The sequence below is a fragment of the Tiliqua scincoides genome, chromosome 4, assembly GCF_035046505.1.
Source record: "Tiliqua scincoides isolate rTilSci1 chromosome 4, rTilSci1.hap2, whole genome shotgun sequence".
Lineage (NCBI taxonomy): Eukaryota > Metazoa > Chordata > Lepidosauria > Squamata > Scincidae > Tiliqua > Tiliqua scincoides.
In genome coordinates this window covers 112,244,286-112,488,078 of record NC_089824.1, presented here as the reverse complement: position 1 = coordinate 112,488,078, position 243,793 = coordinate 112,244,286, and the positions used below count along the sequence as shown (strand labels likewise).

The following is a 243,793-nucleotide window of genomic DNA, read 5'->3' as shown; positions in this document are numbered from 1 at the left end:
TAGGTAGATTATTTATTTTCATAGATTTTTATAAAAAATAATTATCAAATACAAAACAAAAAAGAAAAACATTTAGCAGCAGCCTCAATTTTGAATAAAACCTTCCCTCAAAAAGGGGACAAAATTGCTCCATGTTGCAAAAGTATTCCTGTACCATATACATTAACTATTCACTAAAATCACTTCTCTCTACTGGCATTCCTTCCACACTACTGAATGGACATGGCTTCTTCATTGCTGCATGCACAAGAGATTAGCTCCTAAGCCTTCACCACCTACTGCGGGAAAACAAGCTGGTTTAATGCTAGAAGGTCTGTTTTAAGCAAATGGGGAAACCATCTGGTAACCAGGGGGCTGAGGAGGGCTGTCCATCAGTGATTTCTACACTTTGAAGAAGTGAAGAGTGAGAGCTCAGTGTTATAGCTCAGAGTTAATCTATATTGAGGTATATCATACGAAGTAACTGGTTGAGGTGTCGGAGACACAGCAGCTTTCTGAATGTGTGAACACAGGCTACTATTTCTCCCAATCGAGTAAAATATCCACCCCCATCCTTATTGCAATACTCCAGCATAAGGAAATGTTTTGTACAGATATGAGACCAAGCAGATGACGATTGTGGCCATCTCACAGTTGCTGAGTGCTTTGGGGCACCTGCATATGGAGTCCATAATGGTTTATGTGGAATGTTCTATATTATTGGCCATTTCTAGTTGTTAAGACCTTTTTAAAATAAGCCTTCCATTCCCTAGAAAACGTCAGGCATAGAGGCATCCAGAGAAAATCAGTTTTTCGGGGTGGGCATCTGGTGAGAACAGTACTGTGTGGCTTGAAATTTTGAAGGGGAAAAACCTAATATTTAAATGAAGTTAGCCCAACAAAAGTGACTTCACCTAGCCTGGAAGTGGCAGCATTACCTTGCAGCAGAAGAACAGGATGTGCAAGCTAGCAAAGACGCTTCTTCCACAATAGCATCTCAGTCAAAACCTCTCATCCAGCAGATGCTCTCTGCTAAACTTGCACAGGGAGAAGTTATGAAGGCTGCATTTTGCATATGGTGCAGGAAGTTGGCAGACCTTGTGCAGTATGGTCACATCTGAGGTCACTCTGGGCGTCTTCTTCTATTATGACAGCAGCATGCTGATGATTCCCCTTCCTCCAATCTCTGGCTGGCACTCTGGCTCCAATGATGCACACCATGAATGAATCTCTGGCTCCAATGATGCACACCAAAAAGTAGGCAGTTCTGGTGCCAACTTTGTGTCTTAGGAATTCTATTTTGGGTGGAATGTCAAGTTTGTAAAGTATACAGTGTTCCCAATATCTTTGGGAAAGTGTTCCCTTTCCCTGATCTTTGGCCACTTGGATTGGCTGAGCTTTACCCTATAGCAAGTGGTTTGGGATGTTTTTGTTTGGCTTAGCAGTTCATTCAGATTGAATGTAATCCTAATGGCCACTTCACATATCACATAACAGGAAACCTTGGTTTGCAACTGAAGTACACTTAACTTGGCTCTCTGATTGCATCTGTATAATGCATGTCTTTCCAACCATTTGTTTCATTCATACATTGCAGTTTTAGGTGTTAAATGTAATGTGTCAGCAGCTCTAAGAATCCCCACTTCTACAGTTATTTAAAAAGCAATTTCCAGTCTAAATCCCTGCAGGAAAGCATCTGAAACCCATGCTGAGAGTTTTTATATTAAAAATAAACTATTAAAAACAGGAAACAATAAGGGGCCAGGGAGAAGCCATCCGAGCAATAATTTCTGAGGCTATGCAGTGGGTGGCCAGCCTATGGTACTAGTACCACAAATGATAAATGCTCACAACATTACTTGATGTCTATGGGCCTGGCCTGCCTAGCTCTACACGCTTTCTTGCCTCTGCTTGCTCTGACGTAGGTCTCCCTTTTATACATGCATTGATTTTAATTCACATTAGCAAACATAAGAGCAAAACCAGGCAGTAGTAGTAAATTAGTAGTAAATTAATCCATCATTAATGGATTGCAGTTAGGCTGTATGCATGCCCAAATTTTAAAACAGGTCTGGTTTTAGGGGCTAGTGCCTTCTTGTGCCACAAAAGACCTGATTCACAATTGCTGGGAGCAATATAGAGTATCTCTCCCATTGGCTTCATGTCACCACAGAAATGATGGATTCGCTTTGGAGGGCTGTGATCATTTGAGAAGAACTATGTAAGTTGGATCTTATGTCACATGACTCTCTGCCCAGTATGAGTCTTAAAATCTTCATAGTTTGACTTTTTTTTCTCTTTTAGCTGAAATGAACAAATAAGATTTGAATGAATAGTCCATAATTGAGCACTCTCAGGGAAAGGCTTTAGAATTTTGCTCAGTGGAATGCTCCGTGGAAGCATTTAGAATATGCCACAATGAAACCTGTGGTGGGCCTACCAAGGGTTATGCACCCCATGGAGAAAGAATGGAAAGCCTTGTAACACTTAACAGGGGGGCAGATGGTGACATTTGCAGGGAAGGGTCAGCAGGCAGAAGAGAGGTATGTAAGCCACACAGTTCTCCCCTGTAATTTGCCCCATCTTTGACTGTATTTTGCCCAGGTGAAAAGGCTATACCCTATATAACTGTTAACTGGGACATGTGTCTTCTGGATCAGTGTGTAGTTCTGAGCAACATGTAAGATGAGCATTTTAGGGCACAGGTCTCATCATTTTACAGCAGTGTTATCCCAGACCATGTTATATTGTATCAGCTACTGCAAATACATATACTAGAACATCCTAGACTGAGAGCCTGGTACAGCAGTGGCTCGTCTGAGGTAGCAGATCTCACCAGTGTGTTCTGTAGTACTTGCTAACTTTCAGAGTATTTAACTGGAATTTGCCAACAACTGAGCTCTAGGTGGAACTTGAGGAAAATCGATCTCCTGGCACCAAGTCAGTTTGGAAGCAATGCTGGCCCACAGCTCTTAGGTCAGGTAGTGCGGTCAATTGGGAACATAAAGTGCCTGGCAAAGACCCTGTGCCATTTCAGAGCATGCCTGTATTTTCGCAATATGTACTATTTGGGCTAGTCAGGCCACTGGCTCAGCTCTCATTTGCATGGGGGGTATGCAAAGTCAGAGCAGGGACATTGCTCACAGACTACTCATTGGCTACCAGAGTTATGCTTATGCTAGAGCACTCGTCAAAGCTTAAATCATTTTATTTTAGAACAGTGGTCCTCCATCAGTTAGCTTGATCAACAATCTGTACTAGAGCACCCAGGATCAAATCTAGCCAAGATCAAATCTAGCCAGAATGTCTAGTGCTGAGTTTTTCAAATGATCTGGGAAGCCTTTCCACATCACTATGTCTTCCCAGAAATACATACATGCACATAACAGAGAATTCATGAAGGTCAAGCCTCTTGAGCTTCACCAGGAGGTGTGAAAAGAGAATGCAACCTGTTGAATCTTTCACTGCTGCCTATTGCATGGAAAAATGGCAAATGGGAGACAAGCTATCATTGAGAGGTTTCTATTTTCTTAATGAGGAGCCCAATAACACCTGAGCTGAACACCTGAACATACAGAGAACACAGTCTGAGAATCACGGTCAGCTGCTGCACTTGAGTATTTGGAAGTATTTGAGTACTGAGTACCCTCAGTAGATTCTAGGGTACTGGAATTCAATATGAGAAGCCTACATCATAGTCACAATCACTCCTGTTAAACTGAGGACCAATTCAGACTATATATTCAACTGGGTCTTCCACTGTATGGATAAGTGTGTGTAATACTGTATACAGTCGTGCCTTGGCATCTGCTGGGGTTTGGTTCTGGGACTCCACACTGATACAAAAAAATGCATTTAATAGAAGCAGTTTTAAAAAATTAAAAAACTCATCTGTTTACCATTATGGTTTAAAGACAGCTTTCCTTGCTGAGGAAGTTGGCAATTGGTGACCCCCTGCCTTCACCTGGCTCGCTTAAGAATGGAAAGCGAAAGTGTTTAATGGCTTCCGCATTCCATTCTTCAGAGTGATGGTTGCCAGCTGGCTCTCTGCAACAGTGAGAGGAGCAGTTTTTTTAACTGCGATTTTAAAGGGATGCATTTTCCCCCTTCCCATCAGCACATTCCTTCTCATGTGCAGCTGCCTTTTGTGCTGCTTCAAATTCACATAGAAAAAAAATTCATGTATAACCAGGTAGCTCCTTCCCTCTGAGTGAACAGTCTCACTTAAAAGCTTTTTGTTTCAGCTAACATGGGAAGGAAGGCTAGGCTAGTAAAATATTCTGAAGGCTGGAAGTGTGGACTTATTTGCAAGGCTGCCTTGATGATCATCTTACAGCAGTGTGGGGTTTCTTTAAGTGTGGGGTAGTAGTCTTATTTAGTCATATTTAGATGAGCAGAGTTTATAGGTGCAAAGTATCTTTTGGGATTGGTAGAGGGTTTGGGGAAACCTGTTACACTGAAGTAACAGCTCTTGTCTTGGGGCCAATTTATCAAGTGGTAAAGCTTGAATGAATGCACATAGGAAAATTGGATGTCAGGGAAAATTGGATGTTAAGCTGAACTCCCTGTGAACTTTCTATGTGCAGGTAGATCTTTTGCTATTGTTTTGTTTCCTCCTGTTTTGTAATTCAGATGTGCAATCCCCATCTTGATATGGTACAGTCCAGAAAAACACTTTACTCCTTGATTTTTCTATTTGTATAAAATGGTCCCTCAGTCTCTGCAAATTCCTCTCATTACCTGACCTAACTCTTTTCCAATGTCCTATACTTCACAGCAGCATGTTTCAGCTTAATAAACAGCAAATAAAAATATTATATAGATTTGTAATAAAATTATGCTTAAATATTTGCAGACAAATAACTTATCTCCCTCCCTTTCTAAATAAATCCCTAGATGGGAGGGTGGGCATACTGACAAAATTCAGAGCAAAGACAGATGCTGTAGGTGGCAAACCATAGATACAGTAATGCAGTTAAGGCATCCGCTTGTCAGTGGAGCTGATGATGCTGTGGAACGGACCCTTGGCTGCTTATGCTGAAGGCTTACATGAGTGATGTTTTCATTTTTCCTCCTGCAATCCTCGCTTTGTTGCTTTCCTTCTTTCTTGTGCACCTTATAGCATGAGGTTGCTGTGATCAGGCTTCTTTCAAAGATCTTTCCGTCACCCCTTCCAGTTCCCCTGTATATGCTTCCCAAGCTTTTGCTAGCTTCCTCCAGTTCTGGCCTTGACAGCACAAGCTGTCCTGGCTGCTATCACTGATTCTCTTCTGCTGCTGGGTCCCGGCATGTGCACTCGTCCTGGTCACAGCCATTTGGAAATAAGACCACCTGAAGGGATGTGATAATAGGGGTGTTTAGGGGAACTGTAAGCTAATGAAGGACTCCCCACCTCTCATCCCATCACTCATTCAATTTCTCTGTTACGTATTTGAACAATCTATCAATCACATTTTTTCCTCCAAAAATCTTTCCAAGGTGATGGACAACAATTAAAAAAACTTCCAACAACAAAACATGAAACCAAACTATAGGTGTCCTGTGTCCGTCCATCCCCCATCCCCCGTATCTGTATGGGTTCTGTTTCAGAAACTGCAGATATGGTTCCCCGATATAAATAGCAAACCCCCCACGCCCATTACCTTTGTTTTCCTTAGAAGCAATTGAAGCACCAATGTTTCTTGTCAACAAAGGAACATTCTTGCTTAACTTCCTCTAAAGCAAGAACTGTCCTGATTCCTGTTAATGTTCAGTTAGTCTCCTCCCTGTAGCATGCAGGCCAGTAGCCTGCACATGTTCTTCAGTTAAGCAAGAATGGTCCTTTGTTGACAAGAAACACCAGTGTTTCAATTGCTTCTAATGGAAAACAAAGATATGTACAGGGTGGGCCCCCCAGATCCACGGATAAGTGAAACAGTGGATACCAGATCTGCAGTTACAGAGGGTGCCTCCTGTAGTTCACATCCCCAAAGCTGGCTTAACAAGAAAGGGTTTCACCTGCCTCATGTGGAAGGCAGAGATTAACTTAGGGCCTGGGTTATCTCACCCTGTGAGCTTGTCAGCCAAACTCTCTACCTTTTGAAAATTCTGATGGTTCTCCTTGTTGCAGGAACAGAAAGATGGAGGGAACCCACAATCAGTCTCATGTACACACAGGGTAAAAAGAGCTTACCATTTACCAAGAGGTAACTTACTATGACATGCATAGAACCACTTTGTAAGCTGGATAGCTATATTGTCCAACCAAGTAGTGAGGGGAATTTTAATGTAGGTCTGCACCCGATTAGCAATCCATGGAAGCAGAAGACCATTATATTCCTCATCAGCACTTGAGCAGGGTGATAGAGGTTGGCTTATCAAGAGGTAACCTGCATGCTGTGCTAAGTTCATTTGTCAACAGGTTATCTGTCTTTCCTCTGTGGCTACAGCTCTTGTCAATCCACATCCATGATGAGTGATGAGAATTTGCATACCAGCTGTGAAACAGCAAACATCTAGCATCACTAGGCATCTCAAAATGAAGGGCAGAGTATGGTTGTTGTAACTGTGTTTTTACTTTTTGTACCTGCCCTTTTTTGTACTTGCCCTTTTGTAAGTCGCCATGAGTTCCCTCGGGAAGAAAGGTGGAGTATAAATGCCATAAATAAATAAAATAAAATAAATGAATAGAGAAAGCCAGCGGTGATTCCAAAAGCATTTTCCTCTAAAATGATATCTGTTGCTTCTTAATGTTACAGCACATAAGAACATAAGAAGCCTTATGGATCAGGCTTCCTGTATGTCACAGTGGCCCACCAGATGCCTCAGGGAGCACACAAGAAGGGAGGGTGGGGGAGGGGATTGGGAGGCTGGGTCAGGATCCAGTGGTTATGCTGGATCCTAACCCAGTTCCCGGGCAGTCAGGGCTGCTTGGATTTGTGCTACCTCTTGAGATGGCTGCTGCCGCTTTCCCCAGGGTAAGGGAAGCAATTCCCTTTGCCCGGGTTGAGCCACTTACAGCCCCAATCCTGCCTTGGATGCAACACAGTCCTGCCTGCTCCAGGGTAGGTTAGGGTACTGCTACTTCAGGAGGGGAGCCAGATGCAGTGAACAGGTAGTTCAGTGAAGACAGATGCAAAGAACTCATTTAATTTATCTGCCATCTCCAAGTCTCCCTTTCCCTCCCTCACTGTCCAGGGGGCCAACCGCTTCTCTGGCAGGTTTCCTGTTTCTAACATAGATGAAGAAGCTTTTATTAGTTCCTTAATACTGCTGGCTATATGCTCTTCAAAGTCTTTCTTGGCTGTATAAAAGCTTTTAAATAAAAAATAAAGCTTTTTATTCTCCTCATTAGGGCAAGATTTCCATTTACGGAAGGAAGCTTCCTTACCTTTCAGAGCCTCTCTATCTTTCCTCATTAGCCATGTTGGTACCTTCCTGGACTTAGTTGAGCCCTTCTTCCTTTGTAATATACACTTCTGCTAGGCCTCTATTACTGCTGTTTTAAACAGCCTCCATGCGCTCTGGAGAGATTGGACTCCTTCCCTTTCAACTTCTTTCTGACTAGCCTTTGGGGGAAGTCTGCCCTTTGGAAGTCAAGGGTTTTTGTTTCAGATTTGCTTGGCACTGACATGCGTGGCAAGACAGATTGCAACTTGGTCACTGTTCCCCAATGGCTCGGTAACATTTATATCTCTAACCAGATTCTGACTATATTAAATCCAGAGTCACCTGTTCTCTGGTGGGCTCCATGACTAGCTGCTCTAAGGCACAGTCATTTAGCAAGTCAAGAAATTCGGTCTCTCTTTCATGACCAGAGCACAAATCGACCCAGTTGATATGAAGTCCCCCAGGATTTGAAGTCGACCCAGTTGAATTGAAGTCCCCCAGGATTACAACAACATCTCCTCAATGCCTCCCTCATCTGTTTTCTTATTTTAAGGTCCCAGTCAGATTTTTGGTCCAGAGGATGATAGCATGCCCCCAGTATTACATCACTCCTCGAGCCTAGTTATTTAACCCACAGCGATTCTATGCTGGAGTCCTTTGCTGGATCTACCCATTGGATGGCCACAACACCTCCCCTCCCTGTTTCTCCTATAGAGTTGGTATCCCAGTAATTCTTATCCACCATGTTTCCTTTATACCCACTATTATCAATGCTTTCTCTAGCCATCAAACATTTCAGTTCCCCCATCTTTGTTTGGAAACTTTGGGCATTTGCAAAAAAGCACAATTTTTTCCTTGTGGAGGACTCCCCTCCCCTTGTCTAGTGTCACTTGCCAAGGATCCAATGATCAATGGATCATGTGGAGAATTTCCCCTACAGTGATAGATGGTTTCAGGAAAATTTGGCAAGGAAACTTGCTACATGTTTGGGAGGATCCACCTGGCAAGTGAGAGTAAAGGTTATGGCAGGATAAGAAGAAGGAGCTTGTGGAATCCTTGGTCAAGAAACAAGAATAGTTTCAACCCTGCCATCACATCAGCACAGACCAGAGTGGATTTGGTCATACTCCCTGACTCTTGTGACGGCTTGCTCAAGAACGGCCCACAATCCAGAACTAGATCATACAGTTGACATGCAGAAGTTGACATTATAGCACACAGTTGACATTATAGCCAGTTCCAAGCTCCTTTGATTCCACAGCTAGGAAAGGCCTCTGTCATGCAGAAGTACTGCCAGCTATATTGGGCTAGGTGCACCCCCTAGTTCAGTCTGTTTAGTTCAGTCTTAGGCAGCTTCATAATACCTCAGAAGAGGCACTTACAAAGAAGTCATGCCAACTTACCCATTTGGTAAGTTCCCTATTCATTATAGGTGGAACACCACAAGGGAACAGCTCTTGACGCCATCAAACATTTCAGTTCCTCTGAAACTTCCAGGGAGGCTCTGGAATGCCTCCCTCCCTCTGCCTAGAACTTTGTACAAACCAGACAGAGCATACCAAGTATTTGCTGTTTTTCCTGGAAGTTTTCTAGATGTTTTCAATTTGATCCAATGAAATGGGCCCTGTGGGTTATTTGGCCTCTGAGACAAAATCTGTTTTTGTCTTTGTTTAGTTCAAATAAACAGAAGGGGTTGATTGGGAATTTTGTAGTGATTTTCTCTACAGGGATGGAATGAGATTCCTGATCCCTTTTCACCTGTTTGGTTTGGCCACTGTGCTTCTGCACCCCCACCTCATTTTACCCTCCACTCCATCTTTAAGGTGACAAAGGTGATGACCTACTAATGACCTCCATCTAAGTGACCTCCATCTGAGGTGCAAAAGTCCAAGATCTATAGCCCTTTACTTTTTCTTTTTTTTTTTTTGAATGATGAAAGTGATGAAAGGAAACATGATTCAATATTTCTTGCATTGCAATCATGCAAACATGATTCACAAGAAAAAAGAACCAGACTCACACATTTTTTGAATGAAGGTTGTCTGCCTCAAGATCTTTTGTACAAAAATCAGATATGGCGTAGGAACCCGGGGCAAGAGAAGATGATAAAAATGGAAGAACAAGCTGGAGTTCTAACTCAAAAGAGGTCAGCCAGGTACCAGACACAAAACAATAGCACCCAAGCCACACTTTCAAAAAAGAATTTAAGAAGTTCAAAACAATCACTTTCAATAGGCTTTAGTGTAGATCACTTTAGTGTAGATCACTTTCAATCACTTTAGTGTAGAAGCATGAAAATTCGGAGGGGGGTATTCTCCCATCCTGGGTGTTTTCCACCATTCTACCTTCTCAGAACCCTTTTCACATTGACTGATGTGTTAATGATCTGCATCTTTGCCACAGAATCCCAGCACAATGATTCTGGGGCATCTTGCTGGACTCACTCTATTCCTATTCCAGTACAAGCAGGCACTGTCTAGTGTTTGGGCATTCAAGAAACAAGCCACTTAAGGTCATGATCAGAAGCACCTTCCAGTCATGCCTTCCAGTCATGCTCAGAAAGCCTTACCAGAGGTGTAGGAAAGATACTACCAGTTTAGGAAAAGTTTTGGATAAAGCCTCTGAAAGAAGGAATTTCTGATCACATCTGATGTCAGGTGGACCCTCCAGCATCTGCAGTGTCAAATTTTTGGGTGCCAAACAGGCACCAGATACAGAAGCCTCACCTGTATGAACTAAGCCATACTTTGTGAAACTGCCAACAGGGCACCTAATTTTTGGGATGTACAGAGCCCAACACAGACAAATTCCCATGATCCCATCCACAAGACAAACCTTGCTATGCATATGGCTTTCTAGCAAAATATTTTACTCACTTGCCTTTATGCTTTTTATGTATATATGTACATATACACATTTAGCAAGGAAGTGGAGAGGGTGAGATTAGGATTGCCTGATCAAATGGAAAGGAGGACCACCATTCATTAAACTTGCTCACACATCCTGGAAGCAGCCGTGTGATTGATTTTCTGTTACCGTGCTGGCGAGGCAGCAAGAGCAAGACAGAGAGAGAATTGTATGAGAATACATGAGAATCTTGGTGCTCAAATCTGGATATGAAAACCAACATAAATGGTGCCCTCAAATAAATGTGTGCACTCATGTAAAGGGAGCAAAAGCAGTCCTGCTGAGAAAGAAAAGCCCAAACTCCTTTCCCTCCACAAACTGTATGTGAAGAAGAGGTGGTTTCTCTTTTCCTCTGGCTAGGCTTCTGCAAGATCCCACCCACCCCTAGTTCTGATGTTTGCAACCTAGTTGAACTATGTTTGCAACCTAGTTCTGATGTTTGCAACTCCCATCCAGTAGCAGCAGTGAGGAATTTTTCACTCATCAGAGAGCCCCTCCCCATACCACAGGTGAGGAGGATCACCGGATTTGATGAAGCCTATTGGAGGAGTTCAACACAGTACAATTTTCAGAATACAATTTTTAGTCAGTGGCTAGTTTTGTAATCCATTTCTGCAGTTTATACGATCTCTTTTACCTTAATTTGAACAAAATTGAAGATCTTAAAATAAAAATTTGATCTCTATCAAATAGATAAGCAGCTCCAACTGTCTTTCTTATTTGTGAAGCAATTTTGTCTTTGAAAAAGAAGGTTCAAAATGTGTTCAAAAAAACAAAATTAAAGTTTTGTTTTTTTTGCTCCATAGCTGTTGCTGGTTTTCCTTGTGTATAAACATAGCAGTTAGATCCCTTTTACTGCTGCTTAAGCACTTCCTCTCCTGTTCCTTCATAGTTACCCTTCCGGGATCCATTTGTAATGGATGACTTCATCACCCAGCAGCAGTGTAGTTTATTCCAAAACACATCCAAACTAGCTAAAACATTATGTAAAGATTTCAGATCAGCAAAAACAGGTGAAAGTCAATGCTGCCAAGTGCAAAGTGATGAAAGAATAATGTTTTATCTCAATTGGGATGGACTGAACTTCAGCTTCACAGCTTCACAATTCTATTGGCAGGTTGTGGGGGGGGTTCTCAGTTGGGGGCAGTGAGCTTACAATCAGCATTGGAAGCATTAGAACAAGTGAGACCAATCAGAGTGTGAACAATGCTTCCTGCACTCACACAACTCCCCTTCTCCCCTGGGTCTGGAAACCTCTATGACCTCTAACTTTTTAATGACGTCAGCATCCCCCCAATTACACTGGCACAAGTATTACAGTGGTTAGCCAGTATCTCACCTACCTTCCTGGAGGAGACTGTAGAGGAACAACAGTCACCCCCATCATATTGACAATAAGCTCGGTTGTTGATGGTATCACACCAGCCATCAGCTTCAAAAGGCTGTAAAGAGATAGAAACAAGTTTTCAGTGAATGGAAACTGCCTGAAGAGGGGGATGCTGTGAAATTCAAAACAATAAAATATGCTGAAAGCAATTGATTGTGGCATCAGATTTTCATAGACTAAAAGAAGACATTCCTCAAGTCAGTTGTACTGAAACTTTCCACAATAATGAGAATCAACATAAATATACAAAAGCACTATATTATATTATCAATCAGCAAATATTAATTTGCACATATTTGAGCATGAAACTACACATGAACTATAGAAACAGAGGGCCAAACGACCACAAGCACATACAACTGAACTAATTAAAAAAACTGATGTGTTATTTAATGTCCATTTAAAATACCTCACTTTATAAATGAGATATAAAATATCTCACTTTATAAATGACAAAAGGTCAAGTTCATTTTACATTCAGAACTCCAGTTCAACAAGAAGGCATTTTCTGTTTCCATGCTGGCTTCCAGCAAGAGCACAAGAGAGAGAATTGCTTATGTTTGTCTACTCGCTTATTTAAGGGTTGCCAGGATTGAGAAAATCCAGTGGGGTTTGACTTGAGTTGAGTCACCGCCCCTCGTGACTTGACTCAACAAAGTCATAACGAGGGCACTTTCTGAGTTTCCAAGTCACCCTTTCACGACTCTAAAGGACTCAAGTTGAGCTCCCCCCCTCTTAAAAAGCCCACCGTGGAAAAAATGGGGCTGCTGCCTGACTCTCTCAGAGAGAGGTATGGGAGTTTACATTAAAGACTCCCTTGCTCCACTGTCCCATCTGTAAGGAGGCTGAGAGGGGGTGGGAGGGACTGCATGAAAATGGAGACAGAAGCTGCAAAAGAGAGGAGGGTCATGTGCAGCAACCTGTAACAACCAGTACCAGGACAACCCAATCCTTTGCATAAGTAGTCCCACTATCAGAAGTAGTCCCACTGCAGCCAGTCATTCAATGAGGCTCCCTCCTCCCAAGTAACAATGGCGCTTACAGCAGCCATGCCATGTGGTTGGTAAGCATGATCACTACAAACTCCCTGGGCTTCTCCAGTCAATCATAAAGCAAGAATAATTGGACTTCTGCATCCAATGATCATCCGTTCCTTCCTTGCTATCAGAGATGGGGGAAAAGCCCACTCCTGTCTCCCCCCTCCACTGCAAGAGGAAAACATTAACCCTTCCCTGCCTGGAGTCTGCACGCAGAGGGATGAGGAGCCCCTGACTAGAGTGTTTTTCAGAGTCTTCCATGCGTGTGACTCACAAGTCAATGAGTCACTGAAAAATGCACGTTTTTGTGACTCAAGTCTGAGTAGTGAGTAGTCTCACTACCCTGGGGGTCACCATACATTCCAGTACAGTACAGTACAGTAAAATCAACATTAGAAACATGACTGTCACACCTCAATTCCAAAGTTTATTCCAAGGTGTGAATTCCAAGGTGTGTGAACTTCAACTTCAACCACAAATGAATGTATATGTGCCAAATGCCTTGTAATGATACTGGAGGTTAGAGTGGAGTGGACTCCAATCAGTTAAAGATCATGGCATCCGACATATCTCATCCTAGACCACAGTTCCACTAGCAAAAGCAAGTTGCAGAACAAAAAGGATACCAGGCCATCCTACGAGTAGTGATCCTCGTAGTTCATAATGGTTTTAAGAAAACCTTAATAGCTTTAACAGAACTTGTGAAGGGGTGATTTGGATGTGCTTTACCTGCTAATACAAAATAGACACTGAGTGGGAAGGAACAGCATTCACCAAAGCACAACAGGGAAGGAACAAACTGATACTGAACAAACTCAAGAGGAATTATCTAGGGCTATTTCGTTATTGTTGTCCTTCAGAATTCCATTTGGCAGGAAGTTTTCCCCCCATTCCTATCATGACTCACTGGGCAAACCAAAAATCTCCTTTTTATTTAGTTTCCATATAATTATTGCAAACAGTTGCCCGTTGCCTCAGAAGTTTAAAATGACTTCCAGATCCCCATCTGTGGAGAGGTGATACTGGGGCAGGCAGAAGAGGGTGTGTTCTCATTATATATACATATGACTGCTAATTACTCCCCTACCCCAAGCTGCCAAAAATATACCCAAGCCGAAACAAACACAGGCTCCTATGACAACTCTGGGGGAAACATGACAGCTCATGCTAAAAATTATCCTGGGGGAAAAATAAATGAAAATGAGAGAGAAAAATATAGACCGGCTAATTGGACCAAATGTTTATAGGAACCTAAAGCTGTTACGGAAAATCCCCCCATTTTTTATTGTATTTCTGGTTATGCTACTGTGATATCAAGAAAAGGCCTTCATATGCCAGCAGGCAAAAATGAACTATTCTCCCAGAAAACACTGGCTTACAGGCCTCATTCCCAGTTTGGTCAAGCTCAGACTCTTGGTTGTATATTCCCTCCCACAATCACACATCCTGGAAGGAAACTCAGTAAGTAATCCTGTCAGAAGGTTTTCCATTGTATCTTTGTGCTTTCCTGAATGCAATCCCAGTAACTTCTGTATTTTGCACCAAAACGTTGGATTATAGCTGTATTTTGCATTAACTTAGGTAAACCTCACGTAAAGTTGCTAGACATCCTCTGGCACCAAAGAGCTAATATGCATTTTAGCTGAACCTGCTAGCCCTGTTTACCTGCATCCTGGCTGATTAAGAGGAATTCCCTTCATTCATACCCTAGTTACCTATTGATACATTAAAAGCAAACACCCTAAGTTACACATTTATTCCCCAAACACATAAGCAACTTTTCAATATCCTTAAATACTAAGAGGGTTTGACTAGCAAATAGTCACTCAAACACAATAGTCACTCAATAGTGCTCAAACACAGGGGTCACTCCTGAGTGCCCAAAAACGGGGTCACTCTCCGGGGTGTCCACACACGCTGCTTGCAGAAACTGCTGCTCACAACAGACCAGACGTCCAGACAGGTAGCTATGCCTTGCACTTTCAACTTGTTCCCTTCTCTCCCCATCTTTAGCTAGCAGCTGGGGTTGGCAGAGCAGGGATCCCTAACATCTTTCCTCTTTCTGATTGCTTCGGATGCACGAAATACACTCTCACGACACTGCACTCACCACTATAGGACGCACTACAATAGTCCTGTACTGATTTTTTTTTGGATATCTATTTTGTGTCCCTTTTAATAAAGGTGTAATCATTTAGTGATGCATTCTCGGCATCACCTGGCAGGACAAAGTTCCAAACAACACAATCCTGGAACGTGCTGGAATCCCTAGCATGTATGCACTGCTGAAACAGAGATGCCTGCGTTGGCTCAGTCATGTCGTGAGAATGGATGATGGCCGGATCCCAAAGGATCTCCTCTATGGAGAACTCGTGCAAGGAAAGCGACCACAGATATGATACACGGACATCTGCAAGAGGGATCTGAAGGCCTTAGGAGTGGACCTCAACAAGTGGGAAACCCTGGCCTCTGAGCGGCCACCCAGGAAGCTTCATGGCTGAGCAGGGATTTGAACCTGGATCTTCCTGGAATAAGTCCAACTCCTAAACCACCACACCATCATGGCTCCCATATATTGACAGTTGTCTATACAAGAAGCGGGCCTCTGAGCGTCCCACTTGGAGGCAGGCAGTGCAGCATGGCCTTTCCCAGTTTGAAGAGGCACTTGGCCAACAGACTGAGGCAAAGAGACAAAGAAGGAAGGCCCATAGCCAGGGAGACAGACCAGGGACAGACTTCACTTGCTCCTGGTGCGGAAGGGATTGTCACTCCCGAATCAGCCTTTTCAGCCACACTAGACGTTGTTCCAGAACCACCATTCAGAGTGTGATACCATAGTCTTTTGAGACTGAAGGTTGTCTACTGAAATCATTTATTGGAATATTTCTCTCAGCCTCTTCTTTAAGTAAAGGGAATTTCTGCAGAATGCTGGTTTGCATCCAGTCTCAGGTCCCAGTGTTCCAATAGACCAGGTGTACTAATTCCCCTAAACAACTAAACCAGGCTCTTTTGGTAAGAAAGCCCACAAGAGAGAGCTACACTCCAGTTTGCTGAAAACCACAGTTCACACCCAACTCCCACAATGTGAACCACTCTATGGTTCATGCTTCAAATTGTAACACAGGGTTAATTAGAACTTGTTTTCAAAATAAAAGCACAATTAACTCCCAAATGCCATGAGTACAGAGCAAAGACTTTAGTGGACGAGCTACTATTAGCTACGAGCTAATGTGTCAAGTAAACACTGTCAAGTTTATTTTTGGCTGCTGGAGTTTCAAGCAAGCCAGGTGAAGAAGAGCACACTCTTTCTGGAGTCAGTGGGGTTTTTACTCTTTTCCATAATAATTGGCAACAGCTGTCTCAAACTGTTTGAACCTGCATCTTTCTACAGTTACATCATTTGCTATCACAATTCCCAACTTCAAACTATCAGTCTGGGTATGCGGAAACCATAGCTTGTTCTCCTGTTCCCCACTTTCCAGTCTGACCTAGGGTCTAAAATCAAACTATTTTATTAAACAAAATGGCCTCAAACAGACATGGGACATCCCAAGCTTGTAGACAGCCTATTTGCCTGCAATAAGTGAGAAATGCCTCCAGGCAAAGAAGAAAGAAGTTGTTGGAAACTGAATGAGAATGGGTTTCTGCTTTTTTCAGGTGGTTCACATGCCACAAAGTGACTTATATGCAAACTGACATGCAAACAAAAATCTAGTTTAACAAGATGTTCTATGTAGCAAATCCACTGAAACAGAGTTGGAACATTTGTAAACACTGTTTATCATAATGTTCATAGCTCAGCTTCTTTGAGGGGAAGGAACGTTGTCTGTTTAGCGAGGATTGAAACTTTACGGCCATTAGAGAACAGAGTAGCTTTGCAGGGCAGGTTGTCAAAAGAAGTTCCAGGAGTTAGAGAAGCTATGGGCCAAAAAGCCCAGAGGCAAGGTGGCTGACAGAAAGGCACAGTACAAGTACAGGTAAAGTACAGTACAGGTAAAGGAAATTTGGAAACAGATATAGCTCATTTCAAAAACAAACTTGCAAATGAAAGCTGAAGTCTTTTTGTTGGGTATGCTAGAAAAAAGATTTGAAACTGTATTTTTTTTGTATATGATTAGAAGTTAGAAGACTTTATGTGCAATATTGGGAAACTGTTGACTGAAGAACTGTATTCTGTTGACTGAAGAATGGTGGATGAAAGTTACAGACTTTGCAGAAATGGATAAACTGACAACTTTGCTTAAAAAGAAATCAACAGAAAAATTTTATTTCAAAACTGGAGACCAAATATGGACTTCCTTCATGAGAGAGAGAACAATGAGTTAATGAGTTGTGGATTTCTAGATTAGATTGAAAGGGGTAGAGAACATTAATATAATTTGAAGTAGAATACTTATAATGAGAAGATAAAAGGAACAGTTGGATAAAAGGGACAGTTGGGTAGAAATCTAGATTATTGACACAAATATTCTGAAATCAGAATATTTGACTTCGCTTGTACTACATTATTAGAGGTATTCTTTGTTTTTTTTGTATTCTTTTTAATGTAAAGATGTAATGTATCTTTATGCTGCAATTCTAAATTCACAAGGTGCAATTCACACCTTCCAGGGAGTAAGTCCCACTGAACTAAATGCAGCTTACTTCTAAATAGATATGGATAGGATTGTGTTTCTTTTTTTCTTTTCTTTTTCTTTCATTGTGTTTTTTCTATTCTTTATCATTTATTATTATAAATACAAAACAAAAAAAGGACTGAGAAAGAGGAAACTAAGGAAAGATTAGGTGCAATTAAGAGAGAAAGGATGGAAAATACAGGGAATTCCTTGGTTGTGGGTTTCTAAAATTATGCACATCTCTCACTCACTCACACACATGTGCATGTATGCAAGCTGGTGAGGCCCAACTTTTCTTGGTTGCTTTTGACTGAATGCAGACTGTGGGAGGAATTCACTGTTTGGATTCAATATTTTTCTAGGCTTGGCAGTTGCAGAATGCCTTTCATTTTATCCTAAAATTCCATTTTATCCCTTTATTCACTCTCTCTTTCTTGAGATAGGTGATACAAGAAATAAACCTGGAAAAGCACAAAAGAAAATGCAAAAAAAGACCACAGACCCAAACACTGGGTCAAAACCCAGTGCCAAAACCCCAACACTGGTACATGTCTTAATGTACCTTGAAGAGACTTTTGAAGATGAAGGCAACACTGGGATCCCAGAAGTGCCACTATAAACCTGTCCCAAGTGGCACGTCCCAAGTGGCATGCATGTGGTAGCACTTTCCTCCCCCCGCTGCCTTCCTCGTCCCTTGTATAAGGCCCTCCATAAGGAGGATATTGCCTCAGATCATATGCAGAGTATAACTGGACTCAGACACTTTTTATACACATTTTAGCTTATAGGCACGGCTAGTAAGCAAAAGAGGCAAAGGTCCAGTAACATTCCACTTTCCCTGCCCTGGCCTCCACCCTTTACCATAGTGAGCTGGAGAGATGAATTCTGGTGATGAACTGGAAGCGGAGGGGAATGAGAAAGGAGAGCCTCAGGGTGGGGGAGAAGAGAGACAAACAAGCATACCAGTTATTGTGTGCTTATGGAACCTCTGACTGTGTGCTTGTGCAGGTTTCTCAGGGAGCCCTAGGAGCACACTTTGAGAAACACTGCCCCATATATACAAAAGCCCGAGAGAGATAGTAACCTTAGAATTGGGCTCAGTGCTGTGCCACTCAACACATGTGCCACTGCTCTGGGGCTTCATTAGACATTTTAACATCCAAATCAATAACAGTTTTGTGTATGTACATGCAGGAGGTCAGTTTATGCATGTAAATATTCACATAAGAGATGTGTGCCTTGGTGGTTCGTAGTGAACATTGGAAATATATTAGTTTCAGGTCAGATGAAGTGGCGTTCTTCAAATTTTCTTCCTTTCTGATGCTGCTGTTATAATTTCTCCCTCTCTGTTTTTTTATATGTATTGTATGCATTTCACTCACAGCTCCTGAGGTGAGGGGGTAGATTTTCAGTTGCTCCAAGCAATATGTACAGTCCGTTCTTATTATCTACTAGGGTTAGGTTCCAAGAAAATCTAGTGGATTAGTGGATACTGAATTATTGAGCCAATGGGAAAAATCAGGTTAGGTTCCAGGGGAACAGGGGTTCAACTCTATGATCTTTATGGACCTAAGTCTTAACTTGAAGTGATGAGGGCTCATCAACATCTCCAACATCTGATGCTTCCTCTTCCGTTGCTGGCTATTCTTCAACTCATTGAAGGTTCCTGGCCCAACAACGAGGCCTCAGAGTTCAGCAGGAGGAGTTGCTTCACCCATTCTCCTCCTCCACCTGTCTCTTGGCTCCTTCTTTGGGCTTGCCGCAGCCACAGAACTGCCCTCAGGTAGCCGTCCAGAGACATCATCCCCAGGGTTGTGAAGGTCCCTGAGATAGTGCCCAAGATGGTGGGGCAAGTCTGGAAGTAGACACAAATGTGTCAGATTTTCCATGGGCCAATACCAGAGCCCAGTGGATGCAGAACATTGACCCAATTCAGACAACTTTCTTAAAAATAAAAAAAAGACTCGTATAATTAGCTGGGTGCTGTTACTGCAACCCCCTCTCCCCTCTAGTGTATAGTTGTACACTATAAAGGCAACTCTTTCTCTCACCCCTTAACGGCATTGTAGCTTCCTTCTGCTCATGAGGATGCCATTGTCTCTTCACCTGTAACCTCTTCACCTCTTCACCTCCTGTAACCTCTCTTGCCCCTGCCTTTCTACTCTAGTTGTGCCAATCAGGCACTGACGCAGTATTCACGGATACTGAGAACAGAGCAGCAGATAGCGAGGGGTAGGTAGCAGGTCTGCCCCTTACAGATAAGTGAATTTATGGATAGCAAATTTGTGTATAAAGAGAACTGACTGTATCTATGCTTGCAGAATTCAGGTTGACTATATTGGCAAGTACATATAAGTCTCGGTGGGTGGGTGGGTAGGGAGTGAGTTTTTTTTTTCACAATTGTGAGAAAATAGCTCAGAGTTAGGAATGGAACAGAGTGTGCTGGGCAGGAGACTCCATTCCTCATGCTGGAAAGCTTAACAATTGCCAGACCACATGACAAGATCATGGTTCATCTACCCCTGTTTTCTGGTACCAATGGTGGTTGATACCAGCTGTTCTGGAGGGCAGCAGTGTCTCCTTTTAATTCTGCTGTGGGCTGGGGCTGGCTTTGGTTCTGGGAAGCTTGGGTTTATGACAGAACACAACAGTTGGTATTCGCTCTGCCTTTTGTGACAGTTTCCTCTGTTTATAGTTAGTTGGTAACAGAGATGGCTTAGCACATTATAGTTTTCCTACATAGAAATACTGCAAGAGGGATCTGAAGGCCTCAGGAGTGGACCTCAACAAGTGGGAAACCCTGGCCTCTGAGCGGCCTGCTTGGAGGCAGGCTGTGCAGCATGGCCTTTCCCAGTTTGAAGAGACACTTGGCCAACAGTCTGAGGCTAAGAGGCAAAGAAGGAAGGCCCATAGCCAGGGAGACAGACCAGGGACAGACTGCACTTGCTCCCGGTGTGGAAGGGATTGTCACTCCCGAATCGGCCTTTTCAGCCACACTAGACGCTGTTCCAGAACCACCATTCAGAACGCGATACCATAGTCTTTCGAGACTGAAGGTTGCCAACAAAAAACAACAACAAACAAACATAGAAATACTATGCTATCCATGTAAAGAAACAGCAGGAGTGGATAGAAGGGCTGATCCCAAATTGACTTAGAATAATAGGAAGAACATTCCCTAGTGTAGGGGCCCCAAACTGTTATGTTGTGTTGCTATGCCCTGGGGTGTTGTTTCAACTCACACATAAAAAGGAATTTTATGGAGAAATAAGATCATGATGAACAGATATTTTGCTCAGCCTTATTTAGTACACAATCAGTACTTCAGACTGATATTCAGGTGTTGACTGAGCCCTTTGGGGACTTTCTTTGCTATGTAAAGTGCCGCAAGAACTTTTTCTTCAAACATGGTACAGGGGACCCGCATTATGTGGGTTGAGATACTGATCTCCAGTATCCATGGGTGCCAAATGGCCTCCCCCCCCTCAGAGCTCGACTGGGGCACAGGTTTGGCTGGACCCAGAGGCTCTCTGAGCCCCACAGAGGCCATATGCGACCACCCACAGCACGCCTCAGAATGCCTAAAAATAAAATTATTCCTGGTTTTATGATAAAACTGGAAGTGATGTTTTTAATACCTCATAAGGCACTGGGAGGCCCAGGGAAGCCCCAGAGGTTGAGAGGGCAAAAACCACATGTTTGTAAACCTGAGGTTTTCCATATATGCAGGAGTTCTGGGAATGGAAACCCGCGGCTAATGAGAGCCCCCTGTATATTCTACATAGATAATATTCTATTTTTCTAATGTTTATATTCTACATAGATAATAACATACAAAATTATGTATCAGTAATATTAGATGCATACTCAAAGCACGCGTCCTATCAACACTGCTCAACAGTTTTCTCATTAATTCCTCCTGAAAGGAGCAAACGGAATGGTTTCCTGTTGAGCAGCCTCATTTGGACTAGTTGGACGACAGAGCTGCCATATTTGGCTCCTTCAGAATAATCTGTTTCTTCCATATGGTTATTCTTTTATCATTAAACAGATGATGCTACTGCATTGTCGCACCCCCAGGTGGTGAAGTCAGGGGAGAGGAAAGAGGGATTTGTCCCATTTGTCTCAGAAACTTTGAGGAGTTGTAGCTCTGCCTGTAGACACAGTGCTGTCTTGTTTCTGCTTCCCTTAGCACTTGAGCCTCAGAAGGCTTGTGGGGAGAGGGTTATATCAGCCCCCAGCTTTCCCACCATAAGGTAGGCTGGGCAACCATTACTATGGTCTGATGCCCTGGTTTCAGTGAGGGTTTGACAACAAGCAAGACTAGGCTTTGAAGAAGTAGAAGGCCAAATATCTATTTGGTGAAAAGCAAGTGAGGAGAAAGATGGTGAGAACTCATAATTGTAAAATTCATAGAGAGTAGAATAACTGTGGGAGATGGACCACATGATATCAGTGCACTTTGAGATGAAGCAATGGGCAGGAGATGCTCCACCTTTCTTCGGCTTGCTTCTTTCTCCTTGCAATCCTCATCCCGGCCACTCCCCCCCCCAGCTGAATTTTCCAGCTGGTTTATCACTTTGAAAAGCAGTTTACAAGGGGAAAACCAATGAACAGAGGAGGCTTACTGGGATAGCTGAGTGTATTATTGTTATAGATAATGCCTAGTCCAATCCAATGAATTATAAAGATAACTGGTGTACTGTAATGGCTAGGAGACTATGGATCAGGAAGACTCATTCTGAAGAGACTTGCACACTGGGAACAAATCATTCTTCCTTTCATTTCAGTGTGATTACTACAGGGGAATGTCCCAGTGGACTGTGCCCATAGGTAAGATCTGTCTCTTTCTGCCGGTCTTGAAGGCAGTCACATCATCTTTTCTTGGTAGGTATTTTCCTGGATAATGCTTTGTCCTTTGAGGCACTCATTAGCAGGCTTTCCAAGAAGATGTGGTGAGTAGGAGGCACATATTGAAAACTATTTTGAAAACTTCCCTATTGCAGTGGTTCTCAAACTGTGGGTCAGGACCCACTTGGTGGGTTGCGATCCGATTTCTGGTGGGTCGCGAGAAGTTGGCGGCAGCCATCTTGGAAGATGGCAAAAGACCTAAGCGGTGACATTTTGGAAGTGGGCAAAGCCTGGGCGTCGCCATTTTAAGCTTCCCGGCATTGAGACGTAACTGAGAGCGGCTTGCACTTGTGCAAAGAAAGCAGCATGCTGCTTTCCCCCAGAAAGCATGCTGCTGCCTTCCAGCTGGACCTTCCTCTGCACTTGGAGGCTTCCCTCAGGGAGGGCAATCGTGAAGTGCAGGCTTGGATTGCAGGCAAAGAAGGACCGGGAGAGATGTGGACGAGCCAGCCAGGCTTCTCCCCACCAACCTTTGTCAGCTTGGCTGCCTTGATGGGATGGGCTGCCTTGGGGTTGCAAGACAGAGCAGCTCCCCCCCTGCAGCTGGACTGGGCTGGAGAGTGTAGGCGGAGACCTGAACACAGGGCTTGGGTGAGTAGAGGCAGACCCGCATGCTCTCCTCTTGTGAGCCTGCCTTGAAAGCAGCCCACTGCCATTCACGTCCTCTGTATCACAACCTCTCTCCCTCTCTGAAATTGCCTGGAAGCCACGATCCTTTCCTGCCCTGGCTAGCACATCCTCTCTTTATATCTTTGCTGGGGTGAGGGGGGATCCCTGGTTGCCTGGCTGCCAAGAGAGCAGTCAGGAGTGGGGGGAGGTAGGGCAAGCCTGGCATGTGGGGGGAAGCACCCAGGAGAGTGCTGCTCCCCCAGCCGCTTCTCTGATGTGCACCCTTCCCCTCTTCTTACTTCTCTCTTAGGCTCTAATTCTGTCTACTCTTACCTGGGAGTAAGCCCCATTGCCAACAATGGGAGTCAATTCTGAGTTAGCTTAGGCTTGGGGGAGATGAGGGGAAGCATCCCTGCTTATCTTCCTTCTGAGGTGGATACTACTGTTTTTATCTCTTTTCTTTACAAAAGCTCAAGCTACTTCTTATCTTGAGGTGCATGCGTAGGGTGCACTTGTTTAGCCACATCAATGTTTGTTAGTTTCAAGCACAATACAAGAAGTAGCTTGAGATTTTATAAATAAAGACAGAAATAAAAAACAGTAGTAAATAAATACACAAACATTTTGACAAGTCTCATCTACCCGGTGGCTGTTTAGTACAGCCAAACTGAGGGCCTATTCTTATCCCCAGCCCCCAGGGTATCTATACTGGTGTGCAAAATCAAAGGATAAGCATGGGGAAACATCAAAGACCCATAAATTTCATGAAGAGAAAAAATTTTTGAGGAATTTTTGAAAGATGCACTCATTACCTGTAAAGCAATGTAATAATAATTTGCATAGAATAAATGCATCTCTTTATGCAATGTAAAATGTATTTGTCGACACAGAAATAGCATGTTTCATTTTGCACTCCAGCACAATACACAGGTTTGCATCCCTGCAAAAGTAAAACTATGATGCAGGTAGTGTTTACTTGTATTGAAAGCCTTTCATTTACTGATGACACATTGCTACTTACATTGATACATACTAAAATAAAATTTATTTACATAAAAGCAAGAGGAAAGATATGCAAGTCAAATTCAGTAGCCATTGGAACATTAGTTTTTAAAAAAATATTCATTACTTTTAAAAAGCAAAGTACAGAAGATTTGAATGTATTGAATCTACTTAGTAGAACTGAATTCTTCTATCTTTCTGAAAGTTGAATCTCCTTAGAACCAGGTGTGGATCCATTGTCTGTATCTGGGGGAGGGGGAGCCATGAGCATTACCTTCAGAGCCCAGGTCAAGCAGGCGGGGTCCCGATTTAGCTTATAGCGTCTGTGGCTATTTGCTGGGTGGGTAGACCTGAACTCCCACCTGAACTACCCTACGTGCTTGGGTAGACCTGGGTTCCTGATTGGGTAGACCCCATTCCCCATTGGCTCCCATTCCAGCCAATCTCCTTGGCACCCAATTTTGCTCTCCATTCCAGCAGGTGCCCTTCCTTGCTGCCAGGACAGTTGGGGGGGCATGCACCCATTGCTCCCCTGGATTCGCTCCTGCTTAGAACCTTTTTCACACTTAAGTTCTTGGTTCTATTTAGCTCAAATACTTTCCATGCTTTCTCTCACCAGAAAAAGGGTCTCACCAGCCCCCACACAACAGCCATTAATTTTCAAATTCTGTCTAAAAGGCAAAAACCTCACCATGATTTCTTCCAACAGAAATGTTTCTCCCCCCCAGCAGCAATACCTTTGTAGTAACGACCATGTTCCACAGTAGAAGAAATTGTACCCTTTCCAGCCAGTACAAGTAGAAACCTCTCCTGACCTTCCTTGTAGCTGCTCTCAACCAGCCCTGCTCTCCATGTGCTCTGGGTGACCAGAGGTCATAACTTCCAAGGAGCCCTCCAGGACCCTGCTTTATTCACTCTACACTCATGAATTCTCTCCCCCCCCCATCTGAAGCACCAAGCCCTCTTCCCTCCTGTGCACAAAAAAGTTGCAAGAAGGGCTTCAACTCACCCCCAACTGATGCCAGACCGGACCTTAGCAGGCAGCAGCCTCCAGGACCCTGCACTGGGCAGGACATGCTTGCTGCCACTCAGCTCCTGGGCACCAGAGCGAGCATGTTTTGCTCAGCAGGCTTCTTCATGCCTCCTCTCCTGTGCCATGTGCAGATCGCTAGGTTGCAGATTGCTCCTGTGCCATGTGCAGATTGCTGTGCCTAGCAGATCGCTAGGATTGGCCCCTACGCTGGGTTACCAAGCAGCCAGATCTGTTTGGAGGAGGCTGGCTGCAGGGAGGGGCTGAACTCTCAGAAACAGAAGCTACAATGGGGGACGTTCAATCACGTTTGGAGGACAAGAGGCTGAAAAAGAGGATAGGTTTGGAAAAAATACCAGGGCAGCAAACTGCTAGCTCGGGGGGACAAAGCCCCCTGGCCCCCTTTAGCTACGGCCCTGCCCCCTCACAGAGATGGTACTGCCACCCCACCATCTCATCCAGGGGCCTTCTGAGGACTGGAGAGAAGACCTTCTAAGGGCTTTTAAGTCACTTCTAGTTTTCGGATGAAAACTGGAAATGAGATTTAAAGGTGCCCCCCAGAGGTGTTAGAAAGCCTCTGCCTCCAGTGGCCCTCCAAAGGTACCAATTGCTTTGGTACCCAATTGCCTGCTCCTCAGGCCCTCCAAATTGCTTTGGTACCAGCAATAAACAGCTGTTCTCTGCTACACCATCCCTCAGAGTTTGGATACTTGCACACCGGGAACAAATCTCACACTGCCTTTGGGTGGGTTCAAAGGCATCGGTTTTGGCGCCCCAATGAGGGGCTTGAGGCTTTTTTTAAACCCTAAATTAGTTTTGCCCTGAAAGCTGACAGATGGCAGAGGACCCTGAAGGACAATGGTTTCCAAGCATGCACAGGTGAATTTTCATTGGAGGGACTGGTCTCTGGATGGGACAGCCACTGCCTGGCAGTCAAGAAGGTGCAACACAATCCTTGGAAGGTGGCAGACCAGCTTCAGGGGAAAAAGGGAGTTTCATCTTGGAATAAGTAAGAAGCTGGCAGGGAGGGGTTGGAGCCGCTACAGGGATGCCTGGCAGCACAAGTGACCAATCTTTAACATATGAAACCTACCCTCCCTTGCCAGTCTGGAGTAGGCAAAAAAAAAAAAATTTCATCCACGGCCAATTTGGATGACCAAAAAAAAATTCCTAACTGGGCCTCATGATGAGCGACCAGCTAATCTCAGACTGCAAATACCCATTATGGCTGTGATGGAGTTTTCCTCCAGAAATCTGTTTTATCTCCTTTTAAAGACATATAGGTCAGACACCAACACCATGTCCTGCAGCAAAGCATTCCACAATTAATTACAAGCTGGGTAAAAAAATATTTTCTTTTGTCTGGTCTAACACTCCCGACACTCAGTTTTAGTGGATATCCCCTAGTTCTGGTGTTCTGTGAGAGGGGAAAGAGCATCCCTCTATCCAACCCTGGCATAATTTTGTATGACTCAATCATGTCACCCTTCAGGCGCTTTTTTTCTAGACTGAAGAGCCCCAAGCTCTATAGCCTTTCCTCATAAGACAAAAAAGAAACCCAGCTCAGTAATCATTACCCCAGCTCAGTCATCATTTTGGTCATTCTCTTCTGTACCTTTTCTAGTTCCCCTAGTTCCACTGTTCTTTTTGAGTTGTGGTCACCAGAACTGAACGCAACATTCCAGGTGTAGCCATACCATTGATTTGTACAATGGCATTATAATATTAGCCATTTTATTCTCAATCTCGTTTTTAATGATCCCTGGCAAGGAATTGGCCTTCTTCACTGCCGCCACACATTGGATTGACACTTTCATTGAGCTGTCCACCACCACCCCAAGATCAATCTCCTGATCTGTCACAGACAGCACAGAACTTATTAGCCTATATGTGAAGTTTTGATATTTTTGCCCCAATATGCATTACTTTACAGTTATGTACATTGAAATGCATCTGCTATTTTGCTGCCCATTCTCCCAGTTTGGAGAGATCCTTCTAGTTCTTCACAATTCCTTCTGGTCTTAACCACCTGGAACAGTTTAGTGTCATCTGCCAACTTGGCCACCTCACTGTTTATCCCTGTCTCCAGGTCATTTATGAACAAGCTGAAAAACATCAGACCTTGGGCACACAGCTTTTCACCTCTCTCCATTGGTGAGGGACCATGTCAAACACCTTCTGAAAATCTAGAAATATAGTATCTTCAGGTTCTCCTGCATTCACATGCCTGTTGACCTTGTCAAAGTATTCTAAAAGGTTTGTGAGGCACGACTTACCCTTACAGAAGCCGTGCTGATTCTTCCTTAGCAAGACTTGTTTTTTTATGTGTTTTAAGATTTTATCTATAATGGGGTTTTCTACAATCTTACCTGGAACAGATGCTAGGCTGACCAGTCTGCAGTTTCCCGGATCCCCTCTCCTCCCTTTTTTAAAGATTGGTGTGACATTTGCTATCCTCCAATCCTATGATACCGTGGCCGTTTTAAGGGACATGTTAGTCAAGAGATCAGCAACTTCATTCTTCAGTTCCTTAATAACTCTTAGGTGGATGCCACCTGGGCCTAGTGACTTATTGATCTTTAATTTGTCAACTAGGTCTAAAACATCCTCTCTTTTAACCTCTATCTGACTTAGGGCGCAATCCTAACCAACTTTCCAGCACTGACCCAGCTGCAGTGCAGCCCCAAGGTAAGGTAACAAACATGCCATTATGTTGAGGAGGCCCCCCCCCGGAAGCACTGCAGGAAGCCCCCACTTCAGTCTTAACTCTGCTAGATTCTATGCCTTTTTTTTGACAAAGATGGCCACCCCACCTCCAACACACCCCACTGTCCCTCCTATAGAGTTGATAGCCTCAGATTGCGATACCCCACTGGTTCTTCATATTCCACCAGGTTTCCGTTATATCAATGTTTTCCCTAGGCACCAAACATTCGACTTCTCCCATCTTCCCACGGAAACTTTGAACATTTGCATAAAAGCACCTGTATATGGGGTTCCCCAAGAAGGGTTGCTTATTTAGACCTTTATCCCCACAGCCTCTCATTTTGCTGGATGGGTCCCATCATGCTTCCCATCATGCTTCCCATCATGCTTCCCATCATGCTTCCAGTTCTAATTACTACTCTGTAATTTTCTTGTTCTCTAAACTCCCTATCCTCATCCCATAGGATCTAAAAGGATTTTATAATCCTTTTAGATTATAAAAGTAGTAGTCCCCTATGTCTATGGTCTAATAGAAGATGGCAACCCTGCCATCTTGTAACTATGGGAAAGAGTTCCCTTCTTCACAACATGAATAATCTCTGCCCTTCCATTAATGGCCATTATGCTTAAGGGTTATAACATCACTGCCCATAACAAAACTTTACACCAACATCCTGTCCACCACATCTGCAACTAGCTTCAAAACTTGGTTACAATGGAACTCTAGCTACCGTTAACCATGGTTAACATCAAGGCAGACATAACTCTTATTTGTGTTAAAGTCACATGGAAAGAATTGCATTACCAAATGCAGAAGGACTGGAAGTAAATGTTCCTGAGGCTGGCTCATTTTGATCTCTTAGTCACAATTAGAGACTGAGAACATTATGTTTGCATCAGACCTAAAAAGTATAATCTGTAATGGAGTGGACCTAATTCAGATGCTGAGTTTTACTGCTGGTTTTAATCTGGCCATAATATAAACATTCAGTGGTCTTTTGTCCAGAGAGGGACTGTTTCTGGACATCACTTCAGAATATTGTCAACATGGTATGTTACTGACAAAGGTTAAGACAACAATGGTACTGTAAACACAATGGCCTTAAACACAAACTCTAGGTCAGAGGTGTCAAACATAAGGTCCTCAGGCCAGATGCAGCTTCTCAGAAGCAACTTCTCCAGCCCCATTTTAACTGGGCTCTTCCAGTGTGATAATTGGGCTGTCTCATATCTTGAAATTATGAACAAGATTTGCACATTTTCTCTTCTGTCATTTGCAACTAATGAGTTTCTAAGTGAGAATAAAGTGTGTATTTCTGACCATCATCAATTTATTGATGTCACTTTCTGCTTAATGATATCACTACTCAGCAGGCTTGATCAGTGCTATTTGTACTATATGAAACATGTTTGGTTGGCAACCTTCAGTCTCGAAAGACTATGGTATAAGCCTACAGCACCCGGCATTCCCAGGCGGTCTCCCATCCAAACATGTTTGACACCTCTGCTTTAGAAAGAAGACACTCATAAAGCTTACCTCACAGGAATGAATGCAATGAATAGCTCTCGGATCAGGATACCACTCCAGTCTTCCAGTGCACACAATATTCTGAAGAAAGGAAAAAGTTGTGTCAGTTGTGCTCCAGGAAAAAAGTCTGGTGTTCTACAATTTTACAGTCATCATTCAAGATTCACCCCAAATGATTAATCATTTTATTAATCTCATCCCCAAATGACTAGTCATTCGCCAAATGACTAATCGTGTTATTAATCTAGGTTTCAACATTTTCATCCCTAAATATTTCACATCTGAAGTTATTATGAATTCCATGTACAGAACTGGGATTTGGGACAGAATTTGGATTCCTGAGAATCCCAATGCTTGCATTTTTCTTTCTTGAAGCAAGTTTCTAGGCATCATGATGGAGAAATGTTTGAAAAAGTTCTGGTACTTGTTGCAAAATTGGTAGTTTCTGTAATGTGCATGACTACATCCCCCCTCCCCCCCATGAGGGACTCCAGACATTTTTCTCTCCATCTCCATACGCTATGAAGCTTATGGAGCCGTAGAACTCTTACATGCCAGTTTCTCTGCATGTCCCAACATCACAGCTCCTAATTTTGTAAAAAAAATATAAATGTCACATACAGGGCCCAATCCTAACCAGTGCAGGTTTGGTGCGGCCTGGGGCGCAACTCAGAGTAAGAGGATTTCAGTCCCCTTACCCTGAGCCATGCTCCAGTCAGTCCTATGGGGTTATTTGGATCTGCGCCCATGATTTTACAGGCACAAATCCAAGCAGCCCAAGAAACAACGCTCTGGCCAGGGGGTGGTGGTTGGGATCCAGCTTGTGCCGCCTCCCTCCCGAACTCGATCTGCCACCAGGCCGCTCCCTGGTGGCCCAGAAATGGCCCCTCCCTGCCTCCATTCCTCCCTTCCTCCACCCTCTCCCACCCCCTGTGACAGAACTGAGTGCTCTGCTGGACCAGGGCACTCAGGGAGCTGGCACAAAGGACTTTTTGCTATGGACGGCATTTTGCTATGCCAAAATATATGCACCTGTGCAACTTTCTTATGTGGCTATTTTTACTTTTCACACCTTCTGCGTACAAGGAAGCACTTTTGATACTGAAATGTCTGAAGTGGTTCAAATGCCCTGGTTCCAAGCAAAGCAAGACACTAACAATGCTTTCCAATATTCTCAAGGAATTTTCAGCAGTGTCTAAAACACTGAGAAGGGAAGGGGTATTTTTAGCACACTTTGCAAAAACGTACACTTACAGCCCAATCCTGAGCTGCCCAGAGCACCCAGGCTCGGCGGCACCAAAAAGGGCTGACACCGAATCCTGCGCCTCCTGCACTACTGTGGGAGGCTCCTCGGGAGAAGGGGACATTTGTCTCCTTCCCCCGAGTAAGGTAAGCAGCCCCGCAATGGTGCTACTCACTTTACAGCTGACCAAAAGGCTTCTTCCAATTCTCCTTGCCCTTGCTGACCAAAAGGTCGGCGGTAAAGGTGCTCGTGTAGGGCACCCTGGATCCTTTGGAGCTCAGCTCCATGGATCCTCCTCCCGCCTGCCCCTTGGCATGCCTCCTCCTCGCCCCCGCCGGCCTCCCTCTCCTTGGAACGCTCCCGTCCACGCCCCTGCCTCCGGGAGACCGCTGAGCCGCATAACCTGGGCCACCACCCGCCGCTAGCCCAGCACCAGCCAGCGCTGGGCTAGCACTGGTGGGAGCCCGGTGATGAGCCCCACAAACGTGCCTTATGGCACGTTTGCGAGTGTTGCCGCCGATCACAGGATTGGGCTCTTAGGCTGTAATCCCTATGCACACTTTCCTGGGAGAAAGCCCCATTTGACACAGTGGGACTTATTTCTGGGTAAACCAGCATAGGATTGTGCTGGCATTCATGTACATTGCCCTCATACCCTCAATGATACCAAATCAGTTGGCTAAATAGTGTTGTGATGGCATCCCATTCACAGGGAGATCTCTGACTAGGAAGAATCACCCATGAGAAAAATCCAGAAAGAAAGTAAAAGCAGCAGCTAGAGACAAATAAAGGTGTCAAACATGATTGAAGTAAATATTCAAACAATCTCTCTGTAGAAATTTTCTACTCCATTGAAATTGCTAGTATCAAATATCAAAACATCAAAACAGGAGGATAATTCCCACCTAGAACTCATGTGAATCCAGACAAAATATTAAATCTGCTCCTAGGTGCCTGCTTAGTTCCAGTCAGTGTAGCATTTCTTTTTAAACTTCCCCTTAGACACCTCTTGGAATCAAGTTGATCCAATAATGCTGCAAAGTCTGGCACAGAATCAAGTCGAGTAGGAGAAATAAGTCAAAAATGTACAGAGGGAGCAAAAAAAAAAAAAAAGAATAAAAACGCATTCTGTAGACAAAAGCTCCTGAGAAGGGAGATGGATTTTATTTCATGGCAACAAATCTTTTACACTACAGTATACTTTTACTTTGGTCTCCCCCTTTTTCTCACAATGCTTTCACCACAAAACTGGGTTTAAAGCTAAAAGGAAACATTCTTAACTAAGTGTGAACTCTTGCTGGTTCTCTCTGGGAGCACTGAGCACTTCTAGTTCTTTTCAGGATTCTCCAATTCAGAATTATCACACAGCTTCACAAGCACACCCTAACACAGAGCCATGGACTTCCATTCTCCTCAGATGAACCATGTCCTGTGATCTGCTTCAGCCTGATGCATAGGCATAAAATGTTAGTAAATTCTGAGCTTTTTCGATGGATCAAATTTAGGGAAAACATCATAATGCCAATATTTGATATATTAGTCATTCCACAGAAGAGGAATTTCTAAATTTGCAAGAAACCGGATATTTTAACCACAGTTATAGGAGACCAAAACCACAACATGTAAGCCTGAAACAGAACCACTGTTGATTAAAATAGAAAATCTAAGGTTGCAAGTCTATGAACAAGGATTTACAGAGGAGTAAATCCCACTGACCACATGATTTAGGATTGTGTTGCAAGGTTGTCTCCAGCCTAATAATCTTGCCACATTTCACCCCTTGCTACTAAATAATATTTCCACCTTTTCCTGAACATAAGTGCTCTGTCTTTCCTAGCATTGTCGGCCTGGATTCCGCTTGAGTACCATCCCACAGCTGCAGCCAAGGAAGAACACTATAGAGTAGTGGTTCCCAAACTGGGGCGGAACTGATTTTTGGTGGGTAATGGAGCACATGCGTGTTTACTCTTAAGTAGGCAAGTATGCCTCAGTCCATTGTGAAGGGAAGGCTGAGAAGAATGCAACGTCACAAGACTGGTCCCCATCCAATGAACGCAGGCCCAACACACTCTCAAGAAGGAATTACCCCCACTCCAAGCTGACATGAAAAAATATAATAAGCCCTATGGAAAGTGAAACTGAGCCACACATGTGTAAACACATGTGTAAACACTCATGAGTAGGCAACTGTGCTTTCACTCTTATCAAAGGCAAAGCAAAGAGGAATGCCAGGCCACAAAAATGATCCTGATCCAATGAACATGGAACTCAACAAACACTCCAGAAGGAAGTCCCCCCACCATTATAAAAAGAATAAAACAAAGGCTTGAGCTGGTGAAGTGAAACTTTTTTTTTAGTCTCGTAAAAAGTGGGTGCTGGTCCTAAAACATTTGGGAACCACTGCTGTAGGGTGACCAGTAGTGCTAAGATTATTGTTCTCCAGGCTCCGTGTTTAGCTTGTGAAAGTAATGATTGCAGGGAAGAGTGATTTCTGTTTCATACTGCCTTGGTGCTCATGAACGACCTTGAACGATCTTTTTTCCAGCATAAGTGGGCATTTCTCTGCTAACTGAGCAAAGAGGCGTCTTCTAAAGTAGTGGTTCTCTTATATTTAGCTGGGGCAGAGCAACTAACCCAATTCATCCCAATGCTAGTGGCTGTTTGCTGGTGTTTCTTTTGCATCTTTTGTTAGATTGAGAGTCCTATGAGACAAGCAACTATTTATTTATTTACCTATGCAAATAGCTTCATGAATGTTTTTGTTGAAAAACAGTATATAAACTATTATTAATAATTATTAATTAATAATAATAATAATAATAAACCTCACTATTCAGAGAGCATATAATGGAAATAAATCATTCTGCACTGGTCACATTGGTGATTCAAACCAAACAAAGATTTTTCTAAAAACAGATGACAGGTATGTTTCCCAGCTCTTTTGCAACAAGTTGTGCATGTACACATGAGAGATGCTTTATATTCTAATGGAGCTTTTCAGAAAATTGCCTTCTCCCCACTCTGGCCCAGTACTAGTGACCACCCTGGATCAACAAGAAAGCTTCTTGCAAGAGATAAATCACGGCTGCTTATGTGGGAAGGTCTGAATCATATCAAACCTTTCTGGTCAGGTTTTCTCATTGGTTTGAACAACAAAGAGACACTGCTGCTGATCCTACACCATGTGATAGGCCTGTGTTGCCCTCACTTTACTGCATTCTAGTCTTGCCCACCACCTCCAGTCTGGTGGGGTGCATGGAGAGACTTCTAAACATGCAAGTCACAAAAGCTTCTCCTTTTGTAGGAACTATCAAATCATTTTCAAACACATCTCCACAGTCACAGGATTGGCAGCCCAATCCTATCTGCCCCAGTGCTGCAGTGTGCAGTGGGGCCAAAACAGTTTCCGCAGCATCCAGTGGGGCCAGGGAGGCCAGCAGAGGTCTCCTTGGAGAAAGGCGATCCCCAAGGAAAGCCTGTGATGGTGTTATTTGTATCTGCACCAACTATTTTGCCGGCAGTGACATGAGAAGCCCCGTGTCAGGCTTTGCAGCCCAACATGGGGAAAAGGATCAGACTAGCCTCAGCTAGTCCTGCCCCCTCCCAGGCTGGTCCCACCCCCGCCCTCCCCCATCCTGGAACACGTCTCTCAATAACTGCATTACTGTTTTACAAACTGAGCTATCTTTTTAAACATCAAAACACTGTGATTTATGGTTAGAAGGATTGCAGCTTTCATGAGAAATCCCTGCTGCATTGACTAACATAGGATTAGTGGCATTAATTAGGCTATCAGTTTCTAACTTGTTGCCTGTGGGAAGGCAGTATAGAAATACCCTAAATAAGTAAATAAACTAGAATATAAACAATCTCCTATAGACCACCTGACACTTCTCTGACACTTCTTTCCAAATAGCCTCCTTCAATACATGCCCCTTCACCACTTCTTTTTAACTGCCATCTGTCTTCATCGCCAGGTTTTTTAAAATTTTCCTTCTCCTGCCTAAACTGAGCCAATGAGATAAAAAGGGTTTCAGACCACTGTAGAGTACATAGCCTCCTACTATCTACTCCTTGAGAAGGCTAGTGGAGGGAGATTTAGAGCCCAAACCTGAGCTCATAATGCTGGCGCTCTGCTGGTGCCCAAGCAGCAGAGAGCTAAGCGGGGGTGTGGGGGAGGTGGGGAAGAGGCACCTGGGGGGGAGGTGAGCAGAGGGTGGGGAGGTGGCGTTACAGGGAAATGGGAGGCAGGGAGAGGCGTGCCAGGGGAGCAGGGAGGGAGGGAGGCAGGACTGGTGGAGCAACCCTCCACCAGATTCTAAGCCTCTGCGTCGGGCTCACCGCCTGACACAGAGGCACTTGGTTCACCACTGACCTTTTTATTGGAAGTGAACTGAGTAGCCCCATTGCGGGGCTACTCTTGTTTACCCAGGGGAAGGGGACAAAAGTCCCCTTCTCCTGAGGAGCTGCTGGCGGCTGCCTGAAGTGTGCAGGATGCAGCAGCAGCCATTTTCGGTGCCGCCACAGCCACGCGCCCCAGATTGGGCGGTGAGTGTTGCAAATGTGCCGTAGAGCATGTTCACGGTCCTCAACACCAGCACAGCGCTGGAGGTAGCTCTGCATCAGCTGGCAGTGGGCTACTGCTGGTGGATCACCAGTGCTCCGCCGCTTGGTAATTGCATGGACTGCCAGGTGGTGGACAGGTTGGTGGGGGTGTGGAAGGAGGAGGGGCGGAGGCATGCTGGGGGGGAGGGAGGTGGGACTGGAGGAGCTCTGCTCTGCCACATCCAGAGCCTCCATGTTAGGCCTGCCTCAAGGCCTAAGTGCTGTAGCCTCATTGCGGGGCTACCTACCTTCACCCAAGGAGACCCCAGCGGCTGCTCTGTTGCACACAAGATGCTGGGGCAGCCATTTCGGTGCTGCAGCAGTCCTGGCACAACAGACAGCTCGGGATTGGGCTGTTAACCAATAAATTTTTATCTCAGAGCTTGGTCAGCTTCTCCTCCTCACTACCTGGACTTTAGAAGGCTGCAGTCTGTGGTCCATGGTATCAGCAGTGACATTTTCAGGCAGAGTCACAGGGTCACTTGGTAGAACTAGCAAATCACAAGAAGGTATGCACACAGCACCTGGAGTGGGAAAGTAAACAAGCAACAAGTGATCTTTGGTACTGAAGTCACTGAGGGTTTCTTGCGCCTCATGGTCTTCAATTCTGCAAGAAACAAGATGCCACCGATTGTTACTGGTTTCAAAATATTTGGAATGAACACAACAGCAGTGTTGCACATATAGAATCATAGAGTTGGAAGGGGCTGAATAGGTCATCTAGTCCAACCCCCGGCCTTAGGAGCATAGTATGCTCCTGAAGAGAGCATAGTATGACTTCTGACCAAGTCTTCAGCAGTCTATGGAGAACTATGAGTTACATATTAAGCATTACATATGAAAATCTTTTTCAAAAAGGTTAAGGGAATAGACCATATCATAGAATCATAGAGTTGGAAGGGGCCTAATAGGTCATCTAGTCCAACCCCCTGACTTAGGCAGGAAATCCTCTTACAGTATCTCCAACTGATGCTAGTTGAGCTTCTGCCTGAACATCTCCAGTGAGGGAGAGTCCACCACCTCTCTCAGCAATCTGATCCAATGCCAAACCGCCCTTACCATCAGGAATTTTTTCCTGATGTCTAATCAAAATCTCCTCTCTTGCAGAACCCATTGGTTCTAGTTCTACTTCCAGAGACAGTTGAGAATAAATTATTCCCTTCTTCCATATGGCAGCCCTTTAGGTATTTGAAGAGAGCTCTCATATCCCCTCTCAGCCTTCTCTTCTCCAGGCTGAACATGCCAAGTCCCCTCAACCTCTCCTCGTAGGGCTTGTCCTCCAGCCCCTGATCATCCTTGTCGCTCTCCTCTGAACCTGGTTGCAGGTTGATTGCAAAGAGCAGCACTAACATGTCATGATCTTTTTCTATGATCTTAACAAAATGTGACAATCTGTGTGAGGATTCTATGGGCCAAGATAGTGAGTTTTTTTCTTCTTCATTCAGCCCACTTATCAGCTGCAGCTGCCTACCATCCTTATCTCCCAGCTCTTCCGGCATATCCATCACCTCCTACAGTTTTTCCTTCTCATTTTTCTTCCCTAATTCTTGAAAAAAGAACAGAATTTCTGCTAAAGAAACAGCAAGTAGTATGTGCCATTCTGCATTCTATTTTAAATGTATAGCAGTAAAGCACAGTAAGTCATTTCAAGCAATTTTATATAATGCAATAATTTTCAGGAGTCACAACAACTGCTGATATGTGGGCTACAACTAAGATGTGTGGGCTCACTACCTGGGCCACACAAATGCATCTGTGGGAAGCCTCTAAAGAACATGCCGACAGATCCATTGTTTTCCACGGGAAGGAGTTAAGTTTGCTTAATTCTCCCACTGAAATAAACTTGGAAGGTCTGAAATAAACTCGATTTTAAAGCGCTTCATTTTGGCTGGATTATATCCATTATGTACTTGCTATGCTCTTGAAGATACTATGCTATTAATACTTGGTATCTTAGTAAAAAAACTTCACAATTCCTGTGATCCTAAAACCGCAGAAAATTAAACTTAAGGATGATAATTGCCCTTCCTGGCCTGAAAGTCCCTTGCAGACCACATGGTATAGGACAAGGCTTTCCAAAACTCAAAGACAGATTTTGTTCTAAAGCTTACATTTCAAATAATTTTTAAAGGGCAAACCAGGGGTGGGATTGCCAAAATGCTTTTGCTACTCTGCATTCAAGATATACAGTCTAAAACCTCTGTTGTTCAACAACCTCTGGGCACAAGTTGGTGGTTAGCTAATTAATTGAAAGCAATGGCTTCCAAACCTCCCCCTGGCCACATACTTCCCCTTCCAGGCTCCCCTATTCCCTCTACTTAAGTCAGAAATTCTTCTCACCACCTTCACACTGAGGTCATTCCTGCCAGGAATTAATCAATGTTTAAAAATGGGCTCCTGTTCTTTCCCAATATTCCCCTCTCCCCCCAAAATGATTTTGCATACTCTAGATTTTCCCAGTGATCCTGCTCTAATAGACAGGATTTGAAGTCTTAAGTAAGTTGGAATCAGCTCTTCCCCACACATGCAAATGGAAAAGGGCTGCTTGCTTGAGATGGTCTGCACCTCACAAGGAGGGGGAAGAATGTTTTCAGTGGAAGCATAGCGAACCTGAACAAGAGGGCTGTAAACTGAAGGGTCAGGGGTTGGAGACAACAGCCAGAAGCTTATTATTATAGATTATTGAAGCTATAAGTGCTCCAGATGGAACCGCTGTAACTAAGGAATATTTGGAGAGGTCCAGCCTAACTAAAGAGGTGGAAGGGACCAGTGTTGGGAACTCAAGCCAGTGACTCAGACTTGAGTCGCGAAAATGTGTGATTTTTGCTGACTCAGCGAGTCACACACATGGAAGACTTTGAAAAAGACTTGAGTCAGGACCCCCTGAGACTGCACTCATCCCCACGTATGCTGACTTGAGTTTGCCTGTGTCCGGGGGTGCCTGCTTACAGTTTTTGCCACATGGAAAACCTCATGGGGCCAGCATTCTGATGGCGAGCAGCAGGGAGTTCCAGTCGAGAAGCAGGAAAGGGTTAATGCGAGTAGGAAAGGGAGGTGGGACTTGGCTCTTTTCCTGACTCTGATAGGAAGGAAGGTACGGATGATCATTAGAAAAATGATGGGCATTTAGATATTTCTATTGGTTGAGGGAGGGCAGGAGGAGGAGCAGAGTGGCAACCCTCACTGAATGGGACTACTGTCCCGGCTCTCACTCAGTTCCTCCCACCCCCTCCTGCCCTGTTTACAGGTGGAAGGAAGCAGCAGAGAAGTGAGTTAAGACAACACACACACACCCCTAGCAGCAGCTCTGTTTTTCCCATGCCTGGTTCAGCAAAAGCTGAACTTTTAAAGGCTGAACTCAGCCCTTTACCTCAGAGAGAGAGGAGGCAGGGGAGCAATCACACTTTGTAGGCATGGCTCTGTTATTACTTGGGAGGGGGCCCCTCATTGAATGAGCAGCTGAAGAGAGACTACTGAGTAGAGCTGCAAGGATCAGTTCATCCTGGTAAGACTTGCAGCTGCTGCTCGTGACCTTTCTCCTCCCTCTTGCTGCTTCTCTCACTGTCCCTCCCACCCCTCCTGCCCTCTTTACAGATGGGCGGGGACAGCAGGGGAGTGTTCAAAGAGAGTGTTCAAACACACACACACATACTCCCTGGCAGCAGCCCCATTTTCCCACTTTTTAAAGGAGGGTTCTTTAAAGGGGGCGACTTTAACTATCAGAATATCTGTTGGGAGACTCAGGGCCCAATCCTATCCAATTTTCCAGCACTGGTGTAGCCGCAATGCAGCCCTAAGGTAAGGGAACAAATGTTCCCATACTTTAAGGGGGTCTCTGTGACTGCTGCCCCACCACAAGATGCAGTGCATGACCCATTGGTAGTGCTTTACTGGCACTAGAAAATTTGATAGGATTGGGCCCTAACTCAGCAAAGCATGGGAGCTCCAATAAATTCCTGTTGTGCCTGGAGGATAACTTCATCTTTCAGAAAGTGGAGGAAGGAACGAGAGGAGGGGCCATCCTTGACTTGACCTGACTCAAATAAGGAGGAATTGGTTGATGAGCTCAGAGTAGTAGGAACCTTAGGGGGAAGTGATCACAAAGTGCTGGAATTCTCAATCTTATGGGAAACAAAAGGGATATGCAGTGAAACCTGTACCTTAGATTTCAGGAAGGCTGATTTTAATAAGCTCAGAGAAATGATAGGTAGGATCCCATGGGTTGATGAATTAATGGGAAAACGGGCCCAAGATGGGTGGGAGCTCCTTAAGAAGCAGCTTCTACAGGCACAGTCTGAAACAATTCCTATGAAAAAGAAAAGGGGAAGACACCTCAAAAAGCCTGGATGTCTGCACAAGCGTCTTATTGGCGAGTTGAAGATTTAAAAAGACATGTATAGGAAATGGAAGATAGAACTGATTACCAGGGAGGAGGACAGACAGGTAGCCCAGTCTTGTAGGGCAAAAGTCTAGTACTGAGTTTAGTTTAGTACTGAGTACTAAAGCTCAGTATGAGCTGAGGTTGGCCATGGATATCAAGAACAATGAAATGGGATTTTTTTAGATATGCCTGAAGGAAGAGCAAATGAAGAGAGAGGGAGGGATTGCTCCTGGATAAGAACAACCAATTGGTGTCTGGAGACAAAGAAAAGGCAGAGCTGCTCAACTCCTTCTTTCCGTCTGTCTTCTCTCAGAAGGAGGATTGTGCAAATGTGGATGCTGGATCCTTGGTTGATGAGGATATGCTTACAAAGAGGTAATGAAAACCTGGACGACACAGGTCTGCAAATTAGAATCGACAGGGAACTAGTGTGAAACCACTTAATTGGCCTAAATGAATTCAAGTCATTTGGACCTGGTGAACTGTATCCTAGAGTACTAAAGGAATTTGCAGATGTACTTGCAGAGCCTCTGTCAATTATCTTTGAGAAATCCTGGAGGATGGGGAAGGTCCCACTAGACGTGGGCTAATGTGGTACCAATCTTTAAAAGGGGGAAAAAAGAAGACCTGGGAAATTACAGACCTGTCAGTCTAACTTCAGTACTGAGGAGGATATTAGAACAAATTATAAAACACACAGTCTGCACACATACAGTCAACAACTCAGAGATCAATAGAATATAATAGAATCAATAATTAGGATTATTTATCCTAAATAAATAGAATTTATCAAAAATAAATCTTGCCAGACAAATCTCATCTCCTTTTTCGAACAGGTTACTAGCTTACTGGACCATGGGAATGCTGTGGATGTATTTTATCTTGACTTCCTTGAAGCACTTGACAAGGTCCCACATGACATCTTAATCAGTAAGTTGGTAGAATATATACTAGATGATATTATCATTGGATAGCCATGGTTGAATATGGTTGGACAGCCATAGTTGGACAGTCATAATGGAGTTTGTCAATGGCTTTGCGCCAACCTGGAAGACAGTTTCGAGTGGGGAGCCCCAGGGCTCTGTCTTCGGTCTGATTCTCTAACATCTTCATCAATGACTTGGATGAAGATATACAAGGGAACCTCATCAAATTTGTGGTTGACACCAAGCTTGTAGAAGTAACAAACACAATAGAAAACAGTAGAAGCCTTCAGTATGACCTAGACAAAATGGAATACTCCGCTGAAATGAATAACATGAAGTTCAACAGGGACAAATGCAAGGTTCTGCGCTTAGGCAAAAATAACCAAAGATGCAGGTATAGAATGGACAGTACCTGGCTTGGCAGCACAACATGTAAGATGGATCTTGGAGTTGCAGTGGATCACAGGATGAACATGAGTCAGCAGTGTGATGGAGTTGAAAATAAGGCCAACACAATTTTAGCCTGCATTAATAGAACCGTAGCTTCCAAGTTTTGAGGAGTTGTGGTTCCACTTTACTCTGCATTGGTTAGACCTTACCTGGAATACTGTGTCTAGTTTTTGACACCTCACTTTAAGAAAGATGCAGCCAAACTGAAGCAGGTTCACAGGTGAGTGATCAGAGAGCTGGAGAACAAGCCCCACAAGGAAAGGTTGAGGGAACTACGTTCAGAGAAAGCTAAGAGGGGATATGAAAGCACTCTTCAGATACCTGAAGGGCTGTGATCTGGAAGAAGGGACAAATTTGTTCTCAACTGCCTCTGAAAATGGAACTAGATCCAACAGGTACAAACTGCAAGATAAGAGATTCTGATTGGATATCAGGGAAATGTTCCTGATGGTAAGGATAGTTTGGCAGCTGAACAGATTGCTGAGGGAAGTGATGGACTTTCTGTTAGTGGAAATCTTCAAGCAGAGCCTCGACAAGCACCTGCTAGAGATGCTCTAGGACGATTTCCTGTTACAGGCAGGGGTTGGACTAGATGACCTTTTAGTTCCCTTCCATGTTTCTATGATTCTAAAACCCTTTTTGGGGGTGGTAGATTGATTCTGGGGCCAGCAATCCTGGTCGCCCAGCTCCTTCAAAATCTTAGAGAGGTCCAAACTCTTCCAGACAATTTGGGAAACTCTGAGCTAAATAATCATCTCTCTACACACAAACACACACACGCATGCACCTAGACAGGGGAAGTGGGAGCATGCCAGTTAGCTATGCACCCTGTGCCAACATGCTCTGAGATCATGCCCCTGTTCTCCCCATTCACTGCATGTCTATAGAGGCAAGTCTAGACAGAGTGTTCTAGACTGGTTAGGGTTCTGGAATACACACTCTCCCTCTGTTTCGTGTTTGAGCTGAAATGCTTCATGACCATGCATTTGCTCTTCCTATTTTCAACAACTCTGCAGAGACAGACAGAGCAGTTGACATGCTCCCACTCCCCTTTTGTTCAGGTGGAGCATGGGAAGAATGTATGAAGGTCTCTGTGAGTTTCACAGATGAGTATGCACTAGAATTCTCATGGGAACACTCTCCTGCTTCTTCACTGAATGCAATGAACATGTGCTGATTTATTACTGCATATTTACATTTATATCCTGACTTTCCTCCAAGACCCCCTTGCTTAAGGGGTTACTTTGCTTAACCCCTCCTTCATATTAATTAAATTTTAATTAATTAATTGTGAACATTTTTACTCAATTGATTAACTGAATAAATGTGCCTGAGTTTGAATATGACTAAAGTAATAATTCTGAAGGAAAAAGTATACTTTCTTTGTTTTTAGATTATGCACACACATCATAAGGGCATTCCTTCTCAAGAGGAAAAAGGGAATGCCACTGAAAAGAGTGCAGTTGCTATGTGCTTCTTCCCAAAAAATACTTCTGCTAAAAAATATAATTTTTACAAAATAATGCTGTCCAGTTAATCCAGTTAATAATGCTATTCAGTTAATGAAGGCACTTTTAATTTGATAAAAAATTGTTTAAAATTAAGCATTAACACTATTGAATCACCACTTATGATGTGGCTGAATACTAGCAAAAATGCTTAGCTGTCTGTAGGAAATATACCCATATTTGTAAAAGATTCTGCACAATTTGTTAAAATTCTAAAGGACCAGCATATTTCCACCACTGCAAGACTTGTCAGTTTTGATGTGGAATCTATACTCACAAAGGCATGAGAGAGGTCATGCTTCTAATTCAGGACACAGTCCCTAAAAATATTGTGGGCTTGTACCATCATTGCCTCACCTCCCCATATTTCAGCTAGAATGGGGAATTTTATGAGTAAACTTTTATGAGCAAACTGATGGGCAGTCCACTGAGCCCAACAGCAGCGTGGCATAAGACTCAAGAGCAAATTATGTTTTAAACTCATCCAGCCACAAAAGCTTAGTATATTTGGAAATCAACACTCTTACCAATTCCGTAGCCTTGCTCACACTTGTATTCCACAGAATTCAACTCTTGGGGTGGTGAACATTCCCCTTGCAGATCTTCACACAATTTGAATTCCTCTGACCATAAACCGTCCTTAGTGCAAAGGATAGGAACCTGAAGCACAAGAAAAACAGGGAGCTCCATGAAAAGTAAGGAATTCACAGTGCACTTTCCACTGCCAAATTTACCATAAGTAATTTATTTCCCATTCAAGTGTCCAAACATGGTTTACACTAAAGTAGAGGAAAGGGGGGGAAAATATATCAGTGATTATGAGCATAGAACTAGTAGATGACACTTTAATGAGCACTAATTCATTAAACATGGTATGATCTCATGTCTATAGTGTAAGAAATCCATCGCAAAGCACATCTCTGGTGACTGCAGAGGTCCATCTGTCTGTCTTCCATCTGCTACAGAATAAGGCCAAGTGCAACAGCACTAGCAAGGAGGGCAAAAACAGTGGTAGAATTCTGCCCACAAACAGAAACTACCAGATGTGCCTCAATCTTCCCTCCAATGAAAATCTTGTTGTTGTTTTGGGCTAATGAGAATGGGTCCAACAAATGAATAGTCCTTACCTTCTTACTCTGTGGGCTGCAGCCAAGTACACACTGACTGTCGAGCTCAAAGCCATTGGTGCAGTTGTACATCCCCTCAAAGATAGGTGGAGGTGACTTACAGAGCACAGGAACACAGCTGCCTTCCTCCCAGAAGCCGTTTTCCAGACACTGAATATTCAGAAACTTTCTGAGGGAAAATTTTTTTTAAAGCACTGTGAAAAGCTTGTTACCTCACTACAAACTTGCACCACTCAAAAGATCTCTGACAGGCCAAGAAAGAAAAACTGCAATATAGTATTTTATGACAGCTGTAGGGGCTAAGACAGGCTCTCTTCATGTCTTAACATTGAATTTAAAAAGTTGCAAGTTAAAATGTCAGGGTGTTCACAAATTTTAAGTTAACGCTAAAGAGACTAGACAGGCCCTGGTGATTTAAGTGAAACAGTTCTCCTGGGAATTCCGATGTAGCCACTAGTCGGCAGTGTTGCTCTTTCCCACGGATATTCTCTATTCCTTGAGAAGGGAAATGGTCCAAAAGGACACAGCTCCTTATGGTGACATATCTGAGATAAGCCTACCTATCACATGGGGGGGGGGGATCTTCATGTCTGTTTATGATCCCCTTCACCCTAGTAAGGGGCGGATCTTCATGTCACTTTATGATCCCATTCACCCTAGTAAGGGGAGGATCTTCATGTCAGTTTATGATCCCGTTCGCCCTAGAAAGGGGAGGATCTTTATGTAAGTAAATCCCATTGTGCTTGCTCCCAGGAAAGTTTGCACAGGATTACAGCCTTCAAACTCCCCACTCAGCAGCCCCCATCGCTCATTCACCCTCTCACTGCCCCATTTCCTTCACGTTTCCCCCCACGATCACGGCAAAAGCAAGCAATTGAGTGCAGCTGCTCTGTCCTCCCCAGCTTAGAGCACAATCCTGTGCGTATCTCCTCAGAAGTAAGTCCCATTGTGCTTACTCCCAGGAAAGTGTGCACAGGATTACAGCCTTCAAGTTCCCCACTCAGCATCCCCCCGTTTTTGAAATCCTCTGTACAGTATGTATGCCTTTAAAGAGCACTTAATAAACACTTTGTAAACCAAATTTGACTTTGTTCTGACTTTTCTTGCCCATAGGAATGCATTAATTAAATTTCAATGCATTCGTATGGGAAAATGCGCTTCGCAAAACGAAAAACTCGCATAACGAAAGGAGTCACGGAACGGATTAATTTCGTTATGCGAGGCACCACTGTATTTCCTTCTCATCCTTTCCAATAATGGAAAGCTAGTACCCTAGTAGCCATCAAAGACCATTCAACAAGTACTTTCAGGTGGTAAACGAGAGGGGGTCATTTTCACATACCCAAAGAACATGTTTTGTTATAAGGTCATAGAAGGAATGACATTTGAAGAGGATATCTTGTTCACCTACACTTATAGCCATTATGTTGTACCAACCAGCAAAATGCCCTATGGAAAAATCTTCAGGTAGCTGAAAAATATTCTTGTCCTTACCTAACCCTGAAACAGGCTATGTGTGTGTATGATGGGGGTGAGGCATTGAATAGCCACTCATTTAGGCAGTTAAGCTGCCAATTTACTAAGAGGAACAGAGAACAAATGGTGGGAGCGGGTGGAGAAAAAGTGAGGAAAAGACTTTAAAACTTGCTCTAAACTTCCCTCTGTCCTGTGCTCCTGAGCCTGCTAGAGACCTTATGTATATTAGATGTGTAGACATTTGCTGGACTCTCCCTAGAAATGAAGTTCCTAGATACTCCCTAAGGACTGTTCTCCCCAAATCTTACAGTCATTCCAGGGTACCCAGAAGGCTGAACTGGAAAGCAAGACATGCAGTTAGGATTTCCAGGTTGAAGCTGGGTTCACACGTGATCTACAGCATGCCAGTTACTAAAGAAAATTAGAAAATGTGACATTTTACTTGCTACTCAAGTCTACGGCAACCCAAATGTTGACATAGAATCAAGAGTCTCCTTGTCGGGCACTGAGCTCTACTCCACCGGTCCTGCTTCCCTCCTGCCCCACTCCCTCCCCCTGGCACGCCCCTTCCCCGCCTCTCCCCACTGTCCCTCCGCTTCCCCCTGCCCCAGGGAGTTTGAGAACCAAAGTTTGAGAACCACTGTCCTAAGTAAGAGACTGAGGGCCAAATCCTATCCAATTTTCCAGTGTTGGTGTAGCTGTGCTGCCTTACAGCACATTTGTGACAGTGCGCACCGGTGGTGAGCTGGTGTGCCATGCTCAGGATTGGGCTCTGAGTTCTAAATGAAATAAATGGGTCTTAATTCTGAGTAACTATGGATAGGATTGAGCTGCTCAAATGCTGTAAAAGGAGAAATAGTTTCTTGTTCCCAAAGAAAAGATGCACAAAAGAGCTTTCATTAGGCAACTAGTGACACATCTTTATTTTCAAGAATTCTCAGCTCTAGATGGTCAAAGCCTCAGAACAGATGAGCACTTTCCCAAGAGATACAGAAAATAAAAACAAAAACAGTCCTGGCTGCTTCTGACACAAAAGGCACACACATGTTAAGTACAGGCGGTGCCTGGTATCTGCTGATCCAGTATCAACTGATCCGGTTATCTGTAGTTCCCCATGGCCCCATTACCTTTGTTGTTCTTGTTTACACTTGTGCATCTTGCTCTCACAGGATTCTATAAACATAATGCTTTTAAATCACTGGTTCCTAACCCATGGTCCCTGGACTACAAGTGGTCCTCAAGACCCTGAGAAGTGGTACACGAGGTCTCATGAAAAAAAGGTCAACTTCAGTCACTTCCATCATCTCACCAAGCAAGTGCTCCCCCATGGACCACCACAAAGGCTGGAAAACGACTGCCTGCAGCTTCAGCTGGCAACAAAAGCAACAACCCCAAATCTTCTCTAAAATAATAAAGCTCATAAATCTTCTCCAAGTATTACAAATTTAATTGCAATTTTTTGTGTGCAGGGGGGTGAGGGGGTTGCAAGTGGCAGGGGGGTGAGGGGGTTGCAAGTGGTCCAAAACAATTCCAATTTTTGCCTCAGTGATCTGCGGGCTCCTAAAGGTTGGGAACCATAAACAAATTGGCAGGAAGCCTGCATACTAAAGGGATGACTCAGAGAAGGTTGACATTCTGCCTGTATCCTTCTAGCACTCAGGCTGCTTGCCTTCCAATAAGCCTGACTGCTTGTAGTGCTGTGTTAAAGGAAGAGACATGCTTGCTTGGCACCACTGATAAAAAGAAAGACAAAGGTAATGGGCAGAGGGGGTGGGACAGAGATAGGGTTCCCTCTTAACCATGGTTCCCATATCTGCAGGGAGGCCTGGAGAATATCTCCTGTAGGTACAGGTGGGATGCTGTATTTCCTTCAGGATTCTAGCTGTTACAAACTTTGGGATTTACTAGCAATGAAAACAGAGTTCAATGGTAATGCATATTCCTCAGGATTTTCTTCGAATTGTGTCTAATGGGGTTGCCATTTTATCCTGAAAGAGGATCTGTGCCTTACAGCGCAATACTATGATGCGTACTTGGAAATAAATCTCATTGTGTTAAACAGGGATTACTTCCAGGACAGTGTGCATAGGGTTGCAGCCTTAATTGCTGAGTGCCACGAAGAAATTCAGCAGGTACAGCCTTTGTTAGCATGAAGACACACTAGTGAGAAATGTTGTGCCTGTAGAATTTCTGCCTATCAGAAAGAAGTTGAAGGTTGATAGGTTTCATCAGCAAAAAAAAAGGGCAACCCTAATGCAATGCATTGTTATTGCCTAACAACATGCCACTTTGATTTAATTAGTCATCACTGTGATAATTAGAGAATCACAAAGCACCTAATCACATGATTAGCAGGCAGAAATTTGTGTACCCATTTAAAAACAAATCTTTCTTTTATTGCGTTCCCAGCAGTAAAAAACAAACAAAAAACTTAAACTATGTGGAGGAAATTAGCCACTAATGGAGTAAAGCTCACAGAATGTTAAGTCTAAACCAGTAACACAGGAGAGAAGCTCAGATGAACAAGATTTAAGTTTGTGGAAAAGCTGGAGCATACCCTAATCCAGAGTTTCTCCAATTGTGGGCCGCAACCCGATGTGCAATGTGTCACCGCTCAATGCTTTGCCTATAATGCCTTTCTGAGAGCTCCGGAAGGCAACTTCTGGGTCATGTCGGGCCCACAACCACTCTAGTGGCTTCCTCACGCGCCCGAACACCTCCCAGAAGTGACTGGAAGCAACTTCTAGTTTGCGTCCATGACTTCTGGTCACTTCCAGAAAGCATTCTAGGGCCCATGGAGGCCAGTGGAGTGGGTTGTGGGCCTGGTGAGACCCAGAAAAGGCCTCTGGAAGCTCCCAGAAAGGCTTTGTGGGCAAAACACTGAAGATCAGGGCATGACCCACCATGGAGGACAAGCTGAATCACGGTACTCAAAAGTTTGAGAACCACTGCCGTAATAAGTAAGAGGCTGAGGACCAAATCCTATCCAATTTTCCAGTGCTGGTGTAGCTGTGCCAATGAGGTGTGCACTGTTTCCTGTGGTGGGAAGTCAGTTACAGAGGCTTCCGCAAGGTATGGGAACATTTGTTCCCTTACCTTGGGGGTGCATTGCGGTTGCACCAGTGCTGGAAAGCTGGATCCAAACCAAATCCTATCCAATTTTCCAGTGCTGATGCAGCTATGCCAATGTGGCATGTGGCGCATCCTGCTGGGGGGCAGTCAAGGAGGGGCTGCATTGGCACTGGAAAGTTGGATAGGATTGGGACCTAAGAAATTCAGGTCAGGTGCTTTCCAGCTTTGTAAGGTATGGTAGGCATTATTAACATCATCATCTACATCAGTGCTTCCCAAACTTTTTAGCACTGGGACCCACCTTTTAAAACAATAATCTATCACGATCCACTAGACCAGGGGTGCCCAAACCCCGGCCCTGGGGCTACTTGCGGCCCTTGAGGACTCCCAATGCGGCCCTCAGGGAGACCCCAGTCTCCAATGAGCCTCTGGCCCTCCGGAAAGTTGCTGGAGCCCGCAATGGCCCAACGCAACTGCTTGCAGTGTGAGGGTGACTGTTTCACTTCTTGCATTAGCTGTGGGATGAGGGCTCCCTCCACTGCTTGCTGTTTCATGTCTGTGATGCAGGAGCAGCAGCAAAGGCCAGGCTTGCTTTGTGCAAGGCCTTTTATAGGCCTTGAGACCTTCATTCATTCATATAAGTCCCACCTCTAATTTATGTAAACTTATGTAAATTTATTCAAATTTTGAATGTAAATTAATTCTTTTTTTCCCCGGCCTCCGACACTGTGTCAGAGAGATGATGTGGCCCTCCAGCCAAAAACTTTGGACACCCCTGCACTAGATCAAAAAAAGAAATCTAGCAAGAAATGTTTTATTATTATATAATAAAAAATAAAATAAAATATATTATTAATAATTAACAAATTCTTGATAATAATCATGTCCTGTGCTCCTGAGCCTGCTAGAGACCTTATGTATATTAGATGTGTAGACATTTGCTGGACTCTCCCTAGAAATGAAGTTCCTAGATACTCCCTAAGGACTGTTCTCCCCAAATCTTACAGTCATTCCAGGGTACCCAGAAGGCTGAACTGGAAAGCAAGACATGCAGTTAGGATTTCCAGGTTGAAGCTGGGTTCACACGTGATCTACAGCATGCCAGTTACTAAAGAAAATTAGAAAATGTGACATTTTAATTTGGGGGTATGAAGATTACCTCATACCACAGGTTAGAATTCCAGCTTACAATTTTCTTCTGCAACCAGGCAAGGATGCTTGCAAAGTTTTTGTTTTTTTTTAATGTTTCAAAAACTTTTCATGACCCACCAAAATTCAGTTCACGACCCAATCTAGTTTGGGAAACACTGATCTACATAATCTCAATCTCTCCCTCCAAAGAAGCTCAAGGTTGCATAAAAATCCATACCCCTACAATTTCATTCTTACAATCACCTTATGAGACAGGTTAAGCTGAATGTATATGACTGATGGAGAGCCAGTGAAGTTCATGACTGAGTACCTTAGTCTCCCCATTTCTAGTCTGATTCTGATCCCATCTGTTGGGCAACGGGGATGGATCTGAGATAGCATTTATATGCAGTACATTCAAGATATGAAGCAATAGCTGCAATTATCGTGGAGGAAAAATATAGTGAGGGAATACTTGCTATTATCTTGCTCTGAACATAACATTCTCAGTAGTATTTGAAAAGCATAAGAAAAGCATAAGGTTAAAGCATGACTCTTGAAAGTAAGGGAGAATGTGGAAGAGGCCATATTCATAAAAAGTTGATATACTTATTTAGAAAAACAAGTTGCTAAAGCTAATCCTTCTAACTGCAGAGAAAGCACATAGGGAACATCATGTGCTGAAGGATCAGAAACCTGCAAGAAAACAAGAACTGCCAGTTTTTATTTATTTATTTATTTATTTATTTCTATTTTCACCCGGATTTTCTCCTTGAAGGGCACCTAAGGTGGCAGTTGTAGTAGAGGTGAAGTTTAAAAGTAGGTATAGACGTACTCTTAAAGATGAATCTGCAGTTTTCTCTGTTACTGTGTGGGTTCAGCTCCTCCCTCCCTTGCTCCTCAAATCGTACGTACCGTACTTGCTTGAAAATCTGACAGTGATTTCCTCTCCCCTGCCCATGTTTCATGTGAGGGTGTCCACTTTGTCTTTTTCAAGTATCTTGCATATTATTCAAGTTAATATTGGTTTGGTGTCTTATAATAATACTACAAAAGCTCTCTAATATTTTTTAAAAGTGCTTCAGGGAGAAGGCTTTATGACTGTCACAAGTAAGTAGCACTATGCACAGTCTTTTCAGCTGCAAACCAGAAAAATTGTTTTCTTGGAGCAATGCACTTAAAGCAAAGGTTGCACATCTGCCTAAAATGGTGCAAATTCAGCTCCTCTGTTTGCCACTCAAGCAACAAAACAGAGATTCTATACAACACTTAATATAGTGCTATTAATGTCTGGCAACGTCCAGAACCCACTATCATGTTCACTTGAAATTATGTCCAACTCAGTAAAGATCCTTGTAACTTTAATTAAGATGATTCTACTTCTAACAGTACCCTATTAGCATGGGCAGGGTATTTCTGGTAAACTCTCCCTTCATTTGTTGGTTTCTGTTATGTGCAGGAGGTGATGGATGTTACTAACTAGTTCCTTTCATTCACCACCACCCCCCTTTCTTTTTTGCAAAATATGTCTGCAGTCCCATGGCACTTCTGGCTCAGCTGTGTTTAAGTTCAGTCTGGCCAATCTCTCTATATCACCGTTGGAGGACCATGGCAATCCAGCTGGCAATAGAATGTATGGAAATGTACCTTCCATAATATTTTTGAAAAAACAAAAATGTGTTTCCTTACCAAGGATTTTTTAGTGCAGAGTATATGCAGCCCTGTCTATGCAAATTCTGACGTAATTTAAATGTTCAAAATCTAAGAACATTTATTCATTTCTTTTAAGCAGTAAAAAACATTACTGCACTGTGTCCCTGCACTCAAAGCAGCTTACAAGCCAATTTCAGCTCACAAAAACCTACAAACAAAACCTTAAAAGAGCAATAAAAATAAACATTTTTTTAAAAATCCAGTCATCAACTCACAAAACATAACAACAGACTTGGCAAGCCCTCAGCCACAGAAGCTTTTACAGATAGGTCCATCAACAGATCCAGCTTGCTTTTTGGGGCAAGAATGCAAGAATGATCCTGACTGTGCTGGACTTCAGAAAAGAGTTAATCCCATAATCCAGCTGCTCCAGAAGTGTGCAGCAATTTGTTGTTGTTTTTAATTTTTAATTTTTCCATAAACAAACACACATACAAAACATGTACATACAAACATTGGGGTTGCAGGATACCATATACCAATTAATTAATAATTCATTCTATATCTCTTAATATAATCAAAAAAAAGGAAAAAAAATTAAAAAAGAAAAAAGGATATACAAAAAATACATATCCATTTCTAAAAACCCTGTTTCATATTCTATATACTTCACCGTTTCATCATCATAATCATCTCTTCCCTTCTTTTCCCATCATTCTTTATGTTCCTTCTTTCAATAAACTCTTAAACTCTTTTATTAATACAGTGATACCTCGCATAACGAATGCCCTGTGCAGCGAAAAACTCGCAGAACGAAAGCGTTTTGCGAAGTTTGGTAACTCACACAACGAATTTTTATGACCCGTGCTTCGCAAGACGAATTTTTGTTTTGTTTTGGTTTGACTTAAGGGGGGGATCTTCATGCCAGTTTATGATCCCGTTCACCCTAGTAAGGGGCGGATCTTCATGTCAGTTTATGATCCCATTCACCCTAGTAAGGGGCGGATCTTCATGTCAGTTTATGATCCCCTTCACCCTAGTAAAGGGCGGATCTTCATGTCAGTTTATGATCCCCTTCACCCTAGTAAGGGGCGGATCTTCATGTCACTTTATGATCCCCTTCACCCCAGTAGGGGGCGGATCTTCATGTCACTTTATGATCCTGTTCACCCTAGTAAGGGGCGGATCTTCATGTCAGTTTATGATCCTGTTCACCCTAGTAAGGGGCGGATCTTCATGTCAGTTTATGATCCTGTTCACCCTAGTGAGGGGCGGATCTTCATGTCTGTTTATGATCCCCTTCACCCTAGTAAGGGGCGGATCTTCATGTCAGTTTATGATCCCGTCCGCCCTAGAAAGGGGAGGATCTTTATGTAAGTAAGTCCCATTGTGCTTGCTCCCAGGAAAGTCTGCACAGGATTACAGCCTTCAAACTCCCCACTCAGCATCCCCCCATCGTTCATTCACCCTCTCACTGCCCCATTTCCTTCACGTTTCCCCCCATGATCACAGCAAAAGCAAGCAATTGAGTGCAGCTGCTCTGTCCTCCCCAGCTTAGAGCACAATCCTGTGTGTGTGTCCTCAGAAGTAAGTCCCATTGTGCTTACTCCCAGGAAAGTGTGCACAGGATTACAGCCTTCAAGCTCCCCACTCAGCATCCCCCCGTTTTTGAAATCCTCTGTATAGTATGTATGCCTTTAAAGAGCACTTAATAAACACTTTGTAAACCAAATTTGACTTTGTTCTGACTTTTCTTGCCCATAGGAATGCATTAATTAAATTTCAATGCATTCCTATGGGAAAACGCGCTTCGCAAAACGAAAATCTCGCATAACGAAAGGACTTGCGGAACGGATTAATTTCGTTACATGAGGCACCACTGTACAACTTATTCTAATACAAATTTACTACTAAATACTTATCATAAATCTAATTATAAACAAATCTACCAAACCACTCATACATTGTATATCCATTGCTTTCTAAACTTTACTTTCTACCTTCATATCATTTCTCCATCTATAAATTCCAAAACAATATCAGACAAATTTAAATCTAATTCATCAAAATTAATTCATCAAAATTCATCTAAATCTAAATTCATAAAAATTAACCTATAAAATACAAAACCTTAAACTCTTTTATTAATACAACTTATTCTAATACAAAATTTCTACTACTTATCATAAATCTAATTATAAGCAAATCTACCAAACCACTCATATATTACATATCCATTACTTTCTAAACTTAAGTTTCTACTTTCATATCATTTCCCCATCTATAGATTCCAAAACAATATCAAACAAATTTAAACCTAGTTCATCAAAATTAACCTATAAAATACCTAGATGTATTTATTCTTCTCTCAAATCAAATATTACGCCACTACCAAATCGTGTCATTATCTTGAATTCAAAGATATTATTTGATTCATTATTTGAATCATTATTTGATTCAAGTCTTGCATATCATCTCTAAACTTTTCCCCCCCTCTCTTTTCCATCTTTTTTTCCTGATAAACTTCACAAGAATGTCTCTTAAGAGTTCATGCTTTGATATGCATCCTCTTCTTAGTCTTCTTATTCCTGTCAATAAATCCAGATCCTGGCAGGTCATCTCCTTCTCTTGGTCATTCTTTTGGTCAACTACGCTTGTTGGTTGACATGTCTCTTCCCCGTTCTGGTCCAATACCTTTTGGGTACTTATCCTCCAGTCTGCCCCATCTTTCTGTATTTCCATTAAAATTGTCATTTCAACTTGTTGGTCATTATTCTTCATTGTTGTAGCTTTAACTTCCGTTTCATTAAGCTTATTTATCTGTTGGCTTAAGGTTTCCACGCTAATTTGGATTTGTAAAATTTGGATAGCTTGTTGACGACTCATATCAAGCAAATATTCCAGTTTTTGTTGTAATAGAGTTTCCCAATTTGTTCCTGATGAATCCATGATTTTTCCCTTACAGTTTTCTTTTAGTCCACGAGATGTCCTGGGCAATCTCTTTGCTATGGAATGCAGACATTTAGTTTCCCACAAACGCCAACCAAACAATGTTCAACTCACCACTCAGTGATAGGAAATCCTTCCGCACTCAAATAATCCAGAATTCAACATCCAATAAAATTTTTATCTCATACAGGGTTGCAGATTTGTAAACTTGTATTTTTAAAGTTATACTCCATATAGTGCCAAAAACTCAAATGTCTCTTCTCAGATTTAAAAACAACAATGAGGTGGAGGAATCCTCCCCCCCTTCTACTTTTTCCAAAGTCAGTTGTTTAAAGTCGGAATTTACATAACACAAACAGCACTTACTTTGTTCTTCTAAGTATCTTCTTTCAATAGATGAAATCTGTTTCAGTATCTCCACAGGGGTTTTGCAGTTAATCGTGATTTCACGTCTCCTCCCCCACTGCCTTGAACGGCCAACTCCTGAGAAGCAAGCCCCCCAGCTGAGCTTCAACCTAACTCAGGTATCACTGTCAGGATGACTAAACCTCTCCTGGCAATGTCATCGGATCTCCTGGACCCGCATTAATAGAGGTGAGAAACAGGCTGAAATCCAGAGCCCCGGAGATCGTGCCTGTTCAGTTTACTGCATCGCCCCCCAAGTGTGCATCAATTTGTGTGAGGCACTCTGCAGGATGTCACGGGACCCCCGCCACCTAGCAATGATATATCAGTGTGAGCCTCAAAACAGCAGAAGGCTCAGTGCAGCAGGCACAGCTGCAGTGCGCAAAAACTGCAAGCTGGGAAAAGCCCTACTATCCCCCCGACCCTCTTACCACTAATTTGAGGCTCATGTATAGCCTCGAACCTGGAAGTGAGTGGCACTGACATCATCACGTGATGCATTTCACATCACTGCCAATTACTTCTGGGTTCTGATGGTGTCACAGCAGTGGAAAGTTTGAAATCTGCCATAATCTCAGACTTCTAAATGTCAACCTTATTCAGTATCTGATTAGCTTTCAATTCCAATCTCTAAATTGTCAAATAGACCTATAGTGAGATCACTTGCTAACCATTCTAACTCTCATCCTGATAAAAATGTGGTGACTTTTATCTTTTACCTCATCTCTAGAACACTTCAACCAATATTCACTGGTTGACCTTGCTACCCCTGCTTGCATTCCTGTCTTGCCTCCTGGACCTGTTCTTGGATACTAGTTTTGCTTGACTTTTCAGCTATGAAGCCTGCTCACTGAACTGTCAACGTTTACAAGGAACTCCTAAACATTCACCACATGAGAGGAGTGGTTTCTGAAACTAAGGGCGCAATCCTAACCGGCAGTTATGCTGGCATAGGTGGCCCTGGAGGGTCGCAAATGTGCCGTAAAGCACGTTTGTGTCTCCGTGAGCTGGCGCCGCGTCGGCGCATTCAGATGCGTCGACACGCAGATGGAGGCAGAAGTCTCTGCCGCGGCTCCCGCGCCGACACAAGCGGCGAAGGTAGGTGTGGGGGACATGGGACGTGTTACTGGGCGGGGGGAGGGCGGTCCCGGGGTCGGGCGCATGGGGAGCCAGGGGTGGACCTGGGACCTGGCTGAGGAGATCCATAGGGGCGCGCAGCCCTTACCTATGGGCAAGGGGAAGAGCTTTCCGTTGCCCGTGGCTGAGCCGCTGCTCGCTGCAAACCCGCGTTGGATGCAGCGCAAGCCTCCTGGCTTGCCTGCTCCAGCGTGGGTTTGGATTGCGCCCTAAAGCAACTGTTTGGATGAAGATGGAAACTTTGGTTAGTTGCAATGCACACTCAAGAGTTGTGTTGTTAATCACATTTGCACCTTTTTGGGAGGAAAAAAGATGGTATGTTTCAAAAGGATAATCTTAGCCAGCCAATCCACATCTCAAATGGCAGAAACCATGTTGAATTTAAGACCAAGCAACTGACTGACCAAGTGCAAATCCTACAGTGCCAAAGGCTCTTCTAGCAAAAGCTCCAGAAATGCTGGTGCTGAAAAAGAAAAGACAAAATTGGGGGTGGGGGGTGGGAACAGCAAATGAAGAGGAAATGTTCTTTTTACTCACTTCCTGGGCTTTCCTTCTGTGTTTTCTGTCACATGGTATCCGGGTTTACACTTATAACGGCAGATGGAGCCCACGTCGTGATTCCCTTGCAGGCATCGGGGCACTAGCAGCTTAGCATTGGCAACTGGAGGAGGAATGTCACATTCCAGCTTGCAATAAGCTTCTGGGAGTGACCAGAGGCCATCTTCCAGACAAGTGAGCCACTGACTCACTCCTAACAGAAAGAGAGAAGCAGAGCCCATTCAGAATATTGGTCAGAGATGACCAGCTGAAAGCCTGCAGGCTGCATTTGACCTGGGCCTGATTTTCCTTTCTTCTCCATGCTAGACTTGAAGTGCAATTGAGTTATTTTATCCCGCAAGTACCACATTCACTAATAGTGCACACAAGATCAGCAGTGCTGTTGTTCCTCTCACCTGCAGTCTGGTGTAGAAAAGGTTTAGCAGGGACTAGAAGATGATCTTGTTGGAATTTGGATGCAATACCACCTGCAGGATTCTGGAGGGTACTGTACTGCTCAGTCACCTGAGACAATTTATCTGTTCTCTGGTTCCTCTATACAGACAGCAACTAGTCTGGGTGTTGGGATATCTTTTACCCCAACAAGAAGGGGGTTGGATTCATTGATTACTCTCCTTTACCCCTACTCCATTTCAACAGATCCCACTCTGCTTCTTACTTTGGCCCTTCCTTCTGGAAATGAGAGGTCACCACGCATGTAATCTGGGGGAACCTCTCACTGAAATGCAAGGATATCTCTTAATTTCTTGAGCCTAGGAAGGAAGCTCTTCCTGGTTTTGCTACTGGAGTGAAGATATACTGACAGTTGTTGGGGGGTTCTGCTCTCAAGTTGCTTGGTCTGGGAGAGTGCACACCCCCAGAATCAGGAAACTGTCCATTCCTGTTCAAGGTAACAAGGTAACAAAGATGACCTTAGAAGACCTTGACCTTTAGAAGATGACTCTTCTAAATGGTCGAAGTTAAAAGCTTTTCAGTTGCTGTAGCCACAGTCAGAGCTGTGTATCTTCAACATAACATCCAAAAGGTGAACTTGCTCGTCGGCCCCACAGAGACATATACAAATATCTATAGAGCTCATGTACTATCACAGGGAAGCAGTGCCAATTTCCCTTTTAGATGTTTCACAGGAAGTGCAAATTTAAGATGTGCAAGTGACATGAGCATGACTTTCTGTTGCTTTAGACTATCATTCACATTCACACTGAGAAATAATTCTGGTGAAAAGACAGCAGCATACCTTGGAGTTTTGCTGGCTTGATGCAGGAGAAGAAGCAACGCTTCCCGAAAGTGGTCCCTTTAGGGCATGAGAACTCAGCATAAAGTACATGCGACTGGTCAGGAAACTGGCAATCAATGGGGTCACAAGTCACAGATCTGTCCCACTGCCCAGAGTTACAGGTCAACAGGATCTCTTTCTAAGAAAGAAAGAAAGAAAGAAAGGTTGTCCCTAATTTCTATCAATGGGTCTCTATGCTACACTATGTAAAAACTCCCACAGCTTAGCGCAGTGCTTCCTAAACTTTTTAGTACCAGGACCCACTTTTAAGAACGATCTATAGTGACCCACTAGACAAAAAAAGAGATCTATAAATAAATATTTTATTTATTAATAATAAATTATTAATAATAAGCAAGGTCCTGTGCTCCCGAGGTTGCTGGAGATCTTAGTATAGTGTGTGTGTGTGCAGACATTTGCTATATTCCCCAGAAATGGAGTTCAAGAAGTGTTCTCCCAAAACCTCTATAGTCATTCCAAAAGACTGAACTGGAGAACAAGATGAGCAGTTAGGGACTTCTAGGCCAGACAAAAGGCTGAAACTGGCTTCACACATGATCTATCATGTCATGCAAATTACTAGGGAAAATTGGAAAATGTGGTATTTTTATTTGGAAATAATAATACGAAGATTACCTCATACCACAAGTTAGCATTCCAGGGTGAAAAGAAGAACTACCCCCTCCCTCATGTCCTTAAAGCGAGGGCTCAAAAAATACCTGTTTCATCTGAAATTTGGTTGCTGAGTGAAGATTTGCCCTCTGTGCCTCTGAAATACGGTTGTTATTTGACTCACTCCCTAGAATAATTTGCTTTCCCACTGGCTCAATGATATATTTTAGCTTTGCTTTGTCTTGTTTTTATGTTTCATTGTTTTCTTGTTAAATCTAATGTCTTTAATGCTTTGTCTGATATTTTTCTTTCTACCTATTATGTTACTTGTACTTTTGTTATGGAGCTTTGTAAGCCACCTTGGGCATTTGCTTTGGCATGAGAAAGGCTGGCTGGATAAAGTATGCAAACAGAGACAATTTGCTCAATATTTCTTATTTTGCAGAACTGATTCTGTAATTTTACTATTCTGCATAATTCATTTTTGCTTTACCAGTCAAGCTGCACATATGGTGAAGCCAGACTTTGAAGCTTTGCCTCCCAAGTCACTGGAAATGTTACTCAACCACCTTCTGCCTTCTGAGATTTCACCCACAATTGCCCACAAGCTTTCAAGCATATTTTTCACAGCTATTAAGATAGAAACCAAGATTTTCAGGAAGCTAAATTCTGCACCAAATATTTGTGTGTGGATCCTACCACGCAGTGTAAATCAGAGCAAGATGGGAGGAAAAATAAAAATTGAATCCACCCAGATTCATGCACTCTGGCCAATATGCTGTGGCACAAACCAACCAATCGCTCAATGGCAACCTGCCTTGCACTAGCAATTAACCAGCCTCCCTTATTTCAACTCTTCCGTAATGTTAGCAGTACCTCCTAAGTAAGGTATAAGAACAGCAGAATTCACAGCCAAGGTCCTTTTCTGCCAAGATGTTCCCTATTTGAGTGCCAGAGATAGAAATGTTAAACAAGGCAGATTTATTTTGCTTTGTTTGATCTTTCGTTTAAATTTCAAAGCAAAAAGGACACTTCATTTAACACTAACTCATGATGGAACCCACTGCCTAACCCAAGCTCCCAAGCTGCATCTACTCACATATGGATTAACTGGAGAGTTAAATGATTAATAATGCAGTTTGAAGTGGGGTGAGGAAAAGAGATAACAAGGCACTAAGTTAGAACTACCTGATTTACTGAGGCATTCTGCTTGAGACGGCCTTTGCAAGCCACTGCCAGCATTTCATAAATTTTGGTCAAGAATCCCTTCAAATTCTTTCCTGCCTTGTTTTCTTTTTCCCCAATATCCAGACTGTTCTTTTTAGTAGCAGAAGTAAATTGAAAACTCAACAGCACTCTGGTCAGCAACTATTCTGGACAGAGGGCCACTCAGAAGAGCAAATGAGGGTGGGCCAAGGTACCAGGTCCCTCTCACCCATCCCTACAAATTGGGCTGCAGAACAACAACAGTATTCATTCATTCATTCTCACTCATACACACACACCCCCTCTGAATTGGCAAGATGAGGCTAGACACCTCTATTTACAATACGTTGTAAATAAATGTTGGACATTTCACCCTGTGTTGTCTGGTAAGCCTTGACTATTGAATTCAGGTTCCTCACACACATTAATAACTTAGGGCGCAATCCTATCTTGCGCTGGAACCAGTAAGCCAAGAGGCTTGCGCTGTATCCAGTGCAGGATTGTGGCCATAAGCAGCTCAGTCAGAGGTAAAGGGAAACTTTTCCCCTTACCTCCAGGAAAGGGCCGCTGGCACCTATGGGTCTCCTCGGACTTGCACCACATCTCGAGGTGACACAAGTTCAAGGAGAGTGGAGCAGCTTCAAGTCACTGCATTCTCCCTGGGAAAGGGGGTTGGGATCCGGCATAACTGCCGGATTCCAAGCCCCGCCTCCTGCTCCCTGCCCGCCTGCCCCCAGGTTGCCCACCACCCACCTTCCCACCCAGGAATGCCTCTCTCCTGCCTCCCCCCTACCTAACTTTGCTGCTTGCATTGGCCCAACTGGACCGATGCAAGATTTGGCGAGGAAGCCAGCACGGAGGCTGGATTCAGCCTCTGTGTGTTGGCGCATCTCTGTGTGCTGATTCAGCTTCCTCCTGAGGAGGTGCAAACATGCCTTATGGCACATTTGTGACCCTCCTGGCCCAGGTCAGGATTGTGCCCTTAACGGATTTGTAAGATTATATACAAGTCCCTGTCAGGAGTCACTGGCCTTCCTCAAGCCTAAGGGAATTTTTTTTTGTAAATTTTTTTTCCCCAAAAACAACTATAAACAAACACACATAACACAAAAAACATAACACACTTCACTACACAAAAAAACAAAGGGTGCAGGAAATCATATATCATTAAAACTAATAAATCATAACATATCTTAATCAATTTCCTCTTCTAAATTTACCTCTTAATATCATTTTTCATTCATCATTCATGTATCATATCATATCAAATATAATATATATGTAATACAATGATCTAAATACCCTATCATATATTTCTAAAACTTCATTTTCAACCAAGTGTAAAAGGGTTTTTACTATTGCTCAATTTGTGTTGGTTTCCGTTGATGATCCAAAATTTCTGAAAGTCTGTCCATTTCCACAACATTCATTATTTTCTCTATTAATTCATTTTTCATTGGTATTTTAGAATCCTTCCAATATCTAGCATATAAGATCCTCGCTACAGTTAAAATTATAACTAGATACACATCATTTTCTTTATCTATAATATCTAAAATAATATAAAATTTGTTGCTCCAATAAGTTTTTTATTATGCTTCCAGATCTGTTCCCATTGATCTATTGTGATATTATGGCCTATATTTTGCTCCCATTTTATCATGCATTGTTTTACTGTTTCTTCTTCCATCTCAAAGTCCAATAATCTATCTTGTAATGCATATATTAATTTTGATCTCAATCTTTCTTTTACATAAATGGCAACACCTCTTTTTTTTATCTGAAGCCACAAAACTTCTCCTAATTTTTTATTAACCAACAATGCCCTATTCATTAGTCATCATGTTTCTTTTTACTAGTCTTCCTCTCTTTTTGTCTTTTCTTGTTGCTATTGGTGAGCGCCTCTTACTCGCTCCTCTAGGCTCTTCCCTCTCTGATTCATCTGTTGTTTCTAAGTCATCTGATTTCTTTTCATCTGACTCAATTTCTAGTCTATATTCTTCTAATTCTTTTCTTCTCGATTTCTCTTCCTCCTTTTCTTCCTTTCTTATCTTGTCTTTCATCACTGTACTCAAGAAGTTTTCTGCTTTCATTGTTGAATTTATCTCTGTATCTGATACTGAAAAAACTTACCTTCCGGAGACAGCCATCTGTACGTTATTTGCTTTTCTCTTAAAAATTTTGTCAGGTTTTCATATTCTTTTCTCTTCTTCCTCACTCTCCATGGAACATGCCTCAAAATGTTGACTTTGTTATCATCCACTGTCCATTCCTTTTCCTGTGAGGCCTTCAGTAATTTATCTCTGTAAAATGTTCTAATGGATTTCACATGGATTTCTCTTGGTAATTCGTGTTTTCTCAGATATAAAGTACTCACTCTTCTCACTGAATCCAATTCTTTAGATATCTTCTCCATCGGTGTATTCATTCTGATATTAAGCTAACAATCTGTTGCGATGTATCTTCTCCTTTCTCTTCTGGTATATTTTGTATCCTCACCACTCAAGCTGCACTATCCATCTGAATTTCCATTTACATTGTCTCTGCATCATGCTGATTTTCTTCTGTCTTGGATATTTTAACTTGATCTTTTCTTATCCTTTTTCCCAATCTCTCAAACTTTTGTTTATTTTCTTCTGATGTAATTTTCACCTCCATCAGTTGTTCACTAAGTTCATCTAATCGCTTAGTTAAAGCATCCACACTAGCTTCAGTTTGTACAGATTGGTTTGTTAGTTGCTGTACCATTGTCAACAGTTTTTCTATGTTGTCTTGCACAGTCTGTTTCCAGTCTTTCCCTTTCGGTTCCTCTTGTACTAATTTTCCAAGTCCTGTCTCCGACACTGGCGAGCCTCAGACTTTCACTGTTTTACCCGCCATTAGACTAGAGCAAATGTCATTGTCCAGTTCTTCCAGCCATTCAAGGACAGAGTTACCTTCTTTGAAAAAAAACAACATGGTGTGTGATGCTAGTTCGCCTTCTCGTGGTGCACCCTGGATAGCATGAAAGTGTGAGCTAAATGAACTAGCAATCAGCTGACAGCCAGACCAGCCAGATTCCTGGCTTTCTAAAACATGGCAATGGAAAAGCAAAATGGGCCTTTTCAGGCCCAAATGACGAGACAGATCAGGAGCATCATTAGAATCTTGAGAGTAGTCACAGGGATACTTCAGAGAATTCACTTTGCCTGAATGCAATACACCCACTCTCCTCTACACATCACTTTTCACATCAGATGATGTTATGTGATTCTTTTCCACTGTGGGGATGTGGGCTAAGGCATGGGATTAAGGGTGAAGTGAGGGCTGCAGGTTGAGAAGGTGACAAAAGGTCAGAATCCAATAAAACCAGGCAGGTTTACAATATGAATTTTAGGAGAAATCGGAAGCTGGATTTGTGAGACTTGGGAACCTGAGAAGAAATTTGACAAGTTGAGCAGGAATATGAAATATGAAAAAGAGGATGGCTGAGGAGGCATATCCACAAGTGGCTTTTGCACAGACAAAGAATTCAGAGGAAAGAGAAGTTTGATAGAAGAAGCTGCACTGATCCAATTATGAGATGGAGAGGGTGGAGTGAGATCAAGAGTTGATAAAACTACTTCAACCCAGCAGAGAATCAGTGGCTCCAAGAGGTACCTTTCAGGTCAGTTCCCATAAGGTCCAGAGTTTGAGTCCATTCTGCTGCATTTTGTAGTACCATGTAGTACCATGAGTGTAGTTACCTATGTTTTTCATGTTACGCCCTTTTGCTGCTGCTAGAAATGATTTTATAACCTGCAAATGTTGATGTTTTACTACCCACTTTCTTTTCTAGTAAACTGATGAAAGTATGTAAACACACAATTTCCTGTTGTGTTCCTTTGACACTGTTAAGTCTGCATTTCTGTCTTGATTTAAATGAAAACAAAGGCAAAAGTCACCTGGGAGACAGTCACCAGGGAGCACGTCCTCTTTGTCTATTTCAATAATAATACCATCTATATAGAATGTCTTGTACTTTAACTCTGTAATCTACACAACAACACTGTAAGCTATGAACCAGGAACTTCCTGGCTCACGGCTTAACATTAGCTGCTCCACTACACTAGACCAGTGATTTTCAACCTTTTTCATCTTACAGCATACTGACAAGATGCTAAAATTGTCAAGGCACACCATCCATTTTTTGACAAAAAACAAGGTATACTGCTGGTGGAGGGCTCATATCTCCCAATGACCCTCCCAATGAGGGTTAATATATGACCCTCCCCCACACTTCTGCAGCACACCTGGAGACCATTCATGGCACACCAATGTGCCATGGCACAGTGGTTGAACATCGCTGCACTAGACCTATGAAATCTTTCAGATGGTCCACTAGCCCAGCATTCACCAAACTACAGCCTGTGGGATGGATCCAGTGTGACACTGAATCCCTCCCCACTATGAGCAGCACTTATAGTTCCGCTGCCCTGTTCACAAGAAGCCCCTCCAATCTCCATAGCATGACCCTCTGTACAATCTTGTATTCCCAGGCAGCAGGCTATAGACACAAATGCCCAGAGCATCACACTATGGAGATTGGAGGGGCTTCTTGTGAGCCGTGTGTGGAATGGTAAGCACTGGTCCATATGGAGACAGCTTTTGTACTACACAGCAGGTGCAAATTTGGCGACCGCTACACAAGCCAACCAGTTACATCAGATATTAATGTGGTCTTATGAAAGCCTAAATACAAATGAAACCAAAATTTGGCAGAAAGAAAACTCAATTTTTAAAATAAATTCTGCAAATAGTTATTTTCAGAAAATTGTTCCATTTCCATCCCCAATATTTCAGGCCTTTTTTTGGGGGTGTGTGTGTCAAATGTTACACTCTTTTTGGTAAGAAAGAACACAGCACCTAGAAAAAAAAGTATGGAAACTGAGGGGGAATAAAGGTGACTTGAAAGCAGAGACTGCAATCGGAGGCTATCAGAAAATGACAAGACGTTGTACAGAGCACCAAAGATACACAAAGGAATACTGAAGCCCTTTGTAGAATCTTGATATTTTTTCAGACAAAGCCATTTTAAAAAACAGCAGATAGTGGTACTGTGTGTACTGCTTTGAGTACCATGATGAAAGTGAAGTGTCATCAAATCACAATACAGCTGCATAAATATCGAATGCTGCTATTACAGTCTATTTGTGGGCTAACATGCTGAAGGAAAGAGGATATCATTTCTCAGCCACCGCCACCCCTGCCTCAGGTTTCTGTTTCTTCTTTCAGCTCCACCACCTCTGGGCTTCCTTGTCTCCTTGGGGCCTCTTCCCACTGAGGTTTTCAGTACCTTACCCAAATAGTTGCTCCTGTTCCTAAGCCTTTGAGAAAGCGTTTTCATGCCTAATTGGCTGTTCACAAAACTGGGCGTTTGAGAAGCTGTGCCATTACAAGATGACACAAGAGGCAGAATTAGAATTAAGGATTCTAAATGCACTGAGCCAGTTCTGCCTGTGGCAGGGCAGTTAGAGCCACCACTGACATTAGAAAGAAAGAAGGGCAACTTCACCAAGCCCTCTCCTCTTCTTCCCCCGTTTGCCCATTTCCATTTTCCTTGCCTTCTTCTTTTCCCTTTGTGGCATTTTTATATGTAAAACCCACTAGGACAGGGATCTCTCCTGTCAATACTTGTACAAAGATGGTGTACATAGATGGTGCAACACAGTGCCTAGAAAAAAAAGTATGGAAACTAAGGGGGAATAAAGGTGAACTGAAAGCAGAGACTGCAATTGGAGGCTATCAGAAAATGACAAGAAGCCCCTCTGATGGTGCCGTGTACATAGATAGTGCAATAAATAAACCAACACATAAAATGTTTGTGACCATTCTAAATCATCACATCAGCTCAGACAACAAATCCCAGAGGCTCTGCCACTGCTACAATGTCCTTCAGCACTGTGAAACATAGACACATACAAAAGAGGATACATACAAAACATACAAAAAAAGACCTGGAGGGAATCAACTAGTTTGCACAAGCAAAACCTATTAGAAGTCATACCTGACATTACAGATTATTAAAACCCTTGCTTAGCAGAATCCCGATCGCCTAATTAAAAAGGTGATCGGAGTTTGTTTGGCCTGGCCGGGACACGAGAGTCCCTCCCCAAAGGGGAGGGGAAGGGGGCTGGGTCTAGCAGCTACGGCGGACCTTTTAAAAGGGCACGAGACCCAGCCCTCTTCCTCCTTTGCACGTGGGCACCGTGGGAATAACAAGTTGTGAGTTCCAGAACTCTGCTGGTTTTGCCATACTTGTGGTAAGGTGGGAACAGGGAGCATTTTTGGGGCTTTTCCCGCTCCTTAGGCGTCTTGCCCATTTTCACCCCACCACCACCATTTTTCCCATGGTGCCCGCAGACCCAGCCGGTCCTGGGGGTTTCGTCCTTCCTTTGATCACGCCCCCCGTTACCCTCAGGGCCCTCAGGTGTAGGGAGCATCCCGGGCCGCCTGACCTGGATTTTGCTGGGCCCCTTACCCAGTGTGCATGACTCACGGGTCCAAGTTGCCAGGTGCTGGCTAGACGTTCTGGTCAGCGGGTCAGGGTATGCTGCGGGGCCTGCTGCCCCGGTCGCTTGCTTCACGGGGCTGGTGGATGGTGGGGCCGGTCCTGGATGGCCTATGGCCGCTGTGGAGGTTGGCGCCTGCTGAGTCGCCTCTGGGCTCGGGCCTCTACGCCGCTCGATGCCGGCTAGATGCAGGGCCTAGCCACCGTGGCTGCCAGTTGGTCGGGGGGTCCCGTGGCGCCGGCGAGGGCGGCCACCCCCGAGGGCCGGGTAGTGGCCGCCATCTTGGGGAGGGCTTCTTGCTGCCTTTCCCTCAAGGCGCTCCTGCGCATGCGCGAGGTCGGCGCCATCTTGTGATGGTCTTGGCCTTCGTGCATGTGCACTTCGTGGCGCTGGCTTGCGCATGCGCGGCCGGCACCATGATGGGGAGGCCTTGTTTCCAGTCGGTCGCAGGCGCCATTTTAGGAGGGTCGCCCCACTTGCGCGCCTTCGCATCGGAGAGCATGTGCCGGCTTTACGCATGCGCAGCCGGCGCCATGTTGGGAGGGACCTCCCCCCGGCTACTGCGGGCGCCATTTTGGGAGGGTTCCCCCTCCTGCACATGCCGGTGGGGCGCAGCAGCGGCCTGGGACGGGCCCTGTGGGGAACTGGTAGCGGCGTGGTCGGCGCTGCCAGCGGCAGATGCAAGGCCTGCCGCAGGCACAGCTTTGACCCCGGCGAGGGAATCGCCAGAGGCCTCTTCAGACAACGATGCATCAGCGGTTCCATCTGCGTATGTTAAAGTTCCCAACCCCATCATGGGGGCCCGGGCCAATGCGGGTGAGTATGGAGGGAGAGGCTTGGCTGGAGTTGCGGACGTCTGGGGAGGTTGCGCTGTTCCGCACAATCAGCAAGGGTGCCCAGGGGCTGTAATGGATGGCCCAGAGGGGCAACCAGGATTGCGGCAGCCTTCACCCGTCCTGGCAGTGGGGGAGACTCCGCAGCCCCGCTGCCAGTCAGTTTCTACACAGCTGCAATAGGGCAGACAACCAACCTCCCTACAGGGATGGGCCGCCCAGCAGGCTGCATATCAGCAGGGTGGTATGGTAGAGCTTCATCCTTCACCCGTCTTGGCAGTGGGGGACATCCCGCAGCCCCGCTGCCAGTCAGTTTCTACACAGCTGCCGGAGGGCAGACAACCAGCCTCCCCACAGGGATGGGCCGCCCAGCAGGCATCATATCAGCAGGGTGGTATGGCACCGGTGGCTCTTCCCCAACAAGCGGTGGCAGTGTTACATTCGGGCCCCTCTCAGGTGCAGGATGGCGCCCAGGGGGCGAGCGTGCAGTTGGCTGCGGGTGTTACAGTGCCACGCGAGCTCCCGCCGGCGCAAGGGGAAGTTTACTCAGTGTCGCATGCTGACTGGCATGCTGGGCTGCCTGCACAGAGTGGGGCTGGGCCGGTGGCTGGCACATAGCCCCTATCGTCATCGGCTTCCGTGGTGGTGGTTCAAGGGGCTCCCCCCTTCCCCCCATGCCATACGGGGAAGAGGCTCTTCCACTTGGGGATCATCTGGCCCCTGCAGTTAAAGAAAAGATATGGAGGGGTGAGTATGTAGACCTCTTCAGCCTTCTCCACAGGGAGCCAGAGCCGGAGATCAGGCCAGGGGAGTGTAATCGGGAACATCAGACGTTGCGTAAGCCTAAAGATCGCAATTGGACTAATTGGTTAGCAGGGTTTACCATTTACATGGGGGTTGTACTGCAGAGAGATTTGTCTAAGGGCCCGGCCCTAGCAAAGTACCTGGACTTGATTCACAGGGCTTTTAGGGGATACTCAGGTTCAGGTTGGTTGGCCTATGACGAGCAGTTTCGCATGCGCATGGGAAATAACCCGCAGCTTTCCTGGGAAAGGAAAAACTCAGAGCTGTGGATTCAGCTCATGATGTCAGGTGGTGCAGCCGGGGGTGAGCGATCGGACAGCAGCCACCTGATTGCCAGGAGCAGTAGTTCACGCCCGGCGGGGCCGCCTCAGGCAGGAGCGCCGGGCCGACGGGTTCAATCCCCACGTGCCTGCTATGAGTATGCCTCCTCGGGGCACTGTTCTAGATCAAGTTGTACGTTCCTGCACAACTGTGGACTATGTGGGACTGACCACCCGCTCACCTCCTGCCCGAGGAGTTACCGGGACAGGAGATCTAGGCGCCGAGGCTCAGGTCAGGAGAAGGGAGGAGGTGCAGGTGACGCATCCAATTCCAAAGAGGCCAAGTCCGATTAGGCTGCCGATGATGGCTGAGCTGCTGCACGAGTGCCCTGATCGCGCTGCGGCTGTATTCCTGTGGGAGGGTTTCACTCGGGGTTTCCATATCCACTCACCACACCCCAAGGGCATGAGTTTAGCTCGCAACCTGAAGTCAGTCATGGGCATGGAGGACATAGTCCAGAGGATGATTGCCAAGGGGTGGGTTGGGGCGCGTTTGGGCCCCTTTTTCTTACTCCTCTCCTGCCTGACCTTAAGGCTCTCCGCTGGGGGTGGTGCCTGAGAAGGCCCCTGGGGAATACCGCCTCATTCACCAATTGTCCTACCCTACGGGGACATCGGTGAACAATGGCATCCCCGACCAGTATTGCACGGTCCACTACAGTGACTCTGGCATTCCGGGCATTCCCCAATCTGTGGGGGGAGAAGCGTTAGAGGGGATGCCTTGCTATAACCTCTCTGCTTTCATCTTGCAGGACGCTGTGGTGGCCCGGAGCGCATGTTAAGCTGTGGCAGCATCTGCAGGGATACCTTGCATTAACATCTCTGCTTTCATCTTGCAGGACACTGTGGTAGCCTGGTACGCATGTTAATCTGCGGCCACTCCATTGTCTTTTGGGCCCGCAAGAGGGCAGCTGCAACCCTCCTCGGATCGCACCTGGGCCTCAGCCCGGCAGTGCAGGTTGCTTGGTTAGCCAAGAGGGGCATGAGATGGGGCCAGCTGCTACCTGTGTTGATGGAGTTCCTGAATGTGAACCCCCCATCGAAAGTTTTGTGCTCCACCTGGGCCAGAATGACCTTTGCAGGATGTCCGGTCTGGCTCTGATGAACAGAGCTCGTGAGGACATCACCACCCTTATTTCCAGCTTGCTGGGCTTGCCAGAGGCTGCTCTCCAGAGGCAGTTTCTGGAAGGGACCATCAGGCCCAGCTGGGGAGACTGTTTGGCTGGGGGGGGTGGAGTCTGCAGGCCTGCCTGATTGCTCTCCTCCTCCTCTCTCCCCAGGTATTTCCAGCTTGCTGGGCTTGCCAGAGGCGCGAGCCTTTGGCGCGAGCCGAAGGGCAAGAGCCAAAGGGCTCTTGGCCCGTGGCTCTTAGCCTGGGGCTCGTGCCCAGAAGATCAGGTGCCCTCTCCATCAGCAGACCAACTAGCAGTAGTCGGATACCCTCCCCATCGGTGGAGGCAGGGGAGAGAGGAGCAGCAATTGTTTTTACAGCAGAGGATCCGCCTGCAGGCCAGTTTCGGAAGGCGGGCCTCGCCACATGTGTGTGCTCTTAGGAGGGAGCTCAGGGGAAGGGAAGGGTGCCACTATCAAGAGAGTGACGGGCCAGGGGAGATATGGCGGTGGGGGTCGGACTGGCCGTTACAGGAGAAGGAGAGTTAATCACAGGCAGATCATCTCCCCTTCTGGTCCCTCCCCCAATTCTCGGATGCCTTGGCGGTGAGTCCCTGGATCTGAAGCTGCTACTTTTGAATGCCAGGTCGGTGAATAATAAGACCTGTATCATCCAGGATTTGATTCTGGATGAGAAAGCCGACCTGGTATGCATTACGGAGACCTGGCTGGACGTGGAGGGAGGCGTTAGTCTCTCTGAACTTTGTCCGCCAGGCTTCCAGGTGTTGCAGCAGCCAAGATTACAGGGACGGGGAGGGGGAGTTGCAATGGTCTATCGTGAGTCCATCTCCCTCACCAGGTGCCCTGTCCAGCAGTCTGCTGGGTTCGAGTGCCTGCATGTTGTGTTGGGATTGGACAGGACAGGATTGGGATTCTGTTGGTGTACCGCCCGCCCTGCTGCCCAACAGTCTCCCTGCCTGAGCTGACTGGAATGATCTCGGGGGTGGCATTGAAGGCCCCCCGCCTGTTAGTGCTGGGGGACTTCAATGTTCATGCCGAGGCCCCTGCGGTAGGTGCAGCTCAGGATTTCATGGCTGCCATGACAACCATGGGCCTGTCCCAGAAGATCTTGGCCCCGACACATACTGCAGGACACGTGCTGGACCTGGTGTTTACAGCTGGGCACGGGGGCAGTGATCTGGATGTAGAGGAGATCAAGATCACTCCGTTGTCATGGACAGATCACTTCCTGGTAAGGTTTAGACTGGTTGCGACTTCCTACCTCTGCAGAGGCGGGGGACCATTTTCTATGGTCCGCCCCCGGAGGCTAATGGATCCTAAAGGTTTCCTGAGGGCTCTGGGGGATTTCCCCACTGCCAAGACTGGCATCTCATCTGAGGCCCTGGTTGACCTCTGGAACGGGGAAATGTCCAGGGCAGTGGATGAGATTGCTCCGGAGCGACCTCTGCCACGTCACAGACTCGGAGCGGCTCCTTGGTTCGCTGAGGAGCTGCGACTGATGAAGCGGCAGGGCAGGCGTCTAGAGCGACGGTGGCAGAAAACTCGTGATGAATCCGATCGGACACGGAGTAGAGCACATTACAGAGCCTACTCCGTGGCGGTGGTAGCAGCGAAGAAATCATTCTTCTCTGCTACCATTGCGTCTGCTGATAGCCGTCCGGCAGAGCTGTTCCGTGTGGTGCGGGGCCTCCTCCATCAGGCCCCGCCAGTGGACCAGGAGGAATACACGGTCAGCCGCTGTGACGTGTTTGCGCAACATTTTGCAGATAAAATCGATCGCATTCGTTACGACTTGGATGCCACATTGACAATGTCTGATGATGTCCCCCTGGCAACTGCTTGTCCAGTGTTGTGGGATTCTTTTCAGCATGTGCAGCCTGAGGATGTGGACAGACTCCTTTGGAGTGTGAGGCCGTCTGCCTGCCTGTTTGACTCTTGCCCAGCTTAGCTGATAAGAGCTGCCCGGGGGGGACTGGCTGAGTGGACAGGGAGGGTGGTCAACTCTTCTTTGGGGGAGGGGACACTGCCGCTTGCTTTGAAGCGGGCGGTGGTTCGCCCCCTCCTGAAGAAGCCCTCCCTGGATTCCAATGTGTTGAACAACTATCGGCCAGTCTCCAACATCCCGTTTCTGGGCAAGGTAATTGAGCGGGTGGTGGCGGCCCAACTCCAGAGGGTCTTGGATGAAGCGGATTATCTGGATCCTTTTCAATCTGGTTTCAGGCCAGGCTTTGAGACGGAAACTGCCTTGGTCGCCTTGGTGGATGACCTACGCCGGGGACTGGACAGGGGGAGTGCGTCCCTGTTGGTCCTGCTGGACCTCTCGGCGGCTTTCGATACCATCGACCATGGTATCCTTCTGGGCCGATTGGCCGAGTTGGGAGTTGGAGGCACTGTTTTGCGGTGGTTCCGCTCCTACTTGGAAGGTCAGTCCCAGATGGTGGTGCTGGGGGATGCCTGTTCGACACCCTGGCCATTGAGGTGCGGGGTGCCGCAGGGCTCAATTCTGTCCCCCATGCTATTTAATATCTACATGAAACCGCTGGGAGAGGTCATCCGGGGGTTTGGAGTGGGGTGTCATCAATATGCTGATGACACCCAGCTTTATCTCTCCTTTCCTCCAGACTCCAGGGTGGCGGTTGAGGGCCTGGAGCGCTGTCTGGAAGCAGTGAGGATCTGGATGGGGGCTAACAAGCTGAAATTAAATCCGGATAAGACAGAGGCTCTCCTGGTTCGGAAATCCTCGATGCAGGTGCTGGATTATCAGCTTGCTCTGAATGGGGTTGCACTCCCTCTGAAGGAGCAGGTCCACAGCTTGGGGGTCCACCTGGACTCGCAGCTGCTCCTGGATTCCCAGGTGGCGGCTGTGGCTAGGGGGGCCTTTGCTCAGCTTCGGCTGGTGTGCCAGCTGCGTCCATACTTGGATCGTGCGGACCTGGCCACGGTGATCCATGCTACGGTGACATCGAGGTTAGATTATTGTAACGCGCTTTATGTGGGGCTGCCCCTGAAGACGGTTCGGAAACTGCAATTAGTGCAGAATGCGGCGGCCCGTGTGGTCACTGGAGCTAGGCGGTTTGACTCTGTCAGCCCGCTTCTCCGGGGGCTACATTGGCTGCCCATTCGTTTCCGGGCCCAATTCAAGGTGCTGGTTTTGACCTTTAAAGCCCTATACTGCTCTGGGCCAGGTTATCTTAGAGATCGCCTACTCCCATACAATCCGGCTCGTCCTCTCAGGTCATCAGAGAAGGCCTTTTTACAAGTGCCGCCGCCTAAGGAGGTACGTGGGGCGGCGGCAAGAAATAGGGCCTTCTCAGTAGTGGCACCAACGTTGTGGAACTCCCTTCCCCTTGACTTGAGAATGGCTCCCTCTCTTGAGTCCTTTTGGCGAGGCCTGAAGACCTTGTTGTTTAACCAAGCCTTCTGACGTTCTGGCCTTTTTAACATCTTTTATATCTCTTATAGTTGCTTTTTTACAGGCCCAATTCCTCTAAGAACTGCTGTTTTATGCTCTTTTATTCTGACTCTTCTGACTACTGTTTTTATGGGTTCTGCTAATGTGTTTTTTAATATGTTTTTATCTGTGAAATTATGTTTTAATTTGTTTTATATGTTGTTAGCCGCCCTGGGTCCCTTTTTGGGAGAAGGGCGGGATAAAAATAAAGTTTTATTATTATTATTATTATTATTATTATGGGTTGGCTGCCTGATACCACCTTGGTCTGGTCGGATTTCTTGCAGCGTTGTGTATGGCGTGTATGGCGTGGTGTATGGGGGCCTTCCGCTGCGCTAAGGTTGAGAGGATGCGCAGGAAAATTACCAGGAGCATTGGCAACTTTGTGTCTTGCGCTGGTGGCAGGGTGGTAATGCATCCTGCAATTGTGTTCTCGCTTCTCTTGCTAATGTACAGGGGCGACGGTGTTCATTTGTCGGAGGAAGGCGCAGACATCTTTCTTAAGGACCTGCAGGACGGCCTTAAGGCGCTTCTCCCCCTGTTTGGGAGCGGGGGGTAAAGCGCTAGGCTGACCCCTCCTTGTGGCAGGTGGTGCGGGTTAGGAGGCGTGAATGGGACTTTGGCATGCACCTTCAGGCGGCATAGGCAGGGCAGAACCCTATTTCAGTCCTCAGGGGCTCGGCGGCACGAGGACGTAGACGGGGCCCTGGCCGGGACAGCGGGGCACACCTCAGAGGCTCAGCGGCTCGAGGTGGCGCAGTCCGCGGTCCGGCTGCCTTCCCCTTAAGGGACAGACATGGATGAGACGCGCCGCCCAGCAGTGGGGCGCGACTTGGAGTCGGGTGCAAACCTCTGGGGGCAGAGGTTTCTGGTACCGCCCAGAGGTCCCTCCCTGTACTATAGGGGCTTTCGCTGCCTCGGATGCTGCAGGTCTCAGCCTCTGCTTCTCTTGCTAATGTGGAATAAAGTGGCCCTTTCTCCCATATCTGTTGTCTCGAGTGTTCATTGGACAGTGCGGAAACAAAACAAACACATCCAGAATGACATCAGCAGATCTTCACCCACTCACCTGAAGCGGGTACAGTGGCTGCCCGTAGCTGGAATGGAGGACAGACCCCTTCTCACAGGTAATGGTGCACTGCATATGCCTCCGGCTGCTGGGAGTGCAGTTGACAAAATCCGTATGATGGATAAGTGGCAGCATGCAGCTGCCTTGCTCTCCGCAGGTACGTTGGGTGCAACTGTGAGACAGAGCAAGAGAGAGAAAGAAGGAAACCAAAATGCAGCTTTCTGTGTTGTAGAATCAGCACTCTCTTCTCACAATATGACAAAATGAGCTTGGTATTGAGGCAACACAGAGAAATGGGTCTGTCCTGACAAGCCAGAGCCCAAGTGGCAGCTTCTCCTATGGCTACTTTGTACAGTAGCACTGAACAGGAAGTGAGGAGAGTAGAGAGACAATCTTGAAAACAAGGAAACAACAACTGTAACAGCTGGACTGAGCACCTGGCATTGATATTGCTAATCTGCCATCTCAATTGACAGGGACAATTATAAGAAACTGTACAGTCTCCACGGGCCACTTCTGCACGTTCTGTAGACAGGACAGTAGAAGAAGCATGACTGACCCATGTTTCTGTGTTTTATGAAAGTGAGGAGATGCATTTTCTTCCAACATGGAGATAGAAGCCTAAGAAAAAAGATGCACCTGCCACTCTTTGCCTGGTACATATCTTCAGGCAAAGCCTAGGTCAGGCCTGTTCAACCTGCAACCCCATGAAGCTGAACACAGTTAATAGCCACGTTTATTATTTTATTTATTTACTAAATTTCTACCCCGCTTTATCTTCCCAAAGGGCATTATGGCACCAAGTGCTTGGAAATACCATTATTGCAGTTCTAGAAAGCAGCAAAAAACCACGATATTTATCAAATCCTCAGAGTGTCTCCAAACATGGCTAATAAATGGTTGGCAACCTTCAGTCTCGAAAGACTATGGTATAAGCCTACAGTACCCAGTATTCCCAGGCGGTCTCCCATCCAAGTACTAACCAGGCCTGACCCTGCTTAGCTTCCGAGATCAGACGAGACAGGGTAACAGTTGCTGCTAAACATGGCTAATAGGTGGTGTTCAATTTGGCAGGCCACAAGTCTTGCATGCCTGAGTTGGTAAAAATAATGAGATATTCAGGACAATGAAGCCAGCTTGAACAACCTGCAACCCAACAAGTGAACACAGTTTGACAGCCAGATATGATTCACTAAGCATCTTGTTTTTTGCTGCCTCTTTCAACCTTGCAAAACAGCAAAGTGGTTAAACACATGGTAGGCCACAATACAAGGCTGATGACCTGAATTCTGCTTGGTGGATCCCATGTTGTATAGACCTAGAAGAATTCCATGCTAGAAAATTTTTAACAAATTCAATCATCATTTCCACAATAATAAGGACTACAGAAGGGACATCACATATAACAAAAAGGATCATGCAGCAGAAAAGGGTGGAATATATCTATGGCTCAAAGCAGATGTCACACTGAGCCATAGTTAGAGAAGTATGGTTTGGTAAAATCTCTGAATTGATAAAGAGAGAGGTGTCTGCAATTGGTCAGCCATCTAGAATCAGAAACCCTGGTTTGAAGTGCATTTGCAAGCTATGCTTTGTGCTTAGTGATTGGGCAGGAGTGCCCAAACCCCAGCCCGGGGGCCACTTGCGGCCCTCAAGGACTCTCAATCCGGCCCGCAGAGAGACCCCAGTCTCCAATGAGCCTCTGCCTCTCTAGAGACTTGCTGGAGCCTGTGGTGGCCCAATGCAACTGCTCTCAGCATGAAGGCAATTATTTGACCTCTTGCATGACCTGTGGGACGTGGGCTCCCTTCACTGCTTGCTGTTTCACGGCTGTGATGCGACAGTGAAGGAAAGGCTATAGTTATTGCAAGACCTTCATTCATGCATACAAATTCCATCTCTAATATATTCATTTATGTAAATTTATTCAAATTTGAAATGTGAATTAATTCTTTGTTCCCAGCCCCTGACACAGTGTCAGAGAGATGATGTGGACCTCCTGCCAAAAAGCTTGGACACCCCTGGTTTAGTATGATGACTTAACGGATAAACCATGACAACAGCCATCACTCCACATTCAGAGGCTGCTAGATCATAGACATGAGAGTAAGCATCTCTAAAAAATGGTTTGCCTAGTGTACATTTGGAAGCCCTAACTATGACAAACACAAATCACCGTTTGGGGATGATGAATCAATGGAACCTCTTTCTGACAACCAGACCTGTATTATCAGACACTCAGATTAATTAAACCCCATTTGATCATCAAAAACCCCTTGATTAATCAGGCAACAAATCTTTTAAATGTTATTTTTATTATAGGTTCTAACAAAAGCACAGACCTGCACCATCTTGGAAGAGGCATCCTTCTTTCTCTGACTGGCAAGAAGAAGGACTCTCTAAGTTGGTGCTTACTGTGAGGTGTGCATAATCGAAAAATAATTGATCTTAACTTGTCAATATGGAGGATAATAGAGAGTCCTAACCACCAGGAAGGACAAGGAGGAGGTTCTGAAGGGGAACTGCCCAGCAACAGCCCAGCAACAGCTTCTCTATGGACAAGGTTCTGCCCAGCAACAGCTTCTCTATGGACAGCCCCAAAGGGAACCCTCATGGATCCAAACCATATGTGCAGGAAAATCCCTGCCAAACCCTGTTGCCCAACATTGCAATTGAACTGAGTATTTTTTAAAGTTTGTTTGGGGAAGCGGGAGGGGAGGACAAGTAGAAATGGCAAGAAAAAAGGCCACAAGAAAAATTATTTCTTTTCTCCCTGCATGCAGACATGTTTATGAAGTGAGAAATGGTTTTAGGGCAGCTGCTGAAAATTCTTTCACTAGCTTATATTTCCATTTGCTTCCTTTTAATATGTTATATATTTTACAAGCACGTGTTTGTTGAATCATTTAGGTTCTGGGAGCTTCAACAAGTAACAAACTGAAACAAAGATCTCCCCTTCACATACCACACACATACATATCACACACCCAGTATCAAAAATGTGGAAAATCCAGAAACTGCCTAACCTTGACCTTCTCTGGGAGGATTCCCTTCTGGGAGCACCAGTCCGCGAATACCCTCCAGGTGCAGCTGTAGACACAGTTGGTGGAAGCTCTTCTGCTGGCCAAAAGAGTATTGAGCACCAGCTCAGAATAACCTAAGGTGGCAAGTCTGTTGCGCTCAATCTCCAGGCAGCTAAATGAAGCACCTGTAGTTGTGGTTGCAAGATTGGACCCCAGAGTAGCAGATCTGGTCTCAGGAGTAAGCAAAGAGGTGAAGAGATGGACAGGTCCAGAAGATCTGTGAACCAGGGGCACTGAGGCCAGAGAGGTGCAATCAGAAGAACCTCCACCCTCTCAGCCTTGATCTTGTTGACCACTCTGGGAAGAAGATTCACAGGGGAAAGGTGAGGGTGCCCCGAGGCCACCCTTGATGCAAAGCATCCACTCCCTCTGAGTTCGGGTAGTGTCCCCTTGAGAAGAATTGGGGTAATTGGTTGTTCCGATGGCAGATGAAGAGGTTCAGTATCAGGGGACTGTATTGATTGGCGAGCCACTGGAGCTGCAGGTTGGTCAAGGTCTGATTGGTCAAGGTCCTTTCAACTCAGCCAGTCCGCCATGGTGTTGTCAAGGCCTGGGATGTGCTCTGCTCTGAGGGAGCTGAGATTTCGTTCTGCCCACAAAAACACTTGAGAGGACCTGGGACTGAAGAGAGACAGACTTGGTCCCTCCCTGGCGATTGACGTACACCTTGGCTGAGATGTTGTCAGTGTACACCAGGACGTTTCTTGACCTGAGGAGGGGAGCAAAGATCTTCAGAGCCAGGTAGATGGTCTAAAGCTCTCGGAAGTTGATATTCCTTTTTGCTTTGCTTGGTGTCCACCTTCCCTGAGTCACTCAGCCATCTGGGTGGGCCCCCAATTCCAGCAGGCTTGCATTGGTGTGCAGAACTGTCCTATTCACTACCAGGATGGAAGACCTCTGGTCCAGTCTGTGTGGTTGCAGTTACCATTGAAGGTCCGTCTTGGTGAGTGAGTCCAGGCAAATCCTCTTGCTCCTCTGGAGGGCTAAAAGTTCTGATGGGGGAGCAGTGGGAGCTGGAGGGTCCTGGTCCGGAATCTGGCCCAAGGGATGATGCCCTAACACGAGGTCAGCATGCCTAGGAGGTGAGCCAGGACGACGATGTCTGGTTTGAGAATCTGCAGAACCTCCGTGGCCAGCTGCTTGATTTTGTCGTGATGCTTTGGAGAGAGGAACCTTGTAGTGCAGAGTGCCTATGATGGCTCCCTGGGTGAAGAATGGATTGTGTCAAGTCAGATGGCTCTTGTCCATATTGACCACGAAGCCATGATGTCTGAGGCACTGAAGGGTCCATTCCATGTGCTGTTGCCCCCTCACCTGGAAGCGTGCTCTCACAAGGATGTTGTCAAGATAGGGAAGGCTGCAACTCCCTGGGTCCATAGGTGGGCTATGAGGGTGATCAGAACTTTGGAGAACACTCTTGGTTATGAAGACAACCCGAATGCAACAGTTCTGTACTGGTAATGAATTCCATCATAGCAGAAGTTAAGGAACTTTCTGTAGGTAGGGAGAACTGGCAAATGAAGAAAAGCCTCCTGTAAATCCACGGAAGAAAGGAAATCGCACTTTCAAATGGCCTGAAGGGTGGACAATTTTGAACTTCTGCTGCCATATTCATTGGTTGAACCACTTGAGGTTGTGGATGGCTCTGGTGTCTCCTGATTTCTTGGGAACCATGAAGGGGCGGGAATATACCCCCTAGACCTGCTATGAAGCCGGGACTGGCTCTATAGTGTATATCAGAAGCAGGTGGAGGATAGCCTGGAGAGTATTGACATGCTTCAGATGGCATGTGGGTCTGCAAGCCTGGAGAAACTGGTCCCAAGGAATGATGCGAGACTGGAGGGCATATCCTCTCCTCATGATATCCGTGACCCATTGGTTGGATGTTATGGAGTCCCACCTGTGTGTGAAAAACTGCAGCCTTGAAGATTGGAAGGTCAGAGAATGTCAGGTAGTCATTGCTGCCTGGTGGTCTTGGAAGGGAAGCGGTGGGACTGCTGAGAACGTGGCTTGAAGGAGGACCTTCCGGGTTGCCAGATGGATCTCTGACTCTTGTAGAAGCTGCCTGAAAGGAGTACTGTTGCTAGTGAGGCTGTCTGTAGGGAGGCCTCAACAACCTGGGCTTGGTTGGGAATATCTTCCGCTTGCCCCGGTCTCCACCAGGAGGGGCTCTAAGTCCTCCCTGAACAACCTGGAGCCATGGAAGGACACAGCCACCACCTTGGCATGAGATGCTGAATCAATGTCCCCGTTACAGAGCCAGGTGCTTCTGTGAACAGCCACCTCTGCTGCCATGGCTCTGGCCGAAAACTGAACAGAATCTGCTGTGGTGTCTGCAGTGAAGGCAGTAACCAATGCCAGCCTTCTCAGGTCAGATTGCACCTTAGTGGAGAGCTGGTGGTGGTCAACGAAATGCTGCATCAAGAGCATGAGGGCCCTTTCACACAGTGAAGAGGCCACATAGGCCTTAAGGGAGTTGGCTGAAGCCTCAAAGGCCCACCGGGCTGCCACTTCAATCCTCTTGTTCACTGGGTCCTTAGGGAGGCTCTTGGGATCGGAAGGGAGAACCAAAGAAGAACCCGGGGCTGCTACAAGGGCATCGACTAATGGGAGCTTAAATCTGAGGAGATCATCCATATCCACTTTGTAGAATTCACTGGCAGGGTAACTGGAGTTCCTGGATCTGGAGGGGGTAGCCCACTACTTGTCAATTATCTGTTTGAAAAAGTCTGGCAAGGGAAACCACTGAAGGGCCTCCTGCTGGCTGGGGAAGACTGAGGTGACCCCCCCCCCCACTGAGATGTGGAGGGCTGCAGCTCTGTAGCGGGAGTAGGAGGTGGCTGGAGCTCCAGGATACTAGAGATCCACTGGAAAAACTTTGAGTCAGGGAAAAAGAGGTGGGAGCCGTGTTCCAGATGGGTATCATCTTCCTCAGAAACCTTCCTGTCCTCAGATGAAGAGACTGGAAGGGCCCCCTCCTCTTTCCAGCTGCAGCTCTGGATAGCAAGAAGGGGGGGGCAATACTGGCCACTGCTGTCCCCCAATTTTCTCTGTTTCTTGGCTGGGGAAGGAGAAATCACCACCTAAATCTCAGCAGGTTCAGACTGGGAACCTGGGAGGAGAACCTCTGAGGGGGCTAAAGGCACCTGCTGTTGACCAGTGGCAATGGGAGCCCCAGAGGAGGCAAGTGAGCCCTGAATGGTGACAATGGCTGAGGCCATGCTTGCAGATACTGACCATGCTCTGGATAGTGGCCATGAGTTTGTCCCAATTGATGTGATGGCCCCAAAGGCCAGAGTGGTCCCAGGGGCCATGGCAGGAGCAGCGGAGCCCTCTTTGGATGGGTTGGCCATTATCCTTCCTTCTTCCCCCACCTTTTACCTGTAGGTGATCTTGGGGGGGGGCGGGAAGGCTGCTGGTCAGGCTGACCCACCCAAGGAGATCCGGAGGAAGAATGCTGGACCCCTTCAGATGCTGCTCCTGGTGGCACGTGCAACTGGGCTGCTGCAGCCAAATGGTGCGCTGCTGCTGCTGCTGCTGCATCTGGTGCTCACTCGCTCACATAGGAGGAGCATGGCCCCCACACCTCTACATCTGGCTGCTGCGAGGGGAAGGAAGTGCGCCAATTGAGGCTTCCCTGCGCTCCTCTGCTACTGCTGCGGAGGATGCTCGCTTGCACAGGAGGGTGCAGAGGCATGCGCCAGGTGTTGCGCACAGAGAGCACTCCACTGTGGTTCCTGTGGGAGGGCTGATGTAGCCACTCCAACTGGGGGGAGGTAAAGGCACTACAGTCCCCAGTCACAAAAGTCAGGGCATGTGCCATGTGGGCCCCTCAGCCCCCAAAGGCAATGGCGCAAGCCTGGAGGAGCTCTGCGACTAGCACAGCGGGTCACTAGGGCTCTGCCCTGGCCAAGCACCCTCTTGGGGCTCAATCCTGATGGGGAGAGCAGGGGCCCTAAAGCTGTCCAGCCGGCTAGCCCCTCATCCTCTGTCCCCACCGCAGGCAACAGTCAGAAGGGCTAGGGCACACATAAACTCCTCAGGAAGCCAAGATGGCCGCAGCGACTGCCTCTGCAGGAACAGAGCCCCAGAGCGTGGGAAGTCACAGGAGGCACCGCACGAAAATGGAGGGTGCCCTCCTGTGCTGGCTGTAGAGGGTTCCTGCAGCAATGAGGGCAAGCAGCCCCAGGTAAAAAAAGAGAAAGGATGCTGGTCAGTCTAGCTGGCCAGCGGAGCTACGAGACCCCAGCCTGCTCGTCCGAAGGTGAGGTCGGTCTGGGGGAAGGAAGAAGTTTGCCTGACCTGCCTTCCTATGAGGGAGGCATTTATGGACATTTATGGACGACTTTTATTTTATGGACGAGGCATTTATTACCCATTTATGGACGACTGACCTCACCATGGAAAGCCCACCGGAGAACAGTGGTTCAAGTGTCTTAATCACCCTCCAGGAACAGTGAGACAAAGCTAGATGTTATCAGCATAGTGACGACAACGCAGTTCAAAACTCTGACAACTTAACTGAGTAGTTTCATGCAGATGATGAATAGCATAGGAGACATGATGGAATCTTGAGAACCCCCCCCCCCTTTCTGGTCCAAGGCAGCAGAAGGACAGCAGAATACCTAAGCACTACCTGTCCTGAACCCTGTCCTCAAGGAACCAATAAGGATACAGCAGTTAAAATCACAGGGATCCAAAAAAGGTTTCTTCAGACAAGGAGCAGATCTCCTGCCTCCTTCAAACCAGATGGAACACAACCTTCCTTCAGGGAGGCATCAATCACCTCTGCTGACCTTGCCAATCTGATCATCCAAGATGGGCAGAAGTCAAAGGTTGGTCATGAAATTTCAAATACTCTGTCTACATCTTCTGGTTGAATAAGCATTATCTTAAACATAAAATAATTCAGAGGTCACTCTGAAGGGCAACCCCCCCTCCACGCCCATGCAGCAAACTGCTTTAGAAGCTGAGGAGACTTTCAAAACCAGTTTGTAATAGTTCAAGGGTCTGGCTATATGCCTGCTGTTGAAGGAAAAATTATGTTAGGAAATTCATTGGGCAGAACCAAACCTTTGGGCAAACCCTTTGAGAATAAGGAGCCATTTATTTACTATGTAACTGCTTTCCAAACTACTTTTCCTTGAAAAGTATTTCAATATTAACACAGTATTCCCCTGGATTTACATATTTTACATACGTAAAATTTGCATTCACATATTTAGGTGTACTTAAAACCCCTTCATTGTTTGCCTAAAGTACATATTATACGAAAAGCGTTCACATATTGTAAGCAGTGCATGTAGTTTATAAAATAAAGTAGGGCACTCATATCTGCTGGGGTTCTGTTCCACTGCCCCCCCCCCAAGGATACAACACTGTGGATACGAGGGACACAATTCCAGTGGCAGCCCCTGAGCCCATTCCATTACCTCAGCTTTTGTGTACTAGCACTGGAAGTGCTGCTGTTTCTTTCTTCAAACAAGCAAAATTCTTGCTGAACTGGAGAACAGCATGCAGCATTATAGGCAGGAGACTAACTGAACGGCAACAGGAAGCACTTCCTGTTAATATCCAGCTTGGCTTCTTTCAGCGTGCAGACCAGTTGCCTGCACGTTGCTCTTCAGTTTAGCAAGAATTTTGCTTGTTTGAAGGAAGAAACAGCAGCACTTCCAGCGTCAGTAAACAAAAGCTGAGGCAATGGAATGGGTGTCCAGGCGTCATGAGAGGTGGATCTGCAGACAACTGAATCCGCAGATACTGGATCTGTGGATACACGGGCCTGTTTCGTATCGGAAAGAAGTTTCAATCAAGGATCTCCAAGAATCTCCACAGTTCTCTGAGCATAAGGAAATCTAATCAGGATTCCTTTAATTTCTTAAGTTAACTTCTTGTTATCTGGTGTGCTCCCTGGGGCATTTGGTGGGCCAGTGTGAGACACAGGAAGCTGCACTAGATGGGCCTATGGCCTGATCCAGTGGGGCTGTTCTTATGTTCTTATGTTCTAAGTTTCTGGACAGAAAGGATCAGAGATAGTTGTAACCAAGTTGTAACTTTCTAAGTTTTCTATGAACTCTTGATGCCCTCTCTTCTAGACAGAAGTGCTTCCATTTTCCCTTACTTGCTTCACTTCATACTTTCTTGTTCAGTAAACAACTTATTGTTGCTAGCCTGATCTCCATGGTGGAAAAGGCTTAATGGGCCAAGGAAATTAAAGACAGGCTGGAATCAGAACTCACTTGGGAAGCATTTGTGAATAGTAAGAGGAAATTTCTTTATCCCAAAGCTGCCAAGAACTGACCCAGGATATCCAGTGGTAACATGGAAGAAAACCAGAGCACAAGTGGAAAGGCAGGCATCTGACAAGCTTCTGCCAAGACAGCTGTTTCACAGAGTCCCTCTCCTCATGTTTCTTCCCTTTTTTGTTTAATGAGAACACAGGGTATGCCAAAACCAACTTTGGGAATTCCAACCCAGTAGTCCAGGGCTTCTCAAACCAGGGCATCGCAATGCCCCAGCCTGACAGCCCTGGCCTCAGGGATTGGCATGTACTTACCAGCCCCTGCTGCAGTCTCCCAGCAGTGCAGGGAGCCCTGAACGACCCTCTGCAGGGCTCCCCGAAGCTTAAAAAGTGAAAGCGGAGCAATTGCACTCTACTTTCAATTTTGCAGAGGTGGAGCACAATTGCTCCGCTTTCACTTTTTAAGCTTCAGGGAACCCTGCGGATGGTCATGCAGGGCTCCCTGCACCCCCGGGAGGCTACAGGAGGCTCTGGTAAGTCCAGCCAAGCCCTTGCGCCCCTCCAAAGTAACGCAATCCTAGTGATCGCATCACTGCCTCTCCCCGCCTCTGCAAGAACTTACTGCAGGGCTCAAACAACCTTGGAGTTTGAGAACTGCTGCAGTAGTCCAAAAGGGATCACAAAGCAGCATACTATTTAATGCTAGCATGTCTGGGACTTAATCTTTAGGCAGAGCTCAGCCCCAGAACCCATTTTCAAATCCAGGGCTATGATCTGGAAATAGCGACATGGGATTTTGAATTCAGTGACACTGGTAATTCCAGCAAAATGACAGCAATTTAGCCAAAGTTAGCCCTTCTTCCAATGCTACTGGTCCAAAGGGATGAAATGAAGAATCCACCTCTCCTAGAAGGTGTTCCTTATCTGGAGATCGGCTCTCTTCATGCTGATCAAATCACTTGCACAGGTCAATCTAGAACTCTGCTGTCAAATCATTCACCTCACTGTACAGACTTCGCTCACTGTGAAACTACATAGTCTTTCCACTGCTTCCCACACCCAACACAATCTTCACATCTTTCATCATCCTTTAAAGCTCTTTACAGCCTCATTCCATCTTAACTTTCTATTCTCATACTTCAGTCTACCCAACAATGACCTTTGCTCCTCAAACTGTATTATCTTCAGCTACCCCAAAATTTCCTGCTCTCTAAAAACAACTGAGTCCATACTTCCTAGCTATCTCTGAAGGCTGGAATTCCTTCTCAGAACTTCATATAGTATCATCACCGATTTTGTCAAGATTCGTCTCAATACCCATGTGTTTTGTGAAGTCTTAGGCTTTAACCATTTATGGCCCAATTCTCTCCTCCCCTTGCTAGTGCAGCTGTATCTAGCAGCGAGGGGGGATGAAGCAGGAGGCTTTGTAAGGGAAGGGGGATTTAAATAAGTAATTTAATTTAAGCAAGCCTCCCACCCCGCAATGGGTTTCCTTGGACCTGTGCCAGTGATTTTGCTGGCGCAAGTCTGAAGATGGAGAGGAGGTAGGGAGGCTGCTGCCAGAGGAGATAGGATCCGGTGCACACCATCTTAGAAGCCAAACTAAGTGCACCTACATTTGTGTGCATGCATCCCTTATGATCTTGCCTTCCCTCCCTTTTATCTAAATTTAGAATATAAATTTAGGGCGGGGATTTTTTTTTCTTTTTTTGCTTTCGTTACTCTGTAAAATGCCATGTCTGCCTTTTGGTGAACAATAACAACAACATTATCAATAACGTAACCAACTTCCACTCTCAGTTTTTACCAGTGGGTTTCCCACAAGTTTCACTCATGCACAAGCAGCAATTTTTCAACTTCATTTTAATTACTTTATTTAAAGTATTGATGTACAGTTTTTATATTAAATATCCCAAACAGTTGTCTGGAGTAGAGGGTGCCTGTGAGCACATACAAAGTACCCTTCTCTCAGCACTGAAATACACAGCCAGAAAAGGTTCCACTTCCAGAGCAGGCATGTGGTTACTAGGCAAGCCTAATCCTCTGCATCTTCATTTATAAATCAAATGTACCTCAGACCATACTAAACCTTAAGTATTAGTACATATTGTACACAGTGTGGAATACCAGTTCATATTCTCACTTGTTCATAAACTCTACTTAGAACAAATTGGGATACAGAGTTTAGTATCATGCCAAATCTCAAGTCTACAGTGTCCTTCCCTCATGACAGAAGGGGAGGAAGTCCTTGCACTTTGTGTGATATTTGAACTGGGACATTGTTTTTAGATTCTTCAAAAATGAATTCTGCTAATTTCTACTGTAGCTGTATCAGCAACTAGAACTCATTGTGTTCATTCAAAACATTCCATTACCTGTGCCACTGGAAGCTGTGTCCCTCATGCTCCAGGAGGCAGTTGCTTGGGCTGGAAGGGTCTGATGTTGAAAGAGCCCGCAAGGCCACTGCAGAAATACCCACAAACCGGGATGAGAAACTGAATGAGGCTGAGGTGATTTTGTGGGCAGCAATGCTATCAGTTACGTCGAAGATCAGTGGGTTCTGTTCACAAGACAGCTCGTATGTTGCTGAGGATAATAAAGGACAAAATAATAAATGAAACTATAGTCCATGCTGAACTCCCTCAAAATTCATACCGAGAAGTGGTTCTTCAGAAGCATTAGTTTTCAAACTGTCTTCACAGGAAGCAATTTTTCAATGGGAAGATCAGCAACAGAACACAAGCTATCCTGAAAAACAGTATACCCATAACGAACCATCTTCTTTAGCAACACGGATTCGTAGGAGAGTGTTCAGTGTCTCCTAGGTCATACATGAGCAATGATAAGATCTAAAAAGAAAAGGTTAGCCAGTGCTAGAAGAGAGTGGGTGCTGTTACAAGAGCATCCCTGTAATGCAGATGGAATTGTCTTAGAAGACAATTAATGAAGAAGTTCTGCAAACGTGGAAAGTTTGAAAACCACTGCTCTGAAAGCTATCACAGTACCACTAATGTAATATGTTCTTTGGAAAATCCTTCTGCTCTCAGCTTCAGAACAATTTAGACCTAAAATAAGCAAGAACAAGATCCATACATTGCTAGGCTACATCATTCCAGACTGCAGGGGAGGGGATCAAACACTTAAATGCTCCTCCATATAAAATACTCCCCACACACAAGTAAGTAGATTGTCAAGGAGAAAGTTTTAAGCTAGCCTTTTCCTTGGCATGTTTGTTTTGCATGTCCAAGGAGTTTGTGTGGGGAGCATGTAAACATTTGAAATCTCATATGCAATCTGAAATGGTACAGTCTAGCAAAACACAAACTATATAGGGCCTCTGCTTTATACAGCCTTTAGCACTGGAATAGCACCAATGGCTTTGTTTGCCATGCTGTACATACATACTTCGTGGGTCTCAAAGTAGTTTCTAGTCAAATAGGTTTTCCAGATTTACAAAACAGTAAAATAAAAACCCTGCAAAACCAGTTTAACCAGAGACAAAAGTAGAATTCATGTGTATACATATCACAAAAGCAATCCCTGTTTCAAGTTGCCTTCACCTCTCTGAATATGTAGCTGCTTCATAGTGAGGGAGATTACTGATTTGTTTGGACCATGTGGCCTTCTAGGCATTAAGTGAATCCGAATTTTGAGTAACACATCCTTTTATTTCTATTAATATGATTTAATTTGTCATTATTTTTATTTTAATCTTAAAATGACCATATTTAAAATACCAAAGAGTAAAAGAAGCCATGACTGACGGCCACAATTAAAACACTAGTAAGGCATAAGGGCTATTTGGACAGCTATTACACTCATGATTTTGTTCTGATGTGATTTTAGAATATATGATAGATACCTGTCTATAAGGAAATCTCACAGATAGGATGAGGGCAGGTTTTCAATCAAAAATCATGGAATGTTCTATGACCCTCAGATAAGGGGTGTGTGTGTGTGTGTGTGTGTGTGTGTAAAAACTTAGGGAATGGTGCTTGTGAGGAAGAGCTGCAGATTGCCCTGGAACCTGATTGCCCTGGTGCCTGACTGAAAGGGGGAAAGAATCTGAACCATGCTACCATTTTTGAAGATATTAGCAAAGTGCTTATGCAATACTGTGTGACATTCCCACCTTCTGGGTACTGGAAAAGCCCAGAGGGAGGAAGGGAGGGAGGGCGGGAGAGAGGAAGCAAGGGAATTTTTTCGATCTGCAGTTTTATTGCGTTTCTAGATGGCAAGCTTTAAGACCCAGCAGCAGCCAGCCTGCCTGCCTGCCTGCCTGCCTGCCTACATGACATGCTGACTAGTTGTGAAGCCTCAGAGAGGTAGAGAAGAAAGGCATGGCCAGCCAGAGCGAAGGAGTTTTTTTTAAATACAGAATTCAAGATGTGTTGAACTGCCCTGACTCTCAGACAGGTCAAGGAGACGATCCAGCCTTTCATGGTAAAAATTTCTCACCTTATAGGCAAGTATCTAAGGTACATTAACTTTTCCACCTGACTAGTGCCACTACCACCCAAGGCTGGTTGGGAGGGGTGTCCATTTATTATCAGCCTTTGAGAAACAGTCACAACAAAGTCATTAAAAGGTTAGTTAATATTAGAATTAACATTGTTTTTCATTCTTTGTACATAGTAGTTCGATTTTTACAAAATACGAGATTTTGTATATCTAATGAAAGTTTCTTGAATGCAACCTTATTAGATTACAGCTAATTTAATGCAGAGACTTCCAACATGAAAAGACCCCCACCTCTGGTTTAGACCAGTGCATCTACATGGACTGGCAGTGTCTCTCCAGGATCAAACAGTGGTCTTTCCCAGCCCTGCCAGGGAATAACCTAGGGCCTTTTGCTCTACCTCTGAGTGCTGAGGCCTCTCTGTTTCCAGCCAACACTAATTCTATTGCGCTTAGCTTGTTATGTACGTGTATTGTTATCAGTAGGTAACAGTCTGTGAAAAGATTCTCTACATTACATGCACACTTACCGAGAAAGTGGCTGTGCCCATTAATGTCATTCAGGTGAACTGCCACAGTGGGTTTGGATTGGTCACCAGCAGAAGTACCATCAGATGCCAGAAAAACAATGAGTGAGGTAGCCACACTGGGTCTGTTGAAGCACACCTGGGCTCCAGGATACACCAAAAGTTGAGAATGTTAGTGCAGGTACAAAAGAAATAGGTACATCATGTGGGTAATTGGGAGAAACCTCGCACCCCTTTTTCAGATTGGCTAGATCACCCCAGATCAGGCGAGAGTGGCTATAAGGCAGAGGCTGTATGACACTGAACAGCAAGGGGACATCAGCAGAACCTCAAACTTCCTACCTGCAGAGGATGCCAGACAGAAAGTTGCGCTGGCCACCTACCTGTCGCCACTAGAGCACCTGAGGCACAGAAGGGCTTTCTTCTTGGCCTGGTGGGGAATGCTCCTTCAGCTATAGTTGAAGGCTGCCATAGAAGGATCCCTGTTTCTGAAAGGATCTGCCCTTGTGTCTCAGGTGAGGTAGAAACAATCGAGCATGTACTGTTTTGCTGTGCATTCTACTTGGGGATATGTGTAAAGGTCATTACTCCCTGATTAGGAAATTCTCAGGCCTGCCTGATGCAGAGATTGCAATGAAGCTCCTCATGGGATCTAATCCATGGTTTACAACTCAGAGTGCAAGTTTCTTGGCAGTCACCTGTGAAATTCGCATATCAGCAATGAGGAGAAATTCTAACGCCTGCTTACTCTTTGCCTTCCTGTTTTGTATGGAACGTGTACTTTAATTGTTGGAATTTTAGTTTCTTTTAATCCTGATTTTGACACATAGTGACATATGTAATGGTGCTTTGGTACTGCTGTGTGTTGTCTATGTTAGTTTTTGACCGTATCAATAAACTGATTTGATTGACTAGGAACACTGACGTTCTTCTACCTTTGTCTGAGCTTAGCTTATTCTCTATAGCAGTGTTTCTCAAGGGTTGTTCTCCACAGTACCACTTCACATGGTCCACCTAGTTGAAGTATCATTGGAAGTAACTGGTGATGATGTCATCATCAGTTACTTCCAGATGGGGGGGTTCAGATGTGAACCTAGGAGAAGGCTGGGAGGGACTACAACAGTATTGGAAGCACTCTTCTAATATCTGAACGGCTACTACATGGAAGAGAGCAAGGATTTGTTCTCTGCTGCCCCAATAGGAAGATTACATCTAACAGTCTTCAACTGCAGGAGGGGAGATTTCAGTTGAACATCAGGAGGCCTCCTTAATTGTAAGAGTGGCTTGGCAACTGAGCCAATTACTGAGGGAAGGGGTGGGTTCTCCCCCTTACTTGAGGTAATCAAGCAGAGGCTTTACAGGCACCTTTTAGTGATACTCTAGAGAAGGTTTTCCTGCTTCAAGCAGAAGACTGGACTAGATGGCTTTGAAGGCACACTCCAACTCCATGACTCTAAAGTGCACATACACCAGGGTGTGTATATATGAGAAGCTGCTGGATAAATGCATGTGAGGCCGTAGGAGGGCAACAACCCAGCATCAGGACCGCTACCTCTGCCTTCGTGCCAGGAGGAACAGGAGGAGCACTGCCAGAGCCCTGCAAAATGACCTCTAGCAGGCCATAAATGTGCATGTGTCTGCTCAAACAGTCAGAAACAGACTCCATGAAGGTGGTATGAGGGCCCGATGTCCACAGGTGGGGGTTGTGCTGACAGCCCGACACCGTGCAGGACGTTTGGCATTTGCCAGAGAACACCAAGATTGGCAACCTCGCCACTGGCGCCCTGTGCTCTTCACAGATGAAAGCAGGTTCACACTGAGCAGATGTGACAGAGTCTGGAGACGGCAGGGAGAACGTTCTGCTGCCTGCAACATCCTCCAGCATGACCGGTTTGGCAGTGGGTCAGTAATGGTGTGGGGTGGCATTTCTTTGGGGGGGCCGCACAGCCCTCCATGTGCTCACCAGAGGTAGCCTGACTGCCATTAGGTACCGAGATGAGATCCTCAGACCCCTTGTGAGACCATATGCTGGCGCGGTTGGCCCTGGGTTCCTCCTAATGCAGGACAATGCTAGACCTCATGTGGCTGGAGTGTGTCAGCAGTTCCTGCAAGTTGAAGGCATTGATGCTATGGACTGGCCCGCCCGTTCCCCAGACCTGAATCCAATTGAGCACATCTGGGACATCATGTCTCGCTCCATCCACCAGCGCCACGTTGCACCACAGACTGTTCAGGAGTTGGCGGATGCTTTAGTCCAGGTCTGGGAGGCGATCCCTCAGGAGACTATCCGCCACCTCATCAGGAGCATGGCCAGGCATAGTAGGGAGGTCATACAGGCACGTGGAGGCCACACACACTACTGAGCCTCATTTTGACTTGCTTTATGGACATTACATCGAAGTTGGATCAGCCTGTAGTGTGTTTTTCCACTTCAATTTTGAGTATGACACCAAACCCAGACCTCCATGGGTTAATAAATGTGATTTCCATCGATGATTGTTGTGTGATTTTGTTGTCAGCACATTCAACTATGTCAGGAACAAAGTATTTAATAGGAATATTTCGTTCATTCAGATCTCGGATGTGTTGTTTAAGTGTTCCCTTTATTGTTTTGAGCAGTGTATATTGTATTTGTTCAACATAGTGACACCACAGCTGACTGGAAGCCCATTGGGGACTTCCATAGAAGCACAGAGCTCATGAATTATCATGCAGTTGTTCTCTCTTTCCTAAGCAATGAGCTAGGCTTCACAATGTTCTGTTCTAAAGTAGGTGCTGAAAGTCACATTCTATCATATGCTAGTGACAGTCAGTTACTTCTGTGGATAAGTTCAACATTTTTAGTCAGTACTTTCAAAATCCTGCATAAAAGAGGCTGCTTCTTCAAATGGCTCCCACCCTGTTTAACATGTTCATTAATGATCTGGCTGCCCATCTATATGCAGTTGATGTTCATTGCTCAAACTGGGCTGTCTAAATATCCCACTGCTGATTTATGCAGATGATATGGAGTTACTCTCTCAATCTAGAATTGGCCCATAGCACCTACTTCAAGCCAGTCTTGCTTACTTTGCACAGAACAAGCACCATCTAAATTATTGGTCCTTTAATGGTAATCTCTTGACTTGAATCTCAAGTCAAGGAATTCAGTTATCTGGGGATCTTATTCCATTACAGGCTTACATAAAGTCCACACTGCCACGCTGCCCAATTGTCCTCACAGGTTATTGTTCATTTTTTTAAGCATGGGGTAACTCGTATATTTGCTGGAATGTAAGAATTACCTCTATTATAGAAAAAAATGTATAGTTGCTTGGGCTGTGTTTTAGTATTGTCACTAATTGCTCTGCACTGGGGAATCCAAAAAAGTTTATACGAAAATGAACTCCTATATACTTAAATTGGTCCCTTCGAGGAGAAAGGCAGGGTATAAATAAAGTAAATAATAAATAAAAGTAAATAATAATACTTGTTCTATTTTATTACCTCCAATAATCCAATTAAATTGCTTCCTCAATTTACCAAAGACCAAAATTTTTAAAACTATTATAAAACTTGTCATAATTGAGTTAGAGGTTATTCCTTTCTAAATATTTTATGCAACTTGACAGAAGTCGTTACAGCCCAATGAATGTCCTGGAAAAAACAGCTGCATCATCAGTGTAGAGCAAAAGAGGAACAAAAATAAATTCCAATTTGGGGCTGTGACCATCAACCTCTGCCAGATGGGGGGGCTAAAACATTTATAAAAAGGTTGAAAAGAGTAAGTGAAAGAACACAGCTCTATTTAACCCCAGAATTTGTTTCTCTTCAGATCGTATAAATCTTTTGCTTTTTACTAAAGGTATCTGTGGAGAGGAACATTTATGACTTGTTAACATGGACACCATGTTTTGAACCAGCTATTGTTACTGATACTTTTCTTGGTGATGCAAGTACAAAGTATTGCTTTGTACAACCTTGTCATTACTATGCAAGGATAACTATGGCAAGATCATATTTGTTTAGGAAACACTGCAGCTCATACTGAACCATCCCAAATTAGTTAAAAGTGCTCTGAGCCACAAGTAATAATAATAACTATTACTATCAAAGATGGGCATATTTTGAGCATACAGATGATAGTTTGCTCACCTTGGAGCAGCCCAACAGTATCCTTATGCTGCAACAATTGACACTCATCCAAAGATAAATTTCAAAAAGGGCCTAAAAGAACATCCTGTATCTGAACTGCATCCAAAGTTCCATCCAAGTTACAACGAATCTTAAACACAGGATCTTTCTAAAAGGCAGGATGAAAATTCATTAATAAAGTTTCTTCACCACAATCACCAAAATAAATGGGCTCTAGCAAGCATTTGGTCAGGCTCACCCCAAGTCTTCCTCCACTTCAATATTCTAGACATTGTACCTACTCCTTTAGATGTCTCAAGGGAGCACAACTGGTTTTATGTCCATGAAAGAGGAGCAACTGTGCCAACCAGCTGTGCCAACTGTGCCAACCAGCTGGCTCACCTCCATATTCCACTCTGAGCTACCCACCTTGAGCTGACCAGAACCAATAGGAAAAACCTAAAAAGTGTCCTGGGTTCAGGTTCCATAGCATCTGACAGCAACCATTTGAAGAATTTGGAGTTGAAACATTTGGCTCAGATCCCAGCATCACGATTTGACTATTACTGCTGAAGGCATATTGGAAATGAATCTGGAAAGTCTTGCTCAGATGAATGAATTTTTGAAAGAAGTTATAAAATTATTTCTCTAAGACTGGCAAAATTTGCACATCACTAGAATAAAGTTTCAGCTCATCTTTACTAGGGGCTTTGGAACATTCTCTTCTGATGTTTAAAATACATCTTCTTTGGTGGCCTTCTGAAAGTGGTGTAAAACTCACATCCTCCAGTTAGTATGTGATGTGGCAGTGTACGTTTTTTTCTTTACTACTGTATAGCTGGATCTTTGGTACACTAGTTGTTTTAGTTTCATTTGATTTTACTGATGTTGTTGTATTTAAATTGTTGTGCACTGCTTCAAAACTATGGAGGACAGTTTATAAATGATTTAAATCAGTGGTTCCAAAAATTTTTTGCACCAGTATCCATTTTTTCAAACAACATTCTATCAGGACCCACCTAGCTTTATGAGACAAAAAATTGAGTGTTGGGAGAGTTAGAACAGACAAAAGAAAATATTTCTTTACTCAGCGTGTGGTTGGTCTGTGGAACTCCTTGCCACAGGATGTGGTGATGGCGTCTGGCCTGGACACCTTTAAAAGGGGATTGGACAAGTTTCTGGAGGAAGGATCCACTATGGGTTACAAGCCATGATGTGTATGTGCAACTTCCTGATTTTAGAAATGGGCTATGTCAGAATGCCAATGCAAGGGAGGGCACCAGAATGAGGTCTCTTGTTATCTGGTGTGCTCCCTGGGGCACTTGGTGGGCTGCTGTGAGATACAGGAAGCTGGACTAGATGGGCCTATGGCCTGATCCAGTGGGGCTGTTCTTATGTAAAATAAGTTGCACTTTACCAGCTGTGGGAGACTACCTTCTGATGCATTTGTTGACTTCCACATTCATCAGATTGGGACCATTCTGGTGGCCTTGTGTTCCCCTTCAGCTGGTCTTCAATAAGAGCTGAAGCATATTTGCTGACTCATGAATAAATAAGCACATGTGGCTCAGTTTCACTTTCGATTCAGCTCAATACATTTTCCTTCTCAACTTGAAGGGAGGAGCTTCCTTCTCTAGAGGTTCTTGCGTCTGCATTCACTAAATTGGAACCATTCTGGTGGTGTTGCATTTCTCTCAGCCTGCCTGTTAAAGTGAACTGAGGCACCAGTGGCATAGCTAATTTGTGTGTAGTCCGGTGCCAAGCTCAAAATGATGCCCCAGAAGTGATGTCACAACCGGAAGTGATGCCATGCCTGAGCTTTTAAAAAAGTGCAAATTGGAGGGCAACCAGCCTCCTCCCCCAAGCAGCTCACCACCCACTTGCTTTGCCACCTCCCTGCAGCCAGTGGCATAGCTAAGGCATCTGTCTTTTACCGGGGGTTAAAGAAGATTTGTAGCCACCCTCCAAGAAAAAAAAATCAAATTTAATTAAGTAAATAAATAAAAAGTGTGCCCCTGATTGGTTTGAGGCACTGTGCTAGAGTGAAGAGGCACGGTTATTTTTCCTCTGTTAAATACCATGTTTCCCTGAAAATAAGACACTGTCTTATATATATTTTTGGCTCAAAAAACACACACAAGGTGTTATTTTCAGGGTAGGTTTTATTTTTTTCAGTAGTCGGTCCCTCAGTCTATCCTGAGTTGCCCGGAGCTCCCAGACCCGGCAGCTCCACAGAGGGCTCCCGCCAGATCCTGCGCCTCCCGCGCTACCACGGGAGGCTCCTCAGGAGAAGTGGACATTCGTCCCCTTCCCCCAAGTCAGGGAAGCAGCCCCGCAATGGGGCTACTCACTTTAGTGCCGACCAAAAGGTCGGCGCTAAAGTAAAGGCGCTCGTGAAGGGCGAGCTTGCTCCACAGATCCGCCTCTCTCCCTCCCCTCCTCCCCCACGCCCCTGGCCATGCCTCCCCATCCCCAGAATGACTCCCCCATGCCCCTGGCCACTCCCCCACCTCCCATTCTGCAGCCCGGCGGTCCAGGAGACCATGGAGGTGTGGAACCCGGGAGACCGCTAGGCGCTAGCCCAGTGCCAGCCAGTGCTGGGTTAAGTCTGGCAGGAGCCTGGCGGTGAGCCCCACAAACGTGCCTTACGGCACGTTTGCAACTGAGGTCCACAGTGCAGAGCCGTGCCACAGACCTCAGGATTGGGCTCTTACTCCCTGGAAGATGTGGAGAGGATGTCTCCTCAGTGCCCAGGAGAATGCCTGTCTGTCTACTCAGAAGTCAGTCCCTTTATAGTTAATGGGACTTACTCCCTGGAAAGTGTGGAGAGCCTCAGAGCCCAGTAGGCAGGGTTGCCTTGCTTGCTGCTTCCTGCCTCAGCTCCTCCTCAGAGTCCTCTGCCCAAGGTAGCACAGTAGGTGCTTTCTAGGTGGCGTGCACGGGAGTGCAGCGTTCCCGGTCACGCTGTCCACCCGCCCCTGCCCAAGGACCGCTTCCGCCCCCACTGTCCCAGCCCTGATCACAATTAGGTCTTATTTTCAGGGTAGGTCTTATATTTCAGCAATTCTCAAAAAACACACTAGGTCTTATTTTCGGGGTAGGTCTTATTTTTGGGGAAACGGTATAAGAAGAGCACCACTTGAAAAAGTGCCTTTTTACCCAGGGGTAACTGAATTATGATACAGGGAAATAAGAGCTGACTCATATAAACACCTTATTGGTTCCATGCTGTATCATAATAACATGTCATTGCAACATGTCAACAACATAATAACATGTCACTGGCTCTCAGAACAATCCGTCTTGAGTTAAGAAAATTCACCTTTTTATACATAAGGCTGTTGTGTTTTCATTTTCAGGTTAATTGGCCATAACTTTTGATAGAATACAGATATTCCAATGCAGTTTGTTTCATTGCATTCTGCATTAAATTACCTTTCCAATGATATATAACATGATAGTATTTCTCATACATACCACAATTTTCACAATTTTGGTCACTAGTGTCAAGCTCAGTTTGTTGCCCACCTAAAGTTTGATGTCCGGTGCAACTGCCACCCTCTGCAACCCCTTAGCTACATCACTGTGAGGCACGGCTGTCTGCTTATGAGTAAACGTGCACTGTGCCTCATTTCGCTTTCCATGGGGCTCAATACATTTTCCTCACCTTGGCTGTTTCATGAGCCACCAAAAATCAGTTGCAACCCATAGTCTGGGAACTGCTGATTTAAATAAATAAAATTTGTGAACACCTGTATACATTCTATTATCTTTAACCCCCATAACATCCTAATTACTGCTAATTTCAAAATCACTTACTTTCAGCCAAATGCTATCATCGAAGGACACAATCTCCCTGTCTAGGTCTTGTAGGATGTCATGGTGGGCACAAGGGAACCAAGCCATCAGAGACTGATACTCCAGTGTGTCCTGATTATAAGGCTTGCACACCTGGAAAAATAGAATTTTTCAGTTCAGGAGTGATCAGATTAGAGAGACGGGAAAAAACTCAGCAACTTTAGAAACAAAGAAATAAGAAAGTCACAAGACAACTGCAACCACAGAAAGGAGCCAAAACTTCTGAAAAATAAAACTATACAGGAAAACCACACCTTTCAGAGTTGTTACCACATCATGACTAACTGGGGTTTAGCCACTTAAATATATGAAGCTATCGTATATAGTCAGATTTTGGTACATCTGCTCTGCTTGGCAGCAGCTCTCCAGTAACTTAGTCCTCAACTGAGGTGGTAAACTGGTGATTGGGTTATCTGTTCAGACTGAAAGTGAGAGTTCTCGTGACTGAAGAACTATACACACACAAAAAAATTATTTGCACACAGACAACCACTATGTTAATGAGAAGGCCAGAATGCTACTGCTCAACATCTAGCTTTCTCTGTGGAAGAAATTTTTAGGTATGAAACAGTATTCAGCAGTTAGCTATGGCTATTTTATTTGAAAGCTTATTTTATTTAATTTTTTCAAATTGCTAAATTAAACTGAACTGAAAGCAAGGCTCATGGAGGGCGCCAAAACTAATGCCACTGATTACACCGACTGAGTTTCTCCGAGAATAAGAATGTTATCAGCTCTACGATTGTCAGTAAATGCAGCTTTTCTATTAAGAGCTGATTGCTTTTCTTTCATCTTATGTCTGCATTCAGAGCGCGATACCATAGTCTTTCGAGACTGAAGGTTGCCAATACAATGTCTGCATTTGCATTTGTGCTAATTTATTCATTCCACCTTTATTGGCATAAATAATCCAACAAGAAAAAATTAAAACATTCAGGGTAGCCACCAATCACTGATCAGGCAAAGAAATACAGAGGAATTTACGCCTAGACAGTGCCTTAAATGTATATTTTGCTACATTTGATGAGCGGCACTCATTTCTCCCATCTAACAAGTACCGAACCAAGTCTGTATCTGAACCATGAAAGCTTTCCAGAAATGGATATAGAAATCGATGGCTTAAATCAATATAGTGGGTACAGTACAGAAGTACATGGGTCAAGGACTCTTTTGAGGTCAGCTCACAAGAACATGACTGGGAACTTTCCAATGGTCTATTAAATCATATACATATATACATATACAGTATTTATATACCGCCTTTCTTGGTCTTTATTCAAGACTTTATTCAAGGCGGTTTACACAGGCAGGCTTATTAAATCCACACAGGGATTTTTACAAATTGAAAGAAGGTTCTCTCTTTCAAGAACCACCACATTCAAGATGTTACGCTCCGATCTGGTTTAACATTCTGGCCTCCATCCTCCCACGCTCCGAGCAGATGGAACAGCTCAGCTGCAGCTTGCCAGCTGCTTCAAGGTCGCATGGTGCCGGTGGCCTCGAACTGCCGACCTTGTGGATGTTAATCTTCAGGCAAATGGAGGCTCTACCCTCTAGACCAGACCTCCTGCCCTCCAGAAATCTTGTGGGTTTCTGAATCCAGAATCTCTAGACCAGACCTCCAGAAATCTTGCTCTTAGTACATTTGTAGGTAAGATATTAAACCTACCCAGTGTAAAGGCTCTACAAATCTGAGGTGAACACATGAACGATAGATAGCTTGAACCCAAATCAGAGGGCCCAAACTCAGTGGGGCTATCTTCTATGTAAACATGATTATTAGGCTTTCACTGCAAGCATATGATTTCCCATCGATGGACTGAAGTGGCCACAGCCAAAGTTCTTTTCCACTCACATTCTTTAACTGGAGATGCCAAGGATTATTTTAGATGCCTAAAATTAATTTAGAACTGGGACGTGGTGAATTTAATCAAGAGTTCTACACCACTGATCTATAAGCCTTTCCCTCATTTTCAGGAAATAAAGAAAGGGAGTAAGATAGACAAAAAAAACAGAAACTGAGGTTCAAGACCAGGAATGGGCAGTGACAGTTCTCCTCATGGTCCTTACTATTTATGAAGAAATATTCATCAGCAACAGTCTTGGATGGGAAACCAACATGAGACTGAAGCCGAAGACCAAAGCAACTGATCAATCTTTGTGGAGGAGTGTGAAGGATGATGTCAGTTGGCAAAAAATTGATAATAATTGAGGCTTGATTTGAAGCTGCCTGCAAAAGCTTGGAAGCAGAGGGGTTGGCAAGCCAGGATGACAACTGCAATATGAAGGGAAACATCTTGAGAAGTGGAGAGTTCTATGAGTATCGTGAAACAATACTTGTAAAAACCCCATTAAAAACAGGCTTTATAGTCAGCCTGCCTATGTAAATGGCCTTGAATCTATGAGAAGTGCAGTAATTACTGTAATACCGTAATACATACATAAAATGGTATCGCAGAGTGGGATTTCCCCATCAATTTTGCCAGCAGAAATTCAGTTTATCCCAGTTCAGAAATGACTGAGACTATATATCAATTCTTACCCTCACAAGAGGTTCTCCAATCACAATGGAAACCTTCTGGTCCTGGTGGGAGGAATAGGCCTCTGATGCCCACTGATCCATATACCCTTTGGGAGTGTAGAGACCGCAGTCCACAATGCTGATGCCTTCCTCAAATGGCTCACAAATACCATCACCATCATGGACGTAACACAGACTTGGTTCACCTGCAAAATCAAAGAATTAGGATGAGACAGTGAATCCAGGATTTATTTTGTGACAAATGAAACATCACTTACAATACTAAAAGAGACTCCTGATTTCTTGGATCTAACTAAGGAAAACTGTATGCAACCATTTTTCCTGACTTTTTCCCTTTCACTACAATTCTCTTCCCCCTGCTATTTCATACAGTTTTTTTTTCTCTTTTCTTCCTTTAAAAGGTTCCTGGGCAGCCCAATCCTGAGTTGCTCAGTGTGCGGGGTTGCTGCAGTGCCAAAAATGGCTGCTGCAGTATCAGCATGCAACCAGGCAGCTGCCAGCAGCTCCTTGGAGAAAGGGGACTTTCATCCCCTTCTCCCGGGTAAGGGAAGCAGCCCCGCAATGGGGCTACTTGATTCTACAGCAGCTCTGAAGCTGCCGCAGAATCAGAGAGTCTTGTATCGGACCACATGGTCCCACGCAGGGCTCAGGATTCAGTGGAGGTGAGCTCCACTGCTCCCACCCCCTGCCATGCCTCCTCCCCACCCTCCCTCTGCCTTTCCTCCGCCCTGGAACACCTCCTCCCTGCCTCTCCCCATGCCTCCACTCACCTCTCTGCTGCCAGGGGGCGGACCGCTGGCCTCCTATTGGGGCTGGCCCAGTGTGGGCTTGCACTGGGTCAGCTCTGGCGCTCAGACAGCACTAACCCTCACAAACATACTTTATGGCACATTTGTGATGTGCACCGGCTGTAAGCGGGTGTGTGGAGCTCATTATTGGGCTCTAAGACTTCCTCCCTAACAGTTTTCTGCTTTCTTGACAAACTGAAAGATAAAGACAAACTTCAAGCAACCTGCCACTGCCAAGTGACAACCAAGACACTGTGCTTTATAAATTACACATTATTACCAAAATTCTGATCTCCTTTTCTTTTCCCTCTTCCCATTTCCCTTTTGCATTTCATCAACATTTAAGATTGTAAGCATTCAGGCAGTGAAGGGTTTGTTTTTTTGTAATGTTATTGGTTTACAGTAGCAGTAGTAATAGTCAAAGTCTAATGCCCTGAAACTGGGGTTGGCATCTTTGCAGTTTGCATCCAAGCCTTCTCTTTCATTACCTTCTTTCTTTTTGAATACAGGTATGTGCCAGTATCTGCAGAGGGTCAGTATCTGCAGGAGGAAACAGCAGGTACAGGCAAACACCTGCCCATCCACCCTCCAGAGGTAAGAACATAAGAATATAAGAACAGCCCCACTGGATCAGGCCATAGGCCGATCTAGTCCAGCTTCCTGTATCTCACAGCGGCCCTCTCACCTGTTCATCTGCAGCCTCTGCTGGGCTCAGACTGAGCCTTACAGTTAAAAAAAAAAACATCACTTACGGTTTCGCCATGAAACCGGAAGTGATGTTCACATAGAGAGAATTATTCTGTAATAATTCTGATTGGTTCAAAAAACTTGGCCAGTTTTGACCTACTGCTTCATCACTGCTTATATGTGAGATAAAAAGCTAAAAACATAGGATTAGATCCAAACCCTCAGAAGCAAGATGATATAAACATGGGTTTGATGAGGAACAGTGGAACTGCCTAAAACCATTGCACAAGCATGACTGGGTGCTCTTTGGCATCCAAAACGTGCTGGTGCTGCCTTGAACTAATAATAATAATAATAATAATAATAATAATAATAATAATAATAATACTACATAATAATATTATTATTATTATTATTATTATTATTATTATTATTATTATTAATTTATTGTTGTTGGCATCCTTCAGTCTCGGAAGACTATGGTGTCACGCTCTGAATGGTGGTTCTGGAACAGAGTGTCCTCTCCAGTGCGCGAAGCCTGGGTAAAGCAGGTATGGAGGATAGGCTGTTACCCATGCAGCAAATCCCCCCTCTCCACGTCACTGAAATGGTCCAATGGAAAGGCAGAGGCCAATACGATTGGTTCCAGCGGCGTCGCAGGAGTTGCCAGAACGTGTTAATTTATTATGTAGTAATAATTTATTATTATTAATTATTATAATTATAATTATAATTATTATAATTATTATTATATTTTCACACAGTCAGGTAGATGTTACTGACTGGTTTGTTTTATCCAGACATCGAGTCCTTCCCAAGGACCTGGGATGCCTGGTTTTTGTCCTATTTTGCAGTTATAAATATCGTCACAAGATGTAAGCTGTTCCCAGTAAAGCTGCTTTTTGTAGTTGGTGGATGGTAATTTCTGTGGCCCTAATGCTGTTCAGGTGCTCTTCAAGGTGTTTTGGAATAGCACCGAGGGTGCCAATCACCACTGGGATCACTTTGGTCTTCTTCTGCCACAGCCTTTCAATTCCTACTTGTAAATCTTTGTATTTTGTTATTTTCTCCAGCACTTTTTCTTCCACTCTGCTACCCCCTGGTACTGCTATATCAATGCTTTTGACTTGTTTTTCTTTCTTCTCGACTTTGGTTATGTCTGGTGTATTGTGTGATTGGTGTCTGTCTGTAGTTGGAAATCCCATAATATTTTGGCATCCTCATTTCCAGTGACTTTTTCAGTTTTGTGGTTCCACCAGTTTCTGCTTCAGGTAGCTTGTATTTTTTACAGATGTTCCAGTGTATCGTTGTTGCTAACTTGTCATATCTTTGTAGTCCGCTTGTGCAATATTTTGCACAACTAATTAGGTGGTCCGCCGTTTCATTTGTTTCTTTACAGAGATGGCACTTTGCTGTTTGCTGTTATTTTTTCTACTTTTGCTTTTATTGTATTTTTTCTTAATACCTGTTCTTATGCAGCCATTATTAGGTCCTCTGTTTCCTTCTTCAAGTTGCCTTTTTTGAGCCACCGCAAGGTCTTGGTGATGTTTGTTTTTCCAGTAATGTCTCGCAAATATTGTCCATGCAGTGGCTTATTTTCCCACTTTTCTTCTCGGTTTTTTATTTGTTCTTTTTTATAAGCCTGCTTTGTTTTGTTGGTATTTAATAATTTTTCGTTGTTAACCATTTTAAGTGCATCCTCTTGAATATCCTTTATATATTCTTCAAGGCCTCTTTTTTCTTCCTCTACTGTTTGATGAACTTGCAGCATTTTTCTACCACCTGAGCTGCGAGAGAGAAACAGTCTGTCCACATCACTACAAGGGTATAGAGCGTGGTTGATGGTCATTATCTTCATGGTCTTACGATCTAATGTCTCTAGCTCCGCCTATGTCCAGTCTACTATTCCTGAAGTGTATCTAATGACGAGCATAGCCCAGCTGTTTCTGGCTTGTATAGTGTTCCCACCATTAAGTTTGGACTTTAGGATTTTTCTGACTCTCCTGATGTGTTCACTTTCAATTTTTCTTTTAACTTCACTATGATGTTATCTGCCTGAAGTATACTCAGGTATTTATAATGTTCTTTCTCATCCAAGTTCTTAATATTTTTTTTCCCCCACTGGGCAATTCTATTCCTTCAGCCTTTATTATTTTCCCTCTTGAATACAGCAGTACATTTATTAAGGCAGCACATTTAACTAGTCCAAACTCCATTGCAAAATCATTACTATAAGTACAAATGGGGTTTATTCTACTTCAGGTTGGGACTTTCCATGCAACTTTAAATCGTCCATGTAGAGTAGATGATTTATTTTATTTGATGTTTTTGATGTTTGGTATCCAAGGTTTTTTTTTGTTTTTTTTGTTTTTAATGTTTGTGAAAGTGGAGTCACAGCAAACACAAACAGCAGAGGTGACACTGAGTCCCCTTGGAAGATGCCTCTTCTGTTGTTCACTGGACCAAGAGTCTCGCCATTGATTGTTAACTGTGTACTCCACATGCTCATTGCCTTTTTTACAAATGCCTGAATATTTTTGCTGACACCTGTTCTTTAGAAACATTTTAATGTCCAAGCATGAGACAATGAGTTGTAGGCCTTGTAATCAATCCATGCAACACTTTTTGCTAGGCCAACTTGGCTTTTTGTATTTTGTATGAGAATTCTCTTTTATCTTTCACAATCTTTTTGCTATTTTCTAAAATCATTTTGTCAATCAGCAATCGGTCTTTCGTGCCTCTGGTGTTTGGGTAATATCCTTTCTGATCAACTGGAAGCTGCTTATTGATTAACAAGTGTTGCATTATTTTATCTGCTATTATACCAGTTAATATTGAAACATGGTTGGTAAGCAGGTTATTGCTCTATAATTACTTGGAACTGCACATTTTGCTGGATCTTTCATGATGAAGTGAGTTTTGCCAGTTGTTAACCATTGTCCAAAACTGTCTCCTTGCAAAATATGATTAAACTATGTTTTGCTAGGTGCTGATGGAGACTGGTCAGATGTTGAAGCCAAAAGCCATGCATCATCACCTGGTGAAGTCCAACTTATAATTTTCTTCACTCTTTTACTTTTTAACTCAGGTGTTATTTTTAAATCTTGCAATCGTTGACTACATTTTTCGACCCCGTTTATCCAGCCTGCTTTTTTGTAGTAATCTATTGGAGTATCCCATAATTTTGCCAAGAATTGCAATGTGTCTTCTCTATTTGGTGTTTCTGTGTTTCTTGCAGTTTCACCATCTATGCATTGATAGAAGCATTTTTGATTGGACTGGAACTGGAGATTCTGCCTATATTGTGCTGTCCTGGCTTTGTATCTGCTAATCTTTGTTCACTACTGTTATTTGCTGTTTCACAATCTTCAATACTGCTGCAATTCTCCTTGAATCTAGATGGTATTTTTGGATCAGATACTATTTGATATTTTACTTCTTCAATTTGTTGTCTTTCATATCTTTCCATTTGCTAGCATCTGATTGTAGCCTGGCAACTTTGTTTTCCAGTCTAGTCTTCCATTTGTAGTGCACGATCTTCTTTTTTTGCAGGTCTCTTTATCTTACAACCGAGCTCTTGTGTTGTTATTGTTGCTGCACATAAGATGGTTTATTTCTCGCAAATTTTTAGTTATTATTTCTGCAAATGCAGTGTTTACATCTTTTAATACTTGAGCAAGATGCTTTGTTGCAACTGTTTTTAGAGTTAGAAGTCGTATCCTGATGTTTGCTTGATTCATATGTTCATGATTATTATTGTCTATAGCACTTGTCAACAAATGACAATACATAATTATTAACCCTCACTGCAACCCCTTGAGTTAGGAATTAAGCAAAGACTGAGAGAAATTATCCTCCAAATGTAATTGCATTGGTCAACAGGTGTCACTGACTATAAGGGAATGCTTTAAATACCCAAGCTAAATGAATTAGACTCCAATAACTTCAACCTTTTAAAAAGTTTTTTTTAATTAAGACAACTTCAGGAAAATTTCATCAACCCTCAACAATTCAGATGACAAATGCAAGGATATTTGCTTTAAGGAAAAAGTTCACAGCACCTTAAACAATCTCCTTCTGAACCAGAGTCATTGCCAATATCTATCTACCTACGGGCAATGTCAGATGGCACTATTTATGAGTCTCTGAGCTCCTGTCTAGTGGTTCTCAAACCACTTTACACTTTAGGAGTCCTTTACACTCCTAAAAGGAGTCTCAGGGAGTCCTGCTAATGCATATGCAGACATAGCCTTGCTCCCAGATGACAGGGAACATTTTTGTACAACTAGGCTGGTATTCCACTTGTGGCTGTTTCTGGAAAGGATCATCTTGGCTGCGGTCATCATGTGCCTTAATTTTGTAAAGGCTGGGCTACTGTAACATGCTTCATGTGGGGCTTCCTTTATGAAGTGTTCAGAAAGTACATCCAGTGCAAATTGATGGAGCCAAGTCTGAGACCCAAGTTGTTTTCCCCAAGCAAATGATGGGTAGCCCAATCCTGAGCTGCCCGGGGTGCACAGCTGAAACAGCGCTGAAAATGGCTGCCGCTGCATCCTGCACACTTGGGGAAGCCGCTGGCAGCTCCTTGAGAGAAGGGGACTTTTGTCCCCTTCCCCTGGGTAAAGAGAGTAGCCCTGCAATGGGGCTACTCGATTCACCACCAACCAAAAAGTCAGCGGTGAATCAAGAGCCTCCATGTAAGGTGGCAAGACCAACACGAAGGCTCTGGATCTGGTGAAGCATCCCTCCCCGCTCCCTTCCCCCAGCACACCTACCGCTGCCTCCCACTTCCCTGTAATACCTCCTCCCTGCCCTCTCCCCGCACTCCGCCCGCCTCCCCCCACCCAGAACGCCTCCTCCTCGCCTCCGCTTACCTCTCCGCTGCTCGGCGGTCCATGCAACCACCATGCGGCAGAGGTTGGGTGCCCACCCAGTGGTAGCCTGGTGCTAGCCAGCACTGGCCTACCACTGGTGCTCGTCTGGTGGTAGGGACCGCAAATGTGCCTTATGGCACGTTTGCAACAGTGCGCACTGGTGGTGAGCCGGTGCACTGAGCCCAGGATTGGGCTCTCAACCTATCAACTCTGCTGGTTCCGTATCACTTTTCTGGCTCTATTCAAAGTTCTGTGTTCACTTTTAAAATCTCAGGCTCAGTATACTCGCATTCAGCATACTTGAAGGGCAATCTCCTTTCATACAGATAATACAGATGAAAACACAGGCCTCCACTACATGTAGCCTGAAGTGGTGCATCTTGTTGCTATCACCTTAGCATTCTGCCACTTCATTCAATTGAATGTATGGAGCAGTGTTTCTTAAAGTGTGCTCCTAGGAGCCCTGGGGCTCCCTGAGACCCCTTCAGGGAAAGTGGCCGCCATCTACCCCTTCCTAGGCTTGCTTGTTGGTCCCTCCTGCTTCCCCTTCCTCATTCCTCTTCTGTTCCAGTACTTCATTGGTATTTGAAGTTGGGCTTTGCATTGCACCACTCCATGCATGTGCCAGTGCGCTGGGGCTCCCTAAGACTCCTTTTAGGTTACTGGATTATCTTAGCGCCAAACTGTGCACACCTTTACAGAACCTCTACAGCCTCCCAGGGATGAATGGAAAAAAAGATAGGAACTAGGTATCATTAGTATACAGCTGGCACTGTACAATAAATCTTTGGATGACCACCCAGCAATTTCAGGCATATGTTAAACAGCACCAGGGATAAGAAAGTGCCAGTGAACAAAGTGTCAAAAAGAAATCCCCTTGTGCCACTTTCTGAAACCTGCCCTCCAGAAAAGACTGAAACCACTGCTTGAATGGTGACCTTAATCTCACCCTGACCAAATAATCCAGAAGGCTATCATGGCATCAGAAATAACTGTGAGATCCAGAAGAATAAAAAGGGACATGCTTTCCCCATCTATTTCCTGGTATAAATCATCCACCAGGGCAGGAACGGCTGTTTCACTCCCCAAACCAAGTTGGAACAAGACCAACAGATTCAGAAATCCCTGGATTCATTTTTGATTGCTCTTTTATTGGAAACTGCCTGCAAATAGTAAACCAGCATAGCTGAGGAGAGGCTGAGCTGCAAGCCTTCTTCTTGATGAGTCCACTTTCTATTTTCAAGAAGTTTTTCATCTGGGGAAGCTAAAGTGGTTATAACTCTCCTACAATAGTACAGACCATTACACTACCTCAGCATTCTACTATCTCATTTTGTTCCATGTATAGCTCCAAACTCAAATTCAGAGGCATTATATGAACAAATGCTGAAACTTAACAAGTTCCAGAAATAAGCTTTATCCAAAACTGAGCACTGCCCCACAATTACCATACTTCTCCCATTGCTAACTTCAGTCAAAGCTCAAACACTGAATTTAGAAGACTGTATGCAAGTAAAGGTAGGTTATTGCAAAACGTACTCATACATCTGAAAACCCCATGAAGTGTTTATTTTTAGCACATATAGATATTATTTGAGCAGAACAAACAGAAGTCACTTTTTTTAAAATAGAGAAAGAGTGGGCTTTTTTAGACTCACCAATACAGTGGAATCTCTTTTCTTTTTTACAGGTTTTAGAACAACCATCCCCATCGATTAGGTCTCCATCATCACACTCTTCTTCAAGGCTGCCAAGAAAATAACAATACACATTTTTGGAAATGTTTAAAGCTTATCACATTTCTCATTTTCTTGTGATTTTTACAACAGTTTCTCCATGAAAAGATGCTTTTGTACTTAAGCACATTTATAGCTGAACATATTTTAGTATTTTAAAAGATTTTACATACACGTAATAGATTTGAATCTTTACTACCAGACAGGTAGCAAAGTTTTTTTTTTTGGCCACAGTCTGCCCAACATAGGCCACCTCCTGGTTTATACATTGTTTTAAGTGCCATCAACTAATGAACATGAATGCAGCCCTCTTATCTCTAATATGTACAATACTGTCTTATGCCTATTTGAATTGGGGATCAACTTGCTCTTAGGTAAGTAGGTATAAAACTGCTGTTCTAGAAAATGACTTGTGCCCTGTTTCCAGATATCTCTCCATACAAAAAACGGAATCTATTTGCCTGAATTGAGTTTCTTCTCACTTCTTTCTTCAATTCCAGCCTCTTCTTATCTCTCTTTTATTTCTACCTGTTTTCTACCCAGAAGCAGCCTGCCACCTCTGCTAGAATAAACACCCTCCTTACAAACAACGTGCACATACACTACCACTGTTGCTACCACCTCCTCCTCCTCGTCAGCCTGACTGCTTAGGGAAGTAGCTTTGTTGGCAAAAGAGGAGTGGGCAAGCTGAACTGCAACAAGAGCTCCCCTTCAGAAGCAGCAGCAAACGAGTTCATCACTGTAGGTATGAGAAAGGAGGCATACTGGGATTTCTGAGTCTTAGGAACATGATTGCTTTGCTCCTTCTCCTGTTGCCCATCTGGTCTTCTTGCACAGCAAGTAAGAAGACAGAGCTGAGTAATCATGATCCAAGTGCTTGTGAAAGCAACAGACAGGGATGGTGCTGGAAGAGGAGTTGGGCTGCTGCTGCTCAGATCTACCCACTTATTTTCAGCAAGTAAGAAGAGGCACAGCTAATGGAAGTGGTGCAGTGGGTCAGCAGACAGACGGGGAGGCTGGGTACCTCTCATCAGTTCACCACTCCCTCCAAACTCACTGCTTAAAGTTGCTAAATTTAGTAAGCCTCATAACTAGGCTAACATTTTCCCTTATTTTCTGCTAAATCGACAACTGTTCTTTAGATTCTACTCCTTCTACTTTCCTTAAAACTTTTTCACCTATCGTATTTTTAATCCTTCTTTCCTTCTTCACCATTTATATATTGGTTATGCTTGAGAATTCAGTTGTTTTGGAAAGAAATTAATTTGATATCACCAGATAAGGCATTGTGCTTCAACCTAAGAAAATGATAAAGATAACTGCAGAAACAGCAACATAATTGTAAGATGATGTTGATGTCATTGCTCCAAATGCAGTAAATTAATCTCTTAATGATGACAAAAATGTGTCATAGGAAAACACCAGGATTAAAACTCTCAATCTGGTTTAGAAAAATATGGCACATGATTCTAGACTCAAATTTCAAGTTTAGAGATAACTTTACCCACATGCATATTTTTCTATATTATAAAGTTACTGTGATTTTCTGTTAACTGTCATGAATATATGTTAATTAAAATATGTAAATAAAATTAAAATGTCCTAAATAATCTTGTATTACAATCGGTCCCTGAATTAAAAACATTCAAATTATAGAAGGCCATATCAGCACTTTTGCACAGGCACAGCCTGTCCACTGTGATGCTTTTACAGTCATGAAACTGCTGAGCCAGCAAGAGCCAGCTGTTTCAACACACTTATGTTTCAACTTCCAGACAAACTTCTGGAACAGAACTGGTGCGTATCTTGGAGGCATATTTATTTCCCTGTTATTTACATGACTTAATGAAGAGCAGGAGGAGTAGGTCAACATAGAATCATAGAGTTGGAATGGGTCTAATAGGTCATCTAGTCCAACCCCCTGCCTGCAGCAGGAAATCATCCTAGAAGATCTCCAACAGCTTGCTTGTCAAGCCTCTGCTTGAAGATCTCCATTGAGGGAGAGTCCACCACCTCTCTTGACAATCTGTTCCACTGCCGAACTGCCCTGACCATCAGGAATTTTTTCCTGATGTCCAATCAGAATCTTTTCTCTTGCATTTTGTACCCCTTGGTTCTAGTTCTACTTTCAGAGGCAATTGAGAACAAATTTGTCCCTTCTACCATATGACAGCCTTTCAGGTATTTGAAGAGAGATCATATCCCTCTCAGCCTTCTCTTCTCTAGGCTGAACATGACACGTTCCCTCAAACTTTCTTCTTTTCTTTCTTAACTGACAAAATTAAAGATCAGTAAGTCACCGGGCCCAGAAGGCATCCACCTAAGAGTCATTCAGGAACTGAAGAATGAAGTCGCTGATCTCTTGACTAAAATATGCAACTTGTCCCTTAAAACAACCACAGAACCAGAGAATTTAAGGATAGCAAATGTCACACCGAAACCAGAATCGCTCCACTTTCACTTTTTAAGACCTGGGGAGCCCTGGAGAACCACAGGGCTAATGGGTTCTGAGCTGTCTGTGACAGCTCAGGAGAGAGATCTTGGGGTGCTGGTCAACAGCTCGATGAAAGTGTCAACCCAATGTGCAGCAGCAGTGAAGAAGGTCAATTCTGTGCTTGATATCATTCAAAAAGGTATTGAGAATAACACTGCTAATAATATAATGCCATTGTACAAATCGATGGTAAGGCCACACCTGGAGTTCAGTTCTGGTCGCCACATCTCAAAAAGGATATAGTGGAAATGGAAAAGATACAAAAGAGCAACCAAAATTATTACTGAGCTGAGGCACCTCCCTTACGTGGAAAGGCTACAGCATTTGGGGCTCTTCACTCTAGAAAAAAGGCACCTGAGGGGGGACATGATTGAGACATACAAAATTACAGTACTTTTTTTGAAGAAAAAAAAGTGCATGAATTAACAACTTGTTAATCTTTTATTTATTTATTTATTTTTAAATTTATTTAAAATAAAATATTTTATATTATTTTAAAATAAATATTTAAAATAAATATTTTTATATTATTTTAAAATAAAAAATATTTTATTTATTTAGAATAAAATAAATATTTTATTTATTTATTTATTTTTAAATTTATTTAAATCCCCATTCCCCAACTACTTAAGAACTAGAAAATGAGGGGAGATCTTCAAGAGAGAAGAACAAAAGAGACGGACCACCTTGGGAGCCCACAGCAAGGATTATATCAAGGCATGTATTTGCAAATATGTAACAACCAAAAAATTTAATTAAAACTTTTAAAACATTTAATAAATATTGGTTAAAACAACTGATGAAGGCAAAATATAAAAAATGATTACATTACATCACTCTACAGATTTGATTGAACCCAAATCAAATAGCACACAGGGGAGAGGGGGCATAAAAGATGGGTTAATTAATTGATTAATAAACAAGTTATGGATCAAAAATCATGTGGTCACACACCCTCTATTGGCTCAAGACATTGAAACATGATTGGTGCAAAGAAAAGAACATCCCCCTGCCCACTCTATCACCACATCCTGTGGCCAGGAGTTCCACAGGCACTCAGGGTGAGTGGATGTCCCCTGGTTCTGGTGTTCTGTGACGGGGAAAAGAGCATCCCTCTATCCACTGTATTTATCACCATGTCCTGAGGCAAGGAGTTCCACAGACAGTGTTCCAACCCCTAAAATTCAGCCACTGAATTGAGGGCAACAGTCCAAAGAAAGTTCTTCTACACACATGTATAGAACAGCCACAAAATGTGGTGATGACCAATCTTAGGCATGTCTACTCAGAAGTCAGTCCCATTAGAGTCAGTGGGGCTTACTCCCAGGAAAGTGTGGGCAGGATTGGGCTGCGGGAAAGTTGGTTAGGGCCAGGCTTGCCAGGCCAGCAGAACAGACTGGGATAAAGAAGACAAGCAGATCAGCCTGGATGCTGCAGAAGAAAAGTGCATGGAGGGGGAGAAGAATACTGGACAAATGCAGACCAAGAGCCCCAGCCTAGGCGTGTCTACTCAGGAGCAAGTCCCACTGTAGTCAATGGGGCTTACTCCCAGGAAAGTGAGGACAGGATTGCAGCCTGAGAGTCCGCTCCTATGCGTGTCTACTCAGAAATAAGTCCCATAAGAGTAAATGGGGCTTACACAACACCAGAACCAGGGGACATCCCCTAATATTGAGTGTTGGGAGAGTTAGAACAGACAAAAGAAAATAGTTCTTTACTCAGCATGTAGTTAGGCTGCAGTACTCCTTGTCACAGAATGTGGTGATGGCATCTGGCCTAGAAGCCTTTAAAAGGGGGTTGGACAAATTTCTGGAGGAAAAGTATATCACAGGTTACAAGCCATGTGCAACCTCCTGATTTTAGAAGTGGGCTACCTCAGAATGCCAGATGCAAGGGAGAGCAGCAGGATGTTGTTGTGTGCTCCCTGAGGCATTTGGTGGGCCACTGTGAGACACAGGAAGCTGGACTAGATGGGCCTATGGTCTGATCCAGTGGGGCTCTTCTTATGCTCTTATGTTCGTAGGGCCTGTCCTCCAGCCCTCTGATCATCCTCTTTGCTCTCCTCTGAACCCATTCCCAGTTTGGTTGCATCTTTCTTAAAGGGAGGAGTCCAGAATTGGATACCTGAAGTCCAGGTGAAATCTAACCAGTCTACAGTAAAGCAGAACTACAACTCGCAATTTGGAAGTGAAATGATATGGAAGCTTCTTTGCAGCTGTAGCACACTGCTGACTCATGTTCATTCTGTAATCCCCTGCAACTCCAAGATCCCAAGAACACATATGAAGACTAAAATTGTTGACTTAACCACAATTGCACTTAAAAGAAAGAAAGAACATGAACAACATATTTCAGTACTCACATGTTTACTTTCCCGTCTCCACAATACGGAGAGCCGTGGATGTGGATTAGAGATGGGGAGGCTTCTCCTACAGCAGCTCCTGCCACTGCCTGAACCTGGTAGCGATACTGCCGGCCTGTTGTAACTTCCCTGGCAAAATACAGCACAATCAAAGTTCAAGACAGAGACAACTTCTACTAAAGGACATTTTTCTGTCTTTTCCCACAGTTCATTAAAACATGCGTTAGGGATAGGCAACTGGTGGCTCAGGTGCTCAGTCTGACCCCCAGTGCTCATCCAGTTCCAAATAAAGCCTTTCATCTTATGACTGACCCAACGTGGGTTTGCTTTTTTAAAACCATTCCTCTCTAGTGTGAGTTTTCCCTATAAGTCCCTGTGTGCACTGCAGGTCTGCAGCTCTTGATTCTTATATACCAGTCAAGTTATAGGCAAATAGAAGTAAGTATCTGAAATACAGAAGAGGAGGAACAGCATTCCTCACAATAGTTTCCTTAAGTAATAAAGAGATATGCTCAAAGAAGCCTGAACATTCCGTATGTAACCAAGAATAAGAATAAGTGTTTTTATTTTAAGAATATTTATACACCATTTTTCAACAACAACAGAAACTCTCAAAGCACTTACATAGGAAAGGAATAAGAAGATGGTGACCTGTCCTGAAAGGACTCCAATTTAAAAAGAAACATTTGGAAGAAACCAGCAAATAACCACTAAGAGAGATGCTATGCTGGGACAAATAGCAAGAGCTACTCTTTCCCTACTAAATATAAGGGAGCAGCCACTTCATAAGGTCCCTCTTAACCCACTAATGGAGCCCCTATAGTTGTGAATATCTGGCTTTTCCAGTCTGCCTGACAAAGAGTTCTGGATTATTTGAAAGTCTGCATATTCCTGCCCCGATAAAAGAAATCACTTGCTGAGTATCTCCTCTTCTTCAGGAGCAAAATGGCAAAACACTGTCAAAAGCGTCAAAAACACTGGCATCAAAATCTAAAATGGTGGAGCTAACAAACTAACTTCACACAAAACAAAACACAGACCTTGCCATGAAGGTTCCTTCTGTTCAGCCAAAGGAGCTTATCCTGAGAGGGTGACCCATCCATATAGTAGACAGAAGTCATAAACGTTTTCACCAGGAAGGGTTACCCTCTGAGGTTTGGAAGTACTGCAGCAGAGAAACTGAAACAAGTACAAGAAAAAAACTGAATTCAGGCATGCCCCGGCATCTGTGGGGAATAGGTTCCTCCCCCCTGTGCAGGTACAGGAAACCATGGATGTCTGTCTCTGGCCTCACCCCATCCATCCCCTGCATTCCTTTTAACTTGTTTTGGAAACTTACCCAGGTGAAAATGTCTTGCTTCACAAGGTCACTGTAAACTTACAAGCTTAAAGCAACATTCAGGCTGCCTCCTGACCCTGCTCTAGTTTTTTTTTTGTTGTTGTTGTTTTTCAAACAACCAAGCTGCTAGGAGGTAGCCTGAATGTTGCTTTAAGTTTTTAAGCTTATAGCAACCTTGTGAAGCAAGATATTTTTGTCTGTGTAAATATTTAAAAGAAATTAATGGGTGCGGGAGGGAGGGCATTTCCGTGGGGAAGTGAAACCGTGGATATGGGTTCCATGGATACAGGGGCCCCCTGTACTTCAAAATACAACTGCAGGTAAAATGGGTCTTCTGCCCAATCAGAAGGAATTTTTGAAATAAGACCAATGTTCCATTTTTGCACAAAAATGTTTGCCAATCCTTCAGCTGGCCTGGCAACAAAACAAGCCTCAGCTATTACTTCAACACTCAGCCTGGAATGGAGGAGCTCTTCCCACAAGAGGGAATCTGCAACTTTTTAGGCTGTTCTGCGCAAGTTGTTAAGTGAAGTCAGTTCTGCCCAGCCAGGAGTCTATCAGAATGACCTTGGATCAAAATTTCTCTTGGCAGCTCACTGCAGTGGTGCCATTAGGAGAACTGCTGAGAGTGGAACATGCTTGCTATTGTACTGCAGGGACTCCTGCTGACAGGGAGCACTCAACGCCAAATTCTGCTCCACATTAACAAGTAGATTTTGACCATACAGTTCCACCACTACCTGCGAGCGGTGACTGCAGTTAGCAACTGATAACAAAAGAATCCAAGAATTCAACAGTTTCCCAGTTGCAACATCACTGGGTCCGAGGTTGAACCTGCACTGTTTGAAATAATAATACCAACTTTTTCATTATTACTTCTGCACTGATTTCCAAGTGCTCAAAAAAGCTCACAAACACAAAACCACTATTACAAATTATCAGCAATACAAAATAAAACTAACCAAACAAAAGTATGATTTTACAAAAAGTACCCGTCATCAACCAAAGTCAATCAAATGTAAGTCAATAAAATGTAACAAAAAGGTCATTTTTCAACCCTTACAAAAAAGCAAAGAACCGAACTTTCTAATGTCCATCAGCAGTTCATTCCAAAATGAATGAATGAATGAATTCCAATATTTACCACAATATAGTCCTACTTTCTGGTGCCTATCCATCGGTAAACTATGGTACTTTCTGCCAGCTGTTGGAGCATCCAGGTCACCTCTGAAGAAAACCCTCCAGTGTGCATATTAAAGTAAAATAAATTTTGCTCCCCAGCACAGAAAAAGTGGAGAAAACAAAAGTAATTCTGATATGCTAGCTAAATAAACTAGAAAAATCAATAGAATAAGAAAAAAACAGATTGTTTTGTTTCTCTATTTTGTGTAATCTTTCTCTAGAAAGTCGTAAGGCCAGGACTCTAGGAACCACAGGAAACTGCTTTCCTCAGAAGACACAGAACAAAAAACTGAGAGGGTAAGGCAACCCTTAGCAGCAAAAGCTCAAAAGCTCTATGAACCTCACATCCATTAAGTAGATGGGAGGAGTCACCACCTCAGGACTTCGAATTCTAATAATTCTGTATGCTAGTAATTATTTAAACAAAAATCTTTAAAAAAATAAGTGCCAGTCATGCCAGTGTCTTTTGCATTCATTTGTCAAAACACTGGAAGCAAGTAACAGCTCTAACATTTAGCACTTGGGTAAATACTACCTGAAGTTTCCTTTATCTCTATTGGAAAAAAAGGACTGGGGTCTTGGGGAAAAAATGAAAACTGAAAATTCTGAAAGTGCCTGGAGTAACTAAGGGATGAGGTGGGGCAGTGACTACTGGCAGCATTCCTGAATATCAGTTCCTTCACTCACTTGTCAATAAACTTTCGGTTCAGTTGTGCCAACATCGCTGGGGATCCATCCAGAAATGGGGGGTCCCGAAGAACTCTATATCTCACAGGTTTGCAGTTGGAACAAAGTGGGCTCTGGGGTGTGGAGATCAGAAGAGCAGCATCTATCTCCATCTGTTCATCAAATGTGTAGATCTTTACCCCAGACACTCTCTTGTTGAGGTGGAGTTTGATTGTGAGGGGGATGTCACAGAATGTGTCCATGGGTCCCAAGTGTACTGAGTCCCCATGCTCTGTCAGGATCTCAATATCTGACAGTGTCTTGGGGGAGTCTGTAGAGAAGAAGGTGGTCCACACCATTAGAGAATCTGGATAGACTGGATGCAGGAAGTGCAGCTCCAAAATGCAGCCAAGCGGCTGAGGACAAGGAGTAGTCATACTCATGTTGAACAGATTGAACTCGGGACTCCAGGCCTGCAAGCTGGGCTCACAAAGCTGATCCACATCTGGAGGCCCTAAAGAGGCAACAAAATGGGGAAGTCTCTTTGATAAGCAGGGCAGCTCATAACTTCAAAGACAGAACAATATGCGAGTACTAGTGCTGAGCCAAAAAATGGAAGGAGGGGGAAGTTTCTCAAATTCACCAAAGTGAAAGGGGGGAGTCTCTTTTGGGGGCTGTTGTTCAGGGCTTGTTACAAAAAGACTGAAAGACTGTTCAATGTTTAAATGGTTCCCAATTGCTTATGATCACCCATGTGACACAGGACGAGGACACAGGACCACTGCCCTCACTCTAATGGGCTTTATCTGCGCTTAGTAACATCAGCTCTCAGATATAACTCATGGGCTACATCAGCTGACAGGATATGTTTTAGCATCCAGAGAAACACATATTACTTCTATTAAAATTTCTTAAGAAGTTTCGATGTTGTCACCATACAATGAATAGCCTACTAAAGTAATAGGCAGAAACACATAAACAGATACGCACAATTTCAGATTGCTAGTGGAGGAATCATGTATTTGAATTCCCTTCCTCCCTCCAGTAAGCAGCACCTGGTTTTGGTCATCCAGCTTGTAGAGAAATGGTTTACACTCCTAAAAGGAGTCTTGGGGAGCCCCCTAGTGCATATATGGAATCTTGGGGTTCCCAGAGTTCCAGCACATGCATGGAGTGGTGCAGTGCTTAGCCCAACACTGAATACTGGTGAAAAGATAGGGCAGGAGAGGAATGAGGAAGGAGAGACACAAACAGGGGAAGTGGGAGGGACAGACAAGCAAACTGGGCAGAGTGCGATAGCAGGCACTTAAACTGTGAATGTGGAGCCCCTGAAGGGGCCTTGGGGAGCCCCAGGACTCCTAGGAGGACACTTTGAGAAATGCTGTTCTAGAGCTGTGACATCTGTTAGAGATGTCTAGAGTTTTTTTTCTTTTTGTTTAACACACAAAACACAGCATTTTGCTCTTTAAGGTATTTTCCAGAAATTAAAATTGATTTCTTTTCCAGTTAGAAATAAAACCGTGTTTGCATCTACTGATAATATATCACTTATCCAGTACACTTTTAAATTAATATAAATGAGAACTTAGAAAACAAACACCACTTTCAGTCTTTCTCATTTTTTTCACATCACGAAATGTGCAAAAAAATAAAAAACTCACCCCCACACAGGTGAGTTGCAAATAAATATGGTTATTTTATTTTCTGCACTAGAATTCAGGTGTACTTCTCCCTTTTTTCATGTATGGGAGGAGACAGGGGAGCTGATGATTTTGGCTCTTTAACTGTTATCTTCCTCCCTGCTTCCCCTACCATCACTTCTCCTTTTATCCCCCAGGAACTACAACCCTGATTGGGACAAGCCTCCACTGCACTAGGAATCCTCAAGGGCAAAGTAATTCTGGTTGGTCTCAGCAATTCTGCTGGCTCCATTGCACTGAGTGTATATAGGGCCCGACCCTAAGCGTGTATTATGCTGGCAAAACATGCTTTGCAGCTGGTACAAATGCAACTCCGCTGGAGAGCGTGACCTGGCCGTCGCCTGAAGTGGTGAGTGGCCAAACCCATGTGGCAACAGATGCTGGATATCTGCCACCAACGATAAGGCTGCTCAGGAGCTAGGAGAAGGTGGAACAGGGCTAGGAATGGGCAGAATTGGCTGTCGATGGGGGTGGGTTCAGCAGCATTGGCACCCGCCAAATCCTGAATGCCCTTCTCAGAACTGATATGCCTTCAAGGGTCAATGTAGACTTGTGCCAGTGATATTGCCAGTATGGGCCTTCCCCAAGGCAAGGGAACAAATGTTCCCTTTTCCTGAGGAGGCCTCAGCATGCCAAAACTCCCCTGTGAGATACAGTAGATGCCACACTGGCACCGCTCATCACCATGCAGGGAGTTGCAGTGGATTGGGCTGCCCATCACACCAGCAAGGGAGAAACTGGGCAGGAATGTCCACAAACATTCGGCTCTGGAGGAGGACGTAAGAGTGCTACTCGGTCCACAAGCCACATGCTCCTACATAAAGAAGTCACTGCACAGGCAAAACAAATACATCAGAGAAAGTTTCTAGCGGTCTAAAACGGTACTTGCATGGGAAAAGTGCATCATGTGACTGCTCTGATTGTGTGTATCTATGTTGTACAGCAGCCTACCTGTGCAATAACAGAGGGTGTGTGGTAATATCCACACCACAAAACTAATTCACCTGGAGTCAATGATATTAAAAACTGGAGTGGGTGTACCCAACCCACAGAAGTCCTTACATGTTTACATACTGACTGTATAAACACTCAGCTTTGCAACAAAGAGGCTATACACAAACATGAGATACAAAATAAGTAAGGCATTACCATATTTATCTGTCTGAATAAAAACATACAAGCTTCTGTGTTATGCAGATCTCTTTGTCAAGCAGAATGGAATAGCAACTGTAATTCAAGGGAAGTACCTTTGGGTCCTTATTAGTGGGGTCCAGGTCATCTACTGTTGGGGATGAGACCAAATTTTGTCCCCACTGCAATGTTGTCAGTAAATGTAGTGCATTATTTCTTTCCATAAGCATGTATGTATTTGTGAATGTTATTTATACACTACTTTATAAATTAATGTTTTAATTAGCATATGCATGACATATATTATGTTTATAATATCATACACGTTAACAAGAAAATGCAATTAAAAATTAAATTAAACAATAATAGTAGATAGCAGCAATAAAAACCAGTAGAAAATAGTACAGCAAAAACAGTTTAAAAATACCAGCAGATTCAGGCATGAACTGTCTTCCTGAATATGTTCTCAAATACTATACCAAAACTGAGAAGCTTGGTGTCATTCATTAATATGGGGAAAACCCATATGCACCCAGAGAAACCACAGGGATTAAATTAGACCATCCTCCCCCCCCCCCACCACCACCACCAATGAAACCAGTGTCTAGGACAGGGTTCTCCAAACCTCGGCCCACAGGTCATATCCAGCCCTCCAGATTATTTTATTCAGCCTGTGAGGTTTCCCAGCCTTTTGGCAATAAAAATAGCCCCAAAGATGCACTTCTGGGTATATACTACATTAATCCACTACAGATGCTGAATGTAACGCAGTGAAATGGAAAAATTATTCCATTACATTGCATTACATTCAGCAATTCTAGTGTTTGAATGAGGTATATACTCAGTATATTCCTCATTCAGTCACTACAGGTGCTGAAAGTAATGCAATGTAATGGGGGAAAAAATTATTACAATCAGCACCTGGCTGAATGAGATATATACAAATGATATATACAAATGAGATATATACAAATGAGCCAAATTATCAGCGGATTTTGCATCCACAGATTTGACTCAACATGGATCCATGTGCAGCTGCTAAAAAAAATGTCCCTTTAAATGTTTTTAAACAAGAAATAAGTGTGTGTGTAGACTTCCGTTACCTTGTGCGGCAAGCTGGCAGGCAGTTTCCCAGTGCTCGGGGAAGCTGTTTTCAGATTGTGTTACCCCCCTCCATTCACCCAACATTGTGGAAACTACCCCATGGAAGGAGCTGCTGTACCCCGTGGTTCCTACTGGTCTTTCTCTCTTTCCCGCCTTTCCTACTGGTCTCTCTCTCTTTCAAAACACACACACACAGGAGGTTGTGTTTTCCTAAAGCCCCACGGTCCCCTTCCCCCCTTGCTCCTGCTTCTGCCGCAGCCACTATACGCTCCTCACAGGGTTCACCCCCTCCTCACAAGCCAGTCTCAGCTCGAAGGAAAATTTAAAGAGACATCCCCAAGGCACTTCTGTGAAGTGACTCAGTTGCATGCCTGCCATAGACCTCCCTGGGGCAAATGCCCCAGGTGCCGGCCACTAGGACCCCAAAGAAGCCTCTTTGAGGTTCCCAACAGGGGTGGAAACTGTGCTGCCGGTTTGCCGGAAGCACAGTTATAGCGCCAGGAAAACTCACAAGAGGTTTCCTGGAAGTGGGAGGAGGTAGTGCGAGGCTCCTTGAGCTTCTGGTGAGTAGGGGGGCGGCGGTGAAAGCCTGCAGGGGGGTGCCATCGCGGAGCTTTGCCCCAGGTTGCTGAAGCGACTGGTTGAGATCTCCAGTCTCCTTGGCTGCCTGCCTGCCTGCTTTGAGGCTCACTCACTTTCCTTAAGAACACTGAAGCAAGGGGGAAGTTTTGGCTTCTCATGTGTTGGGGGTCAAGGGAAGCTTTGTGGCTGGCTGGGTGGAGGGTTGGCCCTTCATCTTGTTAGTGACATGGAACCGGAGCCTGACAAAGCCTCCTTCAATGTTCTTAAGGGACGTGAGCAAGCCCCAAAGCAAGCAGGCAGCTGCTGGAGTGTCTCTTCAAACTTTCCTCTGAACCAAGACTGGCTTGTGCAGAGGAGCAGACTCCATGGGGCACAGAGTGGTGATGGCCGCAAGGCGGGAAAGGGGACCGTGGGGCTTTAGAAATGCACAGCCTCCTCTGTGTCTGTGTCTGTGTGTGTGTGTGTGTGTGTGTGTGTGTGTGTGTGTGTGTGTGTGTGTGTGTGTGTGTGTGTGTGTGAGAGAGAGAGAGAGAGAGAGAGAGAGAGAGAGAGAGAGAGAGAGACCAGCATTAACCTGGGTGGCTGTGCTGCAGGTGCAGGCAGCTCCTTCCGTGGGGTAGCTTTCTGAATGGAGGGAAGGAGTGACATGATCTGGAAATAGTTTCCTGAGTGCCTGGAGATTGCCGGCCAGATTGCTGCACAAGGTAAGAGAAGCTCCCTCCCCCCACACTTATTTCTTGTTGAGAAACATTATAGGGACGATTTTACAGCTGGTTTCTGTCACTGCTAGAAAAACGTCATTTCTGGTTTTTTCCATGAATTTTTTAATCCGCGGGGGTTTGGGGAATGAAACCCCTGCACATAAAGAGGTTTGATCTGTATACCGCATTACAGTCAGCAACTCTAGTGACGGAATGAGATACATACCAATGCTGGGAGACCTGGAATATAAATAAAAAGTTTATGTCTATGTTAAACTTATATGGAGCAGAAACTGAGACAAAAAATATTATAATTTGCATCATAGGTTGCTTGATGCTTTTTCAAAAGCATCTTCCTGTGCAAGTCAATTTTACCCTCTGCTCCCCTCCTTCTTCCACTCCCACCCATTTATTATATTCAATCAAACTTTCACCCCATTGGTTCTCTATGTATTTTTTTTTCCAGCCTTTGACTCTGTCAGATATACGATGTGACCTGCGAAACTTTTAGAGACCTCTGGTCTAGGACAAGGCACAGCAAGCCTTGAAAATACAGCCAGTGATCAGCTGCATATCCCTGCTCTTTCATCAGCATATTTCCCACACAGGGTTCTCTTCCTTTGTATGATGCTAGAGGGCAACAGTATCTTGGGCTTTAAAGAGTGTGACAACAATGAGAAACAGCTATTTGGCATACACTTGCTCAAGGCTCCTCAAAAGTGATTTGGGGTGGTGGTGAAGGATGGATGGGAAGGGATTCCCTTTCCCCACAACCTGAAGCTGCCTTCAGTAAAGGGAGAAGGAAAGCTGCCCTCACCTTAGTGTTCCTATCAGTACCTGCTGCACTACCCACATCAAGAGTAGTGAGCATGTTCTGCCCCACCACAACAACCCCAAAGCACAGCATTTTACATTTCTCTATAGGAATGAATGGAAATCGCACACTAGTAAAGAGTATAGGGCAGCAGTTCCCAAGCTCTCTGGGAATTTGGGAGCCACTGTAAGTCTTTGTGGGGGAGGAGGGGAATGCAGTGATGCAACCAGGACGATCATACTACTGCAAGGGCTTTCAGGGGTATTTTTACAATTACCTGAGCTCACATTGGCCTCTGGGGGTGCAGGGAGCCCCACAGACACCTCAGCAGGGCTCCCGAAGTCTCATAAAATCTAAAAATGAAGATTACAACCCACTTCCAGTTTGTGATCGCAAAACTGGAAGTGCCCTGCAGAGGCATCTAAAGGGCACCCTGCAACCCCTCCCCCGAGCCCAGCGCGAGCTCAGGTAAGTGTAAAAATGCCTCTGAAAGCCCTAGCAACAGTGTGATCATCTCAATTGCATAGCTGCATTCCCCCCCTCTCTGCACATTAAAGGGCACAGACAGCTTCTATGATTGGGGCATCACAATGCCCTAGTCTGAAAACCTCTGGTATGGGGTACAGTAGTATGAACACTACTGTCACAAATCATTCTGAATGTTTGATGTTAGCTGCAGACAGCTGAGTAAGCGAGTGAGTGAGTATGAAGCAAACAATACAGCTGAAGGCGACGACTTGATGGTCTGGTAGTTTGAGATTCTCCAGATACAAGCAAAAGTGAGGCCGAGAATGCACCTTCTCCTTCAAACTCAAATACTCCTTTTTGTTCCCAGGAAACAGTATAATAAATATCAATGGACTATATTAATTGCACCATAATACTCTAGTGCCCAGTATTTGCTCAAAGACAAGGGAAGAATGCAATAAGGATGTGTCCAGTCAAGGTACGCCAATTGGAAGGTCACTGAATGGTACCAAAGAAGAATGAAAAAGGTAACTCTACACTGGCAAATTGATGATGGTCAAAAGGAGACAGTGAAAAAAGCAGCCAGGGAGCAGGGACCACAAAGGGAGGCTCAAAGTAGGGCCAAGAAGAACAGATCTGAAGACACGCACAAAGAAAGACCACAACTAATACAAAAGGCATAGTAGCAAACATAAGGTCTCCAGCCTTCATGAAGTAAGCTGCACTTGGCCTGTCTAACCTAAGTTGTATGCTTGTGAGAGTATGACTGGGATAGGATTTCACTGACAACAGAATAATTGGGTAATCAGTTCCATATTGTTTGTAATCAAAATAATGCTTTCATATTATTAGCATGTGCCTTAAGACTGACTATGGAGCAGTGGCTAAGTCCTTCTCAGCAAACATTGAGTAGAAATCCTTTTGCTCTTGCAGGGTCCCTAGTGGCATATGAACAGCCTGTTGTCTACCAAAAATAATGAAGTTCTACTACAACAGAAGGAAAGAGGTCACTTAACATCCAACAAGCAGAACTCTTTCATCCTCTGAAGTCAGGCTTTGAAAGAAGACAGGTAGAACACTGATTGATGTGCAGTGTTCAGAAATCTTAGGTAAGAAAGCAATGTCTAGTCTCAAGATCACTTTTGTCCAAGTGAAATCTAATGAATGGCACTGATTGTAAGGTGCAGTTTGCTGGTCCTCTGTGCTGAATTAACAGCTATTGGAAAGACTGCTTTGAAAGTGGGTAGGTGCAAGTCCACCATGGTCATAGCTTCAAACAGCTTAACTATGGTCTTGAATAAGACCATACAGACACTCCACAATGGCACCTGGGTTTTTATCAAGGGGTACTTGTTTGAATCTTCAAACTAGCAGGTGCAAGAAAATAGGGGAATAGTCTACACCATATGGAAGGCAGAGATGGCAGCAGAATGAAGCCATAGGGCAGGGCTTCTCAAACTGGGGCATTGCGAAGCCCCAGCCAGCGGACCCTGGTCTCCGCCCCCTATAGGGGCAGGGACAGGAGGGAGGCAGCAACGTGATCCCCAGGATCACGTCGCTCAGCTCAGGGGGCTGCAAGTGCTGGCATTTACTTACCAATCCCTGCAGCAGCATCCTGGGGGGTGTGGAGAGTCCTGCGCAAGTGTCCCCAGTCTTCTAAAAGTGAAAGTGGAGCGATTGTGCTCCACTTCGGTTTTGCGGAGGTGGATCGCGATCGCTCCACTTTCACTTTCTGGAGGCTGGGGAGCCCTGCAGATGCTTGCAGAGGGCTCCCTTCACCCCTAGGACACTGCTGCAGGGACTGGTAAGTAAATGCTAATCCCTGCAGCCTCCTGGAGCTGTCTTCCACCTGCCCAGGAAGGGGTGGGGTCTCGGCCTGGCTTGACCGAGATCTCGGGTAGCCGGAAGGGGCGACCCCAGCCTGTCCGACCACAAGCCTCATAAGAGGTCAGGAGGCTGAGGCAAGCAGTTGTCAGGCTGGAGGCGGCTGCAGCACCCCAGATGGAGACCCAGGAAGCCTTGTGCCTCCCGTTGGCTTTACAGCCACTCGTCTCTTGCCTTAAGGGTCCCCATGGGAAACCCTAACTGGGGAGCGACTCCTCGGAGCCCTGACGCCCAAGGGAACCTTTGGAGCTCATCTCAAACCCCCTTTAGGGGAATCCCACACCGAGGGAAGGGGGGCTGGAAGAGGAACCTCGCAGGGCCCAGCCTACTCCAGACCATACTTAGCCCAGTCCACACTCGGGAGCTTGGGCACCCCATCAATTTGGCCTCCAGTTATGTCCATCCTGCCACCTGAAGCAGAGACATTAGAGCCATCCATAGGTGGGCCAAGGGAAGGGGAAAGCAGCACCCATTCACTGAGGCAGTGGGGGAAACTAGAGAGGCGATGCTCCTGCTGACAAGCTGTACAGGTTGAGCCTAATTATCAGAGAATTTTTCATCCGCGGATTTGAGTCAACGCAGCTGGCCACCCTCATGGAGCTGCTAAAAATAAATCCCTTTAACTGTTTCTCAACCAGAAATAAGTGTGTGCGTGGGCTTCCGTTACCTCGTGCGGCAAGCTGGCGTGCAGTCTTTGGGCGCTTGGGGAAGCTATTTCCAGATCATGGGGGGGCTCGCTCCATCCCTTCAGAACACTGAGGCAAGGAGGCTTCGCCTGGGTCCGGTTCCTCTTCACCCACAAGATGAAACCAGCCAGCCGCCTGCAAAGCTTCCCTCGACCCCCAGCACGCGAGGAGGCAGAAGCCCAAACTTTCCCCCCTTGCCTCAGTGTTCTGAAGGAACGGAGCAAGCCCCAAGGCAGGCAGGCGAGGAGACTGGAGGTCCCAGCCAGTTGCTTGCAGAGGGCGCCCCAGATGTCTCTTTAGACTTTGTGTCCAGCAGCAGAGACCGGCTTGTGAAGAGGGAGCAGACTGTGAGGGGCGCAGAGCGGCTTGGCAGCAAGAGGGAGGGGAGGGAGGGGAGAGGGCTTTAGGCAAGCGTAGCCTCGTGTGTGTGTGCGTGCGTGCATGCGTGAGAGAGAGAGAGAGAGACCGAGCGACCGACCAACCAGCAGGAACCACAAGGTGTGGCTGCTCCTTCCGTGGGGCAGCTTCGGCAATGGAGAGTGAATGGGGGGGCACAAGATCTGCAAATAGCTTCCCCAAGCACCCAGAGACTGCCCACCAGCTTGCCGCACGAGGTAATGGAAGTCCCCCGCCACCTGGGCCTAGGAGAGGGGGGTAAAGGGGTAATTTGTACCCGGGCCCAAGGTCAAAAGGGGGGCCCAGAAGACAAAGGAGGAGGCCCAGAAATTTCCTGGGATCCGACATTTTCCTATCTACTCAGGCTTGTTGCCCATACTGGATGCTGGGGTCACTAAAATGACTGGGGATGCTGGGGACACTACTGATGCCACATGGGTAGGTAGACCTGGGCTCCAAAGATTTCTCCATCTGTTTCTACCCTCCCCTCACCCTACTTCACCCGTATTCTGCTCCACCATCACCACCCTGCCCTGTTCTTTCACTCCTCCCACTTCGCAAAGGGACCCAAAAGAAACTTTGTACCCCCTGATTAAATTCCTCTCAGAGGCCCTGCCCCCCCCCCACACACACACATGTATTCTTATTTAAAAACACTAAAGGGACAATTTCCACTTTTGTATAACTTGAACTTTTTACCAGTGGGAGTTTGGGGAATGAAACACCCAAGAATAAAGAGGCTTGACCTGTATTACTTACATGTGATGTAACAGGACCAAAGAGCATTAGCTACGGACCAGATTAAATCATGCCAAAAAGATAGTGTTGCCGGTTCAAGTCTCTTCCACGAAGTTGGGGAGACTCCATGCACCACCAGGGGAGGAGGTCCCCAAAGACGGACATTACACCTACACATCATCAATTTCAGCATCTTCAGGCTCATAGGATGAGAAGTTCAGCCAGGACGGTAGGTGGAAAGATCCTGAGCAGAGGTGCAAACCAGGTTCTCTCCCACCACAGCATTATCAGGATGTGGTTGGTTGTATACCTTGTTGATGCTCTTAATGATGAGTGGGAATTGGGTGAGATGCATAGAATAGTCCCCATTCCCATGGCACTAGGAAGGGACACCCTATAGAGTGGGTACAGTGCCTATTTTGGTTGCAAAACTTTGGCACTAGGCATTGTAGCTGGTGGTGAACAGGTCTTCAGCAAGGCAACCCCAATGACGAATTTTAGAGCAGAAAACATCAGCATTAATGCTCCACTCATAGATGATTGCCTTATCTCCTATTCTGCTGAGGGCCTCTGCCAAATTATCAGATTCCCCAGCAAATGAACAGCCATTGGGATGATATAGTGTTATATATACCAGTTCCAAATTCTGCAAGCCAAAATGCACAGAGTTCTCAATACTGTGCAACCTTGTTAGTTATTTGGTGGGCAAAGGAATCCACAAGATGACTTTCCCTCCAAGAAAGAACTGTCATGCCCAGCAGCAGCAGAAAGTTTTGCCCCACAATAGCAACACTTTTAAAAACTACTTGAAGCTTTGAAAGCAACATACTATGAAGCAAGGTTAACTAACCTACTGAATAAATCTATAATTTTTAGAAGCAATTTTTTTGAAGCAGTAGAACACATGCACACACAATCCCAGTAAAGTTGAAGAGAATAAAAATTGCTTCCTTTTTGAGGGATGAGGGGAAGAGTTCTTGAACTACTGTGCTTCAGTGATGGGTGAAAATGAACTGAACTGATGGGTGAAAATGAACATTCTTCCCATATTTGAGGCGCACATTTAGTTCCCCCACTGGAGTGCAGAAGCAGAATGTTTGAAAATGCTTTGGAAACAGTTGATGTTAGTTCTGTGCATACACAGAACTTCACAGCGTGTGACTGCAGAGAGACCACAAAACACTACATACTAGCTATGCTTCACTGACCCCCACCAGTCAATTCTTCCCTGCAAATGTATTTCTAACATCTGTCAGGATTATTTTGTAAAATGCCCCTGGGAAACTGTCTGAATAGGGCAAGGCCTTGAAGTCTGAGCATGTAAGCCCATGTAAAAGCATGTATGTGTGTATGTATCTCTCTATATCCCATGTGACTCCATGTAACCAACGAAATATATGTAAAACTGCTGAGTCACAATGACAAAGCTGATGCAATCAGTCACGAGATGATAAGGTAATGGGATGAGGTCATCTCTAATGTGACTGGTGTACTGCAGTATATAAGGAAGGCAGGCACAGCCTGTGGATCACTGTATGGAGTCAGAGAAAGTGGGTGTTGGAGAGTTGGAGATTTGTTGCTGTAAATGTATTCACTGTTTTGTTGCTGAGGAGACTGCTTATCTGTACCTAGTTTGTAAATACAGACTGGTGGTGGACATCTGCCTTGTCTGTGTGTGTCTCTTCCTGGGACATCTTCACTGTCCTTGGAGCTAGCACTCTGCTGTGCTCTGCTACAAACTGGCACAACAACTATAAGTATTCCTCAACATTATCAAATTTTCTCCATTAAACCCCAAAAGTATTCAGGGGAAACTGGTTCTGATAAGGGCACTTGGAATGAAAAATTAACAGCATGGAACAGGTTAAGAACACTATCACCTGCTGATTTTATCCTGCTAGTGGCCCCTTTACACCTTGTCTCAACACACACAGATTTGGGTTTGCCACATTCGCATGTAGGTCTGCTCTAACAGTGTGAACCAGAAAATCCCTGGTTTAGATTTCACTTCAGTCATAAACTCACTAAAGGACAATTAGATGTGACCCTAATCATGTTACTGTCTCTTCCATATTGATGTGCTTTTTTTTTAACTAAATGAGTGACGGAAATTTTTTTCAACCATCAAAAAGAGTGCACAGAGGAATATGATCAAGATTGGAACAACAGTAAAGACAAAGTATTAAAGCCCTCTTAACCCCCACCATGGTTTCGGGCAATTTAATTGCCTCCCCAGTACATGATTCCTATTTTTTAAAATGGGGGGTGGGTTCTGTTTTCATGCATGTGTTCCTAAAACATTCCTCTTCCCACTGCCAACAGTTCTCCCTTCCTAAGAAACTGGTGCAGGTGCGTGTCTGTGTTTGTTTCTGAACCTTACTGCTGGCTGAGAAGCCAGTCTGTAGAAACAGCACCTGGGAAAAGGTCTATCAACCAGCAGGAATGGTGTAAACCCATGCTAGAACTGCAAAAGTTCTGTTTTGTCCTTATTTTGACTCAACCACACTGTTACTAAGGAACAGGTCTGAATAAATGTGCTTAGGGTTGCAAGGACACCCTCTTCCTTTTTCTTCCTTCTTCCAGTTTCCCACCCATCTAACTATGGAATTTATTTCTCAGTGAACATGCTTAGAATTATAAACATAAACGGTACTTCATTCTTTTTTTCTCTTAATGCTGATAACTGAGTTGTGAAAATTGTATTGTCAGCAATTTCTGTTGGCTGATACAGTGGCGCTGCTTAGAGGGGATGCAGGCTGTGCAGGCCACACCGGTTGATGTACACAGGGGGGGCTGACATGCACTAGTGACCAAAATTGCAAAAAGCACGGTTTGTAGGAATAATACCATCATGTTATATACCATTATATGCATAATTTACAGCAGAATGCAGTGAAAAAACAGAATGCAGTAAAATATCTCCATTCTATCAAAAATTATGACAAAAAAACCAGAAAACAAAAATGCAACTGTCTTATGTAACATAAAAAGTACATTTCCTTCATTCAAAATAGACCAATGAGAGTGATTGTTCAAAGAGCCAAGGGTGTTACTATGAGACAGCATGGAACCACTAAGGTGTTAGTAAGCTGACACCTGGGGGGGGAGTGACACCACTAGCGACCAAAGTTGCTAAAATCACGATTTGTAGGAATAATACCATCATGTTATACACCATTTGAAGTGTAATTTACAACAGAATGCAATGAGAAAAACCACATTGAAATATCTGTATTCTATCAAAAGGTATAGCCAAAGAACCAGCAAGGCGGGGCATTACCACGCCCACCACTCGGGCCATTGCTCTGCCCAATGCATGGGAAGAGATCCATCATGGGGATGATGTGCTGTCCTCCCACATGGGGCAATGTAAACTTTAGTGACGCCACTGGTCTGATGTGCAAGAATATTGTATTAACTCTATGCTCAGTCATAGGTCCAACTTTTTGACTTAAAACAATACAATAAATTCTAATTACTGTTCCCATCCTGAACACTGAAATATAATGTAGTGGGGGGAAAAGCTGGGATGGGCTCTTCTCCCCAACATTCTACCTTTGTGTGTGTGTTCAGGAATATTTTTAGATGGGGGGCATATTAAACAATGCAATCCAGGAAACATTTTGGTACTTGATTTTACTTAACAAATTAGCATTACAGCAGCCTGACCTTCTGCTTCTTTTGAGTAAGAATTCCTAAGGACTTTCGAGCGCTTGGACTGCAGACTTACAGCACAATCCCAGGAATGTATACACAAATAAGCCCCAGAATTCAGTAGGACTTACTTCTACGTAAGTGTGTATAGTATTGCAGCCGTCAACTCTATCTTGACCATTCCACTCCACTGAGGGCCCAATCATATCTGATTTTCCAGTACCGGGGCAGTTGCAATGCAGTCCCAAGGTAAGGGAACAAATGTTCCTATACCTTGAGGAGGCCTCCAAGACTGCCTCCCCAACACAAGAAGCAGTGCATATCCCATAGGCACAGCAACACTGGCACTGGAAAATTGGATAGGATTGGGCCCTGAGTTGGCTACAGTATGACAAGACTTTTAGCTCACTCTCATGTATGTTTGCACACAAGTAGGTTCTGCTGTCTTCACTGATACTTACTCCCAAGTAAATGCATTTAAGATTACACAGTTGAAATACAAGGGAGAATCTCAGCAGGTGGTATTTCTCCTTCATATCCATAATACACCCTCTAATCCTATGTCTATTCACGCAGCAATAAAACCAATGGGGACATTTTAACCTTCACTTCTAGCAGCAAAATTTCTTGCAATGGCCCTGCCCACAGGGTTGCAAAGACTACTTAATTTATATATTTGAACTGTTCTGAATGCTCAAAAAGTGCTGTTATAATTATAAAGGAAACTGTGAAAAACCCACATTTAAATCTCCATGGAAGATTATAGTTTATTCATGTACATATTCCTGCCCCATTTATCTGCCCTAAGTTCCAAATTAGTTCACAGTAATATTTTTACCATAAATTTTCATTGCTTGATCACTGCAATCAGTGCCAGTTGCCAAGGTGCTCTGGGGCCACATCTTGCACCGGGTCACCCATAGTGTTTGCGCACCTGCCCTGATGGCATACTGGGCACTGCCACTGGTTCTGAAGGGTCTGGCATCAACCAGTTCAGTTAGCCCTCTGATAGGTGTGAGTACTTGGATAGTGCCTATCTTAGCCAATCCAACTTCACCCTGACTGCATATGCTTTAGGTGGGCTTCAAACAGTATTCAGTATTAGGTGGGCTTCAAACAGTAGCCTTACAGAGTGAAAAATGTAGCAGAAATCTGATTGCATTCAGGAGCCTGTTTTGCACAGCATATAGTGCAATCTTGTGTGAACTGTTCTGCTCCCAATATGCTTCCACTATTGCAAAATTGAAGGTGCTAGAGTTGACCTTCAAAGTTCCAAACAGTTTGGGTCCTGGTGCCACCCAACTTCATTTGAGACTAGTTGGGGAAACCTTGAGGTCTGAGGTCAGTTGGAGAAACTCTGAGGTCGGTTGGGGAAACCTTGCTCCAAGTTTCATCACAAGCTGATGTAAGACTGGCTGAGAACCAGGGCAGGGCATTCTTTGTGATCATACACAAACTATAGAACTCCCTGACCCATTAAGTCCACCTAACCTCTTCCATTGCATCCTCCAACAGAATACAAAAAAGACCCTCTTGCACTAAGGGTGCAATCTTAACCCCTTATGTCAGTGCTTTCCAGCACTGGCATAGTAGTGCCAATGGGACATGTGCTGCATCCTGCAGTTGGGTGTCACTCATGAAGGCCTCCTCAAAGTAAGAGAATGTTTGTTCCCTTAGCTCAGAGTTGCATTGCCCTTATGTCACTACTGGAAAGCACTGACATAAGGGGTTAGGATTGCGCCCTAAGCCTATACACCAGTTGAATAGTTTGTGAGAAGGAATTCCTCCTGTCTTTCATTTAGTTTGTCTGTTGGAGCTTGTATTTATTTACTGTTGGTTTCTTAGCTTTTGTTTGTTATCTGTTATTGCAATTGTCTACTTTCAATTTTTTAAAAATTGCCTGAATGCTGCATGGGTAGAAGGGCTGTATATAACACTTTAAAGAAATAAAATAAAGAGGATGCATAGATAAGACAGAGATGCTTGCTTGTGTGCGTGTGTCTGTGTGTATGCACATATCTTAGAACCCAATCCTGGGCTGGATGCATCAGCTTACCACCAGCGTGCACTGTTGTAAATGTGCCATAAAGCATGTTTGTGAGGTCTAATGCCAGGTTAGCGCCTGTGTTAGCCCAGCGCTGGCTGGCATTGGGCTAGTGCCGGGCAGGTGCCCGTCCTCTGCCACTTGGTGGTCTCACGGACTGCCGAGCCGCAGAGAGGAAAGCGGGGGCGGGAGGAAGTGGGAAGTAGGTGTACCGGGGAGGGGGGAAGTGGGCGGAGGGGGAGAGGGCGAAGGAGAGGTGTGCCAGGGGGAGGGAATGGGGAGGGAGGGAGTTGGGTCTGGTGGAGCAACACTCCACCAGATCCAGAGTCTTCTCGTCAGGTTTGGCACCTGACATGAAGCCACTTACTTCACCGCCGACCTTTTGGGGTCAACCATTTGACCACTGCGGGGCTACTTCCCTTACCTGGGGAAAGGGGACAAAAGTCCTCTTCTCCCGAGGTGCCACTTGCGGCTGCTGTGGGACCGCAGGATGTGGCGGCAGCCGTTTTCGGTGCCGCCACAGCCGGACACCACAGGAGCTCAGGATTGGGCTGTTAGATAGTAACTATCAAAGAATTACATGAATTTATCTTGTTGTGGTGAAATTTTGATGTTTAATAGCTGAAGTCTGAAGTTAGACAAAAACCTCACTCTTGCAGGAAGTATGAAACACATTCCTTTTTAAAAGGAAAATTAAATTTCCAAGGTATCAATGGGGGACCATCGCATCCCTGACAATCCCTCTGTTGCTGGAACTTTACCTACTGCTTCCTCTGGAGTCCAGTAGCCAGAGGAATCACAGATCCGAGGAGAAGAAGCCTCATATACATACTGGCTGAATGTCCCATCTTCAGCACAGTCTCCACAGATGTTGCCGGATTCCCTAAATGGCAGGGGGGAGGGGAAGATAAATTATGTTCACTTCTTTCTAAGTCAGACTTACACAGCTAGTTATACAATGTTCTTACTCAACAATCATGATTTCTAAGTCCATTCAACAGACATGCACAAGTTGTGATCCACCAAGCCAAACACAGCCCATCACAAACGTTTTGTGGCTTCACAGCTATGGCAACAAGAGATCTAGCAAAGTTCCATCCCTACTGGAATCTGAAGCCCCACATTTCCAGTGGGAGTGTAAACAAATGTGAGAGTACCCAGCACCTTCAAGAAATACAGGATACAGATCTTTCCTCTTGGGATGGGAGCATGCAGAACATACCCCAAAAGGTCAACAGTGCAGCAACTGGCTCATAAAAATACCAGCCATCCACAGTATCTAGTGCTAAGACTCCCACCTCACACTGTGAGAGGTTTCTAATCCAGTCAGGAATCAGTAAACATTGCCTTCTCACCTTAAAGTGCATTGCTGAAATCGTTCTAGCCCAGAATTTCTCAAGCTGTCGGTTGCGACCTGCTTGGTGGGTTACAACCTGATTGTTGATGGGTTGCAAAGATTTAACTGGTAAGCTGATAGCTGAGAAGGCAGACACATGGAGCCCTATGGAAAGTGAAACTGAGCAATACTGTGCATTTACTCATGAGTAAGCAAACGTGCCTTAGTCTACTGGACAGGCTGAGAGGAATCCAACAACACCAGATAGGTCCACTTTTGATGAACACAGCCCCCCAAAAACATTGGAGAAGGAAGTCCCTCCCTCCAAGCTGACAAGTGTATTGAGCCCTATGGAAAGCAAAACTGAGGGCGCAATCCTAACAAACTTTCCAGTACATGGGTAAGGGCAATGCAACTCCAAGGTACTGGAACAAACATTCCCTTACCTTGAGGAGGTCTATGTGAGTGTAACCCAACTGCAGTATGCAGCACATGCTCCATTGGCACAGCTATGCCAGTGCTGCAAAGTTGGATAGGATTTGGGCCTAAGACACACATTAAACGTTTACTCATGAGTAAGCAAACGTGCCTTGGCTCGTGGTCAGGAATGCACAGCCACCAGAATGGTACTGATCTGATGAAAGTGAATCTCAAAACACATAAACGAACAGACCTTGCTGAGGGAGAATCAGCATGGCTTCTGTACGGCTAAGTCTTGCCTCACGAACCTTATAGAATTCTTTGAAAAGGTCAACAGGCATGTGGATGCGGGAGAACCCATAGACATTATAACTGGACTTTCAGAAGGCATTCAACACGGTCCCCCACCAAAGGCTACTGAAAAAACTCCACAGTCAGGGAATTAGAGGACAGGTCCTCTCATGGATTGAGAACTGGTTGGAAGCCAGGAAGCAGAGAGTGGGTGTCAATGGGCAATTTTCACAATGGAGAGAGGTGAAAAGTGGTGTGCCCCAAGGATCTGTCCTGGGACCTCTTTTCAAACTCTTCATAAATGACTTGGAGACAGGGGTGAGCAGTGAGGTGGCTAAGTTTGCAGACGACGCCAAACTTTTCCAAGTGGTGAAGACCAGAAGTGATTGTGAGGAGCTCTAGAAGGATCTCTCCAGACTGGCAGAATGGGCAACAAAATGGCAGATGCACTTCAATGTCAGTAAGTGTAAGGTCATGCACATTGGGGCAAAAAATCAAAACTTTAGGTATAGGCTGATGGGTTCTGAGCTGTTTGTGACCGATCAGGAGGGAGATCTTGGGGTGGTGGTGGACAGGTTGATGAAAGTGTCGACCCAATGTGCAGCGGCAGTAAAGAAGGCCAATTCTATGCTTGGGATCATTAGGAAAGGTATTGAGAACAAAACAGGTGATGTACATAAAATAATAAAACAGCTCAATGAATTCAATAAAAATTGAACAACAGCTCAACCATCAGTAAAATGAAGCATAACAGCAAAATAACAGTTTAAAAAAAGCGACACAATTTCAATGGGAAAATGCGTTGGAACACATTTTGTTGGAATGTGTTGGAAAGATGAATTTTTTAAAAAAGTCTTCACTGAGACTGACATCAGAGACTGACATTAGCACTGAGAAGACATCAGAGTTGGCACAAGGCGATCTTCTTTGGGCATTATATATGTTGTAGGGCAACATTCAAGAAAGCTTCTGAAATGTCAATATCTGCCTAACGTCAGATGATGAGAAGGTCTGGAGGAAGACCTCCAGTGATGAACCCAGTTCTTATGCTTTGCTCCCATCCTGTGTGTGTTTGGTGCAAAACCTTTTACTATTCAGCTTTCCATGGCTTTCTCTCACCTTCTATCCTCATTTCCCAATTCATCCCTGCCTGCATATAGATATGGTTGGGTAGAGTCCCCTGTTCATACTTAATATCCTCCAAGCTCCATAGATGAGTGCAAGGATACAGGGAGATCCACTATTTTCACTGAGGCAGAGGGGAATGAAAGTAATTGACTCCCCGTTCAAATGGCCATTTAGGTAATAGGGAAATAAAATATTTTACTGCTGAAGGTAATGAATGAATGAATGAATGAATGAATGAATGAATGAATGAATAAACCTTTATTAGGCATAGATAGAGAAATCATAAAAGCAAACATAATTAGTCCTAGTCCCGTTTATAAAAAACGGAGTTAAGATACTAAATTACTAATAAAACATTTACAGTTCAACATAAAATATCAACATTTTTGACAAATTACATTAAAGAAGGCTTGGAAATCACCAAAAGTAAAAATTTAGAAATTCCCTCTAGCACATCTGGTGAGCAGTCATTTAGGAGACACTTCAGTTTTGCCTCATCCGAAAGCCAATTCATTTTGCTGAGAAGTGGAGTCATGTAAGTGTGGCGGGATCTAGTGTGCCGAGGACAATAAAAAAGAATGTGTATGATTGATTCAACATTTCCCAAATTACAAGGGCAGAGACGTTCTTTATATGGTATTTGTCTATATCTGCCTTCTGTGACCTTGGATGGAAACACACTGAATCTTGCCAAAGAGATTGCACGACGTTCAGAGGGGTTGATCAGAATACTCAGATAAGGAGCCATTTGCCCATACTTTAGCGGAATAGAGAAATTAAGAGGGGAGCAAATTCTAGAAGCAAGTTCAAAGAGGTTTTGTGCCTCAATGTCTAGCATTCTTTGCTTTACCCTTTGATAAACTTCAGGGAATGGATAGAAACTTAAAAAATCCAATGAAAAACCAATTGATTCGATTTTTGATTTAATTTGGCTATACCATTTAGAATAACCAGACTCAGATAGCATTCTGGATAGGAGACTGCCTGGTTTCACATTATAATGTAATTGGAGCCAATAGCGTATGGTTAAAAGCCATGCTCTTGATACTAAGAGCGATTGTCCGGTCTCCAAACATAATGCAGAGTATGGTACAGATTTAGGTAAACCCAGGATAGCCCTCAAAAATTTTGCTTGGATACTCTCAAGGGTGTGATTTATAGAGCTAATCCAGATAGGGCACCCGTACAGGAGCTGTGCCGATACCTTGGCATTAAATACCTTGAGAGCAGCTGGTATATAATGATTGCCCTGACTAAAAAAGAATCGATTGGTGCTCTGCAAAGTGACACGGGCCAAGTTGGTAACCAATTTTTGATGAGTACCCCAGCAAAGATTGTAATGGAAGTGAATTCCAAGGTATTTAAAGCTTTTGACCTGTTCCAGTTTCTCCCCTCTGATAGACCAAGTACCTGGGCACCATTATTTTGAAAAGACCATAACTTTGGTTTTCTGAGAGTTCAGTTCAAGTTTGTTACATTTCAGATAGTCAGAAGTTCTATTTAAAAGTCGCTTAAGTCCAATAGGTGTACAGGATACTAGCATTGCATCATCTGCATAAAGCAATGCTGGAATATGCATTGAACCTAGTTTGGAAAAATGTCCATCTATCTGAAGCAAAAAGGGGGTAAAATCGTGCAGAAAAAGATTAAAAAGAGTGGGTGCTAAAATGTACCCCTGTTTCACTCCCCTTTCGACCTGAATTTTGGGGGTCAATTTCTCCGAAGATGTAAATTTAATTTGGAGGTAATGTAGAAGTATCTGCTGCTCTTTTGAAAAGGAAAGTGCAAATGCACATAGAATTTTAGATTATGATTTTTGTCTACACCAGATAACGAGACCTCAGCCTGGTGCCCTCCCTTGCATCTGGCCTTCTGACATAGCCCATTTCTAAAATCAGGAGGTTGCGCATACACATCATGGCTTGTACCCCGTAATGGATTTTTCCTCCAGAAACTTGTCCAATCCCCTTTTAAAGGTGTCCAGGCCAGATGCCATCACCACATCCTGTGGCAAGGAGTTCCACAGACCAACCACACACTGAGTAAAGAAATATTTTCTCTTGTCCGTTCTAACTCTCCCAACAATTTTAGTGGATGTCCCCTGGTTCTGGTGTTATGTGAGAGTGTAAAGAGCATCTCCCTATCCACTCTGTCCATCCCCTGCATAATTTTGCATGTCTCAATCATGTCCCCCCTCAGGCGTCTCTTTTCTAGGCTGAAGAGGCCCAAACGCCGTAGCCTTTCCTCGTAAGGAAGGTGCCCCAGCCCGGTAATCATCTTAGTTGCTCTCTTTAGCACCTTTTCCATTTCCACTATGTCTTTTTTGAGATGCGGCGACCAGAACTGGACACAATACTCCAGGTGTGGCCTTACCATAGATTTGTACAACAGCATTATAATATTAGCCGTTTTTTTCTCAATACCTTTGCTAATGATCCCAAGCATAGAATTGGCCTTCTTTACTGCCGCTGCACATTGGGTCGACACTTTCATCGACCTGTCCACCACCACCCCAAGATCTCTCTCCTGATCGGTCACAGACAGCTCAGAACCCACCAGCCTATACCTAAAGTTTTGATTTTTTGCCCCAATGTGCATGACCTTACACTTACTGACATTGAAGTGCATCTGCCATTTTGTTGCCCATTCTGCCAGTCTGGAGAGATCCTTCTAGAGCTCCTCACAATCACTTCTGGTCTTCACCACTCGGAAAAGTTTGGCGTCGTCTGCAAACTTAGCCACCTCACTGCTCACCCCTGTCTCCAGGTCATTTATGAAGAGGTTGAAAAGCACCAGTCCCAGGACAGATCCTTGGGGCACACCGCTTTTCACCTCTCTCCATTGTGAAAATTGCCCATTGACACCCACTCTCTGCTTCCTGGCTTCCAACCAGTTCTCAATCCATGAGAGGACCTGTCCTCTAATTCCCTGACTGTGGAGTTTTTTCAGTAGCCTTTTTCAGTAGCCTTCATTCTGAGAATGAAGTTCGCAGGTGTATGGTGAAAGAAAACTGCCCACAGTCTCTCACTCTCTGTCTCTACACACCTGGGGGCCAAGAGTGTTCTCAGACTCCAAAACAGTTTATGACAGAAAAGACATTGATTTTTTTTTCTTCAAAAAGAAAAAACAAACAATAAGTAAAGGCATATATATTTAATTCCGCTGCAGTACCGGCTGGGTGTGGTTCCAGCTGAAGCTGAGGTTGTGGGTTTTTCCATAAAAGCAGAGTTCCAAATCTACAGTTAAACATATATAAACATAGACCAGAGTGGTCTATACGCCATGTTGGTTATTGCAGAAGTATCTTTTTTTCTAACAGCTGTACAAATAAGCTGTCTACTCCCCAACTTGATTCAAACAAAGTCCCAGAAAAGATTTTGCCAATTGGCAAACAGCTGGGAGGAACTGCAAGTTCATCTTCATTGCCTTCTTTTCCTTCTGGGATTCCTGGGTTAGAAGCCAAGTACTGCTTTCCCAAGGTACATGTGTTCACACAAACATTTTCCCATTGAAATAAGTATGTGCGGGCAGTAGTGGAGGAGAGAACACCACACACTCACACACACACACACACACACAGGGCACGGTCAAAACAATGCATTATATCTAATGTATATATCAGCCACATTTCTAATATATCTGATATGTTGGCCTGCTCCAAACAAGAAAATTTGTTTCTACAAATACTTTCATGTAGGAAAACCACATATATGCAATAATGTGTAATAAACAAATGGAGCTGCCCTTACATGAAGCATACTGAGGCAACAGATTCAAATAGCACATTTTAGGTGCCATTAAGGGGCAGCTAATTCTCAGTTATTTTCTCATTTATATATTTTTTAATAACTAGTAGAAAAAGTGGTCTTGTTGATGTGCCCCTAACCATCTTCTGTAAAATGTCACTAATCTGAGTTATAATAAAAGTAGATTTTTATCTTTTCAGTGTGCATTACAAACAAATGGCTTGAATGGGATCCTTTGACACAGCAAAAGCAACATCTAGATGTCTCTTGACTATGTGCTAAAATGGCTGGCAAGGGATTTTCTGCCTCAGGAGTCAAAATATCTTGGGCCACCCTTCAGTACATGTGTAATTAACCTGCTGCCTATTAAGCTAATGAGAATCATTACATCTGCAACCAAAGACAAATGGAAGAATTTGCCATGTGGAGAGAATCACACCAAGGAGAACAGGTGTGGAGGACAGAGTGTTGCCAAATTTATAGGCTAGCGGGTTTTGGAACCTCTGCATTGATAGGAAGACAAATTCAGTAAGAGCTTCCTTTCTTCCTCCACCACTTCCACCACCACCACCACCACCACATGCTCAGATGAGACAGCCTTCTTCCCCCACCCCAAGATTCATCCCTTACCTTTCATAGAGCACTCCACTTATGGGGGGTGGCCAGTATATTGTGAGGGAGTCCTTGGTCTGCCCAATGACCACCGGTGGCATGGGGATAGGGGCAGGCTTTCTGTCCTGACTCCATTGCTGGTATACCAAATCCAGATAACAGTGCATCCGAGCTACTTGATTTGGGGTGAAACTATCCGTGCAGTTGTCGTCTGTGGGATAGAGAGAGGCAGCTTGTAAAGCAACTAAAAGACAGAACTGGCTGCAAATTTTGAGGGGCCCATGGGCAAAATAACCAGTAGTCAGTCCCCTCTGCTGGCAAGGGGTAGAAAGAGACCCATGAACTGAGATCATTTTACTATGTGCTTCCCTCAATATTAACTTGGTTCTCCATCCTTCTGCTCCTCAAGAATCCTCAGTCCATTGCAGAAGATTTTGGGACAACTGAAACCTTCACATCACAGCAGGCAATAAGAAAGACTAGAAGCAGCCTGACTTTCTGGCCCAGTTTTCACTGAGATGGCAAACCTGTTTGAACTGTACACCATAGACTGCAATGGGGGGGAGTCCACATGACTGCACACACCCTCATATAAAACATTTCTTCCACATAGAAAATTAGCATAAGAGGGAGAAGGTAATCTAGATTGTCAAATGGAATTGGCACATAAATTTCATTTCAGAAGCTTGCTAAGATTCTTAAACTTGAATTTTCAATACAATGCATTGACTGACTAGAACGAGTTAGGCTGTTACTGTTTGGCTGTTACTGTATAGTACTGTTTGACTGTTAAAAAATAAGACTTAAAGAAAATACGTTAATGCTGCTTAGAAGTTACATACCATGGCCACACTACTTCTCTGCGTAATCTCCACCTGAATTGAGGCACTTGTCATATTGTGGTAATAGCTTTTGTATTCTGTTGTCAAAGAATGTTCCCGCCATGGAGCTCAGCCAGCTCCTAACTCGGTTCTTCAGTTCCTCATTGCACTCAGATCACTGTGTTCCCAACCACACTTTCATTCGAGTAAACTAGTGAAAGCCACTAGGTCTAAGATCTGGCTGTAGGGAGAGTGTTCAAACATCTCCCATCAAAACTGTGTGTGCCGCTGTGTGTGCATGTGCATTGTCTTGCAGAAGAAGCACATTCAATGTCAGCATTCCTTTCCTTTTGTTCTGAATCACTCTCCAAAGTTTTCTGAGAGTTCTGCAGCATGCCTCCTAGGTGACTGTCATCCCAGGCTCCATGAAATCTGTCAGCAACATCCCTTTAAGGTCCCAGAACAAAGTGGCCATTAGCTTTTTGTTGGAGAAAGTTTGTTTGAACTTCTTCAGTTTGTTCAGCGAGTGCGTGTGCATCCATTGCTTGGATTGTTCTTTTGTCTCCACTTTCACAAAATGCACCCATGTCTCGTTCCTGGTCACAATCTTGTCCAAAAACATGTCCCCCTCCTTGTGGTAGCATTTCAAAAATGTCAGCATGGACCCCATTCTCTGTTTTTTTAAAGTGTCCGTGAGATGTTTGGGCACTCACCGTGCATAAAACTTGTGGTAGCCTAGGTTTTTTGTGACAGTTTCATACAGAACTGCCCATGAAACTTGCGGGAATTCCATGGACTGTTCAGAAATTGTGACCACTTTGTCAATTTGCTCCATAAGTTCGTCAGACATCACAGATGGTCTCCCTGATCTTCTTTCATCATACACGTAAGTTCGTCCTTTCCAAAGCTTCCTACACCATTTACTCACACCTCCTTCACTCATAATGTTTACTCCATACATTTCACACACGTCTGCAGCACTGTGTCCAATTTCAGCAGCACTGTGTCCTTCAGCTTGCAGAAACTAAATGACACTGCAAGCCTTGCACTTGGCAGGAAATTCAATGGTTGCAGCCATGTTTTTTGCTCACCACCCAAACAGAACTGACAGAAAAACCTGCCTGATTGGGTCGATCACCTGGCTGCAATGGGTAATCAAGGGCTGGCAAGAGGAAGCACGGCTTTGCTTTGAAGCAAGCAGATCCAAGCCCCTTCGAGGTAAAGGAGTGGGGAAAGAGAATATTCCCTCCCCCTAACCTTCCTGTTTGATGATGTGAGTTGGGGTGGGGATACCCAGCCCTGACTGGGGACTGAATAAACAAACAGGTTATTGCTTCCTTCTGTGCATGCTATGGATCATTATTGCAACCTGCAGTTATCTTAGAGCAGGGCTTTTTAAACTGGGGTGTTGTGACGCCCCAGCCTGCGGGCCCTGGTCCCTGTCCCCTTAAGGGGCAGGGGCAGCCTGGAGGCAAGGAGGAGGCAGCAGCGTGATCCCCAGGATCGCGCCACTCAGGGGGGCTGCAGGGGCTTGGGTACACATACCTAAGCCCCTGCAGCCTCCCTGGGGTGTGGGAAGCCCGGCTCGACCTGCAACAGGGCTCCCCACAGCAGTGAAAGTAGATGTGGAGCTATCACGCCCTGTCTCTTTAAAGCGCGATCACTCCACCCCTTCCCCCACCCCTTTAAAGCTGCCTTCCCTCACCCCTGCTGCCTCCCCCCTCTCACTCACGCAAGAACTTAGTGGCTCTCAAACTCTCCCAGAGAGTTTGAGAACCACTGTCTTAGAGGTTACTGCTCACACAGCCTAAACAGTGCACTCTTTGTTTGCTTGTCTGCTTGGCCACTGTGTTCTGGGACTCTAAAGGGATGTTGCTGACAGATTTCATGGAGCCTAGATCCGACCATCACCTCAGAGGCATGCTGCAGAACTCTCAGAAAACTTTGGAGAGAGATTCAGAACAAAAAGAGAGGCATGTTGACATCGGGTGTACTTCTTCTGCATGACAATGCATACACACACTCAGCAGTATGCACACAAACATTGCTCAACCAGTTTTGATGGAAGGTGTCTGACCACCCTCCCTACAACCCGGATCTTGCACCTAGTGATTTTCACTTGTTTACCTGAATGACAGTGTGATGGGAATGCAGCAATGCAAGTGCAACGAGGTGCTGCAGAATGGGGTTATGAGCTGGCTGAGAAGTTGGGTTAGACTCAAAGAGGCTTTGTTCTTGCACATTAACACGCTATGGGAACCCAACATTTTCTATCCTCATGACATACTACACCACACATACAGAACCCACAGTATCTAAAAGCCAGTGGGCCAAGAGCCCTATAAGCCAGTAGGCTTCAACTGTTGTTTGATTTCTCAGACGTGGAGATGAGACCTATCTTAAACCACAACTTGCAACGTTTGGCCCCACCTTCAAGAGCCCAGCAGGCAACGGAGGTAGATGGGTAAACAGCCATAGTTCCTTCTCCCCCCACCCCTGCACAGGGGCATCCAATTAGCATAGGCTGCTGCTATGGTGTTCTGCCTCTTCTTTATTGGAAAGAATAAAGGAAGAACAAAGGAAGAATAATTCCAGTTAATTTCTATTAATTGAAAAGGTAGGAGAGGCAGAACACAGCACAGTAACAGCCTGCACTCAGTTTTGAAAGGTGGAGGGAAACAAAGAGGAAGTGAGGAAAGGCAAGACCAAAAATAAAGTGAGTGCCACATTAGGAAACAGCAGGTGGGTGGGAGGTCTCTTGCCCCCGGCTACTGGTCAAATTGCACAGGCCTAATTCTTAACACAAAGTAGGGGAAGCAGCATGGTCACAATCACCCAAGTTAAGGTCACAGCACACTTTTGGGTCTCAACCCACCAGTTTAAATACTGTAAGTCAGGGGTGCTCACACTTTTTTGGCTCGAGAGCTACTTTGAAACCCAGCAAGGCCCGGAGATCTACCAGAGTTTTTTTACAATGTTCGCGCCATCATAACATATAACATTTATGTGTACAATGTATGTTGGTGTACCTTGCATAACTGCATGAGCCAATATTGCACAACACAACATAATTAACTATAAACATTTTTTGTAATGACTTGAGTTTACTTTGATGACTTGCACTGAAGTGAATCAGCCAAGGATGCATAGTCCGGACAGTAGCTGCTGACAGCTAGCCTCAAGCACACTTCCAAATGTTCATCAGTCATGGTGGAACGGTACTTGGACTTAATGATCTTCATGTAGGAAAAGGCTGACTCACATAAATAAGTGGAGCCCTTCCTGCCTCAGGTGCTCTTATATTCCTGAGGGCCTTATTGCCTTCAAGTGGCTGCAGCTGTGCAGCACACTCTGCTGGTTGCCCAGGCCTTACCATTAAAGGGGCCACTGCTGACACCACATCTACCTCCTCACCAGATCTTCCTTGATTCCAATCAAGGGGGGGGAGCAGATCTCTATACAGACCAGTGCAAAAACAGGGGAAAGGTGTGGGGGAGGGAAGATCTCTATATAGACATCACAGCAAGACCAGTGCAAAACCCCTTGCACACAGAACCAACAGATGGAAGTTGGGGGGGGGGCAGATCTCCATACATACCAGTGCAAAAGCAGGGGAAAGGTAAGTCAGCCCCAGTAGAGCCAACGGGGCTCACTCCCAGGGATGCGTGGACAGTAGCTCACTCCCAGGACGGGGCTCACTCCCAGGGATGCCCGGACGGGAGTGAAGCCTGCCAGCAGCTCCTCTCCAGGACTACTCACGAGTCAGCCCCAGTAGAGTCAATGGGGCTCACTCCCAGGGATGCGTGGACAGGAGCTCACTCCCAGGGATGCATCACTCCCAGGGAGCATAACTCCCAGGGAGCATAACTCCCAGGACAGGGCTCACTCCCAGGGATGCCTGGACGGGAGAGAAGCCTGTGATCGACTCATTTTGCCTCGCAATCGACTGGTAGATCGCGATCGACGTATTGAGCACCCCTGCTATAAGTAGTTGTGACAGATGATTGTCTAATCCATTGTAGAAAACCTCTAAGAAGGAAGTCCAAAATCTTCCTACGTTTCTTGGTCCACTGCTGAATCACTCTTACCATATTCGGGAAAAATGTTCCTAATAATATGTTCCTAAAATTCCTAATCCAATTTTTTTATTATATTTTAAAAAATTATACTCTGTCCATCATCAAGTATTCCCAGGGCAGCTAAATATATAAAACCAGAATAAAATGGTAAAAGCAGAACAATTACAATACAAGTATCATAAAGGGCAGCGTAACATCAGCAGCAGAGGCTTGAGGAAAAAACCCACCAGCAAATAGCACTGAAAAGCCATCAACACTGACATCAGGTGAGAGGATTCCAGGTTGCAACCACTGAAAAGACCTTCTTCCCAATCACCACAAACTTCACCTCTGACAACAAGAACACATGGAAGAGAGCTTTCAAAGATGACCTCAGTGTATGGGCAGGCTCTTGCTGAAGCAGACAATACTTCAGGTATCCAGGGTCCAAACCAAACCATGTACAGCTTTAAAAGTGAATACCAGTACCTTATATAAATACTACTACTACAACTATTATTATTATTATCATCATTATTATTATCATTATCATTATTAAAGGACTTTTGGATACAGACTGACAGGCGCGTGGAGGTCAATACTCCAGATATTACCATCATAGAGGCCAGGCGTGTGTTAATCATAGATGTCACCATTCCTGGAGACTCATGAATTTTGGAGAAAGTAACCAAATACCACAAACTATGCATAGAATTGACAAGAATCTGGATGAAGCATGTAAAAGTGCTGCCAATAGTAATTGGCACACTAGGAACAATGTCAACAAAATTTAACGAGTACTTTGCACAACTGGATGCCCTGGCAACAACACCAGTCGAATTACAGAAGACTGCCATAATTGGCACAGCATCCATCCTTCGTCAGTACCTCTTCTACACCTAGACATCAGGCAGATGTCTGTGTGGATGAGGATTTACCAGCTGATAAGTGTTGTGTTTTTTGTGTGTATACAATCATTATCAGCTGTGTTGTCATTTTGATGTGAATAAAATAATAATAATACCTTGAGTTATGCTTATAAATGAGCCAGAAGCCAATGGAGCACATACGGCAGTAAGGGAGCAGGAGCAAGAAAGTAAGAATTTTCTTCCTCCCAAATTTTTTAGCTACTGCTGCTCTCTACTGCTTTCTGTGCCACAATGGATAAATTGACCAACACTCTCTTGAACGTATCAGAAATCTGTCAACATCTTCTTAACATACACAGTTGCTTTGACTCTTCCTTATGCCATTTGCTTTTCTAGACTTGTGTCATTCTAGAAACTCTTCTCTGAATCTTTTCATTCAGAGAGCATGGATTATCTCAAGTTATTACACCCAACTGCCAAAAGATGGCACTCTTTCTTAGTCACAGTTCCCTTGAAGCATACAATTTACAGGTCCAACCTTGTCATGCATGGATTTGACTCAACACAAATGGCTACTGCAAATGAGACGGAACGTGCTGATTCCTGGAGAAGGGGAAAAATGCACCCCTTTAAAATCTCTGTAGGCAACCTTCAGTCTCGAAAGACTATGGTATCGCGCTCTGAATTGTGGTTCTGGAACAGTGTCTAGTGTGGCTGAAAAGGCCAATTCGGGAGTGACAATCCCTTCCACACTGGGAGCAAGTGCAGTCTGTCCCTGGTCTGTCTCCCTGGCTATGGGCCTTCCTTCTTTGCCTCTTTGCCTCAGACTGTTGGCCAAGTGTCTCTTCAAACTGGGAAAGGCCATGCTGTACAGCCTGCCTCCAAGCGGGCCACTCAGAGGCCAGGGTTTCCCACCTGTTGAGGTCCACTCCTAAGGCCTTCAGATCCCTCTTGCAGATGTCCTTGTATCGCAGCTGTGGTCTACCTGTAGGGCGCTTTCCTTGCACGAGTTCTCCATAGAGGAGATCCTTTGGGACATTCTTAATGTTGTAGAGAGACAGTCATGCAAGTTAATAGTTATAACCTAATTATCCAAGGATTTTTCACCCATGGAAAAATTCACAGATTTTTCTATCTCAATGTGATGAGAAGGGCCTTTTAAATTAAAGGAAATCAACTGTTTAACAATAGCCTGTTAATGCAAGAGAGGGCAGCCGGCTGACAATCCATCAATCATTCTCTCTTTAGGCTTCACTCCAAGGCAAGCAACCCCTCCCTTTCCCCTGAGCATGTGAATGAAAGATAATCACTTTGCTCTGGGTGAAGGGAGGGGTTGCTGACTGGAGTGAAGCCTTTCTAAGCACCTGGATTGATGGACTGTCTGCCTAATGACTCTGTTTTACATCACAAAGGTCAGCAAAGCAGGGCTGGGATCTGGCTATTATGTCTGATACCAATCCCTGTTCCCAAGCAGGCCTAAGAGTTTCCCCTTACCCCCAGGTAAACCACTCAGCCCCTTTGGGTCTCCTCGGACTTGCACCACCTCAGGAGGTGGCACAAGTCAGAGGAGAGCAGAATGGCTTGAAGCTGCTCCACACTGCTTAGGAATGGGGATTGAGATTGGTAAGGGGAAGAATTTCCCCTTACCTTCAGTTGAGCCACTCTGCAGCCCTCAGTTGTTACACAAGCAAAGAGAATTGATATGAGGATGTGGACTAGTGTAATGGTTGCTGATGTTAAAAAGGCACTAGTGGCTCCCTAATGATGTCCAATGACATCATGGTGAAGTAATTATGTTGAATGATGAAGCAATGTTATTTTCCATTGTAATTCTTAAAAGGAAAGGTTATTTGAGAGGAGAACTCTCAGATGAAAAGTCACAGGTTTTCCAAACAGCCTATTAGCTTTCCCTCCCTTTCATTACAAAAATAAAAACAGATAGGGTATCTTGGGTATCGTACATGACCACGTGATTCCTATATCTGAACCAAGTGGAGCAAGAGTTCATCCTTTCCATTCTTTACCTGTGTAGCTCATGTAATTGTTAAAGGGCGTTCCAGAGAAATGGGTTTCACCGCAGCTATCACTGATGGGTTCTGGATCACGACAGAGTTTGCTTTTGGGAGTAGGTGTTGTATCGGCACAAAGATCTCCAGTTTCCATGGATGGTGTTGTCTCCCTGCATGGGTCATCACAGGATTCCTTTTCATTCACCCCCTTAAAGACATGGTAGAGCCCCAAGATATGTCCTACTTCATGTATCATGGTATTTGTATGACCTGGTATACCATAGTAGGCAGGACTGAGGACGACTCCACCTGAAATTGCAAGTACATTCAATGTCACTCAAAAAAACTACACAAGCAGGAGTCTAGAACTATGAACTAAAACAAATACAAAATTCCAAATTATGTGTCTTAAAAAACATAAAAAGATTGGATATGCTGATGGATATATTGCTATTGGGTATCTCTGCCATTAATCTCTGCTGACCATGTAGAACAACGGGGCAGGTGAGGTGCTCCACCCAGCTAGTTGAAATAAAACTCTTCCTGGTCACCCAATCTGCTGGAGCCCTTCATAGGGTACAGACTAATCACCTAGAAAGAGTTTCTTTTCAAGTAGCAGGCAGGAGACCACTTCGACTTTCGACCTACTCATGAATAAGCAGGCCAATCTAGAGTGCTTCATGAGCACTGGTCAGGACAGGAAGTCAGGAGGTTTGGTTTGGTTTGGTTAGAGGGTAGAGCCCAAAGATTAGATGTTAATCTTTGTTAGATGTTAAGCCCAAAGATTTAACATCTGATGGTCGCTAGTTCAAGGTCACTGGAAGCCTCCATGAGCAGTGAGACCCTGAGAGCTGACGAGCCAAGCCCTTTGGCTGGGAAACAAAAGAAGCCAGCTCTAGCTTTTTCCGTGAGAGGGAAAGGAATTGTCTGTCAGTGTGGGAGACAGCATGCAGTCAGAACATTTCACCAGACCATGAGAAATCCAGCTGGACTATAGATTGTTTTTGAAAAATAGAACTTAATTTGAGATTGTAAAAACCCCCTCAGGAGTTTACACAGGAGTCTCCCTGTGTAAACTGCCTTGAATAAAGCCAAAAGGAATAATCCAAGGGCCAGAAAGGTGGTATATAAATACCAGTTAGTATTATTATTACTAACTTGTCATCTCTGTGACAAGGCAGGATCAAGGCTAGAGCTCTTCCTTCCCAGAAAGCAGTTCTTAAAGCGATAGGCTGGTGCTCTCCTAGACAGTAGATATACCCATGTGGGAAAACGTTGAATAAGTACGTTGATTAATGTTGATTAGTACATTGATTAAAGTACCATTATTTGATGAATATTTTCTCATATTCGAACAAGCATTTTTTTCAACATATGAAGTAACCAAGTTACCTTCCTCTTGAAGGAAAAGATGATCATTATATGGGACAAGATGGTTCTGTTCCTAGATTGGAGACCTTCTTTGCCAACAAACAAGAATTAAAGCAAGAAAAGAAAACTGAACCCAATTTCCTAGCCAAACCCCAGTATGAGACAGGAGGCTCCCTTGCTGAAGCAAAGGAGAGAAAAGTGAGTGAAGAAGGAAAAGTTTTCTAATTGCTAAGTAAATAGAACATTAGAGCCCAGCCATAATCCCGCTGTGTCAACCACTAGAAGCAAATGGCAAAGCAAGTCAGATTACTGAGAGCATATGAGTGGCCTCAAATCTACTATTCCCATTTCCAAACAGAAACATGAAACTCTTTCTACCACAAGAAATATGAAGAAAGCCACTACCAAGAAAGGTTGCCAAGGTGGGGTGTCCACTTTCTCTTTAAAACTAACAACTGTCAGCTTATTTTCAAAATGTGTGAACACACAAAACTGTACTCAACAAAGAGAAGGTTGCCCATTTTCTGTGAACTTTCTCCTTTGTGAAAGTTTCAGGAAACTGATCAAGGCCAAATTGGGCAATACAAACCAAGGTCTCTCGGGGGGAAAAAAACAGTCATTTTGAAAACTTCTGCAGCCAGAAGGTATCTAGCTATATCTCACCCGTCTTCCCCTTTTTCTACTTCCATTTTGCCCCCCCCCCAACTAACCTTGTCCTTTACCTATGGGCTTGATATGCATCAGCTTTCATCAAGAGTGATCAGCACGTGACCCCTACATCACATATTAAACTTAATAGGCGTGTAGTGAGAATATTTAATTTTACATCAAATCATGAGCAAGCTAATAATCCTAAATTCACAAAGGCCAATACCTCAGAAATTGTGAATTTACCACACAGGAATTTAATACTTCACAAAAGCCCAGCAGGCTACAAGTGCTTAAGCAAACACTTTACCAAATAACATAGGTCAGTGCCTCTAAGCTTCTGGATTCAGCCCACAAAATTGAAAGGTCAGTTTTGATTGGATTGTTACAAGAACAAACTCTGACGTATCATTGTTAAGTTACCAAGCAGGCCTTCCTAAACTGGGACACATGACACCCAGTGAGGAAACCTTATGGGACAAGGGACACACAGAGAAAAACAGAAGCTTCCTGGACTTCTAGCCAGATCACAAATTTGAATGGACTGAGGCAGATGCTGCAGGAAGAAATGACACTGAGATGTGAGACATGGCAACTAGTTGAGTCAGCAAGGTCTGCTAGAAGATATTATTCTTTGCCACCCAAGCTGCCCTCTTCACAGATAACTTCATAGCATGGAGAAGATGTGACACAAGTTGGATGTACACTGAGCCCCAGTAATTCAGACACTCTAACAGTCTCTATCTTAAAGTTGGATCTTTGGGGATGGAAGTCACTAAGGCCCAAATCCTAACCCACTTTCTATCAGTGGCATAGCTATGCCAATGGGACATGTGCTGCATCCTGCAGTTGGGTTGCAGTCACGGAGGCCTCCTCCAGGTAAGGGAATGTTTGTTCCCTTACCTCGGAGCTGCATTGCCCTTATGTCGGTGCTGGAAAGTGGGTTAGGATTGTGCCCTAAATTGTCCACCAGTAACTTGAGTGGATAACTGATTGCACCACTCTGGTGTACAAATCCAAAAGGTATTACTGCTCCCTCAGCCTATAGTGCAGCCATTTCAAGTGCTAATGCCCTCCTAGAACATAGCTGTAGGGTGACAACCCAGGGCACTATCTCTACTTTTGTGAGGCACTGGAAAGCAATAGGTACTTGTCCCAACTTTGAGACTGGGAACACTGCTACTGGATAGCCTTTTCCTGCCTTACTGGCCAAGAAGAGGAAACTGGACTTATTGTGAAGTTCCTTCCCACTCAGCAGGCAGGAGAGCAGGCACATCTACCCCTTCTAATCCCCATTAGTTTTATGAGTAGGAGGGAAGCATTTTATTGCACTTGCATGTTTCCCCTGGAGCAGGATCAGAGAGCATAGGAGAGATGGAGGGAGATAGCGGGGTAACTGTTTAAGCCAGAGAAGGGAAAGGAGCACAAGGAAAGAGAAGGAAGAGAGAAGGGAAAGAAGTTGGAGTAGAGCAAGGAAAGGAGGTGACCAGCTGGGGAAGGCTAAAGTGCACAAAGAGGGCATTAGAAGGGATAGAAGAGAAGACATTGAAGGAGGGAGAGAGAGTGAAGAGACTGAACAGGAAGAGAGAAGGCAGGTGACCTGCCTTAGATGGAACCAGACAGGAACCAAGTCAGAGAGCCTAGATCTCAAAAGGACCCCCACCAGGATCACTATGGGGACCCCCTCTGCACGGAAAGTCACCTTCACAGGACTGTACAAAAAGAGCAGAAGATTTGAGAGTTAGGGTGATTTGCCTTACCAACTGGAATCTAAGGCACCCTGCTTCCAATCCTTCCACAGGGCCTTTAATGGAAAACTTTCTCCCACCTAAGAATCCCAGCCAAGAGAAAGGAGACAAATATTTTTTTTTAAAAACCCTACCTTTTATGTTTTACTTTTCCCCAGTGGGGGTTGTATTTAAGTTTGTGTAAAAGAAAAGGAAGACTGCACTTGAGTATCGGCTACCTTCATCGGGGGGGGGGATAACATTCACCCAACCCAAAGTAATGGACCTGCCCCCCCATGAGGGAATGGGCGGCATGCTACAAGGGGGCTCAATGACATCAGATAAGTTGAGGTAGTGGATTTTGGGATTCACAAAAGGATGACAGAGTTGCAAGGACAGGTGTAGAGGGGAAAGTAATCAGAAGACTTGCTTTCAGCTTTTAACCTGAAAAGAGAATTATCCTCTGTCATAAGTGTGGGCTTCCTCACTTATTTAGTGGACCAAGAAAATGTTGAATCTATATGAAGGTTGCCTAAAAGCTCCTTTATAATGAATCAGACAAGAGAGTATGATCCCAATCCAGATAGAGGCAAGCTTACCCAGGTGACTGAGGGCATCCTTGTCCCAGGGCCAGGTGGCAGCACCTGCCAGTTCCTCCCGCACAGAGCTGGCAAAGTAAACATTAAGGAAGTGAGTGCTGTTCAATTGCAGTGCCTCCTTCAGCTCCTTCACACTCATGTATGCCCTAAAGGGATAATGAGAGAGAGTATGTAAACAACAAGGTCAAAAACCAATAATAATAAAACACAGCATTTATACAGTGCTTTTTCTAAGTACTCAAAAGCTTCACTAACTTTATCTCAATAAACCTTTAACAACCCAGGGCTCAAACATACTCTGGAGAGCTGCTGCCAGCCAGCAAAGAAAATACTAAATTAGATGAATTTGCTATACAGCAGCTTCATATAAAGTGTGCTATACAACCACGTAAAGTGTGTTTTAGGCTCACATCAGATACAATTAAAGCTACTCCTCTTTTAAGAGCAGAACCAGTTATCCAGAATAACAAGCCTTTATGGGACAATAGCTGCTAATGCCCAGGGACAAGGTTTGTCAGGCAGGGTAGGAATCTAGAATCCAGCATTGGGAAAAATATCTTTGCACATCAGAACTGGAGCTTATTAGGTATATTATTAGTCCTAATACAAGGCTGCACAACTTGGTTGTGACCCACCAAGCTGAACCACCCCTTCCAGCCATGTTGTACCATAAGTCCTATAACCCACCTGCCCCACTCTCAATTTTTGCATTATTGGGTAGGAACCAAGATAAAGAGGTTTATCAAGTCCTTGCAGAGAGAAGTAAGTCTGCACTCCTTCCATCCCTGCTTCTCCTCTTCCTCACTTCAGTTTGGATACTGCAGCAAAGCATTATTTACTCTAACCATAGTTTAGAATTTAACTGTGAATTGAACTTCTTAATCAGTGATTTTCAATCTTTTTCATTTCATGGCACACTGACAAGGCACTAAAATTGTCAAGGTACACCATTGGTTTTTTGACAATTGGCAAGGCACATCAGTTGCGAACCTACCATAAGGTTCGATGAGGCAAAAGCCCCAGGCGCACCAGGACCCTGTGGAAGCCTCTCTGAGGCTCCCGATGGGGACGGAAACTGTGCTTCTGGTTTTCCAGAAGCACAGTTTAAAGTGTTAGGGAACCTCACAGAGGTTTCTCCAACACATTCCTGGGTTGCGTAGGGCTCCATGAGCCTCAGGTGAGTAGGGAGGCAGATTTCTCCGCGGGGGGGGGCGGCAGTAGCCCGCGGGGGGCGCCATTGTGGACCTTGGCCCTGGGCGCAGGGCTGCAGAGGTCTGCTGCTAAGGCACACCATGCTGCCATGAGGGGTTCACATCCCCCAATGGCCCTACTGACCCTCCCCCAAACTCCTGCAGACCATTTGCAGCACATCTATGTGTTCTGGCACAGTGGTTGAAAATCGCTGTTCTAAATGCACACATGCTAGCCATGGGTTAGAATTGCTTTTTGGACTTCATTTCCCATCCTCTCTGCACTCAGCAAGTTAACTCCTGCCTAAATGATGTAGCAGCCTCTAGAGATGAAGCAATGCCAATAACTTTTCTAATTATTTGTCAATTCATGTCAAATTGTGACACGTGTCACAACTGTGGCTCCACGTCTGAGAAATCAAACAACATTCAGTGGATATGAAGAGATAGGCTCACCAAAGTTGTTGCATCTTTCAAGATGTAAGGAGGTGGGCAACCAAAATAACTCTGTTCAGGCTATCAATTATAGAGGAAAAATTCCTGACCAGTTGCCGAACACTGTGAAATCAGTTCAGCCCTCCCCATCATATCAGCCAAATCAGGCCAAATCAGAAGAATACTCTTCACTACAAATTTGGAGTTGCTTTACACAGGCATGAGCATCAGCTTGATTTCCCTATGCAGCTGAATGTGTGACCGACACCAGTGAAAACAACTGTGTTTCTTTAAGGTGATAGGAAAGTTTTATCTATGGATTTTGCTCCTTAGGTTTATGCTAAGATGAAGTTCTATCTGGAGAATTAGCTCCATTATAACCAGATTTGTAAATGCCAGTCATTACTGAATGCTGAAGTGCATGACCAATCTTTAGGGATGGGAATAAAGATACTATTAAGGCATGATTTGAGACAGACAAGCACAACAATTCCCAGAAGTAGAAAACATTAGAAAGAAACTCATTCAACACTATAGAACTTCTCAGCAGACACAATTCTTAAAAATAAACTTTGATTCCTGACATATGCATATCTCAGAAAAACCATCCCAAAGTTTTGCAAACCATCCAAATTCCATGGGCCAAGGTCAATCATGTTTGGAGGGATATTCCTGCTGCCTCTCTAGTGGAGACATTTTTCTCACTGCAGGTCCCTTGATAAAAGTAAAATGTCTCTCTCTCTCTCTCTCTCTCTCTCTCTCATTCTGTCTGTCTAACTCTTCATTATAAATCACCCAGTTTCTTTCATTAAGTTGGATCAAGCAGGTTTGTGCTCATCCAAAAACAGAGAGAAACTAGATGTGAGGAACAGGGAAAATAGTGCTTCAACTACAGTGGAAGAGCAACTAGAGATATTCAAGCATAAACCTCTTCCCCACTGCTGCCCCACAAGTCCAAACATCATATAAAAGAGATCAAAACAAGTCAAGAATGGACAATTCCCTTGAGCTTTTTCCTTTCCTGGTGTCTTTGCTGGTGTTTCTATCAGTCATAAACAATGTCAGAGCCAGTGTTAGATATTCCGATCTTTCTCAGCTATTCATTCTTATCTCTCAGGTTTACTGTGTGCATCTCTCTCTCTCTCTCTCTCTCTCTCTCTCTCTCTCACACACACACACACACACACACATCCTACTGGAATAGCGCCTAATCAGAGGATTCCACAGAAGATTCTCTTCCCATTAAGGGATACTATAATATGGTATACTCTTACACTGAGTAGCAACCATTACAAAAGGAAAAAAGGGCTCAGCAAGAACACTCCACCACACACACTCAAAATGTCAGTGATTATGACTCCTATGGTATAGCAAAAGGACTCTTGAAGTTTCAGTTCCCATAGTGAGGTTCTGGCCTTTGGTGAGTTTGATCCCAATGCCCTTCAAAGAAAACACAAATGCTCATTTGGAAGTCCACAGATTCAAGAGCCTTATGGTTGCCACCTGTCCATTTTCATGCACTGTTTATGTTGGGGTGCCCTTTCTTTATTAAAGGATGACACTTGTTAAAAAGGGAATTTATCCATATTCCTTTGTTATTTCTCATAAGACAAAAGCACCCAGATATCAAAAGTAGCTTCTACATGAATAACAAATTTAAAGACTAAATGAATCAATGTGACCTCTGTTGATATAGTTGTATATATACTGCCTCTGATTTCATACTATACTGCCAGATAGAAAAATTTTCCTTTAGGTCAGTGGTCCTCAAACATTTTAGCACCAGAACCCACTTTTCAGAATGACAATCTGTCGGGACCCACAAGAAGTGATGTCATTAACCTGGAAGTGATATCACAGCAAGAAGTGACATCATCAATTAGGAAAATATTAACACCCCCATATGACAAAATCAAATCAAATTAAATAAGTTTATAATATGCATAAGTTTTAAAATGCATTTAAAATAAAGAAGAATCATCCTGACCCTTCCAAGCAGTTGCTGATCTGCTTTTTAAAATTCCGCAAACATCCCAATGGCTGCAATCCTATCCTCAGATATCCAGGAGTAAGCCCCATTGACAATCATTGTTAAAAGCATATACAGATGGGGCCTCAGTATTCATGGGGATCTGTTCTCCAATTCCCCCCCCCCCATGGATACCGAAAATCACGGATAAGCACATCCGCAATTTTCGACCTCTTAAACCCTCCAAAGGGGACCGGGGGTCTTTTTGAGGCCCGTAGAGCAGTGTTTCTCAAACCATGGGTCGGAACCCACTAGGTGGGTCGCAAGCCAATTTCAGGTGGGTTCATTTCAATTCATTTCAATAATTTTATTTTTAATAGACTTGATGCTACCATGGTATGTGATTGCATTTGAGGAAATGTTACAGACCTGTACTTTTAATAAGCTACTATGTCTATTCTTTTAACAATGGTAGTACATGGGACTTATTCCTGGGTAAATGTGGCTAGGATTGCAGCCTAGGATTATTAAAAATGGTCCTGCTTGATGATGTCACTTCTGGTCATCACTTCATGACATCACTTCCAGTGGGTCCTGACATATTCTCATTCTAAAAAGTGGGTCCCAGTGCTAAATGTGTGAGAACCACTGCCACAGAGGCCACATGTGTCTGTAACCCTGGACCAAAGAATGCCTTAAAAGGTATAAAAAGTCACTTCCCATTTCCCTTGGAAAACCGAAATTGCATCTGAAGACCAAGAAAGGCGGTATAGAAATACCTGTATTATTATTATTATTATTTCTGGACCACGCAGACCTGCACTGAGCCAGATCCATGAATTTTACACAAACAGGCTCCACCTGTTAAAGTAGCCTGTTAAAAATACAGATCTGTAACATTTCCCCAAATACAGTCACACATCATGGTATCATCAAGTCTATACATCGAAATATTGGGGACCTACGTGAAATTGACTTGCGACCCACCTAGAGGATCCCAAACCACAGTTTGAGAAATTCTGCTCTAGGTAATTAAAACAATGTTACTAGATACCCTTGCTAAAGTATATATATACACAGGTGGAGCCTATTTATCTGCATTAGTTCCGTTCCGTGACTCGGCGCGATTAACAAAGAACGCATTGTGCTAAATTCCACAGAGTTACGCAAACACGCGGCAACTTGACACTTCCGGGTGGAAGGAAACTAAGGCAGCTGTTCTCAGCCCCCTCTCCTCCGCTCCACTCCATACTCAGCCCTCCTATTGCCAGCTGTCCTGCTTCTTTCACAGTTGGAATGGTGAGCTTGCTTGGGAAGCTTCATCCTCTGTGTCCCAGGCAGCCTCCCAACAGCGCAGCAGGTTCTCCTCCTCCTCTTTGCTGCTGCTGCCCCTGCAGCCCTCCCTGGCCACCGCCATCATGGAAGCTCCTCTGCCCCGGAGCATTCTGGGACTTGTAGTCCGGCTCTCTGCTCACCCTCACCTGTCTCTCCAAGGCTTCCCAAGGCTTGCTTGGGAAGGATTGCTGGAGCAGGAGAGACTGCATCATTGGGGGGGGGGATTCAGCAACCACTCCCTGGGTTTTTTTAATGCAATTCCCTCTCCTCCCCCTCCTGCCTCCCCCTCCTGAGCCCTTCCCTTTGCCAGCTGCCCGGCTTCTTTCACAGTTGGGACGCTGATCTTTTAAGAGTCCAGCCCTCTGCGTTTCTACTCAGATGTAAGTCCCATTGTAGTCAATGGGGCTTACTCCCAGGAAAGTGTGGAAAGGATTGTAGGCTAAATCTCATGCTTTGCTTGGTGGGAAGGCTTGCTTGTGTTGGTGATTGCCTGCACCATGGAGGGGGTTGCTTGTGTTGGTGATTGCCTGCACCATGGGGGGGGGGGAATTCAGCAAACACTCCCTGGGTTTTTTAAAGCAATCCCCTCTGTTGCAATCCTGCCCCTGCATGTGTGTGAGTGAGAGAGAGAGAGAGAGAGAGAGAGCTCTACCTCGCTGCACGTGTTCTGGTTACACAAGGTTTTCCTCCCACGTCTTCAGCCTTGGTTGGCTCAGGGGCTCCAGGAATGTTACTGTTCCTTCGCACGGGGAACCTCTTCCATGGCTCCAGGGCTATTCCCTGCCTGGGTGAGGCAGAGCCTTTTTGCAGTGTTTTGGGCTGCCTGGAAATGGATCCAGACAACAGTGCAGGGCAAAGGAGGCAAAGGTGTGTGTGACTTTCAGTGTCCCCACCCCATTCACGTTGAGACAAGTCCGAAGATAAAAAATCTGTGGATAAATAGGTTGCACCTGTATCTTCATTATATGCCAGGTTAAAAGACATGTAGCACTAAATTTAACAACATTCCCTCATCCTCACCAGTTACAGAGCTATACCAACTACGCTCCTCCTTTTTGATATGCTTCAATTTTATTATTATGTTCCATACCAGCTGACTAAGGGCGCAATCCTAACCCCTTATGTCAGTGCTTTCCAGCACTGACATAAGGGCAATGCAGCAATGAGGGAAGGGAGCAAACATTCCCTTACTTTGAGGAGGACTCCGTGAGTGACACCCAACTGCAGGATGCAGCACATGTCCCAATGGCACAGCTATGCCAGTGCTGGAAAGTACTGACATAAGGGGTTAGGATTGTGCCCTAAAGTTGACTTAAATAACTGTCTGGCCAAAGACAAAGCAGTGTATCACAAGCATTCCACTGGAAGTAAAACTTAAGATGCTTTTTTCCCCTGTGGACAGGATGAAGAATTGGAGAAACCCTCCAACTGTGTGCCTCATGAGTAGCTGAAAAATAGTCGAGAGCCAGCCAAGCTCAGAACTATCTGAACAAGTCATCGGAGATTCTGGCTGGGTTTTTTAGTCCCTCGTGGTGTTTTCACTCTGAAAGAAAAAACTTTCCATCACTCTGTGCTCAGTGGCAAGATTCCATTTCCCAGAACCCTGCTGAGAAAGCCAGAATGTCACAAAGAAGGGATTCCATTGGGCAGTATCTGGCAATTGCCACTGGTCTTTAAATGCATAAACACTCATTTCTGTGCATTAGTCAGATCAAGATTACAGTATATAGACGTTACAGATTGAGTCTTATCTACAGATAAAAAAATCTGACCTGCATTGAGTCCGACATGGCTCAACCTGAAGCTTCTGAAGGTAACTGGAACTCTGCTCCAGTCACCTCTGGAGGCTGATCTGAGGGCTGGGGAGGCCACACGTGGCCTCTGGGAAGTCTTAGAAGGTCACTTAGATTTACAGGAAAATCATAAGTGGCGTTTAAAGATCTTATAAAGTTTATTTATTTATTTAGCGTATGGCATATAATACACGAACTTATATATCAATTATACTAGATCAAATGTCAATGTCCAGTTCATCCAGCTATTCAAGCACAGAGTTACCTTCATTGAAAAAGTCAGACCATGGGCCAGTATATGCCCTCAGTTTGCAGCCAGACACAATGTGGTATATGGTTTGGCAGGAGAATCAGCAATCACACTGTGGGGTAGGTACTAGCCCCCATTTAAACAATGAGTCCTGACTAATACCATGTAAGGTTCGGATCCTGTTCAAAGTTTTCCACTGTTGGTGAGGCAAGTCGAAACATGGCACCTTAAGTGTAGGATCGTCTATATATCTAACTGTTTCTGGGTGCTCAACTGCCCATTTAGCTTTCCATTGAGTGTTGAAATTGTTGTGCAGATATTGTGCCAGTGCCAGAGAAGTTTTCCTGGATTTAAGCCTACTGATTGATAGATGAGGAAGATCGGCATGCACTGGTAAAAGTGGGCTGTTGGTGATTTTTCTGTATTCTTTCACTAAAGCCTCTTGTCTCTGAAGGGCTGGTGGTGCTATGTGGCTCAAAACAGGGAGCCAACAGACAGGAGTGGGTCAAATAACAAGACAGATTGGGAACATCATTAGAATCTGCCAAATCAATGTCAAAGGGCTAAGTAGATCTAAGAGCCAATACATCTCTAAATTTCTTATAAGGTTTTCCAGTAAAACTGGAAATGACCTTCTAAGGTTTCCTAGAGGTCTGAGAAGTCATTCTGATTTTGGATGGATTTTGTTACCAGTGATTTTCTGCATCCATGGGGGTTCCAGGAACAGAACCGCCACAGATAACGAGGCACCACCTGCAGGTGGACGCCTGCGGCCTCCGAAGGGCTCAGAAACGCCTCTGGCAGTGAGGGCAGCTCCCCTCAGCTTCAGAGGCTTGGGTGGGTGACAGGTTCAGAGACAGGGTGTTGCATATGCAATCTGTTGCTGACCAGAACATTGCTAAGTCACATTCACCTGTATTTCTAATTGGAAAAGTAATCTATTTTAATTTCTGGAAAACATATTAAACACCAAAAAGTAGTGTTTCTTTTCTTTTTATGTCATTATCAACAAAAACACCTCTCCTCATCACTGGCACCCAGACTGATATTGAAGACTCCAGTTGACTTCCCCCCAGTGCTGGACTGAACTTCCTCTCCCTGGTTTCCCTTCTTCCTGCTCTGCCCTCCCACTTCTCTCTATGGGAACACTAAGAGCCAGAGTTCACTGACTGCAGCGGAAGACATGGGTGGGCCCATGAAGCTCCCAGCTAGGAGTGAGGACACCTGCTTGAGAGCTGCAGCTGGAAAGAGGGCATGCATAGTCTCAGCCATCATTTGGGTGCATTTGCTTGGCCAAACTGCCCTATAAAGCAGGCTGGCTTCCCCATGGGAGGCCTTACATTGGCGGGTGGCTGGCTGTTGCTGCCCCTTCCCAGCCCCAGATGCTCATAAATCCAGACAAACAGTTTATTTAAAAAAAAAAAAAGTATTTGCATCTTTGTTGAGCACACTTATGCAGGCCTATTTTATACTGTGCTTCCAGCAATGTTGCCCACCCACAAAGAAAACTATGGAGGAATGGGAAAGTTTAATCCTTCCTTCTCCATGGTACACTGAAAGGTTAGCTTAGTGAGGAAAATGTGGGGGGGGGGGAAGAAGTGAGTGCCATTTTCAAGCCTCTCTTCACCTACTGCTCTTTTATGCACTCCCCATCTCAACAGATTCCAAATCAGCATGGTCCTGCACTGTATGCTGAGTCAGTACTTGCTGCTTAACAATTTTGTGCTGTACTTCTAGCAATTAAGCTGTGCCACAAAGTATACATGCACTAATCTGGGATAAGAAAGCCAGAGACAGGTGAAGGGAGACAAAGTTTCATTAAATTCAAACTTACACATATTTATGTAGAAGAAAGCCTCATAGATTTCAGATGGGACTTTTTCCATATAACTGCACAAAATTATGACTTTCATTCACCTTGTGCCCTTCCCAGATGCAAGGGAGGGCACCAGGATGAGGTCTCTTGTTATCTGGTGTGCTCCCTGGGGCATTTGGTGGGCCGCTGTGAGATACAGGAAGCTGGACTAGATGGGCCTATGGCCTGATCCAGTGGGGCTGTTCTTATGTTCAACATACTTTTCGCTCTCCATGGAAGGAGAAAGGAAGAAGAGCTGCCATTGTACTCCCCCCTTCCACCATCAACCTGCCTGGTTCTCAGAAGCTACAGCTATTCTGGCAGAGAAAATTTTCTTTGCTCCAGAAGGAAAAATGAATAAGTGCTCTGCACGTGCGTTTTTTCAATGTTCTAAGCATCAGGGAACCCTGCACCTCCTGCAACATCCTGCACCTATCTGTAAGTAAAAGCACCCCCCTTCCACTCCCGTGCCGTTAGTTTCCCCCCTTCAACTCCTGAGGATCACATCACCTCCCCCACCCCTTAAAGAGACCAGGGGAGCTTTACATGAGCTGGTAGGTTGCAACCCACCAGTTTGAGAACCACTGGTCTAAGGGAATAAGGAACAGCTGGAAGTAATTAGCAACATGCCTTTTTGGATTTCTGTTCCAGATTTCACCTCTGCACCATAAGCACCAAAGGGTGTGTGCACAGACACAGCAGAGACAGACGTTTTGCTCTGAAGTACGTGGCTGGCAGGGAGCACCCTCAGATATAACTTCCCTTTTGCTACATTTGGTATGTCGCACACACTTTCGTACTTTCTCTACCAGAGCTCAAGCTCTGATTCTAGCTATTGGTTGAGCTGAGGAGGCAGAACAGAGAGTTCAGGTGTAAATTCTACAACTTCAACAGCTGTGTTTAAGGGGAACTGCAGAAGGTACAATTTTCAAGCGTACTCAACAAGTTATCATTATTATTAACAGTATTTATATACCGCTTTTCAACTAAAAGTTCACAAAATGGTTTACAGAGAAAAATCAAATAACTAAATGGCTCCCTGTCCCAAAAGGGCTCACAATCTAAAAAAATGCAAAAGAATACCAGCAGACAGCCACTAGAACAGACAGTGCTGGGGTGAGGTGGGCCAGTTACTCTCCCCCTGCTAAAAAAAGCAGCACCCACTTGAAAAAGTGCCTCTTACCCAATTAGCAGGGGTTAATTGGTTAAAGCAGGAGCAAGTTGCTCCTATAATTCTGTCTTTATGCTACTGGTAAAGGTAAAGAAGCCCTGGCTTCCTTTGTTTCTGATTATAATCATATGGCAGGGGTTCTCCAAGTATGGGCTGTAACTCCCAAAACAGTTGCAAGCAACTGGAAAAAGAGTTCCAAAGCTCTGAAGAACTAGATTCAATCCCTGGAATCTCCAGGTAGGACTAGAGAAGACTGCTGTCTGAAACCTTGGAAAGTCAATGATTAAAGATAGACAATATGAGTTAGATGGGCCAACTGTCTTACTCCATAGGTTCTCACAGTGTGGATTAGCTAGCTGTAATATGGAAGAGATGGGGTTGTGGACATTTATATACAGGCATGCCCCAGTAATCACAGAACCCATACACATGGTTTCACTTATCTGTGGATGCAGGACTGCCCCCCCATGCGGGATTCAAATTTACTGGGGGAAAGAGGTTAAATTCTTGCTAAAACTAGCTTGCTACGAGCTTAGGAGTGAGTTTTAATTGTGTGCAAGTGGACATACGGACAGGTGTTTGCAGTATCTGTGATTTCAAGTATCCATGGGGAACGGAACCCCTGTGGATACAGGGCACGCCTATATTTACACAATATAGCTGGCCATTTTTCAGGGGTTGCAGTAATGGAATTTGGGAACTGCTGCCTTAAGGCAAAATTGATACTACACAATGACATAGCCCAACTACCAACTCAGCATTTCCCAAAGTCAATTAGGAACTACCACTTCAATGCCCAGCTGGGTTAGTTATCCTTTGGATGGAAAAGTAGTTTTCAAATTTTCTAGTAAAAAAATTCTGACACATAGCTCTTGAGTGTAGCAGAGGATTCTGGGACATAATTCTACAGTATAGGGCCAATTCACCCTGAGGTCTGGTCAGATATGTGGAGCTTCACTGTTGACCCATTAGAACAGTGTGTATGTCCTATAACACACTAAACATTCTCCTGTGATTCTACAACGCAGGGGTAAGATTGAAAGAAATTGTCTTTCAGGGAAACTTATCCACCTTTGCTGATCATCTTACTGAGAATTCCTGATAAGTATTTGAGCTCCTAAACACCATCTGCAAAATCACTGTGCTCAATCTCATGATGTGCACTCAATCTATGTACATCAAACTCTTTAATGGTATATCTATAGCACTTAGTGCCCCATCCTCGCCACACACACACACTTCATACATCCCTACTTGCAGGCACAGGATGGGAAGAAATGCCAAGGCCTCCCAAGGCTCCAGCCATCCTATCACTAGGAAGCACATACTGGGTATATATTATTTGTTCCTCCAACAAACAGCAGCTTTGGGGGAGGGAACCTATTAAGAGTGAGGAAAATTGTAATGTGGGGGAAATAATGTGAGGGGGAAATAAGAGTGAGGGGAAAGATTCAACTCAGACAGACTCTGCAGCAAAAGTAAAAGATTGTTGGAGAACTCATCACAGATCATCATCATGTGTAGATCAGACTCTGAGCCAACATCTGGAACATGCATTCCATTTGTCCGACAGCAGGCTAGCTACGAGGAAAACACCTTCTCCACTTCCACCCACATTACAACTTGCAAATGCTTTAGCATTTTTACCCTTGCTGCTCATCACAACTCAAGGCCCCTCTTGCCATACTGTTGTCCTATGTGCCAAAACCTTTTCCACATATCCTTTCACTTGCCAATACTTTGATCACTTTACAAAGAACAGATGGATTAGACAGTCATCAGATGCTTGGCTCTCCAAACACTATTATTAAGTTTGACTTAATTTCTACCCACCCTTCAATAAAACCAAACTGATAACAGCTTCCAGGCCATCTACTTCTTCTTGCTTTCCTGAACTCATCAAATCTGTCAGGATCCAGGGCAGTATATGGCAGCACACATGGGCATGAGTCAGAAGCTGGGCTTGATAGCAGAAGATCCATGTGGTTGTCAGCAGTTCAGGGATCAAAGAAGTGTCATGGTCAGTAAGCCAAGTAAGAGTTTTTAACTGAAGAGAGCAGCCTGTACATCTAGGTAGGTACATGAAAGAAAGGGTGGGTACAAGAAAGGAGTATAGGCAAGGGCAATGGGATTAAGCTGGCAGAACAAGAGCAAAGGGAGACAGAAAAAGACAACCATTTATAGACCACAATCTCCAACTTTTAACCACCATTTCACACCCCTGCAAACTGCATAAAAAGGCACTACTAAACTGGTGGTTGTCTTATATATAGCAGAATGAGAGCACCAGCCCCTACTGAACCCACAGCAGAATCCTTCCCAGAACCCACTGTAATGTCACACTTGGGTTTCTTTTTAGACTGCTATTCTCTTTGGGATGGAAAAGTTTTTTTTCCATTCCATTTGCTGCGTAAACCACTTTGTTACCTTTGCTGTTAAAAAGTAGCATATAAATTAATAAGAAGGATGGTAGGAAAAAGTGGCATTTTCCTCAAAGCATAGTTATGGGCAAGATGGCACTTCCAACCCATGGTAATAATTACAGACTGAGTGGTGGTTGTTCCAGATGAATTCATCTTGAATAAAAAGACAAGGTGTGTGTTACATATACATTTCCCCAAGGGCAGACTACTGAAAATGGCAGTTCTGGATCAGGCATCATGTCCAGTCTGCTCTAGAAGTGTGCATATGCATGCACAAGCTCTCTCACTCCAGTGGCAGCCCTGCTTAGAATTCTCCACACACTCCCTGCTATAATTGGCTGGTGGGAACAGAGTAATGTGGATGTCCTTGACCTTGTCTTGTGTCATTTTGACACAGAATAGGCTGGTTCAAAAGATCAAACAAAGTCATGTCTTTTTCAGTCATCAGCATAATTTCTGAAACACATGCACTCCCTCATCCTCTCATGTAGCAAGCAAATTCTGGTCTGTTAAACCACCGTTTGGTCAAATCCAGAGCTGGTCAGGTAAGGTTTAGAAACCATAATTAAAACAGAATATGAAACAGATTCAAGTCTGGTTTCACATCCTGGTTGAACTGTAGTTTCTAAACCATACTTAAACAACAGCTCAGGGTTTGGAGGAGCCATGGAGTCGTAGGTGGGAGGGCTGAAAAGGTCACATATATGACCCAACAAAACCAAAGCTAATGTGATGACAACACTGATTATGTCTGTTTCAACACTACAGGAAGAGGGGGAAGTAAGTACTTATTTTGTGACAGCCCCTCTTTAATATCATGTCCAGTTTCCATCATAAAACTGAAAATTCTAACCAGATTCAAGAAATTAATACAGTAATCTCTAGCCTAACATACGGCTAGTCTACATAAATCTAGTCCAAAGAACATTAAGAGTAGGAAAACATGACATGAAATCAAGGGAGAAGGCAAAGGAGCAGTAAGGTGATCACTCAGAACAGAAGTTATACCTAAAGCATGAGAAGAGTATTTTTACTCAGAGGCTTGCATTGTGTAGTTTTGCCCAAGGGGGGAGGGGGTGGGCGGATTAGTTTTATTTAGCTTAAATTGCAGCCAAGGGAGGAGACCCAGAACTACAGTGGAACAGGAGGGTATTTAATGTCTTGGCAGAGGCATCACAGTTAAAAGAGGAGCCCATAAGATAATTGGGTTGTCCAGTATCTTGTGTCACAATCCTGACAAAACTGACTTCCTAGCTAATATAGCCTCAGGGGAGAAGCTGCAATCAATAGAAACTAGTGGGCTTTTTCATTGGAACCATGGTTAAATACACCCTTCCTGCATGCTGAACTCCTATTCTTAATCACTTTCTATTTCTCTCACAAAACTGTTACTTAAGCATGGGGGGGACGACGACCACATAGGGTCAAACTATGATGCTACAGCAAGTAGCTCTTCAAACTATCCAGTATAACTAATGTTCTGATCTTGAAGTCCCAAGTACCTGCTGTTCTATCTCAGTTCTTAAAGTCCCAGATAACTTGTATTTTTGAGCACAGGTAACAGAGAGTTATTAATACCCAACATCTCTCTCCTGTTCATGTTGTTAGATTAGGTGTGAACAACTTTATTTGACCACAGCCTATCAGCCTGAACATTGTTCATTTCAATGTCATGAATACCGGCCGTGAAAACTTTAGTATTTCAATAAATAGTCCTCTGGATAAGACCAAGACCTTCTCTACCGCAGGGGTGTCAAATTCATTTCATAAAGTGGGCCAAATAGCATTCATGATGCCCATTGAGGACCTGAAGAGTCATTATTAAGCAGATGTATTGAGACCATAACACATACCCTTTTCTACTGCCCACTTCATGACGTCTCACGCAAGAAATATCTAGGCCCTTTGCTAACTAGGATGCAGGGCTGGGAGGACTCAATCATGCTTCAGTCTCTCCTTTCCACATCTGACTCTGAGAGCCTTGATAGGGTCGCTGCCTTTTTATCTGGGGTAATTGCCAGGCAGAGCTCTGGAACTCTGGGCAGTATGTGAGGAAAAGACTGATGTCCATGTTGTGGTGTCTTTGTATATTTTTGTTTTGTTTTGTTCTTTCTCTGTATTTTATGCCAATAAAGGTCTACTGAAACTGAAACAGATGACCAGAAATAAGCACTTTGTTATCAAGTAGGAACTCATTATATGCAAAGATGAGAAAATATGCAAATCTTAACCATATTTTCAAGATTGGGCTCTGGGAGAGCCCAATTATCACACATGCTGCTCTTTCAGCTGTGCAGCCTCTGCCAACACATTACTTTGCAGCTCAGCAGCCGACAGGTGCTCTGCAAAGTGACACCTTGGTAAAAGTGGTGCAGCTGAAAGGGTGGCCCACATGATAAATGGGCTCTCCCAGAACCTCAGCAGCATCTCCCTCTGTCATCTCTCTTGGTCTGCCCCTTCCCCAGTAGTATTTCTTGCCTTCTGAGGCCTCCTTCTGTTTCTCCCTCTCAGAACCTCAGCAGAAGTGGTACTGCTGAAAGGGCAAAGCTAAAGGAGCCAAATTATCACATGGACCAGATAAAGAGCTTCTGCAGGCAATATCTGGCCCACATGTCTTATGTTTGACACCCCTGATTACTGTGTCTAATTTCCAAATGCTTCCAGGAAGCTCTCAAGAAGAACATAAAGACAGCTGCTCCTCATTGTTGCTCCCCCAGCAATTAGCTTTCAGTGCTGTATAGAGGTTCCACCTAGGTATGGCAACAAATGAGGTCACTTACACATCTGTCTTCCTACATAATTGGTCTAATCCTCCTCTGAAGCCATCTAAGTCAGGGACAGAGAATTGTGACTGCTGCATGCCCAATTCATGACATAAACACACACTTTGCGTTTGTTTTGGAGGTATCATTTCATGAGACAGTTTTGATGCATGCAATGCAAAGAACATTGTTCCTCTGCTTAAGATATTCTTAGCCTCCTGCTGCTTCTCTAAGTTTGAGATTCCTTTTTGAAACAAAAAACTCTGACGCCCTACCATGTCCCATCATTTTGCAGCACCAAGATGGCCACATGTTACAGCAGAAAAGGTCAGTAGAGCAGCCGCCTTGGGGCTAAATCGAGCCAGAAGTGTTGGCCAAAGAGGGAGACTATGAGGCGCAGTTCTGAATTCCAGCACTTCCTCTTAGAAAGCAAAGTGGAGCAAAGTTAAGCCTAAGGGAAAAGAATGATAAGAAGGTTCCACATAACAAGGAAACCAGGGGATATCAACTGGGAGCAAAGAACTGTAATGATATTAATTCAAGGAGACGTGTAGCTGGACGAACGAGTCTGACCAGAGCCAAAGATCAAAGGACCTCCTGGCCTGATTTTGAAGGGGGTGCTGAAGCTGGCCTTATCAAAAAAAGCCTGCACACTACAAATGCTTTCTTTAGGGCAGACAACATGTTGTTAACAACTTCACGCGATCCACATTCCGGTGTAAAAAGCACTTCCATGTAGGAAAGGCAGGTTGGAGGTAATAAGTGAAGGGTCCCATGCATGTAATCTGCTGTGTACACAATATCCTGAAAAGCCACAGTTAGCCAAGGTCTCTCACCGTGTGTACCTTTTGACTGTATATGCAGAAAAATATACACATGTAACATCATCAGACACTACAATCACTACTCAATTTGCATGCTTTTTTTGCTTTTCATGTAGGAAACATCTAATGCATTCACACAGCCCTGAATCCTTAATAGCTCTGCACCCCTGCTGTAGCTGGCTCCTAACTGCAGTCAATTCCTAAGGAGCTCAAAGTGGTTAACATTTGGATCACAAAGGTCTATTCCCTGCTTGGCTATGAAGCACAGTGAGTTGGGTGGCCACAACATTTCATCCTATCCATCAGAGTTGCTTTGAGAATTAAATGGAGATAAGATTTGTGTAGGCTTCCATGAGCTTCTTGGAGAAAGGATGAGATCAAATGTACAGATAATGAGGGGGATGATAATTGTATTATCATTCTGCATGCAGATGTACAATAATAAGAGAGAACTTTGGAGATGCAACTACATCTTGGGATGTCGTTTATCACTCTCCTCTGGTGGTAAATCTAGTCCAGTCTGCATCTTATTTCTTAGGGCTTGCTGGGTTTGGGTTTTTTTAATTTGTTTTGTTTTTTAATGGTAGCTGATAGAATCAATCACAGAAATGGTAATCCCTTGCAAATGGAACTTAATAGATTTTTGAAAAGACAAGCCATTGACCCGCTAGACTTTAATGGCTCAGGAGCCACTCGTGTCTGACATGCAGATTCGCCAGCAGACAGTTTATAAACTCACACAAATTGAAAATGGTAGTAAAAATCCTTTTAAGTGGCAGGCGCTCCAAAAACACAAGAGAGATTTCCAGAATTAGAACCCTTGGTATTTACATTATGAACTCACATGCCTGTCCAAATGAGATGCTGAATGAATAACCAGCATGCAGCCAGTCTCTTCCCTGCCATAGCTGAAGGGGATGACATCACCCCAAATTGGTAAGGTTTCCTGCAAACATCTCCAGGTTTTCATTGTGAGGTTGAAACAGGACATCAACTCCTTCAGCATGTCCAAGGTTTGAGGTGGAGAAACCAATACATTCGGCTACACAAGGCTATACATTCGGCTATACAAGGTTACACTTTGGGTTAATTATCCAAAGCATTTCAAGGAAAAAATAAAAAAAAATGACTAGAAGAATGCCCCTGAGTTCCATACATCCCTGTGCTACCATCAGATTTTGCCTAAATAAAATGTCAAAGCAAAAGCACTTTTTTCTACTCCAGAAAAAGTGCCATGAAATTTCAAGGGAAGCAAACAGATTCAGTGAGAAAAAGAGGGGTATATCCACACATGACTAATGTGAGTTCACCATAGAGAAGACAAGTTCTGCCCACGTAAACATATCCTACTAGGGGTACTAAATAAATGAAAGGCAGAAATGTAGGGAGAAAAACAATGAAGGATAACTAGAGGGCAAAGAATTCTAAGCCTTTACAGGGAAGGGGGCAGTGATGGAAGGGGGCAGATGATCACGAAACTGGAAGTGAATCATGACTGCATTTTTTCCAGTGTTCTGAGGCACAGGGAGCACTGCAGAGGGGTCCGCAGGCTTAAAGGTAGCTTAAAAGACCCACTTCTGGGTTTTTTGCTCTTCTAATCATCCCAGAATGCATTGATATAGATGCTATACCACATTCAGTCACTAGATGGGGTTAATAATATAATTTTTATTCCATTCAATTCCATTTTTCACCCCATCTAGTGGCTGAATGCAATATAACAACTATATGGTGCATTCTGGGGCAACAGTGGAAGAGCAAGAAACCTGGAAGTTGATCTTTAAAGCCATTTTTCCACTGATTACCAAATCCAGTGATTTTTTTTTAATCTACTGGGTGTTCTGAAAAGAAATCCCAGTGGATAACAAGACACAACCTGTGTGTGTGTGTGTGTGTGTGTGTGTGTGCGTCTGTGCATATTGGTTGTTTATACACACACACACAAAAATACTGAGAAATGAAAGGCACACATTGTGATTACAGCTCAGTGAAACATGACAGCAACTGGTTCCAAAAATCTCCAACATAAAGCAATATCAAATCAATACCAATCTTTCAAAATATTGCTGTGCCTCAACAAGACTTTTTCTCCTCAAAATATAGGTATTTTGACATTTTCTACTGAGAAGAACCTGCCCTTAAGCCTTTCTCTCAAACATAGCTGGGAAAACCTCTCTGAAGACAGCAGGGCCAGAGACCAAATTAATACTTATAAAGACCCATCTTTACTGACACTGTACTATCAGGGACTCTCATACTTTAAAGCTGGAAACTAGGCTGATAAGCTGCGATGGGTTGTGTGCACTAAGGCCTCAGAGTGCTCTTCTGGCACAGGGACAAAAGGGAACCAAGAAGCACAACAACTGGAGAGACAGGATCGGGGCCACTACAATCAGTATATTAGGAGAGAAGAACCGCCCAAACCGATATGTCCCTGATGCATTTCAATTAGTTCTCTCTCAGGAGTGCCTATTACACATTTAAACAAACTTTAGTATTTAAAATGAAATAAACACAGAGTAAAATCATGCTAGGACAATATAATACTCTCTCATGGAACAGTTCACTACAAAGGTCTGAATCAGAAAAGCACACTTTCCCAGAGTCTTCATATATAAGAAGATTCAAGGCCCACTCCTATCCAGCTTTCCAGCACCAGTACAACTATGCCAATGAGACATGCATTGCATCATGTGGTGGGGGACAGTCATGGAGGTCTCTTTAAGGTAAGAGAAAGTTTGTTCCCTTACCTCGGGGTTGCACTGTGGCAGCAGCAACACTGGAAAGTTGGATAGGTTTGGGCCCTCAATCTTCCAAACAGCTGCCTCTCATTTTGGCCAAAAAACTCACAAATAAGGTATCTTGGAAACATACTCTTTTCAACACTTAGGCAAGACTGTTATCAGACGTGGTCCTTATAATACAGACATCTCTAAATCAAAGCAGTGTGGATAGCCCTGTATTCTCACTCAAATGAATCTTCAGATAAGCATCTGAAAACATATCTATTCCATGTGATACAGACACAGAAGCCTGCGAACATGTTTATGTCAGCTGGACTGAGGTGCAGGCATGTGAGTTTCTTCAGCATTCAGAACTGATATACGGAATTGGGTTCCGTTCCAAGCACTCACATGGATGGCAAAAAATGCACTATAGCAAATCAATTTAAAAAACAAAGTTTTTTTGTTCCAGTGATTTAAAAACAGCCTTGCTGACCTTTGTGATATAAGAGTCATTAAGAAGACAATCCATCAATCAGTCGTCCTCCAAGAGCTTACAAAGAGCTGAAAGCTTATACTCAGCCCCTCCCTTCACCAATGCAAAGGGATCACCTTTCTTTCATGTGCTCAGGGGGAAGGGAGGGGTCCAACTGGGGAGAGAAGGATTGCTGGATTGTCAGCCAGCTGCCCTCTCTCATTAAGGAGGCTGTTGTTACTGTTTTTAAACTGATTTTAAAGGGATGCATTTTCCCCTTCTCCAGGGATCAGCACATTCCTTCTCGTGTTGAGTCAAATCCGTAAACCTGTAGTTACCAAAAATTCAAGAATCAGGGACACCAAACCAAATGAATTGATCCAAAAGTGCAACCTCTGGCAACAGTCACACAGAGTGAGCATAAATGTCTAATTGCACAGATCTGCAGAATCAGTACTTGGAGATAGTTGGACTAGTACTGTCCAAAGTCTCTCTCTCTCTCTCTTTTCTGGCTACATTTGCTTCTGATTATGCTGACAGAATGAAGCCAGTGTCTCTCAGTTGGGATATATGCTAAAAAGCACAAAATCATCATTAGAGCACAGACTCCCAAAGCATGTGCCCAAACTTGTGTAGCAGCAGAAAGCAGCAGCCAAGAATTCAGAGGTAAGCCAGATAGCTAGCAGGCAAGCATAGCAGCCTGACAAACAACCATCAAGGCTAACTATTGCTCAGAAAATCCCCAGGCCTGACCTATAAGATTTTAAAGTCCTACTAGATCAGGGAAGAACAACTGGAAGCCAGGATAGGTAGAACCACACTGGATCCTGGGAGGACATTCTCATATCCATGAGAACCAATCTGAGTACCGACATTCCTGGTTTTAGCTGGAACAGTTCCCACCAATGGAAGCTAACATTCCTACATCTTTTAATAAGATCCTGAGCATCATGTGTACAATCTGGGGTACATGTCTGAACTATTTAACAAATGAAGAATTATTTACAGAACTGAGATCTCTGGTAATAAGAGCTCTTTGCACCATATACTCTTTGTGCGTCTGTGTGCACACATTTACTTATATCCAAATATATTTTTAGATCCAGAGGAACTGGTGTTCCAGGTTGAAGCAGACTAAACGTGGGCAGTTTTCTAAGAATGTATTCCCTTCCCCTCGGAATACAAAGGGTACTCAAGAATTTAATGGGAAAGATTTGCAACGCAAGCATCACATTTTAAATTCTGCACCAGATTTTTTTTTAACACTGGAATCCAAGACTATTTCTCCTCCCACAATGTTGCCCTTGGCAGTTGAGGGTCCCCAACTTTTGGAATTCTCACCCTCATGGCCTCTTTTGGGCTTGTTTGGACTCTAGGGCTGTGGAGTCTCTGGGTTCCATGGCCTCTGATCTTCCTCTCTCTCTCTCTGAATAGAAACAATTCCTATTTCCTAAAATAATAGCCTTGACAGAGCCAAAGAAAACTAAAAACAATATATTCATTTAACACTAATAGTTTCTATGGAATTTGCCAACTAAAATGCTTGCTAAATCATTCCAGAGGGGCCTTCTATTGGTCCTGAAAGATTCCCACAAATTCCTCTTGCTGACACTTATCTTTATTTTTTTGTAACAGTGGGCTCTGGGGCAGTGGCATCTTCACACTCTCTAAAGAGGACTCTCCCCCTCACTTTGCCATGAGATGCACAGGCAGAGAAGACTGTTGCACCTTAACTAAACACTTTAAAGGCCCCACATACACCAGCTTGGTCCACAAACAGCATGGAGCACAACACAGCACAGTGGAGCACAGCATCCACACAACAATTTAAAACAGGATTCAGTCATTGCCTCTTCCCATAGGACACTGGAAATTGTAGGTCTGTGATCCATGGGAGTCTCTCTCTCTCTCACACACACACACACACACTTTTTGAGAGATAAGCTGCATGACTGGGGCTGTTATGACCAAACACCCTTCTCTGGAGAAAACTCCTTTTTTGTTTCCCATAAAGGACAACTCTATGTATACCAAGGCTGACACAGGAAGCAGCCTGCCCCTTCTCCATTCTAACCAGAGCTCTAGGTCATGTATAGACTTCCATTTTTAAATGTACATTGGAGTGCCACCACTGGTATCACCACAGAACAACATTGTCTGGTATCACTATAGAACGACAAAAACTATCTCACAGCTGGTCACTGGTACCATCTCTCACCTGACATGGAAGCAGGAAATTTGAATGTTGATTAAATTAAAATCAGCCTATCAGAGCTTGGCAGGGCCAGGCTCCCCAAAATGGTTTTGAAAGCCAGAACCACATCAAGTAAGAAGTGTAGGATATGTAAGAAGCTGGGCTTTGCAAGGAGCCAGGCAACCAAAGATGCAAACAATGAATGCTGCCCAGCTAAGAAAAAGTAAGATCTAAGCATAATTTGAGACAAAGCAGTCTAGTGGTAAAAATCTTAGAAACTTCAAGTCTTAGAGGACCTCAGACTAGCCCAAGACCCTATCTCTCCTGTCCGCTCCCACTTACCGCTGTAAAGAATCCGGATCAAAGCAAGTCTTCCTTACATTGGTGACTCTGGGGTTGCAACAGTCTCCATCATCAAAATTGTTCAGCATATTGTTGCATTCCATGTTGCAAACATCATCCTGGCGCTGTGAAGGATAGCACCGCCCCATCCGACGGCAATCACCTCCATCATACCCAGTCAGTGAATGTTCACACTCAGGGTCACAATATTCATTGCCAATCTTGCCTGGTTCACAGTTTACCAGGACTACACGATAGCGGAGCAAGGAGTTGAACACTTTGTGAATGGTCAGCTGCCAAGTTATGTTGTAGTGGCCAAAGGCCTTGGTCAGCGCCTGGTGCTGGTGGGCAATCTGCTCTTGGGTGACAGTAGGGTGGAGACCATCATCATCATAAATGTTGACAACACGGTAGCGCACCACCTTCACACTGCGCAGTGGCCAGTGGCTGTTATAGTGAGAAATCAACTCCACATTGTCACATGCAGTCTGCCCACAAAGCGGGGGCATGAGTGGTGACAGAACTGAAGGCTCTGGTGCCTGAAATGACTCTACCAGAGGGTAGGCCCCATCTTTGAATGTCATCCACTGCTGCTCCAAGCGGCTAAACCTGGCACTAAACAACATGACATGTTCTTGGTCTTCAATCTTCTTCAGAAAAGCCCTCTGGAGTTTCTCCTGAGGTAGAGCAACATCCCAGAGAGTCAGTAGCGCCAAGTGCCCACGGAAGTTGTGCCCATCAGCTGAGTTGTCACCTCCCAGAATCAACGTGCGACAAGAGCCCATGAATAGACTGTGGAGGGCACCAGATTGCTGAGTACTACGAGCTACTCGCTCCCCATTCAGGTATAACAACATCTGATGCCCACTGTAGGTAGCAGCTACATGGGTCCATGCATTAAACTGGTAGCGGTGATATGATAATATGGTGGAGGATCTCTTGATGCGGTCCGTCCGAAGTGAGAAGAAGAAACGAGCATCTTTTTTCCCAGGGTTATCCTGTGAACGGATGCCCAGAATCCAGCCCTTGTCACTGACAGTGTGGGAGCAATTATCAAACACACCTAAAAGAAGAAGAGAAAAAAATTTAAAAAAATCCTTAACAATGTGTTGAAGTGTTTTTTGTTCTATTTGAATTTGCTGTTTGCTGTCTTTGGCACAACTCTGTAGAAATACAGTATACACATATATGAATTGACCAAACTCAGAAAAAAAGAATACAAAGACGTCACCATTTCTCAGCTCTGGAGGAGAACATTTTTAAGTAATATGCCTGTCTTCACCCACTGTTGTTAACTTTCAAAAATGGCATCAGAGTCACCATTTAAAGAGTGATGAAGGCTGCACCAGGAGTGAGTGGGAGATTTGATCACACCCCAGCACAAAGACAAAGCAGACTGGAACGAGGCAAGGCAAGAACAATGAATGACACAAAAAATGCAACAGATCATTCTCTCTGTGGGTAGGCTTTGGATTCTAAAAGGCTTAATTTCTTTTTCCCTCCCACCCAAAATTTGGGAATTGCTGTCCTAACTGCACTTAATTCCACTAATTTCACCTGTCCTTAAGCAGAAAAAGTTCTTGCTGGATCAGACTCTTTGAGAGAAGGCATGCTTTTCCTAAGCTGCTTACAAGCTAGGGCAGCCCAGAGTCTTCCAACACATATTGGCAAGCATCATGTCGCAGTACATGGGGCAGGGCTTAGGACCTGCATTGTTCAGCTTTGAGGTCAGCCTTGTTCCCTGCCAGTGGAGCTATCCACAGGGTTGGTGCTGATTGAGCAAGAAAGCCCCTAGAGAAGTATCGCAGCTGGTGGCTCACACTAGTTGCTCTTGATTTCAGTCTCATTTTCTTCTTCAAGCCCTTGGCGGTTCAACTAAACAGGGGTTTACCCATGGTAAAATATTTCCTAGGAGAGCTGGGGGTATTGTGGAGAAGTGCTCCATACCCCAAATTTGTGACTAGACCACCAAGATTCTGTCCTCAGGAGAAAAAAATGCATAACTGATTCTAATTCAATTACTTAAGATAGCTTGGGTTTGTGTTTTTTTTAAAAAAAAAAAATTTTAATCTTTTTTTTACAATATTTGCACAAAGGGAGAAAAGGATTGTGGAAATTAAAGAAGAACAGCACAGAGATATTTCCTATCTTTTTCCACCCACTTAAGTGTGAAAACTAGAAATATGCTTTGTTGTTGTTGTTCTTTTTTTCATTTAAATGAAAGTTGATGCCCAGATATATTGCTAAAGATGAACAGGGCTCTGGAGCTTGAACTAGAAATGTCACAATTTGAGCCTTGAACCCAGCCTACTAAACTACCCCAATAAAACTGCATATACTCCTACCTTAGTGGCCCCTTCAGGCATAGGATGGCCTATCAGAACAGGTCTAGCTTGAGTTCGGATTAAAACCTGGGTTGAACTGTTCCAGATCCCAGCATATTAGTACTACTCAGAAGAATGTTGGCTAAGAGGCCAACATTGCCTCTTGGCCCAGGACTTTGCCTAGTCAACATGGCACTACCTTCTGCTCAAGAACCCTGAACTATAGAAAACATGAACATTAATCTGGGTCTAGATTCATGTTATTCTCTGCCCTGGCACCAATTAAGATTTGCCAAAGCTCTGTTTAGCCTCAAAGTCTGCAGGCAAGGTCTTGTTATTGTTAGTGTTATGGGTGAACAGAGTCTTTCTTAGGGCCCAATCCTATCCAACTTTCCAGCACTGGTGCAGGCGCAATGCAGCCCTTGAGAAGGTTTCTGTGACTGCTTCCCCACCAAAGGATGCAATGCACGCCCTATTGGCACGGCTACACTGGCACTAGAAAATTGGATAGGATAAGGCCCTTACAGCCCAATCCTATCCACACTTTCCTGGGAGTAAGCCCCATTGACTCTAATGGGACTTACTTCTTAGTAGACATGCATAGGATTGGGCTACCAATCATTTTAAAAAGTAATAAATGTTTTTATTGTTTATTATAGGTTACCCGGGCCTCAGAATGCTTTAAAAGGCATTAAAATGTTGCTTTGGTTTCCCAAGGGAAACCAGAAGTCACATTTTTTGCCTCTGGGTTTCATTCTGAAGCCCGCAGAGGTCACGAGCAGATGCACACAGCCTCTGCCCAATTCAGAAAGCCCTCCAGAGGCAACCAGAGCACAGCTCTGGTCGCCTTCAGGGGGTTTAAAGGCTCTGAAAGCGTGGATTTGGTTATCTGCAGTTTTCTGTATCAACAGGGTGTCCAAGAATGGATCCGAGGTGGATACCGAGGTGACACCTGTACTGTTACTAGAACTATAATGTGTTAATTCCCTCCTGAGCTGAGGCTAACCCGTTCTCTCCATGTATTCTAATGATGCCCAGGATCCTCCGTTTTTGTTCTGCCTTTTCTGATATGTGTTGCTGCTGTGCTTTGTTTTATGATTTCTAAGGAGCCAGGTTGCCTTGTTTAAGAGGGGAAAGGTGAGATGTAAATTTTAAATAAATATTTATTATTTTTAAATGATTAAGAAAGACTCTGTTCAGCCATAATGCTAATAATGAAGACCTTGCCTGCAGACTTTGTGGCTAAACAGAGCTATGGCAAATCTCGGTTGGTGCCAAGGCAGAGAATACATGAGTCTAAACCCAGATTAATGTTTAGCTCAGGGTTCCTGAGCAGAAGGTAATCTCCCTGCTGACCAGGCAGACTTCCCTCGGCTTCCCCAGGCCTCAGAATGCCTTAAAAGACATTAAAACATCACTTCCAGTTTGGAAGTTGCATTTTGTGCCTCCAGGCTTCATTCTGAAGCCCTCTGGAAATGACCAGAGCACCAGAGCACCTGTTCCAATTGTACAGGTTGAGCCAAGACTGGCTCAATTATAATTATAATTATAGTTAGTCCATTTGTGCCCAAACGTAAGTAGAAGTTCCTTTTAGCTGTGCATCTGAACATTACTTTGGGTAGTTTTTTTAATGCTGCTACCCATCCTAAACCTTCTGATTTAAGAGAGGTTACCAATTTTAATTTATACAAAAACACTACCAAGGCAGCTCTGGAGTTCACCAACACTGAAAGCGGGAAACAAAGATGGAACTCTGTGGTCTCCAGAAGCTGAACTCATTTCCCTGTTAAACAAACAAGTCCTCTGGCAACATCCTAGGTGAATTAAGAAGCCAGCTCCATGCCTGAGAAGCAATTAATTCTTCTGCAATTGGTCTATATTTTAGACTGTAAACTCTTTGGAGCAAGGCCTATTATTTTTATTTATGAAACTGTGCAGATCACACATTTGGATAGGGCTATATTGTTAACCAATATTAAACCAGAAGGTATGTCTACAATGAATAAATTTCATAGGGCGATTTTAATTGCATGAAGTGGCATCATGTGTTCTGAAAATTTTTTTTCTCCCCACTGAATTTACGACTGCTGGGTCATACAAGCATGTGGAGACAGGAACATAAGGGAACAGAAACCAACTGAAAGGAGACCATGAGAAAATCAACCTCATCTAGCCCCTGCTCCAGTTTCTAAGCTTCCAGCAAAAACCATTCCATCAGGGTTTCCATGAGATCTAGAAGCTTGCCTTAGTAAAAGCAGCTCAGGTTCTCAGGATTCTAATGTCTGCACGGAAGAATGTACTTTATGCTTTGTCACCCAACAAAGCCACACCATTTCTCAAGTTTGCTCTCAAAAGCACCCTTTCCAACAAATTCATCATATCCATGACAAGTTCTGCGCACCACAGAAATCCCTTTTAGGGATGGGCTAATTCTCCCCAGGCACATGACTTCTGAGAAAACACTTTTTTCCTCTGGCATCTCATGCTCCTCGGAATCAGAGCATGGGCTGTTGCACATTAAATGCATGAACAAATGCCTGCAAAATCTCCACATTGTTACAAAAGAACCTCCACATCTGGAGTCACATCTGGTGCCAACAAACTTGCTCCCTCCCCCAGCTGTCATTCCAGCTCTTCACATTTGCCACTGCTGTCCTAAACCTCACCCCGCTAGAGATACCACAACTACTGCTTTTTTGGGCCCCTGCATGAGAAGCACAGTTAGCAAAGTAGGAATACACCCAGGAATGTGTCTGAAGCTGGGATCAGAGTTGCACTCCAGCACCAGTTCTAATGAGCAAGCAATTCTCATAAGTCAGGAAGCCAAGTAGGGATCAGCAACGAAGGAGCCAGTATGGAGAGGCATCACCAGGACCAGATAAACAGGAACTCGTAACAGATGCTGTGGGTGTCCCAAAACAAAGGCAATCAGGGTGGCTTGACCATTAAAAAAAATCATGGTGAAGGGGTCAGCACCTGGAGTTCCACTCCTCCACAAGAGAAATCCAACTCACCCAAGGTACACCAGGTCCCCACCTTGCAAGAAGTTGCATGAGGAGAAAGGCTACAACTGCTGCAACCAAATTTGCTAGCAGGCAAAGAGGAGACAGGATTTAGAGCAGGGGTACTCACACTTTTTTGGCTCGAGAGCTACTTTGAAACCCAGCAAGGCCCAGAGATCTACCAGAGATTTTTTACAATGTTCGCGGCCATCATAACATATAACATTTATGTGTACAATGTATGTTGGTGTACCTTGCATAACCGCATGAGCCAATATTGCACAACACAACATAATTAACTATAAACATTTTTTGTAATGACTTGAGTTTACTTTGATGACTTGCACTGAAGTGAATCAGCCAAGGATGCATAGTAGCTGCTGACAGCCAGCCTCAAGCACACTTCCAAATGTTCATCAGTCATGGTGGAACAGTACTTGGACTTAATGATCTTCATGTAGGAAAAGGCTGACTCACATAAATAAGTGGAGCCCTTCCTGCCTCAGGTGCTCTTATATCCCTGAGGGCCCTATTGCCTTCAAGTGGCTGCAGCTGTGCAGCACACTCTGCTGGATGTCCAGGCCTTACCCTTAAAGGGGCCACTGTTGACACCACATCTACCTCCTCACCAGATCTTCCTTGATTCCAATACAAGTGGGGGGGGGGAGCAGATCTCTATACAGACCAGTGCAAAAACAGGGGAAAGATGTGGGGGAGGGAAGATCTCTATATAGACATCACAGCAAGACCAGTGCAAAACCCCTTGAACACAGAACCAACAGATGGAAGTTGGGGGGGGGGCAGATCTCCATACATACCAGTGCAAAAGCAGGGGAAAGGTGTGGGGGTGGGAAGATCTCTGTATAGACATCACAGCAAGACCAGTGCAAAACCCCTTGCACACAGAACCAACAGATGGAAGTTGGGGGGTGGCAGATCTCCATACATACCAGTGCAAAAGCAGGGGAAAGGTGTGGGGAAGGACTCACTCCCTGGGCTCGCTCCCTGGGCTCACAAGCCTGCCAGAGGCTCACTCCTAGGGATGCGTGGACAGGAGAGAAGCCTGCGATCAACTCATTTCGCCTCGCGATCGACTGGTAGCTCGCGATCGACATAATGAGCACCCCTGATTTAGAGGCTTTGCTCCATCCTCAAATTTTGCCTCCAATTAATTAATCTGCTGGGTTCTTATATCACACGTGCTGTTGCCAGCTACTCTACAAAGTGAAGAGAAGGCACCTCTCAGATAGACTAATACGATGCACCCTACATGCTTTTGGAATCTGTTCTCAACCTGCAACTGATGTAAAAAGCAGCTGCGAGTTTCTATATGAAGTTCCTCACAGAGGCCACATACCATCAGTTTTGAACCATCTTGCATAAGTCTCCATGAACCGTAGTCCAGTTTGTGAGGCCAATGAAGGGTTACCCTCACAGTTGGCAGACATTTATTTGTTACAGACAAAACTTCAATTGAGGTAAACCAGGAATTACATACTACACCACAAAATACCAAAAGTATTAAATACCAGTTTTCCCCACACTCATTGCCTGAACATTCCACAGAATACATGCCATGGAGTTGGTAACGTGCAAAGCAAGAGACATCTTAAGAGGCGAAACACAGCAATACACAATTAGCACGGGGATATGTTCCCCTGAAAGTCAAGCACTGCACCTTAGAAATGTGCTGTTTAGTCCAGGATGTGCTGCTCTCGTTGGCTAGAATGGCTGTCAATCACAGCAAGACAAAAAAAAAACAATACTAAAAGAAGCTGCATTATTGTGGCATGATGCCTGTGACTTTTTAACAATGGGCCATTTAAATTTGTCACATTGCAACAAAAAACATTAAAAAGAATCATGCTGTATGTCTGACGTTGTATGCCTAAATAGCCCATAGTTCATGATGGCACTACACACATTAGCATTTGTTTAAACTGTAATTTGTTACTTTAATTACATTTTTTATCAATAGTGTATTAAATATTGTTATTAATAATAGTCATACAGAATTTTACTTCAATGTTGCCTTGTTTTTAAATATTTTTTATTCCTGGCTAACCTAATCCATAGAATTGCTAGGAACAACACACAATGCCTAGAGCAGTGGTTCTCAAACTGGTGGGTCGCGGCCCAGCAGCTCGTGTAACAATACCCCGTTCCCTTTAAGGGGCGGGGACAGGGGGAAAGCAGCAAAGCAATCCCCAGGATCGCGCCCTTGCGGGGGGGGGGGTTCTACTTTTTAAAGAAAACATACGTGCTCCCAAGGTCCAGGAGGTGTGGGGAGCCCCACAAAGCGCTTGCAGGTCCCCCTGAAGCTTCTAAACAATGAAAGTTGAAAGCGTGACAAAACTGGAAATTCCACTTCAGGTTTAATTGTGCTTGCAACTTTCACAGTTTAGAAGCCATGGGGAGTCCTGCAAGCGCTCCATGGGGCTCCCCACACCTCCTGGACCCTGGGAACATGTATGTTTTGTTAAAAAATAGTAACCCCTCCCCCCGCAGGGGCACATTCCTGGGGATCGCTTTGCTGCCCCTGCCCCCGCAAAGACTTACCCTGCAAGTAAATCTCCCAGGAAGTTTGAAAACCACTGGCCTAGAGAAAACAACACATACTGCATTTTCATCCCCCCCCCGACACACACACACACACACACACACACACACACACACACACACATACTTCCTAAGCCTTTATGTGGAACTAGATAAGACTTCTTAGGTACCAATGCCTATGCTGATCACGCAATACAATTTACGCTTAGCCTTGTTTGACACTGCACAACACCATCAAACAATGAACAGAACACCTGTTTTTGGCATTTGGATAGTCCTGTAAACATATGCAGGTGTAAATTAATTATTCATGGATTTTTTCACCCAAAGTTTTATCTCAATGCAAAGAGAAGCGCCCTTTCAATTATAGGAAAAAAGACATTTAACAATCCACTCATTAATGACTCTAGACTGGACCCTTTTGATGTAACAATGTCAAGACGCTTATAAACAGACTCTGCCAAGCCAATCAGCAGTTCCTGTGGTTGCTTCCTTGACGGGATGTCAGATAAGTCAGGATGACCTGGAGTCTGCTCAAGCCCACCACCTCTTAGCGCAGAACCACCTGGAGGGTAGACGAGGTCCTGCTGTGGACATCACAATGGTGGAGAATGTGGGCAGCGGCCCCGCAGGCCATGAGAGCTGCCCCCCCTGGAGTGGACAAGGTGATGGCTCAACCAATAACAGACCCATGCAGAAGGACAGCAGCTTCTACTGACAGGTTGTCCTGCTGCAGCAGATGCCTGCCTGGGATCCCACCCCAGCAACAGTGCCCCCTGTGGTGCCAACCCCTTTAACCCATGTCGCAGTGGAATACCTTCCCCTGATTTGGATGACCAAAATGGGACCTGAGGCCCAGAGGACTACTTGAATACCATTGAAAGAATAGTAGTTGCTGCCACCTGGCCACCCTCCCAGTGGGCCGCGGTCCTCAGCCTGTGCTTAACTGGTCTAGCTTTGGAGGCAGTGAACATGCTTACTCGTCTGGAAGCTGCCTCATATGGGACAAGTAAAGCCACAATCTTAGGCACGCTAAATATGTCCAAAGAAACCTACAGATGGAAGTTAAGGAGATTCAGTATTCCAGGGGAGCTAGTATCCACCTTATCGAGAGCCAAATCCTCAGCAATAGGCTCTGTTGGCTCAGTCCCACCACATGATCTTCATAGGAGGTAACCGAACTAGTCCTAGAGCACTTCATTTCCATACTCCCCCAAGTGACCCGGAACTGGGTGCTTTGTAACAAACCAACCACCTTGGAGGAAGCCATCGCCTGTGAATGTCTGGGGAGCTGCCTTTCATATAGTGTTCCCTGGGAGGAGAGCAGATGATAAGATTTTTATCTGTGGGCCAAAGATTTTAAGATCTAGAACGCTCATGGATTGTTTTAGCAAGGCCTGCCAAGATTTTGGACTGACAATCAGCCTGAAGAAAACACAGGTCATGGTTCAGGATGTGGACTCACCTCCCTGCATTACAATCTCTGCACATGAACTGGAGGTTGTCCATGACTTTGTGTACCTTGGCTCAACGATCTCCAACACTCTTTCTCTCGATACCGAGCTAAACAAGCGCATCGGTAAAGCAGCTACCACGTTTTCCAGACTCACAAAGAGAGTCTGGTCCAACAAGAAGCTGACGGAACATACCAAGATCCAGGTCTACAGAGCTTGCGTCCTGAGTACACTTCTGTACTGCAGCGAGTCATGGACTCCTCGCTCACAACAGGAGAGGAAACTGAACACTTTCCACATGCGCTGCCTCCGATGCATCCTCGGCATCACCTGGCAGGACAAAGTTCCAAACAACACAGTCCTGGAACGAGCTGGAATCCCTAGCATGTATGCACTGCTGAAACAGAGACGCCTGCGTTGGCTTGGTCATGTTGTGAGAATGGATGATGGCTGGATCTCCTCTATGGTGAACTCGTGCAAGGAAAGCGCCCTACAGGTAGACCACAGCTGCGATACAAGGACATCTGCAAGAGGGATCTGAAGGCCTTAGGAGTGGACCTCAACAGGTGGGAAACCCTGGCCTCTGAGCGGCCCGCTTGGAGGCAGGCTGTGCAGCATGGCCTTTCCCAGTTTGAAGAGACACTTGGCCAACAGACTGAGGCAAAGAGGCAAAGAAGGAAGGCCCATAGCCAGGGAGACAGACCAGGGACAGACTGCACTTGCTCCCGGTGTGGAAGGGACTGTCACTCCCGAATTGGCCTTTTCAGCCACACTAGACGCTGTTCCAGAACCACCTTTCAGAGCACCATAGTCTTTCGAGACTGAAGGTTGCCAAAATGTAATGTTTGTTGTGATATTGTGATATTGCACTGTATAGAAAATATGTAATCATACATTGAGGACTTAGGGCCCAATCCTATCCAAATTTCCAGTGCCGGCGCCACTGTGGTTCTGCTTCCTAGGTTGGGGATGCAGTCACAGAGGCCTCCTTAAGGTATGGGAACATTCATTCCCTTACCCCAGGGCTGCATTGTGGTTACACTGGAGCTGGAAAGTTGGATAGGACTGGGCTGTTAGTAGACAAAGGCCCCTGTGATTTCCATTCAGGATGTCAGAGGGTAGATAATGATGCTTTAAACATAGTTTTATCTTTTCTTTCCCTTTCTTGCTCAACAAAATTCTGTTTTCAAGTTCATAAACTAACTTACAAAGATTTCTATCAATAATATTCAGTACACCTTTGGTTTATTTGCTAAAATAATTTTTGGAACACACTACTGGAACACACTCCTGGTGGAACACACTCCTGGTGCATCACTTTCCTGGCATAGGGTTAGATTTTTGAAATAGTGATCTGAAATGCCCTCCAAGGTAGTTTTATTTTCTGGTCAGCTGTCCAAAACTGCAACACAAAGCAGAAACCTTGCTTGTGAAGAAGTTCCCTAGGTAACTGTAAAGGATTCCCAGGGGGTGGCTTGCCAAGAGCTGTGCCAGCCATTTCCTATCTCTCTCTTTCTTTGGACTTGGCTGGCTCCTGTCCACAGAAACCTTGACATAGCAGAGGTGATTGGGAGGTCTCTCCAAGACTGCTTCACCAGGACAGCTAGGCATTTATTTATTTAGGGTACTTCTACCTCAGCTTGCAATCTTGCAGAGAGATTCCCTAGGTGGGGTGGGGTCCAAGTGAAAACGAACACAAACTCACCATTAAGGCTATCAAAACCACAAAACAAAAATTAGAAATAAAGAATGGAAATGCAGAAATTAAATTAAGAAAATAAAACTACACAGCAATCAAATTCCATTTAAAAAAGAACCAGAGGTTTAATTAGCATAAACAGTAGTTGAGGTAATTAAGAGCCCAGTCTATGCGTGCCTACTCAGAAATAAGTCTCATTATAGTCAAAGGGGCTTACTCCCAGGTAACTGAGGATACAATTGCAGCCTCAGACTGCAATCCTTTACCTACTTGCGAAGAAGACTCACTGAGCCTGGTGCTATTAACATGAGAGTGAACATGCAAATGTTTGTTCTGTGAAAGTGCTTTTGGACTGGACTACTTCAGTTTGTAGGTAGGGAACAGCATGACTGAATGTTCTTCTGCTGAAAAAAATTAGTGATCTGAGAGAAGGGTTTGAGCTCAGGTTTCTCCCCAATATATTGGCTTTGTATGGGCAGATTCACCATCCCTCTCCCGGCCATGAGACAACATTCAGTTACGCCATCTACTTCTTACTAATTGAAGAAGCTCTACAATCTACAGTTTTGACACCCCATCTGCTGAGCCTGAACATTAGGAGCTTGGACCAATCAATCCTCAAGGCCAGTGGCTCCCAAACTTTTTCAACTGGTGGCTCCCTTGACCTACTGATCCACTGGCAGTGGCTCCCCATTAGGATTGCAACCTTACACACTGCATACAGTGGCAGGTTTTTTGAGAGGATTCCATGGTTCCCCTGGTTGGTTTACGCAGCTCCCAGGGGAATAGTCATAGCTCATAGTTTGGGAACCACTGCTCAAGTCCCTTCTATACTGCAATTCTCTACTATGTTATTTGTTGTTTTTATGTTGAGCCACCACCCCACACACCCAAGGGAGCACGTACAAGTCACCTCACACATGTAATTAGGGGCAGCCTAACTCAGGACCACTCCACCTGGTGACTGTTGCCACTCTCCTCATCCTGGAGGATAGGGGAGATATCCAACCCATCCCTCCAACTCAATCTAAATACAGTTTTAATGCAGTGTTTAGATGGTGTGTGACAGTTGGTTAGGGTCAACCACATATCCTGGGATAAGAAAGTGGGAATGACACACCAGGTGAGGCAGCAAGATGTGCTCATGCAAAGCATTTGACTTGGATGATACCATCCAAACCAGCTCACAGATGTTTCACAATACAGAGCACGTGATCATCAGAAATCACACTAATGTTTACTGACACACCTAGAAATGCAAACCAAGGCTCTCTGGAAAGAGAAGCCAGAAACACACCCACACCTTCCTTATCACTCTCTTATGCTGCAATTTTTTTCTAGAGTCAGAATCACATTCCTATCAATATAGGTTTGGTAGAAAATAAAACAGGGGTTACAGAAACAGGTGCATGACCTAAGAGACAGAACAAGGAGTCCTGTGTGCCCTGACTTTTAAAACTGTTGACCAAGCACACTGAACAGAGCTCACCAGTGATCAAAGATGGCCCAACAAACCTCTTGTTTTAACCACCTATAAAAACAGAGACAGTGGGGAGGACTCCAAACACCAGACAGTCACAATACAGCAGACCTTTGGTATCTGGGGGGAATCTGTTCCTGGAACCCCCCCCCCCCCCGAATACTAATATCCATGATTATTGGGGATCTGTGTTTAAAACATTTTTAAAAGCCTTCCTTACCTTAGCGCCACAAACTGTACCGGCTGCAAGACAGTCTACGACAGTCTGGGAAGCTACTTCTAGGTCACACTGAGGCCCACAACCCCCTCCCTTTTGTGATTCATTTCTGGATTCATTCTGAGGCATGCCATGGCCAAGGGAGGGGGTTGTGGGCCATGGTATGCCCCAGAAGTGGCTTCCGGGATCACCAGAAATTGCCCTGCATCCAACACAGTTTGCAGCGCTAAGGTAAGGAACTTTTATTTTTAAACTTTTTTGAACCTTCTTTTTAAAGCATTTGGCACAATCCAGAAGACTGTCCCCCACAATCTGCAAATGGTCAAATCCACAGATAGCAAAGGACCACTGTATACAGCAAGTGGGCTGCATTCAGCTTGGTGGGTTACGAGGCTGTAGGGATTGGGGTAGAAGAGCTGTGGAGGTATTTTCCAATTCTGTCTGGAGTTTGTTTTAGCAAACATTGGTCCAAAAATCAAGGACCTTGCCTACTGTGTAAAGTCTTATCCTAGGGAGTCTCTGCATCAACTACGCTACACAAAATAGCTGTGCCTGGTTACCTTTGCCTGCTACAACGGTGCCACCCTGTGGCTGCTAGGTCAGTATTTTCTATAGTTGCTTCTCCTCCAACTGGGCTTACTTGACAAAACACCAGTCAGAGTTCTGACATTCCACAGCTGCTGGATCAGAGATCCACAAACCCACAGTGAAGATGGAGGAAGTGACAACTAAGCACTGAGGCAGGAGTCTCTATCACTTTCAATCTTTTTGCATCACACAGCCCAGAAGAAGTTGTCCTAATGACAAAATAACAAGCTACCACAAAACGTGTCTTTTGGCCCAAATGAAACATTTTTATTCTTGAGAACTCGTCATGAGAAGAGGTCATCCACACTGCTTGCTCACAGACACACCATACTGAACTTGCTCAGAGTGAGGCAGTGACTGAGGTCACACAGGAGCAACATGTGCTGCCAGCACATTAGCATGATGTACATACTTTTGCTCTGGAAGTTGGACTGTTAACTACACCACATTTTTAGTACTTGGAAGTGCAATACTAGATTACAAATGCCAACCCAAAGTCAAGCAAGAACTTCAAACTTTTCCGGTGGAAGTCTGTTTTGCAAATCTGAACAACCGACATGGTGCTAGCTTGCATATGCTATCCTTGCAAATGTGTTTTAAGGATTCTTCCACATACATCCCAAAAATAATTTATATCGAAGACTACAGTTAGCTGAAAGACAGGGACCTTGGAGGTAAGAGTGAGGAACCGCAGGGCAAGTGTCCAGGGGAATGAGCAGGGAAGAAACGACAACCTCTTCAAAGGAGTGGGCAAACAAGTGATTGAAAGTTGCAGGAAGGGAGGTTGCAGCAGAAGGGGATTAAGTGCAGTGGGAAGAGAAAAATTACATTTCTAGCTTTTGAAAAAATGTGTTGAAAATGCTCAAAAGTGCTGCAATGCTCACTAAAAATCTCAAAAATCAGAGGAGTGGCTCCACAGGACTTCCAATAGGATTTCAGAGCACTGCCCAGCTGCTTGTACCTCCCCAGGACTACTTCTGTTGGCAACCTTCAGTCTCGAAAGACTATAGTATCACACTGTGAAAGGTGGTTCTGGAACAGCATCTAGTGTGCCTGAAAAGGCCAATTCGGGAGTGACAATCCCTTCCACACTGGGAGCAAGTGCAGTCTGTCCCTGGTCTGTCTCCCTGGCTATGGGCCTTCCTTCTTTGCCTCTTTGCCTCAGACTGGTGGCCAAGTGTCTCTTCAAACTGGGGAAGGCCATGCTGCACAGCCTGCCTCCAAGCGGGCCGCTCAGAGGCCAGGGTTTCCCACTTGTTGAGGTCCACTCCTAAGGCCTTCAGATCCCTCTTGCAGATGTCCTTGTATCACAGCCGTGGTCTACCTGTAGGGCGCTTTCCTTGCACGAGTTCTCCATAGAGGAGGTCCTTTGGGATCCGGCCATCATCCATTCTCACGACATGACCGAGCCAACACAGGCGTCTCTGTTTCAGCAGTGCATACATGCGAGGGATTCCAGCACATTCCAGGACTGTGTTGTTTGGAACTTTGTCCTGCCAGGTGATGCCGAGGATGCATCGGAGGCAGCGCATGTGGAAAGCATTCAGTTTCCTCTCCTGTTGTGAGCGAAGAGTCCATAACTCGCTGCAGTACAGAAGCGTACTCAGGACGCAAGCTCTGTAGACAAGGATCTTGGTATGTTCCGTCAGCTTCTTGTTGTGGTAGCTGCTTTACCGATGCGTTTGTTTAGCTCAGTACTAACAAGTACTAGTACTTGTTTAGCTGGGGTACTAAGTTTCCCCAGGACTTGTTTAGCTGGGGTACTAAGTTTCCCCAGGACTAACAGCATGGTGAAATGGTTAGAAAGTTGGACTAGAGCTGGTTAGAACCAGATTTAAATCCCACTGAGCCAAGAAGCTCACAGGGTGACCTTGAGCCAACTGCTCTCTCTTAAGTTAGGCAAAGACCCACCTACATGTTACATTTGCCATGAGACAGGGCAGTCTAGTCCTTTTACCCTTGTGTAATAGCTGTGCAGGGCAGCAAACTGAACTAGGACACTAGCGTCCAGGATGTGCACCTGGAGCTGAGACATCCCCAACCCCAAGCGCAACCAGCACCTCAAAATGGCTAAAGATGCCAGGCAAGAAAGCCACAGTGCCAGGCAGGAGGGCACTGTGCAACATGCTTACCAGGATATCCCATAAGCTGGCGAAGGGAAAGGGGAGCTGGGCTTCATTTCTCACTAGGCTCTTGTCACATTAATGCTGGATTATCAGGAGTATTATATTATTGGATGCAGGACTTTGGAGTTTCACTGTATTGATCCAGAGCAGAGGGTCCTCAGAAGGAACCCTCTGCAGGCCTTATCAGACCCCTAAACACATTTTGACTGGCCCACTGAGTTCAGCGGCATCAAAATAATGTGCACCTTCCACAAGCCTTTTTCTCCCCCCTCCCCCAACATTCCACCAAGCACCTTTTTCCTGGATGAAGCCATTGCTGGGCTGGGGCACTCTCACTGAGAACCCAGCTGAGAGAGATACAACAAGAAAGCCTCACCTTTCCCTTCCCTCCTGCCTACCCTGAACCACTATAAGAGCAAGACTGACTCATGTGGTCCTAACAGCTGAAAGTTGGGGGACTACTAATGGAGAAACACAGCTTCAGACTCCACCGGCCTTGTCTTATAAGCAGGTGTGCAGTTAAGGGAAAGCAGAGTTCCAGGGCTTCTCCTACAGCAGAAGCAGTGACATTGTCCACACTTGGGTGCTCCAGCCAATATTTTTTTTCAAGCAGCAGAAGACAAAATGAGATATTTTCCTAGGGCCATATGCTAATGCCCAGGTAATCAACTTTCCCAAAGGCTATCTGAAGGACAATATGTAGTTATATGACAGCCATAAATCTACAAAAACGTATCTGGGATGCAAGTCCTATGGAACACAGTGGCCATTCCTTTTGAGTAAACATGCATAGGTTGTTTAAAGCTCTAATATACAAGTTACATTCAAAATTTTTAAATCTCATTCAATTCTTATATGTTAGTTTTAAAATTATTGCAACCCACTCTAAGAATCTGCAGCTCACTTTTTCAATAAATTATACCAAATTAACAGGAATAAGTAGCAAGAGAAGATAACACTCAAAGAAATTTCAAGTTTTTTAAAATAGTTTTAATGTAGTGCGGCTAAGAGAGCACTGCTATGATTTAGGATCATGAGGAGTTTCTCCACTAATCTACCACTACACCACTGATTAAGAATCACTGGCACATGGGAGCAGCTCATGAGGCTCTACAATAATAATCCTGTCTCTGACACAAATTTACAACTTGCTTTGTTGTGACATCACGTAGACGACAGCCTCAACTAATTCTGCAAAAATTAATGGTTAGCCATTTCAATGTTCCATGTAAAATTTTGAATTAAAGTCCTAAATACAAAAATTTCATCTCAAAGTTCAATGTTCAAGTTGTTTAAATGAGTTGGCACCCCTTGCTCAGAGCAATGTCAAATATGCAAAGTCTCATATGAAACCAGTCAGCAAAAGATGTTGCTGAAATCAATATGGTTCCATTACATATAAGCACACTAAAGGCCTTTTAATTGCAAGGAGACTCAAGTGTGTCTAATTTCTCTAGACTATGCAAAATGTGTTCCGCTTACACTACAGCTTGGAGTCACCACCATCATGGTCCATTGGTGTCTGAATTCCCAGATCTGTATCTTTAGTATCCAGCTGCAAAACACACACACACACACACACACACACACACACACACACACACACCCATCCAACAGCACTTTCATATCTAGCATCACAGGGCATCAAGATTCCCACCAGCTGCATCTACCGTTATTTAACACGCCACATATTCTGGACAGCAACAACGAGGCTACAGAAACCAAAACAGATAATTCTCAATGAGTTTGCTTGACAGTTGGGCTCATTTTCACTACACTCACAATCACAATCACCCCCAAGTACTTAGATCAGTGGTTCCCAAACTTTAGGAGCCTGCAGACCACTGAGGCAAAAATTGGAATAGTTGTGGGCCACATGCAATGCCAGCTGTGGCCAGTCTTGACCCTCTCTGGTGGTCTGCAGGGAACAACTCCCAAGTGAGCACTCCCCCACAGACTACCAGAAAGGGTGGAGAATGGACCACCCACAGCCGCAGCCTTCTGTGTCTCCACCCTCTTTGGTGGTATGTAAGGAAGCATCTCCCAAGTGAGCATTCCTCCACAGACTACCTCAATGCAAGCTGTGAACAGTCCATTCTCTGCTCTCTCTGGTGGTCTGTGAAGGATCACTTGCTTGACTAGATGCTGGAAGTGATCAAAGGTTACTTTTTTCCTGAGGCTTCAGGGGTCACTTCTTGGGGTCTTGCGGATCATCTGGGGTCCATGGACCACAGGTTGGGAACCAGTGACAGACACACTTTCTAGACTTGATGCAGAAAGATCCAACTTCTGCTCTACCTCCTGGAGGAAGGAGAGAGAAGATCCCTTCACACACATACCTGCAGCAGAAATATCTCCAACCAGGGTCAGCCCATTTGTGAGGCCAAATGAGGCAGTTACCTCAGGCAGTAGGTGAGCTGGGAGTGCCACTCAGCTCCACTAACCCACGATTCTCCTCTCCTCCACACTTTCTCTCCCATTTCGTCTCCCTCTTTGTATTCAGGGAAGGAGACGAGAAGAGAAGAAGCTGGCACATCTCCAGGTAAGAGATAACATCTGGCACACAAGAGGTCTTTGGCCAGACCTGGATCTGATCAGATAAAAACCCTGAGAGACAGCACTTGCCCATGATAATCTGGGACAGAAGTTCCATTCATCTGCCCAAAGAGGAGCAAATATCTAATAATAGGACTTTTTTTTAATAGACCAATTTCCACTGTTTTTAAAAGGTAGGTGGAGCGATTCAGTAAGGAACCTACACACATTCAAGTGCCACACACTTTTGAATCAGGGAGTACATGACCCAATGAAGAATTCCAAAGCCTGAAAGTCAGCCTCCTTTGACAGGATGAAGATGACCCTTGCATATGCTATACCTGCCTATGGTCCCTCCCTATTTAACAGGGGCAGTCTAAGTTTTTCTGGGGGCTGTTACTGGTAAAACTCCACTGACGAGATCTAGGTGATGCTGAGTTAAACTATTACCATAAACTGCTAGGATTGCCAGTCTTCATGTATTAGCCCTCTCCTCTGGACTCTATAAGTTAAATCTTGGGGCAGGCGTGTGTGTGGATAAATGGATTTTGTCCTTGGTCCACATATCTATAAAGACACAAGCACAAACACTGCAAACTACAATGCACATGTTCTCAGCCATCGATGCTTGGGGTGAGAACTGAGATGAACAGCTGAGTACCCTGTTCTCATCTATGGAATGCAGGAGTGCATGATATGCTCCCAGTGCTTTTTTTGTAAATAAAAAGGTGCAGGAACTCACAGCTTGTTAATCTTTTATTTATTTATTTTTAAACCATTTTTTATTGGATAAATAAAATATTTTTTATGTGAACTTACTTCTGAGTAGACATGCATAGGATTGGGCTGTCAATCTCCACATCCCCTTCCCCCTAGCTATTTTTTCTACACATGGGGAAAAATACTGTACAGGTGCACTTGTAGCGTGTAGTATGTAGTGTGGCACTACTTCGAGGAGAGGAAGCAGTGAATGGATTCCAAAAAATGGCTTACATGAGTTCCATGTAGTAAAATTACTCTAAGCAACTGTGGGAGTAAGAACACAAAAGGAATTCTTACACGAGAGGGGTCCTTAGGTGCACATAGAAACAGCTACGTTTGCAAACACGCGATTAAATATGGTTTAATTCAGGTATCAGAATACTCTGTGTCTTTGGGAAGGCACTTGGCATGCAATTGTATGTCCTCTGCTGCCCTGAGCAGCTGCTGTGCATTGCTGGAGAGGAGCTGCAAATGCTGGCTGGCGGAGGGCATGCTTGTGGGGGAAGGATGAGGCAAGGCTCTGGCAAGGCTGGACAACATGAATCCCTGGACACACGTAGAATCCCTTTTCACCTGCCCTTAGCATGTGAAAATGGGTGCAGATATATCTCTCTGCCAGGATTAAGAGCCCAAGCCTAGGTATGTCTACTCTGAAGTAAGTCTAGACAATGGAGCTTACTCCCAGGAAAGTGCCTAGGATTGCAGCCTAAGAGCCCAATCCTATGCATGTCTACTCAGAAGTCCACTTTAGTGAATGGGGCTTACTGTGGATAGGATGGCAGCCTCAGGGCCCAATCCTGTGCCTGTCTACTCAGAAGTCAGTCCCACTAGAGGCAGTGGGGCTTCCTCCCAGGAAAGTGTGGACAGGACTGCAGCCTCAGAGCTCTTTCTCTGCTTGTCTACTCAGGCTGCAAGGCTATGACACTTTCCTGGGAGTAAGCCCAATTGAACACAATGGAACTTACTTCTGAGTAGACATGCTTGGGCTCTCAGGCTGCAAGGCTATGCACCCTTTCCCAGGAGCAAGCCCCATTGAGCACAATGAGACTTACTTCTGAGTAGACACACCTAGGCTCGTGCTGCAGATTGGCGGGGGGGGGGGGCTGCACCAGCCAGCTTCCTTCCCCTCCTCCTCCACCAAGCCAGTACCTGGGCGTTCCATGGGTGCTGCAGCCCGTCTCCCTGGCTGGCTGTCCGTCCTCCTCGGTGTCGGTGCATGTCCCCTGCACCCTCCACCAGCTTTTGGAAGCTGTGCTGGAAAGCAGAGCGCGGGGGGAGGGGAGGCAGGCTGGGCTCAGGCAAGAGCTTGGAGATGGGGCAGGAGGGGGTTGTTGTGTGGTCAGGCAGGGGCCAGGCGCCCGCCCACCCTGCACACCCCAGCACCCACCCAGCAAATGCCTCTATTTTGCTCCCCCCCCCCTGGAATGCCTCCAAAGGGGAGGGGCCCCTGCAAAAAGGTGCTGGAACTCCGTCCCCCCGCGTTCCATTAGAAAAAAAGCACTGTATGCTCCTATAAGAAGAGAAAAGGACTCACTTTAAGTATGGAGTTGGAGAACAGGGGATCCTAATCCCAGTGGCACCCTGTCATGAATATGTGCAGTTCAGGCCTAGTAGCATACACACCCCAAGCCAACCTGCTGCCTCAGTTGACCTCACAAATGGGCTGACCCCGGCTGGAGATATTTCTGATCCCTAACACCTACAGGTCAGGGTTTCTCAAACTGTGGGTTGCGACTTGATTGTGGGTGGGTCACGAAGTTGCAACTGACAAGCTGATAACATACAAGCAAAATGCATTAAATTCTACGGAAAGTGCAACTGAGTGATAGCGCATGTTTATGCCTTGGTGCATTGTGAAGGGCGGGCCCAGAGGTATCCAACGTCACCAGAACGGTCCCAATGCCACCAGAATGGTCTCAATGCTATAAACGCAGCCCCCAGAAAACGTCCAAGGAGGAAGTCCCTTCCTCCCAGCTGATGAATGTATTGAGCCCTATGGAAAGCTAAACTAAGCCACACATTTGCATTTACTCACAATTAAGCAAAAGTGCCTTGGCTTATGTGGAAGGTCAGGTGAAGGGAGTGCAAGGCTACCCGAAAGGTCCCAATCTTATGGAGATAGAGCTCAACAAGTGTTCCAGAAGGCAACCCCCCCCCCCCAATAGTACAGCAGAAAGACACCTGAACTGGTAAACTTTTTCTTTTCTACTCCTGTAAAGCTAGGTGGGTCCTGATGGTGTGTAATTTTAAAAAGAGGGTTCCAGTGCTAACAGATTTGGAACCACTGCTCGACTGGAAAGGTTTGCTGCCTTCTACAGATCCCCCCAATGCAATCCCATTTCCTCTCATCATTCTGGGTTTTTCACGCTGTTTAGAAGGAAGCTCTGAATCTCATCCAGCCCAAACACACCCACGAACATGAAGTAGGAGGACTTCAGAACAGAGACCCAAGGCTGCATAGGCCCAAGTTGTTACAGTCCAATCCCAAAGTATGAAGCTGTGCTAGAGCACAGTGCTCTGCCTGTCTACTCAGAAGTAAGTCCCATTATAGTATATAATTTAGTAAGTCCCATTATAGTATATGGGGCTTACTCCCAAGAAAGAATGGATCGGACTGCAGCCTTAGGTTGCAATCCTATCCACATTTACCTGTGAGTCAGCCCCACTGACAATAATGGGACTTACTTCTGAGTAGACAGGCACAGGACGGGGCGCTGAGAGTCTGCCTAAACCCACTGGTGCTCGAGGACCGAGCTGAAGCGGCTTCGTTAGAAGTGCGGCCCGATCCGAGGCGCCTGCTCGGAAGCAAGTCCTCCTTGCTCCGGCGCCCAGTCCTTTTCTGCCCCCGCCCGGCACAGCCTTCCAGACCGAGTCAAAGAGCCCCGTTCCAGCGGCGGCGGGGGAAGGAAAGACCGCGGGCGCCTCCGTCCTCTCCACAGGGCACCCACTGAAGCCACTCCCCGGCCCGGCCCCCTTACCTGCGATGACGGCGGGGCTGCGCTGCCCGCCCTCGGGCCTCACCCAGGCCTCGATGGTGAACTCCCTGCGGGGCAGCTCGGCGAGGGCGCCTCCCGGGCGCAAGAGCAGCTGCTCCCGGCCGCCGGAGAAGTAGAGGGCGGCGACAGCGCCTGGCGCCGCGGGGGGCGTTTGCGCGGAAGGCCCGGCTCTGGCGCGCTGGCGCCGCGGGAGGGCGTGGCTCTCGCCCCACGTGTCCTCCACGCTGCCGCCGTCCCGGCTGCGAGCGCGGCGGGGCCGCGGGGAGGCCGGTCCCCGGGTGGCTGGCGAGCCCACGGCCGGCGGCGGGTAGCTGGCGTAGGGACGCTGCGTCGGTGCGGCCGCTCGGGCCCTGCGGAGCCCGCAGAGCTCCTCGTCCAGGGAGCCCGAAGCGCGGCCGGTCCTCTGCCTTCTCCAGGCGCGGCCGGAGCCGGAGCCCGCCACGCCCAGCAAGCACACGGCCGCCGCCAGCAGGAGGGCGGCAGCGGGCAGCGGGCACGCCGCGCCCGGACGCGCCATCCCGACGGCGCTCCCGCACTCGGCTCCTTCGCGGCCCCCTGCGGTGCTGCCTTCGCCGCCGCTCCCTCGGCCGTTCCGCTTCAGGTGGCGCGTCGTGCCCGGTCCCTCCGCTCCGCGCGCCCGGCTGCCGCTGGGGGCATCGTCCGCCCTGCGGAGCTTCTCCCCGCACCGGGCGCCCCCGCGAGCACGACTGCGGAACGGGGCAGGCAGGCGCGCCCCTCTCCCGGCCTTTGACCTCCGCAGGGGGCCCGCAGATCTTCCTCCCAGGAAGCGGTTCTGGAGGTCGCGCCCCCGACCTTTCCCGGGCTGGGCTCGAGCGCCGGCGTGGGCTACAGGCTCCCCGGCTTCATGGCAGCTCATGCGCGGCCGGCGCGCTTCCTCAACTTTCTGTGGAGATTCCCGGGGAGCAGCTCGAAACGGGCAGGGATCCGTCTGCGAGCTCCCGCTTCCCTCCGGCTCTATTTGAAGAGGGCCGACGCCGTGGTGGCCAATCTCATAAATTCTGCACATCACTCCACTCCTCCCTCGCCTCCGCCCTCCACCTCCTCTCCTCCCCACCCCTTGCGCCTGCCCGGGGAGATGCTGGCACCTCTTGGTGATGGATGGTGGTTGTATGGCCATTCTGCAAGGGTCCCAGCCAGCCAGCTGCGATAAGCGTGCCTGGGAGTGCAGCCACCGACTTCCTAGTAAGCATGCACAGGCTCTCCAGGCGCCTTTTCCAAGGTGCTTGGACAGTCGTCACAATCCATCAGCAGCTCCCTGTGGTGAGGCACAGCCCAGTCTATACGTGTCTACTCAGAAGTAAGTCCCATTAGAGTCAATGGCACCTACTCCCATGAAAGTGGCTAGGACTGGGCTGCCAGTGCCCTACGCACCATTACTGGGGAATGAGTCCACTGAGCTTAGTGGAATTGACAGCGCAAGGCTGTGCACAGACGTTCGGAAGTAAGTTCTATTGAGTTCACTGGCTTACTCCCAGGTAAATGAGTCGAGGATTGCTGCCTGAATTCCGGCACTTAACCTAACCAGCAGTGACGTTGAAAGTAGTTGCGACGTGCGATTTCCGAGTAAACGTTTTCAGGATCTGGGCTTTTGAGCATCTGAACGAAGGACGCTTGAACCCACCTCGGTCCATGGTGAGCCCGAGCACCCCAGGGCTTGGCTGTGAGTGCCTAGAATTCGGGGTCCTTTCGAGCTCCGCCACCAGGAGGAGTGGGTGGGCGCAGAATCGTGGCGGGCGAGTGAGCGCTCCTGAGATCGGGGTCGTCCGCGTGTTTGAGTCCAGAACCAGGAGCGCTCAGACCCATCCAGACGTGGCCGCGGCTTGAACGCCCTGAAGGGGCTGGGCGGGGGCGCCTGGCGGCTGTGGGGGGGTGCGCTCTCTTGCGCTGGGCCGGGGGAGGAGGGCGTCAGGCTGTCCTGCCCTTCTGGGGTCTGAATCGGGGCAGGGCGCTGAATTATCTGCCGCGCGGCCGGGGCAACGAGCACGTGGCCCGCGGGCGCCGCCGCTGCTGCTGCTGCTGGGAGCGGAGGAGCCTCTCCGGCGGCGGAGCGTGATGAAGCGCTGTGCGCCCTCCCCGAGTGCGGGTAGCGGCCGGCCAGCTGGCCGGCGCGTGGGGGAAAGGAGTCCCTGAGAGGCTGCAGCTCCTGGAAAGAACCGGCGGAGAGGCAGAGCCCTTCGGGCACAGGGCCTGGCTCGCCGGAGCAGCCGGGACGGGTGCCGCTCCTTTCCGGCCGGCAGTGCTGCCAATTCGAGGGGACCTCCAGGAGCGAGCGACGCCCCTCCGAGCGCCCACTCGAGGCGGGAGCACGCCCGCGAGCGAGGAGAGGAGACTTGACTGTCCCGAAGCGCTTCCCAGCCTGGCAGTGACGGAGCCCGGGGGCTTTGGGGTGCCGCCGCCGCCGCCGCTCTCCTTCAGGTGCAGGCTGGCGCCCGGACACTGTCGTGCGCACGCAGTATCGCAGGCTGCAATCCTATGCCCACTTACCTGGGAGTAAGCACCATTGAACAGAATGGGACTTACTTCTGAGTAGACATGCATAGGCCAACCTATGTCAGTCCGCCCCAGGCTGGGCTCCTGGCCGAGAAGGAGTGGCAAGTGCTGCTGCCGCCAAAGACAGCGAGGGGCAAGAGCGGTGTGTGAGATGCGAGAGAGCTGGGCTGTCCGGGAGGAAGGAGGCAGGCAGGGGGTCATTTGCACCCGGACCCAGGGTCCAAAACGGGGCCCAGGAGCCAAAGGAGGGGCCCAGGAAGTTCCTATCTAGTCAGACTTGTGGCCTGCACGAAATGCTGGGGACACTACTGCCAGTGAGTGGCTGCAGCTACTGGCAAGACTGGACTGAGGAAGGCATACATGACACTCCTTAGCACAGTGTCACATCTGGGAGGAAACTGGCCAGCTACAAGAACTCCTTGGCTTGTGGATCTGCTTACCAAGAAGGAGCATATAGGAGCTCAGGGACACAGCTGCGGGGCTACAGCTGCTGCAGAAGCAAACTTTTGTACGCCCAGGACACTTTCCATGCTAGTGCTGGCTTAAATATAATGATGCTAATTTTCTGCATGATTTTCTCTATTTAAAAGATTTTAGAGCGATTTAGGAGTGTGTTTGGTTTTGCATATTACTGTATCTAGCTGCCAATGCCACATGAGTGGGTAGACCTGGGCTTCAAAGACCTTTCCAACTGTCTCCCCCTCCCCCACCCTGTTCCCATTTTACTCGCCCATCACCACCCTCCCCTGCTCTGTTTCACCTCCTCCTTTGCAAAGGGGCCCAAAAGAAGCTTGGTACCCCTGAGAAAATTCCTCCCAGAGGCCTGAAGGCGGGGAGTGTGCAGGTCTCGGAGCCGTAGCTGCGAAAGTTTCTGCGGATGGCTCAGGGTCTGGGGAGGGCTCCAAACAGCTGGCGCCGGCCCTTCCGCCCCCCACGCCTCCAGCCCGAAACCGCCAGGGTGTCCCAAGCGGGGCTTTTGCCCTCCTGGAGGTCCGTCTGGCGATGCGTTCTCCAGGCTGCGGCTGAGCGTGCGCAAGTGCGAGTTCCCCGCTCTCCTTCCTCGCACGCCAGTCCCCATTGCTGGGGGGGGGGGATTGTCCTTCTCTCCCTCCACCCAGTGTTTGGGTTTTCCCTGCGACCCTAACTCTGCGACGCCGCCCTCCTGGCCGCCCAGCCACCGACCCCCAGCTGCCCTCCGGCCCAGCCTCTTTACCTTCCAAGAGGGGGAAGCGCCACCCGCCGCCGGGAACCTGAAGCGCATCTGCAGGTCAGTTTCATTCTGCTTCGGAGCTGCTCCGAGCTTCGGAGCCGGGCCCCCCCGCTCACCCCCCCATGCGACACAGGGAGGGGGCGTCCCTCCCTTCTTGTTGGGAGGCTCCATTCAGACCTTCTCCCCCAGCCCCCTGATCAGGAGAACTGGGGTGGGGGGTGTCGATTCATCTTCCGCCCAGCCCCACACAGCTCGCCGCCTGCCCCCGTCGGAGGCACAGCAGCGTGTTTTGCAGAGAGCGCCTGTGCCAAAGGAAAGGCCCGAGCTGGGCCAAGAGCAACCCGCCCGGGGCGGGCGAGACTTCAGAAGGCTGCCGATTTGTTTATGCAAAGCCCCTCCAGCGAGGCTGCGAAGGCTGGCACGTCTGCTGGGAAATCTCCTCCAGGAACGTTTTCCCTTCCCTCCTTTCCCCCTCCAAGGCACTATCTGCGGCCATCGGGCTGGAGCAGCGTTGCCAGCGAAATGCCGGGAGGCCCCTTCCAGGGTGCGCGCCTCAGGCCGGCGAAAAGAAGCGGGGAGGGAAGGGATCTCAGGAAGCCGCGCAGGCACCGTCTTCTGGGAAAGAAAGCTGGGGTCGGAGTAGGGGGGGGTTGCCACGGCCTGCAGGAAGAGGGCAGGGCGCGATCTCATCCCAGGCAGGCAAACTTGGAGAGGAAAAGCGTCGGAAGGGTGGGCTGGGGAGAGAGAACCCAGGGCAGAGCTGGGGAGGAGGCAGGAGGGTCGCCCAGCACCCGGACACACGCAGATGGTGCAGGCACAGGGCGGAGAACTTTCCTCCCTGGAAAGCAGATGCCCTGCTCGCTTTGGAAGCCCCGCGGAAGCAGCTTTGGTTGAAACCGACAGAACCTGCATTCAAGCCAACGTGTTTTGGAAAGAGGTGGTGGAGTGAAAACGGCCCCGTTGAAATGGGTGTGAGCTGGGAGGGCTCCAGTTCAAAATCGAAGCCATCCACTCCCTGGCCTTAGCGTCCAATCCAAACACACACACACACACACACACACACACACACACACACACACGAGTATAATCATACTGACCTCCATTTCAGAATGATTGTAGGACCCCCAATTTATGTGAAGTTCTTTGAAAACTGCTAGAAAGTGCTCAATATACCAACCAAAATGTTGGATGCAAATTCCTGCACAGCTTCCAGCAAACCAAAGTGGCCTTGGAGGTAAAGTTGACTGTTCTCATGAGCAGCACATGCAAACAGGGTGCATGTAGTTTTTTACATTTCCTGTCTTTATACAGGCAATTCCACAGGTGAAGCTTCAATCATGATTTTGGCATTTCTCACTTCTGTGCTGCGAATGTTAAACCAACATTGATAGGACTATACCTTTGATTGGGCTTTCTATCTTGCAATAACAAAACTCATACCTGTGTCCAAAAAGCAGGAAAGTGAGAAGGGTGTGAGAGTGCTCTCCATTGCATGAAAAACTGTATTTGAATATTAAACTGCTTCTGTTTTGCTTTCTGCAAAGCGTCAGCAACACTGTAGAAGTGATGCAGTCCAGACTTGAGGCGTTCTTATCATCACTTCTGAAAATACCTTCCAGTCTCAAAATAGTGAGAAATTAGTAAGGACTGTCTCTCAGGTTTGTTTGGCTGGACAAAGATAATCAAGACTGCAAACGATTTTGCATGGTGAAAAAAAATTATCTGTAAATGATTTCCAGTGCAATTCTATGCATGCTTACCTAGAAATAAGTCCCACTGTGGGACTGTCTTCTGAACAAACGTGCATGTGATTCCATTGTTAAGAATCATAGCATCTCAGATCTTGAATTGTTTGTTAGTAATTGGTCTTTTCTTGAACAATATGCCTCATGGAAGCACTAACCTTTATTGGTTAGCATTGACCCTTTCTCCGGAGTCCTTGTCCCTGAGGAAGGGAAACAGTGAATGCTATACTCTGTCTCGGAAAGTGTAGCTTGCTGAGTTTGCTGTGAAATGTGGCATAGTTGTTTTGCCTGGCAAGCGCATTGTCTACTTAGCTAAGGTTATTAATTGCTGTTATCAAACACCCATATTTCAGCACAATAATCAAAGATAGATAATAGAGAAGAACAGATCAAAGTGATAAACTTGCACAGGTTTATCTGTGCAAGTTTATCACTTTGATCTGTTCTTCTCTATTATCACAGACTGAACTTCCATAATCTTTCAAACATGATGCTTATTCCAGCTGCAAGACATCAAATGCTGAGAAAGTGTCCGTATGAACTAGCCTATAGATTTGGTTTCTACGGACAGAAGGATAGATTTGCATTGTGGTAAAAGCAAGTTGTCTCTTATAAGAGAACAATTAAAGCACTCTTTATAACACCTGGAAAATGATGTCACAACAATGGTTTTTCACTTCAAGGTTTCACAAGACTCTTGGATGTTCTATAACCATATTCCTTAAAACAGAGGTGCTCACACTTTTTTGGCTCGAGAGCTACTTTGAAACCCAGCAAGGCCCGGAGATCTACCAGGGGGGAAGGAAGCGTCTGACAGACACCCCCTTTAATGTATGGAGCCCCTGCTGGAGTCTAGTCTGTTTGGTCAGTTTTGTTGCTGCATGCCTGAAGAGCAGCTAAAGTGTCAGTTTCAGTGTCAGTTTAGTGTCAGCTAAATATGTCAGTTTCGTCTAGTCACTAGACAAAACTGACATATTAACAGTTTGGAGAGACAGGGCTCCGCAATCTACTCATTTTGACTCGCGATCTATCGGTAGATCACGATCCACCTATTGAGCACCCCTGCCTTAAAAGGAGGATTCACAATTCAGAGTTGGCCCAGTGAATTTTGTTGCCTCCTCTTTCTACCAATTAACTTAGAGGGCACAATACACCAAAAGCAAGCTGAACTGAAATAAACAGGTGCTACCCAAGACCACAGAAAGTAATGTTGAGCAACTCACATTCATTTTATCCTGGAAGCCTTCCTGATAGATTGTATCCCATGGGTTAAATCTGTCTATAGACAGCAAATGATTAAAAATGCAGTAAAAATATTCAACACAGAGAGAACAGTTACATGGATTGTTCTTTATTCCCAATGTGTTTTGATATACAACCTTTTTAAAGATTAAAAAAAAAATCATTTGTAAATACAAATAATCAAAAATGACAAAAAGCCAATCCCTATTAAATCACTTGCATATACATTTTACAGCTGATGTTTGAAAATCATAATAGCTTATAACACCACATATGAAAACATATATTTATGCAATATGCAAATATATGTAACAAAATCAGTTTTTTAAAAAGCAAGAAAAATCCCCCAAAATGTCGTCATGCAAAATCTTATTAAAATGCTATTTATATTCTGTTTCTGAAAAACTTCTTTGATCTAATATACACTCCCTTAATGGAGCCAGACTTTGCAAGTACAAGACTGGAGATTTTGTTTGTGGGAAACTACTGAGCAGAGTTAGCAAAGGGCCTTGTAGATACTCACATACTTTACAAATCAGATTCAACCATCCTCAAAGGTGGGGGAAAATGGTATTCTGTATTTCAAGACTATCTATTCTAAAGCCTAGTAAACAGCAGCTAAAGAGGATGCTAAACTCTTTTGAAATACAGCCATGTATTTCTGTATCTGAGCCATGAAAACTCAGATTCAAATAATCCTTGGCATCTCTACTTGAAAGGGTATGTGGTCAGGGCCAACCAAAGACCATCAGCTCATACCAGATGCTGACTCAGTGACTGCTCCTCGCACTCTCTGATGTTCTCACTTAGCACTCAGGTCCACTTCCTCTCTGTCCCCCCTCTTCCTTTTCAACCCAGGGAGTGGGAGTAGGAATAGTAGTAGTGGAAGCTAACAAAGAAGCAAACTCTCCACTAATCTGTTGCCTGAGGCAACTGCTTCAATTAACCTCATGAATAGGCCAGCCCTGTCTGGTGGTAGGGATGAGAGTGACTTCTTTCTGAATCTCTTGAAAGGGAGCAGAGAATACTGGACTAGTAATTCTTGCAGGACTCCAGATGTGCACCGCATCAGGAAGGTGAGTGGGGAGGCCCCAACAATCAGGTTCTGGCATGGAATTGACAGGAAGAATCATTGCTGCTTTGTCTCAGCAACAGATTTCAAGGTAAGGGAGAGGGTTCCGAGGGCAGGAATCTGACAACCCGATGCCTGGCATCTAATTGTCCTCTTCCAACCCTGACTTCATGTTTAACATATCCAAATTTCAAGAACAATTATTTTCTCTTGCTGAAAGAGAGACAAATTATGTGAAGCAATGTGGTGTATTCATTTCATGTTCTTTATTGAACACAAAATTATCTCGGTATTAGGATTACAAACCAAAGATAGCAATGCATCTGAAACATAATGAGCATTCTCTGTTTATCTCCTGCCAAAAAGCAATCAATAGACTTGTACTCCTGAGACTGAATCATTGAACTTTACATTATCTTCACCTCAGAATATATATTAACTTATGCATGATCAATATTTCCTCATCCACTCTTCTGAAATATTGTTGGTCATTTCCCAGTATTTTACTTTATTTCAAACAAGACAAGAACTTCAAAGCCCTGTGTTTGCTGGAAAGAGCTATAGATCATGTTAATAAATAATAAGCCCATCATTTTACTTTCTGCAGAATCTCTAGGCAAGGCGTGTTAGAAGGAGGTTTACCATGAGTGGTGGTATAGTATAGATTTGAAGGTGACAGTTTTGAAGAAATGTGCTGGCTTCTCTTGCACTGTCTTCAAGTTTACCTTCAGCACACTGCAGGCAAAGGAAGGTTTGTCTATATGACTTCCTGATCCTTTACCCAGATGGTTCTGCCTCTCTAACCCAAGCCTCTGTTCCATTACTCATGATGCATGCATGGTTAAAAGAACAGAACTGGAAGCTATGAAGATGTTCAGGCATCCATGCTAGGTTCATGCTCTTCCCCCTAAATCTGCAGCCTTTGTAGACAGCCCATGCACATTTTAAACCCATGAGGGCTAGAGTCTTTTTGATCATGATTTGTCACATTGCTCATCAGATTGTCTCCAAATACTAGACTCCACCTGGAATCCCCAAACCAGGCTCACATTTTCTGTATCTCATGAGGTGTACAGCTGTCAAAGTTAAGCATTTTTAGTACTAATAATTTCAATGTGTAAGTGTGTAGCAGCATATCTCCCATTGACATCAATGATATTATCCATGCCTAGAGGTGTTTTTTTTTTCAGTGAATAAGATTGCCTCTGGCAAGGTTGTCTCCGGCTTCCCCGGGGAGAGTCTGCCCTGTAGCGCTTAGGCACTTCCTTTGGGGTTTGCAGCCCATTGGGGTTTCAGGGCACTCCTGGAGGGGGAGGGTTACAGCACCCTGATCCTCCTCTCCAATACTGAGGCTGTTGGTGTAGTTCCCTGGCAAACAGCCTTCATCCGTGCTGCCTGCCTCACCATTCCTCAGCCTGCCTGTCATCACGGGCTGCCTCTGCTTTATGGGGCCTCCTGGCCCCACCTGATACCTCCCCTTCCTCCCCTGGATCTCTAAAAAGGGTGCCTGCCCTGACCCCTGCAGGTCCTCCCTGGTGGCTAGAGATGCTGCAGGTGACAGCTGTGGCTGCCTCCAGCCCAACAGGCCTCTTCATCCCTGCCTCTGGGTGGTCTGGCCATCACCCAAACATCACAGTGGCACCACTCAGGGAGGCAGCGCCAGAGCTTGGTGTCACTGGTCAATGATGTCATTGCCGGGGGATGTCTGAGGAGGCCGTAGAGCCTGCCGGTGTCCTCCTGAGTGGTGGCTGTGTGTTTCCCTGGCAGCTGCCTTGTACCCTGTTCCTGCTAACCAGGTGCAAGTGCTGGTTACCTCGCAGAGACGCCATGGGGGCCTCGCTGCAGTCAGCCTTTTGGCCAGAAGCAGGGCCAAATGTCGCTTGTCGATGGATGCCAGCCTCCCTCAGGGGTTGGCTTAGCTGTGGGGGGAGCAGCGAGGGGCCAACCGCCTCTCCTAGGATCCCTTACGGACCACCTTCCCTTCGAGCCCCAGTGCCAGGTAAGTTGGGGGCCTGGGGACAGGTCGGTCCCCAACAATAGGATTATAGAAGTAGCCTATAGCTTTCTTTTTAATAAAATAAATAACACCATTTTCAAACACCTCTATCATGCCTACTCAGAAGTAGGGATGTGATGTGCAAGTCCAGCACAGCTTGACTCAAGTTGAGTCATGAGTCTCCACCCCACGACTTGACTAAAAAATGAGTCCTAATGGGTGCACTTTCTGAATCACCCAGAATGGTTTCACAACTCAAAAAGACTTGATCCTTGAATCTTTCCCCTTCAAAATGCCAGCTACAGCTCCATGGGGAAAAAATGGGGCTGCTACCAGGCTGTGTGTGTGTGTGTGTGTGTGTGCGTGCACATGTGCGTATATGTTTCAGAGTTCTCTTTAAACACTCCCCTGCTATCCCTGCCCATCCAATCTGTAAGGCAGCAGTGCAGAATGCACCAATCCGTTCCCTTTCCTCGGTACGATCCCATCCCAGCAACAACAAAACCCACCCCCCTTCACATTACGGGCACTGGTGGACCTACAGGGAGAGAAGGAGAAAGGATGTATCCCAGCTCTGCAAGGCAGGAGGGAATGGGGGCAGCATGAGTGATCAAGGGACAGAAGCAGCCACAGGCGGGAGGGATGCATCGCTCACCCGAAGCAGCTGGGAGGCTAGATGACCCACCCACTCCTCCTTTGCAGCTTTACTCAGACAGAACTCCCTTTGAGAGTCTTCTTGTGTCTTCTTCAAAGACAGGGGCTTTCTCTTCCTCCCAGGTGACTGTGGAGGAGGAGACTTGTGAGTAGTGGACATTCATTCATTCATTGCAGCCTAGCCTACAGCATGCAGGCTGAGCTGGGAACAGAACAGCTGGGCACAAACACATAGGCAGCCTAAGAGCGGGCAGGTAGACAGGTGGGCTGACCAAACCATCTCTTCTTGGCTTTCTCCAGCCTTCTCCAGCCCCTCCTGCTTGCAAAACCCACTTGTTCCTATGGTGAAAAACAGCTCCTCCTTTCCTCCTCACTCTCCTGGAAGCACATCCTCCAGCCAATGGATGGTCCTGGGGACAAGAAGAAGTGCCTCCTACTCCCACATTGTGTACATGTGCAGGACCCTCAGGTGGGGTACCCAACCAGCGAAAGTTGATACTTTTGCAAAAGTTGCTACAAGTTCTGCAATTCCAGACCCTGCATGTTTTAAGCCCAAACAAAAAAAAGTTAACCATTTCTCTCTACCACCCCCTTCCTGTATCTGAACATAACATACCCAGCTGCTGCTGCTAGCACGTGCAAAGCTCGGCTTCCAGATTGAAGCAAGAGATTTTCAGGTGAGAGCAGCTATTCCAATGGGGCGTGCACTGCATCCTGCAGTGGGGAGGCAGTCGCAGAGGCCTCCTCAAGGTATGGTAACATTGAATATCTTTAATATCTCTTTAATATCTTCATCAATGACTTGGATGAAGGGATACAAGGGAGCCTCATCAAATTTGCAGATGACACCAAACTGGGAAGAGTAGTAAACACAATAGAAGACAGTAGAAGCCTTCAGGAAGACCTAGACAAAATGGAATGCTGGGCTGAAATGAATAAGATGAAGTGCAACAGGGATAAATGCAAAGTTCTGCACTTGGGCAGAACCAACCAAAGATGCAGGTATAAAATGGGAGGATCATGGCTTGGCAGCACTACATGTGAGCGGGATCTTGGAGTTGCGGTGGATCACAGGATGAATATGAGTCAGCAGTGTGATGTGGCCGCAAAGAAGGTGAATGCAATTTTAGCCTGCAATAACAGAACCATAGCTTCCAAGTCACGAGAGGTTGTGATTCTGCTTTACTCTGCACTTGTTAAACCTCACCTGGAGTACTATTCTGGGCACCCCATTTTAAGAAAGATGCAGCCAAACTGGAGCAGGTTCAGAGGAGAGTGACGAAGATGATCAGGGGGCTGGAGTACAAGACCTACGAGGAAAGGTTGAGGGAACCTGGCATGTTCAGCCTGGAGAAGAGAGGGCTGAGAGGGGATACAAGAGCTCTCTTCAAATACCTAAAGGGCTGTCGTATGGAAGAAGGGAATAATTTATTCTCAGCTGTCTCTGAAAGCAGAATTAGAACAATGGGTACAAACTGCAAGAGAAGAGATTTCGATTAGACATCAGGAAAAGATTCCTGACGTTAAGGGCAGTTTGGCAGTGGAACAGATTGCCGAGAGAGGTGATGGACTCCCCCTCACTGGAGATATTCAAGCAGAAGCTTGACAAGCACCTGTTGGAGATGCTCTAAAAGGATTTCCTACCCAAGGCAGGGGGTTGGACTAGATGACCTAATAGGCCCATTCCAATTCTATGATTGTATGATTTGTTCCTTTAGCTTGGGGCAGCATTGTGGCTGCACCGATACTGGAAAGTTGGATAGGATTGGGCCCTTTGTCCCTGGGGTGAAACACTCAGGCAGACAGCTGGAGCGACTTCTGGCTCTACCTGACTGCAGTGTGTTGAATGAGGCTTTTTAGGGGATGGGGGGTGATGCTGTAAGATGACCAATTGCCAGAGCTGAGATGTTACTGTTGCTGCTCCACTTGCTGCTCTTTTTATTATTATCATGTTCTTAAGAGAATTATTTATACAGAAAGGGTCCCATTCAATATTTTTCAGTAGAATTTCAATATTTTTTAGTAAGGCAAACCCAATTTGCTACCAGGTCTAAAATGTTCCTGAACAAATATTTATCAGTAGTAATTCATTGCCTTACTTCTTGACATCAGGTTAACAGCAGCCTTAAAGATGTCAGTGTTATCAGCTTCAGCAAGCCCCTCCCACTCCCAGTGTGTAGAGTGGAGATGATAATATACTACCATACAGAGTTGTTGTAGGCTTTACTGAGATATTCTACATGGGAAGCAAACTGAGGAAGCAAATAGCAAAGTAGCAGAAAGAAATTTTGTGTCATTTATTCACCACTAGAAATGGGTGTATGTATTCTAAAATGATACTTATGTTTGCGGATGTGTTATACACGCACGCACGCGTATATATGCACAGAGAGAGAGAGAGAGAGAGAGAGAGAGAGAGAGAGAGAGAGAGAGAGAGCTCTGTTAACACTGGGGATCTGGAAAGCCAAGCATTGTCTGAAATAGTGCTATACAACAGGAATGGGAACCTGAGTCAGTTGACTCGACTTGGTGCATCAATGTGTGTTTTCAGCTGACTCATGGACACTCGAGTCGTGTGTGTGACTCGAGTCGTGTGTGTGACTTGTTGGTGTCAACCACCAACAGACATGGGTTGTACCATCTCCATCTCACACTAAAATGTCTTGCATTCATCCAGGAAGCCGTTTTTCGCATGTGTGAGCTCCAGCACCAGCAGCTAGCAAGGTACACTATTCAGGGATGGGCTGGGGGTGGTGGCGTGAAAGGGTTAACATTTTTTTGTTTACACTTAAAAAAATTGGCAGGGTCTGCCAATGCAGCACCTATGCTGCCAATGCAGCAATAATACAGCACCTGTTGCAGTTTTTGCAAAAAGTATCCATTTGAGCTGGATGCTGTAAACAACCTAGACAGCTAGGCACCTGTAGCCTTCTCTGCATCCATTTGATGGAGGATGTCTCTCTGGAAGAGGGGGGCGGAAGAAGAGTCATTTCTCCCCATAGAAACAAGTGAGTTTTGCAAGAAGGAAGGGTGGCAAGAGGTGGGGACAAGCAGGGGGCAGGCTGTTCTTGGAGCATAGTAAAACAGCCACCCCACAGCTCATGGCCTCATTCCATGTTTCACACCTGCTTGAAGAAGTTGTCTTCTGCATGCTCTCCCAGCATAGCTATTCATCCAGGCAGGCATGTAGGCAGCAGCCTTAGTTTTGAGTAGGCAGGCAGAGTGTAGAAGTGTTGTTGGTCATTGGGATAAATACTTCTGCAGCAGTCCAGACAGAGTAGACTGCTGCTGTGTACTGCTCACTGCTTGCTTTGCTGCCATGAGTTCTTCTTGAAGGGGGAGAAAATTGACGTCTTTTGCTTCACCAATTTGCAGGAAGTGGCCAACAACTGTACCTGTGCTCAGTGTGTTTTCACCAAACCACCATCAGTGACAAATCGTCCACCCCCTCCAACTTCCTCAGGCAACTCAAGGCCCATCATTCGACCAAGATGGAAGAGTTTAAATGTTCTGGATCCCTACTGTCTTCTAGCCATTCTGCTGCAACCACTGTCAAGCCATCCTCCACCAGATTTCATGTCCTCTTCTGCAGGGAGTGCGGATCAGGGCCCAAGCAATGCTTCTGTGGCTGACAACCTGAAGCAGAAGAGAATCCTGAGGTCTTCCACCTACAAACTGGTCATTAGGTGTGCCCTCCCTCTGTCGTTTGTGGAGAGGCCAGAATTTCTATGCTTCTGCCTGTTGCTTGACCCTCATTGTAGAGAGATCAACCAGAAGTGAAATAGACAAACTGTACCCAGCAACTAGGGCTGAAGTCTGCAGCCTTATGGCCCAGGCAGGTGAAGTGGCTCTGACCCTCAACATCTGGTCAGACCAGAGAACGTATGGCTTCCTCAGGGTGACTGTACATGTGATCATGGGCTTTGAACTGAAGATCAGACTGCTTGCTTGCCAACAATTTCTGATGAAGCATTCCAGCAAGAACATCCACAAGGTGTGCACCTCTTTCCAGATAAAGGAGAAGGTGCGAGACATGGTGACAGACAATGCAACCAACATGGTGAAAGTGTTCAAGACACACTTCCCTCCCCCCAAGGATTGGCAAATGAGCCAGGAGGACGAGGCCAAACTTCCCAAAGAGGAGGGGGGTGCCAGTGTGGAGAACGCAGACCTCTGGCACTATTTGGAGGAGGATGTGGTTCCTTCCCACATTCAGCAGTTGGAGTCAGCAGACCCAAGCATCTCCTTGAGGAGGCTGTCAAGCTTTGCACACAGCTTCCAGCTGTGTGTTGGCAACAGCCTAAAAGAGGTCAAGATCCAGATTACCCTGACCAAGGTGTCAAAGCTGAATAGTCTGTTTTACACCAGCACTGTCTTCAAAGACACATTTGAGAGGAACTTCGGTGCCAATGTGAGCATTCCGCAAGTCATCAGCACATGCTGGAACAGCACCCTGCACCACATCAATTCCTTCCTGGCTCTGGAGGAAGAGCGGCTAAAGTCAGTGCTGGATGAAGCAAGCAAGTCCAACTTGAAACCTTCCCTCAGGGAGTACTCCCAACTGAAAGAACCGAGCCTAGTCCTGCAACCTTTTCTAGAGGCCACCCAGGCTGTGCAATCCAAGAAGGAGGTGACCATCCCCATGGTGCTTGGAATCTATCGACAACTGTGCAGTCTGCAGCCTGTCCACCTGGTGCAGATAGTATTGGCTCTGAAGAGAAGCATGGAGGCCCACTTTGGCAGCATTCTGATGACTGCTGATTTGATGACCATGCCACAGGGTCTGGGGGAGAAACCTCTCAAGTTCCGTGACTACCTGTACTTCATGGCTACCTTGTTGGACCCCAATTTCCAGTGGTTTCCAAACTGTATTCTAGGGAACATCAGGGTTCCTTTGATGCTTTTCAAGGGTTCCTCAACTAGATGGTTTGTAATGGCACCTTAGAAAGGCAGTTAACCAGGGTTGGCCCAACCAAGAGATCAGTCAAATTCAGTACCTCAGGAGGCAAGCGGATGAGGCTGCAGGCTAATGGGACATGCCTGCACTCCAATCTGTATGCTGTCATGCCCAGCCTCCTGCTTCACCCAGAGGTACCAACCAGGTTCCCCGTACTTGTTGCACATACTCCAAGAGTGTTCAAGAGGAGGATGGAGAACAAAGGACTTACCTCTTCATGTGGAACCTGCAGCCTCACCACCACTTCATGTAAAGTGGCCAATGGAGAGAATGCTGGGAGTGGAGAGGTTCCTTTCCTAGCACTCTCCCCAGTCACCAATTTACAAGAAGCAGCAGCAGAGCTTCAGATTATTCAGGAGGAGGAAGATGAAGATGATGATGTAAGTGCCTGCTGGTGGGAGTGCATGCACACTGGCGTATGCTGATGTAGAGTGGGGTAGATGACAGAATTTTGGGGTGGATTCAGGCAGTGGGTTGCCTTGGACAGCCTCTGCAGTTAATCTGCTACTATCAATCTTCCCCTGCAATGCACAGCCTTAGGAGAGTTTTAGGTGTGTTTTTACTGTTACTGGCAATACTTTTAAAAACTATGAGTAACACATGTGTACACAAGGGGGGGGGAAGCAATCATGTACAGGTATCCTGTGTCTAAGCTAATGGTGCATTCGTATAATTGGGTGCAAGAAGGAAAATGGGGGCACAGGAGAAAGATGCACGAAGGATTTATTTTTGTACCCAAAAGCCAAAAAGAGAGATTCCTTGAGTGCACCTTGAGTGCTCTAAAAGAGCTCTTAATTCTAGACAGGACAAATCTATCACTAAGGGTTATGGGCTATGTCAGAATGCCAGATGCAAGAGAGGGCACCAGGATGAGGTCTCTTGTTATCTGGTGTGCTCCCTGGGGCATTTGGTGGGCCGCTGTGAGATACAGGAAGCTGGACTAGATGGGCCTATGGCCTGATCCAGTGGGGCTGTTCTTATGTTCTTATGCATGCAATTGAGCACTAAGGAAAGCTGATACAAGAAGAGAAGAGATAAGAAGAAAAGAGCAGAATGTCTTTGAAGGAGAAAGGGCAGAGCAAAGTGGGGGGTGGGAGGTCATAGGTAGATTAGCTGGACTTCCTAGAGGAGCCCAAGAGAAGAAAGCAATGACTAGGGGTGTGTGAACTGTACTGAGTGACACTATTGGGGGGGGGGAAGACATCAAAATGACTGGTCGATCAAGTTCATGAGTCTCGGGTGCATCACATTTGGGGAAAGACCACCAAAGGATCACTAAGCTTTTCCACAAAATCCATTTGTATTTTCCCCTCCTTGGACAGGATTAGTACCCCTTATCCCAGTGGTTCACAAACTGTGAGCTGTGGCTCCCCAGGGAGCTGTGCAAACCACTAAGGAGAGCTGTTGAATTCTCGCGCGAAACCTTCTGCACTATGCAATGTATAGAATTGTAATGGCCCAGTAGCCAAAAGAGTCGCCAGTCAAAAAAGTTTGGGAACCAATGCCTTATCCCATCACCTGCTCACTCTCTGCTAGTCTCCCCTCTGCTTGGCTCTGCACTTCCTTCTGTGCTGCCCAATATCAAGGGTTGTAGCGCGGCTAGCTAACTAGCTGAGGAAGCCAGCCCAAGGCTGGCACAAGGCTCTGAAGAAGCCAGCTGTGCTGCTAACCCTGTTGGGTGCAGAAGGTGATATGGAATCGAGGGGGTGCCTTTGTGAGAGGATGAGCTGGAAATGACATGCCTGTGAGGCCAGAAGGGCTGGGGCCAGCCACTGCATGCACTGGGTGACACCAAACCTAGTGACATCTCTGGAAGAAAGGGAAGGTTTTGGGGAAAGGGGGAGGAAGAAAGGGGGGGGAGAGTTAAGAAGATTAGTAGGGATGAAATGAGAAGGGTACAGATGGTTCAGACTGCAGTGGATCCTAGCCCCTCTTTTTAAAACCTCCCCACCTTTTTCCCCTCCTTGGACATACCAAAAGAGGTGGCATATGTCTGAGAAGACCTGTAGGTAGCCATGGGGTATACACGGGAGAAAGTAAAAATAATTTTTATTTACCTCCCATTTGCTCTCGGGTCATCTCCCCACCTTTGTGCAGTGCATGCCTTTTTAGCGCAGCTACATCAGCAGTGGTGGGGGGGATAGGACTAGGGGGTTTCAAAATAATTTCATCTATATAGTGTGTCTCAGGAGGCTTTTGGAAAAGATTATAGCCTAAACATTAACTCTATCCCTAGGCCTGACACTTCTTCTCAGCTTGGGTGAAAGTTTTAGAAGTAGTACCGGTCTGCTCCTGCTGATGACATCACCTACTGTCCTACTATAGAAGTGCTGGAGCTCTGCTTGCCCTATGCCCCCTGGGCTAGATCCATGGATACTTCTCTGGGCTAGCAGCTAGCAAGTGCACAGGATGTGTGGTGGCTCCAAGACAAATGTGAACATGGGGTTGTTCTGCCATGGTATTGAAAAGCAGGTCTTAGAATTAGAATTACCCTGACTTCAGAATTGTTTCTTGTGAATCATGCACACTTTAAACACACACACACACACACACACACACACACGAGAGAGAGAGAGAGAGAGAGAGAGAGAGAGAGAGAGAGAGAGAGAGTGTCTTTGCTTGGTGAAATGTCCGTTTTGATCAGAATCGATTCCCCCCTTTGTCATTCTGAAGCACTCAGTTTGAAGCCTTATCTTATTTTCTTTTGGCTTTTCTGTGGAAAAAGTTTCCATGGCATGTATGAAGTAATGCTGGAAGGCTTCAGAGCCCATTCCTTATTAGTGCATCAAGTGCCTGGAGTGTTTCCAGCCTAGCTGGTAATATTTCTTCTGGCATCACAAAAAAAGATTAAGAAGCAATAAAATAAAATAAAATAGAAAAATTTCTCAAGAAATATGGCACAAGTGGCAAACAAGGATTGGCCAAAACAATGAAGGAAGAGAGCAGTTGCTGTTAATACATGGGCTGAATGGCAAGTGACCACTCTGCCTGCTGTTATGAAACCTTGTTTCATAACATGCTCCATGCTGAAAACAGACCTTTCTTATTCAAAGAGGGGCAGGGAGTAACTGTGAGAGAAGCTGAGGGGGAAAGCATCTTCCTGAGCCACCAGAGTCTCCTGAAAGCAATGGAAACTGTAGACCTCCTGTTCCTCCCATTGACCAGAGAGTACACTACAGGTTTTTGGCACAGCAGGATCAGGTGACCTAAGGAGTCAATCAGACTGCATTTTCACTCTGGGCTGACAGTCTACTAAGCTAAGCTAAGTCTACTAAGCTACTTAGCTAAGAACTGGCGCTGTGGCATTACAATCTCTGCGCGTGAACTGGAGGTTGTCCATGACTTTGTGTACCTTGGCTCAACAATCTCCGACACTCTTTCTCTCGATACCGAGCTAAACAAACGCATCGGTAAAGCAGCTACCACGTTTTCCAGACTCACAAAGAGAGTCTGGTCCAACAAGAAGCTGACGGAACATACCAAGATCCAGGTCTACAGAGCTTGCGTCCTGAGTACACTTCTGTACTGCAGCGAGTCATGGACTCTTCGCTCACATCAGGAGAGGAAACTGAACACTTTCCACATGCGCTGCCTCCGACGCATTCTCGGCATCACCTGGCAGGACAAAGTTCCAAACAACACAGTCCTGGAACGAGCTGGAATCCCTAGCATGTATGCACTGCTGAAACAGAGATGCCTGCGTTGGCTTGGTCATGTCGTGAGAATGGATGATGGCCCTATCCCAAAGGATCTCCTCTATGGTGAACTCGTGCAAGGAAAGCGCTCTACAGGTAGACCACAGCTGCGATACAAGGACATCTGCAAGAGGGATCTGAAGGCCTTAGGAATGGACCTCAACAAGTGGGAAACCCTGGCCTCTGAGCGGAGGCAGGCTGTGCAGCATGGCCTTTCCCAGTTTGAAGAGACACTTTGCCACCAGTCTGAGGCAAAGAGGCAAAGAAGGAAGGCCCATAGCCAGGGAGACAGACCAGGGACAGACTGCACTTGCTCCCGGTGTGGAAGGGATTGTCACTCCCGGATTGGCCTTTTCAGCCACACTAGACGCTGTTCCAGAACCACCATTCAGAGCGCGATACCATAGTCTTTTGAGACTGAAGGTTGCCAACACACCGTGCTGTGGCAGCAGACTGCCTGGAGGCCTTGCTGCCAGTCCTAAAATGGAACCTGTTGAAGCCTGCACTGTTTCAGAGCTCTTAAAGACAGAAGAGTTGCCCCATTTCATTTACTGTCAAGCCCCATTCCACTTTAGCAGATAGTCCACTTTAGCAGGTTCCACACAGCCACATTTCCCAAAATTTTTCTAATGGGGACAAAATATTTTTGGTATTGAAATGAGGGAAAGACATGCATCAGTCTTACCCTAAAAAAGAGAGGTATCTCTGAATGGAGCTCTGTTGCCTTTTTCTTCTTTGCTAAAAGCTACCACGGGGCCCCAGTTTGGACTGCGGCCATAGCTCAGAGGAAGGGGAGGGCTTCACCCTTTCCCTCGCACAGCAGCCCTAATCCAGATTGCCTCCCATGGAGCTGCTATTAACTGTGGAGGGGAAAACATTGAGGCATAATAGGCCCAGGGCTTTCTCTGCAACTAAAGCAGCTGGGGGGTGGGCAATTTGCATAGGGGAATTGGCATGGGGAATGGCCTACACTTCCCCTCCTCCACACAGCTCCAATCCAATTCAGACCACCCCCACCTGCTTTTAGGGGAAGAAAAAAAGACATTGGAGATGCATGAATGCATCTTTGATGTCAAGTCTAGTTTGACCCTCAGTCAGTTTTCAGAAGAGTGAAAAAGAATTCTCTAATGGATTGATTGTATACATACCAAGGAAAATATGAACGTGGAATGGTTTGTTAAGAATTAGATTTTGTTTATTTGTCATTGGAACATAAGTTATAATGACAAGGTCTAACTAACTACCTATGTTTATTTCTGTAATGAGTGATTTGTAATATTTGTACACTGTATTTGTTGGGTTGTGTATTGGGGTATATTTGTTGGAGCCCATTCACATTGGGCAGCTGATTGAGGCTGGAGTAGATGGGCAGCAAATGCCACAGGCAGCCCAATAGCTTCAGTCAGTGTGTGCTGTATTTTCACACTGTGAATAAAGACATAAACAAGAAAATGAAATGTGTCCTCTTTGCAACTGTGGAATAACCCAGTTAATATTGGCTTCTGGCGTCCTACTTTCTCCTTTGCCAGTTGGTCTATGTTCATGGATGAAACCTTCCTTTGTGGAAAATCATGATGCTTTTGAGATTCCCCTGAACCTGTCTGCTGCAGTGCCTTCTACATCAGAGTATCCCTGGATCTCAGTACATCTTTCCCTTGGGATGATGTCACTGCCAGTGTTTTGTCAGTGTCCTGACAAACTGTACTCAGCAGCTAGGGCTGAAGTCTGCAGCCTTATGGCCCAGGCAGGTGAAGTGGCTCTGACCCTCAACATCTGGTCAGGACACTGACAACAAGTTCAGCCTAGGCAAGTAAAGAAGTTGTGAGCCTTCCAGTGAAGCCAAGGAGGTGCTCCAAGCTTCCCAGCTAAACCACCCAGTAGGAAAAGCCCACACCACTAGCTGCCAGGAATCTGGCCCCTCCTCCAAGTACAACATGACAAGATGCTACTGAGAAGGCAATAGCTGGCAGGACAATTGGCCAGAGTGAGACTAGCACAGGCAATTGGGGACAACCAAAAGCTATAAACCTTTGCAGGTATGGACGAGACAGCCTCAGGAGAATCAGAAGAGGAAGTTGGGAGCAGGGTGGAGCAGCTTAATGGGGCCCTGGGGAAGAATATCTCTAGTTTCTCCCATTAGACGGGTATAAGGTGGCAGCATGAGGCCTTTGGGAGCTATTGGCAGAAAGAGCAAATGATGCTGAGCAAGAAGAACTGACTGATGGCTGGCATATATGGCACTCGTTTAAGGTACCCCCATCCTGCGCTAAGGGACATTACTCTCAGTCTACAAACAGTTCCTAGGGTAATCACACTTTCTATTAATTTCAGGGTATTATGGAACATTTCCTACTGGGTGGTTTAGGATCAAGGAATGGATCCCTCACACAGGCATTACAAGCTATTTCCATGGGTATGGACTCTACCTGCTATCATGGACTGGCGTGACCTGAAAACCTCGGTCAAGCTGACCAAGGGCTTTTACTCTTTTATGATACAAATTTACCATCTTTCATGTAACAATAACACTAAGGAAAAGTACATGAAAATGAATGGGGTCCAGACATAAATCACCAGTTAGGCAGCAACCCTAATGACATCTTCAGGAAGGTGAGAGGCTTCTGGGAGCACCATGTGGCACCAGTGGTGAAGGATGGGTTTTTGTGGGCTAGTGGAAATGGTCCATTCTTGGACTTGGTGATGATGAGATAAGAATGGGAAAGTGCTCCTCTGAAAACCGTCCCAATGTTGGAAATGCCCAGTTAGAATTGAGCTGTCAGGCTATGATCTTTTGCACATTTACTTGGAAGTAATATTGAACACAGGACATGTACATTCTGTAGGGCAGTGGTTCTCAGACTTTTAGCACCGGGACCCACTTTTTAGAATGTCAGTATGTCGGGACCCACTGGAAGTGATGCCATTAACCTAGAAGTGATGTCATGGCCGGAAGTGACATCATCGAGCAGGAACATTTTTAACACCCCTATATGACAAGATCAAGTCAACCAATTAATTAAGTAAATTAAAAGTTTACAAAGAGTTTAAGTTTAAAAGTTTATTTAAAATAAAGAAGAACCCTCCTAACTCTCCCAAGTAGTTGTTTAAAAAAAAATTCCCAAAGGCTACAATCCTATCCAGATACCCAGGAAGAAGCTCCATTGACTATAATTGTTAAAAGTATATATATAGTAGTCTGTTAAAGTACAGACTACTGTAACATTTCTCCCAGTGCAGTCACATACCATGGTAGCATCAAGTCTACTATATAAAAAATAAAATACACATTGAAATGAATGGGGACCCACCTGAAATTGGCTTGTAACTGACCTAGTGGGTCCTGACCCAGAGTTTGAGAAATACTGCTTTAGGGTATTGCCCGCAAATCTAGACTATTCTCTGGGCTGACTCAAGACTGTCCAGAGGGGGGAAGCCCAATCCTGAGCTACCCGGAGCTGCGGGACCTGGCGGCTCCACGGAAGGCTCCCACTGGATCCAGCACCTCCCACACTACCGCGAGAGGCTCCTTGGGAGAAGGAGACATTCGTCCCCTTCCCCCGAGTAAGGGAAGCAGTTCCGCAATGGGACTACTCACTTTAGCAGCGACTGTTTGGTCGCCGCTAAAGTGAAGGTGCCCGTGTAGGGCGCGCAGCCCTGCCCAAGCGCCATGGATCCTGCAGAGCTCAGTTCCGTGGACCCGCCTCTCCCCCGCCCCAACACACCTCCCACACGCCCCTGGACACACCTCCCCCTTCCCCGGAACGCCTCCCACACGCCCCTGACCACGCCCCAACCTCCTGTTCCACAGCCTGGCGATCACGGAGACCGCCAGGCTGCGGAACCTGGGCGCCCGCCATGTGCTGGCTCAGTGCCGGCTGGAGCTGAGTCAGCTCTGGCGGGAGCCTGGCGGTAAGCCCCACAAACATGCCTTATGGCACGTTTGCGACTGTGGTCCATGCTGCGGAGGTGTGGCGTGGACCACAGGATCGGGCTCTGAGACAGCATGCCAAGCTGCCCCTCTTTACTTGGTAATGTGCTTCTCTGCTCCAGAACAGAGCAGAAGTGTGGGGGAGAGGAAGGTGGTGGGTTAGAGTGTCTCTGACACTCTTCCCTCCTCTACATTTGCTCTTCTGCTCCCTCACCCTCTTCCTTTTCCAATCCAGGGACTAGGAGAGCAATGGAAATGAGTGGACGGATGGAGGTGAATGCTCCCTGTTCCAGTCTGTTGTTGGAGGTGACAGCCTCAGTTGACCTCATGAATGGGCCATCAACCCTGGCAAGTATAAAGTATAAACTTTCTAACTGATTCTATTGCTGTGACACTAAAACACCAAGCAGGTGAAGCCTGCCCGACCACTTCCTTTTCATGCTAGAGAAAACTACCTCTACTGCCTTTCTGCATGTCAGCCTGCTGTCAAAGCTGCAACAGAGGTGGACCAGTAAAAATAAAAGGTTTGCTAACCTTAGGTATAAGCAGACTTGGGAGGGGAGGGCACACACGCATTTGGCCATTGTCATATCAGAATGACACCTAAAGAGTCTCTAAGGATGACATGATCCCAGTAACTGTTTTCCACACATTTTCCTGGGAAAGGAAATTATTCTTCTAACATCTTTCCTATTTAACCGTTTGAAACAAAAGCATAGTTTGACCACCTGCCTCCACTCCTTTGCATATTGCAGAACTCTGATGTTGCTAAGGGAATGAATGAATGAATGAATGTATCACAAATGCACAAGTTAGTGCCAGAGATGTTGCCACAATAATGTAATGAAGGCCCACTGTTTAAATTCCTTCTGAATAAATATTCATGACTTGCCCTTTCACCTGCTCTTTGCATTGTGGCTTCTTATGAAAGAGAGGAACAGAGCATAATTAGCCCAGATAAAAGAGGTGAGGGAAATGGAATCAATGAGTTGTATCAGCTTTAGGAAACAGCATGTAATTTTAATCATCATCCAAGTAGGTTGCCTTGGAAGAAGAAAGTCTGGTTGAAATTGGTCATTATTTGAGTGAGAAGTTGGGGCAGATGGGAGAAAGAGACAATCCTGGAAAGCAATGGTACTCCCCCCATCCCTCCATCCAGTAGCATAGCTAGAGGGGATGTAAAGCACTAAGGGCGCAATCCAGACCAGTATTTGGGCCGGCACTTTTGCACCTCCTCAAGAGGAAGCCGGGCAGCACTCTGAGAAGCGCCAGCCTATGAAGGCTGACATAAGCCTCCGCACCAGCTTCTTCTTGAATGCTTGTGTTGGCCCGGCTGGGCCGATGCAAGCAGAAAAGGTAGGTGGGGGGAGGCGGGAGGGAGGCGTTCCTGGGCAGGGGGAGGGCAGGTGGTGGGCTGCCCCCAAGGGTGGGAGAGCAGGGAGCAGGAGGTGGGGCTGGGATCCCGCAGTTATGTGGGATCCCAACCCCCGTTCTCAGGGAGAACGGAGTGGCTTCAAGCCGCTCTGCTCTCCTTGGACTTGGACCACCTCAAGAGGTGGTGCATGTCCAAGGAGACCCATAGGGGCCAGCAGCCCTGGCTGAGCTGCTTATGGCCACTATCCTGCACTGGATACAGCGCAAGCCTCCTGGCTTGCCTGTTCCAGCACAGGATAGGATTGCGCCCTAAGTTTTGCAAGGTGTGCAAGCATCCCACCCTTTCTGAGCCATTTCAGGCCACTAGAACAAAACAAAGGTATCTCCTCCTTTTTGCTCTAGCAGCCCAGAATGGCCCAGAATGGCTCCAAAGGGGAGAGGGAGAGGTCTCTTGCATTGGATGGCACTGGATGAAGAGATGCTCTAAGAGGATTTCCTGTCTAAGGCAGGGAGTTGGACTAGATGTCCTATTAGGCCTCTTCCAACTCTATGATTCTATGCATTTCAAGTATCTGATAGGGCTTCCTGACACATAGAAACTTCCAATCAGAGAGTGGCAAGAAGGATGCTTAAGAAATAAATGAAATCTTGTTTAGTGGGCACCAGGGAAACTATATTCAGAAACTATTTTAAGATATGTGGCCAGATCTACAATCAGAATAGAATATACCATGAGTCTGTTGAAGTGATTCTGAACTTGCTTGCTGCTAGTTTACAGCTGCCAGTTTAAAGAATTTGCCAGCAACTGCCAGTTTATGGTAACCAAACTCCATTTTGGAAATCAGCTAAGCTTCCATGTGTACATTTATTAGTCTGTCACTGCAACAAAGTCTTTTCCTCCCCTATTCCATACTGGCTAATGGCTTCCCAACCAGAAGCGGAGCTAGAGAGGGGGTGATGCAGTAAGTATGGCACACTGTGCAACATGCCGTATAAACGGCCCCTCCCCCTCGGCCTCAGAGCCATTTGGGGCAGTGTCAGCAACATACCATGTTCCTGAATGGCTCTGATGCCAAGGGGGAGGGGCCACTTACCCAGCACATTGTGGAGCATGCTGTATTTACCGTGCCAACCCCCAGCTCTGCTTTTGATCCCAACTCCTGATCAAAAAGAGGTGAGAATTAAATTTTCCTCCAGCAGCCATTACCTTGAATTAGCATGAGTGATGAGAGAGCTTTCCTACCCTGGGCTTCTCTAATTAGCCTTTAAAATCCCTCTGCCTCTGTCTCTATGGTCGTGTAAGTTATTGACTGAATCACCTCACAAGTGACTGTGGTCTCCCTTCCCTCAGACCTGCAGTTTTTTCTTTATTAAAGGACAGGGCTCTACTTTCGAGGATTTCGTTCTGCATGCTCTCATTCTCTGTTAATGTGTATTCATCCCTCCATTATGGCCTTCCATCACACTGACATCACTACTCTTGCAGGGCCCAGCAGTATATATACTGGTTCTGACACCCTGTAGGCCTTTCCAAAAACATGCCAACTTCTGCAAGCTTCCAAATTCCAGGCTCACAATCTGGAGAATTGCACAATCTCAGAATCTGCAAATGTTGAGGATCTTTATGTAATTTTTTTTTTAAAGAATACACTGCATAAGGCATTGTAGCATAATACAAGTTTCCTTGGTACATGGTCAAGATCCTCTTGTAGAAATGTCATTCGCTTTATCAAAATGCATTTGGCTTCCCTCAGAATTCCTCAGACATTTCTCTTGAAGAATAGCCTTCATATTTGATGAAACATTGATGGCAATTCTAGAGCACTCTGCCTAATGATATAGTCCAGTGGTTCTCAAATTTTTTTAGAGACCCTAGAGGCTACTGACTGATTTATAATTGCCAAGGGGTGTGTCTATAATGGCAGTTGGGCATCAGTGCTCCCCCCAAGTAGCAGCATGTTTAACTCTTGATGTGCAGGGCCTAACCTGCCCTTTCACTTTTGTGAACTACCAATATTGGGACACGACCCACTGGTGGGTCCTGGACTCACAACTGGAGAACTACTGACATAGTCAAAGGTTATTTAGCCCATATTTTCTAGGAACCTATTTCCTTCCACTAGCATTCTTGGGGGGGGGGAGAGGGCCAGAGGGGCAAATGGCCTGGGTGGCACCCTGTGGAGGGGGGAGTGGCGGTGCTGCAACACTCCCCCCTGCTACCATATCCCCCCCCTTTTTGGGCCCATTTTCAGGCCTGTTTTCAAGGCCTTAGAAGACCTTTTAAGGTCTGAATAGGCTGCCTGTGACCTCCCTGGCCCCCAGAAGGCCTTCTAAGGACTTTAAAATGCCAAAAAATCAGTGAAAACCAAAAGTGGCATTTTTGGGGTGGGGGGATGGCATTTTGTGGTCCTGTGCCCTGGGCACACCAGGGCCAGGTCTGCAATTGTTCCCTTCCCTTGAAGATGAGTTTTTAAAGCTTGCATGAATTCATAGCATGCTAGGAAAATGTTGGCCCATGGTTCATGGTTCATGAACTTCATGTTGGCCCATACTTCGTGGTTGGCCCATGGATGAAGTAAGTTATTCAGCTTGCATCAACCAGTGGTTGTGAGAAGTTCAAACAGTCCTTTCACTCTGCGTCTGTCACTGCTTCCCTTCAGCCCACTGCAGATGGAGCTGCATCACAACCTACTCCTTTACCTCAATCCTTCCTTATTAGGTCCCTTTAAATGAAGAGGAAGTGTGGGGCACAAGAGGAGCACTCCCAGTCTTGATTTATTTGAGACTGAAAGAAAGGAGTAAGGTGAGGGTGTAGGTGGCGGGATCACTACCATCCATGTGATTTTTTTCAGGGGGGTGCACACAGCTGCCATGGTAGCAGTGGAGTTTGTGCCCACTTCAAGTGGTACTTGGGCTCAGTTTGGGCACTGGGCAATATACTTTTAGCTTTTTTTTCATTCTCTCTCAGATGAGCAAGAGGCAGTCTAGGCATTAGCTTTCATATTGCTCTTCCAACAGATAATCCAGCAGACTATGCTAGTACCTAAAAATATACATGCTTGTTTCACCTGGCCTTCTCAAATTTCCTAATTAATTCACAAATAAGCATTAATGTCTGTGTAACACTAAGCAGCCTGTTCTCATTCGCTATTCAAAGAACAGGCTGCTCTTCCACTCACAAAACACAAGCAATGAACAGGAAGAAACTGTCCTCTGATGTTACCTGAAGTCTGGAGGTGTTGAAGAAACCCTCCATGAGATGGCCACAGTTGACAAGATTGGATACCAGAGTTCTCACCAAATTTCACCTGCAGTACAATACTGAGATAAATTTTCTTTCTCATGAGAAGTATCCGAGGAACCTTTGGAAAAACTAAGAATTGTGATAAGAGTGGTGAACATTTTAGGGGGGAAGGTTCTGTGCATCTCCAGTCATAAGCCTCCAACAGATCATGTTACCAAAAAGGGCTGTTATGTTTTAAGGGGAATTATTATATTACCCTTTTGGAAACTTCAGGATCACAGGCTAGATAACAAAATAGCATAATGCAAAGAAATTCCTTTTTAGCTTGAAAAGAGACTGGGAGAAAGATAACTTTCAATAGGATTATATTTTTATTGCAAAAACACACAGGTAAACATAATGCACATGGAAAATGGTAAGTATATGTTTCTTGGTTCCTAGTACTTGCACCTGGTGTACTTAGCCTTATGGTGGTTGCATGTGAAGGGTATTTGGTGCATCTGAGGAAATCAGGAAAAGGGTAGATTTTAGGGAAGGGTTTTAGGGGTCCCTGGTCTGCATAACCCAGTTGCTGACTAAAGATGAAGGGGAGAAAAAGGGGGGGAAGCAGGGAAAAGGTTCCAGACGCAAGATATAGTTACCTGTCCTGAGGAGCAGTTGGATGGGAGGGGGGAAGAGTCCTATTGAGGACCTCTGCCTTGGAGGGCATCCAGAGAGAGAGAGAGGGGGAGCACATGGCAGCCTTTCTCTTTTAAGGGTTTTTGCTGCCCTGAATGACCCAGATGTGGCCTCCTGGATGCGCATGCTCACTACACACAGTGGAGCATGCAAGAAAAACAGGATGATCAAGGAGTCAGCTATCAGCAAAGGCTGGCCTCCGGGGGGGGGGGTAGCTGGCTGTTCAAATCTGCATACAGTGATTAAGCTACAACAATAGGAAACATTTAAACAATGATTAGCTATGCCAGACTCCTTGTCGTCACCATGAGCTTGACTTGACTTGATTGTCCTGTATGTTGAGGTTTAATGGGTTTGCATAACAGTGATTGGGTCAGGAGACCCTTTCTTAAAACAATACAATGCTTTAGACTTTGTTGCTGTGTGCATGGAGAGGTAGAGGTTGTGTAAACTTGTGACTTTTACCAGGGTTTTGGAAATCGGTCCTGTTTGCTTGGCCTGTATGATATTTTAGTCCATAATAACATAACCAGATATAAAAATCACAAAAGGAAACGGGATTTTCACGTAACAATCACTTGATCAATGATGTCATCAAACACACACACACACACACACACACACACACACACCCCATAAGCCTCCCAGCAATGCATCAGTGTGTTTGCTGGCAATTCACGATGAAGCCTAACCCCTTTCATTCAGCTATAACCCTGTTCAGAAATTATCCATGTAGACACAGTCCACAGGTTGGTGGTCAAGAACAGTGGACCCACAAGCAGTGGTGTACATAGGGGGAAGGGAGGGCAAATACCCTGGCCGCCATGCCTGCGAGGGTGGCAGCACCAGCCTCACCCCTTCCCGTGGCCATTTTTAATATTTTGTTTTTTTAAGAGAAAGAAACCAACCTCTCTTTCAGCTTCTTTTCCTTTAAAAAAGAACTCCTCATGAAGAAGGAGGGACAACCCAGAATCGAGCAATTCTGCACCACTCTGGGCCATCCCCCCCTTCTTCTCCACTTTAAAAAAAAAAGCAGAGGAAACTTGGCCCAGAATGGCATAACGCCAGGAGTTGCAGCCACTTCTAGCACAATTCTGTGCTGCACTGAGCCGTGTCTTTCCTTTCCTTATTTTTAAAGGAGGAGAGGAAGGAGGGGGCAGCCCAGAGCAGTGCGAAATTGCGCCAGTAGTGACTGCAACGCCCAGCACAGTTCCAGAAGTAAATGTGGTGATGACATCACCACAATTACTTCTGTGTCAATGGGTGGGGATGGCAAAGTGGGAGGCGGCCCTGGGCAGAAGAAGCCTCAGGACCACAGCTGCCCACAAGTCCCAGCCCTTTGTCCCCATAGTTCCTATTTCCATGTATACAGTATTTGTCTACACTGAGCAATGCTCTACCAATGGAGAGTGTCTTCTTGTGATTGGAAGCACTTGGATGCCCAGCATTCTCCCTGACCCCCAACACTGCTCTTAAGGTGTGGACAATGTGAGGAATCAGGTCTAAGGCAAGTATTTCACTGACCAGGAATGGAAGAGGAAGCATATGACCTGTAGAAATGCCACCTGTTTTTCTAGCAGGGCATGTCTGCTTTGTAACTACACAATGGGCAGAAGGGCAAGGAAAGGGACAGGAGAACCTTCAGCTGCCCCTCAGTAAGCTGCTAAGTAGTCATTACAACAACTTTGGAAGGTAGGTCTAAGGCAACTAGCAAGTTCATGGCCAAGGGTTATTTCACATATTGTGCAACAGCCAATATGTGAAATAGGGTAGCCAATCTGGCTTGACAGGAAGCCAAGGCTAATCTGCAGCTCCTTGATTCCTAACCAACATGATATATATGTGATGGAAAGCCTGTACTTTGCCTTTGGACACTCCAGGTCCAAGGCCTGCCTTAGGAGCTGAAGGGTCCAATGCAAAACATTTTTGCAGGGGCCCCACCCTTGCGGGCCCCCCTACTCACCAGGATAAGCAGCAGTGGTGAGGCACACAGCAGCAGCATCACCATCAACTGCTTCGGGGGGGGGGATTTTAAACCAGTAGGACCCAAGGTTAGGTCGAGTGGAGGGCCATCAAATGCAATGCTCTGCTTACTATGCTCTTCTCACAATGCTTTGGCATGGAAGATTCCATGCCAGAGATTCATACAGTACTGGCTGCAAGCACTTTGCTCACCACCTCAGAGCAGGGCCGTTAAATTGGTCAAATTGCCCTAAGGTCCTGTCTAGATCAATAGGAAACTGTGTTACACTGAGTTAAGCCACTGGTCCATCTAGCTCAGTGAATGCTGTCCTTTGCCCATCAGCTGTTCTGCTCAGCACCAAACAATGACTGGCAGCCTCAGGCAGGGGTTTTTCCCAATCCTACCTGGAAATATCAGGAACTGAACCTGATATCTCCTGCAGGCAAAGCAGCTACTCTACAACTGCTATTACCCCATCCCCAGTTTAAATTTTTAGGTGTAAAGTACCACACAACCCAATCCTAACTAAATTTCCAGCGCTGATGCAGCAGTGCCATTGGAGTGTGTGCTGCATTCTGCAGTAAGGAGGCAGTCCTGGAGGCTTCTTCAAAGTAAGGGAACATTTGTTGCTTACCAGTGTGGCTGCATTGGTGCTAGAAAGTTGGTTAGGGCTGGGCTGACAAACATTGTATACTAAAAAATGTAGAAGAGAAGCCATGTTAGTTTGTTGCAGCAAAAACAACAAAGAGATTTTTGGCACTTTGGAGACCAGTGGATTTATTGTGACACAAGCATCTGTAATATCTGAAAAGGTCCTGAGATGAGATTCGGCCCAGGGATATGTCCTATCCTGGCTTCCTGAAAAGACCAGTGAAATGAGACAGCTGAAGGTACCCCAGAAGGGACAACCTGATCTGACAGGGTCCTCATTCCAACTGAGCTATTTTATACCTCTTGGCCCAGAATATCCCTCCCAGGTTCCACCCCACTGCTTCAGAGTGAGGGTCCTTCAAGGGGCAGCCTCTGGGCCTGCTGCCAAGCGTTCCACCACCTCTCAATCAGCTTTTGCCTGACTACGTAGTTCTCTGCATTGGCAGGCACGCAGTGAAGGCTGAAATGTTTCTAGTAAGTCAGAGTCTGACCCCTCAGTCAAGACCTGCAGGAAGGTCATGTTCAGGTTCCTGGGGTTCCTCAACCATTCCCGACTCTCAGGAACTAAAACCTACACCTCAGCAGCTGGTGCTCGTATCTCCCCTTCCATGTCTAAGTTCTGGTCATTTAGGTTTGAGGTCATGACATCCCAGATGACCACTCACACTCTTAGCTGGCACATTGCAGCTCTTGCTCATACATCAGCCAGTGATGCTGCCTCGCACTCACCACAGGAACTGTTAGGAGAAGTCTTGGGAGGGGGCTGCTTTGAGATAGTTATTGCTCAAAGCAGCTGAAACAGGGCAGGAACTCTGAAGCTCTTCTTTGCCCATCAGCTCTGCAGCTCAGCACCAATTTGTGAGAGACAGTTTTGTGGCATGAGGCCTGGCATGAGTGCACCGGTTGCTCTGACCCACGATCATTCCTGGAATCCTTTGCCTGTATTATTCAGTCAGCAGCTAATGCATTCTGAAGCTATATCAGTTATCTATCTCCCGAAAATTTCTGCCTTTGTTTGTGTGTAAAGACCACCCGGGTTAGACAGATATGTGGAGCGCTAAGTGTTGGGTGGCTCCAGCGGCCAGCCACAGTGACCTCATTGCTGATGCAAGTGCTGAGCGCTTGATTGGAACGAGCTCCGTGAGCCAAAAAGGCTCTTTGAGTGGTGAAATTATTTTTCTCGCAGAGCTTAAATCAAGTGATGAAATATTCATAGAGCACTAAAGTGAGTGGACTGGCTGGTTGGCTGCTTTCTTATGGGAATATCAATAAGCTGGAGACAGCCTTAATCCAATATTCAAAGAGCTGCATTCCCTGCTGTCACTTTGGGTTCAGAGTTCTTTTTGGAAACCTTGCTTTTGTGCCCCCACACCATTAACACAAGCAGGTACAGATGGCTTGATGGGGAGGGGGGAGAAAGGAGGGGGCGGCATGTGTGGGAAGATGGGGGAAGGGAATGCAAGGCAAAATGAACTACAGAGATAGGGGAACTTCAGTAAAACTCCGTTAACCAAGATTGTGAAATAGGAGTCCTGCTGCCTCAGATCAAAGGTCCTCCTAGCCCAGTGGTTTGTTCCAAAAGTGAGCACCCAGGTACATCTGCAAAGCCCACAAGCAGCATGTCTCAGCAGCAGGATACACCTGTGTTTTATCACTAGTACCTGGTTCTCAGAGTGACAGGGCCATTGCATCCAGACAACTGTGTCCCAATCAAATGTGTTTCACTACTGGACATTGGCATCTGTTCTTCTTGCACCCTGGACATTTGTGTCCCAATGTATACTTATAGTACATTTTTATTTTTTTTAAATAAAGGCAGGGTAGGACAGGACTGGGATAAGAGTTTAGGACAGTGGTTCTCAAACTTTTAGGGAGGTTTACTCCCTAAGTAAGTGTTTGTGGGGGAGGGGCCAGTACAGCGAGGCGATCCCAAGGATCGCATTGCTAAGGGGGAGTGAGGGGGGTGGTTTTACTTACTTTCACTAATGTTGGGCTGCTGCAGCCTCCAGGAGCTCCAGGCGTGGGGAGCCCTGTGCAACCCTATGCAGGGTTCCCCGATGCTTGGAACGTTGAGACATAATCGTGCGCAAAGCACTTCCTTTGCGATGCAATGAGGAAGTGCTTTGAGCACCATTATGTCTAAAGGGACAGCGGAACCTTTACACAAACTGGTGGGTCACAACCCACCAGTTTGAGAACCACCGGCTTAGGATATATAACATGGGGTTTATTGCCCAGTTGTATAGGCGCCCCCCATATCTGCAGACCCTGTATCTGTGAATTCACTTATCCATAGTTTTCTACCCCCACCCCCACATGTGCCCAACTTTCCAGTGCTGATGCAGCTGTGCCAATGGGGTATATGCTGCATCCTGCAGTGAAGGGGCAGATAGGGAAGCCTCCTCAAGGTAAAGAAATATTTATTCCCTTACCTTGGGGCTGCCTTGCAGCTGCACTGGCACTGGAAAGTTGGATAGGATTTTAGTCTCCCTCTTAGTCTCTTAGTCTCCCTCCCTCCCTCTTAGTCTCCCTCCTCTAGTATTCTGGATGGTTGCTTTTGTGCTTTCTAGTGTTCTATAACAGGCTGCAACAGAAGAGAAATGAGTGCTTGGTGTTAACAGTAAGTGTGAAGGTTTAAGCTTACCTGTGAATTCCCCTTCTCAATGGTTCCAGGCAGGGTCAGTGTGCTACATCTAGGAAGTTCCTCCCTCTCAGGCAGGCAGGTCAGGTGAAAAAGTCTAGGGGCTCTCAGTTGCCCCAGTCTGTGTGAAACCTCCACAGTCCCTCCCCTATGTCCACTCTTCAAAGTTGCAGCTGTAAGATGCGTCGGCGGTGCTGTCCTGTTAAAAGACTTCTGAAACGTGTGACACCTTCCTCGCTCTGAGGTGTCATCCAGTCTAACCTTGGGTCCCAGACTTAAGGAATCTATCAACAGTCTCAGGGCTTAAATAGGTGACTCAGATTCTGTGGGCAGGAACACTGACCCTGCCTGGAACCACTGAGAAGGGAAATTCACAGGTAAGCTTAAACCTTCCTGTTCTCCAGTGGTTCCAGGCAGGGTCAGTGTGGTACATCTGGATGTACAAAGCTGTACCCACATAAAAGTATGGGATTAGCCTGAGGCACCCTGAACAATGCTCTGAAGGACCCACCTAGCAACGGCAGCATCCCTCGCAGTGAAAGAATCTACTTTGTAATGATGAATAAAAGCAGCATGTGGTGCCCTACATGCTGCTTCCAGCAATGGAAAGGCCACAGCACCACACAAAGAACCCCCCTGGGTTATATATATGCTATCTATATGCTCCTCAATTGCCTCCCTGATCCACCTAGAAATAGTGGATACCTTTAGTCCCTGCTTGGGGGTTTTGAATGCTACAAACATCACCTCAGATTTTCTAAAAGCAGCTGTTCTAATTACGTAAAATCTCTATGCCCTCCAGACATTGAGAGTATGCCAGTGCACCTTTTTTGGGTGCTTGGGATGTGGGCGGAAGGAGGATAATGTGACCTCTTCAGATTGATGAAAAATGGAATTAATTTTGGGTAGAAAATTGGGATTTGTATGCAACACCACCCTGTCCTTCTGGAAACAGCAGAGTCCTTTGCCACCAAAAAGGAAGCCAGCTCTGAGACTCTGCAAGCAGATGAAATTCCAACCAAAAAGGTTGTCTTTAGGTAAAGCTCCCTTAGTGGGCAAGTGGCTATAGATTCAAAGGGACATCCCATGAGAGCCTTAAGTACTACAGTGAGTTCCCATGAAGAAGCCCTTGGAACAGGAGGTGGATTAATGAGTGCCCCTCCCTTTAGAAACTTATAAACATGGGAACATGGGATGTGATGACAGAGTCCTACCTCTGGGATAACCTAAAATAGAAACAATAGCAGAAACCTGACATTTAAGGGTGGTCATGCTCAAACCCATATCAAGACCTGATTTGAGAAACTCAAGAAGGTCCCACACTTTGGGTTTCACTGGAATATGCCTGTCAGTACACCAAAACCTTCCATGTGTAATTGTACACCCTATTAGTGGAGGATTGTCTATCAGAAAGCAGGTTCCTCACTATAGAATAGCCTAACCTGGACAAACCCTTGCGCTCAACAGGCATCTGCCCCACCATATCTGGGGTGATATGTTGTCGGGGCCTGTTTTGCAAAATTCCCATTCCAAGCTTCACCTGTAGAACTTATGCTCACGTTAAGCTAATTATTTCCCATTCTTTCCCCAACAGTGGCCCTATAACGTAAGAACATAAGAACATAAGAACAGCCCCACTGGATCAGGCCATAGGCCCATCTAGTCCAGCTTCCTGTATCTCACAGCGGCCCACCAAATGCCCCAGGGAGCACACCAGATAACAAGAGACCTCATCCTGGTGCCCTCTCTTGCATCTGGCATTCTGACATAGTCCATTTCTAAAATCAGGAGGTTGCACATGCACGTCATGGCTTGTAACCCATAATGGATTTTTCCTCCAGAAACTTGTCCAATCCCCTTTTAAAGGTATCCAGGCCAGATGCTGTCACCACATCCTGCGGCAAGGAGTTCCACAGACCAAACACACGCTGAGTAAAGAAATATTTTCTTTAGTCTGTCCTAACCCTCCCAACACTCAATTTTAGTGGCTGTCCCCTGGTTCTGGTGTTGAGTGAGAGGGTAAAGAGCATCTCTCCATCTACTTTATCCTTCCCATGCATAATTTTGTATGTCTCAAACATATCCCCCCTCAGGCATCTCTTTTCTAGCCTGAAGAGGTCCAAACGCCATAGCCTTTCCTCATAAGAAAGGTGCCCCAGCCCAGTAATCATCTCAGTCACTCTCTTTTGCACATTTTCCATTTCCACTATGTCCTTTTTGAGATGTGGTGACCAGAACTGGACACAATACTCCAGGTGTGGCCTTACCATTGATTTGTAGAAGGCATTATAATATTAGCCGTTTTGTTCTCAATACCTTTTCTAATGATCCCAAGCATAGAATTGGCTTTCCTCACTGCCGCTGCACATTGGGTCGACACTTTCATCAACCTGTCCACCAACACTGCCCATTCTGCCAGTTTGGAGAGTTCCTTCTGGAGCTCCTCACAATCACTTCTGGTCTTCACCACTCGGAAAAGTTTGGTGTTGTCTGCAAACTTTGCCACCTTACTGCTCAACCCTGTCTCCAGGTCATTTATGAAGAGGTTGAAGAGCACCGGTCCCAGGACAAATCCTTGGGGCATACCGCTTTTCACTTCTCTCTATTGTGAAAATTGCCCATTGACACCCACTCTGTTTCCTGGTCTTCAACCAGGTCTCAATCCAGGAGAGGACCTGTCCTCTAATTCCCTGACTGTGGAGTTTTTTCAGTAGCCTTTGGTGAGGGACCGTGTCGAACGCCTTCTGAAAGTCCAGATATATAATGTCCATGGGTTCTCCCGCATCCACATGCCTGTTGATCTTTTGAAAGAATTCTAAAAGGTTTGTGAGGCAAGACTTACCCTTACAGAAGCCATGCTGATTCTCCCTCAGCAAGGCCTGTTCGTCTATGTGTTTTGAGATTCTATCTTTGATGAGGCATTCCACCATCTTACCCGGTATGGATGTTAGGCTGACCGGCCTATAGTTTCCCGGGTCCCCCCTCTTTCCCTTTCTAAAGATCAGTGTGACATTTGCTATCCTCCAATCTTCTGGCACCGTGGTCATTTGAGGGACAAATTGCATATTTTAGTCAGCAACTAAAGATCAGCAACTTCATTCTTCAATTTCTTAATAACTCTTGGGTAGATGCTATCCGGGCCCAGTGACTTCTTGATCTTTAATTTATCAGTGAGGTCTGAAACATCTTCTCTTTTAACCTCTATCTGACTTAATTCCTTGGTCAGGAGGGGTCGTTCGGGCAGCAGTATCTGCCCGAGGTCTTCTGCCGTGAAGACAGATGCAAAGAACTCATTTAATTTCTCTGCCATCTCTAAGTCTCCTTTTATCTCCCCTTTCCCTCCCTCACCATCCAGAGGGCCAACCGCTTCTCTGGTGGGTTTCCTGATTCTAACATATTTGAAGAAGCTTTTATTATTCCCCTTAATGTTGCTGGCCATGCGTTCCTCATAGTCTGTCTTGGCCTCCCGTATCACCTCCTTACATTTCTTTTACCACAGTTTATGTTCCTTTTCATTTTCTTAGGGCAAGACTTCCATTTATGGAAGGAAGCTTTCTTGCCCTATACGGCCTCTCTGACTTGGCTGGTTAGCCATGCGGGCACCCTCCTGGACTTAGTGGAGCCTAGTTCTGCACTGCAGCACTACTGGACCCCACCACCATGGTGGCTTGCCTGTTCAACCTGCAGAGGTCCTCCTTCCTTCCCTATCCCACCAGCAGCTTCTCCATCCACTGCAGCAACACTTTGGTTCTCGAGTTTGGTTCTTTGGGCATGGCAGCCCCATACCATTCTCCAGCATCTCCAGCAGTCTCTGTTCTAGAAGTCTTCTGCAGTCTCTATTTGGTCCATCAATTTGTCAGTCAGTCAGTCAGTCCTCTTTCCTTCAACTATCTCAGTCTCTCCAACTTCCTTCCTTCTACACCCACAAGCTCTCTCTCCTGCAGATACTGTTTTATCCCTGAGGGCCTTGTTTCCTCTAAGTGGCTACAGCTGTGCAGCTTACTCACTGCATTCACAGAGGCCCTGGTGTTAACCCCATGCTTCTCAGACCTGCCAGAGCAAGGGCCACTGTTGACACCACACCCTATCTCCTTGAGGGATCTTGCGCATTTCCATTACAGGGCACCACAGATACCAAAACCCTATAAAAGGGTTAGGGATAAACACAGATAAAAGGGAACCCTATAATCTCTAGTGGTTCCAGGCAGAGTCAGTGTGGTATATCTGGGAAGCTCCTCCCTCTCAGGCAGACAGGTCAGGTGACCAATGGCATACTGCCCTCCGAGGTGTAACATTGTGCAACCCATAGGCGCCATCAAGGGACTGGGCACCAAGACATGGGCTGCAACGACTTTCCCCTCGGGAAGATGTTGGAGCTCATGCACCCTCTCAGCAGCTGGTTGGGTGAAATTGCCCAGCTGACTGCCAAGTGTGGACTTGTGCTCAAACTGCTTCCCTGTAGGGAAGGAGTTGGAATATGAGTGCACTGATGATGTCAAGATGTTGTGTGGCATCATGATGTCAGGCGTTGCCCTGGGCATAATTTCAGCGCCTGCCATGGGTGTGATTTTTAGTAGATATGCCTCTGCAGGTGACAAAGTCTATGCTAAGAGGGGAGAGGCTCCTGGTTGCCCCAGTCTGACCCTGCCACAATAGGCAGTAGCAGGTCTGAGGCCTGCTCTCTAGAGCAACTTCATAGGAAAGAAAAGAAATATATTTTTAAATTGGACTCTGTGCCTTTAGGCACAGCAGATCATAGCACAGTGCTGGGCTACAGCTTCTTTCAGTACTTGGACACTTTGGAGCTGTATGGCCTTCTTGAGGCTGCAGTATTTGGCTGCAGCAAATTGCCAGTTCCATTTTTGTTTGCGCCTTGCCTCTGGAGCCCAGGAACAGCATGAGGCAGTGGACACCATCTTGTTTTGGTGTGAATCGCATGCCAAACCTGACTTCCCACAGCGCTGGAGACAGGGCAAGTCCTGCTGAGCAGTAAGCATGGAGGCAGGGGACTCTCCAACCTCCACAGGGATGGAGAGGCTGAGGACGACGACCATCCCCCTCCCAGTGCTTACTCTGTTACCCTCCCCACTGCCTTGGGACCCAAGAGCAGTAACATTCCTCATGAGCAAGTGACAGAGGGTGAGTGATCTACACCCCTACTTTTCTCTGCAATGGTTACTCCAACAAATAGCGACCCAGAGTAGGATCCCCAGGCAGAGACAACCCCCGTTTTAGCCCTAGAGTAGCTGGAGGCTCATTTACATTTTATCACCACTATAGTCTTGGCCAACACTTCCCTACCTTCTATCTAACTTGCCCCTCAGGGTCCTCCTTCTCTGATCCAGTCTCCCCCGAGTCTGCCCAAGCAGGGGTTGAAAAGGAGAGTGTGAAGGGGTGATCGCCTTGTTCTGCTTAGTGGTGATAGTCTGGCTTTGGAATTGCCCAGGGCTCAGAAGCCCAGAGTGTCTAATCAGAACTTGGAGGGGGAAGATGAGGAAGAGGGCTCCCTCATCAAGGGAACTTTCCGAGGAAGAGAGAGTGTCAGAGGGCCAGCATTCAGATCTTTTTTCCTCTCACTTATACCATCCAATGGCACTTAAGGTGCTCCATGTTTTTGAGCTTCAAAAGGAGCCACCCCTTCAGGAGGTCACCTCATCCTCTCAGATCTGGGCTGCTTCTGCTGCCTTTCCCCTACCTCCAGCATGAAGCTTCCAGGATCTACCTCTCCCTCAAGCCTTTCGGCTTCTGATTGATAAAGAATGGGCAGATCTGGCCAAGAGCAGAGCAACCAATAAGGCTTTAACAAAATTTTATACCTTAACTCAAGATGAGATGCAGTGTCTGAAGCTTCCCCTAGTGCAGGGGTGTCCAAATGTTTTGGCAGAAGGGTCACATCATCTCTCTGACATTGTGTCAGGGGCTAGGGGGAAAAAAGAATTTATTTACATTTCAAATTTGAGTAAATTTACATAAATGAATACATTAGAGCAGTGGTTCTTGCCCTTTTAGCCCGGGACCCACTTCTGAGAATGACAGTCTGTCTGGGACCCACCGGAAGTGATGTCATCAACCTGGAAGTGATGTCATGGCCAGAAGTGACATCATCGAACAGGAAGTGACATCACTGTGATGCCAGAGCCGGAAGTGATGTTGTCAGGCAGGAAGTGACATCACTGTTCTTACCTAGGTACTCAAACTGTAAATGACAAAAGAAAATACTCCAGCTCAAAAGCTTCTTCCAATTCTCTTCCCCGCTACCATTGCTATCAAGCAAAAAGAATAAAAATAAAACAACATCTGTAAAAGTACATCTGTAAAACCACCATCAAGAAGTAGGAAGTTTTAAACATATGCCAGAACTGTCAACTGGCAACAGTAAAGCAAAATTACTGGTAAGACAACAGCCCATCATGCACAGATTTCCCTTCAGATATTTTGATTCCCTTTTCTGTGCATTTGCCCTGCTGACAAACTGCAGCAGAAAACAACCAGCTTTGGCTGGTTTGGGTGTGCTTTCTTTCGTATGTCATTTTACACATGAAAGGAAATAAAGTATTTGTTTTACATCTTTCCCTGACAAATGTACAGCAGAAAATTTTTTGAATTAAATACCTATGAAGCTGCTTTATAGCCAGGGAGATTTGGGATTGGAAAACTGGAGATTTGGCAGTAGTGGGAAGGAAAAGGAACTGGGGGAAAGAGAGAAAGAAGTGGAAGAAATATAAAGGTTCTGTCATGGTAAAAGACCATGGCAGAAGTAATGGTTCTTGAACCATTGGAATTACCATGGTATGGTAATTCTCTGAAGATTGAATCAGAGATACAAGCAAGGAGTGAGCCCTGTGGGCTTTGAAATCACTCAGCTGCCAGGACAACCACCACCATTCCCATCATCAGTAATGCACCCCATATCACAAATTACCCTAAAGATTCCAAATCTCTGCTACACACTCTGACTTTACTTTCAGTCAATTTCACATACAACCCCAAACATCACCAAAATCAGGGAACTGGAAGGGACGTAAGAGGTCATCTAGTCCAACCCCCTGTCTGTAGCTTCTCAGACATATGCTCAGTGCTTACTTTCAGCCCATTTGACATACAACCCTGAATATCACCAAAATCATGGAATGACCTAAAAGGTCATCTAGTCCAACCCCCTGTCTGTAGCTTATCAGACATATGCTCAGTGCAGAAGAGATGGCCAAGGCACTTGGACACATGTATCATATCTGTTTGACTTAATGGCGTGCATCAGAGAAGTGTGGGGGTGTGTGTGTGTGGAGCATCCCCCTCACAGCTGAAGAAGAAAGATAGGGATGCCCTACTGTTTTCCTCCCAGCTGCTAAAAGGAGCCAAACAGTGGGGTAGCTACATTGGAAGGCTTATTGGCTCTTGGAAATGGAGACTTCCTGGTTGCCCTGGAATTGCAAGACACTGTTTTCCAATCAGACCCTGTCATAGAAGATTTAAAAGATTTTGTTACCAGGGAAATGATTTTCAATTTTGTGCTCTTCTTTTTGGCCTATCATTGGCCCCTCATCAGGGAGGTGTTTCAATCCCCGCCCTCGGACAAGGGTCTGGATCTTTGACATATTTCCTGAGACAGAGAAACTGAGAATAGCTGGGTGTTGATAGTCACTCCCAGGTGGTTTGAGATGGAACCAGATGGCTCTTTTCCATGTTGACAAGGAAGCCGACACTGTAGACACTGATGGACATGTCGCTGGCCCAGTTGAAAGGATCGGGCACGAAATCTCTTCCTCTACTCCAGGAGGCTCACCAGCTTTTCCTTTGGGCTGAGAAACACCTAAGCTTCTAAGAGCAGAACACATTTCAGGTGTGGACACCTTGCCACTGACTGGCTGAGCATACAGCAACTTGATAAGGCAGAGTGGAGGCTGCACCCAGTGGTCTTCAGCATCCTAGCCAAGAGGTATGGAAAGCTAGTGATGGATCTCTTTGCAAATCATGAAAACAGTCATCTTCCAAAATTCTTCTCAAGGGGAAGAAGCCTGGACACAGTGGGAATCAATGCTCTACACCAGCACTGGCCCAAAGGACCCCTTTATGCCCACTCAACTTCTTCAATGTGTCATCTTGAATATAAGGGAGAAGAGAATGGAAGTCCTTCTGCTTGCCCCTCATTGACTGAGATGTCGCTGGTTCTCCAACCTGAGAGAGCTATCGGTGGAGCCCCCCTTCCATCTTCCTCTAAGGCGACATAATCAGTGAGGAGCCAATCCCCCACCCACAACCAGGTCTCCTGCAATTAGCTGCGTGGAGGCTGTTGCCGTGGTTGCCCAGTTATAGTGGGATGCAAGTTACTGGGATGCAAAAATAACCCAGACGTGAATGTCCAGGGACACAAATGACTGGGATGCATTTGACCAGGACACAGTTGTCCATGATGCAGATATCCTAGTATTGGTCCTTAACAATACTAACTTGGTCCATTAACCTACCATGGCTGTTGATAGACATATTCCCTATGAATTTGTTTTATCTTTCCCTTTTGGGATCAATCACTCCTTGGCATTGAGACACAAGAAAAAGAGATTATCCAAACATTTTTGGGTTTTCCAAAATTCTAGATATTCTCCAACCAGAAAAATCTCAGATTCTGTGGTTTGTATTATGTAACTATATCTACTTATATTCTGTGTTTTGAAAACTTTCCTCAAGTTGCTCATCTTTTTTCTTGCAGAGTTTGGATTTTAGATTTTGCTTCCTGTCAGTTTGGATGCCATCCCTCCAATTGGACAAATGTTTTGGGGCCTATAAATCAAATACACTGCTGAATACGCACCCATCAACATCTGAAAAAAAGAGAAATGTAGGCTTATCCTTCTGAACTCAGGAATTATTATTATTAAACAGTATTTATACACCCCTTTTCAACAAAATTTCACAAAGCAGTTTAGACAAAATCAAATAATTAAATGGCTCCCTGTCCCAAAAGGGATCACAATCTATAATGATGCAGAAGAAACAACAGCAAACAGCCACTAGAAAGGACACTGTGCTGAGGTGAAAAGAGACAGTTTCCCCCCCACACACACACACTAAATATAAGAGGAGCACCACTTGAAAAGTGCCTCTTGCCCAATTAGCAGGTCACTGACATAGGCAAGAAAGATGGGTCAGGTTGAAATGCATTCAGATCACATTCTTACAAGTACGTTACATTTTCATTATGCAATCCATGTGTTCATAAGACCTATTGCAGATGTGATGCTCTTGGAGCGGTATGGGCATGGGAGCATTCAACATATAAGGGCCCATTTGGGCAGGTGTCCCTGAACCAGCCTATGTTTTCCATTGTTATTGTTGTTATTATTAAGAATATTTTCTTACTCCTTTTCATCAAGAGTAGTTCACATGGACTATTATTATTCAGGTACCGTTTTTCAACAGAATAGTTCACAAAGCAATTTACATGGCAAATAAATGAAAAGAGTCCCTGTCCCAGACAGCTCCTTAAAAGTTCTTTTTTAAAAAAAAGAGGCAAAAAGACACCAGCAAACAACCAGTGGGGGAAAAATTGTGCTGGGGTGAATAGGGACAGTTGCTCTCCTCCTCTTAAATACAAGAGAACCATCACTTAAAAGATGCCTCTTAGCTCAGTTAGCTGGGCTAGTAACTGGTACCAGATAATCTGTCCATGAACCCAGTGGATGTTTGGGACTGACCTTGATTCCCTGCCTTGCTTTCTTTGGAGCTGCAAAGCACAATGGGAAACATTTTTTGCTGGGCCCCAGGTTCACAGTCAAGGTCTGTAGAAGCTTAGAGATATAAATACAATTTATTATAGGCTTTTGTCTCCATGGTAGAATGGAAAGCAATCAAAATGTGTGCTTAAGAATTGCATGTGAGTTAATGGACCAAATGGGATCGAAGTATATTTTAATATAATATTTACATAAGCCTATAAGTAAACAAAATATGTAGATTACCTTTGAAAAGTAAATAGTCATGTGTCGCTTAGCGATGTTCTGACCAGCGACAGCCGCTGCTGGTCCCTGTTACCCCCCCCCAGCCTCCGATGTTGAGGGGAGCCACCACCTCTCTTCACCTTCACGTGAGCCTTACAGAGGCAGAGCATGTCCATGAATTGGTGTGTGGATTACTGGCTGTTTCAGGTGGAAACACATGACTTCCGGTTTCCTGGGAAACTGGAAGTTGTGTCTTTTTGCCCGAAATAGGCATTCTGAGCCTCACAGAGGCATTGCACGGATGCGTGCTGCCTCTGCAAGGCTCAGAAAAACCTCAGGAGGTGAGGGAAAACATGACTCCCCTTGTCCTTCGGAGGCTTTGCAAGTCGGAGGCTTGACGTTAGTCAAGCGTTACTTGACGACAAGGGTGCTGGTCCTCATGCCTATTGTTAGGTGACGCATGACGTAGTTACAAAACCACTTGTTTTAGTGACTGTGAAATAACTTAGTAAACATATTAATTTTATTTTTTTGTTTAGAAAAAATATTCAAAATGTCCGTTGCAATGTGGTGTTGTGTGTATTTGACATGACTAGAACAGAATACTGTAGCGTGGCCTTCGCCTTAGGCACAAGGCTCAATTGGGAGCAATTGGTGCAATTGACTTAAAGCTGGTCCTGCCCTGCCATGTGCACATGCACTGCTAAACATACATCTGCCACCATGTAACATATGAAGTGATCTTCCAAGAAGTAGTCTACCACCCAGAGGTAGCATTGGTGGTCCTGGTTTTGACCTACAAGATGTAATTGGTGTGTGAATTACTAGCCAATTGTGTCCCACAAGCCCAAAGTGGAAGAGAGCAGAGGTTGTTTCATGGCCAGATCAGAGCTACTCAACACAGGCCTAATTCTTAGTGAGGTGGAGGCAAACCTGTGTCTGGGCTGTACCATTTCAGACTTCAGGTGGAAGCTCACATGATGGAATCCTTTCCACATTATGAATCAGCTAGCATGCCATGGCAGAGGGCTCTAGTTCAGCAATCTCCATGACATGATAGTTTTCTGTGTAGAGGGATTTTTTAATTTCTAGTTTTTATGAAGGAGCATACCATCAGGTGAGCACAGGTGAGCAGGCTGAAGTAGTTCAGGTTTACCACCTCAGTGGGAACTACTGGGCTGCAGCTCCATTGGCTAAAGATAAGTATCTTCTCTGGCCAGCTCTACAAACAGCCTTTATGTATTGTCATAGCCCAGTCCATACCAGGAGGGGAGGATACACTGTGCAGCCATTAGGTCCTAGCTCCCATCACCACTCTGCTAGCAATCTGGACCCGATTCTGGCTTCCAGTCAGACAACCAGTCACCAACTGCTATGACTGCCCTTCTGGTCACATGCTTTTGAGCCATTTCTGCCCAATGTTGCATATATGCAACAGGGATCAAATGTGTACATCTGTGGGCTGGGCAGAAATGGGTTTAACAGAGGTGTTATCTTCAGATATTAGTGAACAATAAGCTGATAATAATAGTTATGTCCATGGTGCAAAAGGTTTCCCTTGCTGATATCTGCAGATTCATCTGCTGTTAAAAGCATAGGACCAGCCCTATCAGATTTTTTTATAGTCTTTTGGCAACTACTAACTACCCCTGACTGGGACCAAAATAGTAAGTTCCTAGCCAGAGACAGATACATAATCTAGAGATGGGATGACCATCCTGGTCACCAGATGAGACCACAGAGGCCCTTGGTCAGAGCTCCAGTCTCTTAGAAGTTTGTAAAACAGGAAACATAGGGACTGCAGTAATCAGATTGGTGCTGTGGCTTCTCTTCATGCACCATTTGCCTGATGAAAAATTGCACCTCGTTCTGAAGGTGCTGTTTGTCCTGTTAGGGAAGATGTATGTGTTAGGAGATGTACACCTAAATGCATATGGCCTGATGGAAGGGGATTTTTTTTTCTCAAAGCCCTCCCCCCCAAACTATAGTGGGGATAGTGAGGCTTTAGCAATTTGTCCCCACCACAGTTCTGATCCCAGTCATGCTCCTCACATGCAGTATTTTTAGTTATAAAACCTTTCACTGAAAGCTAATGGAAGTTTAAAAAAAAAAATTACTGCACTGGCTCAAAAGTATAGTGGAACAAAATGGTGAGAACAAAGTACTAAAATCACCCTCCCCCTGCCATAGTTTTACAGCCCCTCCACATACTATTAATTAAAAAAAAATAAAAACAAAAACTACCTTACCCTCTCATTGGACCACATTTATGGCCCAGTTCTATGGGTTGATACTACAGTGTTGTAAAAAGTGCAGAACTGTGCACTTCTGGTCCACCACTGCAGATGTCAGGGAGGACCCCACACATGGCAATGGTGAGAAGGAACCCTGCTAACATTGGTAAGAATGGGGTAAGGGCCGGGGGCATGTTAAAGGCAGGAGGGGGTGGCACCCAGTGCAAATGACTTGTGCTGGATGCTATCCCCACTGGAGCCAGCAGACATGCCCCCCTGGTCTCCTGGAACGTGCAGAGCTTGCGCAGGCCTAAGGTGATCCATTAGTTGTCTCCTATTTTCCCTTTTCCCTCCCAAGGCTCGCAATCACCCCCCCCCCATACCATACAGCGCAGCCTGTTTGGCATGGCTGCATGCTATGGTGGGGAAAAGGATAGGATTAGGCCAGGGGTCAGCAACCTGTGGCTCTTTCAGCTGTCTGCTGCGGCTCCTCCAGGTGAAAGTGGCAAAGGGGGTAACAGGAGGCACTTGTGTTGGGAGGGCAGGCTGCTTCCTTCTGCCCCCTGAGCTCACTGCCCTTCACCCCCACCTGCTCCACATTGGTTTCCCTTTTCAATTTTGCCCGCTCTGCAGGCTTAAGCTCCCTGTTTTTCCCTTCCCCAACTCTCCATCAGGACGCCATCCTCATCAGCCCTTGCAGCCCACCTTTCCCTGAGCAGGTCCCCACTCAGTGCAAGGAGAGGCTTTTCCTTCACAGCTGAGGAGACATCCTGTGTGTCTACTCAGTGGTAAGCCCCATTACAGCAGATGAAGCTTACTCCCAGGAAAGGGTGCCTGGGATGGCAGCCTTGGAGCCTGCTCAAGGCCAAGCGCAAGGACGGGTGAGTGGGAGCCTGCGCAGGTCTGTTCGAGAGCAAGCCCCGATGTAGTCCCTGGGCTACTCCCAGGAAGGTGTGGAGGGCTGTAGCCTCATCCCTCAAGTAAGCTACTCACAAGTAAGCTGTAGTCAGTGGGGCTTCCTCCCAGGAAGGTGTGGAGGGCTGCAGCCTCAGCCCCCTCCTATGCAGGTCTACTCACAAGTAGTCAGTGAGGCTTCCTCCTAGGAAAGTGTGGAGAGGACTGCAACCTGAGAGCTCCAACCAACTTGTCTGCTCAGAAGTCCCATTGTAGTCAATGGGGCTTACTCCCAGGATAGTGTGGAGAGGGTTGCAGCCTGAGTGAGGGAGGACAGGCAGGCAGGGCAGAAGCTGCCCTGTGGCTGCCCCCCCCCCACCTCCGGCTTCTTCTCTTCTCCACCTCTGGAGTCTGTGTCTTTTTTTCCTTCCAGCAGGGTGCCTCTGGAAGGTGGGGGGAGTTCTTTAGTATCCAGGTAAGATAAGCAGATGTCATAACCACCATATGTATTGGAATCCTGGAAGATCTGGTGAGGAGGTAGATGTGGTGTCAGCAGTGGCCCCTTTAAGGGTAAGGCCTGGGCATCCAACAGAGTGTGCTGCACAGCTGCAGCCACTTGAAGGCAATAGGGCCCTCAGGGATATAAGGAGCACCTGAGGCAGGAAGGGGTGTGTGGGTTGGAGAGGAGACTGACTTGCCTTAGTGACTTGGATACTCTGACTGATTTACTTTGGAATCTGACCTTGGACTGTGACTTGGCTTATTGACTTTGCCCTGGATACTCTGACTGACTTTGTGACTAATGGACTGCTGGAGACACTGGAGTTTGGTGTGTGGCTGCTGTGCCCAAGACTGGCTGAGGACCAAGGGTCTGCTGTAGTGGTGGGAGGCTGCTGGCAGGAGAGAGGACCTCTGCAGGTTGAACAGGGGAGCTACCCTGGAGGTGGGGTCCAGCAGGAGTGCAGGGCAGAACCAGGGTCATTTGTAGGGGGAAAGAAGGGGAGCTAATTTGCTTAAAGTGGGCATAATTCTCCAGGCAGAGAATGGCCTTGGAATCAGGCAAAACACCATAGAGGACCAGGTGTCTGAAAACACAGGACAAGAATGTATGACAAAACTAACTAAAAGCTACAAGAGGGGGCTACATTATAAAAATGGGACCTATCAGAGCATAAAGGTAAAAAAAAATCTATATATGCAATGTTATCTTCATTTTAGATGTCAAAAGGATTTTGTGGCTCTTGAGGTTTTTTTCTTCCAGAAAATGGGTCCAAATGGCTGAGTGTTTAAGGTTGCCGACCCCTGTATTAGGCTATAGGTGACTAAACAGCCAGTAGATGGGACTCGTTAGCCTGGGAAGGCAGCTTATCTAAGAGAAGGAAAACTCTGATCCTAAACCTCCACTGCCTTGTGGCTACATCCAGTTATGGAAAAGGCTTCAGGAGTCAACCTCGAGGCAAAATCTGGAGCCAGAGTCCCTGAGGCAGTTCATGGCTGAACGCAGTCACGTTCGGGCAACTCCTGTGACGCTGCTGGAACCAACCATATTGGCCTCTGCCTTTCCATTGGACCATTTCAGCGACTTGGAGAGGGGGAATTTGCTGCATGGGAAATAGTCTATCCTCCATATCTACTTTACCCAGGCTTTGCGCACTGGAGAGGACACTGTTCCAGAACCACCATTCAGAGCACAATACCATAGTCTTCTGAGACTGAAGGATGCCAACGTGTATGTATGGGCTGTAGGTGCACATTTAGTTTGACCTTTAAAGTAGCTTTAGGGTACATACTATATGTGTGTGTGCACGTGCACACATGTGCACATGTGTCTGTGCACACAATTAGGAAAATGGCTCAGGGTGAAAGGGGAAACCCCCTCCCGCAGTGTCATAGTACTAATCCAAATGTTCTCCTTCTGTGTTTTACCATCATTCAAAAAAGACAGGAGATCGATCATGGATTTTTGTCATCTCCTCTAGTTTGACCCTGAGGTGGCCATTAATGGCCTCTGCTTGCTCCATCCATCAAGAATCCTTTGTCCAGCTTTGAGACCCCTTGGGTGTATGTAGAAGAGTCAGCCTGCTTGTGTTGCCTCTTACAGCATTTGCTTTTTCCCTCAGGGAGGGATGGTATTTTAAACTCTTTCACTCAGTTGCTCCAGGCTGGGGCCAGCTCAAGCTAATACAGACACCATGGGCAACTATGTAGGACAGGAGAATTCCCGAGGTCCCTGGCTAATTAATTGAAAAATCTGGTTTTGAACTGTGTGTGGGGACTGTGCCTCTCCCTTATCTCTTCCAACGAAAACATTTTTTCCCCTCATTCCATACAAATTAGTGGAGAAAAGGCCTTTTCCTCAGTCTTATGTTCTTAGTAGGACTGGAACACAGTCTCCTGGTACCTGAAGGGGTACACCAGATACCTCCCCCTTTACCTGGTGGTGCTCTAGTCCAGTGGTCCTCAACTTTTTTCAGTCCTATAAGTTGCCGTGACCCAACAACTGAGGCTTCGTGACCCCACTGGGGTCCCAACCCTAAGGCTGAAGAACACTGGAATAAGGAAAGTGTCTTGCTGTCAGGAAAACTCTTTAAGGTTGAATTGTAATTCCCATGCTTGGGCTCTGGGCAACAAAATTGAAGGAGGAGTAATTAATTTTTGCCTATAGCAGCAAAATAGCATGAGCCAGCCTTGTTCCAAGCTGCTGAAAGCACTATGCCTGGTTGAAACATTAGCTCAGGGGTGACTAACTCCTTTCATACTGACAGCCAAACAGCATTCACGATACCTGCTGAAGGCCAGAAGTGATGTCATGAGGCAGCAAGTGATGTCATGAGGCAGCAAGTGATGTCATTAAACAGGTCATAACAAAAAAGCACTTTTTCTCACTTAGGAATTCATTAGCTGCAAATGACAGAAGAGAAAATATGCAAATCTTGATCATATTTCAAGATATGGGAGAGCCCAATTTTCATGTGGGCTGCCCTTCCAGCAGTAACACCTCAGCACTGCTCAGCAGCTGAGAGCCTGAGGGCCAGATAAAAAGCTTCTGCGGACCACCTCTGGCCCCCAGGCCTTATGTTTGACACCCCTGCATTAGCTCTTGCTGCAAAACCCTAAGATAGGATTCCTGTACCAGGCTCAGTCAGGCAGGGCTTGTGTTGCAGCTTTTCTGCCCAGTTGTACTGCAGATTCATTTACTGACTTCAAGTGGCCAGAAGCTGGAGCCATTGCTTTCTCGGACACTTGAATTCAGGACATGAAGATGGTGAGAGTGGTGCAGTGCCTTCAATGATAATGAAAGAGCTATGAGTATGTTAATGAGAGGGATTGACTTGTGCCTAAGTACAGTATATATTTCAGCACATAATGATCTCCAGTTCTAAATAAGATATATTGCATCAATTAAATAGGAGCTGTTGATTAGTAAAGTTCAACATTAAATGCAAAATGAATAGTCAGGAGTGTAGTGAGAAAATGGGCCCCCAAAATAGACACGGTTAGGATGCACCCCAATGAGGGTTCAGGCAGGGACAGGGACATGCTTCTGCCAAAAGGGGAGAATAGAATCAGGAGTGGCTGCATCTGTTTTCTATCCAGGCTAGTCAGCCGCTGTCAACCTCACACCTGAACAAAATGTGTGACCTGAACCAATACTAACAGCACAAGCTGAGGCATGTCAGAATTATGTTCAAGTGCATATAGAATAGCAGCCTCAGTAGGTTACTTGTGTGCCATATCTACTATATCCTGAGGTGGCGCAAGTCCAAGAAGAGCGGAGCAGCTTGAAGCCACTCTGTTTTCCCCAGGAACGGGGGCTGGGATCTGGCCTAACTGCTGAATCCCAGCCCTGCCTCCTGCTCCCCACCCACCTGCCCTGGGCCGCCCTCCCCCCTGCCCAAGAACGCCTCCTTCCCGCTCACCCCAGAGCCTTGTGTTGGCCCAGCTGGGCTGATGCAAGACTTGCAGAGGAAGCTGGTGTGGAGGCCTGCTTCAGCCTCTGCAGGTTGGCGCTCCTCTGAGCGCTGGCCCAGCTTCCTCCCGAGGAAGGAAATGTTCCTCCTGGACATTTGCAATCCTCCTGGGCCAGCCCAAGGGACTTGTGCTGGCCCAAGTGAAGGGCTGGATTGCACCATTAATATGCTCAATACCCCAGTTGCTAATACAGAGGCTGTCCACCTTACAATTTAATACTGCTTTAGGAGTTTGACACACAATATTGCTGTATGGTTGCCAGTTTCTTCCTGGCCCCTGTGCCTGTCACTTTAT

General features: G+C 45.4%; 1 protein-coding gene and 1 non-coding gene across 2 annotated transcripts; one reads left to right on the top strand and one right to left on the bottom strand.

Annotated features, from left to right (window-relative positions):
* Positions 1–5,235: 5,235 nt before the first annotated feature.
* On the bottom strand, positions 5,236–193,930 carry PAPPA2 (pappalysin 2). The gene is made up of 23 exons (XM_066624530.1): positions 192,886–193,930; positions 171,162–172,224; positions 149,421–149,566; positions 145,091–145,384; positions 137,337–137,529; positions 130,547–130,668; positions 113,905–114,397; positions 110,697–110,825; positions 110,185–110,187; positions 105,763–105,851; positions 97,756–97,940; positions 95,175–95,306; positions 87,246–87,381; positions 84,633–84,843; positions 72,934–73,105; positions 56,939–57,116; positions 55,681–55,894; positions 43,321–43,489; positions 42,721–42,853; positions 35,337–35,452; positions 29,090–29,161; positions 11,598–11,696; positions 5,236–5,310 (listed from the first exon to the last, which is right to left on the bottom strand). The coding sequence occupies exons 1-23, from the start codon at positions 193,928–193,930 to the stop codon at positions 5,236–5,238; spliced, it is 5,469 nt and encodes a 1,822-aa protein (XP_066480627.1).
* On the top strand, positions 91,038–91,159 carry LOC136650631 (U5 spliceosomal RNA). Its single transcript, XR_010794453.1, has one exon. It is a non-coding gene; the product is annotated as a U5 spliceosomal RNA (small nuclear RNA).
* Positions 193,931–243,793: the final 49,863 nt, after the last annotated feature.

Coding starts and splice junctions, on each gene's coding strand:
- PAPPA2 (XM_066624530.1), bottom strand. CDS start 193,930: ATGTGCAGAATTTATGAGATTGGCCACCACGGCGTCGGCCCTCTTCAA. Junction 97,941..105,762: donor AAAGAGATTCCACTGTATTG/GTGAGTCTAAAA, acceptor TTGATTTTGCAG/GTGAACCAAGTCTGTGTTAC. Junction 57,117..72,933: donor AGCCACTGTACCCGCTTCAG/GTGAGTGGGTGA, acceptor TTTCTTTCTTAG/AAAGAGATCCTGTTGACCTG.